We start from the raw sequence: 288,358 nt of genomic DNA on the forward strand, positions 1-288,358 counted from the left end.
ACATGGAACCTTCTCTAGGATTGACCACATACTAGGCCATAAAGCAAGTCCCAGAAAATTCAAGAGAATTAGAATCATATGATGCAGCTTATCAGACCATAAAGGAATGAAGTTGGAAATTAGGAAGTCAGGAATCCCTAGAGCATATGCAAACACATTAAGATTGAACAACATGCTCCTGAATGAACAATGGGTCATAGAAAAAATCAGAAGAGAAATCAAAAACTTCCTGGAAGAAAAGGAGGATAACAGCACAACATACCAAATACAGCAAAAGCAGTGTTAAGAGGAAAGTTTATAACAACAGGTGCCTACATCAAGAAATTGGAATGGCACCAAATAAATGAGCTTTCAATTCATCTCAAGGATCTAGAAAAACTGCAGCAAACCAGACTCAAATCTAGTAGGAGAAGAGAAATAATCAAAATCGGGTAAGAAATCAATAGGATTGAATAAAAAAAATTACAAAAAATAAGCAAAACAAGGAGCTGGTTTTTGAAAAAATAAACAAAATTGACACCCCACTGGCCCAATTAACTAAAAAAAAGAAAAGACTCAAATCAATAAAATCAGTGATGAAAAAGGAAACGTAACATCAGACACCACAGAAAGAAAAAAAAATCATCAGAAATTACTACAAGGACTTGTATGCCAGCAAACAGGGAAATCTATCAGAAATGGATAGATTCTTGGACACATGCAACCTACCTAAATTGAACCCGGAAGACATAGAAAACCTAAACAGACCCATAACTGAGACAGAAATTGAAACAGTAATAAAGGCCCTCCCAACAAAGAAAAGCCCAGGACCAGACAGATTCACTGCTGAGTTCTACCAGACATTTAAAGAAGAACTAACTCCAATTATTCTCAAACTATTCAGAACAATCGAAAAAGAGGGAATCCTCCCAAATTCATTCTATGAAGCAAGCATCACCTTAATTCCTAAGCTGGAAAAAGATGCAGCATTGAAAGAGAATTACAGACCAATATCCTTGATGAACATAGATGCAAAAATCCTGAATAAAATTCTGGCCAATAGAATGCAACAACACATCAGAAAGATCATCCACCCAGACCAAGTGGGATTTATCCTTGGTATGCATTGATGGTTCAATGTTCACAAAATAATCAATGTGATAGACCACATTAACAGACTGCAGAAGAAAAACCTTATGATTATCTCAAAAGATGCAGAGAAAGCATTTGATAAAATACAACACCCTTTCATGATGAAAACTCTAAGCAAACTGGGTATGGAAGGAACATTCCTCAATACAATTGAAGCAATTTATGAAAAACCCATGGCCAGCATCCTATTGAATGGGGAAAAGCTGGAAGCATTTCTGCTGAGATTTGGTACCAGACAGGGATGCCCACTCTCACAACTGCTATTCAATATAGTTCTGGAAGTTTCAGCCAGAGCTATTAGGCAAGAAAAAGAAATTAAAGGGATACAAATTGGGAAGGAAGAACTCAAACTATCCCTCTTAGCTGATGATATGATTCTTTATTTAGGGGACCCAAAGAACTCTACTAAGAGACTATTGGAACTCATAGAAGAGTTTGGCAAGTAGCAGGATATAAAATCAATGTACAAAAAAATCAACAGCCTTTGTACACTCAGGCAATGCCACGGCTGAGAAAGAACTTCTAAGATCAATCCCATTCACAATAGCCACAAAAACAATCAAGTATGGAATAAACTTAACCAAGGACGTTAAAGATCTCTACGATGAAAATTAAAAAACCTTAAGAAAGAAACAGAAGAGGATACCAATAAATGGAAAAATCTTCCATGCTCATGGATTAGAAGAATCAATATGATTAAAATGTCCATTCTCCCAAAATCAATTTATAGATTCAGTGTGATACCAATCAAAATACCAAAGACATTCTTCTCAGATCTGGAAAAAATAATACTGAAATTCATATGGAGACACAAGAGACATCAAATAGCTAAAGTAATCTTGTACAACACAAACAAAGCCAGAGGCATCACAATACCAAATTTCAGGACATACTACAGGGCAGTTGTTATCAAAACAGCATGGTACTGGTACAGAAACAGATGGATAGACCAATGGAACAGAATAGAAACACTAGAAACCAACCCAAACATCTACAACCAACTTATATTTTTTCAAGGATCTAAATCCAATTCCTGAGCAAGGACAGTCTATTCAATAAATGGTGCTTGGAAAACTGTATTTCCACGTACAGAAGCTTGAAGCAAGACCCCTATCTTACATCTTACACAAAAATCCACTCAACATGGATTAAAGACCTAAATCTAAGACCCAATACCATCAAATTATTAGAGAACATTGAAGAAACCCTGCAAGATATAGGGACCGGCAAAGACTTATTGGAAAAGACCCCGGAAGCACAGGCAGTAAAAGCCAAAATTAACATTTGGGATTACATCAAATTGAGAAGTTTCTGTACTGCAAAAGAAACAGTCAGGAGAGTGAAGAGGCAACTGACAGAATGGGAGAAAATATTTGCAAACTATGCAACAGATAAAGTATTAATAACCAGAATCTACAAAGAAATCAATAAACTCCACAACAACAGAACAAACAACCCACTTAAGAGATGGGCCAAGGACCTCAAGAGACATTTTTCCAAAGAGGAAATCCAAATGGCCAACAGACACATGAAAAAATGTTCAAGATCACTAGCCATCAGGGAAATGTAAATCAAAACCACAATGAGGTTTCACCTCACCCCGGTGAGATTGGCTCACATTCAGTAATCTACCAATAATAGATGCTGGCGAGGATGTGGGGAAAAAGGGACACTAACCCACTGTTGGTGGGAATGCAAACTGATTAAGCCACTAGGGAAGTCAGTCTGGAGATTCCTCAGAAACCTGAACATAACCCTACCATACAACCCAGCCATCCCACTCCTTGGAATTTACCCAAAGGAAATTAAATTGAAAACAAAAAGCGGTCTGCACCTTAATGTTTATTGCAGCTCAATTCACAATAGCTAAGACCTGGAATCAACATAAATGCCCATCAACAGTAGACTGGATAAAGAAATTATGGGACATGTACTCTATAGAATACTATACAGCAGTCAAAAACAATGAAACCCGGTCATTTGCAACAAAATGGAGAAATCTGGAAAACATCATGCTGAGTTAATTAAGCCAGTCCCAAAGGGACAAATATCATATCTTCTCCCTGATTGGTGACAACAAACTGAGCACCAAATTGGGAAACCTGTTGAAATGAAATGGACACTGTGAAACCGTGACTTGATCAGCCCTTGTCCTGACTGTTGATGTACAATTTAATACTTTATCCATTTTAGTATTTTTTATTCTAGTACTATTGTTTAAACTCTGTAATTAACACACAATTATTCTTACGTGTTTAAATTTAACTGAAAAGTGATCTCAGTTAAATATAAGAGTGGGAGTAAGAGAGGGAGGAGATGTACAATTAGGGACATGCTCAATTGGATTTGCCCCAAATGGTGGCGTTAGAAATGTGCCAGGGGATTCCAATAAAATCCCATCAAGGTTGCATGTACTGATGCCATCTCACTAGCCAAGTGATCAATTTCAATTCACAATTGATCACACTGATAGGTCTAAGAGTCAAAGGGATCACACAAACAAGACTAGTGTCTGCGAATACTAACTGATAGAATCAAAAAGGGAGAGAATGATCCAACATGGGAAGCGGGATACACAGCAGACTCATAGAATGGCGGATGTCCTAAACAGCACTTTGGCCTCAGAATCAGCCCTTAAGGCATTCGGATCTGGCTGAAGAGCCCATGGGAGTATCTTAGGCATGGAAAGCCAAGACACTCTGGCAAAAAAAACAAAAAACAAAAACAAAAACAAAACTAAATGAAAGACCTCTGTGAGTGAGATCCCAGTGGAAACAATGGGGCCACCAAAGAAGGAGATACCTTTCTCTGAAGGGAGGAGAGAACTTTCACTTTTACTATGACCCTGTCTGAATAAAATCAAAGTTGGCAAACTCAAAAGGCTTCCATAGCCTTGGCAACTCATGACTAGAGCCTAGGAGATTACTGACGCCATGAACAAGAGTGTCAAATTAAGTCAGTAACAGGAGTCACTGTGTACTTACTCCTCATGTGGGATCTGTCCTTAATGTGTTGTCCAATGTGAAGTGATGCTATAACTAGTACTGTAACATTATTTTAGACTTTGTGTTTCTGTACGGGTGCAAACTAATGAAATCTTTACTTAATATATACTAAATCGATCTTCTGTATATAAAGATAATTGAAAATGAATCTTCATGTGAATGGAATAGGAGAGGGAGCAGGAGATGGGAGGGGTGTGAGTGGGAGGGTAGTAATGGGTGAGTGAAAGCCATTGTAATCCATAAACTGTACTTTGGAAATTTATATTTACTAAATAAAAGTTAAAAATGCAAACAAAATGTTTTTTTTCAAGAAATTCCATATTACAAAAACTGACTTTTTTACCCTTTATTGAAGTATAATAGACACATAATAATTTCATATATTAGGGTATACAACATGAAGTTCTTACATATGTACATATTGTGAAGTGATTACTATAATCAAGTTAATTAACATATCCATCACTTCAAATAGAAGGGCACTCCAAAAATCTTTGGAAAATGGAATTAATAGGGGCAAGTGTTGTGTTATAGTGGGTAAACCTGCTACCTGTGAAACTGACATCTCATAGGGGTGCCAGTGTTTGTCCTGGCTCCTCCACTTCTGATCCAACTCCCTGTTAATGGCCTCGGAAAAAGCAGCAGAAGATGGCTCAAGTGCTTGGGTCCCTGGCACCCACAGAAGAGAACTGGAAGAAACTCCTGGCTTTGACCTTGCCAAGCCCTGGCCATTATAGCAAGTGATCAAGCAGGTGGAAGATCTCTCTATCTTCCTTTTTCTCTGTAATTCTGACTTTAAAAAAATGGAATTGAAACATAAGTTGTTTTTAATGCAAAACCATTTGAAATCCATACATTCGTGGGGAGGCTTTTCAAAAATGTACTAAAAAATGAAAAAAGTAGGCATGGATTTCAAGATTTTTATCATCAAAATAAACATCACTTTGTTCCATTTTTCCATGAATGCTTTTTTTTTGACAATTTATAGTTTTCTTTCTTCCTTCCTTCCTTCCTTTCTTTCTTTCTTTCTTTCTTTCTTTCTTTCTTTCTTTCTTTCTTTCTTTCTTTCTTTCTTTCTTTTTTGACAGGCAGAGTTAGACAGTGAGAGAGAGAGAGACAGAGAGAAAGGTCTTCCTTTTTTGATTGGTTCACTCCCCCAGTGGCCGCTACAGCTGGTGCGTGCAGCCCAAGCTGTGCCGATCTGAAGCCAGGATCCAGGTGATTTCTCCTCGTCTCCCATGTGGGTACAGAACTTGGGCATTCTCCACTGCACTCCCGGGCCATAGCAGAGAGCTGGACTGGAAGAGGAGCAACCGGGACAGAATCTGGCGCCCCAACTGGGACTAGAACCCAGGGATGCTGGCGCTGCAGGTGGAGGATTAACCTAGTGAGCCGCGGCGCCGGCCAATGATTTATAGTTTTTACCTCTCTGGTTAAATTTATTCTTTTTCTTTACTTATTTATTTATTTTTTCCCTTGAATGCTTTAAAGTACCCTTGTCTTTACTATTGAGTGCTTGTGTGTGTACGTGTGTGTGCTGTTATAACATTTGGTTTTCTATTGTCTTAACAAATTTCAGTTATACATTATTGCTTTGCACTACAATTACACTGTTGTACATTAAATTCATAGTAATTATATGTCTTATAGTTGAAAATTTTACTAAGTAATATTTCTGTATTATCCATCAGTCTAGCCACTGGTAACCATTTCTCCACTCTCTTTAATATAATAATGGCTTTTTATTAGAGTCTACACTTAAAAAAAAGCTGTGCAGTATTTGTATTTCTGTGTTGGCTTATTTCATTTAGCATAATATCATCAAATATATTCCATCCTGTTGCAAATGGCAGTATTTCCTTTCCATCCCACAGATAAATATATAGGTTCACATGTGTATATGTGCCATACTTTCTTCACTCTTTCGTGTGTCTGTAGGCATGAAGCTTGTTTCCCTGTCTTAGATATTGTGAATAATGCTGCAATGAAAGCAGAACAATGGCAAGAGGGTCATTTTACATCCTTTGGATGATAAAACCAAGAGTATTTCTTTTTTTAATTTTTTAAAGATTTTATTTATTTTATTTGAGAGTTAGAGTTACAGACAGTGAGAGGGAGAGACAGAGATAAAGATCTTCCTTCCATTGGTTTGCTCCCTAAATGGCCCCAACTGCCTGAGCTGCGCCGATCCGAAGCCAGGAGACAGGTGCTTCTTCCTGGTCTCCCACATGGATGTAGAGGCCTAAGGATTTGAGCCATCTTCTACTGCCTTCCCAGGCCATAGTAGAGAGCTGGACTGGAATAGGGACAGCTGCAACTAGAACTAGCGCCCATATGGGATGTCGGCACCGCAGGCAGAGAATTAACCTACTGCGCCAAGGTGCGGGCCCAAGAGTATTTCTTTACTCCTTCATTATGTGGTAGTTCTATTTTAAATTTTCTGAGGAGCATTCATACTATTTCTAATAATGGTTGTACTGATTTATATTCCCACCAACAGCGTACAGGATTCCTTTTTCTCTACATCCTCACTAACACTTGTTATCTTTGACTTTCTCATATTAGTCAATATTACAGGTATGAGGTGAAATCTCACTGTGGGTTAGATTTGGATTATCCTGATGATTTGTGTTGTACATCATCCCATGTATTTGTTGAGTGTTTATATGTCTTCTTTCGAAAATATTCAGATTATTTGCCAATTTTTTGACTTGGGATTTCTTTTTTTTTATATTGAGTTCATAAGTTCCTTACAGATAGATGGTAAAGGAAGTTTAAATGAGTGTATATGGCAAAGGACAGGTAGAGGTATTTTATAAGTATATATTTATATATATTCTTTATCCAATATATTATTTACAATTTTTCTCTCTTTTCTATAGGTTGTCTCTTATTTTCTTGATTGTTACTTTTGCTGTCAATAAATATTTTAGATTCATGTAAGCTCATTTTTTATTTTTAGTTAGTTAATTATTTTTAAATATATATTTTTTTACTTAAGAGGTAGAGTTACAGAGGGAGGAAGAGACAGAGAGAGAGAGAGATAGAGAGAGAGAGAGAGAGAGAGAGAGAGAGAGAGGTCTTCCATCTACCGGTTCACTCCGCAGTTGGCCACAGCAGCCGGAGCTGAAACAAATCAAAATCAGGAGCCAGGACCTTCTTCCAGGTCTCCCACATGGATGCCGGGGCCCAAGGACTTGGACCATCCTCTACTGCCTTCCCAGACCATCAGCAGGGAGCTACATTGGAAGTGGAGCAGCCAGATTCTAAATGGCACCCATGTGGGGTGCTGCTCCCCAGGTGGATATTTAATCTACTAAACACAAAGTTGGTCCCTAATTTTTTTATTTTGTTGCTGGTGTTTTGATATCAATTCCAGAAAATTGAAATAAATAATAATTAAAAACAGAAACAGCAACTTATTTTTGAGAACCAGAGACTATGCTACTACTTTGCTTCCACACATGATTTCATAATATGAACTTATCCTTACTTTATAGAAGTAAAAACAAAACAAAACAAAACAAAAAAAAAACAAACCAGTGTGAGTATGTGCCCACTTGTGTATATAGAAACAGAAAGGTCTACAAAAGGTTCTTCTTCTTTTACAATTTTAATTTTTTTGCATCAAAATAAACTTATTTGGCCAGCATCGCAGCTCACTAGGCTAATCCTCCGCCTGCAGCGCTGGTACTCCGGGTTCTAGTCCCGGTTGGGGCACCGGTTCTGTCCCAGCTGCTCTTCTTCCAGTCCAGCTCTCTGCTGTGGCCTGGGAAGGCAGTGGAGGATGGTCCAAGTACTTAGGCCCTGCACCTGCATGGAAGACCAGGAAGCACCTGGCTCCTGGCTTCAGATCAGTGCAGCTCGCCAGCTGTAGCGGCCATTTTGGGGGGTGAACCAAAGGAAGGAAGACCTTTCTCTCTGTCTCTCTCACTGTCTAACTCTGCCTGTCAAAAAATAAAAATAAAAAAATAAAAAATAAAAAATAAAAAAAAACATACTTTAGGGGTAGGCACTATGGCACATCAGTTAAGTTGCAGCTTGAGATGCCTGCATCTCACATCAGAGTGCTTACTACGCTGGTTCCTATCCAGGTCTCTGCTACTGTGCCTACAAAGCAGTGGGTAATGACTCTATTACATGAGTTCCTGCCACCAATATGGGAGACCTGGATGAAGTTTCTGGCTCCTGGCTTAATCATGATCCAACCCTGCCTGTTGTGACCATATAGGGAGTGAACTGGTGGATGGACAGTCTTTCTGCCTGCCTATCTCTGTATTACTTTGCTTTTCAAATTAATTTTTAAAATAAAAAGACTCATTTTTAATTCAATTTTCATGAATTTTGGAAGCATCCTGATATGTGGATTTGGATATATTCACCAAAGTTGTTTAAGTTATAAATTGCAAGAGCTAAAACTACTTGATGGTCATGTCTGCCTCCAGTACTCTTATTTTAATCTATGTCATATACTATTGCTTCATATGACCTTCATTCACTTTATTGTAGTTCATCAAGTTTATGTCAGAAGAAGATATTAATATTTTTCTTAGTAGCTGCCATCATACTTCATTGCCAAGGAAAAGGAACTATGCTTCAACTCTCTTGTTATTGAAGCTACAAAGCGATAAAGGAAGTCTGGAATTTATTTTCCATCTTGAAAGAGAACAAATGATAATCAGTATACATTTCCTCTATATTTGTACCCACACTTTTTACATGTTCTCATAAGTTACCACCAACTACTTATATTTATGTGTTATTGAAGATGACCGATGTTTTAGACAAAAAAAAAAAAACACTGTTTTTGTCAAATAAGAGTTGAAATTATCTTCTGTGATAAGAATAAAAAAGAATTGCAGAAGAACATGTTAAAATTCATATTCCAGTGCCAAGCATTTTATTCTACCATTTGTTTGGAAATATTTCCAGGAATCATGAAAGATTGATTGTTCTGTCAAATGTTTTTAAAATGATGTTTTTGTAAAATGGAAATCACTTTTACAATGTTTTTTGGACTCACCTTCTCTAGATATTTATATCTAAAGAATATGAGATAGTGCATGAGAGACAATTCATTATAATTAGAATCATTTATTTGAGTACATATGAAATGATTATAAAGCTAGATCTTTTATTTAACCAAATTGTCCTTTTTTTTTTACTTTAAATTTGTGTATTTTTGAGGCAAATTTTCAAGCTGACCATTTTCATATCAATTTAGAAATATTTTAATTTGCAGTCTTTAAATGTCACATAAATTTAAAAATATTTTCATTTGCAGATGCTTGCAAGATTTTATACTAGTACAATCTCTGTGGAAAACTCTGATGGTTTCCATTAAAAATGAGTGAACATAAGGCAGAGTGTAGGGGATGGTCCTGAGGCATAGCTGGTAGAGTCTCTGCCTTCAGCGCCAGCATCACAGGCACCTGTTCAAGTTCCAGCTTCTCCACTTCTGATCAAGCTCCCTGTTAATGCACCTGGGAAAACAGAAAAAGATGGCCCAAGTGCTTGTGTCCCTGCATCCTCGTGGGAGACTCAGAAGAGCTCCCTGGTTTCAGATCAGCCCAGTTCCAGCGGTTGTGGACATTTGGTGAGTGAACAAGTGGATGGAAGATCTCTTTCTCTGTCTCTCTCATCTGTCTCTCTCTCTGTAGTTTTGCCTTTCAAATAACTACAAGTGAATATTAAAAAGAACTCATGGGGGGGCCGACGCTGTGGCACAACAGGGTAAAGCCCTGGCCTGAAGCGTCAGCATCCCATGTGGATGCCGGTTCTAGTGCCGGCTGCTCCTCTTCCGATCCAGCTCTCTGCTGTGGCCTGGGAAAGCAGGGAGGATGGCCAGGTCCTTGGGCCCCTGCACTGGCATGGGGAGACCCCGAGGGGGCTCCTGGCTCCTGGCTTTGGATTGGCCTAGCTCCAGCCATTGAGGCCAACTGGGGAGTGAACCAGTGGATAGAAGACCTCTCTGTCTACCTCTCTCCGTAACTCTTTCAAATAAATTTTAAAAAACCTTTAAAGAAATTTTTAAAAATGCATGTTTGTATGAATATATATACATATAAATTTTATTGGCTATATATCTGAAAAAATTATTACAATGTACCACTTTTTTAAAGATTTATTGATTTATTTATTTGAAAGGCAGAGAGCAGAGAGACAGAGACAGAGACAGGACACAGAGACACAGAGAGAGCAATCTTCTATCCACTAGGTCACTCCTCAAATGACCACAATGGCCAGGACTGGGCCATACCAAAGCCATGAGTTAGGAGCCTCTTCCTGCTCTCCCATGTGCTTGTGTGCAGGGGCCAGAGCACTTGGTCCATCTTCCACTCCTTTCCTGCATCAAGGAGCTGGATCAGAAGTGGAGCAGCCAGGTCTCTAAATGGAACCCATATGGAATGCTGGCATAACAGGAGGTAGCTTAACCTGCCTTGCCACAACACTGGTCCCACATATGCATTCCTATAACAGCATGATGCATAATGTTCTCACACTGGAAACATAGCAGCTTTCAGCATTTTAATGGCTGCATTTGGAGTCTTTACAACCAGAATACATACAATGATGTCATTAGCAGAGAGTGATTGAAAGAAAAATAGCTTGAGCAGATAACAGATTTTTTTTTTAAATATTTATTTATTTGAAAGAGTTTACAAACCATAAGCTTTCACTGAGTTGAGGTCATTATCATTATGTGTTTCAGAGACTATGGAGAACATTGGGTTATTAGGAAAATCAGTGATAAAGGATTCTATTCAATATAATAATAGAAACTATAACTTTATATAGGATGTCCAATTATCGATATGCCACATTGACCCTTGCTTTATGTGTGATCAATACAAAATTGAAATTTAAGCTAATTATGTATCTTGATTACAGATTTGAATGATAGATTGATTTTAAATAGTATTCAATTTACATAACTGGAATTTTTATTGACTTGAAGGAAAAGACAAATTGTTCCAACTTCATGCTGTATTGACAAGTACATATTGCATGCTAATTTTGTGCTCAGCAAACAAGACTGCATACATGAAACATTTTAGCAATAGGTAATACTATTCTTTTCCTAGAATCAAATTTTAAAAGTATATTGAGCAAATTGTCTTTTTGTAGGTTCTCTCTCTCTCTCACTCTCTCTCTTTCTCTCTCTCTATATATATACATATATGTTATGTTCTATCTATATGTTCTATATACGAATCAAAAAAGTAAATTTCAAAAAAAATTCTTTTCCTTTTTCTGGAATTTCATCCTGACAAAAAATATCAGTTTTTCTACATTTTCTATACTGCATTTAAAATAAATTAAAATTTTCTAACCTTTTATCTCCTATTATTACTTGACAAACAGAACAAAGAGAAAATACACATCAAAAGCTTTGCTATTTATAATAGCTAAACTCAGAGTCATAGAGCATTGACTTTGATCTTGAATCCACAATGACTGACCATTTCAAGCATTTCAAGTCCTACATACTGCTCTCTAATACATCAACTTGCAAACGTCCTTTTCCTAAGAACAATACTTTTTCTTTGTTCAGTTATCCTTAAAGGATTATATCAAGCTCACAATCCACACATACACATATACAATTAAATTCAAAATTTCCAATAGTGTAGAAGCAACAGGCAAAGTCAATAATCAAGCTGATGTTTTGCTGGGTATTGTTTACCACATTAAAAATGGGACCTGTACTCCATAGAATATTATACAGCAGTAAGAAACAATGAAACCCGGTCATTTGCAACAAGATGGAGCAATCTGGAAAACATCATGCTGAGTGAATTAAGCCAGTCCCAAAGAGACAAATATCATTTGTTTTCCCTGATCAGTGACAACCGAGCACCAAAGGGGAAACCTGTTAAGTGAAATGGACACTATAAGAAACAATGACCTGATCAGCTCTTGTCCTGACTCTAGATGTACAATGTAATACTTTATCCTTTTTAGTATTTGTTGTTGTTGTTGTTGTTCTAGTACTAGTGGTTGAACTCTGTAATTAACACACAATTACTCTTAGGTGTTTAAATTTTAACTGAAAAGTGATCCCTGTTAAATATAAGAGTGGGAAAAAGAGAGGGAGGAGATGAACAATTTGGACATGCTCAATTGGACTTGCCGCAAATGGTGGAGTTAGAAATGTGCCAGGGGATTCCAACACAATCCCATCAAGGTGGCATGTACCGATGCCATCTCACTAGTCCAAGTGATCAATTTCAGCTCACAATTGATGGCTCTGATAGGTCTAAGAGTCAAAGGGATCACACAAACAAGACAAGTGTCTGCTAATACTAACTGATAGAATCAAAAAGGGAGAGAAGGATCCAACATGGGAAGCAGGATACACAGCAGACTCATAGAATGGCAGATGTCCTAAACAACACTCTGGCCTCAGAATCAGCCCTTAAGGCATTCGGATCTGGCTGAGAGCCCATGAGAGTATTGTAGGCATGGAAAGCCAATATACCATGGGGAAAAAAAAAAAAGACCTAAATGAAAGATCTCTGTGAGTGAGATCACAGTGGAAAGAACGGGGCCATCAAAGAAGGAGGTACCTTTCTCTGAAGGGAGGAGAGAACTTCCACTTTGACTATGACCCTATCGGAATAAGATCAAAGTCAGTGAACTCTAAAGGCTTCCATAGCCCTGACAACTCATGACTAGAGCCTAGGGAAATTACTGACGCCATGAACAGGAGTGTCAAAATGTTAAGTCAGCAACAGGAGTCACTGTGTACTTGCACCCCATGTGGGATCTGTCCTTAATGTGTTGTCTAATGTGAAGTGATGCTATAACTAGTACTGAAACAGTATTTTTACACTTTGTGTTTCTGTGGGGGTACAAACTGATGAGGTCTTTACTAAATATATACTGAATTGATCTTCTGTATATAAAGATAATTGGAAATGAAAAAAAACAACCTGGTGTTAAATTGGAAATGGCATAGAAAATTAATTAATTTTAAAAAATATTATGTAGGATCTCTGTCTTTAATGTGCTGTACACTCTTATTTAATGTTATAACTAGTACTCTAACGGTAGTTTTTTCACTTTGTGTTGCTATATGGGGCAAACTGTTGAAATCTTTACCTAATATATACTAAACTGATCTTCTGTATATAAAGAGAATTGAAAATGAATCTTGAAGTGAATGGAAGGGGAGAGGGAGCGGGAAAGGGGAGGGTTGCGGGCGGGAGGGAAGTTATGGGAGGGGGGAAGCCATTGTAACCCATAAGCTGTACTTTGGAAATTTATATTCATTAAATAAAAGTTTAATAAATGAAAAAAAAAATGGGACCTGGGTGCCTTTGGATTATAATATAGAGCTTTTTGTATCTGGGTATTTAGGGTGGGTCAGAATGCACAGCTTTTGGGGCCAGTGCCGTGGTGCAGCCAGTTAAAGCTCTGGCCAGAAGTGCTGACAGCCCATATGGGAGCTGGTTCAAGTCCCGGCTGCTCCACTTCCAATCTAGCTCTCTGCTATGGCCTGAGAAAGCAGTAGAAGATGGCCCAAGTCTTTGGGCTCCTGCACCCATGTGGGAAAGCCAGAAGAAGCTCTTGGCTCCTGGCTTTGGATTGGCGCAGCTCTGGCCGTTGCAGCTATGTGGGGAGTGAACCAGCGGATGGAAGACCGCTCTCTGTCTTTACCTCTCTCTGTAATTCTGACTTTCAAATAAATAAAATGAATCTTAAAAAAAAAAATAATGCACAGCTTTGAATGGCAAGCTATTTACATGATTCAAATGAGAAAGCAGGGGAATAAAAAAGAAAATTTACTCTTACAATCAGTATCTTTGAGGTACTGACAACTTATTAGACTTTGTTTTTTATTCTAAGGAAAAAAAATAGGCAACTTTTGCAGCTCATGTTAATCTGAAACAAAATAATATAAATTAATAAATAAGGACATTAAATAAATATAATATTGGATCAACAACTGTAATATACTAGAAGGTAAAATTAATGAATGAAACTAGTTGTTCACAGCAAGGTGCTGTAATGCAGGGTAATGTGTAGGACTTGAAAGGTACAGATGTTAGCGATTCAAGATCAATCTAAATTAGTCATAGGAGACTTAGGATACCAGCTTAAGATTAATTTGTAAGTGACATGAAGAACTGATTTAGTGTAAAATCTAAATGGATAGCTGATTGTGATTATACACATGTGAACTGATGGTTGTGCAAGTTGCAACTACAATTTGGTGAGATAGGAGATATTTTATTACTAGTATATTTCTAATTTTGTATACAAATGAAATTCACAGTTTTTTATTTTTTCAATTTTAATTTTTTTTGACAGGCAGATTTAGACAGAGAGTGAGAGGGTGAGATAGAGAGAAAGGACTTCCTTTCCATTGGTTCAACCCCCAAATGGCCACTAAGGCTGGTGCGCTGCGCCAATCCGAAGCCAGGAGCCAGGTGCTTCCTCCTGGTCTCCCATGTGGGTGCAGGGCCCAAGCACTTGGGCCATCCTCCACTGCCTTCCGGGGCCACAGCAGAGAGCTGTACTAGAAGAGGAGCAACTGGGACAGAACCCAGCACCCCAACTGGGACTAGAACCCGGGGTGCCGGTGCCACAGGCAGAGGATTAGCCAAGTGAGCCTCGGCACCGGCCAGTTCTTCCTTTTTTAACTGATAAAGTAGCAACTCTTTTCATATGTCCTTAATTTAAACTTGATTACTTTCTGAAGTTCAGTAATCATCAGACAGCATGCTACAACATAACTAGGTGAAGTACAACATTCTATTTCCTGCGGTCTGTTTGCTCAAGGATTAAAATAATGTGCTGTTGGGTAAATGTCTGACTCATTTTTCAGATTTCATGATAGAGAAGTGATGTTTCATGACCACACTTACAGAATTAGATGCATCTCTTCCAGGAATCAACCAACACTTCATTCATCTCATTTGTTATCTGATATTTGCTCAGTTGTCCATTATGTGCCAAGCATTCTGCTCAACTCTCAAGGAAACAAGATATGGTCCCTGTCTTCTATTAGCTACGATAATTCACACTGGAGATGAAAAAAATAAATTAAACCATAAAGCGAATGAAAGGTGCAAACAAAGATCAATGATTATTGCTTTGGGTGGGAAGATGGTATTAGATGGGACTTTTTTTAGGAGAGAAATGAATTAGGAAGCACTGGCATTGTGGAACAGGGTGTTAAGCTGCTGTTTCAGATGCCAACAACCCATATGAGGGTTCCGATATGCATCTGGGCATCTCCACTTCTCATCAAGGCTCTTGCTAATGTACCTGTGGAGCAGCAGGTATTGGGCCTTGCCACCTCCATGGGAAACAAGGGTGCAGTTCCTGGCTTTGGCCTGACCAGTTCTGGACATTGTGGCCATTTGTGGAGTGAATGAATAAATGGAAGATTCTCTCTCTCTCCCTTTCTCTCTGTCTTTCAAATGTAAAAATAAGCTTTTTTAAAAAAAGAAATAAATTAGGAGATGAAGAAATAAATTAGAAGATGGCATTTAAATTATGTTCCCCAAAAAGAAAAGACAATATGTCAGGGGGAAAACAGTTTGAGAAAAAAGTTTACTCTTTATGTCACTGAAAACCGTATTGAAAAGTGGAAGAAGGCATGATAAAGTTCTGAAATAAAGGTCTAGATCAGGTAACACAAACTCTTGTAGGTTGTTATCATACAGTCCAGTATTTTTTAATGAAGACTACAAGTAAATTTTCTCAGCATAATAATTAATAATGTCTCTTTTTAGGCTCAGAGATGCAATGATTTGGAGGAAAGTGATATGATCGCTTGATATGGAAGACGTGTATGATATGTAGTTTGAAATGTGTCTGGCATAGAATAGAAGCCACTGAAGGTTTCAATATAACTTTTAAAAGGATTACTAAAGGAAATGTGAGCAGAAGATGGATAGCAGAGATCAATAGACAATTGAGTAGGAGTAAGTTGACCAAAGAAGAGATAATGGTGGTTTGGACTAGGAAAATAATAGTAAATATAGAAGACAGCTGGATATATTTAAAATACAACTTAAAGGCAGAATTTAAAGGCCTTATGGAACTGAATGTGAAGAAATAGACTAAAATATTCAACATTCTTTGTTAAGGCTTATGATATCTGTTTGAAATGCATATTTCCTTATTAAATCATAAAAAGATGTGCTGATAAGAAGTGATATGGCCATGAGCATGCCCATGTAAGTAAAACAGGAAAGTGGAGACCTGCATGTGTCCTCAAAGTGGACCCACTGTCCTTCCTCAGAGAGCTTGTTTTTCTTCTCAGCATCTGACAAATGAGCAATGAGCAGGGCCTAAACCACAGTACAGGACACTAGAGAATAGTTTAAATATGAAGAAGATTTAACTGAACAAAAGCATTGTGTGTTCTTTTCATTACAGAGATAGGGGAAAACATTTTAATTAAGCAGTTCATTTTTCTTTGCACTGTTCTGTTTCTTCCCTAGTGATCAAAGAGTTTTACTGATGTTTCATCTGCTCTGCTCATTTGATTTTTCTTCATGCATGGTGAAGCAGCCATTTAAAATTTCTTAGTCATAATTTTTTCAGGTGACTGGTTTCACAAGGAGTGCATTTGTTTTTGTTATGCCACATGCCCAGTTTTCTTACACAGTGTTTGGCAAATGTTGTCTGGTACTTACCAGGTGTTTGTTTGTAGCATCTTCTGTTATTTATATGGCCTCTTAATTTAGGAAATATTTTTATTAAAATGCATATGCAGGAAAAGTGGTTTTCTGCACTGATATAATGAAAACATTCTTTTCACAAAACTGAGAAGAAAGATGTTTATTTATTTATTTTTTTTTTTTTTGACAGGCAGAGTGGACAGTGAGAGAGAGAGAGACAGAGAGAAAGGTCTTCCTTTTGCCGTTGGTTCACCCTCCAATGGCCGCTGCGGTAGCGCGCTGCGGCCGGCGCACCGCGCTGTTCCGATGGCAGGAGCCAGGTGCTTATCCTGGTCTCCCATGGGGTGCAGAGCCCAAACACTTGGGCCATCCTCCACTGCACTCCCTGGCCACAGCAGAGAGCTGGCCTGGAAGAGGGGCAACCGGGACAGGATCGGTGCCCCGACCGGGACTAGAACCCGGTGTGCCGGCGCCGCAAGGCGGAGGATTAGCCTGTTGAGCCACGGCGCCGGCAGAAAGATGTTTAAAGAGAGTTTTGTTTTAACTAGGAATAACCATAAATGATCTATCACGCTCTGATACTTAAGTTCTTTGGAGCATAAATAGAGAAATAAGGCTATGATTCCAAACCTTAGATATTTTTGGCAATGAATTTTGTGATGTGGCTAATACAAATAGATACTTTAAAACTGAGCTTACAACTGTGTCAAAGAATGTGCTGTTTGTAATGCTTTACACAGATAAGGGAAAACACACCAACACATGTGAAACTGCAGTGTCATGTTTACTGACTCCTCTACATAACCGCAGCCAGGACCAAATCATAAAAGAACCAAGCTACATTTGTAAAAACTATTTCATGGCACTGTTCCGAAAGCATTATGGCATCTAAGTTTACCTTATACTTACCACAGGAATTACCTTAATTGGGGTTTGTATTCAATTCCACATCTATTTTTCATATTAAGAAAAAAGAAACTTGGTATCTTAAGTACAAGGCTGCCTAAGCTGCAGCGAGCCCAGCATTTTGTGGTTTGGGTTGTGCTTCTCACTCAGGACTGAATGCTGGAATTAGCAAGAAAGGATGTGCCGTGGACTTATCACTCAGGATACAGTGAAATACAGGCGAGTTCAATTACTGAATATGTTCCCTGAAGTTAGTTCACCTTGTCTGAACCCACACTGCTTCATGTAACTCATTAGTTAAATTCATAGCTCTTTGATTTCTTAATCTGAAAAATGAGTACCATGTAGCAGTGGCTAAAGGACCTCTGTGCTTTGAATCCTTACATAGTGATCCTTAACCCTAGCTTACAGATAACTGAGCATACAGATAAGCAAACACATTGCAACCTAACTGTGAGTGTATTCTTGTGACAAGTAACTGATTCTCAGCTGATAGTAGTAGCTAACTTTCACCAGTCACAAGCTGCCAACTATATCAAACAAAGAAAATATTGAATAGCCAATGAAATTATTTCTGGAAGTCACTTTCATTTTCTGGATGTGAATACTCAGTGAGTATGTTGTGACGTGGAGCTCTGTTAACCTCGTTTGGTCCTGCATATTGCCAAATTCATGAATCATTTTTTGCTCATTAAAATTTGTTCAATGTTTTATGTTGGTTCTTTTTTTAAAAAAAATCCACTTATTTGTGAGACAGAAATGAGAGAGAGAGAGAGATACAGAGAGATACACACACAGAGAGAGAGAGAGAGAGAGAGAGAGAGAGAGAGAACCCCCATCTACTAGTTTACTCTCCGATTGCCCAGGAAAGCTGTGGCTGGACCAGGACTGAAGCTGATGGCCAGGAACTGTGGTAAGAACCATTTTTTTTAACTATTTCTGCAATTCTTTATTTAGTGGCATATCAAGTTTGTGATTATAAAGTAAATTGCAAAAAAAATAAGAAGGAAAGGAGAAGGGAGGTAGGGACGGTAGGAATATCATTATGTTCTTAAAACTGTAAATAGGAAATACATGAAACCTGTTCCCTTTATATAAATAATAAAAAGGGACCCAATATTCTGAATCATTATACTTCCTCCTCTCAGGGTCTGCAACTTTAGGAAGCTGGAGCCAGTAGTCAAAGATAGGCATAAAACTCAGGTACTCCAAAATGGGATACGGAACATTATTATCATCACATTAGGTAGGTCAGAAGACCAACATACAATTTGAGTGGGCTAAAATCAGAGTGTTGGGAAGGATGTATACTTGTTTTTGTAAATTATTGTTGGGATCTCATTTCCAGGCATTTTTTAAGCTTTAAAAAGTCAATGTTTTCCATTTTCAAACCAATTATTTTTAAACATCTATGCATTTATTTATTACACATATCTGCCTCTCTTTCTATCTTTAAGACTCTGTGATTCTACTATGTCTGCATGTGTGATTTCAGATCACCTTTCCCCCCACATTTAAATCAGATGACTAGCAACCTTAATTTCATATTCAATCTGAATACCCCTTTGCTATGCAATGTAACATACTCACTAGTTCTGGATATTAAACCATAAACACCTTTGGAGAGCCATCATTCCTTTTACTCACTTCTAAGAAAGGACAGGGCTTGGCATCCCAGGTGAATTTCCAAAACTTAGAAGGCACAATGTTTTATTTTAATAGATCACACTTTAAATCCAAATGGCATTTTGTGAGACTTTGAATGTCCATCCCTGATATCCAAAAGTATGCCTCACTTAGAGTCTGATTGAAAGGCTTCTATAGCCTTGGCAACTCATGACTAGAGCCTAGGGAGATTACTGACACCATAAACAAGAGTGTCAAATTGTTAAGTCAGCAACAGGAGTCACTGTGTACTTACGTTCAAAATTGATCATAATGATAGGACTAAGAGTTAAAGGGATCACATAAACAAGACTAGTGTTTGAAAATACTAACTGATAGAATTAAAAAAAAGGGAGAGAATGATCCAACATGGGAAGCGGGATACACAGCAGACTCTAGAAGGGCAGATGTCCTTAACAGCACTCTGGCCTCAGAATCAGCCCTTAAGGCATTCGGATCTGGCTGAAAAGCCCATGAGAGTATTTCAGGCATGGAAAGCCAAGACACTATGGCAAAAAAAAAAAAAATGACATAAATGAAAGATCTCTGCGAATGAGATCCCAGTGGAAAGAACGGGCCATCAAAGAAGGAGGTATCTTTCTCTGAAGGGAGGAGAGAACTTCCACTTTGACTATGACCTTGTCTAAATATGATCAGAGTCAGTGAACTCAAAAGGCTTCCATAGCCTTGGCAACTCATGACAAGAGCCTACGGTGATTACTGATGCCATAAACAAGAGTGTCAATTTGTTAAGTCAACAACAGGAGTCACTGTGCACTTACTCCTCATGTAGGATCTCTGTCCTTAATGTGCTGTACATTGTGATTTAATGCTATAACTAGTACTCAAACAGTATTTTTCACTTTGTGTTTCTATGTGGGTGCAACGTAATATATACTAAACTGATCTTCTGTATATAAAGAGAATTGAAAATGAATCTTGATGTGAATGGAAGGGGAGAGGAGGTAGGAGATGGGAGGGTTGCAGGTGGGAGGGAAGTTATGGGGGGGGGAAAGCCATTGAAATCCATAAGCTGTACTTTGGAAATTTATATTCATTAAATAAAAGTTAAAAAAGACACAAAAAAAGAAAATACAGATAATTAATATTAGGAATTCTTTAAATATCTGCTGCAAAAACATCAATCAAACAATTTGTATGGTGTATTAGAAAACATATTAAAATAAATAAATGTATATTAGTACCAAATATGAGGTGTCATGTAATAAAATGTATAAAGTATCTTCAAAACTTTTATAAAAATGTTATAATTCTTTCTCTGGATAAATACAATATAAAAGGAAAATATACCATATAAAGATGAGGAAATCATTGTGTTAATATGCAAGTCCTCATCCATTGGGTTAATAAGTTCCACACCATCTCTATCAAAATTCTAAAATGTTTTGCTTTTTAGAAGAACCCAGAAGGGTAGAGGTTGTGGTAGCAAGTTAAGCCATTGTTTGGCATACCTGAATTCCAGATGGAATGCCTGAGATTGAGTGTTACCTCTGCTTCCAATCCAGTTGCCTGCTAATTCACCCTGGGAGGTATCATATGATGACTGCAGTACCTAGGCCTTTGTCATCCACATGGAAGACACCTTGGAGATCCTGGCTCCTAGCTTTGGCTTTACTCAGCCTCAACTTTAACAGGAGTTTTGTGGAAGGAACCAGCAAGAGGAAGATCTCTGTTTCTCTATTTATAAAATAAAAAAATATACTTTAAATGTAGACTAAAAATTTTGGGATGTTAACTCTAAAATATATATGAAAATACATCTTATCTAAAACAGACAATGCATTTTTGAAAAATAAAATGAAGTGGAGAATTATTCTATTATGTAAGAAAATTCAACTGCAATACACTGTCCTATGGTATTGGAAGAGGGGATGTGAAAAGGACAGATAGTTTAATATAGTATGTGATTCCAGAAATAGATTGAAGCTCACAGATATTGATAATGCATAGCAGATGTGTCCTTATAAGTGATAAAGAAAACAACAATTTAAATTGGAAATGGCACAAAGAGAATATGGCATGATGATGATGCTCTGTATTCGACCATGGTGATGCTTACTCAGTCATTTGGCTTACTCATTTATTTGCTATAAACCATTCATTAAATTGCATTTATGTTTGGTGAACTTTTCTGAATATGGCTTTCAAAAGAAGACAGAGAATAAGAAAAACATAAAAAATATTTCTACAAGTATATAGAAAACATTCAACTTGTATTTTTAAATTAAAATGTAAGATATATTAGGATAGTTTTCTTCTGGGTTTCTAAGATTTAGCATGTGTACAAAACATAAATTTTACATGCATATGAAATGTCCTTCTTTCTGAAGTCTAACTTTCAAAAGAGTAAACTCAAAATAAAAGCAAAACCAAATTAAACTACAAATAGACAAGCTTATTTTTTCAAAACTATATTTTGCTCATTGCCATGGTTTCCTCTAATTGATTTTAGGTCCTCATTATTTTCTGCCTACACTGGGATAGAATCTTTTATAATGCAATATTGTATAACAATATCTTTCTAACCATCTCATTAAATCTAACCTTGGCCTTCTCACATTCATAATATTGCAGGCATTTTGATATACCAACAGAACAGAAAGGGTAATAGCTTACATTTGAGTCAGGTTTATTATAGGAAAATCATTGCAATCCCCAGTTGGCTTCCCAGGCAGAGCCAGGCCAAAACCTGAAGCCAAAAGCTTCTTCCAGGTATACCACATGGGAGCAGTGACCCAAACACTTTGGATATCTTCTGCTGCTTTTTCCAGGTTGTTAACAGGGAGCTGGATTGCAAGTGGTTCAGCTGGGAAATGAACTGGCATCCGCACGGGATGCTGGATCGCAGGCAGAGGATTTACCTGCTATGCCATGACAACCCCACTCCTCCCATTCAAAAAAATGAGGCTCAACCATGTATGTGCTTGGCATGCACACAAAAGCAGACACATATGCATACATATACCTAATGCAGCATTAAAATTACTTCTTTTCCAGCAATAACAAATGGCAAGTGAGACATTGAAATCTTGGCTTCACTTCACAATCAGATTTTATAACCAGTGAGCTCTAAATAAAATTTCTAGAACTGTTTTGATCCTCAAGCCATTGTAGATGAATTGATACACTTGTCTCCTTTCCCACTGAAATACAAACCCATCAGAGTTTTGCTAAGAAAGAGCACAAGGGTAACCTTTTATCTCTGGCATGTGACATAACAGGACAGCAAGGCCACCGGCAACATCAGGGAGCCATAAGAGTCCCTGAAAAGCTGTCTCATCTGTGACTTCCTCTGAGTTTTGAATGATTGCAGAAAAGATTTCTGGAAGTGAACATTAACCCAACCCTTTCTCTTTGGAGATATTGTCAGTTCAGCTAGTTCTTAAGCTTTGCTGGATGACTCATACAACCTCTTTTTGTGAGGTCCCTTAAACCTTGAATTATTGTTAAGATGTTTTCTGAAATGTTGCTGGCAAACCAGTAGTGCTGCTCCAAGTATAATCACTACAGCTGTTGAAGTTTGAGAACCACTGAAAGAAAAGCTCACAAAAAGTCTCCCTTTTTAACTATCTTTTATAAATTATTTGAAAAACGGTACATGACTTATACACAGCTAACATTTACTGAACAATGTTTAAAAGGTGTCAGTTGTCATATAGAGACACTTGTAGGCAGGCATTAAATAATCTGAGACATTACTACTATTATAGATAGTAATGTAAATGAGACTTGGATTAAATAGCTAGTGCAAGCTAACTCAGTTTTAAAACTCTCAGACTTCTGTGTAAAAATAATTCTGAGGATTAATATATTTTTTAAAGATTTATTTCATTTATTTGAAAGAATTTCAGAGAGCGGCAGAGGCAGAGAGAGAGAGAGAAGTCTTCTACCCTCTGGGTCACTCCCCAGACTGTCATGACAGGGCTATGCTGATCCAAAGTCAGGAGCCAGGAGCTTCCTCTGGGTCTCCCAGATGGGTGCAGGGGCCCAAAGACTTGGGCCATCTTTCACTGCTTTCCTAGACCATAGCAGAGAGCTGGATTGGAAGTGGAGCAGCTGGGACTTGAACCGGTGCCCATATGAGATGCCGGCACTGCAGGCGGTAGCTTTACCTGCTATCACAGCATTGGCCCTGGTAATGTATATTAAATAATAAAAATTTTTCCTGATATTTATATTATTATATTATTTCATTACAATAAACAAGTTATCAACTCCATGACCAATGCTTTGGTCATGAAATTTGGCAAAAGAAAATAAAAAAATTCTAAAATAAAACTTATAGAAAAACTTATAAAAATAAAACTTTGGTTCTAAAGTTCTGACATCTTAAAAAAAATCTACAAAAATATAAAGAATTTTTTTTTCTTCATACTATTTGGTGAACTCTCTACTTAGTGTAGGCCTAATTTTATGAGTATAAGATTTCCTGGCTCTTCTCTTTCTGGTCCCAGGTGCTTTGGCAGCCGCGGGTTACTGTGCAGACATGGCCAAGTCCAAGAACCCCACCACGCACAACCAGTCTCGAAAATGGCACAGAAATGGCATCAAGAAACCGTGATCACAAAGATACGAGTCTCTGAAAGGGGTGGACCCCAAGTTCCTGAGGAACATGCGTTTTGCCAAGAAGCATAACAAGAAGGGCCTGAAGAAGATGCAGGCCAACAACACCAAGGCTATGGCTGCACGTGCGGAAGCTATCAAGGCCCTGGTCAAGCCTAAGGAAGTAAAGACACGATCCCGAAGGGTGTCAGCCGGAAGCTTGATCGACTTGCCTACATTGCCCACCCCAAGCTTGGAAGGCGTGCCCGTACCCGCATTGCTAGGGGTCTCAGGCTGTCCCGGCCACAGACCAAGGCAAAGGCCAAGACTGAGCCCCAAATCAAGGGCAAGGTCAAGGCTCAAATCAAGGCCCAAGCTCAAGCTCAAATCAAGAGCAAGGGCAAGGGTAAGGCCCAGGCTGAAACCAAGCCCAAGGCCCAGGCCCAAGCCAAACCCAAGGCTCAGGTCCAAACCAAGCCCAAGGCCCAGGCCACACCTGCAGCCCCAGTTCTGGCTCAGGCTCCTCCCAAAGGTGCCCAGCCCCCTGCAAAGGCTCCCTAGTAACAGCTTATGCCTGCCAATGCAAGGGCAGAAGGACTGGTGTGACCCCTGGGCTGCTGTCTGCGTGGGGCAAGTGTCCCCCTGTGCTGTTTGTACAGATAAACCTGAGACAGGGAAAAAAAAAAAAAAGATTTCCTGAAAACTTACCTTTGTGAAAAATAATAATGGCAAAGGGAGAGAGAGATGGGAGGGAGGTGAGGGGGGAGAATCATCATGTTCCCAAATCTGTATGTATGAAATACATGAAGTTTGTATTTCTTAAATAAAATAATAATAATAATAAACCACTTTGCACCAGAATGTATCCTAGGTCTCCCTGGTCACTAGTTGGTCACCAGGTTCAAGTTAAAGGCTAATGAGAAGATATATAATAGAAATATATGTAGAGAGAGAAGATTGAGAGAAACATTAGAGTTGAACGTAAGTCTCACATTCCACCAACACATCACTTCCTTAAAATAAAGGATCACATAGGGCTCCAGAGAAAGAAATAATAGGAAACTATCAAAACACCTATCCTTGAAAGACATATGATATATTCACATAACAGAACACTACATTGTAATGAATGTAACTTGCAACACATGAAAACACAGAAAATAGTTTTGATGCACTGCACAAACATGTGCTATGACTAGTCTACGTTCTTGTAGAATCAATGTAGTGTGGGAGCAAATACTCAATAGTTTTCCAAGATATGAATTATAATCTTTCTGCAGAATGGAAATGTTTGGTTTGCAGGTTCTATTAATAGAAGCTAAGCAAAGAATTCAGACATACGTATTTCATAGGTAGGATGCCTTCCTCAAGATACAAACCCTCCCTTACTCAGGGTGTTCTGTGTAGATCAGTAACTGAGGTGCCTGACTCTCAAGCATGGGAGACTAACTGATGTATGTATACTGAGTTATCCACATATCTTTATCTGTTACTTCTATATTTGTAATAATTTATCTAACAATAAAACCAAAGCCTGAGTTTTCTATGGTTTGCTTGTTATTTTGTAATAATTTATCTAAGAAAATAAAACCTAAATCTGTGTTAAGGCAGTCTTAGAGACTATCTATGTGTACATATATATATATATAGTATATATATATGTGTGTATGTATATATATATATACATACACACATATATAGTTATGATGAGCATAATTTCTAATTTACTTCAGGTGGAAAATCATAGCCCTCTCTGATTTGCCATCCTGAGCATTCAGTCCAAACATAATATGTAGTGAGAATAGGGATCCTATTTTAATTGCAAATCATCCCATTAGCATAGGCAGTATAGTTAAACAGAGTAGGATGATTTAAGAACCTGTAAAATGAATTGTTCCTTCAAGTTAGAATGAAGGACAAGTCTGTAAGCCTTTTCTTTAATAAGCACATAATGAAACCAAAGTAATTCCATGTCCTAAATTCTTTGGACACCTTCTTCTATAATACATGAACAGTTTTTCAGGTCTACAATATATCTAACACATAATTAAATCTAGGTTTATATTAGCTAAGCCAGCATATAAATTTGCAAGTATCTGTCAGGGACAGAACATTATATATAGAACATCTTGTTATGATACCTGTAGATAGATATTAGATAGATAGGTAACAGATAGATAGATATGCCTGATAAAAAATTAAACTCAGTATTCCTTGATCCAGCACACTTAAATTCTATTTGCAAGATTTTAGATACTATACATGAGCAAAACAGTTTTTGAGTAGATCCTGTCTTTTCTGTTAATCATTTCCCTTTTAACCCTCAGCCTATGTTGAGTTCAAAGTCTAGCAGTTATGTCAACAACAAATGTAGAAATTGAGAAAAACTTCTGTGTTGAATTTCTCTTCATACATGCTTATTGTATTTATGTTTCTATTCACTTTATTACTACAAAATATAATTCTTCTGGAGACAAGGTTTTCAAAAGACTTGTGGAAAGTGAAAACTATATGCATGATGTTCATCTGAAAATGTACTTTTTCTAAGATTTATATTATTTATCCATTGAATGGCAATGTGACAAAGAAAGGGAAAAGAGAGATAGATAATAGGTAGGTAGGTAGATAGATAAATTTAGTTAATGGTTCTATTTAATGGTTCATTCTCCTAAATGATTGCAACATTTGGAACTGGTCCAAGCTGAAGCCAGGAGCCTGGAACTCCATCTAGGTCTTTCATTTGGTTGCCAGGTTGCAAGTATTTGGAGCTTTATCCTCTGCTTTCCCTGGCACATTAACAAGGAGAAAAGAAGAGCAGACAGGACTTGGACAAGTGATAGCTCAACCTGCTGCATCACAGTATTGACCCTGTTTATCAGTTGTATGTAGTACATTCATACAAGCGTCATTTACTAGAGTCACATGTTCTTTCCTTCTGGGTTCTTTATATTTTGCAACTTGTTTTCTCTCCTGCCTTTTTTTTTTTAATTTTAATTAATTAGTTTTGAAAGGCAGTGTCACAGAGAGGCACAGGCAGAGGGAGAGGTCTTCCATTCACTGGCTCACTCCCCATATCCCCCAATGGTTGCAATGGCCAGAGGTACAAGAATCCAAAGCCAGAAACCAGGAACTTCTTCTAGGTCTCTCACGTGGGTGCAGGGACCCAAACACTTGGGCCATCTTCTACTGCTTTCCCAGGCCATAAGCAGAGACTGGATCGGATGTGGAGCAGCCGGGACTTGAACCAGCTCCCATGTGGGATGCCAGAGCTGCAGGTGGCAGCTTTATCTGCTATGCCACAGTGTCAACCCTTTAAGTAGACATTTTTCAAAAGAAATATTTCCTCTGGGCCTGTGCTGTGGTGTAGTGAGTAAAGCCACTGCCAGCAGTGCCAGCTTCCCATATGGTTGCCGATTTAAGTCCCGACTGCTCCACTTCCCATCCAGCTCTCTGCTATGGCCTGGGAAAGCAGTGGAAGATGGCCCAAGTCCTTGGGCCCCTGCACCCGTGTGGGAGACCTGAAAGAAGCTCCTAGCTCCTGGCTATTCTATTTCTCCAGCTAATGGACTTAAGGAGATATTGTTATGGGTATGAGATGTATTGGAAAATGTTGTGTACTATGAAGCCATGCAGCAATAGATTTTTAATCTCTTCTAGAAATAAAGGCTCAAATTTTGATAAATGCTTTTTAGAGCATCATATAAGAATAAAGAGAGGGTGAGAGACTACCCATCAAACTTAGGTTTTTTATTTTTAACCATAGATTATAAGCCTTTAGAGATGGATGAGTTCTATTAGCCTAAGCTTCTCTTTTTAAAGATATGCAAACTCTTTTTGAAATAAAGGCTTAAGTTTGTATCTCTCTTTTCTAATTCTAGTGTTATTTTCAGACATCATTAATAAAATCATAGATTAATGTTTAAAATGTGAAAGTAAGTGGGAGTATAAACTGTTAGAAGAACATAAAATGAAGCATATGATTTCTTACATAGGAACATTTTTGTGCTTTCTCATAGTATTTTAGTCATTTCTTGAATAACAATCTCCAATATTTAAAAATTAAGCATCTTTTTAATCTTGTGAGAATATTCTGATAATAATACTGATAAAGAAAAAGTAATACTGACAAAGAAAAAGTTAACTTGAATTATTTTTGTCCTATGATAAAAATTACCTTAGCTACAGCATTTATCATTAAAATATCTTTTTAATTATTTAAATGTATACAGATGCCTAGATACTAGTTTAATCATGTTTTGATTTTAACTTTTATTAGAAATGCAGAGACAGAGATAGGGAGAAAGCAAGACAAAGAGATTTTGCATACATTTACTCCCCAATTTCCCACAACACCCAGTGCTGGGTCTGCCTGAGGCCAGGAACCTAGAACTCAATTCAAGTCTTGGTCTAGGTGGCATGGACCCAAGTACTTGGGTCATCACTTGATGCTTCCCACAGTGTGTATTAACAGAAATCTAGATTGGAAGCAGAAGAACTGGGACTCAAATTAGATATTCCAATATAGAATGTGAGTATCCCAAGTGGCATCTTAACCGTTTCAACAAAAGCCTATCTCCATCATTTCAGTTTATGTATGTGATTTTTTTACACTGAATTATAAAATATTTTAATTGCAAAAATAATTTGTAAGTGCACAATTTCATGCATGTTACCTGTGTAACTTTAAATGTGAAGTAAGTTGCACATAGTTGGTATGTATTATAATAAAATAATCACTTGTGATTCACCATCTAACCTAAGAAAAATATTCTCCTGCATACTCATTGATTATTTCTCATTTTCCTGATTCTCCCATTCAAGAAGTAACTACTCCCCATGTAGGATCTCTGTCCTTAATGTGTTGTGTCATGCAAATTAATGGTAAAACTACTACTCAAACAGTACTCTATACTTTGTGTGTCTGTGTTGGTGCAGTCTGTTGAAATCTATACTTAGTATATACTAAGTTGATCTTCTGTATATAAAGATAATTGAAAATGAATCTTAATGAAGAATGGGATGGGAGAGGGAGTGAGAAATGGGATGGTTTTGGGTGGGAGGGATGTTATGGAGGGAAAGTCACTATAATCCAAAAGTTGTACTTTGGAAATTTATATTTATTAAATAAAAGATTAAAAAAAGAAGTAACTATCATACCCGATTTGCTTTTTCACATTTTTACCATTCCTTTGCTTTTATAAAATAGACTTATTATGCATATAATGTCCAGAAATACAAAATATCATTGATTTTTCTAGCTTATAAGTCTTGAAAGCAATAGTTCTCTAAATCTTGCATATTTTCTGAACATTATCTAGCAACGTGTTTTTAATATTCCTCTGCATGGATATGTTATATGATACTAAAATGTAACTTGGTACCAGCAAAATTCACAGTATATTTCCCACCTTAAAAAAGGCATTTTTAACAGATTTATTTATTTATTTGAAAGTCGAAGTTACACAGATAAAGAAGGTGAGGCAGAGAGAGAGAGAGAAGTCCTCTATCTTCTGATTCACTCCCCAATGATCAAAGCTGCACTGATCTGAAACCAGGAGTCAGGATCTTCTTCAAGGTCTCACACATGGGTGCAGGGGCCCAAGGACTTTGACCATCTTCTACTGTTTTCCTAGGCCATAGCAGGGAGCTGGATTGGAAGTGGAGCAGCTGGGACTTGAAGCAGCGCCCATATGGGATGCTGGCACTGCAGGCAGGGGTTACCTGCTATGCCACAGCGCTGGCCTCCCAAAAAAGAGCACTTTTAAATAGCATTTTTTTTTTCTGTTTAAGCCAAACAAAAGTGTACTAAAATGCAAGTATTTGCTTTTCATTATCATCTATTTCTGTACATATTATATAGTTTGAAATTCCTAGCTTTACATGTTAATTTAGAATACATGATGCCACTTCTTCTTTTCTTAGGTCCAACTATAATAATATGGTTTATCTTTCAGGTATTCAGAAGAATAATCTGGTCATGTTATCTCAGATTAACTAACAATACCAGGGAATTTGGAATTATTTTAGGAAGAAGAAAGAGAGAGAGGAAGAAAGAGATAGAGAGAGAGAGAGTTCCCATATGTTGAGTCACCCCACAAATGACTGCAACATTCAAAGCTGAGATCAAGGAATTCAGTGTAAATCTCCTATGTAGGTCTGGAAGTCAGTCACTGGAGCCCTCACCACTGTCCCCCAAGGACAGCATTAGCAGAAAGTTAGAGTCAGGTCTTCATCTTTTTTTTTTTTTTTTTGCCAGAGTGTCTTGGCTTTCCATGCCTAAAATACTCCCATGGGCTCTTCAGCCAGATCCAAATGCCTTAAGAGCTGATTCTGAGGCCAGAGTGCTATTTAGGAAATCTGCCATTCTATGAGTCTGCTGTGTATCCCGTTTCCCATGTTGGTTCATTTTTTTCCCTTTTTGATTCTATCAGTTAGTATTAGCAGACACTTGTCTTGTTTGTGTGATCCCTTTGACTCTTGGCCCTATCAGAGCCATCAACTGTGAACTGAAATTGATCACTTGGACTAGTGAGATGGCATTGGTACATGCCACCTTGATGGGATTGTATTGGAATCCCCTGGCAAGTTTCTAACTCCACCATTTGGGACAAGTCCGATTGAGCATGTCTCAAATTGTACATTTCCTCCCTCTCTTTTTCCCACTCTTATATTTAACAAGGATCACTTTTCAGTTAAAATTTAAACACCTAAGAATAATTGTGTGTTAATTACAGAGTTCAACCACTAGTACTAGAACAACAACAACAACAACAAATACTAACAAGGATAAAGTATTACATTGTACATCTAGAGTCAGGACAAGAGCTGATCAGGTCATTGTTTCTTATAGTGTCCATTTCACTTCAACAGGTTTCCCCTTTGGTGCTCAGTTAGTTGTTGCTGATCAGGGAAAACAAATGATATTTGTCTCTTTGGTTCCGGCTTAATTCACTCAGCATGTTTTCCAGATTCCTCCATCTTGTTGCAAATGACCAGGTTTCATTGTTTCTTACTGCTGTATAGTATTCTATGGAGTACATGTCCCATACTTCTTTATCCAATCTACTGTTGATGGGCATTTGGGTTGGTTCCAGGTCTTAGCTATTGTGAATTGAGCTGCAATAAACATTAAGGTGCAGACGGCTTTTTTGTTTGCCAATTTAATTTCCTTTGGGTAAATTCCAAGGAGTGGGATGGCTGGGTTACATGGTAGGGTTATATTCAGGTTTCTAAGGAATCTCCAGACTGACTTCCATAGTGGCTTTACCAGTTTGCATTCCCACCAACAGTGGGTTAGTGTCCCTTTTTCCCCACATCCTTGGCAGCATCGATTGTTGGTAGATTTCTGAATGTGAGCCATTCTCACCAGGGTGAGGCGAAACCTCATTGTGGTTTTGATTTGCATTTCTCTGATTGCTAATGATCTTGAACATTTTTTCATGTGTCTGTTGGCCATTTGGATTTCCTTTTTGGAAAAATGTCTGTTGAGGTCCTTGGCCCATCTCTTAAGTGGGTTGTTTGTTTTGTTGTTGTGGAGTTTCTTGATTTCTTTGTAGATTCTGGTTATCAACCCTTTATCTGTAGCATAGTTTGCAAATATTTTTTTCCATTCTGTCGGTTACCTATTTGCTTTCCTGACAGTTTCTTTTTTTTTTCTTTTTTTTTTAACTTTTATTTAATGAATATAAATTTCCAGTGTACAGCTTATGGATTACAATGGCTTCCCCCTCCCATAACTTCCCTCCCACCTGCAACCCTTCCCTATCCCGCTCCCTCTCACCTTCCATTCACATCAAGATACATTTTCAATTCTCTTTATATACAGAAGATCAATTTAGTATAAAGATTTCAATAGTTTGCACCCATATAGAAACACAAAGTGAAACATACTGTTTGAGTACTAGTTGTAGCATTAAATCAAAATGTACAGCACATTAAGGACAGAGATACCACAAGAGGAGCAAGTGCACAGTGACTCCTGTTGTTGACCCAACAAATTGACACTCTAGTTCATGGCGCCAGTAACCACCCTAGGCTTTCATCATGAGTTGCCAAGGCTATGGAAGCCTTCCAAATTTGCCGACTCTGATCATATTTAGATAAGGTCATAGAAGACAGGGTGAGGATAGTAACCAATGATCCTAAGAGTGGCATTAACCAGGTCTGAACAATTATACAGCTTTAAGTGGGGAAGAGGACCATCAGTACACACAGGTTGGGAGTAGAGCCATTGGTGGTAGAGTAGAGGTTATGATTACAAAGGAATGAGGCCCAAGTGCACTAGACAGGGTCTAGAACAAAGGACAGAGTCATTATTAGAGGAGCTAAGAAAGGTGCTGTCTAAGCTACAATTAAGTTTTCTGATTGAGAGGCAAATAGAACCTGATAGAAGGGGCTTGATAATAATCTGTTGGGTTTTAGGCCTTGTAAGTTAAGAGGCCCAGACCTATCTATCTCTTCACATGGGGTATATCCTAAGGGAGGTGTGAACCTCCTAGGGGAAGGCACTCAGTTGGGTTTCATTACTTGGCTGGCATGGGAGGAGAGCTGGCCAGGTAAAGGCAGGTGGCATCTCTAACAAGAAATTTACAGTTCTGCCTGCAATGTTGCTGACCCTACTTGGCTTTCCCCTCAGCTGCAGTGGTCACTTTGAAAGTTGGGTTGAGTGAAGGGCTTTTCAGCTTAGAGTCAGTAAGATCTGTGGCTCTGACCTGGGCATCCTTCGACTCCAGGGCAGGTCCATTTCCAGTGATCCAACTCTTGGCAGAGCTGCCAGGGCTCTTCACAAGCTGACTTCTGCTGAAGCCCAGGCTTACCACCTTGAAAGCCACTGCAGTGGACTGGCCTGTTGGGTCTCCTTGAGGGCAGATCACTCTACAGATCAGCCATTTATAGGCCTGCCACCCATTGCTTCTGATGCCTAGCTTTCTTTTCCTCCAGGTTTGTGTTAAAGCAGACCAGAGGATGCAAGTCAAGGGAGTGCCCAAGTCCCATCACAAATACTGTGAAGTAAGCAAGTGCCTCTTGTTGGTTGATGAGTTTATAATTTTAAACATGGCGACTTAAAGTCTTTTGTCATCATTAGTTATATATGATGCGCTGCTAATAAAACTAAAGCGTTGTTGGTTCTGTGTTTAGCTGTCCTCCTGTAGGTTCCTATGGACTTTTTCCAGCCACTTCTATTGTATTCAGTACTTTGGGATGGCTCTGTAAACAGATGAAGCCAATAATGTATTAACAGTACCAACTGAGGGAAAGTATGGTTAACTGAGGTTACTAAAAACAAAAAGCAATTCAAATCAATTGGCAATCTACAAAAAGAGTTAACGATTTTAAAAGCTATTATTAAAATTGCTATATTGGTCTATTATGCTGTTATATATGTGTACATATTGTATGTCCACATGGGAAAATTTTATCAAGAGTTTTATTTTAATTGGCTTATAGATAAGATTGTCCATAAATTTAAGCTGCTAAAATCAAAGATATATTTTAATTCATGTGACCTGAATCTGTGTATCATATGTTTTAAACTTGTTGGTAGAAAGAAACTAAAAACATTTTATATGGTTGTGCTTAAGTTTACTGGTTAAACAAACTACACCATGTGAGATATTTAAAAGGTGTTTCCAAATACATGATTCTTAAAATTTATAGAAGGCATTGGACCTTCTGGTAAATGTTTCTTAAGTTGTTATCTAATGGTTGAAACTGTTTGCTAAGTATTCATGTAATATTGCTATTGTCAGCAAGCGATCTAGGACTTGCTCCCTCATTTCTCTATTCTAAGCCCAACTTGTTCTTTCATTTCTCTATTCTCCTCAAGGTAGGAAACTAATTCTATTATGAAGGAATCTGTAGGATGCATAATTTAATCTTTAGACCTTATAAAAGAGATGGCTAACATTTTTCTGTAATAGCATAGCCAAAATAAGTACTTAAGTAATAATCTCATAGCTAGATTTACTTCGCCATTAGCGAAGTAGAAAAAACCTCCCTTTCAGACCAAAGGGAAAGAAAGTTTTTAAGTGAGAATATAATTTTCCTCATGGGCATTGTCTACCTTAGAAAAACTACTACAGAACATGCCTGTGACTATAGACTTGTAGTTTCCTGACAGTTTCTTTTGAAGTACAGAAACTTCTCAAAAAAAAAAAAAAAAAAAAAGAAACCTAACTGAAAGATCTCTGCGAGTGAGATCCCAGTGGAAAGAATGGGGCCATTAAAGATGGAGGTACCTTTCTCTGAAGGGAGGAGAGAACTTCCATTTTGACTATGACCCTATCGGAATAAGATCAAAGTCAGCGAACTCTAAAGGCTTCCATAGCCCTGACAACTCATGACTAGAGCCTAGGGAGATTACTGATGCCATGAACAGGAGTGTCAAATTGTTAAGTCAGCAACAGGAGTCACTGTGTACTTACACCCCATGTGGGATCTGTCCTTAATGTGTTGTCTAATGTGCAGTGATGCTATAACTAGTACTGAAACAGTATTTTTACACTTTGTGTTTCTGTGTGGGTACAAACTGATGAGATCTTTACTAATTATATACTGAATCGATCTTCTGTATATAAAGATAATTGGAAATGAAAAAAAAAAACCAAACTGGTGTTAAATTGGAAATTGCATAGAAAATTAATCAATTTTTAAAAAATATCATGTAGGATCTCTGTCTTTCATGTGCTGTACACTGTTATTTAATGCTATAACTAGTAGACCAACAGTATTTTTTTCACTTTGTGTTGCTATGTGGGGGCAACCTGTTGAAATCTTTACCTAATATATACTAAACTGATCATCTGTATGTAAAGAGAATTGAAAATGAATCTTGATGTGATTCGAAGGGGAGAGGGAACGGGAAAGGGGAGGGTTGTGGGTGAGAGTGAAGTTATGGGGGGGGGGAAGCCATTGTAACCCATAAGCTGTACTTTGGAAATTTATATTCATTAAATAAAAGTTAAAAAAAAAAGAAAGTTAGAGTCAGAAGCATAGCCAGTTGTTGGACCAAGCATCTGATACAGGTCTCAGGCATTTCAAGTGGCTTCTCAACTGCTAGGCCAAAGTCTGACTTGGAAATTTGAAATTAACCCTAAGAGCATGAACATCTGTTGGAGGCAGATGGGTGGGGAGGAGACAGGCTTCAGGCAGAGGATTTTAAGTGGGCTTTTTAAATTCAAAAATGCTTAAATTAGTTTCCTATAGCATGGGCCAATAAGTTTATTGTTTTCTTTTAGAACAATTTCATCATATGCCTACTATGAATTCATATAAGGTGAAGAAAAGAAGGGAAGTGATTTCTAACTAAATGGATCAACAGGCTGCTTCATGAAAAAAAAGATAACTCAAAAACTGTTGTACATTAATAATCATTTAAAATCCTGTCTATTTCCTGGATGCTACACCAGCTGTGTTTCCTACTTATGCTCCACCTACCTCTGATTCTGATTGATTTTTGGGTGTCAGGCACTGTTACTAGACCAGAGCATCCATGACAATGAAGTCAGAACCACTGATTGCTGTTGTCAGAAAGTAACATATACTGCTTTGTTTGGGCTTCATGTGACTACAAGGTCTTACTCTTGCTTTATCTCTACAGTTAGAGCTGCAATATTGAAACAGAAACATAGTTAAAAAAAAAAACCTGCTAATATGAATACTTACATGAGATTTTTGATACAGTTATAGTTTATAGCAAAATGTGCACGTATTTGGGGTAGTGAAGCAGCACATTCTTCGATGGAAGTCCTTTGTTGGTAAAGTTTAGCTACTAATATGTTCTAAATAGTTCAGCTTAGAACTCAAAAATTGAATGATAAAAATATATTAAAAAAGGGAAACATTACAGTTAACCAGACTGAATGACTCTTCTTTGTTTTTCCTAATGATGTTAAACCTATTCATACATCATGTTTGATTATAATATCATTATTATTAGGTGCACTGTATAGGACTTTCAGATGCTGTTTGAAGCTTTTGCAGTGTGCTTTACTCTGCAGTTTCCATGGCAGTTTCCACACTTTTCTTATTTCCCTGTTAATGCACACTCAAGTAATTTCAAACATGTGCTATCTCTACTGACAATTTTGTACATAAAAAATGTGGCAAGGCAACAAATGGAATGGTTGCAGGTAAAAAGGAGATACCCTGTGTTGAACATTTGATACTAAGAGGCCAGTAAATGGTTGGAGGCAATAATGATCTAGGCTTGAAGACCAAGGTTAATTCTGTAACATAAATCATGTTCAACAGATCCAATCCAATGCAAGGCTTAGCAGGACAAATTCATCACATCTCTAGCCAGTCTGGTCACCAAAGGTTGTGAGAATCTGGTAAAGAAGATAGGTTGATTCCATCATGAGACCAGCAGTTTTTATAAGACTGCAGACATACAGAAAAAATATTTCAAAAATAAATCAAGGCCGGCACCGTGGCTTAACAGGCTAATCCTCCGCCTTGAGGTGCCGGCACACTGGGTTCTAGTCCCGGTTGGGGCGCTGGATTCTATCCCAGTTGCCCCTCTTCCAGGCCAGCTCTCTGCTATGGCCTGGGAAGGCAGTAGAGGATGGCCCAAGTCCATGGGCCCTGCACCTGCATGGGAGACCAGGAGAAGCACCTGGCTCCTGGTTTCAGATCAGCGCGATGCGCTGGCCGCAGCGGCCATTGGAGGGTGAACCAACGGCAAAAAGGAAGACCTTTCTCTCTCTCTCTCTCACTATCCACTCTGCCTGTCAAAAAAAAAAAAAAAAATGATCCAACATGGGAAGCGGGATACACGGCAGACTCATAGAATGGCAGATGGCCTAAATAGCACTCTGGCCTCAGAATCAGCCCTTAAGGCATTCGGATCTGGCTGAAGACAGCCCTTAAGGCATTCGGATCTGGCTGAAGAGCCCATGAGAGTATTGTACGCATGGAAAGCCAAGATACCATGGAAAAGAAAAAAAAGAAGAAGACCTAAATGAAAGATCTCTGTTAGTGAGATCCCAGTGGAAAGAACGGGGCCATCAAAGAAGGAGGTACCTTTCTCTGAAGAGAGGAGAGAACTTCCACTTTGACTATGACCCTATCGGAATAAGATCAAAGTCAGCGAACTCTAAAGGCTTCCATAGCCCTGACAACTCATGACTAGAGCCTAGGGAGATTACTGATGCCATGAACAGGAGTGTCAAATTGTTAAGTCAGCAACAGGAGTCACTGTGTACTTACACCCCATGTGGGATCTGTCCTTAATGTGTTGTCTAATGTGCAGTGATGCTATAACTAGTACTGAAACAGTATTTTTACACTTTGTGTTTCTGTGTGGGTACAAACTGATGAGATCTTTACTAATTATATACTGAATCGATCTTCTGTATATAAAGATAATTGGAAATGAAAAAAAAACTGGTATTAAATTGGAAATTGCATAGAAAATTAATTAATTTTTTAAAAAAAATATCATGTAGGATCTCTGTCTTTCATGTGCTGTACACTGTTATTTAATGCTATAACTAGTAGACCAACAGTATTTTTTTCACTTTGTGTTGCTATGTGGGGGCAACCTGTTGAAATCTTTACCTAATATATACTAAACTGATCATCTGTATGTAAAGAGAATTGAAAATGAATCTTGATGTGAATGGAAGGGGAGAGGGAGCAGGAAAGGGGAGGGTTGCGGGTGGGAGGGAAGTTATGGAGGGGGGAAGCCATTGTAACCCATAAGCTGTACTTTGGAAATTTGTATTCATTAAATAAAAGTTTAATAAATGGAAAAAAAATAAAAAAATAAAAAAATAAAAATTCTCAAGAAGAATTCCAAATTAATTTCTACTCTGAATTACTTCTTCAAGCAATAGATATCTTTTTAAAGATATATTGTTTAGGGGCTGGTGCCGCGGCTCAATAGGCTTGCAGCGCCGGCACACCAGGTTCTAGTCCCAGTTGGGGCACAGAATTCTGGCCCAGTTGCCCCTCTTCCATTCCAGCTCTCTGCTGTGGCCTGGGAGTGCAGTGGAGGATGGCCCAAGTCCTTGGGCCTTGCACCCGCATGGGAGACCAGAAGAAGTACCTGGCTCCCAGCTGCAGCGGCCATTGGAGGGTGAAACAATGGTAAAGGAAGACCTTTCTCTCTGTCTCTCTCTCTCTCACTGTCCACTCTGCCTGTCAAAAAAAAAAAAAAAAAGATATATCATTTAGGGGGCCAGTGCTATGGTGCAGTGCATTAAAGCCCTGGCCTGAAATGCCGGCATCCCATCAGGGCGCTGGTTCTAGTCCTGGCTGCTCCTCTTCCCAACCAGTTCTCTTCTGTGGCCTGGGAAAGCTGTGGAAGATGGTCCAAGTGCTTGGGCCCCTGCACCTGCATGGGGGACCAGGAAGAAACTCCTGGATCCTGGCTTTGGATCGGTTCAGCTCCGACCATTGCAGCAATCTGGGGAGTGAATCAGCAGATGGAAGACCTCTCTCTGTCTCTACCTCTCTCTGTAACTGTCTTTCAAATAAATAAAATAAATCTTTAAAAATAGAGTTTAGATATTGCTAATAATACTACCATCATCAACCACTATTATATACATCCTACTACTTGCCATTATTAAGTTCCCGATAGGTGCTGGCTACCACAATAGTTTTTGCCTCACTTATAGATCGGTTCCCAAAATAGATGTTATCATTCCAAATGTATAGGGAAAGAAACACAATGAGCATATTTACTTCCTATAGCTGATTTCATATCACTCAGGTTTTATCTCAAAGAGTGCCTCCCCTGGTTTAGTGATACACATTCCTTCTACAGATGCATTTACACTGAGTCATATACTACTTGCCCCATTTTCTAGATATCCCTTGCCCCTCCACACACATCAATGTCTATTACATTTTCATTTATATTCATAATATTATCATTTTCTGAAATTAAATTATTTGTTGTCTAGTTTTCTCATAAGAATATAAATTCCTTGAAAGCAGAATCCATTTGTTTTGTTTGCTATTGAATACCAAAAGAAAAGATCTATGTTTGCCACTTGTTGGCATTTAGGAAATGTTTGGTGAGTGAATAAACAGATGAACATCTCAAATGATAATTTAGTAAATGACAGAAACAAGACAAGAGCAAACAAAATTTTCAGCATCCATCCAAATTAATATTTAATTTTACATCAGGATCATTATTTTGTGGTCATCATGATGTCAAATTCACCACTATTGAAGAGGTTTGTCAAATTAGAATAAACTCAGCCCTCCAGCGGTAATAGAATTTTTACCAGATTTCAGATCTAAGGTAGAGCTTCATCACGTCACCACATAGGTGGATTTGATTTATGGCAAGAAATGTATGCTGCCTTCTTTGAGAGCCACTCGTTTGTACCTCAAATTCTAGATAGTGCCAAAGTAAGAAAGAAGATAGCAGTCTTGCCATTGGCATTCTCAACTGCAATAATTTTTAAAACTCCAGGGTTGGAGCTGGGATGTATAACCTAAAGTAAAATTGTTACAAGCACTTTGCTGTGGTGATTCTCTATTGATTGCAAACTTAATATTAATCAAATCAATCATTTAGTTATGACAATGGCTAACATAATTAAGGGTTTTATTGAAAGAAACAGTTTCTATATGTTTAGAATATATAGAATATACTACAGTTTGCATAAAACATCTAGGCAACTGAATCATTGAGTCATTCATTTTTTCTTTACTTCTTTCTAAACAGTATCCACCACTTCTCAAATTTATTTAGTTGTATTACTGAGGGGGAACAAAGACATAGACAGAGAGAGAGAGAGAAAGAGAGAGAGAGAGAGACTTAGAGAGAGATCTTCCATTGGCTGCTTCACTCCCCAAATGCCTGCAATAGCCCATGCTGGGCTAAGGCCAAACGCAGAGGTGAGAACTCAATTCAGCTCTCCTACATGCGTGGCATGAACCAAGTATCTGAACCATCGCCTGCTGCCTTCAAGAGTACACATTAGCAGGAAGTTGAAATCAAAAACAGAGCCAGGACCCAAACATAGGTCTTCCAATATTAAGATGTAAGTATCCCAGGTAACATCTTAAAAACTGTGCCACAAGCTCTCCTCTTATTTCTTTTCACAAATATTTATTGAGATAGTATTATGTATTCTTTTATAATACTGGGAATTTAGGACACAAGTCAGATCAAATGCAATTTAATAATATACATGTAAAAATCCTTGCTTTTTATTTTATAAAGTTTTTTAATTTTAATTTTAGGTTACTGGTGCCATAAACTAGAGTGTCAATTTGTTGGGTCAACAACAGGAGCCACTGTGCGCTTGCTCCTGATGTGGGATCTCTGTCCTTAATGTACTGTACATTTTGATTTAATGCTATAACTAGTACTCAAACAGTATGTTTCACTTTGTGTTTCTATGTGGGTGCAAACTGTTGAAATCTTTACTTAATGTATACTAAATTGATCTTCTGTATATAAAGAGAATTGAAAATGAATCTTAATGTGAAAAATTAGTTTTTAACAGATTCAATGGGCTTTGTAGGTGCAAATCTAAGGACATAATGATGTTCCCTTCCTTTCACCCTCCTTCCCTCCCTCCCTCCTTCCCTCCTCCTATCTTCTTTCCAACCTCCTCCATTCTCCCTCTCTTTTTCTTTTTAGTTTTGGAGATAACATATTTTAAATTTCATTACAGTAAAAATTATAAATATTTCATTGAATAAGAAATCTAACAAGAGAAATAGCAAAAAGGCCCCAATTCAGTGGGAATATAAAAAAAAACAGCCATAAACAATCATTGAATGGGAAAAAGAACATTTCACCCATATATAGGAAATTGTAAAGCCATCACAGATCATTAAAACAATAGTAGTATAATCTTGCTAACTAATGACTTGACAAAGATATGAAACAAAATTTTACAAAACTATGATTGCAGTAATACTGATACACACAGACATTTCTTTTTTTTTCTATTTTTTTTTCTGTTTATTTGTTAAATTTTAGCTTCCCACATGGAGACTAAGTAGTATTTATTTTTCTGGGTCCAACTGATTTCACTCAACATGATATCTTCCATTGCATCCATTTTGCTGCAAATGATAAAATTTCATTTTTTTAAGATTTTATTTATTTATTTGAGAGGTAGAGTTACAACAGTGAGAGGGAGAGACAGAGAGAAAGGTCTTCCATCCTTTGGTTCACTCCCCAATGGCTGCAACAGCCGGATCTGCGCTGATCCGAAGCCAGGAGCCAGGTGCTTCTTCCCGGTCTCCCATGCGGGTTCAGGGGCCCAAGGAGTTGGGCCATCTTCTACTGCTTTCCCAGCCAATAGCAGAGAGCTGGGTTGGAAGAGGAGGAGCCAGGACTAGAACCAGCACCCATATGGGATGCCGGCATTGCAAGCGGAGGATTAACCTACTCCACCAGGATGCCAGCCACCTAAAATTTCATTTTTTATAGGCTAATAATATCCAATTGTGTGTGTATATATATATATATATATATATATATATATATATATATATATCACATTTTGTTTACCCATTCATTTGATGATGGAAACCTTGGTTGACTCCAGATTTTGGCTACCGTGAGCAGTGCTGCCATAAACATGATTATGCAGGTTTCTCTTGGATGTGCTGTATTCAAGTGTTTTGGGTATATATCTACTAGTAGGAATGCTGGATCATATGGCAAGTCTATTTCTAATCTTGAAGAAATATCCACACTGATTTCCACAGTGGCTGCACTAATTTACATTCTTACCAACAGTGTATAAGCATTCCCCTTTATCCACATTCTTGCCAGCGTTTGCTACTCTTAATATTTTGGATTTTGGCCAATCTGACAGGGGTGAGGTTGATATCTCTTTGGGGTTTTGATTTGCATTTCCCTGACGGCTAGTGACACTGAGCATATTTTCATGAATTTGCTGGCCATTTGCACTTATTCTTTTGAGAACTATCTATCGAAGTTCTTTGCCCATTTTTCAACTGAATTGTTTGGTTTTTAGTTGTTGAGTTTTTTTAGTTGCTGATATATTTGGGATATTAATCATTTATCAGGCAGTTTGCAAATATTTTTCCCATTCTATTGGCTGTGTCTTTAACCTTTTGATTATTTCCTTTGCTGTGCAAATGCTTTCAAGTTTGATATAGTCCTATTTGTTTAGTTTTGTTTTTGTTGCCTCTGTTTTGGGGGTCTTGTCCAAGAAGTCTTTCCCTATACCAATATCTCAGAGTAAATTATATATTCTCCCAGGAATTTTGTAGTCTCAGTTCTTAAATTTAGGTCTTTGATCCATCTTGAGTTAATTTTTGTATATCATGAGGGATATGAATCTAATTTCATTCTTCTACATATATACATCCAGTTTTTCCAGCATTATTTGCTGAAGAGATTATCCTTACTCCACTGTATGGACTGAGTACTTTTGTCAAAACTCAGTAAGTTGATGGCATTTACTCTTCCAATCCACAAACATGAAAGATTTTTTTCTTTGTGTGTGTGTGTGTGTTGTTCTATTCCTTCTTTTAGAATTTTGCAATTTTCAATATAGGGATCTTTCATCTCCTTGGTTAAATGTATTCCAAGGTATTCAGACTGGTTGAATTGATTTAAAAGCAGACTCATCTATTTGCTGCCTACAAAAAACACACATTACCAACAATGATACATGCAGACTGAAAATGATACAATGGAAAAAGGTATCCCATGCTAACAGAAAGCAAAAACGAGCTGAGGTAGCCATCCTAATATCAGACAAAACAGACCTTAACACAAAAACTGTTACAAGAGACAGAGAAGGGCACTCACTATATAATGATCAATGTATCAATTCAACAGGAAGCTGTGACTATAATAAATGCATATGTACTCCAAGTCAAGGCACCTGGCTATTTAAAAAAAATGTTAATGGACCTAAAGGCAGACATAGATTTCAATACAATAGTAATGGGGATTTCAACACCTCACTTTCACAGATAGATAAACTAGACTGGGTGAGAGTGCAATCACAGTGAGCAGCACAGACGAGCAGGCACTAGAAGTGGCCAAATGACCATGTGTGCAAGAGGTGCACAGGAGAGCATGATGGACCCACCACACTGCCCAGCCTCTTATCCACTTCCAAAAGGGGAATGGTTATATAGTTTGATTAACAGGTGGGTAGATACAGGTGAGATCATGCATCGGCCAAGAGTGGGTATGGTCTCAAATTCATGAATCTAATCAATCTAATCCTATTTCCCTGATCCAGTCCCATATCACTATTATTGACTTTTCTTATGGCAGTGGAAAATGAAAAATCCCTCCTTTCTTTCTTTCTTTCTTTCTTTTTTTCTTTTTTTTTTTTTTTTGAGAATACAGAAAGAAATGTTTCCCCAACCACATGGCTTCCACCATGGAAGCACAGAAAATACAATCATTCCTTGATCTAATGATATTCACTACTACAATCTATTTAAGCATAAAGAAATAATTAGAAATTATAATTTGATTTCAACTGAGCTGATACTTATTTGTGCACATAAGATATTTTTCTTCTTAAATAATCTTACAATCATGTATTTTCTTATTAAAATAAACTGACGCTATAGTGTAGTGTGTTAAACCTCCGTCTATGGTGCTGGCATCGCATATGGGCTCTGATTCATGTCCTGGCTGCTCCTCTTCCAACCCAGCTCCCTACTGATGGCCTTGGTAAGCAGTGGAAGTTGGCCCCAATTCTTAGACTCCTGTACCTGTGTGGGAGACCTGGAAGAAGCTCCTGACCCCTGGTTTCAGATTGCCCCAGCTCCAGCAGTTGTGGCCATCTGGGGAGTGAACCACTGGATGAGATGGATGAAAAAACTTTCTTTCCATCTGTAACTCTGCCTCTCAAAAAAATACATAAATGTTAAAAAAAGAAAAAGATAAAACTAAAATAAAAGGCATATTTAATGCATATAACTTAGTGCCTGTCAGATTAATAGCTCCTCTTCATAATTCATTGTTAAAGGTTTAAAAAGCAGCTCTGCTTTCTTAATTGTCAAAACATATAATGCAAAAAAGTGTTCTTTAAGTAAAATTTTAAAGAACCATGAATTTCTTTATTGATATTATTGATATCTTATTCAAAAGCAGACCAAAACTAAACCCTACTTTATTGGCTTATACAGTTTAAATAAATTTGTATGACATATACTTATATACATTACATCAAATATATTTCCTACATAATTATATAACATAGTTATTATATAGAAATAAGTGAAGCATGAGTTCACTTTTTAACAAAATAATGTGATTATTTGAGAATAAATAAAATAAATTGTAATTTAAATATTTAATTTTTTCATTACTCATGTTTCTGTTTGACCTCCATGATTCTTGTTATCTTCTATAATTTGGGCCCTGTTCCTCTTCTCTTTTTCTTTGTGAATTCTTGTGTGAAATAATCTGTCAGTGGTTGCAACACAATGGAACTTGTTTTCCCCTTCCTTCGCTCAATACTAATTCTTGGTGTATTAGATGTATAATATGGAAGTTTTGATTGAAAGTAGAAGGTAAAAGGAAGAAGAAAGCTGCTTTAATGCATTATTTTTCTTTTTTGATATTTGCTCTTATACTATATAGAAATGTTAGGACAGCTGTCTTTTAATCATTGCTCTATAAAGGAAAAAGAGCATTAATCTTTCTGGTTTTAAACTTATAAATTTTTCTGTAAAATTTTTTTAAAACATTAACCTGAGACATTTCACTTATGGGGAATTAGGTCTTGGAAGAGTACAACTAATGCACTCTGGTAATCTAGAGAAGGAGAGATATCTTTACATTGGTTGCTTGGAAAAGAAACAGGGGGTCAAGAAAATTTTATGTAAAAAGCATCCTTAGTTGTTTTCCATTAAAATATGATTAGATTAAAATTATACAGTAGAAATATGTTCCTACATGGGAGGAAGGTCATTCCAATGGAGCCAGCAGTCTAAAAACAGGTGAATTAAAGAAAAAAAAAATCAGGTTATGCACAAGAAAATATTCAATTAGGTACTCTAAGAAACTGAATCATAACTTCCCCAAAATTCTTAATATGTTGAAGCCTTCACCATCAATACCTCAGAAGGTGACTGCGTTTGGAATCAGTCTTTTTAGTGCCAACTAAGCTAAAATGAAGTTATCAGTGTGAGATGTAAATCAATACAAGGAAATCTGGACACACACATGTGCAGAGAGAAAATGATGTAACAACATGGAGAAGTGAAGACCATCTCTATGGACAGAGGTGTGGAACAAACACTTGCCTTAGTACTGATCCTGCTCAACATTTTGGTCTCATACTTTTAGCTTCCAGAAATGTGAGAAATAAATGTGTGCTGTTTAAATGACCTAGCCTATGAAAGTCTGTTGTGATAGTTGTAGAGAACTAATGCAAACATATTAAGGAATTGATTTTAGGTGATAATAGGAGATCTATTTTTAATTCAATTTTTTATATTTTAATGACTCTCAATGAAAAGTTATTACTTCAAAACCAATATAAATTAAAATAGAGTAATGGGTAAAAAATATCATGGGAGAATTACCTATACAAGACTATTAGAAACATTATGTAAACAATAATAAATGTGTCACATAAATGTGAAACAATGCTCTTGAGGGTGATAATGGCAATAAGATTTGCAAAACTGTGTAGAAAGTTAATTATATTGATGGCAACTGAGTGAATAGTTAGAATTCTGAGCACTAATGGTTTTAGTTTTGACGTGTTAAAATAATACTATAGTTCTACACAGGTAAGTATTTGTGCTTTGTTAAAGTGCAAATATGAATCACATGCACTGGGAAACCGGTGGCTACTGGGAAGAAGAAACATAAATCAATTGACAGCACCTATGTAGTAGGATAGTAACAGACTTATTTAAGCTTTCTCATTAAGAGTTTGAAGCTCATCTAAATTTTTATGCATGCTTGATTAAGTAGATGACATTTATACATTTGCAAATTCAGGGATTAAATGTCTTTGAGTCCTTTATTTCTTCTGATATTCCACTGCTTAGTACATGGATGACTTTATTTTTATTTGTTTTAACTTCATGAAGAGTGTGTCTAACTAATACTATGATTCTACCATTTTGAATTTGGAATAGAAGGATTTTTAAGAAATATTCATAAAGATCTTAAAATTTTTAAGGTAAGAAGTTCAGAATTTATTCTTTTGTTCAATAAAATAGTAAAAGTCTAATCAATAAAGGAAACACTCGTTTTTCAGTTTATACACAAAATGAGGCAATATGTGAAAGACAACAGTGAAGGAAACTAAGTCAGATGGTTTTCGGGCCACAAAATAATAAAAGCTAGAAGGAGAAATTGGAAACATTATTCTGTGATTATAACTCTGATAACACATGATGATGTCCGAGTATGTGGAACTCTTTTGCGAGTGGATGAAAACAGGGTAATTGATGATCTGTAATGTCTGTGGTTTGAAAGAAGGGGCAAGGAAAGAAGCTAAGAAGTTTAAAAGGAGAGTAGACCTGCCTTGTGATTCAGAAGAATTTGTTGTCTAGAACTGGTTCTAAACTTAAGACTGATAGAGAAATAAAACATGGTTTATTTCACTTTCCCATGAACTCAAAATATCTTGTATCTCTAAGGAGCCAAGTGTTAACAAGTTCCACACTAAAGAAAGAGACACCAATGGTAGAATATATTCTCTGTATTTTTTCCCCTCAAATTTAGCAGGTGGTGCAGAGGAAGAAATACTGCGAATAGTCCTTGACATTTTCAGTTCTCCCAATCCCTATATGTGATGACTATTCTGGCATTTTTTATTAAGAATATCAGTAATAGAATTTATTTGAAGGGATAAAATATTAGTTGTTATTGACTTCAAATTATCTCTTAAAATGAAAAAGTTGTATGTAATAATTATTAAACATGAATATCACAGAGAGATAAGATGATACAAAAGATTTTAGGATTAAAACTTAAAATGCAATGATGATGGTCAAAATAATGGTACTGTGAATTGCTCCACGTTTGCATCACATTTAAATATACAATAGATTTTCAGATGTATTTCCTCATGTAATTTTCATGCAAACAGTCCTCCCTGCCCTTTGAAAACACAAGCTCAGGGAGGTTATGTAACATGTGCAAGGTCAAGGTCATACACTGCTAAATGGTCACAGTGTTTTAAAGACCTGCCTGTTCGTTCAGAATTTCCCAATCTCCTTTCAATGGCAATATATCCTGATGCACACATGCAACACACACAAATTTTTAAATATACATTTTAAAATATTACACTATTTCCATTTAAGTTTTTCTTAAACAATTCTGCTTTATTATGCTTCTGTTACTCATATAATTTATTATCAAAGATGCATGCATTTACCTTCCAGCTAAATGTTCTAAAGGAGCTTAATAATAATATTGGGGCTGATAACCATCTTTAATTGATTGCAAACTGATGGAGGTGATGGATACTATGATATCTTAGTTTTACTCCCTTGTTCACATTCATTTTTCAACTCTAAAAGGTAAATATTTTTGGCTTGTTAAAGAATACTTAATTTTAATGACTTTGCAAGCCATTTCTCTTTCCCCATCTGCAAATATCACATAAAAAGTAACAAACTAATTAGGATTGCATATGTACAGGTGGGTCACTGAACCTTCTAACGTTATTGTAGCTATGAAAGAATTGCAAGGCAGAGCAGAGAGAAAAAAAAATGATCCTAAAATACAATTATGTACAAAAAGGAACTAATGAGGAAAGACATATTTCTGTCTCATTTTCTCTGTAACTGTTTCCCTTCATTTGGGCCTCGAGCATGTTATTTTTCATTGTTGAGTTATATATAAGTTTTTTAACCAATTGTTTATTGGTACTTAACCATTTTGTGTGGCTAGAACAGAAAAGCACAAACCTGGGAATTTGTAATGAACAGAAATGTATAGACTCTTGATTATGGGGCCTGGAAAGTCCAAGAAGGAGGGGCTCCTCTCCAGCAAGGCCTTGCTCTGGCAGAAAGGCAGGGACTATGAGAGGGAGAGGGGAGATATAAGGAATCTACTCCCACAAGGAAAACATACTCCTAGATGAAGGAATTAATTTATCGCATTGTAAAGATGCCACCTCCCAAATCTTATTTTGGAATCAGATATCCAACATAGAGACTTTGAGGAATACATTAAAACCATAGCCTATATATTGATACTTCAAGGTGAGATCTGATTTAGTCTTAATGATTACTTGATATTTCTAGGAATCAACTTCTTCAGATATTTTATAAAATAAACTGAAAGCAGATTATTTTGACATGTCCTTCAGAAATGATAAATGGCTTTTCCGATTTCAGATATCTAAATTAACATGTAGTTGTATAGAACCAGGAGAAGCTTCTATTAGACATATTAGTATACACAGCAGTATCCATTATGTATACAATTAAAAATCACTTAGAAAACATAATGGCAGGGAAAGTCCCATTTACAGTAAAAAAAAAAACACATCGGGATAACTTAAGAATACAACTTAAAAACATTTATTGGAAAAAATCAAATACTCCCAGAGTACTGTGACAACACATTTCTCAAAAGGAAAAACACTGCAATCATGAATAGTGAAAGAAACTGCCATAGAGATGTCAGCTTTTTCAAAGTTTTATTACAATTAAATCAATTCCAATACAGCATTTATAGATTTTTATGTGAAAATTAGAATTTTATTTGCAAAAAAAGAAAAACCTACAAGAATTACTAAGAAAAAAACAGAAAGGAAGATAAATTAGTGGGAAATAGAAATTGATATTAATAAGTTTCTCATAATTCAAAGCCATTTAATATCATTATACTAATAGAAAAAAATGGAACTGGATAGAAATCCCAGAAATAGTACAAGATATATATGAATATCCTATTTTAAATAAAGTGACTTTAGTAGGAAAAATGTTGACTTTTAATGAATTAAATAAAAATAACTAGAAAGCTTTATGGAAGGTGGATTAATCATGCACTCCTTTGAAGATATAAAAAAAGTTTCCTTAACAATATAAATATCTAGATATGCTGGTCATTCAAATTTAATGCCATCTTGTATTATACTATTCCGATTCCTAAAAATGTGCTTATTCTTAGGGTGTTTCAGTAACATGAAGACTGCTTGAATCTCCTTGATTTGCTAAGATCTAATGTCATTTTTTTTTGCCAAGTAGTGAAGGTACTGCTATTTTTACTCTGATCAAAAATTTTATTGGAGGGGGGTATATAGGTGGTAACATACTTATAATTAACAGATTTAAAATTACTTTTATACTGATAAGTAGTCATGTTATGTAACAAAATTCAAATTCTCTTTTAATGATTAAACTTGAGAGTTCAAAGAAGCTCTGTGTTTGTGATGAGTTACTTCAGGCTCTGCCCCCAGAGACTCTGGATGAAACATCCTGACTCATCCCTGCCACCAGCAATTCTTCAAGGGAAAACAAAAACCAAAAAAATTAAAAAAAAAAAACAGGGAAAGCCTTTCCTTCAGTTCTTATTTACTTCCCTTCATCTTCTCCCTGCCTTATTTCCATTCCAAAGCAAAAATGTCCAGCTTTCAGAATGCTTAAGCTGTGGGAAAGGAATCTGTTCCCTCAATGAATGCATTGCTGAGATGCCCCAAACTGATAACTGACAGGGTTGTTAACAGCAAAGTGAACAGATGCAATCAATGGCAGAGATGGGAGGGCACTAGGAAAAAAAAAAAAAAAAAAAAGATTAAGACCCGAAATATTGAAACAAGTTTGATTTCTCTTTACAGAGGGTTTAACTCCTGGCAGAAAGCTCATAATCCCATAGTGATTGATTTATGTTTGTACATCAATTGTGCACTTAAAGTTTTCAGTGGCCTTGTTTTTCCCTTTTCCCCTCTAAGTCACTTTCTCAACATAGGAGAGGGTGAATGTTGATATCCTCAAGTCCCTTCAGAGCTTCAGGATGATGGAGATCTAAGGACAGAAGTCACACAAATCACAGGAGGTGATATGGTTTATGGTGACTTGTTTAAAACTTAGCAAACAAAAATTTTACATGGAGAAAATTAATAAATGAGCAGCCAGAAAAATCAAGTGAAGTTTCCTATAAAATTAATACAATATTTCACCTGGAGGAAGACTTCTGGGTAAGAAGCAGTCCAATTTAATTCCACCACCTTCATCTATACACATTCTCACCAATCCGTTCCTGGTCCAATTTTCTTCCTCCACTGCAAGTAGATAAAGGATGCTGGCTCTCTCTTCAATTTGCTAATAGAGGGGAAGAAATAGAGCATTTCAGGCCCCTGGAGAATAATCATGGCAGCTGGAGACTAGAGGGACAGTGGGGATCAGATCATGGCTACAAAGAAGCAGTTGCATTGGACAGATACAGAGAAAGTGGAACAAAATATGTTTAGGTATTAATGCTTTCACTTCTTCTTTAATATACCAATGTTTTTCAACTGCATAATTTACAATCAAGTAATAAGAGTACAGGTAATTCACAAAGATATGATCACATTCACTACGCTTTGAATCATCATCTAAACATCAGTTGATGTTTAGAACTTTGAATTTTTGAATGACTGTCAAAAATGCCTATAAAAGCTTATAATACTCTATTTCTATATCTGGTAGAAATAGGATCTCTTATCATCATGACATAATATAGATGATATTTATTGATAGTTACAAAATTATATTACTCAAATGTTTATGATGAGAATATATTTAAACAAACCATAACACTTTTAGTAAAAACTCAGCTATTTTTAAACAGTCAGAACTTAAGGAGAGATAGAGAACCCAATGATTACCTCAGTAGGATACAAAATTGATGTCTCATCTGTCACCAAAATGGGAAATAAAAACCATGAATATAGGAGTGTGTATAGCCTGAAACAATTTTAAGAGTCAGAAATAGAGAAGAGAAGAGAGCTTACTGAAACCTGACAGAAAACTGACAGAGTCACCAATTAAATAAAATCTGTTAAAAGGAAATATTACAGTTTCAAATAGAATTTAAGGACAATTTTAAAATATTTACTAACATATATATGTATATATATTACAAAAATTTAATTGTTTTAACAGAGGATCAGATTATAATTCTATGTCAAAGAAAAGTGGACTAACAGCTTTTGTATCTGGAAAATTTTTCATAACCTTCTGTGACATTTTCACACTTCTGCAACTTATTTAATCTTTCTAACTTTTTAAATCTCTTTAGTTTTTAATCTTCACATTTTACAGTTGTGAATGCTTTTTTAATACACTGATTTCTTGACTTACGTTGAAGTAATCTTTAAAAATCTCAAAATTAAGACATTTTCTAAATAACACATCAAATTTAACCTTAATTACTTTTAAGTACTATTGAATTATTTTCCTACATGAAGTGTTTATGAAAACATTTCTGTTAACAAACTTAAATAGTTTTTTCATAGAATATAAGGTGCTAAGAGTAGCAGAGTTTATATTTATACACATTTATCTCATTTATTTTTATTCAATTTACATTCAGTGATTACACCTAGATGACTTAAGATGCTGATATTATACCATACGTTTACCTGAATTAGGTCAAATTTATATCTACATGGAATTCTACTCTTTTTATAAAACTCTGTCTGGAAATCAGTGACATAAACCAGAGACTGCAAAACCCACCTTAGAGCTAATTACTCATTGCTGTTTTTCATCCAGATCTGTAAAAACCAAGTCACAGAACAAGTTTGGCAAGTTACAAGGCAATTTTTAAGGCAGTTATCTTTCTAGATTCAAATGAGAGAAATTCTTGAACATACATTTCAAAAGTGTCAACTTAGATGGAGCAGTGCCCATGTTTGATGGAAGGCACAGAAAGATTCCAGAGACAAGGGAATAAAGGAGACAGACAGGCAGGACAATGAAAAGAATTTACCTACTGGGATTATGGATGCAAACAGTACATTGGAAAGTGGCCACAAAACAGGAACATAAACCAATCATATCCATGAAGCATTAATAAGCCTTTCTTTAGCCAGACCAGAATCTCCTGCCCTAATGTTTCAAGTAGGAGACAGAGACAAGAATAACAGTGATGGGCCGGCGCCGTGGCTTAACAGGCTAATCCTCTGCCTTGCAGCGCCGGCACACCAGGTTCTAGTCCCGGTTGGGGCGCCAGATTCTATCCCGGTTTTCCCTCTTCCAGGCCAGCTCTCTGCTATGGCCTGGGAAGGCAGTGGAGGATGGCCCAAGTGCTTGGGCCCTGCACCCGCATGGGAGACCAGGAGAAGCACCTGGCTCCTGGCTTCGGATCAGCGAGATGCGCTGGCCGCAGCGGCCATCGGAGGGTGAACCAACGGCAAAAAGGAAGACCTTTCTCTCTGTCTCTCTCACTATCCACTCTGCCTGTCCAAAAAAAAAAAAAAAGAATAACAGTGATGACAAATAGCACAATGACAGAAAGCAAATTATATCCAGAAAAGGCCTTTGTTTAATCAGACCAGAGTCTCCCATCCTAACACAGAAATGCTCAAAAGGAAAGGAGACTGTATTAGTGTCTCATCAGACCTCCAACACCCCAAAGAAATGTCTACTTACAAGTGGGCTTAACGCAATTGTTCACTGAAGTGGAGCCGAGCCTCCCAGGTCAGTGAGTCAGGACATGGGACTCAGGAAGCACCTCCCTTATGTCCAGAGCACCAACCTGGGAGAATTGGAGAGAGGTCTTCCAGGGAGTGGTCTCCATGTCTCGCTGGGGCCTCCAAAATGTTGTGACTGAGCAAATGCAAGCAGAGGAACACCACACACTGATAAAATTTGCCAGTTGTTTATTGCTGGTGGTGGAGAGCAAGCTTACACCCTAAAGAACTCTCAACCCTGAAACTCAAAACAACAGGGTTCATAAAGACAAAACCATAAGAAGAGGAGGGGGAATACATGGTGCTACGATCAGGGGAATACATGGTTACTAAGGTTAAGTTGACCTAAAGCCTTTGCAAAACTAATATCAATTTCAATCTTGTAGTGGACAAATTACAATCTTAATATTAATCAAGGTATAGGCTATCTGTTTTAAAGATTATTTATTTATTTGAAAGGCAGAGATACAGAGAGGCAGAGGCAGAGAGAGAGAGAGAGAGAGAGAGAGAGAGAGAGAGATCTTCCATCTGCTGGTTCACTCCCCAACTGGCTGCAATGGCTGGAGCTGCTCTGATCCGAAGCCAAGACCCAGGAGCTTCCTCTAGGTCCCCCATGTGGGTGCAGGAGACCAAAGACTTGGGCCATCTTCTACTGTTTTCCCAGGCCATAGAAGAGAGCTGGATTGGAAGTGGGACTCAAATCAGCACTAATATGGGATGTGGGCACTGCAGGTAGCAGCAGCTTTACCCACTATTCCACAGTGCCAGCCCCTAGGCTATCTGTTTTAAGCTTGAGTAAGCATACTAGGGGATTTCTATGTTCTTCCAAGTGGGATGCAGTGTATCATTATTGTCTAAGTTTTAAGATCATAGTTTCAGACCATAGTCTTATAGTGGGGGCATGCTTTCTCAAGATGGAGTCTCAGGTGCTCTAAAATGGAGTCCCTACTCTCAAGGTGTTACTTCAATATTAATGTTAAGGTGCCTAGGTAGACATTAGATTAAGGTGCATAAAAGAAGCTGAAGAAAATAGGAAATTTTTGAGGAAAGTTGGCAGTGGAGTGAGGAAAGAAATGTAGAAGCATGCTTTGGAAACAGTCCAGCATTACACATCAAAAGTCTTGCCTTGTTTGATAACCTTGTAATGTGAGTCCCAGTCCTCTCCCAGGGACAGTTTAGAGGGATCTTCCTCACTCTGCATCAAGGGGGCAGTTAGGTCCATGATGATGCTCTGGGAGGAATTTTAGAAATTCCATGCCCAGTAAGTCCTCCAACTACTTTTGCTGGCTTAACACTCTTTGATCCTAGTGTCAGGTTGCAAATATACTCATGATCTACAAGATCAAGGGACACAGATATCGGAGGTGGAAGGTCAAAATCAGAGGCAGGTGAGGTCATCTACTTCTGCTGCTTTGGCCTTCTCACATCCCTAGAGTAACAAGATGACACATACTCACAATTCAGGGGTTCAAGGGATACCTTGAATCAAACACAAGTGGAATAAGGGAGCCTTGGGGGCTTCTTTTTCCCTTTCATTTCATTTTGAGTGCTAGGGAATGCTCTGAGTAATGGATCTGAGATGTGGACACTGGGATCCATTTGCTCCTCATCCCTTAAAAAGAATAAAAGCAGATTGCTCAAAGATAGCCTACTGGCATACATGATAAAGACCAACTCAGGGAGACAGCAGCTAAAACTAATCTTGAGAAACACATGAGGTATTATCCCTGACCAGAGTCCCCAGCGATATCTCTCAGTCCAGGATGGCAGCATCCTTCCTTCTAGGACCTCTGTTAGGTGGTGGGTGTCTCCATCACAATGACTCCTCCTCTCCTCTAAAAATTTGAGTGTACAATAACAGCCCAAATTAAACTCAGAGACATAAACTTTCACAGGGTCCATTCCTCTGTCTTAATGGAATGTATTTTTGCTTTGTTGCCCTGGGAAGAGGTTCTGTACTCGGTTTTCTTGGACTTTAAGTTGAGCCCTTTCTAGAGGTCCACTTTACTGTTTAAGCCCCTATTTGGGGAACCTCAAAAGTTTTCATATGCTTATTCCTTTCCTATCACTGTCTCATTTTGGCAACAGCCTCATTGTGGGCACAAGTTGGACAGTTAAATGCCAAAAAGACACTGCTTCTGGAAATCCCCTATGACAGGAATACCTGGTTGTGGCCTGGAGGGGTCCTAGCCTATACCAGGCACAAGGCAAAGCCATGGTCTGTGCAAGTATATATTGTCTCATGTGGCCCTCAATTGTCACCATTAGGGTACACATTGCTAGTCCTCGGACTTCTCTTCCATTGTTTATTTGGGGATATTAAATCAGAGTAAAGCTGAACTGAAGGCCTTTGGTTAGGGCAACTTCCTAATAAGGCAGGAAGGCCCTCATATTTGAAACACTAAGTATCTGTTGGCTAGAATCATTGAGTGACTTTTTTTTTTTTAATGTCTTTCTCTATCTCTAATCCTAGGATCTCCCTTTCTCTCCTACAAAGTTTGAAAGCCTTTTCTTTCTTCTCTTTGCTCATTACGTTTTTTGAAACAATCTTGGATATTCTGACTTATTCTTGGCAAGAGAACAATTAAAATGATAAATATGCTTGTCTAATATCTCGGTTTCTTTATCTATATATAATTGCCAAGTACAAATTGGGTAAAGATGAAATAATGTTTTAAAAATCACCTTAAGTACCCATGGAGTCTTAAATTCTATGTAAAGAACTACTTGGGTCTGTTAATAAGCATGTTTTTATGTTGTTATATGAATAACAATTCAAGACTACTTTAAAAGGACTACATGTTAAGAATGTAATTGTTCATTGTTCAGGCTGGCTAACCTTGAGAGGTCTCTAGGTCTTCCATTACCATATAACTCTGTTCATTTTTTTAACATACTGACTTGATTTAAATTTTTATTTTGAGCTGTGTGTTTATGGCCTGTCAGAGTTCTAAGTACAACTACCAGTGGGATAATGATGGCCTGACATTTTTAGATAAACAATAAATTCCAGAAATAATCAGCCTAAGATCCACTTCTTCTAAAACCTCTTTATTTCTCAAATGTAGATGAAAGTGTTTCTGACACTGACTCCAGGCCATCAATTCCCTCCCTCTCAGCATGGGACCAGAAAACACCAAACAACCAGGACCAAGTACATCCAACAACCTGGGACAAATAGAGTCTAGCTGTAAAATGACTAGTCAATGGTGCTTTTAAGAAAAAGATGACAAGGAGGGAATATGGGAGTTAAGATAAAATCTTTGGTGTCAACCCTAAACTAATACATAAAGCTGAGAGGTTATGGAAGAAGGCTTCTTATGCACTGTTGTCTTATAGCTGTCCTTGTTATAACAGTTCCATAAAATGCTCTAAATGTATTTATAATTGTTCAAGAGCAAACTTAAATGGGTCGTTTAGTAAGTAGTTAATGGAAGAGCTTTAAGTATTTTAGGTTTAAAAGAATTTCCAGAATCCTTAGCAAATGTAGTAATAGTGGAATGGCCTTAGACTATCTCCTCAACTCAGAAGGGAGGAGTTGTATATTTCTGAGGGACCACTTTAATGTATCCTGTTGTGTGTTTGTCTATAACTCTAAACAAGTTGAAACTAGGGTCAATCACATATTAGAAGCTACATCCTGGGTGAGGGAGGTCTAATGGCAGCTACTACTGAGAAAATTTGGAAGATGGAAATTTTGGTTATGGTCTCTCCTATCTCTTTTTCTATATGTCCTCCTTATCACATTCCTGATACTACTCTTTGGCCCATTCCTCCTTAACTGCCCTACCAACATAATATCCTTGTGTCTAATCAAACTTTGGATGGTCATGAAACTGGAACCTCACATGCAGAATTTGTTCTACAGGAGACTCCAAGATAGGACTCTGAAAGAACCCTGACCCATCCTTCAATACGGTACTTTTCCAGCTTGAGACAGAGCAGTTGTTTCCTTGTTCCCCTATGACAATTAGGGACATCTCCCCAGAAGGGGGAATTATAGAGATGAGAGACAGATATGTTGTTCATCCAGACAGGTAGAGAAGAACAAGAGGTCCAAAGGAAGAATAATACAATCACCAGAATCACTGGATGAGGTGACATCTGCCAAATGCTAACACCATTATGGACTTGGTAGGGTACTATTGAGTTCCCTATGCAAAATGGGCTACCCGAGTTCTGAGCTCTGAGTGATTCTGATCTCTGAGTGGCTGAGGAAGAGTGCTTCAGTTTTGCAGGGTTATGATGGGGAAAGAGACAGAATACGAGAAAGAGGAGGAGAGAGAGAGAGAGAGAGAACCTCTCAGAAGCTAAGCTTCACTTTCAAATTGCCCACACCTGCCTGGGCATAGCTGGGGTCAAATTCAGAAACTGAGGACATAATCCATGTTTCCCAAATGAATGGCAGGAATCCAATTACTTGAACCATGACTGGTGCCTTCCAGAGTTTTTCATTTGCAGGAAGTTGGAATTAGAAGCCAGAGCTGAGAACATAATCTAGGTAATCCAAAGTGGAATAAACATTCCTAACTGCTAGACTAAGCGTCATCCCTTTTATTGTTTTAAATAAGTCATAGAAATACATAATAATCTTCAAAGTTAGACCCAACATTCAAAGCAAATTTAGTAATCCTTTTGAACTACTAAATCCCATAAAATATTGGATTTAACATAATGTACTGTTATTTTTCTTTAATTAGTTATCAAATAAATGTGACAGTGCCTACTTAATGTGTCCTAGGTTTTTTAATGATCATGCAAAGATGAAGAGTAATCTATGCCTATCAACTAGTTTGTAGAACAGCAAAGAAATAAGCCAATAAGTAGTTTCAATATAATATCCTAGGAATCACAGAATTAGACACATTTAAAATGGCCAAATGATATGGATTCTCCAGTTAACTATTATAATGGTGGGCAGGTAGATTTTAAGATATAATGCTCAAGATATTTCCATAGTAAATTTCCCTCTGTCTCAGACTCTGCTGCTGTCTGCCTATGTGTCCCTTTCATCTGTATCTCCAGGTTTATTTGCCTTCAGTACATATGCTTACCTGAAATTATGACTCCTACTGACGCCAAGAGAGATTCATAAACAAAAAGATAAAATTTTAGAAATCATCAGTTGTGGTATCAGATTAAGTGAAAATCAAACAAGGAGATTAATTTAATGAAAAATTGAGGGCAATAAACCAACAGATGACAGACTCTAATCCATGAATTATGTCTAAAGAAAAACCAGTCTTTACATGTCTCTTCCTGGACAAGCACACTTATCAATAGGGCTTCTAGCAAATTTTAATATTAAAATAGGAAATCAGTGCATTTGCAGCATTTGTTTAGCAGCATCAATGAGATTATGCTTTTTAGTTTTTTTTTTTTTTTTTTTTTTTTGAGAGGCAGAGTGGACAGTGAGAGAGAGAGACAGAGAGAAAGGCCTTCCTTTGCCGTTGGTTCACCCTCCAATGGCTGCTGTGGCCGGCACACTGCGGCCAGCGCACCGCGCTGATCTGATGGCAGGAGCCAGGTGCTTCTCCTGGTCTCCCATGGGGTGCAGGGCCCAAGCACTTGGGCCATCCTCCACTGCCTTCCCGGGCCACAGCAGAGAGCTGGCCTGGAAGAGGGGCAACCGGGACAGAATCCGGCACCCTGGCATGGACTAGAACCCGGTGTGCCGGCGCCGGAAGGCAGAGGATTAGCCTATTGAGCCGCCGCGCTGGCCTACTTTTTACTTTTTTTAATTTGAGAGAGTGACAATGAGAGAAAGAAAGAGAAAGCTCCCATCCTCTGGTTCACTCTTCCAATGCCCACAACAAGTGGAATTGGTGCCAAACTAAAGCTTGAGGCCAGAATTCAAGCAGGGATCCAGCTATTTTGAGCCATTGCCATTTTTACTCAGGGTGCATAATGGCAGGTAGCAGGAATTGGGAGCAAAATTGGGACTCCATCCCAGGCGCTTCTACAGGATGCTGGTTTCCCAAAATTATCCTGAGTGCAAGATCAAACAACATCTCCTCACACCAACATTTTTAACACACTGTTTGGCAAATCCAATACAAGTGCAATTATTTTTTCAGATACAGCATATATTTCATTGTAAGTGTTTCTGTCTAATCATCACATCAAATGTTAAAAAAATCCCTTAATTCCACTTTGGTTCATTCAAAATCTTTTCTATTTCATTTTAAATGAAAATAAAATTAATATTATAGGAAAGAAATTCATAAGATTTAAAGATAAATATTTCCCTAATACATTGCATTCAAATACTAAATATTACCAGCCTTAAAACTGTCTTGGTGAAAATTTTTCAAAAGTGAGTACTTTGTTTAACATAAACCACACATAAATTTTTCATTCCCTCTGATTAATCAACAGATATACAGAAGCAAACATACTCAAAACTAGGAACAGAAATTTGGAAGAATAAGCAAGGGGATAAGGAGTAAAAGAGTTAAGATGAACAATAGAGACAGAGTTAGAACTAACAGACATAATCACAATGCAATATGAGAGAACTTGGAAAATAGGAGGATTTGGGGGGAGTTAAGCCTCTTCTCTAATTTTGCAAAGGAAGAATATAATTCCCTGGTTATCAGAGAACACACAGCAAAGTAGTCACAGAGGCAGAAGAACAACCATTTTATTTTTAGCAGAGTGTTCTGAAATCCAAATATACATTTTTGTTATTCTGGCAGTCTACTATATTATTACTTTCTACTCAATTTGCATTTTTGATTTTTCATATGCCATTTAAAATACTGTGAGTTTTGTTATTATTCAACCAAATTTAACAATATAAAAGCTGCGGAAACACAGTCTGATAAGAGTCGACAGAATCCTATCATTTCATTTCAATATCATTTTAAAAAAGGTATCTGATCATTTTCAAAACAGTACAAAAATGATCAAGCTTGCAAATTTATACGGTTTCTTACTAGAAACAACCCTTAGTCATCAAATGATGACTTTTTGGCGAACTGTATTGCTTTATTTATTTCACAAATGCAAAAAGGATCTACTTATTGGGAGAACTTTTCAATAAGGAGAAAAGCAAAGGAAAATTCAGTAGTTTACTTCAATTTAGAATGTGAAGAACTTTAAATATAGTTATTATTTTTCTTTATCACTGTTTACATTCTATTTTGATGCATGTAAATTAGACCTGAAAAATCTGTCCTTAACCTATCCACCCTCAAAAGAAAACACTTTGGAGTTTTGCTTTAGTCATATTCTTCGCTTTGCTTTGTTTCTCTTTATGTAACTGTCTTTGTGGGCTGAGTATTGTGATTTATTGTGAGATAATTAATGTATAATTTTTCCAATTTAAGCTCATATTCTTTTTCTAGTTTGATTTATGAGAGGAGCACAGAGACAGCAAGTAAATAAATGCCCTGTTCTCTCTCTTTCTGTCCTCCAAATATCAATGACTTAATAAATATTTTAATTAAATTATTCCATCAATACCTGATCTTGAAATTGATCTATTCACTTACCAAGGATTTTGCCTTTGTATACCCTAGATCAACAACCATTTAACTCTTTGCTGACACATCTACAGCATCTGGAGAGCTGGTATTAAAAGATAAGTCTGAAAATTGGGGGTAATGCCAAAGTTGCTATTAAGTTGATATTTATCTTGAAACTTCATGTCATTTTATGGATAGTTTTTATTTAGCAGAAAATAAAACAAGCATGTGGAAATAAATTTGCCAGTTGTGTTTCATGGAGATAGATAAAAATTAACCCCATATAAAAGAAATGTAAGACAATACAGCTGTCTGCATGAAGGAGAAGCAACCAGCACAGCTGTTCAACCACATATTATTTATCCATTAGTGTTCATCATGGATTTCTGGCTTCTGTATCACCATTTTCCACATGTCTACATATCAGAACAAAGAGTCAAATAATATATAGGAGAAAATTCAGGATAGCTAAATTTTATACTGCAGTGTATGTGATGTTAATGTTTCTTGAGTTCTAAAGACAATAATATGGGAATGTTACACCCTTGTTTGCACACATATGCATATATGTTACTTCAGGTATTAATATGAATTGAATTATCATTCAGTAGTTTGTTCTCTGAAGAAAATAGGTTATTGTCTAGAGCAGCAGAGGTGTAAGGGTTTCAAATACAGCACCAAGTGCAGTCTCTCTGCTATACAAATTTGCTGATGTGTTGAAGTGGCAATTCATTAACCATTTCATTTTTTGTACTTTTTTAAAGTTTCAATTAATTTATTAAACAAACAAGAAGCTACTTTTGTTCCAGGCAAAAAGTATTTTTTTTTCATGATGAAAACTCTAAGAAAACTGGGTATGGAATGAACATTCCTCAATACAATCAAAGCAATTTATGAAAAACCCACAGCCAACATCCTATTGAATGGGGAAAAGTTGGAAGCATTTCTGCTGAGTTCTGGTACCAGATAGGGATGCCCACTCTCACCACTGCTCTTCAATATAGTTCTGGAAGTTTTAGCCAGAGCTATTAGGCAAGAAAAAGAAATTAAAGGGATACAAATTGGGAAGGAAGAACTCAAACTATCCCTCTTTGCAGATGATATGATTCTTTATTTAGGGGACCCAAAGAACTCTACTAAGAGACTACTAGAACTCATCGAAGAGTTTGGCAAAGTAGCAGAATATAAAATCAATGCACAAAAATCAACAGCCTTTGTATACACAGGCAATGCCATGGCTGAGGAAGAACTTCTAAGATCAATCCCATTCACAATAGCTACAAAAACAGTCAAATACCTTGAAATAAACTTAACCAAGGACGTTAAAGATCTCTACGATGAAAATTACAAAACCTTACAGAAAGAAATAGAAGAGGATACCAAAAAATGGAGAAATCTTCCATGCTCATGGATTGGAAGAATCAATATCATCAAAATGTCCATTCTCCCAAAAGCAATTTACAGATTCAATGCAATACCAATCAAAATACCGAAGACCTTCTTCTCAGATCTGGAAAAAATGATGCTGAAATTCATATGGAGACACAGGAGACCTCGAATAGCTAAAGTAATCTTGTACAACACAAACAAAGCCGGACATACTACAGGGCAGTTGTTATCAAAACAGCATGGTACTGGTACAGAAACAGATGGATAGACCAATGGAACAGAATAGAAACATCAGAAATCAATCCAAACATCTACAGCCAACTTATATTTGATCAAAGATCCAAAACCAATCCCTGGAGTAAGGACAGTCTATTCAATAAATGGTGCTGGGAAAATTGGATTTCCACATGCAGAAGCATGAAGCAAGACCCCTACATTTCACCTTACACAAAAATTCACTCAACATGGATTAAAGACTTAAATCTACGACCCGAAACCATCAAATTATTAGAGAGCATTGGAGAAACCCTGCAAGATAGAGGTACAGGCAAAGACTTCCTAGAAAAGACCCCGGAAGCACAGGCAGTCAAAGCCAAAATTAACATTTGGGATTGCATCAAATTGAGAAGTTTCTTTACTTCAAAAGAAACAGTCAGCAAAATGAAGAGGCAACCAACAGAATGGGAAAAAATATTTGCAAACTATGCTACAGATAAAGGGTTGATAACCAGAATCTACAAAGAAATCAAGAAACTCAACAACAACAAAACAAACAACCCACTTAAGAGATGGGCCAAGGACCTCAATAGACATTTTTCGAAAGAGGAAATCCAAATGGCCAACAGACACATGAAAGAATTGTTCTTTTCTTTTCTTTTTTTTTTTTCTTTTTGACAGGCAGAGGGGACAGTGAGAGGGAGACAGAGAGAAAGGTCTTCCTTTGCCGTTGGTTCACCCTCCAATGGCCGCCGCGGTAGGCGCGCTGCGGCCGGCGCATTGCGCTGATCCGATGGCAGGAGCCAGGTGCTTCTCCTCGTCTCCCATGGGGTGCAGGGCCCAAGGACTTGGGCCATCCTCTACTGCACTCCCTGGCCACAGCAGAGAGCTGGCCTGGAAGAAGGGCAACCGGGACAGGACCGGTGCCCCGACCGGGACTAGAACCTGGTGTGCCGGCGCCGCAAGGCGGAGGATTAGCCTAGTGAGCCGCGGCGCCGGCCAAAATTGTTCTTTTCTTATAGAGCTCCTATCTACTACTGAGACAGTTAAAAATGGTTATAATACTGAGAAAGTGGAATAGCTTTCAAATATTTTCAGTATTTTTTTTCTTTTCTCACTATTTATATCCTTTATAAAGCCCATTAACTTCGGTAGATATTAGTGAAAACTTGGGAAATTATTTTTAAATTATTTGTATGTAGTAAAAAGATGTATGCTATGTTATTCCTAGTATAATGTATTTATCTAATTGAGAAATTAATTCTGATTGTTTTTCTCATCTCTCTCAAATCTCCCTGTCTTCTAATGTTCAGACAGAAATCAGTTGTGTCTGTTTGCTTGTCCTCTAGAAAGTAAAATTTTCAATATACCTGTCCTTTAAATTCTACTATAGAAAACAAATTAACATTTTGCACTAGGGGTTTTTTCAGTAAATTCTCGTAAGAATGAATAATTATGCAATTTTAAAAGCTTGGTTCACTTTAATTATATGCACAACAGTAGATTCCATTAGATTAATTTATATTTTTTGTTTAGAAAACAAAAGCTGCAAATACTTTCCTTAAATAGGTATGTTAAGAAGTCACATAGGAGTCAAAAACATATGAGTAGTCAAAATGTCAATTGATGGTTGATATTTTTGAGATGAAATATGGTATAAAAGTTACCAAATTCTAAATGCTATAAGACTTATTTTATTTATTTGAAAGGCAGAGTTACAGACAGACCTTCCATCTGATGGTTTGTTCCCCAAATGGCCACAAAGGCCAGCACTGGGCCAGGTTGAAGTCTGAAGCAATGAGCTTCAACTAGGTGCAGGGGCCCAAACGCTTGGGCTATCTTCAGCTGCTTTCTTAGGTGCATCAATAGACAGCAGGATTGGAAATGGAGCTGCTGGCCTCAAACCAGCACTCATGGGATGGCAGTATTCAGGCACAGCTCAACCCACTGTGCCTCAAGCTGGCCCCTCAAATTTTTTCTTTTTTTTTTTGCAGAACTGATTTATTTTTCCAGTAATGCATAATTCTTTCTTTTTTAAAAGACATTTGTTGGAAATAAAGGAATCTTATAAATGAAATATATTTGGAATCAAATTCCATATTATCTTTAAATTACATATTTATTTGAAAGAATGATAGTGACAGAAAGGAGCAACAGAGAGGGATTTTTCGCCTATTGACTCTCTCCCCAAATGGGTGCAACAGTCAGGTATGGGCAAGGCTGTAGCCAAGATTTAGAAACTCCATCCTGATCTATCATGTGGGTGGCAGGGGCACAAGCTCTTGGGCCATCTTCTGCTTTCCCAGTCACATTAGCAGAGAGCTGGATTGCAAGTAGAGCAGCGATGACATGAATCTGCACTCATATGGGATGCTGCCATGACAGGCAGCAGTTTTACATGCTACATCGTAATGCTGGCCCCTCCGTTCTGTCTTCTAATAGCTGTGTGATCTTCTTAATATTTAATTCTCCCAGACCTACATTTTCAAATTCATGAAATGAAGATTACATTTCTAACTTCAAAGGGCGGTTCTGTGGATGACCTAAGATTTGCAAATTATGTAGCACTATGGTTTATACACAGTAGGTGCTTAATATGTGTTAGTTCCCTTTCCCTTCTAATATATGATAATTAGTTTCACCTGTAAATGTGAACAGCTCATGATTTTCTTGATGCATCCTTTCCTTGACTTTTAACAGTTCTTTGATCCTATTAGCCATTTGTGACAGTGACTGCATATATAAATTTTCAAATCATTAGTTATTTCAAATAATCACTCCAATGTCTTTGTCTGCAGGATGCTTGTCAACAATTTACCAAATCTGATTGTGCAATGTTGGTATCTAAAGCAACAAAGATTCTTAAATAAAGGTAAAGGTTCACAGAAAATATTAATTTGATACTTAAACCTGTTGAGAATTTAAAGCACTAAATACCTGATCTAAAATGCATTTTGCATTCAGAAGTAATATTACTATTCAAATCGTTTTACTAATCGCAATTGCTCATGTGTAGTCTCGGGATAGATAGTAAGAATTACGGCTGTAGAGGTAATTAAAATCAGAACTTGAAGGATCTTACGAGTATGTTCTAATGAGATTTATAAGTAAGTAGTTATATTAATTCTGCTTTCCTCAATTGTCCAAGTTCCCTAACAAATTGTGCTTGTCCAATTGGACTTTTCCCATTGTGTAGAGTCACTCATAGTTCCAATAGGATGGGAGCTAGGAAAGGGAAGTGACAGTTTGCTTTGTGATCTGGATATTAATCTCTCTGCGATCTACAGTGTGGGTATATTTTCTTCTAGCCTGTGCTTTTGCCCTTCATTGTCTTAACAATGCTAATGATTAATAAAAAATTTACCTTTCAGTGAAATTCAGAGCTTCTCATATATTTTTCCTTTGTAGGTTAGCTTTAGGCGTCATGTCTCTCAAATTTAGCCTGAAGATATCTTGATTTTTTGTTATGTTTATTTATGGAAATTTTATAATTTTAGCTGCTATATATAGGCCTCATTCATTTTGAATTAATTTTTGTGTTGGGTGTAAGATAGAGCAAGTGAAAATATCCTATTTATGGATATGCAATTTACAACAAAGAAATCTGTCTCTTTGAAAATTAAATTGGAATAAGTAATTACACATAAATTTTCATATATTTTAGTTTTGCTAGATGTATATTGTTAAAGAATACAGCAATCATGGAAAATGTACATCGGACCTTGAATACAATGAAAAATTCCACATCTTAATTTGTTTTTCTGATGTGAGCCACTTTTATATATAGATTTTTTGTGTGTTTCTTAAAGGAGGAAATTATATATTTAGCATACATTTCTCTCTTACATATCATAAAGTCCTGTAAATTTTAGAGTTCATTGTGAATCATTAAAATATTTTCCTTAAAATCAATAGTTCATTTTTAATTACATATCAATTTTAGCTCCACACTTTTGTTATAGGTCGTGAACCCACAAAATTTTTCACCTTTTCTGCACCCTTCCTTGGGTATAACTTCCTACTTTCAAAGAATTACTTGACTTCTGTTACCAAATACAGGTTTTGAGAAATATATCTATTTTCAAAAACTTGAATGTGATCACTTTTAAAAGGGAAAATTGGATAGAAATAACAGTGACAGCAATACAGTGACATAAGTTAAAAATCATATGAATTAGTATAAAAAGTTAGCAAGAATTCTATGTGAAAAATATTTCATTTCATCTTAGGTTTTGAGAAGTAAGTGCAATCACCATCTGGATATCCAATTAGATGAAGCATAATTTAATTCAGTGTTAATATCAAAATAAAATAATCTATCTGTACTTTTCTAATTATTTAGTTCGGCTTGATTTGATTTTAAAACTAATCTTTGTAGTCTGCAATGACATCTCAGCTGTTCTTTCACATTCTTTAGTGCTAAGGCATAATGCTATATGTGAAAACATATCCAAACTTCAAGCCAAAATATCCTGATTTCTAGCTTTCTTCCTGCTACATTGTATCTGTACTTCTACCATCCTCTTATTGTGTTCTTCCTTATGCAATACTTAGTTGCATGTAAATCTCTCTTTCATCAGGTGGTGTTTTTCTTCAAGATAGTATTATGGGCTTCTACTTTGTTCAAGCTTCTATTTGTACTTTCTTCCTTTCCTTATTAAACATTACTGCTGAGAGCTATCAACAGATTTTAACATCTATAAAATTTATCAATATGCAAGATGCAAAAATAATACATATAGCTACGTCAAGTGGTTAACACTCTTTTTTTTTCAAAAGATTTATTTATTTACTTGAAAGTCAAAGTTACACAGAGAGAGGAGAGGCAGAGAGAGAGCAGTCCTCCATCCGATGGTTCACTCCCCAGATGGTGCAATGGCCGGAGCTGTGCAGATCCGAAGCTGGGAGCCAGGAGCTTCCTCCAGGTCTCTCACGCGGGTACAGGGGCCCAAGGACTTGGGCCATCTTGTACTGCTTTCCCAGGCCATAGCAGAGAGCTGGACCGGAATTGGAGCAGCCAGGACTCGAACTGGCAACCATATGGGATGCTGGCGCCTCAGGGCAGGGCATTAACCTGCTGTGCCACAGAGCCGGGCTCAGCACTCTTATAAGAATCATTACTTTGAAATTATTTTCCTCATGTAGTAGAATAAAGCGAGTAACAAATTACATTAATGGTTTTCAGAACCAATAACTTCCATTGATAGAGAGGACCATGATTATTATCAAGGAAATTGGAATAAGAACAACAGTGTCTAAATTGAATTGAGAATATCCCTTTGTACTTAACATTTTAAAAATGTGTTTCTTCAAGTACTTTCCAGTGAAACTGCATGGAAGAAAGGTCTTTGCAGATTAATAATTACCCTTAAATTGTTGATTTTCTATCATAAAAGCTTCCAATGAAACAAATGAGAATTGCTTACAGATATACCTGATGGCCAACATGACTTTTCTATTCTTTTAAGAGACAGCCTGTTCCAAATGTTCCTTTTGGTCTACCATTGTCAGACTGTAAATTGAAGTAAATCCGTTGTCTTAAAACTTTTAATTTGTTTTGACTGTCTCTGTTTTAGTGTTTCTTCAAGGCAACTATTTGTCTTCTATCCATGGAAAGGGAACTTCTTTGATTTCTGTTTCCTCTACAAAAGTGTCTGCCATTTATAGATTAGTGTTAGAGAGCATTTCACTGCATCACTCCCATACCACCTTCACCCATGGGATGTGTGAAGTAGAAGAATTGAGAAATTCCTCTGTAGATCACACTCTGTGAATAGCCATGATATTTTCTAAGAAGAAACAGGTTTCAGTAAACCGAGCCTTCATCAGGGAACTGTAAGATTTTAATCTTAATTTGAGAGCTATAGAAAAGCAAAATCTTCCCTCTACTGCTGGTCTATGGATTCCTGTAAATCTGAAGAATAGTTTCATATTTTTTCTCACCTTGCCGACCCTCATTAGCCAAAGAATCCTAAACTTTTGATTAATAAATTTCATTTACTTGACCCATGTGCCTATTCCTACTCTCAATGTGTACTCACTGTGGTATCATTACAAAAGTAGAACTGAGAGGAAGACAAAGTAAGAACCATAATCACTTCAGAATGTTTTTTTTTCTTTTTTTTTAACTTTTATTTAATGAATATAAATTTCCAGTGTACACCTTATGGATTACAATGGCTTCCCCCTCCCATAACTTCCCTCCCACCTGCAACCCTCCCCTCTCCCGCTCCCTCTCCCCTTCCATTTGCATCAAGATTCATTTTCAATTCTCTTTATATACAGAAGATCAATTTACTATAAAGATTTCAATAGTTTGCACCCACATAAAAACACAAAGTGAAACATACTGTTTGAGTACTAGTTATAGCATTAAATCAAAATGTACAGCACATTAAGGACAGAGATCCCACATGAGGAGCAAGTGCACAGTGGCTCCTGTTGTTGACCCAACAAATTGACACTCTAGTTTATGGTGCCAGTAACCATCCTAGGCTATCGTCATGAGTTGCCAAGGCTATGGAAGCCTTCCAAGTTCCCCGACTCTGATCATATTTAGACAAGGTCATAAGACACTTCAGAATGTTTTAAGAATTTTCTGAGTATATGTTTAAAGTTTTTAAATTTTTCTTCATCATATAAAATACAGATATATAATACTTCAAAAAGTTCATGAAAAGTGGCATTAAAGGATAAATTTATTTTGGTGGAAAATTGCATTTGAAACCCATGAATGGCTTTTTTCATAATTACATTATCCATGAGGCTTTTGAAACGCTCTTGTATTACAATTATAAAATTTTGTACATATTCTATCTAATTATCATTGATCATATTTCTATAGGAATAATAACAAAGAAATTATATACAGCATTCCTTTATCAGCCACATATCAATCCAAAGAAAAAAGATTACTGCCTAGATTTTTAAATTAACTCCTTTTACCTGCCTTTAGTGTCTGTCACGCAACTTCTTGAAAACTAGAGTAGTGCAACACAGATAAATCAGTCATGAGTAAATAAGTAATCTTAGTTAAAACTTGAGAAAGTTAATTGTAGACATTTATCTTCATGTCAGCCTCATAATAACATGGCTCTTCTTTGTGTTGAAGTGGTCAAAGTGTCCCTGAGACTAAAGAATGTATCCGTTTCTTGGTTTGTTGAAATAAGGATATTGAAAGAGGGCTTATAATTTCCTACAATTCTGAAGTCTACAGAAAATTACAGACATAAGTACCCTTGATATTTTTTTTGAAAGCACTACATATTTTCCATTAGGAATGTAATTGAATTACTCAGGTTTTATGATTTTATTGGGAATTTCTTCACTTTGGGAATGTTGAAGCCATTGTACTTATAGATGGTACTTCTCTCCTTTTTAAAATATTTGAATGGGTTGCTCTTCATGTTGTAACATAGCCTACCTTAATTAATACAGTTTCCTAAAGAGAACAGGTAGAAACAGAAAAAACATATAGCTAAAAAAGAAAAGCTATTTTATATAACTTAAATGAACATAAGCTATATTTATGAAATTTCAAATGTGTGTACAATACAGATTAATTTTATGTTAAGCTGTATTAAAAATAGATTTATTTCCCAAAAAAATAAAATTGGAAATTACATAGAAAAATAATCAATCTTTTTTTTTAAAAAAAATTATTTTGCAGAATCTCAGTCATTAATGTGATGTACACTGTTATTTAATGCTATAACTAGTACTCCAACAGTATTTTTTCACTTTGTGTTGCTATGGGAGGGCAAACTGTTGAAATCTATATATATACAAAACTGATTTTCTATATATAAAGAGAATTGAAAATGAATCTTGATGGGAATGGAAGGGGAGAGCGAGTGGGAAAGGGGAGGGTTGCGGGGGGGGGGGAAGTTGGGGGGGGAAGCCTTTGTAATCCATAAGCTGTACTTTGGAAATTTATATTCACTAAATAAAAAAAATTTTAAAAAATAGAGATATCTGTAATTGCAAAGTCAGAAGCTTCCAATGCTAATCAAAGATATGAAGATGGTGCTAGTAAAGTTTCCTTTACTCTATAGTCCCACCTCTTTTGTAATAAAAATTAATTAAACCCTAAAAAAAAAGATTTATTTTCATTATTTTTTTTCTCTGAATCCATGTTGACAATGATCAAAGACATATTTTTGTCCATCTGCCAGTCTTGTACTAGGAATAATATAAAGTACTTCTGCATTTATTGATTCTCTTACTTATATGTTCAGTCCTTTATCAGTTTATTCAATAACCAAATAATGATTGTAGTAGTGTCATGTTTAGACACCACTCTGGGCACTGAGAGCTAAATAATACCACGGCTAATCAAAAGACTAATTGCTTTTGACTAAGAATTTTTTCCACACAATGCTCAAAATATGTATTTATATGATTTAGTAAAAAAAGTAATGAGATAACTCTCATTACTCTCATTTCCAGAGGCTTTCAGGGATTAAAAACAATAAATGAGATCATTTGTAAGAGTTACAGCTAATATTCAACTCTTTTGCAAATTTGAAGTGGACATTATTTGCTGAACTTAGAGTTACTGTATATCCCAGTCTACCCAGGATCATTTTGGTTTACATTTTTTGTTCTAACATAATTTTTTTAAATAAATAAATTTATTTATTTATTTGAAATGCACGGTTACAGAGAGAAAGAGAAGGAGAGGGAGAGTCAGAGAGATGGAGAAATCTTCCATCTGTTGGTTAACTCTCCAAATGGCCACAATGGTTGGAGCTGAGCAGATCTGAAACCAGGAGCTAGGAGCTTCTTCCAGGTCTCCTCCATGGTGAGAGGGGCACAAGCACTTGGTCCATCATCCACTGCTTTCCTAGGCACATTAGCATGGAGCTGAATCGTAAGTAGAGTATCCAGGACTTGAACCAGTGCCTATAGGGGATGACAGCACTGCAGGCAGAGGCTTAACCCACTGTGCCACAGGACAAGGCTCTGATCTAACATAATTACCAGAAGTATCCCAACTTTCTACAATGTGTTCTGATTTTTGAAGATAATTTACACTATTCCTCTACATTGCAACATTGTGATTCATGGTTTTCCCTCAGAGTGTAAGGAAGAAGAAAATCAATATGTAAAAAAATATTTTGAGGTGATCTATGGGAGAGTAAAATTGCATGTCTTACATATTTTCCTAACCCATTATCAGTCATTGTGACAAAACAAGTCTTAATATAAATGAGAACTTAGAAAATTACACTGCAATGAAAGAGATTACCTATATGAATATTTGGTGAAAATATCTGGAATGCAAAAATCAAGGTCTTTTGTTGCTTAGCAGGCACACTATGGTGTTTTACAGTGTTAAATTATCTAACTCTCTTTCTTTCCATCATTGGGTTACTTAAAAGTTTCTATGTGGATGAGGTCAGCTAGCAGTAGAAATCACAGATGACGGACTGCTAAGAAGACTATTCTCAGCAAATGATCATACTACATAAGACCAGGAAAGTCATTAGACACAAGTTACTTCTGCTCTTTTTTTACAGTGCACATGTTATGTTAAAATAATTACCAAACATATAAAATGTATACTTAGTTAAAAAATATTATATCAAGTTTTGATTCATGTGCTCATTAAATAATGTCCAATTAGGGTAAATATGTTTATCTCTTCAAACATTTAACATTTATTATAGTGAAAAACATTTAAGTTCTTTTTCTGGCTTTTAAAATAAAGAAATATATAGTACATTGATATTATCTATAGACATCCTTTTCTGCAAAAGCTTCTTAAAATATGAAATTCTTATTGTTCATCTGATACATGAAGTCTGGATTCTTTTTAATATGGGTAGGTATATTATCATAATATTGAGCAGAGAAAAATGCTGTCTCTCTTTAGATCTGCCAAATTGCAGATTTATGAGTAGTATAAATATTGTTTTAATCCACTAAAATTTAATTTGGTATGCTATAGAGCAATATATAACTGAAAGAGATGGTATGATCAAAAACACATGGATAATTAAGTAAGAAAAATGCTAGGAATTAAAAAGTGTATTTCAATTTGTCAGTACAAAAATACTTTTGGGAAAAAGTAAATTGTACTCTTTACTTTAAACATAAAGTTATGTTCCTAGAGAGTTCTGCTTACACAGAACTACAAACATTAATATGAAATATTGCTAAAAATTTTTAGTACTAATCATAGCCAATATTTTAAATATGGTATCTACTAACTGTTGTAATTAATGCTTGAAACTACCTGATGAATCTACATCCAAATCTTTGATCATTATATATAATAAGAAAAGATAAAACAGTGTCATATTTAATAAATCAATAGAGAATATATAACAGGGAGTTGTGGAAGAGACTGATTAAAGAGCAAACTAATGAGGAGATAATTTTTAATGCTAAAAGATGAAAGACAATGAGACAGAAACAATGTAGGCCAAGGTTCACATTATGACAGTTTTTCAAAAATGTAACTTCTGATTATACAATGATGAATATAACCCTGTAGAGTTCTTAGCCCAGAATGTATCTTACCTAACCCTTTCTACTTTATGTGCTTTCTAGAAAGTGATATTTAATCTCTAAATTGATTTGAATGATCTTGGCCAATATTCCGTAGTAACCTTGACTTTAGCCTGAGAATATTTACCAGTACATTTCTCTTTAAGAATACCATGCCTCTGAATAAGAGGCCCTTCTCCATTAACAATGAAAAATAATCTAATTAAGAAAGAGTCCTTTAAGTTTCAGGTTGAGCACCCACCACTAAGCTATAGGCTCAGGGTCACACATAAAATCATCCCTGAGTTGAATTAATGCATACCTGTCCAGGAGTTAACTGTTCTCCCAGGGATACATTACATGCAATATACTGAATGATATATGCATCTCTATACTAATTAAGGCACATAAAATCATTTTTACATGCCAATAATAAAAATACTTGACAACTGATCTGACACTGAGAAAAAAACCTCCAACAGCTCTCTCTCTTTCTCTCACTCACTCTCTCTCTTTGTATACACACACACACACATAGAGATAGATAGATATAGCTGTGGATAGATACAGATATGCATATACATATATAATCCATCTTATTAAGATGATTAAGTATGGCCGGTGCTGTGGCTCACTAGGCTAATTCTCTGCCTGCGGCACCAGTACCCCAGGTTCTAGTCCCGGTTGCTCCTCTTCCAGTCCAACTCTCTGCTGTGGCCCAGGAAGGCAGTGGAGGATGGCCCAAGTGCTTGGGTCCTGTACCCACATGGGAGACCAGGAGGAAGCACCTGGCTTCTGGCTTCAGATCGGCACAGCGTGCCGGCCGTAGCAGCCATTTGCAGGGTGAACCAACGAAAGGAAGACCTTTCTCTCTGTCTCTCTCTCTCACTGTCTAACTCTGCCTGTCAAAAATAAATAAATAAAAATAAAAAAAGATGATTAAGTAGAATGTTGATATTATGAAAACATACATATTTTGAGACAGAGATCCCTGTACAGATTATTTGGTAAATTCTACACACAAGAAAGGAAAGAAGGAAAGGAGGAAGGGAGTGAACCTGAAGCATAATTCTGTTTTTTGGAGAAAATTATCTGCCCTGGATATTTTATTGGGATATCCATAGGAAAAGACAAATAAATTTTAAAATGTTTTGAAATGGTAATCATGATATATAGAAGAGGAACTTTTGAGTTATTTTATCTGACTAGTTCAAGCAAAATTAAAACAAGAATATGAAAGAGAAAATAATCTTCCAGCCAGCCATACTTGGTTCATCACAAATACTAGCAAAATTACCTGGGTTAGGACTTCTTTCAATAAGCTTTATTTCAGTAGATATTTTATTAATCTCTTATTTTGGTCTGTTTTCTTTCTTCATACCTCCCTCTTCTCTGTCTCAATATGAAGATTAATAAGTGAAGGTAAATATACATACACATTTTAAATTAAATTGTGTAACAATCATTAACATCCAAAAGGAAAATAGTCATCCAGCCTACTAAATAACTTGAATAATAATGAAATCGAGAGAATGTTATTTAGATAAAAATCCAAGTGATATCATAAAATAATGGCTAATTTTTGTGTTTGTATCATCACCTAAACCTGCATATCACATAAATGTGGTTGCAATGTGGTCTTGATAGAGACTATGTGCTGTTAGTATTCCAGAATTGGGATGTCAAATCATTCTGTCACAACCCAGAGTCCATGTTCTTAATTACTGGGATGTTCTGCCCTTTAGATGAAGCTGTACAATAAATAGAAAACAGATCATCTGCCACATCACACTGCTTCTGACTTCTGGACATTCATCCATGCCCCTCTTATCCAGAGCTGAATTCTCAAAGCCTTTCTTTCTAATTAGCTCCCAGCACCTCTTGGAAACCTTTGCTGATCCTGAATCCAATTGGAAGAAGCTATGTCCAAAGGACCAGTCACCATGGGCTACCTATCACATCTGATAATAAGTGCATAGTTGTGCTTTTCTTACACCCAATTGCACTGTACTCTAAGCTGAGAAGCATATTCTATTTATTCTGCTTCCCATGGTAATCATTCAACTCACGTTATTAAACTATCACTGAACTATTTCCTTCTTACAGGGTGGAGTCTTTTCCCCTCTTAGGTTTAACTGATGTTTTCCATTTAAAATTTAAATTCCCCTGAGATAATTAAAGCAGGATTTCTTGCTTGTTTGTTTGTTTGTTTGTTTATTGACAGGCAAAGTTAGACAGTCAGAGAGAGAGAGAGAGAAAGGTCTTCCTTTTTCCATTGGTTCACCCCCCAAGTGGCCACCACGGCCGGTGCGTTGCGGCTGGTGCTCTGCACCAATCTGAAGCCAAGATCCAGATGCTTCCTCCTGGTCTCCCATGCAGGTACAGGGCCCAAGCACTTGGGCCATCCTCCACTGCCTTCCCCGGGCCACAGCAGAGAGTTAGACTGGAAGAGGAGCAACCGGGACAGAATCTGGTGCCCCAACCAGGACTAGAACCCAGGGTGCCGGTGCCGCAGACGGAGGATTAGCCTAGTGAGCCACGGTGCCGGCCAAAGCAGGATTTCAAAAAGTGTTTTTTCATGTAACTTTAAATATTTTAATTAGAATGCTCATATAGATTTCCATCATCTTTCTACTTTCTTTTTCCATCAAATTAATTTTCTTACTGGCTTAGTCATTTGCAAGTTTTTCAAAACTCTTTAAATGAGTTATTGTTTCTCTGTATGTAAATATGCTTTGTGCATATCTGAGCAGTTGCCATTCTTTCTATGTGGTTAATGGTCATACTTCATTAACCACTTTAGTCAGTTTTTCCCAATGTCTAACAATATAGTTCAATTCCTTATTAAGATATAAGGTGAAGGCCGGCGCCATGGCTCAACAAGCTAATCCTCCGCCTTGTGGCACTGGCACACCAGGTTCTAGTCCTGGGCAGGGCACTGGATTCTGTCTCGGTTGCCTCTCTTCCAGGCCAGCTCTCTGCCGTGGCCTGGGAGTGCAGTGGAGGATGGCACAAGTGCTTGGGCCCTGCACCACATGGGAGACCAGGAGAAGCACCTGGCTCCTGGCTTCGGATCAGCGTGTTACGCCAGCCATGGCGGTTATTGGAGGGTGAACCAACGGCAAAGGAAGACCTATCTCTCTGTCTCTCTGTCTCTCTCTTTCTCACTGTCCACTCTGCCTGTCAAAAAAAAAAAAAAAAAGATACAAGGTGTAGAATATTCCTTTTTGGGCCAGTGCTGTGGCGCAGTTGGTTAATTATCCGCCTGTGGCACCACCATCCCATATGGGCACCTGTTCGAGTCCTGGCTGCTCTTCTTCCCATCCAGCTCTCTGCTATGGCCTGGGAAAGCAATTGAAGATGGCCCAAGTCCTTGGGCCCCTGCACCCACATGGAAGACCCGGAAAAAGCTGCTGGCTCCTGGCTTTGAATTGGCACAGCTCCAGCAATTGGGGCCATTTGGGGAGTGAGCCAGCTGATGGAAGACCTCTTTCTTTCTCTCTCTCCCTCTCTCTGTTACTCTAGCTCACAAATAAATAAATAAAATAAAAATAATAAAAAAGAATGTTCCTTTCACCATTTTTTCACTTTTAAAATGCATTTTTTCAGTAAAGTCTAAACTTTTTCCCCAAAACTTTATAAGTAAACACAGCACAGGATTAGTGTTTAGAAATCTTAGCAATCTTTAATGGTACTAAAATATTTAAGAGACTAAATCCAAAAGCTGATGCTTAACAATCAATTTTCTTCCCTGTCTAGACTTAATCTTCTTGCGTATACTTAAATTCTTCCACTACCCCATATAAGAATTGAAATAGTTCAGTTGTTAATCCCCCAAATCCAATATGATTTCCCTCATTCTTCCTTTTCTTGCAGGGTCTAGTTATATAATGAACATCCCTGCCTATGAAAATCTTTGTCATTTTTTAAGGGTTAAATGACTACTTTGTGTAAATTGTGTTCATGACCCAAACCTGATATGAATTGTCCCCCTTCCAAACTGCTCTAGTTTCTGTCTCCTCTGTACATTATATTCTGCCTTGTAATTTTTACAGATGGGCTGGCCTTACATGAAGTGTAATTGATGCTTTCCCCAACTACTTAATTATACAGTAAGTTTTGTACGATGTTAAAAATTGGCATGCTATTTTAATTCAGAAAAGGCTAGTATGAGTAATACTTGATGGGAAAATTGACTTTTAAAATATTTTAGAAAAAATATCAAAGTATGGATGTCTTAAGGAAATAAAATATTCCAAGTAGAAAGAATGGAACAGACACACAATAATTTCATGCTTGTTAAGAAATGGAGAGTGCTCTGGTTTTGCTGGGAATGACTCTGTGTTTGAGACCATTCACTGTTTTCTCATTATTTGGCAACAATGAACTCCATCATTTTCCTTTAGAATTGCCTGCGGAGTTCCTTTTAAGTGTGTACAGAGTGTTCAGAGCACACTTAATTGCCAAAGGTACAGATGTGTTATTACCCAGGGCTCTGCCTTGAGCTCCTTCTGCCAGAGAGATTTGACTAGAGCCTTTCTCTTTGCCCAACAAGTGCTATTCCTGTGGTGTCTACATCTACCCTTTATTCCATTTTGCTTCAGATTACTTAATTGTTCCACATGCTGAGAGTGTTTATTTATGTACTCATTAGACACCTGCACCTCTCTGATGTTGTCTTTTTGAGTTTTTCATACAAAAAAAAAAAAAAAAAAGCAAAGAAAATCACATTGCCAGTAAAACATTTTATGTCCAGTGAAAATGTTTGGCAATCACAGTAGACAACACATTGTTTTAATTTCACAGTCCATTGGAAACATTAGCTCATTAACAAACTAATTAAGGAAAAGGAAAAAGAGGTGAATTGGGATTGAGAACATTGTTTACTGCAGTCCATGCACAGTAGCATAGAACACAAATCTGCAACTGTTAAGCACAAACCGGATTTCTGCCTAGCCTCCATTGACACCTGATTCTGCTAGATGTGCACTTGCCACTTTCCTCTCTGTGTCACACAGGGGAAGCAAAATAAATAAATTGACTGGAAGTGGGTAGGTCACTTATTTACTTCAGGTTAGTTTTCTGTCTTGAAAATGAAAAGAGAATGATGGGGAAAATAAATTCTCTCTCTCTCTTTTTTTTTTTTTTTTGCCAAGTTCTCTTAAACATTTTTAAAAGATTTATTTATTTATTTGAAAGGCAAGTGACATACAGAGACACAGAGAGATATCTTCTATTTGTGGGTTCATTACCCAAATGTCTGCAACAGTCAGAGCTGGGCCATGCTGAAGCCAGGAGCCATCTTATATCATAAGGTAAGTGTTCCATAATAGAATTCTGAAATTGAGACAATTATTTTGTATTTGTGTAACTGTTCTGTTTCAAATTCGTTAAGAGTAGGGGCCATAGGTTATTTGTCTACCCCATCTCCAAAAGCCAATGTAGACAACCTAAAGAACAACTTCTTTTAAAAAAACATATCATGGCTTATTATTTTCTACTCCTAGAAGCTAATAACTGTCACCAATAACTCTCAAACTCTACCAAACGTTTCTTTCTGCCAAATGCTATTTGGATATTTATAATATTCATAGGCCATACAAAATTATCAGCTTAAAAATTAACCTGCTATAGATTAACCTGAATTTTGAGTCCCCTTGAAGTTACCTTGGCAGAGCCATTCCAAATGATTTTGTGGACCTTATATGGCCCACAATACTAGATGTTCTGCCCACCCCCCCCATTTAATTCACAAAAGGAAAAGCAATAACACAATTTGTGTCTATGTTTTGATTGATGATAGTTGTCAATTGAAACTTTTTTGCTGTGAAATTAGAAAGACTTTAATTTTCTTTATCATTCTGAATAATAACATTGATAATCTTCTTTTCAGTTTGTGTAATATCCTACTATGAAGAGTCTTCAAAAAGTTCAGAGGGGCCCTTGCTTTGGCAAAGCAGGTTAAGCTATGGCCTGCAGTGCCAGCATCCCATATGGGTGCCAGTTTGAGTTCCAGCTGCTCTATTTCCAACCGAAATCTCTGCTAATGTGTCCATGGAAGCAGTGGAGGATGATCCCAGTGCTTGTGCTCCTGCACCCCTACGGGAGACCCTGATGAAGCTCCAGGCTCATGGCTATGGTTTTGCCCTTGACCCACGTGGGAGACTTAGATGAAGATCCAGGGTCCTGGCCCTTTCTCTTTGTAACTCTGCCTTTCCAATAAATAAAGAGATCTTTAAAATAAGAAAATTCACAAAAATGTGTACTATGAATAAAATATGTGTAAAGCATAAAAATTTTAGCACTAAAATAAAGTTCTTTTAATTCTTTTTTTTTCAAAAAACATTTTGAAACACCCATGTTATACCAGCAAGTCTGAAACTGTCATTGTTTGTGTTAAGTACAGGGATAGCAGAGTAAGTACAGATTTAATCTTCCAAAAATATGTTTATATAATTTTTGTAGAGCCTTAGCATTTTAGAAAAAAGATATAGATTCAAATAGGTCAGTCCTAATTTCTTCAACTTCAATGAGTTTTTGAGTGTAGTTTTACAAATAACTGGTTACTGAACTTTCTGGTTATCTGCAATATATAAGAAGACTTAGGACACTGGAAAATAAGGATAAGACTGATTTTAGAGGCCAGCTCTGTAGTGTAGTAGGTTAAGCCTCTGTCTGTGGAGCCAGAATCCCATCTGGGTGCTGGTTATAGACGTGGTTGCTCTGCTTCCAATCCAGCTCTCTGCTTATCGTATGCAAAAGCAATAGAACATGCACAAGCAGATGGGCCCTGCATCCACATGGGAGACCCAGAAGAAGCTCCTGGCTCCCGACTTCAGATTCACCATCTCTGGCTGTTGCAGCTATTTGGGGGACATATCAGTGGATGAAAGATCTCTGTTTCTGTCTTTCCTTCTCTGAGTCAGTCTCTGTCTCTCAAATAAATGAATATATTTTTTAAAAATAATGATTTCAAAGTCATATGAAGAAATACAGGGAAATCAATAGAATAAGGCAAAATATTTTTTGCTTTGAAAATTGAAGAATATGTCTTTTTGTCTCAAATAGCAAAATGCCACATTCTGCAGGATCAGAATTGTACTTTGATCCTCTCATATTTTGGAATTCAGTGTACCAAGTAGAAGGTAAACTTTAAAAAATCTTGATGTCCAATGAATAGCAAGTGAAAGGAAATTGGATTTGGATTTCAGGGAGATTAAGTGAATCACATAAGTTTACTCAGATGGTAAATGATCTCCAAATCCTATAGCTTTCTTATCATACTAAACTGACTCTTAAAGCATGCATTCATAAAAAAAATAATTAAACTCTCAATAACCAAAGTAAAAGGAAATTTTTCACAGTATAAATCTCAGAATCTCTAATAAATAGATTAACTTATCCAAGAGTGTCTAAAACATTAAGTAAGAGAATAAAATATTTTCAAAACTCATGTAAAGTAAATAACAAGTGTAACTGAAAAAGGTAGACTTACTGATAAAAGACATCACTGAGGAACACCATATTGGAGGATATAAGCTTCACTACTTACTATTCCTTGATGTATTTCTAGATTCATAAATTTATTTTATTTTATAAGAGTGAGTATTCTCAATGTTTAGTAAACTCTAGTTGCAATTTCTTAAATTTTAACTAGTTAATTTAAAAAAAGATTTATTTTTTATTTATTTGAAATACAGAGTTTGGGTAGGGTAGAGAGAGAGAGAAAGAGAGATCTTCCATCTATTTGTACATTCCCCAAATGGCTACAATGGCCAAGGTTGAGCCAGGCAGAAGCCAGGTGCCCTGAGCTTTTCTGGGTCTCCCACATAGATGCAAGGGCCCAAGCACTTGGGCAATCTTCTCAATGCTTTCTCAGGATTATTATCAAGGAGCTGAAGTGAAGAAGCAGGGTCTCAAATCATTGTCCTTATGGGATGCCAACATTGCAGGAGAAGGCTTAACTTGATTCACCGCAGCTCCAACCCCTTAACTAGTTATTTCTTATAGCTTAATAAGTTTTCATACTCTCACTAAGCATATTTTATAAATCAGAAATTGCATTATAAAAAATGCAATCTGTTTACTTGAAAAGGTTTATGTTTTCTACTTAATCAAATATATTGCACCTGGGAAAGATTTGGCTTCAAATTGATCAACATATATATAACTTTTGCATTTGATTATTTTAGTAAACATTTTTGGAATTTCAGTTTGATAAACACTTTTGTAAAAATATCACTTTCAATTTTTATATTATTTGAAAAGGAGAAAGAGAGAGAAATCTTCCATTCACTGGCTTAAATCCCCAACTGCTTATAATAAGCATGATTAGGACAGGTCAAAACTGAATTGGAAACTCAATCCAGGTCTCCCACGTATGTGACAGTAACCCAACTACTTGAGCCATCTCATGTTTCCCAGGGTACACTTCACTGGGAAGCTGCTGAGAATAGAGCCAAGGCAATCTACTATGGATTGTAGGCTTCCCAAGTAATGTCTTAACTGCTGTGCCAAATGACCTCCCTTAAGTTCCTTAAATTCTAATTCTATTTTAAATTTAGTTTTGGTATGTCATGACTATAATCAGGGTTATCTCATTATTAGATTTACATTCAACTGATCTGATTAAAAAGTAATTGTATTAATGAAATTTGGGAGATGACCCTGAAAAAGGAGAGAACTTAAATGAGTATTTGGAGGAGGTGCTCATGTCAAAGAATGGCATGGATACTGGTATAAGGCTATCTTGCCAAAATTTTAAAAAAGAGGTATAATCATCAGAATAATTTTCTCTATGATTCCAGAGACCATGTGAAGTTATTCCTTCTTAGCAAAAGTTCTCATTGAACTCAAAACAAAACTTTTGCAAGTTTACTGATATGTCATTCTTACAAATATCTTTTTCCTTTGGCTTCTTCACACACGCCTGGAAGTTGATGCTTGTTCCTAGTTAGGGCTCCTACCAGAAACTTGGCTGAAACATTATATGTGATCTCTCTGTATAGAACAGTTTTGGCATCCACACAGCAGAATAACTGGTTCCAAAATGAGTATTCCAAGAATTCAAAGTGAAATCTTGTTACTTTATGGTCTGGCATCAGAAGTCACACAATATCTCCTCTTTCATATTCTACCTTAAAGGCAACAAGGACTGATCAGATTTAAGTGAAGGAAATACCAAAAGCATCATCAATGGTAAGAACTGTAAGGTCAGATTTCAAGAAAGGTACGTAGGGTGGAAAATAGTTTTACAGCTGTCGTTGGGAAATAACAATCTGGTACACACTGTATTCAAATGGAAGGCACTGGAATGGAAATAGATGAATATACAAATACACACACACATTCACGTGATGGAACAAGATTAAGGAAAGGGAAAAAGGAGTCTGGAATACCATCTCAAACAAAGTCAGGACTTGGCTTCATCCACAGCAGGATCTGAGGGAGGCATAAATCACATTGCAGAATTGTTTCTCATTTAAGACAAAGTAGTCCTAATTTTGTTGTATATCAGTTGATCACTGTCAATGTAGCTCTTCACTACATGCAGAATAGTAAGCAAGACTGGTAGTGTGGATGTACCTCTCTGAAGATGCATTTTGTGTCAGCTAGGGGAAGTTCTTCAAAGAAAGGGGTACTTATGGACCAATAGGAGCCAGGACTCACAATAGTTGAGGAATGTGTATACCATTCCCAAAGTGAAATCTGGGCAGAAGTACTAACTTCATTTATCATCATGCATGCTTTGCACCTGAATCTCATATTAAATTCATCCATCAAAGTGTATTGGTTTGTCATAATTCCTAGAAAATAAATTTAATGATATGTGCCACAAGGTTCTGTTTCAAGGCTCTTGACTATTGTGTATTTTCTTCTTTTTCACAACTCCTCTCCTTCAGCTTCTTGGATAATGCTTCTGGTCTTGGTGATTGACCAGGTAGAGTCACCCAAATGCCAATCTCAAATGTCAGAGATGCTAGTAATTGTATACTTAATGCATAGGGTTGCTGTACATGCAGATTTAGTTAAAATGGGCATGAGAGTAAAAAGAGAGCCCTGAAGGATCACTGTGGCAAACATAATTCTTCCTGCCCCCATTATACAGCTGAACCCCTATTTTTTATGGTTATAAATCATTACTACAATTATTGGTATGTTAATTCTTTTTTTTATCCTACTGACTCAAGATGTTCTATCAGAAAATATCCAAAGTTTTATGTTCAGTGAGCATCTTGCTATTTCCTCAGATGGAAACTTTCCTTCTGTATGAAACGGGATATTTTTGCTGGGCGTGTGGAAGGTCTAAGCCTCTGTCTCTCTCCCTTAGCCCCAGGTGTCTTCCCTTGCTCTTTGCAAAATGGAATTCCCTGACTTAAAGAAGTGATTCTGCTGGGCTTACAAGGTTTTAATCACTGGACTCAAGGAGTCATTTGCTTCTCCAATAGATAATGTTGGTGACCAGTGTTGCTCTAAGGATGATCTATGTAACGAAATTTTAGATCTGGGCAGATTGTAACTGCCACCATCATGTAACCCGCAGACCAACTGGAGCCCACCCTGCCATCATAAATTCCTTATAGAGCACAACATCACTGACCAAAGAAAGGACACGAGCACCACCAATCAACCAGCAAATCGGACACCACTTGAACACACTCCTCTCAGCCCCAATTTAAGTGTATAAGAATCTTCACCCATAACTCCTCAGGGAGCCCAGGAATCAAGCACTAGCTTCCCAGCTCCTTGCTCTGCACTTTGTAATAAATATCTACTTTCTTTCACCTATTCCTTTACTTGTTGAGTTCAAAGTATCATCTAATGGTCTAATTTAGGGAATATAGACAGATATAGTAAGACTAATGCCTTATTTTGTTAGTGCCATTGTCAAGTTGATGTCTCAGATATATCTTTTAAGGTTTCCCACTACTCTAATACGACTGCATCTACTAGTTGTAATGGTGTGTAGAAGGAGAAATGAATTATACAGTTTTGGCTGGCATTTTCTTTGACATAAGGTGTCCCTTGTTCTGAACTGATGTTATATAGGATTCAGTATTGGTAAATCAAACGTTATTAGAATCCACAGATATTGTTCTGGATGAAACCATGCAGGTAAGAAAAGAAATCAAGAGGCAAAATATCTGTAGAGTGGAAAGAATCTGATGAAATCAGCATGACAATAGACAGTTGGTAATCTTGTAAGGTATGATAACTTAGTTTCCAGCACTCCTGAGTCAATATATGCTTATCTTGGATCACAGCTTTTTACATTACTCAGCCCCAATACAACTGTTTAAGGTGCATTGTAGGTAAGTTTCTGCCAAAGCACTTTCAGTGAGGACAAATCTTCCTGAACACAGCGTGCGGCTGCAGAGACTTATGGAGGGTAATAAATGACCTACTAACAAGAAGGGCATTGAGCCCTTAAGGGAACTGGCTCCCATGAGGACATGCAGCTGCTTTCCAGATATGCTTATCTAATATGCATTGCTAAATGTGTTTCAAAGACATCTGGGAGTTGTATGAGCACATCCATGTGCTGTACAAGTGGCTGAAGTAATCCTTGTCAATAAAGGAAACATGCTGGGATTGTCCGGTGGTGCTTTTCAGTGGAAGAATTCCTGTGTCCTGTCTCTTTTCGCTTGCATCCCAACACAGTATTAGTTAATTTTGGCTTTCTCTCATATATTAAGCTGATCCATATGTGAAATAAACTTGTAACTGTCATGCTCTTTTCTGAGCTGATCATAAAATTTCCTACTAATTTTCAAAGATTAGCTAAAAATAAACATTGATGCAAACAGTAGTAGATGAAATGGGAGTCTGAAATACCTGCTCATACAGCTTATTCATTGAGTTCTGAACAAGTTCTGGCTGGATATCAATTGTACTATTTATACCAGTGGCCCCAAAAGAAGGATGAGGATGAGTGGGATAAATTATGTCTATGTTCATACATGGTAGATAACACTTGGACATTCCAAAGGAACATCAAGATACATAATGTTGTTTCCAATAAATAAATGGCTCCAACTTCTCTAGTTTCTTTTCTTCATCAGCTATCTCTATGTGCTAAGCTTTGAATGTGGTTATGCCCCCCCCCCCCAACACATGTTGGGATTTAATCTCCATTGTGAAATGGGAATTAATCCAACTATAATATTTAGAAATGAAATATAATCAGAATTAGAATAGCTAGTTAACAGAATGAAGCTTCTATGATTGAACTCTGATATCTTTGCAAAACAAAGGAATGAGACTTGAAAACACCTGTCTCTCTCCCCTGTGGCATGTTAGGTTACCTCAAAACGCCACAAGCAGGGCAGTGCTGGGGTATAGTGGGTAAATCTGTCATCTGGGTGTTAGCATCCCATATGGGCACTGCAGCTAATGCTCCTGGGAAAACAAAAGAAAATACCCCAAGTCCTTTGGCACCTGCACCCACTTGGGAGACCCAGAAGAAACTCTTGGCTCCAGGCTTCAGATTGGCCCAGCTCCTGCTGTTGTGGCCTTTTGAGGAGTGAACCTGTGGACAGAATAACTGTCTGTCTCTGGCTTTCCTTCTGCATATAGACTATATATATATATATATATATATATATATATATATATGAAAAATATAGTAAGAGTAGTGCCATATATATATATAAATATATATATGCCTTTAATTTTGGAATAGACTCATAAGTCAAATGGACTACATTTATTCTTCTCTCATACTATGTAGAACAAATCAGTCAACATCACTCAGATTTTACATTTATGACATTATACTCCTTTCTTTAAGTGAAAAGAACAAATATACAAATCCACTCTGACCCCTAGAACTCAGTGTTGGGATGTACCTTTTTTGTATTGTGAATGACATTTCACCCTTAATTTTCATTTTATAGTCTTCTAGTTCAATAATAAATTGATTTTCCTGTACCAAATAATTCTGATACCATATGATGGAATATTTGTGATCTATTCAGAGCTCTGTGGGGTTAAGTGCCCATTCCATTCACATAGAAGTTACAGGGGGAGTTTATTGCTTGGTGACATGACTTGATCTAAAGTACTTGTCACTACTTGTGACATTGTATTTCAGGGTAAAGATCAGCTTGGAACCTTAAATTAAATGGACCTTGAGCCTCCTGAGAGTGGTTCTGTTTTTCACAGTTGTACTACAGGCTTGTCTGCTCCAGGTTGGGGCTCTACTGCCACTTATGCTACCTTGCTCAAGGCAAAAGCTGTCATTATGGTTTTTCAGTTCACTGAGAGAAGGGAGGTCTCAATAGACAGGATTTACAAGGTATGTATTTATACGCCCATTTTGAAAGCTAAATCTCTTACTGTCTCTTTGCTTAACACATTTTTATGTCAAATTTTGAAAGCCCACGTATCAATTTTTCAAATGGCAGTGTTCATCTAATAGGGTAAGATTCTAATAATAATCTGATTAATGACTACATGAAAGACTGATTAGGTATGGCAAATATGGAAGAAATGATATTGCCTAGAACCAAATATATGGTAGAAATGTATATGATACAATAATAAATTACAAAACCAGTTTAATATTTTGATATATTTTTGTGAGTGTATATATAGACTTGATTTTCTGATTTGCCAAAAAACTATAAGTGGGATGTTGCAGTCAAGATCAGACCTAAGGCCCTGTAAGCAATGATAATTAGGAAGCTCTCCCCACACAAATGATATTGAGATTAGAACTTGCAACAAGTATGGTTTTGAGTGGTTGTATTAGCTGTTCTCAAACACTGAAGAGGCTTTTACATGCAATAAATGAAAATGACTGCATTTACTACATTGCCAAGGAGTCAAATTTCATTATAAAAACTAAAACCACTCATAAATGAGAGCTAAAGAGGTACTTTAAAAATGTGAGAAATCATTGACTGAGTACTACATTAGAGCAAAAACAGATGTTGACTTTAAACTTAACTTTTCAGGGTCAGTGTCCGGCATACTGGATAAAGCTGCCTGGGCACTGGTTTGTGTCCCAGCTGCTCCACTCCTGAGTCAGCTCCTTGCTAATGGCTTGACACAGCAGCAGAAGATGGCCTAAGTGTTTGGGCCTCTGCCACGTGCGTGGCAAAACAGGATGAAGTCCCTGTCTTTGGCCATGAACCAGGGATGGAAGATCGAACTCTTTCTTTCTCTCTTTCTCTGAAACACTGAATTTCAAATAGGTGGCTGAATCTTCAAAAAAATCTTAACTTTTTGGTGCCTAAGGACCTTTTTTCAAATATACACACAAGGACAAAAAAGTAGACAATAGATAATATTGATGAAATGATTTTAGTGTCGGCATCCCATATGGGCGCTGGTTTGGGTCCCGGCTACTCCACTTCCAATCTAGCTCTCTGCTATGGCCTGGGAAAGCAGTAGAAGATGGCCCAAGTCCTTGGGCCCCTACACCCATGTGGGAGACCCAGAAGAAGCTCCTGTCTCCTGGCTTCAGATAAGCAAGGCTCTGTCCCTTGCAGTCATCTGGGGAGTGAACCATTGGTTGGAAGACCTCTCTCTCTCTCTCTCACTATATTTAGCACTGCAAATTATAATCTTTTCCTTGAGATGACTCCAGGCAGAAGCATATAGGTGAAACATGTTCTTTTAAGAAAATTACACGTTTCTTGTCTCACTGAAAATAAAAATAGAACAAACTGTATATATACTGACTCAAGAATGGTAGTTTTATTGTTGAGCTTTTCTATTAAAAATCCAGATAATATTCTAAATGCTGATATCTATTGGATAGTTCCTACTTGTTAAACACTATCTTTCCATTAATTACCCTGAAATCCTCTGATGTAGATAGCTTTGTGGTTCCAATTTCAAAGAAGACATTTGGCTCACAGAGTTTAAGTTACCAGGAAAGTTGTAATGTCAAAGGCTAGAGTTTGAACTCAGTCATCTTGACAAGAAAGTATAAGCTAACATTTTATGCTATATAGTATACTCTATTGTGGGAAATGGGATTTTTTATTTACCAAGGAATTTTCAAAAATATTTATTAAAGCCCATGTTTATATGCATACATCTTTCTTAGGATACTCAAAGACACTTCATCACCTTTTTAAACTTAAATTGACTTCAAGGGAATTATATAGATGTTCACATCATTTGTCTTAGTATTGAAAGATTACTAAAAAAGATTAATTTTGTGGGGGGTTTGTGTTGTGGCATAGTAGGCTAAACCTCCACCTGTGGTGCCTTCATCATATATGGGGACTGGTTCATGTCCACTATGTTCATGTCCAGCTGCTCCTCTTCTGATCCAGCTCTCTGCTTCTGGCCTGAGAAAGCAATGGAAATGGCCTAAGTTCTTGGGACCCTGAATCCACGCGGGAAACGTAGGAAGAAGCTCCTGGCTCCCAGCTTCAGATAGGCCTAGCTCTGAACATGGTGACCATTTGGGGAGTGAGCCAGCGAATAGAAGACCTTTCTGTCTGTCTCTCCCTCTCTCTGTCTAAAACTCTGCCTCTCAAATAAATAAAATATTTTTTAAAATTATTTTTTTAAAGAGAGAATATGCAATGACACATTTAGTGCTATTTATGGAGTCTTTACTTTGACAAGGAACTGGGATTTGGGGCATTCAAAAAAACAAAAGACACTGACAAGGTCCATAGGAGCTTAGTGGCCCTGAGTGAAAAAGACACACGCAAACACATGCCCAGTGCAAGGGGGAAAGAGGCATGTAGCATAAAGGATATGTTGACAAAAGACAATGAAGATAAGAAGTCAAGGGAGTTAAAGCCCTGCATGATCAGAGAAATAGAGTAAAAGATTTCTAGCTTGTATCCAGGATGATGAGTTGCATATGAGCATGCACGAGACAGAAGAAATGGATTCCCTGTACATACTGGAAAAGAAAGGGCACATGGAAGGAAGGGATAGAACTGCTGTAGAGAGACCAAAACATTTGATTAGAATAGAAGGTAGAATACATGAAAACCTGCAGTAGGAGAGGACAATGGAAAAAAGTGTATTCAATATGTACTCCAGCTAATTTTTATTCAATGACACTATACCATGGTTTATAGTTTGGATCAACCTTTAATATTTTACTTATTTATTTGGGAAAAACTACACTCCTTGAGCAAGAAAAAAGAGAGAAGCATTTATCCTCATCATGCATTTTTGTTTGCATTTTAGTCTAAAGGTTTGAAGAACAGTGCAACAGTGCTTCAATAAAAAAAAAAGTTACATTTCATAAGGGAGTATGGTTGGGAATTGAATAATGGTATCAGATCAGAATTAGGTCAAAGGAATGATATTCTACTGTCAAATAGCAGAGTGGGATAGTTCACAATACCTATACAGTTTATGAACAAATAGAAGAAAGGTGTTCCAAACTTGTGGTCATAAAGTAAGGTCAAACAAGGGGGAAAAATCATTACCCTGAATTTATCAGTACACATTGTATACATGAATTGGGATGTCAAAATATAGCCCATAAATATGCACAGTTATTATCAATGAAATATTTAAAAACTTAAAAAGTACCATAAAAGAAATTCAACCATTTTGATATCCTATGCAAAAATATTTTTCTATTATCATTGTACACAATAAGTAGATAAGGTGAAGGTATTGTTTACTCATAGAAGGCAACAGAAGACTAAAGTCTCTCAGTCATTTTTGAAGGATAAATATAGTTATCTGATACCTTGCTTAGAAATATTTCCAAAGGCTAATATTTGGGTAAATTGGTTTCTAGGTTAAGTGTTATGAATTTAACCTTTTCTCAGCTGTCAGTAAAAGACAATTGCCAACATGGCATATGAGTAAAAACCAAGTAAGAAATTCAACCAATTTCTCAGTAGAATAAAGCTTTTTTTTCTCTTTTCTCTTAACAAATAACAGAAGGAATTTTTTTTTTTTTTTTTTTTGGTATGAGTCATGCCAGCATTAAACCTGAGATCTAAAACAAGGCCAGTGTAGTTGTCTTTGTACTAACAGAGGGTCCAATTTTAGGTGTTCCTGAGAGCACTGACAGCGAATGTTTCACACAAAGCATCTAATACTGTTTGAAACTGACTGTAAGATGCTCTAGGGAGAGAAGTTAGAATCTTACTGGCAGCTAGTCAGTTGTTTTCTATGCTGGTATAAACAAATTGTTTGTGTTTGTACCACATTGTTTTAAGAAATAGGCAGAAAGCCAGACTTGAACTATAAGCTACAGTGTGCCTGCCTCTATTTCAAGAGACCATTCTCATTTCCATTACTTCCATATATTTACAGTGACTTTTCTTTTTCCAGTTTCTTTGGTGTCCTTGTTGACATTTTATGTTTATTCATTTGCTGCCTGTATATTCCAAAACGATGCAGGTAAAAGAGGAAGGCACATTGAATTATTCATTCTTATTTTATAGGTTCTTAAAAATGATGCCTTGTACATTCTAGGTTAATAAATAAGATTGCATTTTTGCACCCAATTCTTTACCCTTCGATCTGTCATATCTATCTATCTATCTATCTATCTATCTATCTATCTATCTATCTCTGTCTATCTATCTATCTATCTATCTATCTATCTATCTATCTATCTCTTTTGACTTTAATGCTAGGCTTCATGAAATAATTTCAAATGTGAACAGGAAGAGTTAAGTATTTTCAAATCTGCCCCTAAAGGATGCAGGCTGTTTTTACACCCTCTTCAATTTTGGATACAACTAAAACAAGAAAACTCCTTAGCTATCCTGCTAATCCAATAAAAATCAGAGAAATATGGAGCAGGCCTAGAAGTAATCTGCAGCAATAATAAAAGTTATACTTTACAGAAACTTGAAAAAATGCTTTTATTAGGATATTAAATTTAGTATTAAATTTTAGATGTCTTGGTGATAAAGGTAAAATCTTGTCCAAACTATAAAAAAATAAGGTGCCTTTTCTTACTGTTTGGCAAATCAAAAGAAGCTCAATTAATGTTATTCACAATCCCTTCCTCATTACCATTTCAGTGTTCTCTGGAGCAACATCTCCTGTGTTATTATTATTATTTTTTGTAGAGTGTGGGGAAAACCAACTAATTTCTCCTTACAAGACTCTGTCTCATTTTGGGTCTTTAACTAAAAAGACTGCCCTATAATTCATATTTCTGAGCAGTGGTGAGGCAAGCAGCATTTGGGAGCCTAAAGCATATTATTCACATAGTACTAAAAGGCAGTTCTGGAGAGATCAGTGTGAATTATTCAATGATAAATTGGGGATTATGAATCTTGTAAGAAGAAGCAGATGTCAGTGGTACTGGACTTTAGACCTGGACACCTACAAAGGCTAGGTTTGGGTTTCCTCTGCATCTTTACCTTCATTGCATGAAGCTACTGCAAATATACTTTCCCTGTCCAAGTATGTGCATGTTTAGGAGTGGATTTCAGTGTTGCTATTTTGTAATGGCATGAATATTAGAAGTTTTTTTTATTCATGTATTTAGTTCCCTAATACTTCCCTGTTCTCAACATTTTCCTCTAATTCCCCTCTGTGCTTTGGACACTAACCTACTTTCTCAGACACACAAAGGTTTTCAAAAAGTTCAAGAAGAATGTGTGCTGTGAAAAACTGTGTAGATAGAGGCTGTGGCACAGCAAGTTAAACCTCTGATTGGAATGCAGTATCCCATATTTGAGTGCCTCAGAGGGAGTCCCACATCTGCTTCTGATTCACCTTCATGCTAAGGTACACTCTGGGAAGCAGTGGACAAGTACTTGGGCCCCTTCCACCCTGGTGTTGGACATGGATTGAGTCCCTGGGTGTTGTGGGCATTTGGTGAGTGAACAATTGGATGGAATTTCTCTCTCTCTCTCTTTTTTTCCATTTCAAATAAATAAAAAGAAATAAATTTTTAAAAACTATGTATAGATTTGAATTTTGTCATCAGAACAAAACTTGTCTTTTAAATCCCTGAACTTTTAATGATTGCTTTAAATCTATTTCATGGACAAAATAACACCACTTACTTATGTAATTGAAAGGCAGAGTGACAGAGAAAGCAAAAGGAAGGGAGGGAAGGAGAGAGAGAGATTTTCTATCCACTGTTTACTCCCCAACTGAGCTGGCCCAGCTCAATGCCAGAAGCCCAGAACTACATCCAGGTCTCCCTCATAGGTGATAAGCCATCACATCCCACTGCTTTCTCAGGTGCATTAGAGGGAGATAGTTCAAAAGGACAGCGATGGAGACTTGAACTGGCATTCCATATGGGATGCCAACCAGGCAGGCGGTGGCTTAACCAGAGTGCCACACTACAATGTCAGCTTCTCTTTCATACATAATCCTGAGTTTAGGTAGAACACATATTAACTTAATGCTATATTTTTTAAATAAAGTATATAATAAGTGAATTTATTTCCCCAAAGAATATATATTCAAGAGAAGTTTGCTTTGTCTGTCAGTTTCAGGAAAGGATCAAATATATGTGTTTTGCTATTTTTTCTTCATATTTTTCTTTGGTGTCCCTTTTTTATCACAGTTTCATATTCTTTTTCTTAGCTTTAAATTTTATTCTTCATATTTTCATCATTTTTTCATATATCTTATTTTTTATGTCTTTTTTATTTTATTTTTATTTCTTGTGTATTTTGCATTCTGTATAACACAAACTGCCATATAGAAGAGAGAAGAAAGAGCTACTTCTTTGAGGACTGTGATCTATACCAGGCTTTACTGTGTAGTAGATAGACTTTTACCTTAAAGTGGGGAGAATCAAACAAGTGAAGAAACACTTGAATTAGCAGGCAGGGGTGTTGATTATTATTGGAATAAAGTTGTACAGAACCAGATAGCACAGGTGAAGCATGCAACTAGGAGAATAGTATCTTTTTCAAATTTCAGGGTGCTTTTAGAGTTTTCAGATGATTTTTAAATGTTTATGTGTCTATTGATTTATGGCAAGAGTATTTACAGTCAGAAATTCTTACAGATCACCTATGGGAAAACATCAGCTAGGTCAGAGGGCACTGAGTAGTTTCACAAGAGACTCTGTGGATTCTGTCTGTGTTCCCTTTGGTTATTGTGAGTGATCCTTTGGTGGTACACGACTCTGTAAACCTGTAGACCCATTCCATATAATAAAACAATATTACAAAGGCTTTCAATTCTCACCAAGATTCTTCTCCTGCTTCATTTCCCATCAATCAATGATCTTTCTGACTTGTCACTTTATGATTTTGTCTCACTCCTCAGATTTGAAATTCAATCATACATCTCCAGATTAGATTTTTCACTTTGTTTCTCATCTGTGAGCTAAGCACAATGTCTCTGAGTCTTCAATGGTATATTCTGGCCAAGGACAATAAATAGATGCTTCAGGCAACCCCAAGAGCAATTATCCCCAATGTGTTTGCTCAGGATTCAGAAGTATTAATAACATGCAGAGGAAAACCCAGGACATTATAGCAATTCTAATACCTTACAGCAGTTGAAAACTTATAGCTGTTGACAATATTGCCTGTTAATTTAAGTATTTCCTGTGTCATTGCATAAACACTTTGTAGGGCTCAGTAGTGCTTAAAAAATCAGAAGTAACATTTTCTCACTACATTGGATAGAGCTACAGACATTAAAAAGTAACATTAACCTTTTATTTGAGAGTGGCATTCAAAATAAGAGCATTACTTAGCAATTAGAAAGTGTTTTGAGCTTTCTGTGGCGTGATTATTTGGACATACATTTCACTGAAAGGTCAAACTTGTAAATGTTTCAGAATGGAATGGTTGGTGCCTCAATAGCTGAAAGCCATAACCTTTACGCTATGTTTATTCATCCTAGAAAAAACAGACTTTTAAGATATTAAAATCAGATTTCTGACCTTGTCTAGTAATGGTGGCCATGCACACGTGAGATTACTTGAAAAACATTTGAGCTTGTTTTTCCATCGTGCAATGCATAAAAATAATTGCTCAAAATGACCATTTGAAATATTCCTAAGACATGCCAACTATACTTTTCAATCATAAAGGTTCACTTTTGGTTATTAAACTAGCAATTACTTGTTTTAAAGAGGTTTGGACTACAGTTCAAGTGTGTGAATTTTTTCCAATCAAAAATACCTTTCACTATTTTATTATTTAAATTTTCTATGTCTTTTATAATGAAACAATATGTAATGAGCTTTTAAGCAAGTAATTCTTCTTCGCTGAAAATGATAATTTATTAGTGAGCATATTTCCATTATCAGATAACACATGTATTGTAGATAAAGAAACATTAACTTGAATTAAATCCAGAAATATTTTATGACATTCTTTAAAAAGTCTATGAAATAATTTATAAAGCTATGTCCAAGAGAAGGAAATTGAAAGAAATTTAGAAGGAATGTATTGAGAAAAAAGTAACTATAGAATAGCTAATAAAAATTAAAAAGGAAAATTCATGTAGGAGAAAACAAGTTTTAAAGAAAAAAATAAAATTTGTTTACACAATTTATCTGGCACATGAAAATGTAATATTACTCAATTATAGTAGCTACATGGAAAATATCCAATAAAGAATGGAAGATTGTGATATATATGAAGAAAAATTTTCCTTGGGGCAGACCTTGAATTTCCATGTGAACTTTAATCTTAGACAATTCATTTTACTCACACCATATTGTTTGCATGATGAAATGATTGCTTCTCCAAGTCAACTATTATAATTTTTTCTTGAAGAATTTTAAATTATGAAATTTGAAGGCTTAGAAACACAGAGAATTGATTATGAGGTAGAAAAAGACAAAAATTCAGAGACAAACTACGCTTGAAAGAGGTTTCTTCTTTCTGTAGGAGGTAATGTTCACTCAAACAATTCAATGAAGAGAACACTCCAAGAAACCCTACATTTGCATAGCTTTTTCTTTCTTTTTCAAAATAGTAGGCCTATGGAGATGTATGGAGATGTATTGCAATCTCTTATATTTCTTAGGATGATAATACTTAGAAGGCCAGTTAGATTTCATGTTTTGTAGGACAATTCATAAATCTCACGTCTTGTAGTGAAGATTTTTCTGTTTTTTTTTTTTTTTACAAATGTGCACATGCAATAGAGGAAGGATCATCTGATCACCTTCCTCACAAACTGTGCTGGAACAATAAGGCACCCACAAGTGAACACACACACACAAAACACATACACCAAACACATAATGCATACACATTCAAACTACACACACACACAATACAGACCCACTACACACAATATGCTACACACATACACTATACACACACACTACACAGTATACACATGCACACCACACACATGCACAAAATACAGACTTATTGCACACACACAACTACACACAACATACATACACTACACATTCCAGAAAAATGAACTCCAAATAGGTCATAGAACTGAACATAAAATACAAAAATGATACAATTCTTCAAAGAAAACACAAGAGCAAATCTAGCTGACCTTGACAATGAATTTTTAAAATATTCAAAATATCCACCAAAGAGAAGGACAAGGCTCTATCTCAGACTCTGAGTTAAGAAGCTGCAGACTGTGGCCCTTCCCAGGGGAAGGGTCAGGGCCATACTTGGCAAAAGTGTGGAACTTGTGCTGGAGGCGCTTACTGGGGCTGTGTGTGTGTCCATGTGCATGTTTGTGTATGTCTCCATCTGCGTATCTATGTGTATTTATATGCATGTCTGTGTGCATGTGTCTGTGTGTGAGTGTCTGGGTGGGGACAGAGGGGTGGTCCTGACTGGACTTCAGCTGGGCTGTTCAGCTTCAGCTCTCTCCCTCCACAGGGAGACGAAGTGGAGTCACTGCACAATTTCTCCTAGACTAGCTTCTAGCACAGGGCAGCCATGGGAGACAGCACAGGCTGCCAGAACTTCACCCTCCCTGTACTCTCCATTGGTTCCAGATTTCCTGGTGATCCTTGGGCACAGTCACAAACCTCAGGTTCTTAAAGACTGGGGCCCAGTCCAGCAGCCACTCACTCCATAGGTACTCAGTGTCCGGACCTTGTTGGGTTCTCCTTTGTTGTCAGATTGCTGAACAAATTATCTCTATTTGAAAAATGATGAATTATTCAATAAATTTTAATTTGTGATGAATGATATGTATGTGAATGTTCTTCTAATTATCAGAAAAATATCATCATGTTGTAGTGAGCACAGAAAATTTCAACACAGTGGTGTAGTGGGTAAAGCCTCTGCTTGCTATGCTAGTATTCTTTTTGGGCACTGGTTCACATCCTGGCTGCTTTACTTTTGACTCAGCTCCCTGCTAATGGCCTGGGAAAAGCAACAGAAATGGCCTAACTACTTGAGCACCTGCCACCCATGTGGAAGACCCAGATGAACATGCTGTTTCCTGGCTTTGACTTGGTCCTGACCTGGCCATTGTAGCTATCTGAGGAGTGAATCAGGGAGTGGAAGGACTTTCTCTTCCTGTATGTTTCTCCCTCTCTCTGTGTAACTCTCACTTTCAATTAAATAAGTTTTTTTTTTTTTTTTTCAAAATGAAACTGCTTGAAGATATCAGGTGGAAAAAAACAAAACAGCTGGGGGCAGGCAAGTAGCATAGTGGAGTGTCTGAATCAAATCTTGACTCTGTTCCTGACTCCAGCTGCCTCCTAATGCAGATGCTAGAAGGCAGCAAATGATAGTTCATCATCAAGCAGTTGTGTTTCTGGTATCCAGACCAAAGATCCAGACTGAGCACTCAGGGTCTGTGTGCTAAGTCCTGTCTTTGGTCTTGCATTCATTTGGGGAGTGAAGTAGCATATAGATGGGTAATCTCTGTCTTTTCAAATCAATAAAATTTAAAAGAAAACATAGACACTGCTTTTAATTTCTTGATGTTTTGCTACCTTTTTCAGATTATATCATTTATAGAGACACAGACATGTAACACATTTAGGTTACATGTCTTATGTCAGATAGCATACATCTTAGGAAAATGATACATCCTAGGGAAATTTCATGAAGATTGATTCTGTTGAAACTTAGAAACAGTGTGAGAAGGCTGTTCAGTTACTACCAGTCCCCTTTTTACCTCACACTCTATTGTGCTACATGCAACCCCATTAGTAATCACCAGCTGTGCTGGTCAACTGTTTGCTTTTAGATCCATCCTCACCCCTTACCTCATGGTGCTCAGTATCATAGAGAATCACATCTCTGTTATCTGGATAGTCAATTATCTGTGTTCATTTTATTCTGTGCAAGAGCCCAAGAATATTAATATCCCCTTAATGATACCTCACTGTACATTCATTTAGTCTCTTTGAAAACAGTTACCATGGCAGCTCTTAATTTTAATTTGATTTCATGCTCACTTGAGGTGTAGGTAGTTGATCTTATTCTTTGTACACTGAGTTAATGTGGTTTATGAGAATTTTAATGAACTAGGTAATTAAGCAATTTTTGCTTTATATCCACATATCGGACAAAGCTTTCTAAATCTACTTTTATAACATATGAGCCTTGACACATCTCTCACTGATTGCATTTAAAATATCTGCATTTGGTGTAAAAAAGCATAGGGTAGTCTGAATTATGCATGCAAAACTATATACTTATTTAACATAATTTTTAAGATTATATTTTAATTCTTTCAGATCTTGAAATAATAGAATGGTTTAGTTATTTTTAAGCTAATCTGTTGTGCTTTAAAAATATTTCCTATCTCTGATTCATCTTTGTAATTAAAAATCATGGAATTTAATACCTGGGGATTATTTAATTGATGGATTGAAAGACTTCTATTATTGTTCTCTAATGAGTGAATTCTACTTTCCCTATGAGAAGGCAGATAGAAGATAATACACTGTTTTAATTCCAACTCAATCTGTGTTCGAGTTCTCAGTATGGCTATGAATAAGAAAAGATAGTTAGATGTTCTTCTCTGAAGATTAGGAGGTATGACTGTAGAGAGTGGAGTAGATTAACCATGATAATGCTAAATGGCACAGCATATAAAGTTTGCATCATCAATTGTATTTGCAGGTTTTCATACAATATATATTGAATCAATGAACAATAAGGAGAAATCACTTCAGTTGTCTCTATGTAGTTCCTGGTCAGAAAGAAACTGTAGCTAGCCAGTGTCATTTAGAGTTAAATAAAGCTTGTTGCACATGCCCATGATGGTTTAGATCCTTGATTCCAACGAACAGTCCAAAAGAACAGCATTTCCTTCATTTGTTTCCTTGTTATTTTTGCTAACCATTCCATTTTCACTGCTAAAGTAATTTTCCTTAATATTGTTCATGATTTCATACATTGTTCATGATTTCCTTTATACTAGGCCAATCTACTTTCTGGTGCTATTTTTTTTCTAAAAGAGAATGCTTAATAAAGTTGCATATGTTTAAGGCATACACATTCTGTTCTAGCTACAGACAATGGATTGATAACTACAGTTAAGCTAGTGAGCACGTCACTCTCTTCACTGTCCCTAGAGCTTTACCACCGCAGTTATTTCCTCTTCCTCCTCACTCTGCTGCCTAATGTAGGCCTCTTTAATCTTCTCTCTAGGAGTCAGCATCCTTATATGTTCAAGATGCTAGGAGATCTCCCTAGCTGTTCAAAATGACCATGATCACTATTCCCCTTTCCTGCCCTTTGGGCACAGTTTTATCTTTCCCATGGAAAGCCATATAGGGACCCTCTAGCACTCCAATAATATTTTCCTTTCCTACTATTCCAGCCAGCCATAAACCAGGGAATAACCATCTAATGAGGCCTGAAAGGATGTTCTTGCCAGTATATCTTATGGAACCATGTTTCATATTATGCTTTTTTTTTCTTGTTTTGTGTGATATTTAAATACTCGGGAATATTATGAACCAGCTTAGGTGTTTGAGCACTTCCATTTTGTCATCCAGCCTCTGAGTGAGAAAGTAAACCTCTTCTTATGTTCAAGTATCTAGGAGTAGACAGAGCAGATGGCACAGATTCATTTGCATAAAAATGAGGAGCCCTATGTATAAAAGTGAAGTACTAAACAAATTCATAAAAAGGAAGCAGCACCAAAAATCATGAGCTCTGAAACTCCATGTTCAACTCTCTACTAGGTGTGTCTAGTGAATGTTGTCAATACAGTCCCCTTTTCCTTCCATAAAGCTTGTGATTTGAGGCCGGTGCTGTGGCATAGGGGTTAACGCCCTGGCCTGAAGTGCCAGCCTCTCATATGGGCACCGGTTCTAGTCCCAGCTGCTCCTCTTCTGATCCAGCTCTCTGTTATGGCTTGGGAAAGCAGAGGAACATGGCTTAAGTCCTTGGGCCCCTGCACCCACCTAGGAGACCCAAAAGAGGCTACTGGCTCCTGGCTCGGCACAGCTCCAGCTGTTGCAGCTAACTGGGGAGTGAACCAGCAGATGGAAGACCTCTCTCTCTCTCTCTCTCTTTCTGTCTCTCCTTCTCTCTCTGTAACTCTGACTTTCAAATAAATAAATAAATAAATGTTAAAAAAAAAAAAAAAGCGTGTGATTCTTCATGTTCCTTAGCCATCTAGTGTACATCATTACCACTGTCCACTACAAGGGATATAGTCCAAGCTCTGAATGGAAAATACATGTATTGATTGACAGCGTATTCTTTGCTGGAATTTTGTTTATTTAAAAGCTTGAAGGGGAGGGGCACATGTAGTTACACAACAGTGTAGGCCACCTCTTGTAATGCGTCCATTCCATATGGGAGTGCTATTTTCAGTCCTGGCTGTTCAGATTCCAATGCAGCTTTTCTTCTAATGCTCCTGGGAAGGCAGTGAGTGATGAGCCAAATACCTGGGTTCTTGCCATCTGTGTGGAAGACTTAGGAAAAGTTGCTTCTTCCAGGCTTTTGCTTAACCCAGAACTAGCTACTACTGGCTGTTCCAATCATTTGAGGAGTCAATCAGTGGATGGAAGACATTCTCTCTCTCTCTCTCTCATGTATGTGTGTTTGGGTATCTGAGTGTCTTTCTCTTTGCATTGAAAATCAGTAAAATAATATTTTTAAAGGCTTAAAGGAACAAGCAAAAGAGAACCTTTTTGAAATGTACTGAAATCAATCTTAGTATATAGACAAAAATTAATTTGAAATCTTAATTCATCTATTGTGTCAACTCTCATTTGAAAGGGGTTCCATTAATTGACTCATCTCAAAATTTACTACACCAGGGCTCTATATCAAATATTCCAAAAGGTGACATAATAATAAAATATTAAGTTTCTTAATCTTCTCAATTAAAAATTCAAAAATGATACAAAAACTAGTTTCAGAGGAAATATATTTGAATATTGTGTTCCCTTAAATACTGTGAAGAATATAATAATCAAAATGCCCAAAGGTAAATCTTTTTCACTTAAAATATTAAAATATCAGCAGTAATAAAACTCCATACTCTTGAATGTGCCCTTATGTTGTGACATTTGTTTACACAATTAGTTGAATGTGAAGGTTCTAGCATTGCCATATTAGAAGGTTTTCTAGAAAGCAGTTTTTAGTGAATGAGACATTTCATAATATTTGTGAGGGAATAAAATCCCAGTAAGCAGTAGCCCTGTGCAATGAGCCAGAGATCCCTTCTCTTGATATTGTTCTCATCAGAGTAAATCATCCTGTGGATTGTTGAGCTAGACTATAATGAGCCATCGTTCCTTTAGTTAACAGTCCCTGAAGATAATTGGTCATAACACGTGATGGGAACAGAAAGAGAAGAGAGGAGTACTTAAGAACTGCAAATATGTGTGGGTAGACATCTACAGAAAGAAGAGACATCAGTCACTGTCCTGTTTCCTCTATGGACTGGTGACTCACAAGGGTAGTCAGGAGAAGCATTTCATTGTGTTTGAAAGCAGAATTCAAAGGAAGCGGAACTACAATTAAAATTCAATTTTTAAAAAGTACCCTAAAATTACAGTAATAATTAAAGTGACAGTTTTTATACTTCTTCCTAACTTTAGGTTTGAATAATCTGATAACAGATGTGACTAAAATTAGTTTTTGCTCTCTTTTATTAGAGTATCATTTGGAAGATGGAGATTCATTAAAAAAGGAAAATATTTAAATCCAAGCATAATTAATCTAGTAGAAAAGCATAATAGCTACATTTATTATCATATGATATAGTAATGTACACATTCATACAATAATTTTCTTATCCAGTGAACATTTATTAGGCAGTCATTGTATGCTAAGCACTGTTAGATGTTAAAAATTAAAATGCCTTTTCCAGCTATCATGATCCCACATAATGCTCAATACAATAATATGGGTACTGTTATGGAATTTATAGAAATTGAATACCCAAAATGCACAGTCTATGAACCAGTAGTAATTGGTATCACCTGGTGAGTACTGAAAATGCAGAGTCTGGGGCTAGTGTTTTGGTGCAGCAGGTTAAGCTGCCTCCTGTGATGCCAACATCCCACATGAATTCCTGTTAGATTCCTGGCTGCTCCACTTCCAATCCAGCTTCCTGCTAACATGCTTGAGTAAGCAGCAGATGATGGCCCTGCTGTGGCCCTGCCACCTACATAGAAGACCCAGATAGAATTCTCCTGGCTTCAACTTGGCTCAGCCTTGATCACTGTAGTGATTTGAATAGTGAATCAGCAGATGGACGATCTCTCTCTCTCTCTTTCTCTCTCTATATGTATCCCCTTTCTCTGAAACTTTGCCTTTCAAATAAAATAAATCTTAAAAGAGAAAAATGTGGAATCTTAGGTCATATCTGAGAACTACTCAATCAGAATATGTATAATCCCCCATAAGTCGTGTAAAAACTGAAGTTTGAAAATCACTAGAGTAAAAGATGTAGTGGGAAAATATACTTGATTTATATTTCTCTAAAACTATTTATCTTCAAGATCCATAAAGAAAGCTAACAGTTTCAATGAGTCTTTTCTTCCCATTATTGGGAAACAGAATAAAAGTTTTTTTTTTTTTTTAATTTTTGGTTGCATTTTAGAATCCAGAAACTGAATTCCTTTTAGATGCTATCAGAATAAACTACAATTTTTTACCAACAGACACTTCCTAGAGAATTATGCATTAAGGTGACCATCTAATATGTGATTTAGTATAAATTTATGTGCTGACCTTATATTTGGTCTAGACCCCAGATAGAATCCATGTTGTTATACTTACCAGAATACTGTCAATAAATAATTCTGAAAAAATTATACTGAGCTGTTAAATTATAAGCCTCTGGAGAAAAGGCACTCATTCTCCTTTTTTCTTTTATTCAGAGAGTCTAGCACATTACTTGCTTCAAAATAGAAGTACAATGAAAATGCAAAAGATAAACCCATATGTGCTTACAAAGCTATGTGTAAATGGAGTTTATAGACTGAAGATGGTTCATTTATCATAAATCTTTCTCTACAGCTTGCTCTTTTTATCTCTATATCTCTAAAGCCTCTTGTAGTTATGACTATTGCTGAAATGAGCAAATGGTAACTGGATTTTTCTCTTGACAGACATCTAGATTTCACACATTTGTGAGAAACAGTGACTTGATCAGCCCTTGTCCTGACTGTTGATGTACAAATTAATACTTTATCCCCTTTAGTATTTTTTGTTCTAGTTAATAAAATTGGTTGAACTCTGTAATTAATACACAATTATTCTTAGGTGTTTAAATTTAACTGAAAAATGATCTCTGTTAAATATAAGAGTGGGAATAAGAGAGGGAGGAGATGTACAATTTGAGACATGCTCAATTGGACTTGCCCCAAATGGTAGAGTTAGAAACGTACCAGGTGATTCCAATCCAATCCAATCAAGGTTGCCTGTACCAATGCCATCTCACTAGTCCAAATGATCAATTTCAGTTCACAATTGATCATACTTATAGGTCTAAGAGTCAAAGGGATCACACAAACAAGACTAGTGTCTGTGAATACTAATAGAATAAAAAAGGGAGAGAAGGATCCAACATGGGAAGCAAGACACACAGCAGACTCATAGAATGGCAGATGTCCTAAACAGCACTCTGGCCTCAGAATCAGCCCTTAAGGCATGAGGATCCAGCTGAAAAGCCCATGAGAGTATTTCAGGCATGAAAAGCCAAGACACTCTAGGAAAAAAAACTAAAGAGAGGACCTAAATGAAAGATCTCTGTGAGTGAGATCCCAGTAGAAAGAACGGGGCCATCAAAGAAGAAGGTACCTTTCTCTGAATGGAGGAGAGAACTTCCACTTTGACTATGACCCTGTCAGAATAAGATCAAAGTTGGCGAACTCAAAAGGCTTCCATAGCCTTGGCAACTCATGACCAGTGCTTAGGGAGATTACTCACGCCATAAACAAGAGTGTCAAATTGTTAAGTCAACAACAGGAGTCAATGTGTACTTACTCCTCATGTAGGATCTCTGTCCTTAATGTGTTGTCCAATGTGAATTATTGCTATAACTGGTACTGAAACAGTATTTTACACTTTGTGTATCTGTGTGGGTGCAAACTGATGAAATCTTTACTTAATATACACTAAATTGAACTTCTGTATATAAAGATAATTGAAAATGAATCTTGATGTGAAAGGAATAGGAGAGGGAGCAGGAGATGGGAGGGGTATGGGTGGGAGGGAAGTTATGAGTGGGGGAATGCTATTGTAATCCATAAACGGAACTTTGGAAATTTATATTTACTAAATAAAAGTTTTTAAAAAAGTAAAAGAACTTAATAAAACAATGTTTTATTAAGTTCTTATCTAAGGGTTGAAACGGTTTGCTAAGTATTCATGTAATATTGCTGTTGTCAGCAAGTGATCTAGGACTTGCTCCCTCATTTCTCTATTCTAAGCCCAACTTGTTCTTTCACTTCTCTATTCTCTTCAAGGTAGGGAACTAATTCTATTATGAAGGAATCTGTAGGAAGCACAATTTAATCTTTAGACCTTATAAGAGATGGCTAACATTTTTCTGTAATAGCATAGCCAAAATAAGAACTTAACTAATAATCTCATAGCTAGATTCACATCGCCATCAGCAAAGTATACAGTAAGTAAAAAAAAAAAAAACCTACCTTTCAGACCAAAGGGAAAGAAAGTTTTAAAGTGAGAATATAATTTTCCTCATGGGCATTGTCTACCTTAGAAAAACTACTACAGAACATGCCTGTGACTATAGACTTGTAGTTCAGGCCACCAAAGATTAGAGATGGGACACGGGCACTCCCTTGACTTGCATCCTCTGGTCTGCTTTAACACAAACCAGGAGGAAAAGAAAGCTCGGCATCAGAAGCAATGGGTGGCAGGCCTATTAATGGCTGATCTGTACAGTGATCTGCCCTCAAGGAGACCCAACAGGTCAGGCCACTGCAGTGGCTTTCAATGTGGTAAGCCTGGGCTTCAGCAGAAGTCAGCTTGTGAAGAGCCCTGGCAGCTCTGCCAAGAGTTGGATCACTGGAAATGGACCTGCCCTGGAGTCGAAGGATGCCCAGGTCAGAGCCACAGATCTTATTGGCTCTAAGCTGAAAAGCCCTTCACTCAGCCCAGCTTCCAAAGTGACCACTGCAGCTGAGGGGATGGTCAAGTAGGGTCAGCAACATTGCAGGCAGAACTGTAAATTTCTTGTTAGAGATGCCCCCTGCCTTTACCTGGCCAGCTCTCCTCCCAGGCCAGCCAAGTAATGAAAGTCAACAGAGTGCCTTCCCCTAGGAGGTTCACACCTCCCTTAGGATATACCCCATGTGAAGAGATAGATAGGTCTGGGCCTCTTAACTTACAAGGCCTAAAGCCCACCAGATTATTATCAAGCCCCTTCTATCAGGTTCTATTTGCCTCTCAATCAGAAAACTTAATTGTAGCTTAGACAGCACCTTTCTTAGCTCCTCTAATAATGACTCTGTCCTTTGTTCTAGACCCTGTCTAGTCCACTTGGGCCTCATTCCTTTGTAATCATAACCTCTACTCTACCACCAATGGCTCTACTCCCAACCTGTGTGTACTGATGGTCCTCTTCCCCACTTAATGCTGTATAATTGTTCAGACCTGGTTAAGGCCACTCTTAGGATCATTGGTTACTATCCTCACTCTGTCTTTTATGACCTTGTCTAAATATGATCAGAGTCGGGGAACTTGGAAGGCTTCCATAGCCTTGGCAACTCATGACGACAGCCTAGGGTGGTTACTGGCGCCATAAACTAGAGTGTCAATTTGTTGGGTCAACAACAGGAGCCACTGTGCGCTTGCTCCTGATGTGGGATCTCTGTCCTTAATGTACTGTACATTTTGATTTAATGCTATAACTAGTACTCAAACAGTATGTTTCACTTTGTGTTTCTATGTGGGTGCAAACTGTTGAAGTATTTATACTAAATTGATCTTCTGTATATAAATAGAATTTAAAATGAATCTTGATGTGAATGGAAAGGGAGAGGGAGCAGGAGAGGGGAGGGTTGCGGGTGGGAGGGAAATTATGGGAAGGGGAAGCCATTGTAATCCATAAGCTGTATACTGGAAATTTATATTCATTAAATAAAAGTTAAAAAAAAAGTAAAAGAAAAAAAAGAAAAAAGGAAAAAAAATTAAAAAATAGCATGCTATTGCTTAAAATCGTTTTATTAGATTTATTTTCATTATCATTATTGGGAAATCTTATTTAAAATTCTATGATTTAGAAAATTTTAAAAATATATTTACTTCTCTCTGTCCTTCTCTTCCTCTCTCTGTAATTCTGACTTATAAATAAATAAGAAAAATCTTAAAATCTATAAAAAAAATAGGGGCCTACCACTGTGGCACCATGGGTTAAGCTACAATCTGCAGTGCCCCATCCCATATGGCTGCTGGTTCTTGTCCTGGATGCTGTACTTCTGATCTAGCTCCCTGCTATTTGGCCTAGAAAAGTAACAGAAGATGCTTCAAGTGCTTGGGCACCTGCATCCATGTGGGAGACCTAGAAGCAGCTCTTGGATCCTTGCTTAGGCCTTCCCAGCCCTGGTAATTGCAGCCATTTGGGGAGTGAATCAGTGGATGGAAGATTCTTTCTCTCTCACTCTCCCTCTTTTTTTTTCTTGCTCTCCCTTTCTCTCTGTAATTCTAACTAATAAATAAAAGTGTTTAAAATATATAAAATGTATTTCTTATTTGAGGTGGAGAAAGAGAGTGCCACAACTTCTTGTTTGTGCCCCAAATGTTTACATTGACTGGCTTGAAGCCAAGAGCTGGGAACTCACCCAGGTATCCCACATGGGCGGCAGAATTGCTGCCTCATGGTCTATGTATTACCAGGAAGCTGATATCAGGAACTATATGCAGGAAATGAATCAAGTGCTTTGATGGGGGACGCACATATCTTAACTGCTAGGCTAAATACTAGCCTGCAGTAAATTTTTGAATGTAGTTACTCAGAATAATTAAGAGAAGATAAATATTTGATAAAGAAACTTAGCATTATAATTGAAACTGAACTTGGCATTATAGGAGATGGATATAAGATTATTTTTTTCATTATTTTTTCCAGAACTCACAATCTTTTTATTAAAGGTATTTGAAATATAAGAATTTTTGCAAATTTTTCAGATACTCGAATGAATATATTTATTAAAGATTTACTTGTTTATTTGAAAGGTGGATTAGCAAAGAAGGAGAGGCTGAGAAAGAGAGAGAGATGTCTTCCATTTGCTGGTTTACTCCTCAGATGGCCACAACAGTTAAGGCAGGGCCAGACAGAAGCCAGGAACCAAGAGTTTCACCTGGGTCTCCCAAGTAGGTGCAGGGGCACAAGCACTTGGACCATTTTCTACTGATTTCCTAAGTGCATAAGCAGGACCTAGATCAGAAGTGCAGCATCCGGGACTTGAATTGACACCCATAATGAATGCCAGTGCTGGAGGCGGCAGCTTAACCCACTAAACTTCAGTGCTGATCCCATTGAATGAATATCTTTAAAAGTACATAATTTACTCCAATTTTTTAAACCATCCCATTAGTGGTTCTTTTAAAAAAGTGTTCTCCATAGATTTCTATCCTTCTTTAAAAAAAAAAAATGGTCTAGTATTATATCACTTCTTTGAGCAAATAAGTTAACATCAATCATTTCTGTTGTTAAAAAACTATAACACTATTCCATTTTTAGTTTCATTTTTCTTTATAAATACATGCATATTGTTTAAAATATTGAATTTATTTACAAAATTCTTAGAAATAATTTTCGTAGGGCCAGAGTTAAGACATAGCAGATTAAGCAGCCACCTGCAATGCCGGCATCCCATATGGATGCCAGTTGTAGTCTTGTCTGCTCCACTTCCAATCCAGCTCCCTGCTAATGCACCTGGAAAAGCAGCAGAAAATGACCCAAGTACTTGGGCCCCTAAATGCATGTAAGAGACCTGTAGAAAGCTCTTGGCTTCTGGTTTCTGTCTGGCCAACCCCTGCCAGTTGCAGCCATTTGGAGGGTAACCAGTAGATGGTGGATCTCTTTCACTCTCTCTTCATTTCTCTCTTCCTTAACCTTGCTGTTCAAATAAAATAAAATAAGTCTTAAAAAAAAGAAATATTTGTGTGCAGGAATATTAAAATTCTGTTGTGTGCACACAATAGGATGATTAGTAAATATTTAATCTATGTGGGTGCAAACTGTTGAAATCTTTACTCAATATATACTAAACTGATCTTCTGTGTATAAAAAGAATTGAAAATGAATCTTGATGTGAATGGAAGGGGAGAGGGAGTGGGAAAGAGGAGGGTGGGAGGGAAGTTATGGGGGGGAGCCATTGTAATCCATAAGCTGTACTTTGGAAATTTATATTCATTAAATAAAAGTTAAAAAAAAGAAGAAATATTTGTGTGCAGGAATATTAAAATTCTGTTGTGTGCACACAATAGGATGATTAGTAAATATTTAATCTAGTCTGAAATAGACCATATGCACTAGTAATAACAAGAGGGAACACAAAACTGAAATTTGTCTTACTAATGAAGGAATATTCAGTGTGAGTTTTCAGTGCTGCTGCTGTGAAGAAACACTTTTATTTTGTAATCATAGAATTTTGATTATTCCAAGAATGTCATGTTCAAAATATATTGTGTTGCGCATTTTACAAAATAAAAGAAAGAAGGCCAGTGCTATGGTGCAGCAGTAAAGCCCCTGCTTGCAATACTGGCATCCCATATGGGCACCTGCTTGAGTCCTGGTTGCTCCAATTTTGATCTAGTTCTCTCCTATGGCCTGGGAAAGCAGTAGAAGATGGCTCAAGTCCTTGTCCCCTGCATCCACATGGGAGACCCTGAAGAAGTTCCTGACTCCTGTCTTTGGGTCAGTCCAGCTCTGGCCCATTGTGGTCATTTGGGGAGTGAACTGGCAGATGGAAGACCTCTCTCTTTCTCTCTGCCTCTGCATCTCAGTACCTCTGCCTTTCAAATAAATAAATAAATATTTAAAAAATTAAAAATTAAAAGAGGATTTTTAAAAATTAGTTTAAATATAAGTCAAAATGGAAATATGCTTGCAGTTGCTTTTTATCCTTTTATAGTGAGGCATAAAACATTTCTTAAAAATCAACATTTGATAAGAATATAATAATTTATGAGCAGCAAATCATATATAACTATGGATGACAAAAGACTTTAAGTCGCCATGTTTAAAATTATAAACTCATCAACCAACAAGAGGCACTTGCTTACTTCACAGTATTTTTGAAAGCACCTGTAGGATTTTACAAGTATTTAACCCTTTAGGCCTCTGGGGCTTTCTCATTAGGATAACTATCATGTCTAGTAACATAAAATCATTAGACTTTTTAATTCTCAAACATTTGTATTAATAGCATTTTCCATTATAGAAACTTAAAGTTTGGTACAAAAAAAAAGAATATAATAATTTGATGTTTGTGATAATATCTAAATTTATCTGAGGTTATTTGTGCTTGGTATGTATATATATTCAAACATCAATGAATATTTTCATTATTATTACTTCTGCTTTTCAAATTCTGTGTCTACCACTGCTACAAATAAGTACAGTCCTAGTCAATTTTACATAATAGATTTCTTTGTCCATGTATGGTATTAGGTAATTTGCATGCATTATATCTCTTTAAATGCTCATTATATAACTTTCTATTATGACATGCAGGATTTCAACAAAACAAGCAGTGGTACCCATCAACTTAGACTTTAATTAAAAAAAAAAAAGATTAATTGATTTTATTTGAAGGGCAAAGTGAGAGAGAACACTTCCATATTCTGGTTCATTCACAAAGGCCTGCAATAGCTGGAACTAGGCTAGGCCAAAACTAGGAGTCAGGGACACCATCTGGGTCTCCTTCATCAAAGGCAATACCAAGTATTTGGGCCTTGATGCACTGATTTCCAGGCACATTAATAAGAAACTGGATCAGAAACTCAGAGAGGGCTTGAACTGGCATTCCAACATAGGATGCAGGTTGCCAAGTGGTGATTTAATCAAGCATACTACAACAGCCACCTTGAGTGTAGACTTTAACAAGAACAACTCAACTGATCTGAGTTTTTAGATTAGTGTTTGCATCACTTAACCCAATAAGAAGTCCTACAGTTTTCCTTATCAAATATGTTAGCCTTCCCTCAAAAAAAAAAAAAAAAAACTGTCATATATCTCAATCAGATACCTTTAGTCTTTATTTTAAAGTGAGAAATTCCAAATAATCTAAAGCTTTCCTCATGCTGTCTAAAAAGGGTCTGCCATTCCAAATCTGATAAATTGATTAAAAGTAGAAAATAAGGGGGGCTGGTGCTATGGTGTAGTAGGCCTTTAAGCCTCTGCCTGTGGAGCCAGCATTCAATATGGGTCCAAGTTCATGTCCTGGCTGCTCCTTCAGAACCACCTCTCTGCTATGGCCTGAGAAAGCAATGGAAGAAGGCCCAAGTGCTTAGGTCTCTGCACCCGCTTGGGAGACCTGAATGAGGCCCCTGGCTCCTGGATTAAGATTGGCTTAGCTCTGGCAATTACAGGCATTTGGGGAGTGAACCAGCAGATGGGAGCCCTCTCTGTCTCTTCCTCTCACTGCCTGTAACTCTGCCTCTCAAATAAATCTATAGAATCTTTAAAAAAAGCTCTGAAAACAATCAGTAATATTAGATAAAACTTATGTTTTTCAAGTTAATGAGACATGCACATCTTGGTACATTGTCAAAATGATATTTTAAATAGAAATTGGAGGAATACAAAAGGGACTCACAGACCTCATTTTTATGTTTTTTTAACAAACATTAAGATTTTTTTTAACTTTTAAAATTTATTTTTGTTTATTTGAAAGTCAGAGATAGAGAGACACTTCCATTCCTTGGCTGATTTTGCAAATGCCCACTACAGCCAAGGCTGAGCAATATTGAAATCATAAGCCCGTAATTAAATTTGGGTCACCAAAATTGGTGCGTAGTCCCAAATATTTTAGCCATCACCTGCTGTTCCCAAGCATGGAGCTGGGTTTCAAACCCAGGTACTTTGAAATGAGATGCAGACATACCAAGCAGCATCTTAATCGCTGTGGCAGATGCCTGCCCTGGTGTAGTCAGTTAAGTGCTCAGTCTCTGTATTTTCATTTCAAGCTCTCCAAATCTGTCATAACAACAACAAAAAAATCAATACTTGTCCATATGTGGACACTATAGGTAGGGGCCCTGGGATTATACAAGAGAAGAGAGTTGGCTGACTATTTACAAGTCTACATGAATATATTGCTCATAGAAACCATGAGAGATTACAAAATAAATATTGTTACTTTCAGTGTCAAAGTTTTGGTGTACCTACACAGCAAAGATAATTGGAAAAAACTTTTATACTGGGAGTCAGCCCTTTCAAAATCGAACTCCAGAAGCATGTAACATTGACTTTGAGATAAAGCAGCAGATAGAAGCTAGAAAGATCTTGAAAAGATCTGTGCTGACTGACAGGGTTTAAAAAAAAAGTTAGGGCAATATTACTAGATGCTGAAGGAAATGTTCTACTTGTTATGAAGTATCAGAAAGCTCAAATTATCATTGTAGGAACAACGAATTAGAAAATGTACTCAAGGCCATCTATGTCCTAAACCAAGGATTGGGGAAACATTTCCTGTAAAGGGCCAGATAATAAATATTTTAGCTATTCAAGTCCTGTCCTCTCTGCCACACCTTCTCCAATCTACTAGTATATAGCATGAAATAAATCATTTGTAATATGAATAATTAGGTTTGGCAAAATCTGGACTGAAATGGGTTAGACTTATCCTGAAAGTCATAGTTTGCTGACTCTTAATCAACAAGATTTCCAGACAAAACTTTGAAGCTACTATATGATTACATATTATACAATTACTGAGGAGTAAGATGAACTAAAGAATGAAATATTTGGATTTTGCATGGAACATTAAGAATATGCAGAAACCTAGGACAGTCTATTTAGCTAAAACAGAGTTTTCAAAGTAAGGTAGAGAAGTATAAATCCATGGTATAATGATAGGATCTTTGTTCCATAATAAGAAATATTGTAGGCAATGACTCATAATTGTTTCAGGGAGACATACAACCTTCTAGGGATATTAAAATTATGTAACTTATAGATCTTATCTGCTAAGCAATAAGACTTCTAAAATTTATAAGTGAATCTTACAATCATCTTATGGGCATTGGGGTCAAAGTAAAGAAAGAGTTTTTGTGCTGTACATTTTGATTTGATGCTATAACTAGTACTCAAACAGTATGTTTCACTTTGTGTGTCTATGTGGGTGCAAACTGTTGAAACCTTTATACTAAATTGATCTTCTGTATATAAAGAGAATTGAAAATGAATCTTGATGCAAATGGAAGGGGAGAGGGAGCGGGAGAGGGGAGGGTTGTGGGTGGGAGGGAAGTTATGGGAGGGGGAAGCCATTGTAATCCATAAGCTGTACACTGGAAATTTATATTCATTAAATAAAAGTTAAAAAAAAAAGAAAGAGTTTTCTGGGCTGACGCTGTAGTGTAGTGGGTAAAGCTGCCACCTGCATTGCTGGCATCCCATTTGGGCACTGGTTCGAGTCTCAACTGCTCCACTTTTGATCCAGCTTTCTGCTATGGCCTGGGAAAGCAGTTGAAGATGGCCCAAGTTCTTGGGCTCCTGTACCCACGTGGGAAACCCAGAAGAAACTCCTGGCTTCTGGCTTTGGATCAGTGCAGCTCTGGCCATTGCAGTTAATTGGAGAGTGAATCAGTGGATGGAAGACCTCTCTCTCTCTCTGCCTCTCCTTCTCTCTTTGTGTAACTCGACTGCCAAGTAAATAAATAAATCTTTTTTTTTTTTTAAAAAAAAGGAGTTTTCTCAAAGAACTTGATGGACACAATTGCTCTATTACAAATCCCAACTATTTCTTTAAAAAAGCAAGGGTCACATGGAGGACAAAATCAAGTTTCCAGGAACAGAGTCCAAAAATCATGGAAGATAATTCACAGGGAGTTGTAATGAACATATACCAAGCAATAAGCACTACCTACAGATTGGTAATATGGAAATGTTGTGAATTAGTAACTTATTTTTCTCTTCTTTGAATGAGAGTACACACTGAAGTTTCTTATTTCTGTCCCACTACTGTGTAATGGGTGTTTGAGAAATAGATCTCTTTCCTTGATTCACAGGTTATCATAAAAAGAAGCCTGATTAAAAGGATAAAATAATGAGATTTGAACTTGAAATTGTTGCTGAAATGAGATATAGGTTAAGTGTTAGGAGGTATGAGTGAAATGAAAGATGCATGAATTTTTAGGATCGGAAGTTGGAATATGGCATCTTGCATCTTCCAATAATAGCATCTGTTCCACATACTGTTCCAGCAAGTTATCACTCCAATGAAGAATGTGATCTATGTTCAACCCTTGACTGTGGGTGGCCTTATTACTTGCTTGAACTTAGTAGTATGTGATGGGAATAACCCTGCTTAACTTTTGAGGCTAGGTCAGAGAAAGAAGAGATTCTCCCTCATTTCCTGGAATGCTTGCTCTGGAAGACTTCATCATTGATGTTACGTCTACAACTTCCAAGTTTGTATTAACCCAAACTAATTCACCAAAAGATATTATATGAAAGTAAATGATGCATGTCCATCTCCTAGTTATTCCAGGCTCCATTTTTTTCCAGTTCCAGTAACTATTTTAACTATATCTCCATGAGAAACCCAAAATCTGAACTGTCCAGGCTGATAGTTCCTGAATTCCTGATCCACAGAATCTATAAGCAATAAAAAAGATTATTTAAGTGCTTTTTAAGATATTTCTTTCCCCATCAAATAAATGACTCTAGTTCTTTATAATTTTAAGTTTCCTCCTAGACACTATACTTATGAAAAAGCTAGCTGATAGCAAGTAAACCTATTTGTTTTCACAAGGAGCTTGGCAGTAAGCTTCCTTTACATAAGAACAAACTAAAAGTAAGACTCTAATGTAGCTCTAAAACCTAGTAACTAGACCAAAAGCCAGTGACTCTATTTAAACACTAGGCTCTAACATTTTCTCACCAAGAACTATTGGTTTTATAACAGTTCTGTGCCCTTTAACGTGGCATTTAATAAGGTAATATAGCACTGTGAACTTACTAATACAAAAGGACCAAGATGTTGTGAGTACTGAGACTCTCCTTTGCCCTAATGTGTAAGAACAGCCTGTTCTTTCCTATCCCCTTCTCTTTTTATTTGAAAACTGGTATGCAAGGGGAGTTTAGTCAAGTACTTATGAAAATAACTTCATTTTCTATTAAAATTCAGATATTTAGGCATATCATTTTGCAAGGAAGGGTATGAAAATAACCATAGACAATTTGTGCTCTTTGAATTGAGATTAAGTTTCTCTGGTTAGGAATTTAGGGCCAGACTCATAAATTAATTTTTGTTGGAATACCTTTGAAGAATTTTGGTTTCAGGATATAAAACAAGGCAAAGGGAGCATGTTTGGAAGGAAGTGTTTTGCTTTGCCATATACCTTGTGCTATTATATGTAACTATACATTAAGGACTGACAGGAAACAGTCTGTATGAAATGGATTAGAGTGCACTGGCTTGGGAAAACATAAGTATGTGTAGCTGTATTTCCATGACAGACTGCACAGCCAGTACAAAATAAGGACTATGAATATCTATAAAAATGGGTGAATATGACATGAGAGAGGCCTATGGATGACTGTCTAAAAATTACAACTCCTGAAACTTCCTTTGTGAAGTATAAGAAATATTTTGGGAGATCTTTGCAAAAAGAGATCAAGTGGAGAGTCTATTTGATTTGACTTGGTGGAGGCAAGATCAAAATTTGGGAGAGCTGTTGTTTTCAATTCACTGGGTATATATCCAATAGTGGGATGGTTGAGTCACATGGTAATTCTATTTTTTTTAGTTTTTTGACAGATTAGTAATGGTTATATACATATATACATATATATATGTAATTAAAGGAGAGTATTTTGAAAGTACTCAACATAAAGAAATGAACAAAGTTTAAGTTGGTGGTATGCTAGTCACCCTGAGTCGATTTGTCCAAAATTACATGATTCAAGCCATCACATTGTGCATGATAAATATGTCAATAAAAATAAATAAATACATTAAGAAGGAGAATGTTTGGGAAAGCTTGCTTGACTGAAATTGCATAAAAAATTCAGATACTTTAGCCAATACGAAAAGTGAGCCAAAGTTATAAAAGCATCCTTCACGGTTTAACAAAGAGGGCCACTAATAATCAGTGGTAGTACTCAGCTGGATTCTGTAGCATGTACATGAACAGTCAGTATGAATAGAAAATAAATAAAATCCCTCAAGTACTAGAATTCAGTATTTATGTAATACATATGTAATTGGATTAAAGTAATAGTTCCAGGCTTAATTACCTACCAGTATGTAAATTATTTCCAAAGGAAAGAGCACCTCTCAAAGTGACATTTGATCTTTTTTTGGTCATATAAGATGTACGCCACTCAACATGAATTATAAGACCCACAAAAAGATATTGGTATGGTAACAACCAAGCAGAAAAATGAGACAATAAAACCAGATTCAAAAAGACACTGGTAATAGAGTTACCAAGCTTTTAAATGTGTATGAAAACTGCCTAAAATATACACAGAACTAAATTAAAAAATAAAAATCTAAACAAATGATTAAATTGTGCAGAGAACATAATTAGCCATTTGACAAAAAAATATATGTAAATGATCAAAAATATATAAACATTTAATTAATGTATTCAAAAGTACACATAAAATCACAATAGAATATTTTTTTCACTTGTTCTACTATAGCTAGTTTGTTTTCCTTAATATTCTTTTTTAAATATTTTATTCAAAAGGCAGAGAACCACAGAGATACCTCCCCACCACTGCTTCACTTCCCAAATGCCAGTAATAGCTAGGTCTGGCCCAGATTGAGTTCAAGAGCCAGGAGTTCCATTCAGGTTTCCCACTTAGGTAGCAGTGACCATCATCTGCTACCTCCCAAAATGTACATTAGCAGGAAGCTGTATTGAAGTAGAGGAGTTGGAACTTGAATCATAATGCACTCAGATATGGGATGTGAATTTAACAAGAAATGGACAAAAGACTTGAACAGACATTTTGAAAAAGATGAAATTCAAATGGCCAGCAGACACATGAAAAAAAAAACTAAGTACTACTAGACATCAGGGAAATGCAAACAAAAACCACAATGAGGTTTCACCCTCACTACAAATAGTATGGCTTAAAAAATGAAAAAAAAAAAAAACAAATTTTAGTGAGAATGTGAGGAAATAGATACATTAATACACTGTTGGAGGGAATGTAAACTAGTACAGCCATGTGGAAGACAAGTATCAGAAACCTGCCAACAGATGTAACAAATGACACAGCCATCCCTCTCCTGGGAATTTAGCCAAAGGAAATGAAATCAGCATATGAAAGAGTCATTCATATTCTCATGTATATTGTAGCCAATTCACAATAGCTAAATATGGAATCAACCTAGATGCCCCTCAATGGATGATTAGATAAAGAAAATATGGTATATATACACTATGAAATATTACTTAGCCTTATAAAAGAATGAAATCCAATCTTTTACAGCAAAATGGATATAACTAGAAAGCATTACACTTAATGAAATGAGTCCCAAAATGGCAATTGTTATATGTTTTCCTTGATTTGTTGTAACAGAGAACAAAAAAATACAATACATATGAGCAAAATTGACATTTTGAGATTTGATTATTATTTACAGCCCTTGTCTCTGTTGTTGAGGAACAATGTTTTTTCTTCTTACTATTTGTTGAATTCTTTACTTGGTAGAAGGTTAAGTTTAAAATTATAAAATAGATTGAAATTATGCTATTGTAAAAATTCGAAGAAAGAACAAGAAAGGAAGGAAGATGGAGGGTTGAAGCATGGGGAGAGTGAGGGTAGTGAGGGGAGTATCACCATGCTCCTAAATCTGTACATATGAAATATATGAAATTTGTTCAGCTTATATGAATAAAAAATATAAAAAAAGAAAACTGCTTGGATACTTCATAATATTGAGTATTTATTATTAATGTTTGGGTGTGATAATATGGCAGTTACATTAATGTAAAAATGCTTAATCAAACATTTTGAGTTGTTCAAAGAACAGCAATAAGAAAAAGAACAGAAGGGCCAGCACTGTGGCACAGCAGGTTAACGCCCTGACCTGAAGCGCTGGCATCCCATATGGGAGCCAGTTCGAGACCTGGCTGTTCCACTTCTAATCCAGCTCTCTGCTATGGCCTGGGAAAGCAGTAGAAGATGGCCCAAGCCCTTGGGCTCCTGCACCCGCATGAGAGACCTGGAAGAAGCTCCTGGCTCCTGGCTTCGGATCGGCACAGTTCCAGCCATTGCGGCCATCTGGGGAGTGAGTGAACCATCGGATGGAAGACATCTCTCTCTCTCTCTCTCTCTCTCTCTCTCTCTCTCTCTCTCTCTGCCTCTCCTCTCTCTGTGTAACTGACTTTCAAATGAAAATAAATAAATCTTAAAAAAAAAGACAAAGAGTAGTAAGAAACTGGTTCAAAGAATAAATACCATAGCCTTTTTGAGTCAAACCAAAGTTATAGCTATAAATTAAAGATGTGCAATGTGCAGCAAATAGGAAATGTACAAATTTCATAATATAAAATAATGCAAAATTCATCATTCAGAGTCAAAGTCATAAATAATAAGTATCACTAATATGTTGGTTACATTTGTTCAGTGTGTATCTGTGGCAAGGACAATCAGTTAATTTTTATAGATTAACTTGTATAAATAGAAAGAACCACAGACTGCAGGTTGGAATAGGATAACAATTGAAAGAATAACCTTGGAATAGAATAACAATTTTATATAATGACTGCCCATCTCAAATTCTCCGCTGTTTCATTATGTTTTTCAGTTTCATAATTTCTAGTCATTTGTTTGTTAGGATGTGGCTTGCACGATTCCTCCACGCTCATGGTTCAGTGACAATTCTAGTTCCCCAAATTAAATTGTGTTTTGGATTCTTTCCTTTTCAAAAAAAAGATAAGTGAAATAACTGCTTCTCCAAACACCCACCCGTAATGCTAAATTTAAGAGGTAATAGTAGGATAATAGAAAGAATATGCCTCCTCAAGCTATGCAGGGGTACTATGCTAAAGGTCATTAAGGAGGAACGTGTATCGGAGAGCTCTACTTGTGTAATGTAGTCATAGATTTACAAGGAAACAAGGTATCCAGCTTCCCAACTTGCTCCCATTCTACCAGAAAAATTTATATAGCATTTTAATTCATAATAGGCAAGAAGTAGAAACTATTCAACTGCCCAGCAGTATAGGAATAACAGATTTTTATTCCTCCAATGGAATGCTATTCTGCAATAAAGTATTCTAACAAATGATTTGTGAAACATCATAGATCAAACTTATACATATCACGTTATGCAGAATCAGACAGACATGAAAGAGCCCATGTGGAAAGATTCCATCAAAATGTTGATGTTTTCATTGGTGAAAAATTTATTACTTATGGGCTGAAATTAACTTTCAGAGGTGACTTAAGTGGTTAATATTGATTTAGTGATGGATTATGTATTTATAAAGAGTTCTTAAAACTCAAAATTCTGAAGTTAAGATTTTTTTAAATGAAGCAATTTTAGTAAGATTAACCAAATGATTTTGAATAAGGAAATACAACTTAGCATACCTAATCTACAGTATACCAATATATCAAAGGCAAAACAACATCACACATCATTGGATAGTTGCAAGTATGGACAAGTAAAATGAAGGAGCAAAATGCAAAGTACTGAATATTTTTTGTGCGGTTCTGAGCCTGTCAAGTAGAGAGAAATTACATGACAGAGTGAAATTCGAGTTCTTAAAAATCCTGAGATTACTGTAAAACTTTATTTGGGACTTACACTTCTTTATGTGCTGTTTGTGAAATATCACACAATAATTTTTTGGCTTTAAATATATATATATTTAATGTGAACACCTTTTGGTATTTCCATGTAAGCAAGTGTGATTAAGGATATAGTGTCACTTTATGGACTAAAATGGTTTCCTCAAATATGCCAAGTTCTTAAAATATATATGGGATAGGTGTTTGGTGAGAAAACCATGACTTGTGGAAGTTAGGTAACATTATCAACACCTTAGAGCTAGAACTGGGATTTAAGTCCAAAATAACCTGTCTGCAAATCTCTGCTGACCATGGCCAGGTTCATTGGGAAGTGTCACATCACTGGAGAAATTGCTAATCCAATAGAAGATTGCCTATTTTTGCATTAGAAATACATTTCAAGAAATTGTCAAAGTAGGGCTGGCATTTAGTTAAGATGCTGATTAAAATACTTGTGTTCCCTACCAGCATACCTAGGTTCCATACCTACTTCTGACTCCTTTCTACAGCTTCTTTCGAATGAAGATCCTCCGAGGTAATGTTGATGGTTGAAGTAATTGGGTCTCTGCCATTCACATAGGAGACCTGGATTTTGTTCCTAGCTCCCAGCCTTGGCCACCAAAAAATTACAATCATTTTGGAGACTAGAGGCATGAACCAGTGGATTGGAGAATGAGGCTCTCCTCTCTCTTCCCCTTTCCATCTCTCTCCCCCTCCCTCTCCCATTCTTTCTCCTATTCCCTCTCCTACTCCCCTTTTCCATCTCCCCTCTCCTAAATAAAATTTTAAAAATTGGGTCTAGTGCTGTAGTGCAGTGGGTTAAAGACAGAGCCTGCAGTGCAAGCATTCCATATGGGAACTGTTTCAAGTCCTGGCTGCTCCACCTCCTACCTAACTCCTAATTAATGCACCTGGGAAAATAGGTAGGTGAAGGTGTCCCAACTCTTTGGGCCCTTGCAGCCATGTAGGAGAATCAGATGAAGCTCCTGCTTCCCGGTTTTGGCACAGGTAGTTTTGGTCATTGGAGTGTGAAGAAGCAGATGGAAGATCTCTTTCTCTGCCTCTTATTCTGTGACTCAGCCTTTCAAATAAATAAATAAATCTTAAAAAATTAAAATTTCTGAAAAGACATAGCTAGATAGAAATTTTGAAATAAATAATAATTACCTATGCATAGTAGTCTCTCTCCTCAAAGATCATTCAGATTTTTTTTTTAAGCTAAAGAGTGTTATGTTTGCATTCTTGTTTTTTTTTTTTTCTTTAGAAAAGCATGGTAGTTACAACTGCCATTTCTTTCAACTAACCATGCCATGAGGAGGCTATGCAACTCTGGAAATATTTTCACAACAGAGGCTCACAGAGGAGCAAACATTTCCCAAAAGTGCTCTGAAAATGTTACTTTTCCATGTTGCAGATCCTTTCATCAGTCCAGTTCTCTTATGTTTTAAATGCTTCACTATTGACACTTTAATGTCATACAAATCTGTAAATACAATTAAAACTCAATTTTGAGAAAGTAAAAATAGGGCAGATCAATGAAGCTTCTTGGCTAAATATCTAGATCTCCAAATTTAGAAGATGAGATCTCCATTACTATGGGGTTACAACCCATAAAATGCTAACAAGATATTTGTAAGATGCTGTTTTTCATAAAACATTGAAAGAATATAAATATATATCATAGTATCATGAAAGACCATATTCTAACTATATTTTAGTGTATACTAAGGATGAATTTTTTTGCTCAAATTTCATTATTAAAGAAAGAATTCTAGTATTTTGTAGCAAATACTGTTGTGGTATGAAATAACAAGAAGTACAAATATTAGTCTCTGTTCTCCCTTCTCCTCCCATACTTTCTAATATATAGCTGCTAAAAATCTTTGGTGATATGAGATACTAGGCTAACTTGTTTTGTTATTTGGTCTTTGATGCCAGTTCCTTATATAAAGCCCCTAAGACAATTAAAATTTCTTGGGTGATAAGAGCAGCTTTGTTTTTTCTATTTTTTTTCCATTTATTAAACTTTTATTTAATGAATATAAATTTCCAAAGTACAGCTTATGGATTACAATGGCTTCCCCCCTCCCATAACTTCCCTCCCACCCGCAACCCTCCCCTTTCCTGCTCCCTCTCCCCTTCCATTCACATCAAGATTCATTTTCAATTCTCTTTATATACAGAAGATCAGTTTAGTAGATATTAAGTAAAGATTTCAACAGTTTGCCCCCATATAGCAACACAAAGTGAAAAAATACTGTTGGAGTACTAGTTATAGCATTAAATAAGAGTGTACAGCACATTAAAGACAGAGATCCTACATAATATTTTTTTAATTAATTAATTTTCTATGCCATTTCCAATTTGACACCAGGTGTTTTTTTTTTTTTCATTTCCAATTATCTTTATATACAGAAGATCAATTCAGTATATAATTAGTAAAGATTTCATCAGTTTGCACCCACACAGAAACACAAAGTGTAAAAATACTGTTTCAGTACTAGTTATAGCATCACTGCACATTAGACAACACATTAAGGACAGATCCCACATGAGATGTAAGTACACAGTGGTGACTCCTGTTATTGACTTAACAATTTGACACTCTTGTTTATGGTGTCAGTAATCTCCCTAGGCTCTAGTCATGAGTTGCCAAGGCTATGGATGCCTTTAGAATTCGCGGACTTTGATCTTATTCCAATAGGGTCGATGTTCTAATGAAGAGACTCCCCAGGATGTGGGATGACCTCAGAATAGGGATTCATTGTCAGCAGAACCAATAATGTGATTCCAGCATTGGAACATTCAGACCCATGCCTCTGATCTTAGAAGAATCAGACCCATCCCTCTGATCTTCCGGAGGTAGAGAGTTGAAAGTCAAGCCCATGAGATAATTTATCTTGCCTACATAATGAAGTCTCCCTAAGAAACCCAATAGGACTGGGTTTCAGTGGGCTTTCAAATGCTGGACTCATGGCAGTTCTTGGAGCACAGCACATCTAGAAAGGTCATGGAAACTCCAAACCCTTTGTTTCCCCTGTGCATCTCTTCCATCTGATTCTCATCTCTAGGCTTTGTAGTATCTTCTGGTTTTGTTTTGTTTTATTCATTTACTTTTTAAAACACTCAAAAATTGTTGTTTAACAATATTATACATGTGCATAACAATATCATGCATAATATATACATATATAACTATATTATACATGTCACGTGCATTGCGAATTTTCAGAGCATATATACAAGGCATTCAGTCAGATCACAGTAACCCATATTTATCCCACCTTTTTATTACTTTATGATTAAAGTTTTAGAGTTCTTCTCTCTTTGCTTTGAAAATATATAAATTGTTGTAATCTACAGTCACCATACTATGGTTTGTAACACTTATATTTTATTCCTTTTATCTAACAATGGTTTTATACTAATTATCCCACCCTCCATCTTCCCCAATTATCCTTATATCCTGTAAAAATTACTGGTAAATGTTCAGAATGAATTTTTTCTTAGCTTTCAGCTATAATAAGAAGATGTGGTATTTGTCTACTGTGTCTGACAAAATGAATGGAACTTGAAGACATTGTGTTAAGTGTACAGTCCTTTATAATAAATGGGAAAATATAAATAAAATGTTCCTCTGAATTTCATGAGCCACTCAGCAAATTGACTAAACCCGAAGAGGTAGGGGGTCATTGGAAAGCGTATTTATAGCTGGTTGGTTACAAGTATAGCTGGCAATCTCTTATATATCACTGCGTCTGGAGTAGAGAGCAGTCTTGCAGTACTGAGTGCTCAACCTGCAGGATGTGATACTATATCCAGATAGTTAGAAGTGGAATGGAGTTGAATTAGAGGACACCCAGTTATTGTTCACAGGAGAGATGTTTGGTGCATGTGTGCCTTTCAAATTTGTCAGAACAAACCTTAGCTGAGAAAAGAATAGAAAAAAAAATAATTTGGGTTTTTTGTATCATCAGATGGACATTTAAAATTTGTGAAAAAAGGATACCTCCATGTTCAAGGATCTTGGATGACCTGTGAGGAAGTGAGGTTGAATTATATGAACAATGGAATCAATGTTAACTTCAAAAGGATCACATAGTCTGTATATGAAAGATAAAAATGAACACTGGGAATGTAGACTTGACAGTATTTTTCAGTTGGCTCATGGATCTTCTTTTTATTTAAAGATTTATTTTTTGAAGGTAGAAAGAGAGAGAGTAAGAGAGCAAGTGAGCAAGCAGTCAGGTCTTCAAAGCAGCCATACTGAAGCCAGGAGTCAGGAACTCAATCCTGATCTCCCATATAGGTGACAGGAGCCCAATTACATGGATCTGCTGCGGCTGCTTTCTCAGGCTTAAGGGTAGAAAACTGGATTGGAAGCAGAGCAGCAGGAACTCAAACTCTGATCTGGGATGCTGACGTTCAAGCAGTGACTTAAACCTCTGTGCTGTAACAATAGCCCCTCATGAACCTCTTTTTAAAAATTCACTACAAGGATTGGCACTCTGGCTTTGCAGGTTAAGCCATTGTCTGCAGCACTGGCATCCCATATGGGCACTGATTTCAATATGGGCTATTCCACTTCTGATCCAACTCCCTGCTAATGTACCTGGGAAAACGACAGAAGATAGTGCAAGTGTGTGGGCCCCAGCACCGATGTGAGAGACCCAGATGAATCTCTTGGCTCCTGGCTTCAGTCAGGCCCAGCCCTGGCTGTTGCTGCCAGTTGCGGAGTGGATCAGAAGATGGATGATCTCTCTTTCACTTTCTCTTTCTCTCTTTTTCTCTTTCTCTCCCCCCCCCCCACTCTCTGTAACTCTGTCTTTCAAATAAATTACTTAGTTAAAAAAAAATACTACAAACTACAGTTGTAATGACATACTTACAAGCATAATTTCTTGACTTCAAATAGCATTTTTCTGTTAATATGGAGCCTACATTCAAGCACATCTTACTTTTCTAAATATTACCCCTCCAGTCCCAGAATGCCTGCTATGTGTCCTAAAATGCATGCTTTCCACTCTCTATGGAGTATCCTTTCTTCTTCTTCTTCTTCTTCTTTTTTTTTTTTTTTTTTTTTTGACAGGCAGAGTGGATAGTGAGAGAGACAGACAGAGAGAAAGGTCTTCCTTTTTGCCGTTGGTTCACCCTCCAATGGCCGCTGCGGCCGGCGCATCGCGCTGATCCGAAGCCAGGAGCCAGGTGCTTCTCCTGGTCTCCCTTGCGGGTGCTGGGCCCAAGGACTCGGGCCATCCTCCACTGTCTTCCCGGGCCATAGCAGAGAGCTGGCCTGGAAGAGGGGCAACCGGGATAGAATCCAGCGCCCCAACCGGGACTAGAACCTGGTGTGCCGGCGCTGCAAGGCGGAGGATTAGCCTGTTAAGCCACGGCGCCGGCCATATCCTTTCTTCTATATACATATATCTTTCACCGAAGCTCCATCAATGTTTATTTCAAAGATCAGTTCCCCATTTAGGTGTTTTGTGATCCCCATACTTAGCAGAAGTGATCTCAATTTGCTCTATCATCATGCCGTGTTTATTTTTTGGCTTGTATTTATATTTATACATTCATTTTCCTTCCTCTTTATCACTCTCTCTCCACCCCTCAGATTAACATAAGGTCTTTGAGGTTAGACTATTCAATATTAAATTATTTTTTCTAGTATCTAAATAATATATTCTTGGCATACAATAATGTTGAATAAACAAAATTTCTAGAGAATTGATGCAATTAATTTAGAAGCTACTCTAAAAATAAGAGTACTGAAGTTGTCACACTGCCCTTTTGCTCTGATAGATTCTCAACTCTTCCAATCTACCAGAAAAGTTATGTCTTTAACACTACTTCCTGCTGCCTTTGTTAAATGCCCACAAATCACCCCACAGAGAGATCGTTATATGTTTTGCCATTATGTGTTAAACTTGTTGGTTGACTACAGAAAGAGAAAGGGAAAGTGCAGGATGATATTTAAAAAAATAAAATAAAATGAATTCCAGCCTTGGGCTTCACCAGCTGAGACTGAGATTGGATAATGTTGCATCAAGAACATCAAATGATCCCTGGGTCTGCCAAATGTTCAGCAATCCACTAACATCCTGGCAAAACTGAAGTCACATAACCATCCAAAGTCACCTTCAAAATGTACAGAAAATTGTCTCTAAATTCATGTAATTTTGTGGCAATTATGCTGTAATATGTGAGCAAATTTTCTCATTAAATTCTGAATTAAGTGGAATACCCCGGAGATACTCTAACTGGGCCACTGTATTCAGATGTGTACTGTGCTGTATTGCTACTGTTCTATGTTCAGGGAGTTTTCTGTAGGCTTCTAAGGAACTTTATTCACTCTCTGAGGAATAGAAATTCTAACTCTTTGATGCTTCAGGGGATTGGCAGTAGAATATGTGAATAAGGAAAATGAGAGTCTAGAGTTCCCATGGATATTTTTCTAAGTGAATTAAATCATATTTCTATATATATTCTAGTTTGACTATGTTTCTACTTCCTAAGCTATGTGTATTTCTTGTATTTATCTCCATTTATTTCAACTTCTATAAGACATTTTTAGAGGATGAAAATAACTAATAAAACAAAGCATGTACCAAAAAACAATCTATTTCAAACTATCTTTTGCTATCTTTTATTTCACCATCAGGGTCGTTATATTTTATAAAATATTATTTTTTTATTTATGAGTAGGGGAGGGACAGAGAGAGAGAGAGAGAGGGAGAAAAGAGTATTCTCAACCACTAGTTTACTCTTCAAATGTTTGCAACAGCCGGGTTGGCTAGTACCCAAGCCCAGAGCTGGGAACTAGATCCAGGTATCCGTCATGGGTAACAGTGACTCAACTTGTGTCATCAACTGCCTACCAAGGTACAGCAAACAGAAATGGCATAGGACTGGAATCCAGGCACTTGGTATGGCTATGGGTGTCCTAGTCAAATGCCTACCTCATGTTCACCTTTTTGAAATCTATTTTGCTTATATAATTATGTAAATATTTCAAGTAGTACCCATAGCTCCACTCTACAGTCCCACTGATTATGAAAAAGAAAAAAAAGACTGTTTAATAAACCATTCAATACTTTCTGTAATGTGACCACTATATCCATTTTATTTTCAGTTTCTATTATTTCCTTTTATTTCTTGATGGAAAAGTCAAGCATATCATAGTCTGGGGATATACATTTGCCACATTTTAATCCATGGAATTTCAGATACTAATGCTTGTGAAGCTATTGTTCCAGTATCAGATCTCCCAGTGCAACTTCTGATGGTCTGTGGCAAAACTTCTCATTTTAGAAAATATTTTATATTAAATTATTGTCAATTTTTTTGAAGAATGTGTTCTGAAACATTGCATTCAAGAACAAACAGAAGAGATCTATATTATCTTCCAATATTAGCATATGGATCTGACATATGTATCTGAGTTTTGTCATCTCTGATTATTAATACTTTTCTGGAACATAATATAAAGTTATAACCTATATATTCTATAAATGCTAAATGAATATATTGAATACATGTATATATATTCTGTTTATTCTATCATATAATTTATTTTGATTCCTTCAGCATTATCGATTCCTCTTTTATGAAATTGTTCTTTTTTATGCTACTTTAAAATCCAGTACTTAACATTATAGTCTAATGAAAGTCTGGTAAGTAAAGAAGTCAGACTCATCACAGATCTGCAAATATCAAATAATGAAGAATAAAGCCCTTTCCTGAAACTATATAAAAATGACAATAGATATTTTCTTCAAATTGTATAACTTCTATGTGAGCACTCTGTCCCTGTTTTAAGACTCATACACAAAGCTGAAATATCATGACATAAAATTAGCATTTTTATAAAAACTTTTTTTTTTACAGGCAGAGTGGACAGTGAGAGAGAGAGAGACAGAGAGAAAGGTCTTCCTTTGCCGTTGGTTCACCCTCCAATGGCTGTCTCGGCCAGCGTGCTGTGGCCGGCGCACGGGGTTGATCCGAAGGCAGGAGCCAGGTGCTTATCCTGGTCTCCCATGGGGTGCAGGGCCCAAGCACTTGGGCCATCGTCCACTGCACTCCTGGGCCACAGCAGAGAGCTGGCCTGGAAGAGGGGCAACCAGGACAGAATCTGGTGCCCTGACCAGGACTAGAACCTGGTGTGCCGGCGCCGCAGGCAAAGGATTAGCCTATTGAGCTGCCGCACCAGCCTAGAAACTTTTAGACATAAATTTAGAATCATTGTCTTGCAGAGTATACTCACATCAACACTGCCTTAGCACATTAAATTAATATTATTTAAACCTGTTGTATTTCATTCACGTTTGTTGTAACTCTTGTAACTGAGCAGATAGTCTGAAAATAGGTCCTTTAGTTATCTCTAAAAATCAGAAAATATTCTTTAAGGTGGGTGGTAGTGAAACCATGTGTCGGAGGCCACCCAACAAACCACACGGAGACGCAGCACTCAGTCAATTCATCACCACATTTATTGCCTCATTGTGTTCCAGGCCAAGGTAGGGGGCCCGGCGATGAGGGACTGGAGGCCGTCTCCCTGGGGAAACCCTTCAACCTCCAGCCCTGAGCACACAGAAAGACAAGGATATATACCCCAGGTCCCATACAGATAACATTCATTGTGTGCAATCATGCATAGCACAGGAACAAAACAAGTTTACAAGGTAGCAAAGATCAGGGTACAAGCTCTGCTGATAGAGCAAAGAACATCATAAACCTTCATCAGAAGTCACATCCTACCTGCAGGAATGTGGGACAAAGAGTCTTGTGCCTTCAGAACAATAAGCACAGGCACAGAATTAGATAAGGGACAGCCTCAGCCTGCTGCATCTCATGTCGGGCCAGGGCCACTAGCCCCGACAACAATGAGCTTACAAATTTCTCTTCAGAGTGTTACGAAACTGACCTAAAGCAACCACATTTTAATTAGAGCATTGTGAAGTCATTCTATTTTATCTGCAGGGTTTGTTTCCAGGAACCTCATTGATACTAACATCCAAAGACTCTCAAGTTTATGATATAAAATGACATAGTATTTACATACAGCCCATTATAAATTCACCTATATGGTGTAAATCAATTACCATGACTTTGAATATCTAATACAATGTAAATATTACATAAATAAAAGTTGTATTGCATTTTTCCAGCAAATAATGAGAAGAATAAAGAGCTGAACATGTTCAGAACAGATGTAGATTTTTTTTTCTTTTTTTTTTTTCAAGTGTTTTCAATCTGTGCTTTGCAGAATTGACAGATCCTGTATGCTGACTTCACTAGTTTCTTGGAGATGTCATAACAAGTAACCATAAACATCTTGGCTTTAAGAATTGACAAAAATTTATTGTATAAATTTTTGGAGAGCAGGAGTTTGAAATCAAGGTGCTAGTAGGGCCAAGTATACTGGAAGTATAAAGAGGAGAACACTTGTCTGGTTCAGATTGTGATTGGACTATCCCTTGTCTTGGTGATTCAATTTCTACACCAGCCTTCAAAAACAAAAAGCAAAAAACAAACAAACAAGCAAAAAAACAACAACAACAAAAAAACAGCAAACAGATAAACAAAAAACAAGCTACAAAACAACAGCAACAACAAAATCCCTTTCTCATGGGCTTCTCTCTGTGTGACCTTTCCTGTCTCTTCAAAGGACAATTTCATGGAATTTGGAATGTACAGAAATGCACTATCATTTACTTGTTAAATTAGTGGTGATGTGATTTCCATTCCCCTATTTTTTTATTTCTTCATCACATCCATTTGTCCCCTGCAGAACTGCCTGCCTGTTTGTATTTAAAATAAAATAACACATCAGACAGGTAAATGACTAGGTAGGCACAATCATGGCTAAGTACTCTTCTATTTATTAAAATATTCACTTTATTTCCTTTGTGCCCCAGTAATTGTGACTGCTTTGGAAAGATAATTCTACATTCTTATTTTTATAAATAATTTTAGACCAATGTGTTGCTGAATAAGTGTTCTTCCTATCATTCATCTTGATATTTTACTCACTGGTATCCTCTGAAAGATGAGCACAAAGACTACATATCTTTGTTATAATCACAATATGCACTCATTGCATTTTCTGTTTATGAAAGTGCTTTGGGAGTAATATGTGCTCTTTATAATCTTTTGTCAGTGACTCTAGCAAATTCACATGCCTAAAAACAAAAATCAAAGTATAACAATATAAGGCACAAAAACACCAACTGTGTCTCATTCTGGATGGTTAAAACTAGTTTTTTTTTTTTTTTTTTGTAACATTATTCACTTAGGAAAATAATCTAAGGTGGTTTACATAGATAACGTGGGCATCTTGTCATCATTTGCTTTAATCTTATGTTTTTTGTTCTTAGATTCCACTGTAAGCCAAGCCTGAGACTCCTCCAGTGCTGATATTCTCACCCCTGTTTTGAGTTCTAGATTCCTTTTATCATCATGCACCAGGAACACTATGTGCTATTGGGCTTTCTCAGATAGCAGTGTTTTACAATTCTGCTAAAATCATGTCCCTCGTACCTAACCCTGCGTACTCCTGTCTCTTAGTTCAAGATCACTATCCATCCATGTACCATTTGTATGCAGTCACCCGTGATTTCAACCTTTAAGAGCCTCTTTGAGGATTAAGCTGACTTGATCAGCCTGGTGTATCCTGTCTTTTCATTGCTATCAGAGGTCACTTTTAGCAGTCTGAGTATAACCTGATGCAAACCTGAGTGATTTCAGCTAAATGTGCCCCTCCAAATAAGCTCCACTTCACTCTAAGTAGGCAGTTTTTCGGAGAAGGGTTTTTTTTTTTTTTTTTTTTTTTCCAGAGCTTCACCCTGAATCTGTGAGAGCTAAGTTAAAACTTACTATGTGCTATATTTTTAAATCATCTCTTCCCTTACTATTGACTAATGCAATATTTCTTAAGGAAAAAAAAAACTACTCATTCTTTGACAATTTTAAATAAATTTGGATGTCAATATTGCATGGTCATTGAAATGAAAAGTTTGCTAGTCTTACTCTGTCATAAATTATAAAAAAAGATTATTTATTTATTTATTTGAGAGGTAGAATTACAGACAGTAATCCAGAAAGCTGGATTTGAAGAGGAGCAGCCAGGACTAGAACTGGCACAACTGGTGCGCAGATGGGATGCCAGCACCACAGGCAGAGGGTTAACCTACTCTGTCACAGTACCAGGCCCACCATCACCACTTTCACTCTGGGATCTGCATGGGCAGGAAGCTGTTAATAATTCAGCAACTCTGATTAAGGATGCAGACATCATAACTACTAGGCTAAGTATCTGCTTTCTAACTTTCTTTTTATATGAGCAAAAAGAATAACAAATGAAAATACAGGATGCATCATATACAATAGCATAAATTTGAACACCTAAATATTTAACAGAAATGTGTAAAATATCAATATTAAAAAGTCAAAAATTAGAAAAATGAAAAAGGAGTTAATAAGGAGCCCACCATTATGAATTGGAAAACTAAATGATTGGCAATACCCTGTAAACTGATCTAGAGACTGCAAAAAGCCCAGTTAAAATCCTTATAGAATTGTTTGCTAGATTTTATAGCAATTAATAAGCTAAACCATATATTTATATATATACATGCAGAGTATATGTCCAGAAAATATCTCAAAGTGAAACAAGGGATTTAAGCCACAGAGTATGATAGATAAAGATTTTGTATACACATACGGGTTCGCAATAAAAGGTAGTAAGTATTGGCCCAAGGATAGGTAAACCTGTCAGAGGCAGAGTTCATAAATCCCAGAAATTATTCCAGTCATATATAGAACCCATTTTACAACTATAGTGATACTCCATTGCATGGAGAAAAGTTGATCTTTGCGTAAGATGGATGAATTGGTATCCATATAGGAAGAATATATCTAAACTACTACTTCACACAAGTCACAAAAACTAATCCAGAATTGTGTATAAAAATATTCTACAGTGAAGTTTTTAAAATAGTTCAAGTATTTTCTTGGAGTGGATAAATTCTTTGTAAACAGAGCAGTGGTAGAACTAACCACAAGGGATAAAAATAATTACTTGGACTATTTGAAGACAACTTCACTTCATCCATTGACTTTATAAGGAGGTGAGCATCAAGTCACAGAATGGAACAAGATGTTTATGAAATATGTATGTATATAAATATATCAAAGGACTTATATACACACTCATGCACACACACATATATACATTCATATATTTGCTACTTTATTGCTTATTTTAGATTGTATATTTTTCTTGCCACTGTAACTTATCTAGCTATATAGCTCCTTATATTTATAAATACACACAAAAACACTTTTATCACTTCAAAAATTCTTATTAATTGCATAATAAGGACACAAAATATACTTATAATGTATAGATAGATCAATACATTTATCAAAAAGTGGCCACATTTTTAGAAGTAGCTCCAATTCACAAATCCTGAAACAAGCATTCAAGCATTAGGGACATAAATAAAATGTAATTCTAAATGATAATTGAAAACAAGCAAGAAGAGTACTTTTAAGTTGATTTTGTAAAGACAAGAGAAAAGCATACTTGCCTGGTCTGTTTTGTATACTTTCATCATTAGTAATTCTTTCAGCATTTTCTCATGAATCCAATATTGTCTTGCCCCATTTCACAAAACTGAAGACATTCTCACAAAGACAAGTCCAATACAACTCTATAAGTCAAAATTGATATTGATCTTAGAAGATTTATTATTTAAATTCCTGTGAACAATATAAGGTTCCAATCTTGTCAATTTGTTGGCTTGAATTGCTTGTAACTTCAAGAGCACTTGAAAGGAACTCACAGCAGATGGTGAGAAAGTCATTATTAAAATTCTACTGTCTCATCTTCTGGTGTAAGGAGAACAGTCAAGGAAGGAGCCACATCATTCACTGTGTAAGTCTTGCACTGATTGATTAGGCTGGGATAGAGTGGAATTTTCCTTTTTGACAGTCAGGAAAATCTGATTGTCTTGGCCGGGTATGTTCCTTCACCTCTGTTAAGAGACACAGTTCCCTCTTCTCCCTAGTCCCTTTTCCTTTCTCCCATCTTTGTTGCCAGGGTAACTATTTAGGGCCCCTACTGCTCAGTTCACTTTGAAAAAGGCAGCAATTCAAAGTTTTCTGGCACAAATTAGCAAGATCTTCAATGCCTGTCTGTACTATCTCCACAGGAGGCCTGGTAAGCTTGTAGAAAAAGTGTGATCTGGCAATTCAAAAACACTAACAGATAACTGAACATTCCTATTATAAAATGCCTTTACAATGTGTCCTGTGTTTTGAACATACTGCACCACGGAACTTCACAGGCTATATTCAATTCAGCCAATATTCTGTGGGTTGCTAAATTATGTATCTCTCTCCTCAAGGAGCTTGCCCTCCCATGATGCAGACAAGAGATAACCAATCACAGTTAAAACAAGTTTTAGTGTGAACAAAGAAAAACCAGTTCAGAGTGACATAGTCTAGGAAGGCTAAATAAGTAAAGATTAAATTCTGGATTACCTGCCTTGTAAATCCTGTAGTCAGATTATAGGGTACAGACTATAGACCGACAAGAGTGAAGGAATGAAAGCATGGGCAACATTTTTCCAGATTTGATGGGAGAAAGGAAAACATGTTCTCTGTGAATTCAGAGTAGATATGAACAGAGTGGTAGAAATGAAACTGGAAAAGGACATAAATATGACTATTTATTTATCAATATTTTATACCTGTGTTTCAAGTTTTTTATAACAAAAATTGCAGGGGCTGGCACTGTGGCCCAGCAGGTTAAAACCCTTGCCAGAAGCGCTGGTATCCCACATGGGCGCCGGTTCTAGTCCTGACTGCTCCTCTTCTGATCCAGCTTGCTGCTATGGCCTGGGAAAGCAGCAGAAGATGGCCCAAGTCCTTGGGCCCTTGCACCCACGTGGGAGACCTGGAAAGAAGCTCCTGGCTTCGGATCAGTGCAGCCCCAGATGTTGCAACCATCAGGGGAGTGAACCAGCAGATGGAAGACCTCTGTCTCTACCTCTCTCTATAACTCTGTCTTTCAAATAAATAAAATAAATCTTTACAAAGAACAAAAATTGCTTCTGATATTAACCTTGAAAAAGAAACTGATTTTTAAGTTTTATTAAGAATGCCAATATTAGCAATATTATCTTGTATCATAAAATGATACATTTGATTGAATCATGGAAACTTGTCAGTTTTGGAATAATAAACTATTCAATATCAAAATTTTGCATCAGAGACCAGCATTGTGGCACAGTGGGTTAAGCCACCCTTTGCAATGCTGACATCCCATATGCGCACAAGTTCAAGTCCCATCTGCTTCACTTCCAATGCAGCTTCATACTAATGCACTTGAAAAAGCAATGGAAGATGACCCAAGTACTTGGACTCCTGCCACCTACGTGGAGACCTGCATGGAGCTTTTGGCTCCTAGCTTTGGCCCAGTCTTGGCCACTGGGGCCATTTTGAGAGTGAATCAATGAATGGAAGATTTCTCTCTCTCTCTTTCTCTCTGTAAATCTAACTTCCAACTAAATAAATACATCTTTAAAAATTACATCAGTGACTATAAATAACTGATATGTCCATGGCATTAAGTAATACATTATTCTCTGATTCTATAATTTATTAGAAAGTTTAACATTCATTAACATTTACATATACTTTTTCCTCTAAAAGGATCCAAAACAACATAACATTCACAAAAACATATAAATGCGAGAGGAGAGGAGCTAAATAGTAGTTACCCTTATCCATGGGGATACATTTCAAGACTCTCAATGGACTTATGAAACCACAGATAGTACCAAACTTTACATACTGTGTTTTTCTTCCTAGATATACATACTAATGAAGAAGTTTAATTATGAATTAGGCACAGTAAGGTATTTCATAATAACTGAACCACACTGTATTTCTGTGAAAACAGTGTCTTCTGAGTACAAATATTTCTTCCTTTTTGATTTTCCACATTTAACATCAAAATTATAAAATGCTGGCAGAAGAAAATCATCGTGGAACCAAATTTATGGCATGTTCTTAATAGAAAATCTAACACCTAGCAATTGCTAATGAAATGAAACAATTTTAACAATACACAGTAATAAAAGTATGAATACAATTGATTTGAATTGCTTTTTGTTTTTAGATTACTTTAACACATTGCTTTAACAGAGCATCAGAGTTTAATTCTATGTCAAAGAGAAATTGAGGTTCCTGTGATCTTTTGCTGTGAGGTTTCTTTCCTTTACCTTCTTTCATATTGGTGACCATGTTTCTGTGTTTCTGTGTGTAACACATCTTTAAGCATCTTTTGCAGGGCAGGATGAGTGGCAACAAATTCTTTCAGTTTCTGTTTGCTATGAAAAGTCTTAATTTCACCTTCATTCACAAATGAGAGCTTTGCAGGATATAGTATTCTGGGCTGGCAGTTTTTCTCTCTTAGTACCTGGGCTATGTCTCGCCATTCCCTTCTAGCTTGTAGGGTTTCTGATGAGAAGTCTGCTGTGAGTCTAATTGGAGATCCTCTAAGAGTAATCTGACGTTTCTCTCTTGCACATTTTAGGATCTTTTCTTTATGTTTCACTGTGGTGAGTTTGATTACAACATGTCGTGGTGAGGATCTCTTTTGGTCATGTTTATTAGGGGTTCTATAAGCTTCCTGTACTAAGATGCCTCTGTCCTTCTCCAAACCTGGGAAATTTTCTGCTAGTATCTCACTAAAAAGGCCTTCTAATCCTTTCTCCCTCTCCATGCCTTCAGGAACTCCTAGAACCCGAATGTTGGGTTTTTTAATAGTATCCTGTAGATTCCCGACAATATTTTTTAGATTTCTAATTTCCTCTTCTTTTCTTTGGTTTGCCTGTTTCCTTTCCTGTTCTCTGTCTTCTAAGTCTGATATTCTCTCTTCTGCTTCGCCCATTCTGTTTTTAAGGCTCTCTAATGTGTTTGTCATTTGATCTATTGAATTCTTCATTTTATTATGATTTCTCGTCACTATCAGAGTTTAAGTGTATATACTGGGCAAGGAGAGGATATACATCCCAGGTGGGATGTAGCAGGGCAGTGTGAGATTGCATCCCCCTACTCAGAATAGTACACAATAATACACAATTCAAAACACATTTCCAATTAAACTGACCTCTAATATTTTCCTTCTATTAAAATTGATTATCCAAGTTGATGGAAAAAGCATGTTGCTGGGGCTGGTGCTGTGGTGCAGTGATTTAAAACCCCGGCCTTGGCCAGCGCCGTGGCTCAACAGGCTAATCCTCCGCCTTGTGGCGCCGGCACACCGGGTTCTAGTCCCAGTCGGAGCACCAGATTCTATCCCGGTTGCCCCTCTTCCAGGCCAGCTCTCTGCTGTGGCCCGGGAGTGCAGTGGAGGATGGCCCAAGTGCTTGGGCCCTGCACCCCATGGGAGACCAGGAGAAGCACCTGGCTCCTGTCATCGGATCAGTGCAGCGCGCCAGCCGCGGTGGCCATTAGAGGGTGAACCAACGGCAAAAAGGAAGACCTTTCTCTCTGTCTCTCTCTCTCTCTCTCTCACTGTCCACTCTGCCTGTCAAAAATTAAAATAATAATAATAATAATAATAATAATAAAGCCCCGGCCTGAAGCGCCAGCATCCCATATGGGTGCCAGTTCGAGTCCCGGCTGCGCCTCTTCTGATCCAGCTCTCTGCTATGATCTAGGAAAGCAGTGGAAGATGGCCCAAGCCTTGGGCACCTGCACCCACGTGGGAGACCTGGAAGAAGCTCCTGGCTTCTGAATTTGGACTGGCGCAGCTCCGGCTGTTGCAGCCATCTGGGGAGTGAACCAACGTATGTAAGACACCTCTCTCTGTCTCTACCTCTCTCTATAATCTGTCTTTCAAATAAATAAATTTAAAAAAAATAAAAAGAAAGAAAAAGCATGTTGCTAACATTTGACCATTTACTGTTCCCAAGTCTTTCCGTTCCTCATAGAACAATGTACGTTGGGACATAAATATTATTAGCAACCTGTTATTTTACTAACTTTAACATCTCATTCACTGTCATTTCGTGCCTTCTAGCCAAACTAAACTATTTGCCAATTTGTCAGGATATTTGGGTTCACTTAACATTTTCTATATATATATATATATATATATATATATATGATATATAAATATATATATATATATTTAGACAGTGAGAGAGAGAGAGTCAGAGAGTTATAGACAGTGAAAGAGAGACAGAGAGAAAGGTCTTCCTTCTGATGGTTCACTCCCCTAATGGCCGCTAGGGCTGGCGCTGTGCCGATCCGAAGCCAGGAGCTGGGTACTTCCTCCCAGTCTCCCATGTGGGTGTAGGGACCCAAGCACTTGGGCTATCCTCCACTGCCCTCCCAGGCCACAGCAGAGAACAACCAGGACTAGAACCCGGGGTGCCGGTACTGCAGGTGGAGGATTAGCCTAGTGAGCCATGGCGCCAGCCTTCACTTAACCTTTTCTATACACTAATTCTTTCTCATCCTACAAATTATAACTCAAAATTTCCTTCTCTCTGAAACCTCACCCTTATGACTAAACCAAGTTGTAGTTTCCCTTTCTTAGGTTACTACCATCAAATCATATTTTTATGAATCATTGCTTGCCTCAATAATTATATCAAGAACAAACTATGGGATGAATTGTGGCTTAATAATCTTTATACCATCTGAATCTAACATTATTTCAGGTTTTTAAATTATTTATTCATGTGAAAGGAAGAGTGACAAAGAGAGGGAGACACACAGAGAGGAAGCGATATTTCATCTGCTGGTTTATTTCCGAAATGGCTGAAACAGCCAGGGAAGGGCCAGGCTGAAGCCAGGAGTGTGAGGAATCTTTGTAATTTCCACAATTACAGTTAATTTTGTTCGATTCCATTTATTTTTATAAATGAATAAAAAATTACAAATCACAAACAGTAAAATAGACTTGAAAACTATGCAACATTTTTTATATGTAAGAAGCTAAAATAAGTTGCTCTCACTACTAATGTATAGATTCATTCTGATAGGCAAAGTGCCAGTGAGATTCTCATCCAGAAGGAGTAGAGAAAAATCAGTGCATGGAAATGTGGTTCTAGAAAGGGGGTTGTAGATGCAGTAAACTACACTTCCAAGAGAGGATCGTTTGCAGAATGACAACCTCAAAAGACAACGTGAACCCTTGACCATTGACTGTCTGATGTAACTTCATGCAAAGTCCTTTTCTCATAACTTAGCATGCAACCTTGTGTTATGAAGGGAAAATATGATGGACTCCAAAGTCCTGGAAAAGCAATGTTTATCCCTGTAGATGGTGGTTGTGTAGTAACATTGAGCCCACGTTTCTCAGGCTGAGTGAACCTCCTCTAAGAAGACTTCTGTAATCTCCAAGATATACATAGTCTAAAACATTTTCAATCTGCATTTAACCCATATTTTGTTACATTCTGCTTAGTATTCTGATCTTTATTTACTTTGGATTCTCTGTTTTGCAGTGTATTTCTCTATTGTCCACCACACTTAATAAATAATCATATAATAATGATTCTTTCCCTGCAATATTTTTCAATTCTATCACCTTTTCTCCTCTCTCAAGTTTTGTCTGGATTACTACATCAGTGTGAACTCATCTGTCTGCTTCTCATCAGATTTCCCATTAATCTTTTTTTAAAGATATGTATCTATTTTAATTTCCTTTCAATGGTAGAGCAATACAGGCAGCAGAGAGAAATCTTCCATTTGCTAGCTCACTTCATAAATGCCCAAATCAATCAGGCTGGGTCAAGCTACAGCCAGGAGATCAGAGCTTCATCCAGGTCTCCTTTGTAAGTTGCAGAGACCCAAGTGCCTGAGTGATCTGAGGGTGCCTCCTAGAAGGCACATTAGCAGGAAGCTGGGTTGGAAGTGGATGAGCTGGGACTCCAATCAGATCCTCAATATGGGATACAAATGTCCCAAATGGCATCTTAAGGTCTGTGCCAAACGCCTCCTCTAGTCTATTTTCACATGGTCTCCAGAGTCATATTTCTAAAAATCAAAGCTGATTAAGACACTTGTCATTTTAAAATCCTTTGTATATCCCAAATTATTATGTTTATCTACTAAGCTGCAAAAATCTATTTAAATGAAAAATGAATAGGCAGTTAGTATTTAAAACAGAAATAAAAAATATGAAATCTGAGGTTCCTACCACTGAATTTTCCTGATGTCTAGCTGAATTTAACTCAGAATATTTCTCAAATATATGAAGCATATAAATCATTAACTGTTTTCTGTGATTTTTTAAATAAGTTAATCATTATAAAGTGTTTGCACAGTACATAACAGATGGTAAGCACTAGATGAAATCAGATGTGTCTACCATTATCTATGATTTATATTAACCAGGAAACCACTTAGCATCTCTAAGCTTTGATTTTTTTTTCTCTAGAAATATGTGTTCTTTTTTTAAAAACTTTTATTTAATGAATATAAATTTCCAAAGTACAGCTCATGGGTTACAATGGCTTCCCCCCCCTCCCATAACTTCCCTCCCACCCACAACCCTCCCCTTTCCTGCTCCTTCTCCCCTTCCATTCACATCAAGATTCATTTTCAATTCTCTTTATATACAGAAGATCAGTTTAGTATATATTAAGTAAAGATTTCAACAGTTTGCCCCCATATAGCAACACAAAGTGAAAAAATAATGTTGGAGTACTAGTTATAGCATTAAATAACAGTGTACAGCACATTAAAGACAGAGATCCTACATGATATTTTTAAAAATTAATTAATTTTCTATGCCATTTCCAATTTAACACCAGGTTTTTTTTTTTTTTCATTTCCAATTATCTTTATATACAGAAGATCGATTCTGTATATACTTAGTAAACATCATGCTGAGTGAATTAAGCCAGTCCCAAAGAGACAAATATCATTTGTTTTCCCTGATCAGTGACAACTAACTGAGCACCAACGGGGAAACTTGTTGAAGTGAAATGGACACTATAAGAAACAATGACCTGATCAGCTCTTGTCCTGACTCTTGATGTACAATGTAATACTTTATCCTTTTTAGTAGTTTTTGTTGTTGTTGTTCTAGTACTAGTGGTTGAACTCTGTAATTAACACACAATTATTCTTAGGTGTTTAAATTTTAACTGAAAAGTGATCCCTGTTAAATATAAGAGTGGGAAAAAGAGAGGGAGGAGATGTACAATTTGGGACATGCTCAATCGGACTTGCCCCAAGTGGTGGAGTTAGAAATGTGCCAGGGGATTCCAATACAATCTCATCAAGGTGGCATATACCAATGCCATCTCACTAGTCCAAGTGATCAATTTCAGTTCACAATTGATGACTCTGATAGGGCTAAGAGTCAAAGGGATCACACAAACAAGACTAGTGTCTGCTAATACTAACTGATAGAATCAAAAAGGGAGAGAAAGATCCAACATGGGAAGTGGGATACACAGCAGACTCATAGAATGGCAGATGTCCTAAACAGCACTCTGTGGCCTCAGAATCAGCCCTTAAGGCATTTGGATCTGGCTGAAGAGCCCATGAGAGTATTGTAGGCATGGAAAGCCAAGATACCATGGAAAAGAAAAAAAGAAGAAAACTGAAATATGTGTTCTTAATAGGGAAATGGCAGGGCTAGCGCTGTGGCTTAGTGCGAGAGGCCATCGCCTGCAGTGCCACATCCCATATGAGTGCCAGTTCAAGTCCCGGCTGCTCCTCTTCTGATCCAGCTCTGTGCTATGGCCTGGGAAAGCAGTGGAAGATAGCCCAAGTCCTTGGGCCTCTGCAGCCTCATGGGAGACCTGGAAGAAGCTCCTGGCTCCTGGCTTTGGATTGGCCCAGCTCCAGCCATTGCAGCCATTTGGGGAGTGAACCAGCAGACAGAAAACTCTCTCTCTCTCTCTGCCTCTGCCTCACTCTAACTCTGCCTTTCAAACAAATAAATAAATCAAAAAAATAAGGAAATGGCATAATCATTTTAGAAAGTCACTATTGCTGGTATTTAAAAAAAGGGGGGCAGATAGTCTTACATTATAAGGACAACATAGATTGAAAACCTAATAGCAGGTGCATGTATATGAGATTTCATAGTCATTGAGAAAATTACAGTCTCAGACCACTGGCTTTTAATCAGTGATGAGACACATATTTGCTGAATTTGATTAGTTTACAGTTTGGGCTAATTTGACTAATGTCAACATTAGCACTTCTGTAGATGGCCTATATTGTACATATGTAGATGTCTGCTGCTCAAGTGCTGAGTGACAGATTAGTAATTCTGACCTTAGTGGACACTATTGCTAGATATACTAATTTACACTCACACTAGCCATGTGCAGGTATTCCTCCTGTTGCTGATTTTTCAGGTAAACACCTAGATTTATCAATTTCTTTGTGTTGGTTCAATCAATTTTACTCATGCTTTACTAATTCTGGTGGTATCTCATTGGACTAGTAAATAATATTTTCTTGGTGACTAAATATGCTAAATATTTTTGTATCCAATGTCTTCATTTAATGTATAAATATTTCTCATTTATGGGGTAGCTTATGCCGCCACCTCTTCTCAGTATTTTATTGTGAGGGTTTGCAAACATAGAGCAAGGATGATAGGCTTTGACCATAAAAACAAACACAGCTGCTAGTTAGTTATGACCATTAACATTTTACTCTATTTTCTTTATCATACTGTTTCCCCATATTTTCACTCCACAAATTGTCATTAACTCAGGTCTTATGTTTTGAAAAATAAATTAAGACAAGAGTATCATTGTCACTTTTGAAAGTTATTTTTGGTGATTATAAGATGTTTATATGACATATTTATTCTTTTATCATTTTAATAATGTTTTCTGTTTCCATCAATTCTTTTGTTAAGTCACTTATTGATTCTTCTCTTGCTCCATTGAAGATAAAGGTTTTTTTTTTTTTTTTAAGTCTGTTGAGAACGTGCTTTTTTGATTTTGGTTTCTGACATGTTTGCTATAATGGATCTGAGTGTTGACTTCTTTGAATTTACACTGAATCTGTTGGTTATAACTTTATGAATGCCTGATTTGATGTTTTATATGTTCTGGAATACATTATCATATACCTTTTAAATTGTGTTTCTTCCACATTTTCTTTTTCTTCACCTTAAGATACTATAATTATACTTAAATTTGGCTTATGAGTCCATAGCCTTTTTTTTTTATTTTATTTTATCCCTTGGTATTTGCTCTCTCTGTAAATTAAACTGGTATTGTTCTTCTAACATATTTTCTAGATGATGGCTCCTCATTTGTGTTGTGCCTAGTTTCCATTCAAATTCATCGTTTGAAGATATCTTTCATTTCAACTTATATTGTCTTCAATTATATAATATATAAGCAAATTTTTTTAAGATAACTTCTGTTCTTTAGGTGGAATTGTCTATTTTTGAAAATCTAACCGTAAATATATCAATACTCACTTCTGAAAATTGCATAAACTGGTTAATCTATATGTGTGTTTCCATTGTGTTTTTTATCTTTGTTTACTTTGTAATTATGATTATTAGAATTCAAAATTTCAAAGTTGTATATGAAATTTGTAAAAGTCCGGATGATGTATTATTAAGTGTGGTTTAACTTGTTCTCTGGTAGGCAGCATGTGTGAGTTCAATCACACATAATAAGAATTTGATAAAAAATAAGAAAAATGAACAAGTTGTAACAGTTATAGTTGATGATAGTTATAAAGGGGCAGTGTCTACATCTTGTTTGCACTCGCTACTGAGTTTGTTGTTGAAACAAATGACCATCATTTTGTAAGGGTCCTCAATTTCACTTCTGTTTTCTGCAATATCAAAATCAACTTCAATAATAAAACTCATTGTTTTAAATATTTATTTTTTATTTATTTGAAAGTCAGAGTCACAGAGAGAAGTAGAGACAGAGAGAGAGGTCTTCCGTCTGCTGGTTCACTCCCCAAATGGCTGCAATAGCCAGAGCTGAGCAGATCTGAAGTCAAGAGCCAGGAGCTTCTTCCAGGTCTCCCACATGGGTGCAGGGGCCCAAGGATTTGAGTCATCTTCTACTGCCTTCCCAGGCCACAGTAGAGAGCCAGATCACAAGTGGAGCAGCCAGGACTAGAACCAGCACCCACATGGGATGTCGGCACTGAAGGCCAGGGCTTTAATCCACTGTGCCGCAGCACCAACCCCTAAAATCCATTTTTTAAACAGCGTTTTTGACTAATGTCTTGACCTTTTGCCTATTGTAGATTAAAATGTAGGGGCTGGGGCTGGAGCTGTGGCGCAGCAGGTAAAGTCATGGGCTGCAGTGCTGGCATCCCATATGGGCACTGGTTCGTGTCCTGGCTGCTCTTCTTCCCATCCAGCTCACTGCTGTGACCTGGGAAAGCAGTAGAAGATGGCCCAAGTCCTTGGGCCCCTGCACCCATGTGGGAGACCTGGAAGAAGCTCCTGGCTCTTGACTTCAGATCTGCTCAGCTCTGGCTATTGCAGCCATTTGGGGAGTGAACCAGCAGATGGAAGACCTCTCTGTCTCTACTTCTCTCTGTGATCTGACTTTCAAGCAAATAAAAAATAAATCTTTAAAACAGTGAGTTTTATTGTTGAAGTTGAAGAAGAAGCTCCTGGCTCCTGGCTTTGGATTGGCGCAGCTCTGGCCATTGCAGCCATCAGGGGAATGAACCAGTGGATGGAAAACTCTCTCTCTACCTCTGCCTCTCTGTAACTTTACTTTTTAAATAAATAAGTAGATCTTTAAAAAAAAATTTAGGGGCTTAGGACTTGGCCATCCTTGGGAGACCAGTTATACATATCTCTATATGTTATTTTATATTTCTCCTAAATAAACAAACACACTGTTATGAATAAAATAAAGTGCTCTGTTGTTATATTGGAATAATCTTCAAAGCTTAGTGAGTACTTGGAATACACTTGGAAAATGTTTGCTGAAATAGATGGATAAAAGGCAAATCTTAAGCACAAATCCCTTAATAAAATATGAGTAGTCAGCAATTACATATTTAATGTAGGAATATTTGGGTCATATATGACACACAGAAAAATTATATATCTAGGAGGGAGTATAAACATTAGAACATCATACATGCTCAAAGATTGACAATTTCTAACTGAACACAATAAAATTTTATTGTCCATTTAAATCTATATTCTGGGCTAAATTGGTCCTAACAGTGAGAAATATGTAAAACAAATGATTTTTATTACTTTTTTAATTTCTTAATAATTTTGATATCCTTATTATATTTATTCTGATGAGTGTTCACTTAGAGTGTGAAAAGCTAATAGCAATGTACGTTCATATATATGATATATATGTATTGTGTGTATACATGTATATGCACATAGATTTTATTCTTTTTTAAATGAAATTATTTTTTGGACTTACCATCTGCCCCCTTAAAGAGGTTATTTACAGCAAAGAAAAACCAGCACTAGTTTTCAAAAACAGAACATATTTTTCTCATCTAGCCACCTCCTAAGACTGGGACCATTAATTTAACACATTTATATAGATTGTTTTTTGGTTAATGAATTAGACTATTAAAGTTGGAATTATGAACCTTGCAAATGACAGATGGTGATATAGAAACTTCTCATTTCCCTCAATAGCCATAGGATTTGATATTTTATATTTCCCAAAGCCAAAAATGTAAGGAAAAATAACAATATGTTAAAATATAAGATATCTCATTAGAATGGGACATATATTATATTGAAAAAGTAGGTTTATGAGAGCAGATTTTTATATTTTTGTTCAAAACAGATTGTGATGTTGTTGATAATAGCACTGTTGCTCATAGCCAGAACAACTTTTTTTTGTCTTATTGTTGTCATTTTGTTTTAAAATACCTATCAAATAAACTTCTCTGAGTATTTGATTGACATTAAATTATTGTACCTTTGAGGAATAACAATGACAGGAATAACAATAATAGCTATTGTGTTGATCAGGAAATAACAGTGCAAGCTGTGAAACAAGTGTTTGTATAGCGTTCTTAGTAGCTCATAAATAATCCAATGAATGAGATAATGACATCCCCATTTCTCAGATGATTGTGCTAAGGTAAGCAGGAATTAGCTAATTTACTCAAAATGATCTTATTTGTTTTAGTCTGTTTTCTTGATTTTTAAAATAATCAGATTTGGGGTTGGCATTCTGGTGTAATGGGTAAAGCCACTGCCTGCAAAGTTAGCATACCATATGGGTGCTGGTTCATGTCCCAGCTGCTGCACTTCCCATCCAGCTCGCTGTTAATGGTCTGGTAAAAGCACAAGATGGACCAAAGGCCTCTGCTATCCATATAGGAGACCATGATGAAACCTCTGGCACCTGAATTCAGGCTGGCCCAGCACTGACTGTGTTGGCCATCTGGGGTGTGAACCAGCAAATGTAAGATCTCTTTCTCTGCCCCATCTCTTTTAACTTCGATTTTCAAAGTAAGTGAAAATTTAAATTGAAATAAAATAAAATGATTGGGGGTCAGCGCGGTGGAGCACGAGGTTAATCCTCCACCTCTGGTGCCAGCATCTCATATGGGCATCAGGTTCTAGCCCCAGATACTGCTCTCCCAGTCTAGCTCTCTGCTGTGGCCCGGGAAGGCAGTGGAAGATGGCCCAAGTGCTTGGGCCCTGCACCTGCATGGGAGACCAGGAGGAAGCACCTGGCTCCTGGCTTCAGATCGGCGTAGCTCTGGTTGTGGCAGCCATTTGGGGAGTGAACCAATGAAAGGAAGACCTTTCTCTTTGTCTCTCTCTCTCTCACTGTCTGTAACTCTACCTGTCAAATAAATAAAATCTAAAAAAAAAAAAAAAGATTGGATTTACAAATTAATAAGAAAGACTGTAGTATTTGTCTCAGCTTGACTAAATTTTGGTGGGCTGCTTCCTGACTATAGGTCCATGATTTAATTTCTCTTAGACAACTCATTTACTTTAGAAAACCCGTAATTGTAAATTATTGCTAGACCTTGAAAGATTTAATATTTTCAAGAGCTTCTTGTCAGTTTTACAACCAAGGATTGTATTTCTCAAAGAAGCTCATTCTTCTTTGGGGAGCTCCCATCTCCTAGTCTCTCTGTGAGAGTGCGACCCTAAATTTGGTGGTCAACTTGCTCTAAGTTCTAAAATTACATCTGCTATGAGGATAACAACAAAATAGTTTTTCTTTGGGCAAGACCAATTAGCAAACAACATAGCTGGCCTACAATGCCTCCAATCAGCTCTTTGAATACTTCCACTCATTTGTTCAGCATGAATTTCCTGCTGTGTTTGAACTGTCTCTACCTTTGCTATATCCTTGAAGAGTTTTCTAACCTACACAACTTTGTCCAGTAAGTGTGTTGCTTTGAGTTCAATTATTAATCAAAAAGCCTGTATGTCTTTCCTAATACTATTACATAATAGGAATTATTATTTTGCTTGCTTCTGAAATACACACACACATATATATATATCTTCATCTTCTTATTTAGACAGTAAATCTTCAAAAATATTTTAGACTGAATCATAGATTTATATTTTCCTATCCTGCATAATTATAGGCACACATTTTCTTAAGGCCATTTATTTCTATATACAGTGCTACGTATATGCATATTGTGTTTTTTCTGACTCCAAACACACTATGAATTTCTGTTAATCTGCATTGACAACATCTTGCTTCCATTCAACTGCCTAAATATTGCTTTCATTTTTACTTTATTTTATTTTATTTTTATTCATTGATAAATTTTGTGTGTTTTCTATCTATATTTTCAACTTGCCTGATTTTTTTTTTTTAGCTAAACTAGAAATTTGTAGGTTTTTCCCTTAAAAAGTTCAATGATATTATTTCTTCATATTGTACATTTTGGTGGAGAAAACTGAGCCATAATCATTTTTTAGTATATGTGAAAGGTAATGAAATCAAAGTACAGAGAGGTTAGTACATTTCCTAAAGTCATAAAGTTTGTAACTGACACAACGAATTGAAATCCCAGTCCGTTTAACTCTTGAATCTGACAAACTACCTCTCTTTAGTACATATATACAGCCCTCTAAAAATTAATTCTGAAATGAGTTTTACCTTGAGATAATTAAACTTCTAATTAGACAACCAGAATATGATCAAACCGATTCCAGATGTCAGCCAGTATTTGCATTTCCACCTTGGAGCAGAACCTGGAGATTCACTTAGTAAAAGGATTAAGTCATTTATAGGAAACAGTCCTAAATTGGGCATTATTGTTTTCTAGCTAAGAGGTCAGAAGGAAAACACCTCAAATAGCACAACAGCATTTCTTAGGATTATCTCTCCGGTGCTTTTTTTGAGATCATACACTATTTAACCAAACAGAATTGACAATATGGATAATTTGCAGAAGAGTAGTCAGAAATACCATTTCTGTCTTCATTTATGGTTGAATAATGTGAATGTAGAAAGGCAGGTTCCCTCCTTTAACGTGCTATGTAACTGTAAGATATGGGAACAGGACTCACATTTCTCAGAGTGGGAGCAAAAGCTGTTAGGGTTTCAGCTAGCAGTTAATATTTGTCAAGGGGATGATGTGCCAACCTAATCCAACACTGAAATAACAAATGACATTATAGATGGTGGGGCTGGTGCCTTAACGTTTTAGTCACTCTTGGCTGCCATAATCGAATACTACAAACTGGGTGCCTTAAAAAGCAAACATTTTTCATCTTTCAGTTGTCTGGGGAAAACAACATCAAGAGGAGAACAAACCTGACATCTGGTGAGGGCACTCTTTGTGGTTTTCAGACAGCTGTCTTCAAAGTGTATCCACTCAAGGTCAAGGAGAAAATCATCTGCCTCACATTTCTTCTTTGAAGGACATTAATCCCAGTCATGAAGTTTCTGCTCTAATTGTGTATCACCTCCTTAGAGACTCTTCCCCCTAACAGCATCACACCGCAGGGACAGAAGAAGAGTTCAACAAAAGGATTTGGAGGAAACACAAACATTCAGTCCAATACAAATGGGTGTCACACTACTCCTTCCCAGCTATGAGAATATTCTTGAATAATGAAATCATTATTGAGAACTACTATTTATAAATTACGTTGATTAAATTGATTCAAAGGAAACACATTAGGTTGGAATTTTGCCAAACTGTTTAAGGAAGTTCAAAAATTAGATCAAAATATCGTCTGAGAAAATATATTTGCAGAGGGATGCCTAAATTTTTGCATGATCTAAGTCATGATCTGATTATGTTTGTTGGAAACTCTAGGGATGTGTATATTTTTAATCAGAATTGGCGATGAAATGGGCTACCTCAACAGCTTACTGAGTAGCTAGTTCACCAAAGTAGTGGAGCCCTCCTTTATAATATCCTTTGCATGAAGGTATTGTCTGGGGCTGAAAACCCAGGTGCAAATTTAGATTAGTTCAACTAACACACCCTTTTAACTTTTGATTCCATGGTTTCATTAAATAAAAATATTGAGTTATATAAAATTTTGCAATATGTAATGTATAATATCTCAATTAACAGAAGTAATACACAAAGCATTATAGTTAAATGTTTATTGCAGCTCAATGAACAATAGCTAAGACATGAAATCAATCTAAATGCCTATCAACAGAAGATGGATAAAGAAATTATGGGATATGTACTCTATAGACTGCTATATAGCAGTAAAAAACAATGAAATCTGGTAATTTGCAACGAAATGGAGGAGTCTGGAAAACATCATGCTGAGTGAAATAAGCCAGTCCCAAAGGAACAAATATCATATGTTCTCCTTGATTGGTGACAGCTAACTGAGCACCTAAAAGGAAACCTGTGGAAGAGAAATGGACACTATGAGAAACAATGACTTGATCAGCCCTTGTTCTGTCGAGGGAAAATTTATTATTTTATTCCTTTTAGTATTTTTTGTTCTACTTAATACCACTGGTTGAACTCTTTAATTAGCACACAATTATTCTTAGGTGTTTAAATTTAACTGAAAAGTGGTCCGTTAAATATAAGAGTGGGAATAAGAGAGGGAGGAGATGCAGAGTTCGGCACATGCTCACTTGGACTTACCCCTAATGATAGAGCTAGAAATGTACCAGGGATTCCAATTCATTCCCATCAAGGTGGCATGTACCAATGCCATCTTACTAACCAGAGTGATCAGTTTCAGTTCATAATTGATCATAATGATAGGTCTAAGAGTCAAAGGGATCACATAATCAAGACTAGTGTCTGGTAATACTAACTGATAGAATTAAAAAGAGAGAACAATCCAATATTGGAAGCAGGATACATAGCAGACCCAGAATGGCAGATGTCCTAAACAGCACTCTGGCCTCAAAATCAGCCCTTAAGGCATTTGGATCCAGCTAAAAAGCCCATGAGAGTTTCTCAGGCATGGAAAGCCAAGACTCTGTGGAAAAAAAAAAACAAACAAACAACAACAACAACAACAAAAAACAAACAAACAAACAAAACACCTAAATGAAAGATCTCTGTGACTGAGATCCCAGTAGAAAGAATGGGGCCATCAAAGAAGGAGGTACCTTTCTCTGAAGGGAGGAGAGAACTTCCACTTTGACTATGGCCTTGTCTAAATAAGATTGGAGTTGGTGAACTCAAGAGGCTTCCATAGCTTTGGCAGCTCATGACAAGAGCCTCAGGTGATTTCTAACATCATAAATAAGAGTGTCAATTGTTAAATCAACAACAGAAGTCACTGTGCACCTAATTCCCATGTAGGATATCTGTCAAGTGTTATACTATACGAATTAATGACAAAAGTACTACTCAAACAGTACTTTACACTTAGTGTATCTGTGTGGGTGCAAACTGTTAAAATCTTTTCTTAGTATATACTAAGTTGATCTTCTGTATATAAAGATAATTGAAAATGAATCTTGATGAAGAGTAGGATGGGAGAGCAAGTGGGAGATGGGATGGTTGGGGGTGGGAGGGAGGTTATAGGGGGAAAACCGCTATAATCCAAAAGTTGTACTTTATAAATTTATATTTATTAAATAAAACTTGAAAAAATAAATTAAAAACATTATGGTTTTCATTTTGGGGACAGGATTACTTGCTGAATTTCAGTTCATTTTTAATCTCACACCTGTGCCTTGTGTTCTAGGAGGGTAAAGTGATTTTAAGTGCTGTAATTTCATCATTTTTGTGCTTTGAAACTAAAAGAAAGTATAGGCATAAAAATTAACACAAAAGCTATACCAAAACTAAAGCATATACAGTGATGGTGAGCCAAGAATTAGTAGTTTCACTGAGAAAAGGTCATCTCAAGGAATTCTGACATTGTACTTTAACGTGATAGAATTGCCAAAGTTCAGAGTAGTCTCATTTTGTATCTGGATTCTCAAATCATTCTCATTCAGGACTAGGATCCTCTCAACACACATACTCATAAACATAGGCTTTAATTCTTTCTAAGCTCTTGGGGAGCTACAATAAAAAAGAAGATGCATCCCTTGTGAATAAATGGTTAAAGAAAATTCAGGGGTACAAGATAGTCTAAACTTAATTTTGTAAGTTGACCATTTATTTATTTGATGGAACCATATTTCCTTAATACTTTAGAGCGTGATTCCAGTGAGCATAGCGAACTTCTGATACCAACCCTTTGTCTGTAGCTTAAATCTAAGAGGTCAACTCTATTTTCTTTATCTCCAAAGTCTTCTGGAGCATCTCACAATCTTTTATGTATTATTTAAAAGAAAAACAGAAAATGCACAGCCTATCACCAGGAACCCATTGAAAGTGCCGTAGTAAAGCAAACGATTACTTCCATCACTTTTCTCCTGAAGAAAATCCATAAATCTGTATCATAGGTATTTAAAGTATTTAAAAATAGAGGCAATAAAACAGTGTTTTATCACTCAACTCTCTAATATATTTTTAATCAAGTTACAGTAAAAATCTAAAGTGCATTATAGACCCTCAGGAACCTCTGTCTATGTAAGTTAACCAGGGTGACTGAGTTGCAGTCTTGGCTTAATATTTTTTAAAAAATGAAACACATTTCTACAAAAATTGCTTCCATGGATAAACTCATGCCCTTATCTTGCTGTGAGGTTCTGCAATTCCACTTTGTGTAGAGTGATAAGATCATTCCTTAGAGCCTCATCAAGAAGGTACTTTTCTAATTTGTTTCAAAACTCACATTTTGTATATAAGGTAGTTTGCTGAACTATATAGCATGGTGAAGAATAAATTTAAAGATTAAATTACCTTTCAATATTTCCTTTTTCTTTGACACTCAGTAATGTCTCATTTGGGGCTGATCATATGAGGGACAAAGAGCTAAACAGAAGGTTTCATTGGTTAGTTTAGGAGCAGCAATGGGTGAACACAAGCAGTTGTATTGTCAATGCATTCGCGGTGTAAAAGCACAGATAGATGAAGTGAAGGAGTCGCCATACCCAAATTGAGTAAGATTCATTACAAATAGGTATTCTAGAAAGACAACACAATCTTTTGAGCTGAGACTTGAAGTGCAAGATAGAATCAATGAAAAGTAACTTTTGCTTGGAAAATATTGTGTTTTGGAAAGATATTTTAGTGTTTTAACATCAAGTTCAGTTTAATGTTGTAGATGATTCAATTGTAATAGGACACATGGTTGGTACCTCATGTAAATGATTCAACCTACAATTGTTTTTTATTTAATGATGGTGATAAAGTATCCACATTCAGTAGAAAATCATATTTCAAATTAAATATTTAATTTTGATCTTAACTCAGGCTAGCAAAATGCAGTGTGACATACTTTCCCATGATTTGTACAGTAGCAGTGAGCTGCAGCTGCCAGTCAGTCATGTAACCATGAGACTATATGGCCAATACTTTGCAGTGCAGTGTGTTGCTAACCTATGATGTCTAGGAGGCTAGATGTGTTAAATTCATTTTCAACTCTGATTGCTTTCATCTATCAATGGGAAAATGATTCTTTTTAATATAGGACAATAGAAAAGGACATAAAACATGAGTTTATCTTAATCTGGCTTCAACATTGATATGAATCCCTGGGGATATCCCAGTAATGGCTTTGAGTCAGTAACATTAGTACATTGAATTTCTGTGGGAAACCCAGGAATATGGACTAGCTTCTGATGAGCTGGTAGATTTTGAAGTCAGGATTAACCTTTTCCATATCTATATGGAAAGTCCTTGGAATAATCAGGTAATTGAAAACAGCTGGCCAATAGAACTTCAGAAAATTAAATGATTTATGTTGTCAATCTAAGCACCAGAGGAATACGGTAATAGAAACACTAATTCAGATGAAACTTCCTAAATCAATATTCTTAATAAAATCTAATAAATATTTTAAAACATTTATCTTTCAGTTTTCATTTCTTCCCAGTATTCTAACATTCAGGAGAAGCCACAATGTCTCTTATGGTTTATGTGTCAGAGTTTTTGTTTGAGTTTCTTATCCATACCTTAAGTGAACAAATAGTTAGAATTACAAAAAATGTATCATGCCATAGGAGGGAAAAATTTAAAAATGGTAGTTTAATAAGTAAGAATGTGAGGTAACACTTTAAATTTACTTCAGTGTTGTTTCTACTCCCTCACAATATATCCGTGAGTATGTGTGTGTGTATACACATGAGCAAAATTGATAAAAAAATACTTTTTTTTCTAATGACAAGAATTTAAATAAGAGTTAAGAAGTGGCCGGCACCACGGCTCAATAGGCTAATCCTCCACCTGCGACTCTGGCTCTCCGGGGTTCTAGTCCCAGTCGGGGTGCCAGATTCTGTCCCGGTTGCTCCTTTTCCAGTCCAGCTCTCTGCTGTGACCGAGGAGTGCAGTGGAGGATGGCCCAGGTCCTTGGGCCCTGCACCCACATGAGAGACCAGGAGAAAGCACCTGGCTCCTGGCTTCGGATTGGCGCAGTGCGCCGGCCCCAACATGCCAGCCGTAGCAGCCACTTGGGGGGTGAACCAACGAAAAAAGGAAGCCCTTTCTCTCTGTCTCTCTCTCTCTCACTGTCCACTTTGCCTGTGGGGGAAAAAAAAGTTAAGAAATAATTTGGATTGTTTAATTCTTGAGTGAAATTACACTTTCAATAAATAGTCATGTGTCACCCTGAGCTTAAAAATGGAGCTATTTTGGACCGGCGTCGTGGCTCACTTGGTTAATCTTCCACCTGCAGTGCGGGCATCCCATATGGGTGCTGGGTTCTAGTCCCGGTTGCTTCTCTTCCAGTCCAGCTTTCTGCTGTGGCCCATTAGGTGCTTGGGCCCCTGCACCTGCATGGGAGACCAGGAAGAACACCTGGCTCCTGGCTCCTGGCTTCAGATCAGCGCAGTGCCAGCCATTGTGGCCATTTGGGGAATGAACCAATAGAAGGAAGACCTTTCTCTCTTCCTCTCTCTCTCACTGTCTGTAACTCACTCTACCTGTCAAATAAAAAAAAAAAAAATGGAGCTATTTCTGAGAAACGTAAGTTAAGCCATCTTACCACAATGTGAACATCTTAGAATGTACTTACACAAAACTAGATGGTATAGATTAATCACTCCATGTGGCTTCCTGATATAATTGAGAGAAAATGTAGACAAGATATTTGAGGGTCGCTGCTAGCATAGCATATCATACTGTGTTTTAGTATTTTTTGCAAGTAGATGTAATACAGTCTAAAATAACAACAAAAATATAATAAAACATATACCAACGGCATAATTGAGAACACATTATGTACTATGCATAATTGTATTTCTTTTCTATGAATGTGCAAGGTATGTTTATACAAACATCTCTATAAACACATACATGAGGCATTGAGCTTTGGTGCTATGATAGCTATGACATCACTAGATAACAGGAATTTTTCAGTTCCATAAGACCAACATCATGCATGTATTCAGTTGCTGACTAAAACATTACTTTGGTTGGCCAGCACCGTGGCTCACTAGGCTAGTCCTCCTCCTGCGGTGCTGGAACCCTGGGTTCTAGTCCTGGTTGGGGCACCGGTTCCGTCCAGGTTGCTCTTCTCCAAGTCCAGCTCTCTGCTCTGGCTCAGGAAGGCAGTGGAGAATGGCCCATGTGCTTGGGCCCTGCACCTGTATGAAAGACCAGGAGGAAGCACCTGGCTCCTGGCTTCGGATTGGCGCAGCCGGCCATAGCGGCTATTTGGGGGGTGAACCAATGGAAGGAAGACCTTTCTCTCTGTCTCTTTCTCTCACTGTCTAACTCTGCCTGTAAAAAAAAAAAGTAAATAAAAATAAAACATTGTTTTGGGATGTGTGACTGTCATATTAAGTAGAGTATAAAATTATAATCTGCACAGTTTGATATCTAAATTTTATGTTTGCCTTTTTTTGAAATGCAAAATTGCCTTATTTGTGAATATCCAAAATAAAATGGGCATGTGTCATGACATGTATCAAAGAGAAAGGCACATGCACACTTCTTCTGTGATACTTATCAGCTTCATTCTTTCTACTTTGAACTAGTAAGAATGAAAACCAAAATTTTAACATTCTAATATTTGGTGAAAATACCTTAAGTAGCAATCTATCTTTTCTGAGTCTTTATCATCATTCTAGCCATTTACCTTTGAAATCATTTCATCTACAACTTCAAAAAGTTATGGAAGTTTATTTGCAAGTGAGTATTAATATATACATATAATAAAATAAATTGTTTATAATACTAAATTTTTATGCTTCAATAAATATAATAAAGTAATGACTATAAAGGAAAGTAGCTAAAAAGGGTTAAACATTACAATAGGGCTTAGATGTTGATCAGAGAAAAGATAATAATACCTAATCAAGCAAAACTCAGAGGAAAGAGAAAGATGTCAATTGAGAAAGGCTTATGGTCAAATAGGGGAGAGAGGATCCAGAATCTGAATGATCACTACAATACCTGAGTTCAGGGTTCTTAGTGTGATAGGGTTATATCCAGCCGAAAGAGGTTAAAATATAATAAAATAAATAAGTAAATAAATAAATAAATATATAAACCAAAGCAAGATGATTTCATTCAGTTGTGAATTTTTCATTTGCCTCTGATCAAAACAAATATGTTCAAGCTGCTTGGACTCCCTTAGAGGGCACCTCAGTATCAACTGAGTCATCAGGATTTGTATCTTCTCCCCTTTTCCTTCCCTTTAGTGTAAAATAAGTGGAAAGAAAGAAAAATATCTTCTACAATTGCAAAATATTTCTGACTTTTTCCCCTTCTACTTAAAATAGAAAGGAACTTTTATTTTAAATAAAACATTTAAAATAAAAAGTGAATTTGTGAGAGAAAGTGAGAGAAACATAATTCTTAAATTCAAACAGAACTTATATTATCCCAGGAAAACTGAAACATTGAGACAAAATGAATTAACTATATTTATTGTGTAGATTGATGTTGAAGTTATTTATCTTCGTGTAATTAGCTTCAAGAAAAGGTATAATCGATGGAATTTGTATTTGAGAACCGAATTTCCTACCTGTAAACAGAATGGCAAGTTTAAACTGAAATAAAATACCTCACACATAGCAGCTAACTTGAAGTTTAAAGCACAAGTGTTAAAATATTACATGAATGGAAAAGGCAAAGGAGAATTCAATTTTTTTTAAACTTTTATTTAATGAATATAAATTTCCAAAGTACACCTTATGGATTACAATGGCTCCCCCCAAAAAACTTCCCTCCCACCCGCAACCCTCTCCTTTCCTGCTCCCTCTCCCCTTCCATTAACATCAAGATTCATTTTCAATTCTCTTTATATACAGAAGATCAGTTTAGTATATATTAAGTAAAGATTTCAACAGTTTGCCCCCACATAGTAACACAAAGTGAAAAATACAGTTGGGGTACTAGTTATAACATTAAATCACAATGTACAGCACATTAAGGATAGAGATCCTATATGATATTTTTAAAAAAAATTGATTAATTTTCTATGCAATTTCCAATTTAAAATCAAGTTGTTTTTTTTTCATTTTCAAATTTTAGAAAATTTTAGTTAAAACTATGAATAATAGATTACATTCGATTTGTCAAGGATGGAGGCAATATCTAAAGATTATTGGCCACCCTGTGCCATGTATAGTTATAAGGGTAGTATAATATCACTACTCTTGAACTATACAAATATGTCATGCATTTGGTTCTATTGTTATCCTCTTTGAAGGAATAGCAAATCAAGACATACTTTGTTTAACTGCTCTGCCAAGGGTCTTCTAACTACTGAGTTATGAACCAACATAAGCAATGTTGAGTCCAGACAGTTTTGAAAATTGAGGCTAAGAGAATTATAAAAACCACAATATCTCAACATCATATTTTGGACATAGTATACACATAAACAAAAGAAAATGTAGAATATTTTTTAAAAGATTTATTTATTTATCTGAAAGTCAGTGTTAAACAGAGAGAGAAAGAGAGGCAGAGAAAAATAGAGGTCTTCCATCTACTGGTTCACTCCCTAATTGGCCACAATGGTGGGAGCTGCACGGATCTTAAGCTGAGAACCAGGAGCTTCTTCCAGATCTCCCACATGGATGCAGGGGCCTAAGGACTTGAGCCATCTTCCACTACTTTCCCGACCATAGCAGAGAGCTGGATCAGAAGTGGAGCAGCCAGGACTCCAATAGCATCCATATGGGATGTTGGCACTGCAGGCAGGGGCTTTATCTACTATGCCACAGCACCAGCCCTGAAAACGTAGAATCTTAAAATTTTAATATGTTCAAGTAGGAGCTGGCCTTGTTGCACAACAGATAACGCAGCTGCCTGTGACACCAGCATCCCATATGTATCTCAGTTCATGTCCTAGCTGCACCTCTTTTGATCCAGCTCCCTGCTGATGGCCTAGGAAAAGCAGCAGAAAATGGCCTACCTATTTAGGCCCCTGCCACCCAAAGGGGAGATCCAGAAGAAGCTCCTGGCTCCTGGCTTTGACCTGGCCCAGCCCTAGCCAAAGCAGCAACCTGGGGTATGAATCAGAGGATGGAGTATTTTTGTTTCTCCCTCTCTCTGTAACTCAGACTTTAAATAAATAAATAAATAAATAAATCTCTTTAAAAAATTGATCAAGTAAATAATAAAAAAGCTTTCTTTTGTTCTAGAGTCCATGATTGCAATATTATCTGTTTCAATTGAGAGCTTTTAAAACTTGCAGTCAAAAACAATTATAGTGATTTCAATGGACAAAAGTTTATTGTGCTCTGATGTAACTTTCTCCCACTTAGAATCACTCCAGTTAGAAAAATGCAACACAGTAGGACACTAGACTTTGCAATGATGTAGAAAGTCATGTAAAATAACTGATTTCAAATTAGGCTTCACTCTAGTTTGCTAAACATCAAAAACACTGTTAACCAGAATTTTATAATCCAGAACTGCCTTCTCATTGTCCATATATCCTATCCTATTTGGCCAGGCTTTTAATGATGCGTTAGTGCTATTGTGGTATTCTCTGAATTATCAAATAAAGTTTTAGGACTGCAATGAACTATTATTCTGCCTCTGCATGTGCCAGACACCTTGCCTATTCCATCTCATTTTCTCCTCACTCCAATCTTAACACATGAAGGTCAATAGCCCTATTTTATAGACTAACTTATAGAGTAATGGCATCAGGATTTGAAGCAAGGTTTTCTGCCTGCAAAAACTCATGTTGTGTCTGTATACCAGTTGGCTACAGGTGAAGTATATACTTTGATGATAGTATACTTTAAAAATTATCTTAAAATTATTTAAGGCTATATGTGTTATGTAAAATATAAAGGCTTTATGTTATATGTAAAATGTGTATCCACATATGCTATGATAAATGTGGTAACTTATCTGAATATTTATTTCCCATTTTTATGGAGTTTCTAATATGTATATCAAGCATTTACTTTGATATTTGTAAAACCAGAGTTGAAAAATATGTACATATTACTTATATGTTAACATATTCTTTTTGTGGAATGATATGAGAAGTCTTACATTGAAAAATAGGTATAAATATGTTTACTAATCTAGTGATAGAAAAAAATCAAGTAGAAAACTAAAATTGTTCAATATTTAATTATTGGTAAATAAAAGCACTTTTCATAGCTGAGAATCAAAGTCCACTTGAAAATTTCTGAGAATCCTAACCTATTGTAGCCAAATAAAATATTACAAAAATGTGTAAGAAATTAGTCTGATGTCAATATAATTCAGATGGAAAAGATTAAAAGCATACAAATTATCCTGGTCATAGGCATTATCGTAGAAGCAATTATATGCCTGGGACTGTCACCATTTAGGCTCCAGAGAACGACAAAATAGGTAAAGCTGGGCATTTGTTCAGAAAAGAAAGGGTTCCTGGTGTAGCAACCTGAAGTGGCATAGTTAGGACAGAAAATAAAAATATTTGAGTGCGGGCTGAAGGGAGGGGGCGGTGCCATTATGTTCCTAAATCTGTATATATGAATTATGTGAAACTTGAATAACTTAAATAAAATTTAAAACATTTCTTGAAAAGAAACAATGCTCTGAATTCTAAAGATCAAGTCAAGCATAAAAAATATTTCTTTCCTTAAACAAAACGTTACTAATGCACAAATGTTCCATCATCAAGGAGTCTGATACAAAGGAAGCAAACATCAATGAGACTATTAGAATTAAGATGTTAATGGTAATGGTGTTCTGTTTTTTTTTTGTTGTTGTTCTTTTTTTTTTTTTACATTGATTTACCCTAGATATAGGTAGTGAGTACATTAATTTTGATTCTTTGTGAGTGGAACTACAAAAATCATGACAAGACTGTAGTTATACAAGAAAATGTGAAGAATTGGAGCCATGGATACAAACTGCCTCAGAGATTATGTTTATATGGTGTACTATAGTTTTCTGTTCCTTGTGGAATTTATGTGTTCAATAACTTATATGCAAACACTATTTTAATCGATTATTGTTGATTTAATTAGTGAAGAAGGCGGAAAAAGCTAGGAAGTTTCTGAAAATTCAGAGGAGGGGCATATGTTTATTACTCTCCATGAATGAAGTGATTGATAATCCCAGTTATTCCTAAATCACTCATTCTTGCTGGAGAGTATTTCAGACAAGTAACAAGTAGTGTCATAAGATAGATTTGGAGCCATAAGACATGGAATTAAATTATGGAACTACCAGTTACTATCTATAAGCCCTTAGACAAGTAACTTAACAGTTTTAATTTCATAGTTTTATGATATATTACCACCCAGAGAGATTTCTTGTAGGGATTTAAGAGATAATACATATAAAAATGTCTACCTCAGTGTCTAAGTTTCCAGATTGAACTTATTAAATTCCATGGCATGACCTTTCTTCTCTCTATAAAATGTCTTGTATATTGTCTGGCATTTAAATATGATTTTAATAATTTTCTGTTGGATAAATAGCCAAAATGATCTAGTGACACACTATAGGTGAAAAGTCAATAAACTTATTCTATAACAAATAAAATAGTAAATGTTTGATGTTTAGCCACACACAGTAAATCACAACTCCTGAACTCTAGTCCTGCAGTGCAAAAACCCTGTTTCTATAAAACTTTATATTAACTGAATTTGGCCCATTGGCCATAGTTTGCTGCTTCCTGATACAGAATCTCAAGCGTCTTCATGAGTTTTCATGTGGCTTTGAATAGAGTTTTCAAATCCTGGAGTTAGAAAAAAATGAATTATAAACCTGGGTTATCGTCCTTGACTTTTGTCAATGTGTATCAACAATGGGAATTTTCTAGGTTTTAGAATTTTCACTTCAGTAAGGAAAAGTTTGCATTAGGTAACTACTAGAATATTCACTGCAGCATTTCTAAGGACTGAGGCATCATCTCCCATAGTTCTGAGGCTATTAATCACATTGATGTGAAATATATCAATTAAATTTAATTCGATTCATTTAATGCAATTATAACAGATGCTTAATACAGTGCGTAGTCTATAATATATGCCTAGTAGGTTTGTGTGACGAAAGTACAATTTATAACATAAATTGGGATTCATTATTAATTAGTCTCTACTTATAATTTTTTAAAGATTATTTATTTGAAGACAGAGTTACAGAGAGGCAAAGAGAGAAAGAGAAAGAGAGAAAGAGAGAGAAGTCTTTCTTCCACTGGTTCACCGCCCAGATGGCTGCAATGGCCGGAGCTGTGCTGATCCGAAGCCAGGAGCCAGGAGTTTCTTCCAATCTCCCACATTATTGCAGGCACCCAAGGATTTGGGCCGTCTTCCACTGCTTTCCCAGGCCATAGTGGAGAGTTAGATCAGAAGTGGAGCAGCTGGGACTCCAATAGGTGCCCATATGAGATCTGGAACTGCAGACTGCAGCTTTACCCACTATGCTACAGCTCTGGCCCCAGTTCATTGCCTTTTGAAAACTCTGCAAAATTATTATACTATCCATATTTCTAACAATGTTTTTTAAAGTTTTATTTATTTGAAAGTCAGAGTGACAGAAAGGGAGAGGGAGACACAAAGAGAGATCTTTCATCTGCCAGTTCACTCCCCAGATGGCTGCAACAGTCTAACTAGGGCTTTGGAGAAGCCAGGAGCTAGGGACTCTGCCCAAATCTCGCACATGGATAGCGGGGACCTCACTACTTGGACCATCTTCTGTTGCTTTCCCAAACACATTAGCAGAGAGCTCTATGGGAAATGGAGCAATCTTCTGCTGTGCCACAATGCTGGCCTGTCCAATAACATGGTGTTTGTGAAGATTTTTGTAAAGCTCTTGTCCTCTAATGTGATATAACTAGAGCTGCATTTTATGGTCCTTCCATGGCAATGTAGACTGTTTCCTAGCATGCTCCTTAAAACTGTTCTAGCCACTAGAGTTAATCAGTGCTAAAGCTGCTTCCACATACTTAGTTATTTGTTACACCAACACTGATATTTCTTCTTATCAGTTTTCTTATTCATTTTGCTATAAGAAAATGCCATAAGCTGTGCAACCTTTAAACAAAAATGTTTTTCTTACAGTTCTCAAACCAGAAAAATCAAAGATGGAAGGCATCAGGCAGGTTCAGTGTCTGGTGCATGTTCACTTCCTCATTGAGGACCTATATTCACAGGAGGAAAGAAATGAAAGTGTTAAATTATAGGAACATTAATCCCTTTCTCTGCCCTCTGCCCTTGCCCTCATGTCCTCATAAATGCCAAAGGCCCTGCCTCCTTATGATATCACTATTTACAATCTCAAGTATTAATGAGAGTGGGGCACACTTATTTAGACTGTAATACTTGAGATTACATTTGTGTCCTAAAGTTATAACATCTTAATTTCAATTTATACCAACTTAATTTCAATACTATATAGAAATTCTACTCCCCTAACAGCTTTGTATTGCATATTTCAGTCAGTATGTCACAAAATTATATTTTATTGTGTGTCCCAAATCATAAATTAAGAATTCTTTCAACGCATTAGAATCTTCAGTCATATAGAAAATAAAATGTAGAGTTACAAACCAAAGTTAAAATAATGCTAAATTTTATATTAAAATTGCTATTAATGAATTAATCTCTTAAATCATATAGACAGAATAATACCCTTTAAATTTTTCCATGTACATGCGTTTATTGAGATCTTTATTTTTACACACACCTGCAAGTAATTGTATTCCTTCATTTGATGCTATTGAACTCCCTTGAGATTTTTCTTCAGAGCAGGTCTAATATTAACATACCCCCTTGACTTTTGTTCATCTGGAAATGTCTTACTTTCTCATTTTTGAAATTTTACTGGGTAAACCATTCCTACTTGACTTTTCTTTTTTTCTTTCAGCACTTGGAATGTACCTACCACTGCCTTCTTCTCCATAAATTTTCTGGTGAGAAATCTACTGATAATCCTTATGTTCTCTTGAATGGGCTGAATTTCTTTTTTCTTGAAGATTTCAAGAGTCTGTCTTGATTTTTTTGTTTTAAAAGCCTGATGATTATGTGTTTGGCTATGGGACTCTGCTTTAATCTTACTTGGAGTTCGTTGAGATTATCAGATATTAATGTTCATGTCTCATCAAATTTGGGATGTTGGTAGCATTATTTCTTCAAATATTATGTTTACCCACTATGCTCTCTTTGCCTGTGGACTTCTCACAGGGTATATTTTGGTCACATGATGTTGTATCACAGGTTCCTTAGGTTCTGATTTTCCTCATTCTTTTTTTGATTCTGTTCCTTAGACTCATTCTTTCATCTTACAGTTTTAAACATTTATTTATTCTGAAAGTCAGACTTACATAGAGAGAGAAATCTTTAATCCACTGGTTCACTCAATAGATGGCCACAATGGCCCCACTGAACTACATGGAAGCTGGGAAACAGGAGTTTGATCTTCCAAGTGAATGGCAGAAAACCTAGCACTTGGGCCATCTTCCACTGTTTTTCCTTGCCACCAGTATGGAGCAATACAGAAAGTGGAACAGCCAGGGCACCAACCTGCACCCATACGTATTGCCGATGTCAAAGGCAGCAGCTTTATTTGCTAGGTCACAGAGCCAGTCCCATTTTCCTGTAAATTTGAAAACACTGTCTTAACTCTAGGTCCATAAAAACTAAAGTGATCAATATTGTTTTTGTGAATGTAAGAGATGAACATGAGAAAAATATTTGCTCTGTTAAAGTAATTAGAGAAAGAGAAGTTCATAATTTTTCATTCAAAGGTTATTGGTGGCTGCTGTGTACTGACATTCAGGGTGGAGAAAACAGCCTATTCAAGGTAAAGAGAGAATCATGGATGACCTCAGCTTGAACGAACAGTGTATGCTATACACATTCTGCCATTTCCATTTTATAACTTTTCAGTTGCAAAGCGTTAGGAGTAGCCTTTTTTCTTCTTCTCCTTCTCCTTCTCCTTCTTCTGTCTATGCAACAGCTATAATTTCTTTGTCTAAAATTTTATTTAGGTTATACAAGTTTCATGTATTTCATATATACAGATTTTGGAACATAGTGACACTTCCTCCCCTCCCCTCCCTCTTGCCCACATTCCTCCTCCTTCCTCTCACATTTCTACTCTTCATTTTTATAAAGATCTATTTTCAGTTTACTTAATGATTGTATAGGGATGGCATTGTAGCATAGCAAGTAAAGCCACCGCCTGCAGTGCCGGCATCCCATGTGGGAGCCAGTTGGAGTCCCGGCTGCTCCATTTCCGATCCAGCTCTCTGCTATGGCCTGGGAAAGCAGTAGAAGATGGCCCAAGTCCTTGGGCCCCTGCACCTGTGTGAGAGACCCAGAAGAAGCTCCTGGCTCCTGGTTTTGGATTGGCGCAGCTCTGGCCATTGCAGCCATCTGGGGAGGAAACCAGCAGATGGAAGACTTCTCTCTCTCTCTCTGCCTCTCCTTCTCTCACTGAGTAACTCTTTCAAATAAATAAATAAATATTAAAAAAAAAAAAGATTGTACAGTTGACCCTACACTAAGTAAAAGAGTTCAACAAATAGTATGAAGAGAGAGAGAGAAAAAAAAAAAAAACACTGATCCTCAATGGAAAAGATAACAGTTATAAGCAATCTTTGAACATCGAATCTCAAAATGTGCATTTCACTCCATTACCTTACATTTCAGGTACTCTGTTAGCTACCTCAGATCAGGAAATATATATGGTATCTGTCTTTCTGAAATTAGCTTATTTTATCAAGTATAATGGTTTCCGGTTGTGTCCGTCTTTTGCAAAAGACATGATTTCATTTTTTACAGCTAACTAACTCATCAACATAAATGATGTTGTTTACAAATACGAAAAGTAATGTAAAAAATTAGCATAAAAAGAAGATAAACAGTTAAAAGAAAGCTAAAGGAAAATATATAAAAGAGAATATATTATAAAGCTAGAAGTTAAACAAAATGAATATACTATTTTTTAAAATAACAGAACATTGAATGATAAATTGAATAAATCAAGCTAAATTTTGTGAAGAAAAGAAGCAAAGCAGAAATAATGTTAGAAATTTTAAAAAATACACTGTCTAGAAGAAAATACCAGATGAAGAAAAAAATACTTTTAAGAAAAGCAAAATGAAATTGAAAACTTTAACAATCATCTCTAAAACTCCAAGAAATTTTATTTCTGACTTCTGTCAATTTTTTTGTGAATATAATTACCATACCACATATAAATCATTAAAAAAAGCTATGCAAATATTATAACAATTTGACCAGGCATTTGGGGGACTCAGATTGACTACTGGGCTCCTGACTCCTGGTTTCTCCATAGCCCAGCTTCTGGTGTGGTGGGCATTTGGGGAATGAACTAGTGGATGGATGATCCTCTCTGTGGGTCTCTGTCTCTCTCTCTCTATCTCTCTGCCTTTTAATTAAAAAAAAAAAGTTTAAAAACTATAATGCACTACAGTAATGAAGTTGTGTTCCTAAGATACCTCCCATTATTTTAAAATATAGTATTAAATACAGTTGTTTCTATGGGAAAATAGGGAACTATGTACTGAAAACTTGAGTTTTCCTATAGATACAGTATTTTTAATAGAAATTTTAATAATAGCAGATTTGTGTAATAGTTTTCAATGCATAGTGATAAAGCTAGTCATTCAAGTGAATCTACATTTTATTTATTTACATTTTATCCAAGAGTAAATCATATTTCCTTACTTATAACATGTATGATCTTCAGTTTAGCCCTACTTAAACACTGTCCATATTTGTACAAGTTCTCAACTTGTATGCTAATTGCTGTGGTTAACAACACATAAATCTCATTAAACAAAGCAACAGAGATAGTCAGTACACTTCTAATTCCCTTATGTCTGCCATTTGTATTCTCAAAGGCTAATGGCTTTTTGTTTCTTCATGTGAATGCATAATAGTCTAATTAAAGGATAAAACTTTATTCAATTTTTGAGTTTTAGCCTACTGAAGAAATGAGAAAGCTGTATTATAAATTTGCTATGATACAAAAAAGTCAATATAAAATCTGGCAAATTGTTCATAAAATACAAATTAGTCTAATTGATAGCTTAGAAGTATAACCTAAGTAAACACTAACAATGTTGGAGATACCTACTTATTTACTTGCCCATAAGAGGATCATATTTACTGTTTAATCTAGTCTTGACATGTTTCTGTTGCTGTAACATAATTCCTATTACTGGGAAGTTTTTAAAGAATAGAAATTTATTTCTCACAATTCTGAAGCCTAGGAGTCCAAGAACATAGTGCTAGTAGGTTCACTGTCTGATGAGAGTCTGGTCTCTGCTTCCAGGGTGGCTTTGTGTTGCTTGTTTTCTAGAGGGGACTAACCCTGTGTCTTCACATGGTAGATAGCAGGAGTCCATAAGAAACACATCGGTCCATCACTTTCATTGTAAAATCATCAGTCCCTTTCATTTCTTGTTCATATACTATCCAAAATACACTCATGGGGCTAGCTTGTAGTGTAGTAGGAAAGGCATCCAGTGACACTGGCATCCCATGTGGGCTCCTGTTTGTACCCCAGCTGTCCTACTTCTTATCCATCTCTCTACTAGTGGCCTGGGAAAAGTGGGAGAGTATGACCTAAGTGCCTGTGCCCATGTCACCCATGTGGGAGACCTGGATGAGGATCCTGGCTCCTGGCTTTGGCCTGGACCAGCTCTGGCTGTTGTGGTCATCTGTAGGTAAGCTAGTGGATGGAAGATACCTTCTTCTCTCCCTCTGATTCTGTAACTCTGTCTTTCAAATATATCAATAAATAATTTTTTTAAAAAAATTCATGTTTAATACCTGTTCAAAAACAGCCTTTTTTTTTTCCTTTTCTCCTTCCCCACAAAATCTGGTACATAACAGAAATTACACCATTGCAGGTATATTTCTTTTGGCTAAACATTACCCTTTTGAAAAATTCAAGCACTCATCAGGGAAAATTCAAGAAATCAATAAAACTCCTATAAGTGAATGAAGAAAACAACCATATGGTTCGTTTGTATAGCATAAAGAAAATTAAGGGCAATTCTAGAGCCCAGGGCAGCTAGAAAACTACAAAGAAAGATAATGTGTTTGTTGGAATATGGAGAGGTTAGCTAAAGATAATGAAAATAAACCTCCCCTAGCTTTATTTCATAATTTCACCCATCACTCTTTTCTATTATCATTTTGTATTCATTAAAATAATTATAGATTTACTGAATGCATTGCATGTCAGCTGCTTTATTTCCACTGAATTTTATTTTTGGTTGAATTATTATGAAGATTTTCATTATGTCAGCAATTATACTGACTATAATTGTGCTGTAACTTTCAGAATTCAGAATTTAGAAGTAATCATGAAAATTAATTGAATTGTTTTTTCTAAAATATCTAATTAATACAAATTGTATTATGATTGATTATCTTTTTCTAGATTTCACACTTTCATGAACCATATGTAAATTATAGCCATGGTTATATGAACTACAAGTGATAATTGATATATTAGTAATTGTGATATGAGCTATGAGAGTGAAGGTTTACAATGTGAAAGTACATTAATACTACTTTTATTTCACTTTCGTGTAAATCTGTTCTCTGATCATCTCTGATAATCCAATGTTGAGTGTTCTATCTTCTTATTTTTTATTGCCAAATTTGAATATCACTTTTTATGAGCATGATTTGTTTTTAAAGATTTATTTACTGATTTGAAAGGAAGAGTTACAGAGGCAGAGGCAGAGAGAGAGGGAAAGGTCTTCCATCCACTGGTTCACTCCCCAAATGGCCTCAACAGCTGGAGCTGGGCTGACCTGAAGCCAGAAAGCAGGAACTTCTTCCAGGTCTCCCAGGTGGATACAAGGACCCAAGCACTTGGGCCGTCTTCTACTGCTTTCCCAGGACATGGCAGAGAGCTGGATCAGAAGCAGAGCAGCTATATGGGATGCTGGCACTGCAGGTGGCATCTTTACCCACTATGCCATAACAACAGCCCAGAGAGCATGAGTTTTAAGACTTGGTTTCAGAGAAGTCTGTGAAAAACTGTGCATGACTCTTTAATGGAGAGCAAATTTATGGTTTGTTCTCTTTACTAAAATTAGGCAAAAAACTTTATATTATACCTCATGTTTCTCAGACTCAGCTTCTAATTGGAACTACAAACTCCATAAAGGCCTGCATATCTCTGACACTATATGCCTGCCTCTCATCCAGTGTTATTATCATAGCATAAGAAAAGTCTTACTATACATTTCTTATTTCTTTGTGATCCTATTTAGGATAGGATTTACACAGAGACAAAGAAATCTGGAAAATTTTGTGATAAGTGAATTTCTAGGCCATAAGTACCTTCCATTCAGCTTAGTAAAATTTGACATGAATTTTCAAATAGTATGACTTAGGTTTAAGGACTTAAATTGTATCTGATCTATAAACAAAGCTAAATTAGTTATTGATACTCTAAAAGAAAAACAGAAACAAGAAATCCTTATGTTAGAGAAAGATGATAAAAAGTAAGAAATGTCAAAGCAGAGGAAAGCACAAGATATTCTTATAAATAAAGGACTCCCAGCTACTGTTTATATATGACTTGTATGCATGTGGGTGTTATTATGTTAGATTTTGATTTGGTATTGGAAATTTATGAAAGTATAGTCGTATCTAAACTTAAACACAGGAAAATCTTGATAGAATCAGAACTTAATAGAAAATCATTAAGTAGAAGAGGTAGAAGAGATGCCCCAGCAAGCTTCATTCTTGGACAAAACTTTTAGTTTACAAAATGCAGTGTGGGATCATAGTATTATGTCACCTATTTATACTCAATTTTTACTAAAAATATTTGAATGAAATATTGCCACTAAGAATTTCATTTCCCCAGTGTCAAATTAATTGTTACTTACATAAGTGAGGTAAGTAAAAGAGGTTAGCTAATCTTTTCACAAATGTCTAATGAGCATCGCTCTGTGTCAAGCCCTGTTCTAGTGAACATTGATGAGGTATTGCATGAAAGAGAGGGAGCCCCTGCTTCCATGGGGCCACCTTCCCAAGTCACCATTAACCCGGTAATTTAGGACTGAAGTCAAGTCTGGAGATATACAGCACGGATCTCTGAGTGAAGCTTGGTCAGGCAACAAAATGGGCTTCAATATCAAAATGATGTTCACAAAGGCAACTTCTCTGATGTTACTGAGAATGCTCACTGCTGGAAACTTCCTACTTTACTATGGAACTGATCATCATGGAATCATGCTGGCTAGTGTCAGATTTACAGAGCTGAGCAAGAAAGCTGAACATTTTTCAGTTTTAAAAAATTAAGATGATGAGGAAGATGGCCTCAAATTCTTGAAATATGTTATGCTCCATTTTTTACATGAACCTTAGAAAGTATGTGAATACTATCAGTGACTTCTTCCTTCATTGGGATATTTTGTTGTTGGTGATGTAAAAGCAGATTTTTGCTCTGAATGAAATTAAGAAAACTGACAAAAATGTTACTACAGCTATGTAATAAGCTCAGGAAACATAGTAGTTAAGCTGATATTATGTACCAAACCTTAAAAACAACAGCTACCCCATTTCCAGTTAATGGCAGGAGAATGATTCTCATCAATGACTCAATTCACCTGCTCTAATCTCTTTGTGTCAGCTATCTTTGACAACACCAATCATCTGACACAAGAAAGAAAAACAGAATAGCTTGATAGACTAGATGGCCACTCTTAGGCTCATAATAGTCCTCTCCTTTGTGATATTTGGATCCTATGAACCCTAAATCTATCACACTCCAAGAATTTTTGCAAAACGACTTATTTTATAAAATCTGAATACCCTTGTATGTCTCAGCAGACACCAAGGACGCTTTAGATTTTTCTTGGATTATAAAATCCAACATATATAGAAACCATAAATTAATGAGCATAGCAATAAAATGACTTGTCTTTTTCTTCAATAATCTCATTAAATCTTATTTTCCCCAAAGTTTATTTTTGCTCAAAATAAATGTATAAAGACATGAGAAGGAACTGGGCATGGTATGATAAATGAGTTAGAATCCAGGACATGGCTGGTCTGCAGGGGCAGTAGGGCTTTGTGGTAATGAACATGTCACTGATCTGCACTGTAGCCACTGGTAAAGACTCGATAGCTTCAACAGCCCTGATCTATTCAAAGCTGACTTCAGGCTTCCCATTCCACCCTAGTGCTGCGTGTCAATGAAATCATTGGCACTGGAGCCCCACAGACCACACTGATTCACTTCAAATTTTCCATTTCTGCTCCACCTATCACACCATGCCAATAATTGCTGACTCTGCTGTAAGTGCAAATGCTGCTCTGTGCAGTACAGCAATTATGAAATGGCAGGCTACTTCGAATGAGTCTCAAAAACCATTCCATTATTTTATCGTCTTTAGTTTTAAGTAGTGATCTTCCTCTTCCAAGGTGTCTCCAAATTAGTTTCTAGGACTACATTGGGGATAATGTTAAATCATCACTTACCTTGATCTTTTTATTTCTTATTGTGCTGATGGAAATGTCGCCAATCTCTCCCTTTATCTTCCAAATTCTGAATCTATCATGACATAAATTTTTGAAATATGAATTTAGTGGGTGCAACTATGCAACCTGTTTGTAAATATTAAGTTGGGCCTTGCTTGGACACCTTGTGGAAATTCAGAATCAATAGCTGAGGAAAGGTCGCAAGAACTAAAGAGGAAAGTAATAGATCAGAATCACAGATTTGAGTACATAGGAAGTCTATGAATTCAAGCCTTAGCTTTCAACTAATTATAGAACTCTAGAGGATTGAAAACAAAGAGGCAGGAGCCTCATAAAAGATAGTGTTGGCCCGTCGCTGTGGAGCAGCATGTTAATGCCCTGGCCTGAAGCGCTGGCATCCCATATGGGTGCTGATTGGAGACCTGGCTGCTTCACTTCCCGTCCAGCTCTCTACTATGGCCTGGGAAGGCAGTGGAAGATGGCCCAAATCCTTGGGCCCTCCACCCACGTGGGATACCTGGAAGAAGCTCCTGGCTCTTTGCTTCGGATCAGCTCAGCTCCAGCCAATGCAGCCAGTGGGGCGTGAACCATCGGATGGAAGACCTCACTCTCTCTCTCTCTCTCTCTCTCTCTCTGCCTCTCCTCTCTCTGTGTAACCCTGACTTTCAAATAAATAAATAAATCTTTAACAACAACTACAAAAAGATAGTGTCAATAACTGATAAGAATTGAGATCCAATGTGTGGTAACAGGCATGAGGCATCTTTAGTATCCTAGCCTGATTTTCCATGCTCTGGTGTCCAAACTTGTTTATTTGGAACTTTTCACACATATATTAAAGTTATGTAATATATTGATTCTGTAGTTTTGAAATACTGGAATTCGGTAGTTGCTACAATCTGAATACATATGTTGAAATCTAATCACTAAATCACCTACATGATAGTATTAGCAGGTGGGGTCAGTGGGACTAGTACCCTTTTAATAAAGGCCACAGGGATCTGTTTTACCCACCTCTGCTCTCTGGGAACTAGAAACTTGGCCAGCCCTCACCGTCACAGAGCATTTCTACTTTTTTATTTTGAACTTTGTAGCCCACAGAACCGAGGGAAATAAATTTCTGTTGTTTCTAAGCTACTCAGTTTATGTATTTTGCAACAAAAGCCTGAGGACAAAGCTATGATATATTCATTTAATTCAAATAAATCTAGTTGATTCTAATTCAGCATAATGAAAAAGATTATGTTAGACATAACATTCGATTCTGAAGAAGGAAATAAAAAACATGTTGTTTTTTGCATTTGGATATCTACTGAAGATAAGCACAATAATTCACATAGTGTAAATCACATCTACTGGAATAATTAAAAATAAATATCCAAATTAATGAGTGATTATCAATCCATTTATTTTGCTTTGATATATCAAAATTAGCTTCATGTTTAGCTGTGAAAGTTCCATCTTTATATTGCTTTTGCGAAGATAATAAATTATAGCTGGGTTAAAAATAGGATTATTTATAAGTTCATAAGTAAATTAACAGATATCATTACAAGAAAAAATATGAGCATTCAGTCTGAAGCATTATAAAATATAATGAATATGTAAATCTAGCATGTTTCTGCTCACAATTTTTTCTGAGTTGGTTTAGTATATGTGGCTTAAAACTGAGAAATGAACATTAAAGAGATAAAGAGAAATTTTGTGCTAGATCTTGTATTATTATGTCACTGACATCTAACAAGCTGGAAATTATAAAGTAAAATCATTATTGAAACATGGTAGTAAGACTTTCTAACATTTAAATTTATTCTCTTAATTAAAAACGTACCATTCTGTTCATGATCTATCTTGTTATTAATAAGTTCATCCTAAATTGGCAGACAGAAATAAAATGTTTCTGAAATGATGTATGGCAGTGTATGGCTGTAACAAATTGCAACTGTCTAGGTACTTCTTGTAACTCTTAAGGATAACATTTTTCCTATGAGAAAAACTATTAAGCGAATTCTTTTTTAAAAAAAATATTTATTTTCACCTATGTGAAAGAGACAAGGGGAGAGACAGCATTCTTCCATTTATTGGCTCATTCCTCAAAAACCTGCAGTAAATAGGGCTGGGCCAGGCTGAAACCAGAAACTTAGAACCCCATCTGCATTTTCCACACCTGTGGTGGGAGGGGCTGAAGTCTTTGAGCCTATATTTGATGCCTTTCAGGATTCATCAGGAGGACGCTGGATGGGAAGTAGTGTAGCTGGACACTGTGACATTGGAATACAGGCATCCCAAGCAGCCGCTTAACCCACTGCCTCACAATGCCAATGCTGATTGATATTTTTTTTTTTTTGACAGGCAGAGTGGATAGTGAGAGAGAGAGAGAGAGACAGAGAGAAAGGTCTTCCTTTGCCATTGGTTCACCCTCCAATGGCCGCTGCTGCCGGTGCGCTGCAGCCGGCGCACTGCGCTGATCTGGTGGCAGGAGCCAGGTGCTTATCCTGGTGTCCCATGGGGTGCAGGGCCCAAAGACTTGGGCCATCCTTCACTGCACTCCCTGGCCACAGCAGAGAGCTAGCCTGGAAGAGGGGCAACCGGGACAGAGTCCGGTGCCCCGACCAGGACTAGAACCTGTATGCTGGCGCCACTAGGCAGAGGATTAGCCTATTGAGCTGTGGTGTCGGCCCTGATTGATCTTTTTTTAAAATAACTATTTATTATATTTGTAAGTCAGAGTTACATAGAGTGAGGAGTGGCAGAGAGAGAGAGTGAGAGAGAGAGAGAGATCTTCCATCCTCTGGTTCACTCCTCAGTTGGCTGCAATGGCTGGAGCTGTGCCGATCCGAAGCCAGGAGCCAGGAGTTTTAGCTTCTTCCAGGTTCCCCCAATTGGGTGCAGGGGCCCAAGGACTTGGGCCATCTTCTACTGATTTCCAGGCCATAGCAGTAAGCTGGTTGGCAAGTGGAGCAGCCGGGACTAGAACCAGTCCATACGGGATGCCAGCACTGAAGACTGCAACTTAACCCACTGTGCCACAGTGCCAGCCCCTAAATATTTTTAAACTGCCAATTTCAATTTTATTTTATTATAAAGTCATTTTCTGTGTTTCAGCATAGCAAACCATTTAATAAGTATAGTGTTGTGTGGATCACATAAATAATAAGAAGAAACATAATTTTTGATTTGTTGCAGTTTTTTTTAACTTTGTTCACAGTAAAGAAAAATGAATTTTCTACCTTAAACTTCTTCGAGACCTTGTTTTCACAAGACCTATAATGCTGACTCCTTGAGTAATGATCACCAGCATTTTTGTTTTCTTTTTATTTTTTCCCCTTAATGCTTATACTCAACTTGAACTTGGTGAAGGCAATTCATCACCATGGACAGGTATATGGACTTTGTAATCACACTTCCTCGATCTAAAATCTAGCTCTATCATTTACCAACACCAACTTTGATCTTCTCCAATTCTCCAGTACTGTAGTCCTTGTGGTGGATTGTATGTGTCCCCAAAAAGTTAATATGTTGGTAGTGTAACCCCAAAATTCATGTGTTAATGGAACTTAAGGGAGGGGACCTTCGAGAAATAATTAGGATTAGATGATATCACAAAGGGAGCACCTTTCCATAATAAGCTAGGATGCTTGCTCTGTCATCATCTGTTGCTCTTCACCATGCTTTTATACAGCATGGAGACACTCACAAAGCTGATGATCAGATTTTGGCAACATGCTCTTTTACTTTCCAGAATCCAAGTGTCCCCAAAAATGAACTTCTGTTCTTTGTAAATTTCACAGTCTCAAGTATTTTGTTAGAGCAACAGTAAATAGACAGTTTTGTCACTGATAAAGTAGAAATATTAGTAATTGTTGTAGAGGGAAAATAACCAAAGCCTAGTGAACATTCATTTTGTGTTAGCTGTAATTATTAGACCAGCATTTTGTATTTTGCTACCTCATGAAGTTATGTACCTTTGCTATTATAGCTATTGTCTCATCACCACCATTATCAACTACATCATTACCATCATCATCATCATCTAATAATCCTTTATTCTTCTTGCATATTTGTTATGCCACAAACACTCAAGCGCTAGGTGTTTTAGAGGTACTAACTCATTTAATATGCACAATTGTATCTGACACATAGATCAATAATATGAGCACTTTTTAAGTTAAGATAAAAAATTGAAAAGCATGATAATTTGAGAGGTTGAATAATGTTGTGTTATCCTATATTTGTTTCTGAAAAAATAGCAAAAATATGAATCTAGATCACATTGCACTTTTTACCATGAGATCTACATTTCCACATGGTGTAATCCATCTTTCAATTCCTAGTGTCTCTTTGGCAGTTATCTTCATTTGTTTTAAATAGTGTTGCTGAGCATGTGCCATTTTGTTAGTCATCTGGTCTTACTGAGGATGCTCTAAAACTCTTGGTAGCATATTTTCCTCATTTCTCCTCATTTCCTTTTTCCTCATTTTCACAGTCATTGTTTACATTGTAACTGAATCGTTTCCTACCATTTCTATTATTCCCATGGTACTCTAGTATTTTTTGATCAACTGGAAACTTGAACCTGGCCAGTTATAAATTCTTCCACAATACTGAATGTTTACCAACTTTTTTATATTTTCTTATAATCAATCTCATTGAGAACATTCTACAAATATTCTTAGGCACAAACTAAGATTCATTAAGTGGAATAATACCTATTTACGTTCAAGAAATGTCCCTCCTGACCAAGGATAAACCTCTGACTTAAATTTGAGCACTTGCCTTTGGCTTTTTCATATACTTAAATAGATTATTAACCTTCTGCACTATCCCATATCTTTTCACCAGCAGGGATCTCAGCATTACCTTTATCTGCTACCTCTGCTCATAAAAATAATTGCTAGAGTTTCCATTTCCTGATTATACTTATCTCTGTTCCACTGGTTACCCTAGGAAACCATGTGGTAATGAGCTTATTTCTTTCATATATTTTTGTATGTTTATAAAAGATCTTCAGGGAAATGACTGTATGTGTTTGTCTTATAGATATGAAAAGCTAGCTGAAAGGCAAAACAGAAGCATAATTATACTTGTAATAGGATATATATGCGTGAAAGCATGTGATAAGATTCTGCTCAACTGAATCCTACTCAATATCCTGCATGTGTGTGATACATGTGTGACAAATATGTGTGTGATATATGAACCCATGATTTTTTTCCTTAGGCGGAGACAGAAGTAGTTTAACACATTATACACATCCCACAGAAAGATCACAGGAAAAGAGCTTTTTCTCATTTCATGTGTGGAAATGATACACATCCTGAAAACAGTATTTAAGTTACTAACATCTGAGAAAGACACTTAACAAGGGAAAGCTTTAGTGACACAGTGTATAGGCCATTTGTAACCTCGTTTCCTAACTTGACTACCTCAATCTGCCTTAGTTTTTGTCATTTTCTTCCGCTATCATACTTCATCCCACTTATCTGTATTTCTCCACTTTGATACACTAGACTATATTTTTTAAATAGCCAGTATCTTATTCATTTGGTACCGTTAGAGGGTACTACATAATAAGAGCTTGGTAACATTTTAATATGTGACATATTTTATTATGATTTACTTTAAACTCCCTAAAGTTCATCTTGTAATAAAAAATATATGCTGCACTATTGTATTATTTATATTTGGCACTTGGGTTTTCCAAACATCTTTGATAATGTTACCTTGTAACAGACTAAAGTGACAGAAAAGATTAAGTAAGATCATACAAAATAATAATATTTATAATGACTAGTGCTTTATACATTACTGAGGATAATCTTGAATTTGATTTTATTTAAACCAAGTATAGAAGTTTAATACGAAGTGAATACAAGTAGAAATAAAATGGTCTGTACAGTAATGTGCTCACTGTCATACATTTTGGAATACTCATGCATAAACAGTGTGATTAATTTCTAGAGGCAAACATGCCTGAAATGCAGCAGAAAGGGCTGCATTAAAACATAACTTTTTTTTTTTTTTTGACAGGCAGAGTCGATAGTGAGAGAGAGAGAGACAGAGAGAGAGGTCTTCCTTTGCCGTTGGTTCACCCTCCAGTGGCCGCTGCAGCCGGTGCATCATGCTGATCTGAAGCCAGGAGCCAGGTGCTTCTCCTGGTCTCCCATGCGGGTGCAGGGCCCAAGCACTTGGGCCATCTTCCACTGCCTTCCCGGGCCATAGCAGAGAGCTGGCCTGGAAGAGGGGCGACCGGGATAGAATCCGGCGCCCCAGCTGGGACTAGAACTCGGTGTGCCAGCGCCGCAAGGTGGAGGATTAGCCTGTTAAGCCACGGCGCCGGCCAAAACATGACTTTTAAAAAACCCTTTATTGCCCTTTTCACAAGAATATTGTAATTGTTTATCATGTTCCCTTCCTGTAAAATATCTCAGTTGGGAATATTGTGTTTGTTTGTTTGTTTGTTTTTTCTGTTGCTTCTGTAATATATTATCACAAATCTAATGACTAAAATAGTTAAAATAACTTGCATTTATCTTAGAATGTGGCAAGTGCAAAGTTGGACACTACATTGAGAGAAATCCAATCACCACAAGGACTGAATTCTTTTCTGGAGGCTTTAGGAAGAAAGTCCATTTGCTTGCCAGCCTATGTCCACACCCCTAAGCTAGTGGCTCTTTTTTTTTTTTTTTCATCTCAAGGCAATAACATTACATCTCCTTGACCATGACCAAGTGAAGTTTACTCTTGGAATACAAAATATGCTTGATGTCTGAGGCTCAGTTAATACTATATGCAATTTAAACAACAAAAAATAGAAATCCATAAGCATAATCACTAAATCAAAAGATGAAAACTCCAATATTTTCCAGACAAATTTTTAAAATATTTTAAACAATGATATTATTCTACTTTTTATTATGATATTTACATAAAGGAACAAATTTGATATAGTTCAAGGACAAAATTCTAAAAATATAATGACACTTCTCTTCCTTCCCTCCCTCCCTTGTTTGTCCTTCCTTCCTTCCTTCCTTCCTTCCTTTTTTTCTTCTTTTCTTCCTTCCTTCTTCCTTCTTTCCTTTCCTCCATTTTAATTTTTGAGGTAACATTTTAATTTACATTATGATCTGATGCATATTATATTGTAGTCTAGGTGCTATAATATCAGATTTTCAAAGTTCTGCGCAACCCTCTTTCTGATTGCACTCCTTCTGAAGTAACCATTATTTTCAATTTTTAAATAACTATCTTGTATGATTTTGACTAATGTTTTTATTCTTCTTATTTATTGTTGAATAATGACTATTGTAACATGTAATGGCTTTAAAATACTAATATTGTATCATTGCTCCTCTAGATAGTTTATGATCTCATACTCCCAAAATGTCAGATAGGCTCAGTATGGAAAGACTGAAGTCTCATTCACTTACATATTAAGTATATTTTCCTCAAAAGGAAAACTTAAAAGAGCTTGGAGCAGAGAGAACTGATGCTCTATCAAGACCTCCTTGTATGTAGTAGCTCCACAAATCTTCTCCAGAATGTTAGCCTCAGGAAGCCAGATTTCCTTCATGATATCTCATGCTCCAAAGGCCTGTGTCCCTGGAGAGAGAATCAGTTCAAAACCAAATTGTCCTATACAATTTAGCCTTGGAAGCTAAGCAATGTTATTTATGCCACATTTTATTTGTACACAAATGCCTATGCATCTTTAAGGAGAAAAGTAGCATTTACATGTTGGTTGGAAAAGCACATTACAAAAACATGGCCATGGCTATTTTTGCAAAACATAATATGTCATGACTTGTCCTCTGGCCAAAACAACTTATATCTGCACTGAGCAAAATGAAATCAACTTTTCCCCTATATCATCTCTTCACACCAGACTAGGGATTAAGGTAAAAGACTTTATGATATAGATAAGGTTTATGAGCTGATGGGAGCCCTAAGAGACAGTGATTTATGCTGGCTAACTGAACTAAAGGCCCATAGCTAGATTAATGATATCTGTTTTGGCTGGTGCCCCAGCCACTAGGCTAATCCTCTGCCTGCAGTGCCTGCACCCTGGGGTTCTAGTCCCAGTTGGGGCGCCGGTTCTATTCCGGTTGTTCCTCTTCCAGTCCAGCTCTCTGCTGTGGCCCAGGAAGGCAGTGGAGGATGACCCAAGCCCTTGGGCCCTGCACCTGCATAGGAGACCAGGAGGAAGCACCTGGATCTTGACTTTGGATCGGTGCAGCACGTCAGCTTTAGTGGCCATTTGTGGGGTGAACCAATGGAAGGAAGACCTTTGTCTCTGTCTCTCTCTCTCACTAACTCTGCCTGTTAAAAAAAAATGATATCTGTTCCCACTGTGCCCCTAATACATAATACTGAGACAGTAACAATAATAATCATATTCGACTTAAAGTAGTAAAAAACAAAAGACACCCTCAGCCACTGATCTAATTAACTCCAAATGCTGTATTTTGGGATTTTCTTGACTGAAGTTCAGTCCTAGTGACTAGGATTGGCTTGTGATAACTTGCGACTCCATTCTCTGGATTCTGGGTTCTTCCTTCTAAGTCATCATTCCTTTTCCATAAAAAATTAAAAAAAAATATGAGGCAGATTCTGCTTGTGTCAATAACTTGAAGATCCAAAGGCCATTTCTGATTTTGTACTGTTTCTCCACTTGTGTCCTCGTTTTTGATGATTTTGAAGATATAGATATGTTTGCATTGATCTGATTATCATGTAATGAATATATGCATAAAACATTCCATAGTACCATAAAATATGCACAATATTTATGTTTCAGTTAAAAGTGAATAGATATATTTTAAGAGTATAATTTTAAAGGTTCGTTTTTTTTTTTTTAAAGACAGAGTTAGTGTGTGTGTGTGTGAGAGAGAGAGAGAGAGAAAGAGAGAGAGAGATCATGCTCTGGTTCACTTCCCAAATTGCCACAATGGCCAGGGCTGGGCCATGCAGAAGCCAGGAGCAAGGAACTCCATCTGTGTCTTCCACATGGGTGGCAGAGGCCCAAGACCTTGGGCCATCATCTGCTGCTTTTCTAAATGCATTATCATGGACCTGGATAGAAAATGGAACAGTGGGCACATGAATTGGTGCTATGATATGCAGTGCCAGTGTCACAAGTGGTGACTTAACACATTGCACCACAACTCTAGCCCCTAGTTGTTTTTATTATTATTTTTTAATGTATGGTTCATATGAATTGTGTGATTCTCTCCATTAGAAAACAGCTTCATCCTGAAATATTTTCAAAACAAACCTTTTCTGTTTTTGATGTTCTATAAGTTGTTGAGCAGCAACATCCTTGAGACTCTTAGTTCATTTATTTAACAAAAAACATTTGCAAAGTATGGCATTGCAATCTTTATGTGGATTGCATCTGGTTGTGCTACCTGCTTAAATATTTTTGAAATGATTATGCTGTCATGTATTTGTCACACACCATATTTGAACTCTTTTCCAAGACTGTATCCTATATCCTATTTCTTCCCAGAAGCCATTGTTAAATTTCACATGAAGAATATGACAATCAGAGTAAAAATCAGTTTTATTTTAGATCTTGGAAAACCTTGGTGCTCTATATTTATCATTTGTCCCATTAGCTTCTCTTTGTTCCCTTGTATTTTATCATAGAAAACCAAAAGAAGATACTTCGCATCTGAAAATCTCCTTAGCTAGACAGCCTAGGTTTACAGGTGCATTTTCTATTTTCCATGGCACTGTAGGAAATTGTGTGGCTAACCTTTTTTCACTGCGGGGCAAAGAGCCATTTCCTATGACTTCTAACAAAATTGCCCTGACTTGCCTTTGAGCTCTCAGTGACAGCTTCCTCAACTCGTATTACATTTTGCTAATGATTTCTCCAAGGATGTTGTCAAGTTTTCTTTGTTTCTTGGCTCAAAAGTCACTTCTATATGTTTATGTTTTTGTTTTGCTATTATGGTTGTATCTTATAGCAAACATATTCTGGCTACTATTCTTGTATTGCATACTACTAGAGAAGTCAGTCACAAAAAACAACACATTTAAATATTATCTGTCATGGTTCTGTGGAGTGGCACTGCTAAGATTCTCAGAAGCATTTGCAATTAGACCGTAGCTATGTCTGCAATCTTCAGAAGTATTATTGTGTGTGTGTGTGTGTGTGTTACATAGCAAGGGCTAAAGATTAGAAACTCAAGAAACCGAGAATAGGAAAACTGAGGTTTCTTGAACACTTGTCTGTGTTTATGTGGTCTTTCCACGTGATCTATTCAGGGCCAAACTGTAACCATTTCAAGGTCTACAACTTAATATCAGGGGGTATTAAATGTCATTTCTATTATATTCTATTTTCCCAGGTTCAATATGACAAGAGATATGTGTCATCTTTCAATGAGGAAGTGACAAAACTCTGGAAGAATAAGAGAAACCAGAACCATTGCTTGAACATTTTTCAAAAATATATCATCCATCTAATCTGTTTCCAAAGTATATATTACTGTAGAACTTTCCATCTTGAGTCATTTCCTTTCTTTTAAAAACTACCATTTAGAAGCATCTTTAGTAAAGAAAGTTTTGTTGGTAATGGGCTCCTTTAGATTTTCATTGTCTGATAATTTCTTTGTAACTTTCATACTTTAAAGAAAATGTGAAAGAGACAAAATTACACAATGACAGTTATTTTTCTCAAGACTTTGAAGATATTATTCTATTATATATTCTTTTCTACTGCTGACTTGAATAATTTCTCCCAGTACTTTTGGCTGTTTGTAATAATTCTTTATCTACTTAAAAATTTTGCTCTTCATCTTTGCTGTTCACTATTTTACTTTGATGTATCTAGATGCCAATTCTTTTGGAATTCATTTTACTTTGTAAATTTAAGAATTTATAGATTTCATTAATTCTGGGAGACTTCTAGTCATTATTTTTCATATATTCATTCTCTCATTTTCTTTAATTTTTAATTTACTTAACTTCTCAGAGTCATGTTGAATTTTTTTTTCTTTATACTCCATATTGCCAATCCTTCATTTTCATATCTTTCCTTATTTCTGTGTCTGTGTGATGTGTACTAGGTTATTTCTGATAAAGTATTTTAGGTATTGTTTTATATTTCATGTTTCTCTCCAATTTTTTGACAGTTTGATCTGTTCATTTGTTTTATATATTTAAGTATTCAAAACCCTTAATATGCTTCATTTTTTGGTATTCAATGTGTTATTTTAGAAATATTACTCCTCAATTTTAGTAAATGCATGTCCTTTATATTGCTTTCTAACTTTTTATTTCTTAGTTATATTAAACTTCACTTCAGTATCTGGTGAGGTGATTCCATCAATTTTGGTGTCTGGCTCTACCAGATTTTGGCTTTGCTGCCTCTTGTGACTTAGTTCTTTAAAAAGCTTATTCTTGGTTTCTGGAAATGCTTGAAACATTGCTTTAGAGTTCTGACAACCTTCTTCTTAGACAAGATTTTGCATCTTTTACCCAAATTCACAGGCTCTGTACTGTAAGTACCCCAAGCGCAGTGGCTCACCCCACTAAGTGTACACCATCACTGTGTTAAAGTGTTTTTAATAACGATTCCGTCAGATCAGAAGACATCTCAAAGTCAAAAGCTGGATGCAGGGCCCAGTGCCATGGCCGGGCATGTAAAGCCACTGCCTGCAGTGCCAGCATCCCATATGAGCAATGTTTGAAGTGCCAGCTGCTCTACTTCTTTCTCCTTCACTCAAATATTAGTTTCTTTTAATTCTAAATCTAACACATTTTGAACATAGAATTTTTTGAATTTGTGAGTAGCCTGTTCTGAGGGAATCACACATGAGTTAATAAATATTTCATATTTAAAATTTCATTTTACTTTTACTTATCTGAATGAGGAAAAAAAGGAAGAAGAGACAGAGAGTGAGAGAGAACAAGAGAAACACACACACACACAGAGAAGGAGATTCCATCCCATCCACTGGTTCACTCTCCATGCAGAGAAACAATAGGCTGGGCCAGGTCTAAGCCAGGAGTTGGGAACTCAGCCTGTGTCTCCAACATTGATGGCAAGAATTCAAGTACTCTAGCCATCACATGTTACCTCCTAGGATGTGAATTACCATTGTCATAAGAGGACTGGGTTCAGATTCTTGTCTCCTTTGCAAGAAGGAATTAGAGGATGACACAGGCAATGACCAGGTGAAAATTAATGTCTATTTGTATACTAAACAAAAGTACATGCTCAAGGAGTGAAGGCAAACTCAAGCCAGAGAGTTGTGCTTAACTATATTCAGGGTCACCCCTTTATATACACTGGAGGCACAGGGCAGTGTCTGGTAGGATTTAATTGAATATTCATGGGGGTAGATTTTTGACTGAACCTAAAAACAGCCCATTTCTTTACACTGTGTTTTAAAAACTCAAATGTTTCATGGCATTCAGGATAAAATTAAATTGCTCCATGATGGGAGTAGGTGTGTCAGCCATGTTAATTTTATTGCAAGGACCTTACAATGAGCTAAAGTCATTTCAGGGACACAAATGGCAGCAATATTGGTTATTGTTGACCACCAGGGGTTTGAAGTGGAGAAACCATGGACTAAAGCAGGTACAGGACTTCAGCAGTGCAATCAGGGCTACAGAGCCGGCAGGACTGGGAGGAGCTGATAATCTCAGCTACTTTTTGCTAACTACCTCCAAACCTACATCAACTGAAAATTATAAAAACCCCAAGAACAAAGAGAAGGGGGCCTTGGACTCCCAGCACTACCTTGCACAGGAGGCTGGGACCCCAGCATGCTGGACCTAGAAATGAAGTCCCTTTGTTCTTTGCATTACGGTGAGTCTCGCTGGTTCTTTCTATCTGGGAAATCCAGAACACAACATTTTGGGGGCCCGTCCAGGATCTGCCTGGTTGGAGAGGCCCACGAGAAGTGGCCCCTCACCATAGTGGGACTTTATTTGTAGGGTAACACACCAAGGCCTAAGTCTTTTTGTAAGAGGGCCACAGACTCTAGGAGGAGTCTGGAAGGTGTGAGAGGTAGCACACCTAGACCCAGTCTTTTCATAAGAGGGCTACAGACTCTAGGAGGAGTCTGGAAGGCGTTAAGGGGGAGACCAGTGTATGGCCAAAAGCGGACGCACTGGGGGCCTCGGTCTGGCAGCAGGGAGACGTCCCTGCTGCCCAAGAACCCCAAGGTAAGGGTGTGCACACTGTTAGGTTTAAATTGTTTGGACTAAGATAAAGTGGGTTGCTCCCACAGAGCAACCTTTTCTACAGAGCAACTCCTTTTCTACAGTCCAGAATGTATTATTGTCTTGTCTGTGTGTGTCTCTGTGTTGTTGTTTCTCTTCATGTAACTGTTCTTATGACCCCCACTGTTAAGGTAGGCAGGATTAAGGCCTGGATTCACCATTCACACGTGAGGTGTGCCCGAGGACCAGATGTCTCTGCAGCTGAGAGCACCTGAAAGGCACCGGTGATCCTGCCAACCCCCTTCGGCTGAAGCTGACCCGCCTGGATGTCGACTCTATTGATCCTGCACCTGCTGGTGGTCTCCAAAATGAATATGGGGACGAACCCCCACGGTCTAATTAACCTCACCTGGGAGGTGATCGATCCTGTGAAAGGAAGAGCTATACAGGAACTATCTGGGCATCAACAGTCCGTGACCTGGTGGTTCCCTGAGATTACCTTTGACTTATGTAATATGGCAGGAAAGATTAATGACCAGACATTCTGTGAACACCCAACCCACTGGTGTACAAATGGACCAGGCATCGCTTGGCTGAGGAAACTCGAGTTTTATGCAAACCCTAAACATAAAAAAACAATATTGGGAAATGGGGGGGGGGGGCTATTTCTGTAAGAGCTGGGGTTGCAAGACCACCAGGTCAGCGTATTAGAATAGAGATAGCTCAGATAATTATATCAGGATAAAATGAAATTGCTCCAGCACATGCCCCTGGAAACTTGCTTACCCTACTCCTGGGCAGTACTCTGCGTTGTGGATGCAGCAATCTTTATCTTCCAATGACAGGAGTAAAAAAACTCTACAACAAAAAAAGTGTCGTCTCCTAAGGCCTGTAATCAGGTTATTCTTACCTTCACAGAGGAAGGCAAAAAGGCCCCAGGGTGGTCAGTAGGATATACCTGGGGCATGATGTTCTATCAGTCCAGGACAGACCCTGGAATCTTGTTTACAGTTAGGCTAAAACAAACTGTAATCTTGCCCTCAGTGGCACTAGGGCCAAATAAAGTAATCAAACCAAAGTATAAAAAATAGGGGCCGACCAATAGGTCCAAAGTCTTCCCTTGTTGGTTTTGCAACCCCCACTCCTGGGCTGGAAAGTAAAACCTGCAATACTAACGTCCCCGAGGCAGGGAACACTCTGTATGGGGATCCACTGCGGATTTTATGCGAGCTGCTTATAGTGTGCTATATCACTCCACCCCCAAGATAACCAAAGCCCGTTGACTGTGTTATGATGTTGGACCGCCTTATTATGAGGCAGTGGGACTGAATTCAGCCCCTACAGAAGCCAACACCAGCCAATTCTGTAATTGGAACCATCAAGAGAAACCTGAAATAACTCTATAGGTAGCCCTGGGGTGGGTTCCTGTGTGGGGCAAGTCCCAAAGGCCAGGCAGGACTTTTGTGCCATAAGTTTTAACAATACTGGAAAATATAAATAAATCATTCCAGGGAGAGAGGGATGGCGGATATGCTCAAAAATAGGACTCACCCCGTATATTAACAGTAGGGTTTTCAATGCCTCCAAGGAGTTCTGTGTAATGATAGTTATTTTGCCAACGATGTTATATCACACAAAAGAAGAAATGTATGCCCACTGGAAAGGGAATTTAAGGTATAGAGTCCGTTGAGAGCCAGTAACTACAATAACACTGGCAACACTATAAGGACTGGGGTTAGCGGGGGCTGGGGCAGGAATTGCTGCTCAGTCTACCCAAGGCCAGGGACTGAGGGCTCTGAGGGCGGCTGTTGACTCAGACATAAAGAAAATAGAAGACTCCATCACCCATTTAGAAAAATCCTTAACCTCGTTGTCAAAAGTAGTACTAAAAAAAAAAGAAGGGGATAAGATTTAGTTTTCCTGCAACAAGAGGGGGTTTGCACAGCACAGGGGGAGAAATGTTGCTTTTACGCTGATTATACAGGGGTAGTCCAAAAAAAACATGCCAAAGGTGCAGGAAGGTTTAGCCAGACGAGAAAGGGAGCAGGTGTCACAGGAGGAACAGTTTGAGACCTGGTTTAACACACACCTTGGCTGATCACCCTTATATCCACCCTTCTTGGGCCCATTGGGAGTCTTTTGTTAGCTTTGACCATAGGCCCATGTATTCTTAATAAGCTTGTAAACTTCATAAAGGAAAAGAGTAAACACCATCCACCTCATGGTTTTAAAGCAACAGTATCAATCCCTATCGCCCAATCCAGAGGAGGATTCTTCTGTTTAAGTTACCCGTCAGAGAGTGGAATGTGAGAGGCTAGAGCCATACCATGACAGGCTTCTCCACAAGACAAAAACTGGCTAGGCCCAGGATGCCCCTGGTATGAGAAGATGAAACCTGACACCGGACAGTCCTTGGTCTGGTCCGCAGGACCAGGTGGAGGCAACCAATAAGGTGGACCGTCCTTGGTCCTGAAGGGCCAGGGGAAGGAAGGAATGTGTACGTAATACTTGTTTGCCTGGGAACTATAAAAACCCTGAGAACAAAGAGAAGGGGGTCTTGGTCTCCCAGCACTGCGTTGCATGGGAGGCTGGGGCCCCAGCATGCTGGGCCTACAAATGAAGTCCCTTTTGTTCTTTGCATTACGGTGAGTCTCACTGGTTCTTTCTATCTGGGCAATCCAGAACACAACAAACTCAGTGGAGAAGCTATCCAAAGTCTAATTTATCCCTAAGTCATGTCATGTTCTGCACTTAAATTATAGCAACAAATATCATGATCCCCTATGTCATTCCTCTGTTTTCTGAATATAGTATCCCTTAATTCTTCCAGAGGGCTTGGCATTGTGACATAGAAGATAATCCCATACGAGCACTGGTTCATGTCCTGGCTGCTCCATTTCCAATCCCGCTCTCTGGAAAAGCAATGGAGGATGGCCCAAGTTCTTGGGCTCTTGACAACTATATAGAAGACAGATGAAGCTCCTGCCTTCTGGCTTCCAGCTTGGCCATTGGAGCCATCTGGGAAGTGAACCAGCAGATGAAGATCTTTCTCTGTCTTACTCCCTTTCTTTCTGTAACTCTTTCAAACAAATACATAAATCAAATAAATAAATAAATAAATAAAACTCTCACAGAACTATAATAGGGAAAATACAATCCTTGCAGACATTAAATGTCTACAAATCACTCTCACACTCCATAATCCTCAGGGAATTTTATAGTAATAAATCAGGATGATAGATAAGTTGTTGAATCACTTTAAAGAGATAAGAACTGAGATTTGAGGGTCAAAATAACACAGGAAGTTCCCAACGATTCTAAAACACAGAGCTGATGCAAGAATCAAAAGTCTGCCAATATAACATTACACTCCAGGAAAATTGCAAACTCTTAACGTGCATTTAGGTAATTGAGCTGAAGAGGATGGTACATTAACCCTGGGAATCTGAACATTCAGAGTTGATTTTGCAGGTGGTAACTGTCAAGGTATTTGACACGTTGCCATTGCTGAGTTCTCTTGCCGCTAAGAGTCCCAGGGTTCAGTGTCTCTCTACACCAAGGGTATTCATGCAAATGACCCACTTAACATAAAGAAGGAAAGTTTTAGCCACTGGGTTCACAGAAAATGTGAAAATGTTTAAGCAGAAAAGTGGCAGCGAATGACAGCTTTAGCTGTCTGAGCAGCTAAAAGTCTTTCACAGTGTTAATGAGGTTTTAACATCCTTCCTTCTTTGTTATTTGTCTTGCTTGTTCTACAATGGTAGCTCTTTTTGCCACATTAGAGAGCCTTGGAAATTGCTTGTTGAAACATCTCTCCATTCTGTGTCCATGATTATGTTTCTTGCTGTGTAATTTTGCTTTCAAGATACTGCATCCAGATTAATAATCAGAAGGTCATGATAGCACCTTTGCTAGGACAAGCATTGGGGAAATGTGACGAAATAGTGGAGATAGATTTTTGTCATGTGTTACTGATATAGAAGGGTTCAACGATATTCTTCTCTTCAATGAAGGCATTTGCTGTCTATTCCAAGGAAGGGCATGTGATAACTAATGCACTGAAGATAGCCAGAATTGAGGTGAGAATATATTATATCAATTAATTGCCCATAGCTACAATTTTCTTCACTTTGCTTAGAAACTTTTGTTTAATTTTTAGAGTTTTGTGGTCTTCAAGGCAGGTGTGTAGAACATCTGGTAAGTAAATAGGGCGAAGTTGAATGTTTGCAAATAGATTCAGAATACAGTTTGGTTTTAAGGATTTGCTTCTACACAATTGCCAGAGCTGGCTAAGCATTCACTGCGTTTATCTGATCCTGGAGCTTGTACTGCACAGGGCAGGCAATCTTGAAATGGATGATGATTGTTAAGTCAGGGAGGTCATTGGAGCCCACAGTGCAAGCTGCAACACAAGGACAGACTGAAACTCATGTCAGTTCTTACTACCTTGGTCCTTGGTGAGAGGTACCCTACTGAACCTGGCTCCAATCATCAAGGTTAAGTACATCTGGCTGAGGACTCAGAGAAGTTGAAAGTTTAGCCTAACCATTTGTATCTGTTTCAAAGCCACCTCAGTATTATTTACACTCAGAAATGGGTGTGCATCTTATCTGCAGGATGTTAATGTGGGGGATTAAGACAATCTAGGCAGCTGTTAAGCTAAGTTATGTATTGTTTTTCTGTAGTTACTTTCTGCCCTCCAAAAGAATCAAGTTCCTGTCTCCCCCACCCTCTAGGTGAGCTGCTGTTCACCCAGTGCTGGTGTGAAGCCTGAAGTGCTTGGGAGTTTTCTTAGTGTTTCTCTACCACCCTCAGGTGCTGTGGTGTCTCCTTCCATATTCTTCCCTATCCCAGCACAGACAGCCACAATTTCTTACTTGGTTAGAGGCTCATGCTGCGGCAAGAGCTGCTTTTCTGCAATTATCCAGTCTGAGGCAGGCCCTTGTGTGCTCCCTGAGGGTGGGGTTCATTCAGGGATCCTGCCCTTTCATCCTTACATCCAAACTCTGCTTTGTGTGTGGGGAGGTTGTAGGGGGATGGTGTGTGTGTGGCTGGTCCCCTTCTCACACATAATCAAACACTTGTTATATATCAGTGCAAGGAACTCAAGATTTACATTTCTCCAGCCCCTCTGTCAGGGACATAGAGGTGCTTCTACTACTCAGTGGTGGCAGCATACCTTTGTGTGGGCATTGGAGCTAGAGAACCTCATGGCTAGCCCCCTTCTTAGCTGTAGAAAGATTCCACCTGGAATCATTGTAAGGTGCAAAGGTTTTTTACAAATGTCCGCTTTTCAGTTTTACATATTTAAATCTTTACCTGCTCCTCCTATCTTCCTACAAAGCCCTTTCTTATCACGATTCATAGCTGTTTACCACACAGGCCATGCCCAGAAGAAAATCAGTATGCAGAAGGATTCTTAGCCAAAGGATGCTTGGCAAAGTTGGTCCTTGGAGGTAGTATATGGGACTTTTAAATGCTGGGATCTTTTTTTTTTTTTTTTTTCTGTTGAGTATCAAAAGAAGTAAGAAATATTCAAAGCACTAAGAGATTTGGTAACTGGCTGAGAAGAAAGAACAGTCTTATGTAGCTAAGAGAGGCATCTGACAGGTGTATAAATCCTAATACCATAAGTTAAGTAGATTTTCAGTCTGAATGAGCCTGAACAGATCTTCTTTCCCAGAGATCCAGATTAATGCCCTCACCCAGCCAACATCCCTGTTTCAAGCCTGTCAGAGCCTCAACAGAGAACCCAGCGATATGTACATGGATCTCTGGCATGCTGAACTGAGACCTCGTAATAAGTCTTGTTCAGTTTCTAAAATTGTGGTAGCTTGTATTGCAGCACAAGGAAGTTAATGCACTAGGTCTTGTTGTAGATATGGACTACCTAACTCTTTGTCAAGGTGCCTGTATCATATCATCCCTACCAACAATGGATGAGAGTTCCACTGGTACATCACCAGCACATAATGATGGTATTGTACACATTTTAATGTTGAGTGCTGATTTTGTCTGCTGAATTTGTTCTCACTTCATATTGTTTTTACTATTGAGTTTTTGAGTTTTTATTCTGGATGCATTTCCTTTGGCAGATATAAAAAAGATTAGTTTCATAAAAAAACAGAAAAAATATACTTTAAAAAGATTTATTTATTTATTTTAAAGGCAAAAATTATGGAGAGAGAGAGGTGGGGGAGAAACAGAGAGAGAACTTCCATCTGCCAGTTCACTCACCAAATGTCTATGAGGGCAGTAGCTAAGCCAGTCTGAAGCCAGGAGCCACAAGATTCTTCTGGATCTCCCATGTTGGTGCAGGGGCCCACTACTTCGACCATCTTCCATTGCTTTCCTAGGCACATTAGCAGGGAGCAGGATCAGAAGTGGAGCAGTCAGGACTCTAACTGACTCCCACATGGGATGCTTTACCACTATACCACAGAACCAGCCCCTGAGAAAAATACAAGGTAAAAAATTTTAATTTTGAAGAAATTCAATTTTTAAAATGGATTTTATTTTCAATATTGCCATATATATTATCATCCTGCTTAATTCAAATATATGTTCACCTATATATATTCAGGAGTTCCAAGAGTTTTAATATCTTTAAAATTGTGAAGAGAGATATGTAGCATTAAATGTAGTATCACTGTGCAGTTCAATGGCATTGAGTAGATTACTACCACTGTGCAACTATCACCAGCATTCGTTTACAATTTTTTTCATTTGAAAAACTGAAGTTTAGTATCCTTTAAATAATAACTATCTTTTTCCACGTTTGGGGAATCCTGAAATTCATTACTTTACTTTCTGTGCTATAATTTTGACTAATTTAGTATATATATATATATATATATATATATATATAATTAGTACCTCATATGTGTGGAATCACACTAAATACTTTGTGTGATAGGCTTACTTCACTCAAGAAAATACTCTTAAGATTCCTCAAGTTGTAGCACATGTCAGAGTTTCTGTTTCAAGCCTAAGTAACTGCATTGTAATCACATGCCAACTTTTGTTTATCTGTTTACATGTTCACAAACATTTGATTACTTCTAACTTTTGTCCATTTCAAATAATGCTGCTGTGTACATGGGTATAAAAATATCTGTTTAACACTTTGTCATCAATTAGTTGGAGTGTATATACAAAGAGAAATTGTTCAATCAAATAGTAACTCTATTTTTATTTATTTATTTTTTTGAGGAATCACAATACTGTTTTCCACAGTGGCTGCAAATTTTACATTCCTGGGGCTGGTGCTGTGGCATAGTGGATAAAGTCGCCCTCCGAGATGCTGACAACACATATGGGCACAGGTTCGATTTTTGACTGCTCCACTTCAGATCCAGATCCCTAATGATGCATCTGGGAATGCAGCAGAGGATGGTCAAATGCTTGGACCTCTGCTTAGACCCCTGTACCCATGTGGGTGACCCTGAGGAGGCTCTGGGCTCCTGGTTTTGACATGGTCCAGCCCCAGCTGTTGCAGCCATTTGGGAAGTAAACCAGTGAATGGAAGACCTCTCTTTCTCTCTCTCCTTTTCTCTGTGTAACTCTGCCTTTCAAATAAACAAAATTTTTTAAAATGTACATTACTACCAAAAGTCCACAGTGGGTCTAATTTGTCCATATCTTAATCAATATTTGCTATTTTCTGTTTGCTTTGTGTGTATTTTTGTTTGTTTGCTTTTCATAGGAGCAATTCTAATGAGTATGAGGAGATATACTCTTTTTATTTTTTACATTTAGGCCTATGATTGATCTTAAGTTGACTTTTACTGGGTACACAGAGAGAAGCAGAGGTAGAGAGAGAGAGAGAGAGAGGTCTTTCATCCACTGGTTCACTTCCCAACTGGTAGCAACAGATGAAGCTATGCCTACCCAAAGCCAGAAGCCAGGAGCTTCCTCTGGGTCTCCCACATGGGTTTATGGGCCCAAGACCTGGGCCATCCTTCACTGCTTTCCCAGGCCATAACGGAGAGCTGAATCGGAAGTGGAGCAGTCTGGTCTCGAACCAGCGCACATATGGGATTCTAGCACTGCAGGCAATGGCCTTACCCACTATGACACAGTGCCGGCAGAGTCTTTTTCTTTCATTAGATTTTTATAATGTTTTTCCACAAAACCCTGGTAATTGTGCCTATGGATTTTTCATATTATTGTAAAAGTTTTTTTATATGAATTTGCAATAAAATTGAAATATTGGCAATGAGCTAGTCTACAGAAATAAAATTGATTTAAGTATACTGTTCTTTTGTGATCCTGCTTGAATGATTATTAGTTCTTAGAAGTGGTTTTTTTTTTTAAATATTCATTTAGATTTTCTACTAAGAAAACCATAGACAGATGTTACAGTGTTATTTCTTTTTTTTCATTCTGTATTACCTTTTCTTTCCCTACTGTACTAGCTGGTTATTTTAATATAAGATCAAATAGGAATAATGAAACAAGATATTCTTTGCTTTTTTATTGCTCAAATATGGTGATACTCCTCTTAAAAAAGTTTAGATGTACTATTTCCATATTGCATATTCCATAATTGCTCTTTACAAATCAGGCCAAAAATACAAAATTAGTTCTATAAAAAATTTTTAAAAAATAGGAAGAACAAGGAAGCCTGGCCTCATCAGTCTCAAAAAGATCGAACTGCTGGAGCTGGCACCGTGGCGCACTAGGTTAATCCTCCACCTGTGGCGCCGGCCTCCCATATGCCACCGGGTTCTAGTTCTCGTTGCTCCTCTTCAAGTCTAGTTCTCTGCTGTGGCCTGAAAGAGCAGTGGAGGATGGCCCAAGTGCTTGGGCTCCTACACCCACAGGGTAGGCCTGGAGGAAGCTCCTGGCTCCTGGCTTCGGATCAGCACAGCTCCGGTCGTTGTGGGCATTTGGGGAGTGAACCAACTGAAGGAAGACCTTTCTCCCTGTCTCTCTCTCTCTCTCTCTCACTGTCTGTAACTCTGTCAAATAAATAAAATCTTAAAAAAAAATTGAACTGTTGATATTTTATAAGAATACTGGAAATTAAGTCTCACATGTGGCTAAAATTCAAGAAGCCACTTCTTCAGCTTGTTTTATATTAATTACTCTCTGCTAGGAGTCATTGTACAAAAACACAGTCTTGAATGTTTTTAGCAGTTTCTCCGAAGCAGCACTCTATTATAGTACTCGAAAAGAGATCGCAGACATTTGGTCTGAGGAAAGTGGTCCTAGAAGGCAGACACAGAAACAGTCTGCTCTAAGCATTCTTACAGGCATTGCTACTGGAAATGGTAACATTAACAAATGTTCTAAAGCACCAGCACTGTTCTTAACAGGATCTCCATATGGGGTAGAACTGCAGCTTGGTCAGAAATGATAAATTACTCCTTTTTTCTCCTGTATTTCTCTTTACTTTCATTTAAATCTGTTATTTACCATCTGGTCTTAGCTGTTGTGGCCATTAAAAAATCAAAGGTCAGTGAGGATAGTGAGGCAAAGCAGTAAAGAGGGAACAGCAGCAGCCAGAGGGAAGATACATGTCCGGGAACTTTAAGAGACAATTCTAATGAAAAAAAAAAAAAAAAGTGGGCTGCAGTCAATAGGAACAGGGGAGCCTCATATGTGGGACATGTTTGTAACCCATGGGAACATCTCCCAATTAGCAGTTGCTGTAGGAACACAGAAGTAAACAGGCAAACAGGAATCCCCTGGTAAAGCTAGAGGGAGCAATGGAGTGGTGATCATTCATCATGTATACGAATGAAAACATGACTTAAACTGATGAAACTGGAATATTAGATTCATATTAGGAAAAGTTGACTCACTCAAGAATGATTCATTTAGGCCGGCGCTGCGGCTCACTAGGCTAATCCTCCACCTTGCGGCACCGGCACACCGGGTTCTAGTCCCGGTCGGGGTGCCAGATTCTGTCCCGATTGCCTCTCTTCCAGGCCAGCTCTCCGCTGTGGCCAGGGAGTGCAGTGGAGGATGGCCCAAGTGCTTGGGCCCTGTACCCCATGGGAGACCAGGAGAAGCACCTGGCTCCTGCCTTCGGATCAGCGCGGTGCATTGGCTGCAGCGTGCTGGCCGCGGCGGCCATTGGAGGGTGAACCAACGGCAAAAGGAAGACCTTTCTCTCTGTCTCTCTCTCACTGTCCACTCTGCCTGTCAAAAATTAAAACAAAGAAAATAAAAAAAGAATGATTTATTTAAAAGTGTAATCCATGTGCACCAAGAAAGTATGACAGCTAACACATAAACAAAAGACTTAAATAATGCGCAAAATTAGTGTCTTATTTTCTGAGGACAGAAGCAAATGTATGAAATTTCCTCATTGGCATTAAAGGGGAAAGTGGTTTGAATTCAGAGGGGCTTCATTAGATTTTATGACTGGGAAAGTTTGTGCTCATTATGACACTTCTTTGTGTAAAAGGATCTAGGAATCTAGATACACTTCCCAGAGAGCCCTGACTTTATTCATGAAAATGGGCAGTGCAGCCTGCACACCTCTTGATGCTTATTTGAAACTGCTTAGGATCACAACAATTGCAATGCCTGTGGGATATCACACCTGAGTTTGTGGTTTTCAGCTGTACTCTGTCTGAAAATGAGATCATAAAAGGGGTTTCTTGTCTAGACTTGTCTGACAGATCACATTCTTGGACAGATCTTACAACAGTTGCAATTATGTTTAAATAAATTATTAAAAATAATTCCTTTTCCCATCACCACTGTGTAATTGTTGTGACAGCCCCTGTTCATTATTCCACATTCACTGATCATTTACTGAGTGACATGCTGACCACTTCTGATTTAGAGGGACATATTGTAATTTGTTAAGAAGCTCAGCCCAGTGAACAGAGAGAGAAACAAATAATAACATAGTTTTGTTAGCAAAACATGGTGAATCTTCAGGATTCTGTTTAATTCCATCAAGATGCTTCTGTGTCTATTCTTATTTTTAATAAAGAGAGTGAGAGAAAAGTGTTTTTGCAGAGAAAAAATTATCATGATGTTTATGCATGATATGGGTATTCATTTTTTTTTTACATTGAACAATGTGTATTTAACAGGTACAGTCAGGGTGGCATGAAGCTTAAGAGTTCCCTTGAGAGATGTCTTGGGTGATAAACTGATTTAATTCAGCAGAGATGGGAAACAAAGGTTTAGCAGCTCTACCCATCTGCTCAGCACCAAAAGTGTGCATCTAGCTGTGCATCTCTATACTCTTCTCTCCAAATAAACTACTCCAAGATGTTGTTGCCAGTCTTCAGGTCTCCCTATTTTTCTTGGACTAACTACACTTTTGGAATGCTGAAGAGACTCTGTCTAGCAATGTTTCTAAAATGTTCAAGGAGTTGGAGAACAACACTATTCCAGCAAAGCTCTTGAGCTGGCTTTTGGTTTGGGTTTAAAGATTTCTGGAGACTATATTTTTGAGGTATCATCAGATATCTTCTCAGCCTATTAGAGCTGACTGACACAAGGTTAAATTCTATGTAAGTGATATTGCTCTTTGGCTCTCTCTCAGCTAAATGGTACAACACAGCAATTTTTGCATAAACAATATAGATATGTGCTCCCAATATGCAAATATACAATGGCTTTTCTACTTAAAAAATTTATTTATTTGAGAGGCAGAGACGAAGAGAAACAAACAGAGCTCTCATCTGCTGGTTCACTTGTGAATATCCTCAATGTGTGGTAGTTTTTTCATGGTGTGTGTGGTGGGAGGTTGGGGGTGGGGGCGGGGGTTGGCAAGCCAAACCTGGGAGCTGAGAACTCAGTCCAGATGTCTCATGTAGGTTATAGGAACCCAACTACTTGAGATATCACTTGCTGCCTCCCATGGTGCACATTAGCTGGAAGCTGGAATCAGGAGTACAGCTGCAATTCGAGCCCAGGCACTGCTATATGGGACACAGGTGTTCCAACTTGCAGCTTATCTGTTACACCAAATGCACAGCCCTAGAGTTTAATTCCTGTGATAACACTTAATACTTCATGCTCCTGTGTCATTTTCTGAGACACTTTCCTAAATCACCAGAAGTGGTGTAATAATATTCTTTCTTCCTCCTGTATTTTTCTTCATAGAAAACAACATTTCATATATTCATTTGATTAATCGTTTAGTTTTTCTCTTTCCCACTGAAATATAAACTTGAGAGATCTGAGAGGTATGTTTGTGTTCTGTTTCATGTACTCTCATTACCTAAAATGAATCTATCAGATATTTAATGCTTAATTGAAATAGGAAATCATTCTGGGAGGCAGACAATACCCAAGCTCCATTTTAAAGATAAACAAAATCAGAAGAATTTCTTGAACTGCTTAAAAGCAAATACATATGAGAACAGGTATTTAGTCTAGAGGTAATATGCACACATCAAACATCATAGCCAACAGGCAAGAAAAAGAATTCAAAGGGATAAAAATTGAAAAGGAGGAAGTCAAAGTATCCCTGTTTGCAGATAAGATGATTCTACATATAGGGGAACCAAAAGACTCCAGTAAGAGACTGTTTGAACTCATAAAAGAGTTTGATAAAGTTACAAGATATAAGTTCAACACAGAAAAATCAATAACCTTTTTATACATAGTCAATGCTATGCCTGAGAAAAAACTTGGAAGATCAGTACTATTCACAATAGCCACAAAATCTTAAATAACTTGGAATAAATTTAATCAAGGATGTCAAAGATCTCTATGATGAAAAAGCAAAATATTAAAAAGAGAAATGGAAGAAGACACAAAAATGGATAAATTTTACATGTTTGTGGATTAGAAGAATTAATATCATCAAAATGTCCAAATGACCAAAAATAATTTACAGATTTAATGTGATTCAAATCAAAATATTAATGACATTCTTCTCAGACCTAGAAAAAAAATGCTAAGATTCACATGGAAACACAAGAGACTCCAAATAGCTAAAATAATTTTATTTTATTTTAATTTATTTTGAAAGGTAGAGTTATAGACAGCTAGAGAGAGAGAAAGGTCTTCCTTCCATTGGTTCACTCCCCAAATGGCAGGCACTGCACCGATCCAAAGCCAAGAGCCAGGTGCTTCTTCCTGGTCTCCCATGCGGGTGCAGGGCCCAAGCACTTGGGCCATCCTCCACTGCTTCCTGGGCCACAGCAGAGAGCTGGACTGGAAGAGAAGCAACCAGGACTAGAACCTGGTGCCTATATAGGATGCTGGCACCGCAGGCAGAGGATTAGCCAAGTGAACCATGGCTCTGGCCCCAGCTAAAATAATTATAAACAATAAAAACAAAGCAGAAGGCATCACAATACCAGATTTCTAGACATAATACTGGACATTTATATTCAAGACAGCATGATACTGGCACAAAAACAGACATGTAGACAAATGGAACAGAATAGAAACTTCAGAAATTAATCAACCAATGAATCTTTGACAAAGGAGCTAAAGTCAATACCTAGGTAAAGGACAGTCTCTTCAACAAATGGTGTTGGGAAAATTGGATCTCTGCAGGCATTAATATGAAACTAGACCCCTACCTTCTACCATATACAAAAAAATAACTCAAAAGGGATCAAGGACCTAAATCTATGACCTGATAACATCAAATTATTAGGGGAGAACATTGGAGAAACTCTGCTAGACACTGGCATAGGGTGGGAAATACCACTTTGCTCCTAAATCTGTATATATGAAATACATGTGATATTTTTTACGCTATATAAATTACAAAAAAAGAAGCAAACTAAAAAAAAGCAATTCAAGGCCAATAAAAGTTGAAATTTAGGAAAAAAAACTTTGATGTACAGTGAAATCTGTAAAGAATTCAAAAAGAAACTAACTTTTATGGTTCTAGGCTGGTATGGACAAGAAACTATGGGATTCATTGAAGTTGTTCTCCTTAGAAAGCTCAAAGCTCAGAAAATTATTTGAACAAAATTTTGGTGGCTTTCTTTCATGCTTGATTACTTGTTACCTAATTCTCCTACATTATTTCAGTTCATCTGGTATTTACATGACACCTACTGTCACAGCAGTCCATTTAATTAGCATTATTCTTAATGAGCAGTCAAGAGAGGCAATTGAAATTAAAAATTTTTTCTTTCAATTACCTTATTTTGTCTCTGAAAATTAATTCCAAATTTTTCTATTTTAAAATAACGACTATTCACAGGGCCAACATTGTGGTTCAGTGTTTTTAAGCAACCAGATGGAACCCCTACAACCCATGTGAACACTAGCTGCTCAACTTGTGAGCCATTTCCCTGGTAATGCACCAGGGAAAGCAGCAGAAGATGGCCAAAGTCCTTGGGATCCTGCCACCCATGTGAGAGACCCGGATGGAATTCCAGGCTCCTGGCCCAGTCATGCTTGTTGTTTGGAAAGGGAATTAGTGAATGAAAGATATATGTATATCTCTCTTTCTATCTTTGTAATTCCTTCAAATAAATAAATCTTTCAAATAAAAAAGCATAAATGTTATTTAAAGCAATTCTAGATTTCAGTATTAAAATTACTGTACTTTATAAAATCATAAAACAACAAAATAAATTATTCATATATGTTTGTACTCCATTTAAAATTGCCCATGTCTATATTGATTCTTATGTAAGAATGATATATTTTTCAGGTTCCCTAAAGTGCATAAGTATTATGAAATATATAAAATACTTGACAGGAGATTTTGAAATTCTGTTTTTCAGAACTCTCAAGGTCTCAGCTAAAATTTTCATATCTTCTATTTTAATATACCAGCCTTGAGATAATGTAAAATAACACAAAAGAATTCATCATCTGACAGAAATCTGTTGACCCAAATCACTGGCACACAACCTTTTACACTCCTAAAGCTGTCGAAAACACAAAGCTAACACAATACGTGCTTAAGCTCCTTTCAACAACACTTTGATGTACTGTTTGCCCAGAACTCTTTTAGTTTCATTTACTTTCTGATATCTACAACAGTGGGACAAGCACCAAGAATGTTAGGATTGTCTCCAAACATTCATTGTCATCTTTTCTTTTGAATACTCACAGAGGGTATTGAATTACTTGGTTGTGAATTGTGTTGCAACTATTCCCTGTGCATCGTTTTTCAGAATTATATGTGTTCTACTTACACTTTGTTCCAGCTTCCACATTGTCAGAATGGAATATTTCTGGAGAAAGCCTGAGGATCCCTGCTCTCAAAAGAGCCTCAAAACAAATTTCAGGCAGAAAACTCATCCATAGAGGTTTTCCTTCTTTAAAAAATATTGCTCTATTCTCCTTTGAAGAGTGAGGACTGTAGGCTCTATTTGCTGGGAGAAACACTTGTGCTTTCACTCCCTGGAGTCAGAGTCTACAGCAATTGTGAGCTAGGCATGTGAAGCTGGGCAAGTTACTTCACATATATATGCCACTGTCTTTGCCCTTGTAAAATGGGAAGAGTAATAATGTTCACTTAATGTTTGTGAAATGCAAAGTAGGTAATAAAGTTCTTAGAATGATGCCTTGTGTACTATCTGGTAAGGATTTGCTACTGCTATTGCTCTGTATACACACTCACACACACACACATACACGTTGTCTTTCATGACCTTTGGCTTGAACTGTGTCTGCATTGCTTTTTTAATAAACTGCTTGATTTGAAGGCAGACATTTTGGCTCAGTTCTTAAGATGATGTTTGCATCCAATTCTGGGATTTTTTTTTTGTTTATCTTTCTCCACTTCATTAACTTTCAACAAAAAAATCGGTTTTTTCATTAATGTTACTAATAGCTAGTTTGATACATTAACCATGTAAAGGAACTCACAGGTAAAACTTGTTTTTAAAGACAACATTTTATTTATTTATTATTATAGAGATTTTCCATTTACTGATTCACTCATCAGATGTCAACAAAAGTCACATCTGAACTAGACAGAAGCTGGAAGCCCAAAACTCAATCTAGGTGGCAGGACTAGAACTTAACCCAGGTATCCCATGTGCATGGCAGGGATTCAACTACTTGAATCATCACTACTGCCTCCCAGACTGAACATTAGAAGAAGCTAAAGTTGAGGAGGAACCAGGACTCAAACTCAGGCACTCCAACATGGGATGAGGGCATCCCAAACTTTGTCTTAACTGTTGCACCAAGCAAATAAATAAATCTTTTTTTTTTAAAGTGGATGAGCTTTGTTACATAATATATCTATATAATTGATTTTCCTATTAAATAGAGCGTTTTCCTCACTCCAGACAATTACTTGGAGTCCCTTTCTACTCCCTAGACAATATCTCTTCTGATATCCATCACTGGGCTAGTATTGCTACTTTCAAGACTTCATAAGAAGACTCCTTTTGATTGTGGCTAATTATTACTGAAAGTACTACAGGTGAAGCTTTGCTAATCTAGGAATGATGACATAAATATTTAATATTTAGGCAAGAAATTTATAAGAAGTTGAGTTAGAGAAGACACAAAATATGCAAAGAAATGTAGATATAATTTAAGATACGACGACACACTAGGTAAATTTTTATAGGAGAAAAGGCTCAAACTTCTTAAAAGTAAGGATGGCTGATTCACTCTTAAGTTGTTGACTGTGTTGTTTGTAAAGACCTTCTTTCATTGCTCCAAGCTAATTATGTACCATTGCTCTGCACAGAACATATGTGAGTAGTAGGTAAGTGATGGAAGCAGTGTTCAACTCAGCAATTTGAATTGTGATAGAGATGAGAGGTGCAGTTGGAAAACCCTAGAATCATTGTCAAGATCTCATCAGAAGAAGAAAATTGTGGGATGAGAATCCCCAAATTTAGAAGTTGTTAGAAAAAATGTTCAGTTTTTTACTATAAAATTTAGAAACCAATTTCAATAAACATTGAAGATGTAGTTGTCTTAATAGTTTGGGAATTAGTAACATTTTGGTAGTTGATGAATAGAATAGCTGAAAAGAAGGAATCTTTAATGTGCTGTACACTGTTATTTAATGCTATAACTAGTATTCCAACAGTATTTTTTCACTTTGTGTTGCTATGTAGGGGCAAACTGTTGAAATCTTTACTTAATATATACTAAACTGATCTTCTGTATATAAAGAGAATTGAAAATGAATCTTGATGTGAATGGAAGGAAAGAGGAAGCGGGAAAGGGAGGGTTGTGGGTGGGAGGGAAGTTATGGTGGGGGGAAGCCAATGTAATTCATAAGCTGTACTTTGGAAATTTATATTCATTAAATAAAAGCTTTTAATAAAAAAAAATCGCTTGACTGACTGAGTCCTCAGCAGTGTTTATTTTCATGTCACTCACTGATTCATGTCTTCCTTTATTTTTCCACAATTTTTACCCCGACTCATTTCAGCTATCATTCCTTTTCCTGTTATATTATTGTATACACTGTCCTATTGAATCTGGTTCAGGTATTGTGTCCTTAATCTATAAATTTTTGAGCTGAATTATATTATACCTATAGGGTTCTAGGGGTAATAACTTCACCTATTGCTAAAACTTTAATCAGGTGGGACAAGCCAATATCTTTAGCAGGCATCATACTTTTGTTTCCATCAGAAACACTAGTACTTAGGTAGCAGTGCAGACAGTACATTTCACACATGCCTGCATTCACCTGGGAGTCATGAAAGATAAACTCGAGACCAAGAGAAAAATAAACTGAGCCTGGAGAGTACTTCATCTGGCTTTCTGTTCAATGTCTGCCTAAAGCAGTCTAAGGGAATTTTCGTCAAATAACTTTCACAGTGTTTAGAGACAGCTGTGTAACAAATTACTGCAAACTAGGGGTTTAAAACATCTCATTTTCTAGCTCACACTTCTTTAGTGCAGAGTTCCAGCTAGGCTCATCTGATTTTCAGCTTCAGATCTGATGAAGTCAAAGTCAAGGTGCAGGTTGGGCTGGATGCTTACCTTGAAGCTCTAGGGAACATTTTATGCTTATTCAGATTTTTGGAAGAATTCATTTCCTTTTTCTTGCTGAGTGTTGTTCACCTGGGACTGCTCTGAAGATGCTACAGGTCCATATTCAGTGTTTGTTAGCATGGAAGCAAAAGACAATTCTTTCATATTGAATTCCTCCATCTGTTCTGACTTCCTGTTCTACTAGTAAGCAGAGAAAAAATGTCTACTTCTTGGGCCATTGTTGCAGAGTGCTGGGTTAATCTGCCTCTTGCAATGGCATCCTATATCAGAATGTCAGTTTAAGTTCTGGCTGTTCTGCTTCCAAACCAAGTGATAGTTCAGGTTAGATCCTCACTACTTATGTGGAAGACCTAGATTAAATTCCAGGCTCCTGGCTTTGTTCTAGCCTAGTCCCATTTGTGGGCTTTTGAAGAGTGAACCAACAAATCTAAGGTTTTTCTTTCTTCATCTCTCTGCATTAAATAGATAAAACAAATTAATTAAGATAAACAGTTTAGTAAATTTAATTATATGTGAAAATCAGTTTTGCTATGTAAGTGCATAGAATAATACAAGAGGGCAAAGGTAATGGGGTCCAGCTTAGAATTCTGCCTGTTACAATCATCTTAAAAAGATCAAGTTCTGTAGCTTAGTCCATATTGTTCATTACTATATTTCTAATAAGTTGGTAAGTTTCATTATATATGTATATATATATATATATATATATATATAATGAATATATAACTGGCTTTCCCATAGTATGCCATGTTGTCAAAATACAGGACATTTTTAAATTTCTGTTGGTAAAGTGTTTATAAACTGTTGGAATAAAAAGGACTGGAGCCTTGGGGGTAGCAGTAACTAACAGTTGCCTGCGGACCCAGTCGAAGTAGAGGAGATGCCTTTGTCTCACCCCAAATTCTCCACAACAACAACAGTTGCCCAGCTGAGAAAGGGCATGCACTATTTTGGGTTTCGGTGGAAGCTGTGAAAGACTTTGTGTACACACACAGCAACTGGATGATAGGATGCTCCCTTCTCAGCACTACTGGTGGCAGCGGCAGGGAGAGAGCAACATTCAGCCAGTGGCTCTTGTGTACACGTGTAATGCAGAGATTCTAGCAGAGGGAACAATCTGTAGTCCCCACTGACTTTGAGCCTGGCTGGGAGGTGGCTTGGCAACTACATAGGACAGTGACACGCCCATTGCCTCCCAGGATCAAGACACCCAGGAGGAGCTTTCTCCAGGAACATCTGCCTCTTCTTTAACTGGACAGGCAGGCAAGGCAGAGAAACCTCTTCAACCAGAGATTGTGGGAGCCTTGTGTGCTGAGATCATGAGGACTCAGTGGTTACTTGAGAAGGTACAGAGTGTAGCTGGATTTCTGGGAAACCATTGGGCGCAGATCCACGTGCTCAGAGCTCCTTAGTTGCCTAGAGCAAGTCACAGTTGGGAATGCACAGATAATTTGTGCAGTTCATATAGTGTCACAGAACACACTGGAGGCTAGAACCTGGGCATTGAGTTCTACTACATCCAATATGGGTGTTACCTGGCTACTTGCCCCACCCTGGAATACTGATATCTATAGAACTTTTCTGTTCAACTTACAGTTGAAGAATATGTATCTCATCAGTGCAAGGAACATTATCTAGGCTATTCCATATGCTAGGCCATAAAGCAAGTCTCAGCTAATTAATTTTTTTTAAAATCATGCCATGTATCTTCTCTGAACACAATGGAATGAAGCTGGAAATCAACAACTCAAGAATCTCTAGATCATATGCAATCACATGGAGACTAAACAACATGTTCTTGAATGAAGAATGTGTCATAGGGGCCAGCTCTGTGGCTTAGTGGGTAAAGCCTTCACCTTCAGTGCTGGCATCCCATATGGGTGCAGCTACAAGTTCCTGATGCTCCACTTCCAATCCAGCTTTCTGTTATGGCCAGAGAAAACAATGGAGGATGGTTAAGGTCCTTGGGCCCCTGTGCCCATGTGGGAGACCCAGAAGAAGCTCCTGGCTCCTCGCTTTTGCCATTGTGACCATCTGAGGACTGAACCAGGAGATGGAAGACCTCTCTCTCTCTCTCTCTCTCTCTCTGCCTCTGCCTATCTGTAACTCTGACTTTAAATACACAAATAAATCTTTAAAAAAGTATTATAAAAAAGAGTGTGTCATAGAAGAAATCAAAGGAGAAACCAAAATATTTCTGGAAACAAATGAAAATGATAATACATCATATCAAATCTTATGGGATACAGCAAAGCCAAAACAGTGTTGAAAGGCAAGTTTAGGCCAGGACTATTGAGTAGAAGGTAAAGCCACCACCTGCAGTGTGGGCATCCCATATGGACAACAGTATGAGTCCCAGCTGCTGCATTTTCCATCCAGCCCTCTACTTTGGCCTGGGAAAGCAGTAGAAGATGGCTCAAGACCTTGGGCCTCTGCACTTGCATGTAAGACTGGAAAGAAGCTGAAGCTCCTGCCTCCTGATTTCAGATCGGCACAGCTCCAGAAGATGTGGCCAACTGGGGAGTGAACCAGTGGATGGAAGAACTCTCTCTCTCTGCTTCTCCTTCTCTCTCTATGTAACTCTGACTTTCAAATAAATAAAGCAAAAAAAAAAAAAAAAAAAAGAAGGAACTTTATAGAATCAGTGCTTACATGAAGAAATGTAAAGGTACCAAATAAGTGAGCTATCAATGCATCTCAAGAATCTAGAAAAATAACAGCAAACCAAACCCCAAATTAGTAAGAGGAAAGAAATAATTAAAATTACAGAAGAGATAAACAAAATTGAAACAAAAAAATCCAAAAATAAGTGAAATGAAGAGCTGTTTTCTGAAAAAAAATAAACAAAATTAATAAACTATTGGAAAAACTAACAAAAAAAGAAAAGACAGAGAGAGAGAAAGCCCAAATTAATAAAATCAAATAAGACAAAGGAATGTAACAATGGCTACCATAGAAACAAAAATAATCATCAGGAATTACTACAAAGAGCTGTATGCCAATAAACTGGGGAACCTACAAGAAATGGACAGATTCCAAGACAAATGCAGTCTACTTAGATTTAGTCATAATGACACAGAAAACCTAAACAGACCAATATCAAGATGAAAACTGAATCAGTAATAAAGACCTTCCCAACAAAGAAAAGCCCAGGACCAGATGGTTTCACTGCTGAATTATACCAGACAATTAAAGAAGAATTAATTCCAATTCATCTTAAGCTATTTAAAACAATTGAAAGGGAAGGAATCCTCCCCAACTCCTTCTATGAAGCCTTCATCACATTAAGCCAGAGAAACAACAGAGAAAGAGAACAATAGACCAATATACCCGATGAACATAGATGCAAAAATCCTCAACAAGATACCAGCTAATTGAATCCAACAGCACATCAGAAAGATCATCCTCCTAGACCAAGAGGGATTTATAACTGGTATTCAGAGATGGTTTAACATTTACAAATTGATAAATATGATACATCACATTAAAAACTAAAGAACAAACACCATATGTTTATCTTAATAGATGCAGAGAAAGCACTTGATAAAATACAACATCCTGGCGGGCGCCGTGGCTCACTAGGCTAACCCTCCACCTCTAGTGCCGGCACCCTGTTGGGGCACTGGATTCTGTCCCAGTTGCTCCTCTTCCAGTCCAGCTCTCTGCTGTGGCCCTGGAAGGCAGTGGAGGATGGCCCAAGTGCTTGGGCCCTGCACCTGCATGGGAGACCAGGAGGAAGCATCTGGCTCCTGGCTTCAGATCTGCACAGAGTGCTGGCTGGAGCATGCTGGCCATAGCAGCCATTTTGGAGGTGAACCAAAGGAAAAGGAAGACCTTTCTCTCTGTCTCTCTCTCTCTCTCACTGTCTAACTCTGCCTGTCAAAAAAAAAAATATAACATCCTTTCATGATGAAAACCTTAAGCAAATTGGATATAGAAGGAACATTCCTCAACACAATTGAGGCAATTTATGATGGCCAACATCCTACTGAATGGGGAAAAGCTGGAAACATTCTCCCTAAGATCCAGAAACAGACATGGATGCCCACTCTCACCATTACTATTTAATATAGTCTTAGAAGTTTTAGCCAGAGCCAATAGGCAAGAAAAATAAGTCAAATACATAGAAATTGGATAGGAGGAAATCAAACTATCCCTCTTTGCAGATTACATGATTCTATACAGAGAGTTTCCAAAAGACTCCACTGAGATACTATTGGAATTCCTAAAAAAAGTTTGGTAAAGTGGCAGGATATAAAACCAACACAGAAAAATAAATAGCTTTCATATGCCCAGACAATGTCATGGCTGAGAAAGAACTTTTAACACTAGTCCCATTCACAATAGCTTTGAAAAGGATTAAATATCTTAGAATAGATTTAACCAAGGATGTCAAGATTTTTACAATGAAATTTACAAAACGCTAAAGAAAGAAATAGAAGATATTAAATAATGGAAAAAATATTCCATGCTCATGGATTGGAAGAATCAACATCATCAAAATGTACATACTACTAATATCAATTTAGAGATTCAATAAGATTCCAATCAAAATACCAATGACATTCATTGCAGATCTAGAAAAACAAATGCTAAAATTCATATGGAAACACAAGAGACCCAAATAGCTAAAGCAATCTTAAACAACAAAAGCAAAGTTGGAGGCATCACAATACAGAGTTCAAGACATAGTACAAGGCAGTTACAATCAAAACAGCTGGGTATTGGCACAAAAACAGACTTCTAGACTAATGGAACAGAATAGAAACTTCAGAAATCAACCCATGTGTCTACAACCAACTTGTCTTTGATGAAAGAGCTAAAATCAATCTCAGGAGCAAGGACTGTCTCTTTAACCAAAGGTGCTGGGGAAATTCGATCTCCAAATTCTGAACTATGAAACTAGACCCATACTGTACACTTTACACAAAAATCTATTCAAAATTTATTCAGGATCTAAATCTATGACCTGATACCATCAAATTACTAGAAAACATTTGGGAGACTCTGTAAGACACTGGCCTAGGCAATGATTTCTTCAAAAAGATCCCGTAAGCACAGGCAATCAAAATCAAAATTGACAAATGGTATTACATCAAGCTGAGAAGCTTCTAAACTGTAAAAGAAACACTCATCAAAGTAAAGAGGCAACCCACAGAATGACAGAAAATATTTGCAACTATGCAACTGATAAATGGTTAATATTTAGAATCTATAAAAAGCTCAAGAAATTCAACAGCAAACCAAACAATCCAGTTAAGAAATGGAAAAAGGACTTGAGCAGGTATTTTTGAAGAGAGGAAATTCAAATAGCCAACAGATACTTGAGAAAATGTTCAGGATCACTAGCCATCAGGAAAATGCAAATCAAAAAACCACAGTTAGGTTTCACTTCACTCCAGTTAGAATGTTTCACATACAGAAACCAACAAATAGCAAATGATGATGAGGATGTGGGAAAAAGATACTCAGGACCACTATTAGCAGGAGTGCAAATTGGTGCAGCCATGGGTGGAAGACAGTATGGAGATACCTCAGAAATCTGAATATAGGCCTACAATATGAACCAACCATCCCACTCCTGGCAATTTATTTAAACCAAAAGGAATCAATATATTAAAGTTTTCTGTAACCCCCTGTTCATTGCAACACAATTCACAATTGCTAAGATATAGAATTATCAACAGTTGACTGGATAAATAAATTATGGTACATATACACTATAGAGAACCATTCACCTATAAGAAAAAACGAAACCTTGTGCTTTGCAACAAGATGAACATAACTGGAACCCATTATACTTAGTGAAATAAACCAGTCCCCAAAAGACAAATATCTTATGTTTTCCTTGATCTGAAGTAACTAATAAACTACATGAAATGTAATTTATCAGAATGAAAATAGACAGTTTGAGTTTTGATGATTGTTTACAGCCTTTGTCTCTTCTGTTGAGGAACAGTGGTTTTTGTTTGTTTTCTCTTGTTTTGTTTTCTCATCATATTATGTGCTGAACCCTTTTACTCAGTGTAGGGTTAACTATATGAATATTTAGTAAACTGAAAATAGATCTTTTAGAAAATTAAGAGTAGGAATGAGAGAAGGAAGAGGAGGAATAGTTGGAGCATGTGGAGAAGGGAGGGAAGAGGGGGGAAATGTCACTGTATCCCTAAATCTGTATATATCAAATACATAAAACTTGTATAACTTAAACAAAGTGTAAAAAAGAAAAGAATAAACTTTATGTGTAAAAAATCCGCAATATTCTGAATACATGACACACTTTAATGCATATGAGTCTGCTGCTGCCAGGTGGGTATTTTATGTTTTTCTAACACGTGGGAGTTTCCAGAGATAGTGATAAGGTAACAAGGTAACCTAACATGAGTTACTCGCATTACGTCTTGCATTGAATGAACATTGCCCCAATCTTAGCAGTCTCTCAGAGTCTAAAGAGTATTTGAAAAGGCAAGAATGATGAAAAATGAATATAAATATCCAGAAAGTCAAAAGAACTACTTCTACTAAGTGATCTAAATATTTTTTGAGACTAAAACTCTCAGTCATATGGCAGAAGAACATTTTATTCCAACAGCGGACATAGGAATGGAGGTAATCATTTCCACTTAAAATGCCATGAATATACAGTGCTAATGCCAATTACCACAGCAGTGCTCACGGAAACTTCACTTCAGAATTGCAGCCCCACACAGTGCAGAATGTGTCCGCATAATTTGCTTTCACTTGCTCACATCCCCTTGTCTTTATCTCATCATCTGCTTCCAATTAGTCCTCTCTTGAAAATTGGTCATCCTAAGTGTTGCTGATATTCTGAAGATGTCCACATTTGGCCACAGAATCAAAAATTGCAATCTTAAAAAATTCTTATTAAATGAGAATAAAATCATATAACACTAATGGCTCCAATCAGTGTGTACCATTGGCAGGCAAGTATAAAATTCTGTGAGAAACTATAGAAAAGATAGGTAAATGACTCAAAATGGAATCAAGATAAACTCACTGAACGTTTTTAACATATGCATAGTTTTTTTAGAATATAATTCCAGCTATTGTTCAATAGGAGCAACTTCAGAATTTTCTGGTGAGAGAAAGGGCAATCTGTAAATCTTTCTAGAGCTATAAATATTGTCCTATAAATCAACCATTAATATGTCAGAAAACACTAAATATTTAGCTAGTTGATCTGGGAATTGTAGCATTAACATTATTAGAACCAAATGAAAGAAGGCATAAAATTCTAACATTAGAAATGGAGAGATAATATCACTACCGCCTGCAAGGACATATAAAGATAGGAAAGAGATATCCAGAACAATTCTACACAAGTCAGTTCAACAACTTTATAAATTGAATATACACCAGAAAGGACATAAATTACCAAGCCTCACTGTATCAAGTTTCGTATTAGAAATAGAACCAAAAAGAAAGAGAGAGAGAGAGAGAGAGAGAGAGAGAGAGAGAGAGAGATTGTTTATCCACTTATTATTTACAAGATATTTTAACTATTGAAGCTGGTAAGTCCAAAGATCAACAGAGTGTCAGTAAGCTGGAGACACAGGGCAGTTGATGTTGTAATGCCAGAGTTTTATTTGAAAGTCTAGAAAGTGTTACCCTGCAAGAGTTTCAGGGAATCCAAAAGAAAGAAAAATCCTGAGTCCCAGTTCAAAGGCTATCAGACACAAAGATTCTCTTACTTGAGAGATCAGGTTTGTTGTTCTAATCCTACCTTCAACCGATTGCATGAGACTCACCCACATTAGAGAGCACTAGCTATTTTCCTCTTTTTTCCAGTTCAAATGTTAATCGCGAGTCTCTCCATCACGGGTGTTAGAACTGCCATGTTAGCTGGTAGGAGTAAGAGGAGAGCGATCTTGAGGCAGAAAGGCTTCTCTGCAGCTGGACTTTGGGCCATGTGCCCTGAGTCATGGAGCCAGAGTACAAAGATGCGTGGGCTTCCAGGGACCCCAGTCCCTGGGTTGAGGACACCCCGAAAATGACTGCTTCCCATTCCTTCACATGCCGCAGGGAAGAGGAGCGGATGAGAAGTCCCCGCTGGAAGACTAGACAGACACAGATGCAGCCGGGCTCCCTCAGATTTGAGCAGTGTTTCAGCTACATCAGTGGAGCACATACAGCGGCCTTTGAAGACCATGAGCAATGGTTTTGGATTCAATGATACAGTGTTTGATGGCTCTAGCTGCATCTCCCCTACGCTAGTTCAGCATTTTGGCTACCAGTGCCGAGTCAGATGATGACAAACTCAAGGATTCTTTCAAGACAAGCAACACTATCCGTGTTTTCTTGCCGAATAAGCAAAGAACAGTGGTCAACGTGAGAAACATGTGGAATGCTATGGGCTTGCAAGACTGCCTTATGAAAGCGCTGAAGGTGAGAGGCCTGCATGTTCCCCTCACAACATACAACTTCAGACTTTCCTAAAGCTTGCCTTCTGTGACATTGTCAAATGTTACTGCTAAACAGATTTCAGTGTCAGACTTGTGGCTTCAAATTTCATGAGCACTGTAACACCAAAGTACCTACTCTGTGTGTCCATTGTAGTAATATCAGAAAACCATGATAGTTTCCAAATTCCACCATTGGTGATAGCAGGAACCCAGTACTACCTTCTTTGAAGACAGGTCAGATGTGAGAATCTGTTTCCCAGACGCCTGGTAGTTCCCAGTACAGATACTCCACAACACCATGCCTTCACATTCAACACCTCCAATCCCTCCTCAGAAGGCTCATTGTCTCAGAGGCAGAGGTCAACGCCCAAGCTGATGTTCACATGGTCAGCAGCACCCTGCCTATGGACAGCAGGATGATTGAGGAATTGAAGTCACAGTGAATCAGACTCATCTTCAGCAGTTTCCAACAGCTTCCAAAATTTTAGCCTGACAGGCTGGCCACAAGACAAAACCCCTGTGCCAGCACAGAGAGAATGGGCACCAGGATCTGGGACCCAGGAGAAAAACAAAATTAGGCCATGCGAACAGAGAGATTCCAGCTGTTACTGGGAAGTAGAAGCCAGTGAAGTGATGCTCACCACTCAGATTGGATCTGGCTCCTTTGGAACTGTTTTTTAAGGGTGAATGGCATGGAAACGTTGCAACAAATAACCTTAAGGTTGTCGATCCAACTCCACGGAAGTTCCAGGCCTTCAGGAATGAGGTGGCTGCCTTAAACAAAACACAGTGTGTGAACATCCTGCTCTTCATGGGATACATGACAAAGAACAACCTGGCAATTATGACCAAGTGGTGTGAGGGCAGCAGCTTCTATAAACATCTGAACACCAAGGAGACCACGTTCCAGATGTTCCAGTTAGTTGACATCACCTGCCTGATAGCACAAGGCATGCACTATTTGCATGCAAAGAACATGTCACAGAGACATGAAATCCAACAGTGTATTTCTCCATGAAGGTCTAATGGTGAAAATTGGAGATTTTGGTTTGGTAACAGTAAAATCACAATGGAGTGGTTCCCAACATGTTGAACAACCTACCAACTCCTTGCCGTGGATGGCTCCAGACATCATCTGAATGCAGGATAACAACCCATTCAGCTTCCAGTCTGATGTCTACTCCTATTGCATTGTATTATTGTAAGAGATGATAACAGGGGAGCTTCCTTCCTCCCATGTCAGCAACCAGGATCATGTTGGGCCGAAGGTATGCCTGCCCTGACCTTAGGAAGCTGTTCAAGCACTTCCCAAAACAGTCACCCAGATTCTATATGAAAAATACAAACTAAGTAAGGGTGAAGGTGGTATAATCTCTGCTTACATCTTACACTTCTTCTAGGTTTTCTCACCTGTTGTTAGATAAGCTTTTCATCTATTGTCAGCCACCTCCCAAACTCAAAAAAAGGTTGTTCAGATCAATTACCAATCAGCAGTAGTGAGAAAAAAATTGTCTGCATTTGATACCTCAAATAGTATTCCTCTGTCTTTGCATTATTAATCTTATTCTTCTAGTGGATCATACACTATGCCACTTAAACAACTTCTATGAAGTACTTTGTATATAATATGAATAAACACACCAGTGTGGGAGTCAGAGACCTCGTGTTATTTTCAATTTACAAACCAGTAAAAAACACCATCCACTTGGTTTGAGTTCTGATTTTCCCATTGCATCGAAAATATAAGGACAGAAAAGATAATTGTATATGGTTATAACTTTGATGCAAAATATGACTATTTTTAGATCTGAATCACTGATATTATGATGCCAGCTTATGGCAGAGATTGCAGTGAGAGAGAATGAAGGAAGAAAGATCTGATTAAAACTATTGTAATAAGGAACTAATGACAAAAATCTAGACTAATGCAGTGATTCTATAAACGGAGGCTGGAAACCTTGCTTATTTTTTATTCCACTTTGATTCATTAGGTCCAAACTCAGAGACTATTACAGAGTGTTCCTAGCACATAGTTACTCGGTAGGTGAATTCAAACAGCAACACTTATAGGAGATATGTGCTATTAGCAACAATTTAACAAATACCTGTATTTCAAGTGAGACCAACTGTTTGGATGGTACTAGTATTATATAAACTAGAAGTGAGTAAGAGGACTAAAAACATGGGTATGGAAAGGAGTACTCTAATAGAGAATTCAGTTTTGTATATTGGGGTTATGGTAGACAAAATTCTAAAATGTCCTCTCCCCCACCAGATAACAATCTTTCCCCCTTGGAGACACACTCTATATAATTTATTTGCTCATAGTGTCAGGGTTTATGAGACATTCCTCTGATTAGGTTATGTTACATAGCAAGCATATGGTAACAAGGAGAACATTTAAACAAGTGAGAAGAGTTTTAGCAATGGTTTCGTTGTGATTTAAATAAGTCCACAATTTCTATGGTACTTCCTCCAAAACTTGGTTCTAAATTGCTCTGCTCAATGGCTTACCCTGGACTTGTAATTCTGTTCCCATGGATGAAACACAGAAGTGATGGCCTGTGATATCTGAGAATAGGTCATAAAATGTCAAGAATCTGTTTTGATCTCCATCCCTTTGATCACTAACTCTGAGAGAAGGCAGTTGCCACGGCATAGGGACATCTGAAACATCCCAGAGTGGCCAGTGTTGTGGCTTAGAGGGTTAAACCACACCTCTGACACTGGAATCCCATATGGATGCCAGTTCAATTCCTAGTTGTACCACTTCTGATCCAGCTCACTGTTAATGCCTGTGAGAAAGCAGCAGCAGATCGCCCAAGTGCTTGGAGCACTGTTCCCATATGTGAGACCTGGAAGAAACTTCTAGCTCCTGGTTGCATCTTTGCAGAGGGAACCAGCAGATGGAAGATCTCTATTTCTCTCCCTTTCTCTTTCTCTCTCTCTTTTCCCCACCCCTCTTTCCTTTCTTTGCCTATAACTAATTAATTGATTAATTAATCTTAAAAAAAAAACAGCCTTAGAAATAGTCCCAGAGTGATAACTTGAGGCCTCCTTCAGATTACCACATGAATGAGCCATTTTTAAGTGAATATTGAAAGCCTGGTCAAGTTTTCATATATTGATGCTTTGGCCAACATCTTCTTTGCAAAATCATCAGAAACCTTAAGTGAGAATCATCCATTGTTAGCCATTCTCAATTTCTTAACTCACAAAATCTGTAAGATTATGTGCATTTATTCTTTCATGTCATCAATTTCTGTGCTAATTGTTTTTTTTCAGAATATACAACTCACACAGGCCATAAAGAAGATCACAAACCCACTATGTTCAAGCAGCATCGACAGAGCCACTCTGAAGTGATAAAGAATATTTTTGTAATAGGAACACCATTATAATATCAGGTTGTCCTCAATTAGCTATATGGCTTATAGAATAGATAGGTTTTTTTTTTAATTATAGGTAACTGCTGCATCACTTTTCTGCATAAATAACATAGTCATAGGTTCTTGGGGACCCGTTCCATCTTTGGAGATCATTATTCAACCTACCTTGGTTGTTAATGCTGATTTACACAAGACAGGGCTTGCAAAATAAAGATCTGTGAAAGCCATTTTCTGCAAAGGCAAACAAGGCTAATTGAGTTTCCTTTGCTATTTTTTTTTTCTGTGCAACCTCTAGAAAACATATGGTGTTAAGTTTCACTAGATTATGATTACAATGAACAGGCTTCAGCAGGAATCTTGCTAATTTCTTTGAAATAAGAATAGTAAAGAGAAAGGATTTGAATGCATAAATTTTATGTGTTTTTTGATTTTATTTTTTAAAAAATCATTTCTACAACTAAAATGTTTCTAAAACTTGAAGTCAGAATGGCAGACGAAATTTTAAGTGTTTATTCTTTATTTCTATTAGGAAACGGTCAAAATGTTTGTCAAAGAGGGAGCAGGTATGGAGGACCAAAGTAAGAGAAGTGGTCTTGGCTCTGAGAGATGGAAAAGAAGCCATGGACTCAGTGTGTCTGTTAAAGTAATGACCTGGTATTACAACAGTGATTTTTAAAAAAGATTTTTTTTATTTGAATGGCACAGTTACTGAGAGAGAAGCAGAGACACTCTTGCATCCATTGGTTCACTCCCCAAATGGCCACAAAGGCCAGGTATGGATCAGGCCGAAGCTTCTTCTAGGTCTCCCACATGGATGCAGGGGCTCAAGCATTTCTGCCATCTACTGCTTCTTTTGCTGGTGCATTAACAGGGAGCTGGGTGGAAGTGGCATTGCTATGGGATGCCTGCACTGCCGCCAGCAGCTTAACCCCCTAAGTCAGAGCTCCAGCCCCACATCAGTGGTTCTTAAAGAGGACAGGGAACAAAGAGAATAGGTGAAGGCAGAAATTCTGGGTAGAGAAATATGCATGTATTTGATAAATCACATGTTATGCCAGAATATCATTTTATATCTGGGAAGCATAAAAATACATCATTGGTCTCATAATCGAAATTACAAAATGTATTGCAAATGTATAGTTCAGGGAAATTTCCATGCATTGAGAACTGGGGGCTAAAATCAAGGTTGAGAACATTACTTTAGAGATTATGAATGCTTAATCATTAATTAAAGACAAAAAATAAGACACTGGATGAAAATATTCTATGTTTTAGTTCATATTGTTTTAATTATTGAAATAGATCTTTTACTTTAGTTATTTAATTTTAAAGATTTATTTATTTATTTGAAAGGACAGTTACATGGAAGAGGGGAGGAGATTTTCCGTCTGCTGATTCACTCCCCAAATGGCCTTAATGGCTGGAACTGGTCCCATCTGAAGCTGTTCCGGTAAATCCAGGAGCCAGGGGCTTCTCCCAGGTCTCCCACATTGGTGAAAGGACCCAAGGATTTGGGCCATCTTCAGCTGCCTTCCCATGTGCATTAGCAGGGACCTGGGTAGGAAGTGGAGTAGTAGGGACTTGAACTGAGTGTCCATAAGAGATGCCCACGCTACAGTATCAACTTTACACACTATGCCACGGTGTCAGCCCTGAATTCTTAAAATATATTAGAAAAATGCATCAGTTAAAATTCAATAATTTTGCTCTTCAGTGTCTGTGGAAAGTGCAATGCAACAAAATGTTTTTATGCAAGAAAGGGAATTAACATGGAAAAAAGTCATGAATGATTCTTTAAATTCTTATGTATTAAACTTCTTTAGCACAGCTTTCTTTTGGCCTACTGAATGATTGTTGATTTGTGAATGCAGCCAGTTGAAGAAGACAGGAAGGCAAGTGCCAGTACATGTGCTTAGAATATGTCTTTAAGGCAGGTTTATTGAAATATAATTTACAGGTGAAAAGTGAGCTCCTCTGGGAGCACAGTTCTACAAATCTAGTAAAAAATATACACTTAAGTAAACACTGTGACAGAAGAAATACAGAATATTTCCATCATACCCAAAAAGATCTCTTGTGCCCCTCTAGAATCAGTCTACTCCCTTCTTTTCATTCCTAGAAGCAACATATCTGCTTTCAGTTCCATTATTTCTACCTTTTTCTACAATGTAATATAGATGGACTGATACAATGTGGAATGTTGAGTTTTTTTTTTACTTAAATAATGTTTTTGTTGTGAAATACACATTGTTGGTTGTAGCTTTACATATTGTGGAGTTGTATCCTGTTATACAGAGGTAACTCAGTGTGCTTACTATGCTTAAGAAAGCTGTACACATCATAAGTACATAGCTTTTTAGAAATTGGATATAAAATAAATTTCACATTCAAAAATACAATTAGAGAAGTTTCACATATGTACTTATCAGAGAAAACATTACTAAATTAAGATTGTGAACATTTCTATCACCCTGAAAATTGTCACATTTTTCCTTTGTAAGCCCTTTATTCTGCCCTGACCTGTCTTCTATCAACACTTAACCACTTTCTCTGACTAAAGAAGCTTGATTTTAAGAATTTTAGGTAAAAGAGAGCTATATAATATGTAGTATTTTGTTATGTGCATATTTTATTTTTAATTTTTAGATTTAATTGAATTATTAAATATATAGTTTATTTCTTTTAACTGCACTTTAGAATTCCTAGGATTCTGTTTATTGAAGTATCACAATTTATCCATTTACCTGTTTCTGCACATTAAAACATTTTCAATTTTTTTTAGAAGAGATTTATTTATTTGTTTACTTGAAAGACAGAATGACAAAGAGAGAGGGAGAGACAGAGAAATGTTCCATCTGTTGCTTCACTCCCCAAATGCCTGCAATGGACAGGACTGGGCTGGGCCAGAGCCAGGAGCCCAGAACTCCATCCAAGTCTCCTTTATGGGTCGCGGGGGCCCAAATACTTGGACCATCATTCGCTGTTTTCACAAGCACTTCAGCAGGGAGCTGGATTGGAAGTGGAATAGCTGGGACTTGAATTTAACACTCAGATATTGGATGTCTGCATCACAGGTGGTGGTTTAACTTGCTGAACCACAACACTGGCCAAAAATTTAATTTCATTGTATTGGTTTGTGACTGGTTCTTGAGTGCCCAATTTTGAGTAGTAGTGGATTTCACTTCATAGTGGGTGCAAACAATTGAAGCCACAGTGTGATAGATGAGAGCTCATAGCAAGTGGTCTCAGTATACACACATAAGCTTGAGCATATTATGTCATAAGCATTTAAGCTAAGTACTTTAACATTGGTTATGCAGTGGTGACTGAAGTACCCCTAACTTAACGTCTTTTCTTTTTCAGTCTCATTTTTCTGTAGTGGAAAGTATATTGTGTTCTCCATTGTGTCATTTAGCAGTATGTTTAGACTGTTGACCTAAAAGCTGACTTGACTGTTGTACATTACACTTGAACTTAGCTGGACAAAAGAGTTCCCAGACATCTGTATTTGAGGGTAAAGAGCAAGAGATGGCAGAATCTATTCATGTTGCAGCTGAGACCTAGTTTTGAAAGACAGAGCTGTTTGGATAACACAAAGATTTATGAACATTTATGTGCGTACATGTGTAGACATTTTCCTTTTGTTCTTTGGGTATATTTCAAAGTAGATTGACTAGCTCAAATGATAGGAAATATTTAACTTTTATGAAACTTCTAGACAATTTTCCAAAGTGGTAATGTTATTTTATAGATTATCCATTAATGTATGAAAGTTCTAGTTGCTCTATACCCTTGACAAACTAGAGATGATAAGAACTCTAAATTTTATCTATTATAGCAAGTATGCAGGACTATCTGGTGTGATTTTGTTTCCTATTGCCCTTATGGCTAATGGTATCAAACATCTTTTAGATGTAGTTATTTACCTTCCACATAACTTAAGCATTTTGTTCTTCTTTTACAAATGATTTTGCTGTTCTTAATCATCATTTACTATTGGTTTTATATTTCCATCCAGAATCATTTTCCTTCAACTTGGAGAATATCTTTTAGCATTTCTTAATATGTCAATATGCTGTTAATGAATTATTTCTATTTTTGAGTGTCTAAAAATTATTGGTTCCATTTGCTCTCCACAAATGCTTATCAGTTATCTTTCTTTTATTTTAGTTTCAATTCATTCTAATGTTTGAAATACACATTTTAGGCCGGTGCTGCAGCTCAATAGGCTAATCCTCGGCCTGCGGCGCCGGCACACAGTGTTCTAGTCCTGGTCAGGGCGCCAGTTCTGTCTCGGTTGCCCTTCTTCCAGGCCAGCTCTCTGCTGTGGCCCGGGAGTGCAGTGGAGGATGGCCAAAGCCCAAGCCCTGCACCCGCATGGGAGACCAGGAGAAGCACCTGGTTCCTTGCTTCAGATCAGCGTGTTGCACCGGCCGCGGTGGCCATTGGAGGGTGAACCAACGGCAAAAGGAAGACCTTTCTCTCTGTCTCTCTCTCACTGTCCACTCTGCTGTCAAAAAAAAAAAAAAATACACATTTTAAATTTATAATCATCTCTCTTTGGATAATATTTTGTTGCTTTATGTAGGTGGAGAAACTTTCAGTTAAATGCTTCCTCCTATTTTTGTACTGTTTAATCATAAATTTTACTTTCACATGTCAAAAACCCTGAAATTCTGTTATTAGTTTTGTTTCCAACATTCAATCATTGTTAAGATTGATTTAAAACAATTAGAATGTTTCTTGCATACTTAAATGCCACGTTGCTATTTCTGGAATGGCAAATTTCTTTGTATAGAGCTAAGTCTCTGGTATCATAAGTTTTTTGCATGATAATTTTTCTATAACATATCATGCAACTCAACTGTGCTAACCATCAGTGTTCTTTCCTTTTGTTTTTCTTAAAAAAAAAGGATCTCACTTTCATTTTTGAAGTATATTTCCCTAGATGTCAAATACTATAGAGTACAACTATTTCTCAAATTATGATAAACATCATTGTTAAAATATTATATGTCAAAACTTATTTAATACACCTACTATAGAAAACATCAGAGCTTAGCCTAACATACCTCAAACAGGCCCCAAACACTAACACTCAGAGTTGGAAAATCAACTAATAGAAAGACTACTGTATCATAAATTGTTGAATGTTTCATGTGGATGACTGGAAGCTGAGGATTACTGCTGCTATTGAACATCACGAGAGATTCTCTACCACATATTGATATACAGGAAAAAAAATCATCCAAATCAAAATTTTGAACTAAGGTTTCTACTAAATGGATACTGCACCATAGCAAAGTCAAAAAATTATAAAGGGAGCCATTGATAGCTTCCTTGTTTCTCTGAGTGATATGGCAGTCAGATTTCTCATTAATACACCTTATTTTTCCAACTTGGTGTTTTCAGCCAGTACTTACTACCTCCCCAAGTTACAAAAGAGAATGGTACCTGGTGAAGTAATTATAAGAAGATTTCATGAGACAGAAAAATAGCCAACATTACTGATTCCCATTTCACACTGGTTGTGTTCAGTTACATGGTTGCAATTAATTTAAGGGCAGCTGAGACATGTAGTTTTGCTATGTTAAGGGAAAAGACAAAACAGTCTTTGATTATATATATTCATCTCTACTGCACAATATTTTTTCTAATGATTTAAATATTCATTCCCCACTCTTACCACACTGAACAATCATATTTACCCCTTTTCCAACACTATAGCAAACAACTGTTGCTAGCTCAGAGTTCAAGGTCTTAAAATGATATTCAGTCTTCTGCAATAGTGTGAGATATGCCCTTTTTTGTCTGGTAACCTAAGAATGAAAAAAATTAACTACCATATATTTACCTTTTGTACGCATACACATATGTATAAATTATACTCACATATGCAGATGTGGAGCTGGGATGATAAATCCACCATAGAATAATAGCAATAAATCTTCCCATTCATACAGACAGCAAGAGAGAGAGAGACAGAGACAGAGAGAGAGACACACACAGAGAGACAGAGAGAGTGAGAAGCAGCATTCACTGATTGAGAGTAATGATACAAGACATGGATTGTAAAGCCTTTCATTGGGAGCATGGGACTTTCGACTGATTATTCTGAGTCAGATACATTCTCTTATCTGTTATTCATCATGGGTTCTGGATTTTCTTTCTGTGCAAGAGACTGTGAAGCCTTCTCTCTTCTCACTCGTGCTTAGTCTAGTCCAGAGTTAGAGAATACTGAAGAGGTAAATGGTCAGAGGAGGATGGCACAGTAAGTGTCACTGGTGAAGCACAAAACTTCTTCAATTAGTTCACACCCTGGGATAAGGAAAGATAGTTGGAAGGCTGAGATCATGCTCTAACTCAATGCCCAGTTTGAGATCCACCGTATTCTCTAAAACACTAGAAGAATTGACATTTCAAGTTTTTATGGGGTTTGGAAACAATAAGTGTAAGAAATCAATAGTTAATTTTATGACAGAACATCCTTTTCATGTCTAAGGTTAATTTAACTATTTTGATTTTATCTTCTAAATTTACATAGTATCATCACAAAAAGACTTCATATGAATTCATCCTGCAGTTGAAAAACAGAATATTTGAGTTTCCATAATTTCAGCTTTGGAGCAAGGAAAAGGTCGCTTGTAGTTAGCCCAATATATATCTAATAGCCTCACCTCCACATTACATGTCTGCATGAGTAATCCTTGAGTAGACGAGCTTCGAAGGGATACTGAGGAACATCATTCACAAACTCCTCATTTAATTCACAAAGATGATTAAGACCAGAGAGACTGTGATTTTCCCAAAGTTATCTAATTAATTAATGGTTGAACATCCAATTTTAGTTCTTTCCAGCCAAGTGATTATCTAGTGATTCTGTTGCTTGTCTCATTTATGTCAGATTATGCTTCCTTCCAAATGTTTCTGTCAAGAAAAAGGAACTCCTTTTGTCAGCTGGGCAGCATCCCTTTTCATAAAATTGGAAAGAGCAAAGTTTTAATATCACGTAGTGGCTCAGTTCTAGAGACTCATTAGCGCTGCCTTTGTCTGAAATGTTCACACAGAGAAGAGTTGTCATGGTTTGGCAGCTGACGAACTGCTTTCTTTTTGAGATAGATTTTTATGGCATGCAGATTTTCAACATTTTGTTCTTTTTAAATCTCCAAGCTACGCAGGTAACAAGGAGTTGCTCAATATATTATTCACATTATATTATGGTGTGGCCAAGTACAGAGACATTGATGTCTCTGCTTACTTAACTGTTTTGTATGAATGTCTAAATAACATAGTATGGTTTTCATGTGAGAAAACAGGTGGGTAACTTATCTAATCACATTTAATTCTTGGATTCTATATTTGCATATATCACAACTTAATGATAAATCTGAGTTTACCCAATTATATATAAATAAGTGCCCAGTAAAAGGAAATAAATCATACAATTTTAACACCAGTGTTGTCCTGATTTATGATTTTTCATGCAAAAAGATCTTTATTCCAAGAACGTTCTAACAGTATTTAAGTACTGCTAAAATTTATGAACACAAAAAATGAACAGGACCTGAACTCTGCCTTCACAATTCAGTCTCTCAGATAGGAGTTGTGTTCTGAGCAAAGAGGGGGCATACAGAGCAGTAAGAGATGCTTAATCTGAGTTTTTTTTTTTTATTATTTTTTTAACTTTTATTTAATGAATATAAATTTCCAGTGTACAGCTTATGGATTACAATGGCTTCCCCCTCCCATAACTTCCCTCCCACCCGCAACCCTCCCCTCTCCCGCTCCCTCTCCCCTTCCATTTGCATCAAGATTCATTTTCAATTCTCTTTATGTACAGAAGATCAATTTAGTATAAAGATTTCAACAGTTTGCACCCACATAGAAACACAAAGTGAAACATACTGTTTGAGTACTAGTTATAGCATTAAATCAAAATGTACAGCACATTAAGGACAGAGATCCCACATGAGGAGCAAGTGCACAGTGGCTCCTGTTGTTGACCCAACAAATTGACACTCTAGTTCATGGCTCCAGTAACCACCCTAGGCTGTCGTCATGAGTTGCCAAGGCTATGGAAGCCTTCCAAGTTTGCCGACTCTGATCATATTTAGACAAGGTCATAAAAGACAGGGTGAGGATAGTAACCAATGATCCTAAGAGTGGCATTTACCAGGTTTGAACAATTATACAGCATTAAGTGGGGAGGAGGATCATCAGTACACACAGGTTGGGAGTAGAGCCATTGGTGGTAGAGTAGAAGTTATGATTACAAAGGAATGAGGCCCAAGTGTGCTAGACAGGGTCTAGAACAAAGGACAGAGTCATTATTAGATGTGCTAAGAAAGGTGCTGTCTAAGTTACAATTAAGTTTTCTGATTGAGAGGCAAATAGAACCTGATAGAAGGGGCTTGATAATAATCTGGTGGGCTTTAGGCCTTGTAACTTAAGAGGCCCAGACCTATCTATCTCTTCACATGGGGTACATACTAAGGGAGGTGTGAACCTCCTAGGGGAAGGCACTCTGTTGACTTTCATTACTTGGCTGGCCTGGGAGGAGAGCTGGCCAGGTAAAGGCAGGTGGCATCTCTAACAAGAAATTGACAGTTCTGCCTGCAATGTTGCTGACCCTGCTTGACCATCCCCTCAGCTGCAGTGGTCACTTTGGAAGTTGGGCTGAGTGAAGGGATTTTCAGCTTAGAGCCAATCAGATCTGTGGCTCTGACCTGGGCATCCTTCGACTCCAGGGCAGGTCCATTTCCAGTGATCCAACTCTTGGCAGAGCTGCCAGGGCTCTTCACAAGCTGACTTCTGCTGAAGCCCACGCTTACCACATTGCAAGCCACTGCAGTGGACTGGCCTGTTGGGTCTCCTTGAGGGCAGATCACTGTACAGATCAGCCATTAATAGGCCTGCCACCCATTGCTTCTGATGCCGAGCTTTCTTTTCCTCCTGGTTTGTGATAAAGCAGACCAGAGGATGCAAGTCAAGGGAGTGCCCAAGTCCCATCTCTAATCTTCGGTGGCCTGAACTACAAGTCTATAGTCACAGGCATGTTCTGTAATAGTTTTTCTAAGGTAGACAATGCCCATGAGGAAAATTATATTCTCACTTTAAAACTTTCTTTCCCTTTGGTCTGAAAGGGAGGTTTTTTCTACTTACTTTATACTTCGCTGATGGCGAAGTGAATCTAGCTATGAGATTATTATTTAAGTTCTTATTTCGGCTATGCTATTACAGAAAAATGTTAGCCATTTCTTTCATAAGGTCTAAAGATTAAATTGTGCATCCTACAGATTCCTTCATAATAGAATTAGTTTCCTACCTTGAAGAGAATAGAGAAATGAAAGAACAAGTTGGGCTTAGAATAGAGAAATGAGGGAGCAAGTCCTAGATCGCTTGCTGACAATAGCAATATCACATGAATACTTAGCAAACAGTTTCAACCATTAGATAACAACTTAAGAAAACATTTACCAGAAGGTCCAATGCCTTCTATAAATTTTAAGAATCATGTATTTGAAAACACCTCTTAAATATCTAACATGGTGTAGTTTGTTTAGCCAGTAAACCTAAGCACAACCATATAAAATGTTTTTAGTTTCTTTCTACCAACACGTTTAAAACATATGATACACAGATTCAGGTCACACAAATTAAAATGTATCTTTGATTGATTTTAGCAGCTTAAATTTATGGACAATCTTATCTATAAGCCAATTAAAATAAAACTCCTAATAAAATTTCCCCATGTGGACATACAATATGTACACACATATAACATAGCATAATAGGCCAATATAGCAATTTTAATAATAGCTTTTAAAATCTTTAACTCTTTTTGTAGATTGCCAATTGATTTGAATTGCTTTTTGTTGTTAGTAACCTCAGTTAACCATACTTTCTCTCAGTTGGTACTGTTAATACATTATTGGCTTCATCTGTTTACAGAGCCATCCCAAAGTACTGAATACAATAAAAGTGGCTGGAAAAAGTCCCTAGGAACCTATAGGAGGACAGCTCAACACAGAACCAACAACGCTTTAGTTTTATGAGCAGCACATCTTATATAACTATGGATGACAAAAGACTTTAAGTTGCCATGTTTAAAATTATAAACTCATCAACCAACAAGAGGCACTTGCTTACTTCACAGTATTTTTGAAAGCACCTGTAGGATTTTACAAGTATTTAACCCTTGAGGCCTCTGGGGCTTTCTCATTAAGATAACTATCATGTCTAGTAACACAAGATCATTAGACTTTTTAATTCTCAAACATTTGTATTAATAGCATTTTCCATTATAGAAACTTAAAGTCTGGTACCACATCATATCTTGACAGTCCTTCTGAGTTTTGAAAAATGTGGACAGAAATAAAAGGAGTGATTGAGAAACAAACATTTTTTGTTTATTAGTTTTTCAGAATTATGTTTGATAATTTACCATCTCTAATGGAAAGCTCTCTATATTCACATACTCTGCCTGCTCCTTCCTAAATATGAATTTCTGATGCTATAATCTAAAGCCATTTCTTCCTCTTGAGCACTAAATGTATTCAGTGCTCAAGGACAACACATGAACAATTCTCTTCTATTTTAATTATCACTTCTCAATGTGACTATAAATCATTTTATCAACATATTTATCTTTTTTAAAAAATAATTAGAGCAGCAGCCTGGCACTGTGGCATAATGGGTAGAGCCAGTGCCTGCTGGGCTGGCATCCCATGTAGGTGTCAGTTTGGTTCATGGTTGCTCCACTTCCAATCCAGCTCCCTGCTATGGTCTGGGAAAGCAGTAAAAGATGGCCCAAATCCTTGGACCTCTGCATGCGTGTTGGGGCCCCGAAGGAAGCTCCTGATACCTGGCTCCTGGTTTCGGATCAGCGCAGCTCCAGGAATTGCTGCCATTTGTGTAGTGAGCTAGCAGATAGAAGACTACTTTCTCTCGACTACTTTCTCTCTCTCTCTCTCTCTGCCTTTCAAATAAATAAATAAATCTTAAAAATAATTATATCGGTCCTATATTTAAAAAATATTATTTATTTGTTTATCTGACAGGTGGAGAGACACAGAGATTTTTCATTGTGGTTAAATAATTATACATCATAAATGTACATCAGACTTTGAGAGAATATAGATGATACTTAGAAAAATTTCTTCTTGTTAATTATTGCAAACCAACAACACAGCTCAGTTTCTTAAGAATATGTACTGAAAGCATTTGAAAAATAGCTGTTGAATAAATAAATGACTCAAGTAAAAAATACTTAGGGTCTGACATGGTGGTATGGGTTTTGCAGCCACCTGCGATGCTTGCGCCCCATATGGGTGCCAGTTTCAGCCCTGGCTGCTTCACTTTCAATCTGGCTCCTTGCTAGTGAACTGTAAGGACAGTGGAAGATGGTCCAAATGCTTGGGCCCCTGTGCCTATGTGGGAGATCCAGAGGAGACTTCTGACTCTGGCTTTGGCCTGGCAAAGACCTGGCCATTGCAGCTGCATGGGGAGTAAATCAACGGGTGGCAGATCTCTCTCCTTCTATCTGTAATTCTTTGATAGGAAAAAAAAGTATTTAGATGCTACTTCAAAACAATCCACACCAGAGAAGGAAATTGATTTTTATTTATTAGAATAAGCAATAGTTTAAGATGTGTGTTTTATATCAGAGGATGTTTGTTCACAATAACAAAAAGATTTGCAGGTTATTTCCCATTTAGTGAATGAAATCTACACCACAAGTCTAGAATAGTTGTGCAGTGTAAATGCTCAATTTCTGAACAATGGTGCTGTCAACTCTGGGAAGTATATAAGAATGAAATAAAGACAATGTTGCATTCTCATTTATCTCTTAATGGTTATTAACTAAACACTTAAGTGATTCAAAAAGCTTATTGGTAATTTTTATTACATATACAATAATATGAGATCTGAGACACAATGTTCAATTTAGAAACATAAATGAAATAGGATCAGAATTTACATAGTTTATAGTTATGATGATTATAGAACTTACTTAATAGATTTAAGGAAGAAGCTTGGATTCTAGTTACTGGTTTGCTACATCTACTGTATTATGTATTGGGATGTCTTTCAAATAAAGGACTGGGAGTAATACTTCTGGGCTGGGCATAGATAATGTTTTAGCTCAGGTCACTATCACATGTACTCTGATTAATAAGGATCCATGACTGAAGCTTACTTTCCAAAATGTGCAAGGGTCATACTAAGTAGACAGCCTCCTGAGACTGTGCAGGTAACCAATCTAAGTTATGTAATCATCATTCCTAATGTGCAGACCATATGAATTAGACTGAGGCATTTATCACATTTTCGTTGGTTGAAAGTCTGTCTCACAAAGGTAAGATTTATTTACTTTTTCTAAAGAATAGTCCACCAAACAGTACAATGACAGTATATTTAAATTGATTTAATTAATATTAATGCATGCTTATCATATGCTTACTCATTGTGTGTTAGTTGCTGATCTAGACATTGTAGATATTATGGTAGCTGAGTCATTATTAATTTAAACGGATTTACTATCTAATGTGCAGTCAGTAACAGAGGTCAGTAATAGAGGGCTTCACAGAAATATAGGTCAAGAAGTATGTGTATAATTACACCAAGATAATAAAGAAAATAATTTCTCCTCTATCCTGGGACATGCTTAGTTCAGTTCTTTATTTTAATGATGTTGAAACCAAAACTCACAGGGGTTATGTGTCATATCTAAATTCATATGAGGATACAGACATTGATCCTAGATTGCAACGCACAAGGATCCTTGAATTAATCTCTCAGTTGTGTACTATCACACATCTGAGTGAGCCAAAAGAAGTTGTCTTCCCTTAAATTCCACCCCCTATGTCTGTTCACTCTTTACTAATGAAACCTGCACTTTTACAAAAATATTTTATTTATTTATTTGAAAGGTAGAGCCACAGACAGGCAGATGGAGGAAGAGAGAGAGAAAGAGAAAGAGAGAGAGAGAGAGAGAGAGAGAGAGAATGAATCTTCCATCTACTGGTTCATTTCTCAAATGACTGCAATAGCTGGGGCTGGGCCAATCCGAAGCAAAGAGCCAGGAGCTTCTTCCAGGTCTCCCACACATATGCAGGGGCCCAGAAACTTAAGCCACCTTCAACTGCTTTCTCAGACCATAAAAGTGAGCTGAATCAGAAATGGAGCAGCAGGACTTGAACTGTAGCCCCTGTGGAGTGTCGTCACTTCAGGTGGCAGCTTTACCCATTACGCCACAATGCTAGCCCTGAAACCTGCACTTTTCATAGGTTGTGTCCACCTCTACCCCATGGTTGTGAGTAAATTCTGAAAAGGGTAAATTTGTTTCCCTTTCATTATAATCCTTTTAAGAAGAGACGTGATACAATTCTGTCCAATGTGTTGTGAAAGGAAAAATCTTAAGGGAGATTTTTTGGTAAAGCTTTGATTCCTGATTAATGAAAGAGAGAAGCATAGCATATCAGTCCAAATTCCTTGAGACAAAAAGAGCATAATCAATACATAATATATGTGAGATTTATTGCAAAGAGTTGGCTTATGCAGTTGAAGGTTGACTAGGTAAGCCAGGAATCCATGGGTAAGACTGTCTGAAAAGGCAGCCTGGAAACTCAGGAGGTGGAGCTGATTGGTTTTTCCTTATTGAATCCTCATCTTTGTTCTGCAGGCCTTTCAAATCATTTGAGATGTTCCACCCAGATTACTCCCTATGCTCTATATGAAGTAAACAGATTGTGTTTGTGACTCACATCACAACATCACAATACATTAGCATTTAATTGTAAAGCTGATTTGCATATCCTAGCCATGGTGATGTAAAACTGGCTTTCTTGTATGGGGAAAAATGAAGAGCCTTCTGATGAAGTATTTCCTACACTGCCTGCAACTGTGCCAGTCATCTTCTAACCATCGGATGAGTTATATTGACACAATGAAGATATCAGAGAGGAAAGATAGAAAAACCTGTGTCCTTGATGCCATCATTAGACCACCGACAACTAATCCTGGAGCTGCTTTTGTAAGATGATAAATCTTTCATGTTTAAGCCAGACAAATTTAGTTCTTTTTGCAGCTACATGTATCCTATTGTATCTCAATCCAGGCCATTCCATAGTAGCAATCTTAAGAAAAAAGCACTAAAATAGAATCACTTGTAGAATTACTAAATTCTTGCAGTTGACTTTTTTCCCCCATGAACTTTACCCTCAGTTATACCAGGGAACAAAGTTGAACTCTGTGTAATTTAAAAATTCCACCTAACTTTCTGGTTTTAATTGATTTAATTGTAGGATACCATCATGCTTTGCAGCAAATTGTTTGATTAGTGAACAATGTCTTGTGGTCCCTCATTAACTACAACACTTGCCTTTGGTGATATCTTTATTAGCTAAGTCCAAAGCCTCTTATCAGCATGTGAGCTAATTTTTGAAGTTAAAAGTGAATGTTCAGAAGAGTGTTAAACAGAAGTGGAAGTGGAGACAGCAGGTGCTTGCCTGGTGGGAATAACCTGCAGATTTGCTGCAGATGGCAGTTTTCCCTAAAGAGAAGATGAGATCTGACTGACATCGGAATGCCAGTTATTTACAGCCCTGAAAGTAGACAGGATTAATGATTAAAATCAGGTGTGATTCAAATATACATGTAATATATCAGAATAGGCATACATTGTCAGTAGCTTTGTTCAGGCTTACAGATAGATATTAGAAAAAACTACACAGAATTAATAATGATGCTTTCAAGATAGTGAGGCTGAAATAAATGAACTTGATAAGAGCTGATAATATGCAATGGGAGTCAAAACATGTTGATTTATTCTCATTACTATTTGTCATGTATTATCATGTTTCTTGACCGACTAATATGCATATGCATATGCCTACATACCAGAGATACAAGCAATTGCTATATACACTATGCATCAGGACTCTGTGTATGACGATCAAATTTCCAAACAAATCATTCTCAGATTTTTGGTATACCAAAAAGAACAGATAGTACAGGGTGAAACCAGAGGAAATATGTTCTAGCCTATAAGGTCTGTGTCCAGTTAAAACTATATGTTAGAGAAAGGACACACTGTTCTCTGTGAGAAGGTAGCAATTTTCCAGAAAGATGGTAAGTGTCAAAGAAAGAAGTCTTCTTTGGGATTAGAATAATGCCCCAGTCACAGTAAAATTATTCAGAGTCAATGAAGTCAATGCATGTATGGTATTCTCAGTGAAAGAGGCAAAAGTCCTCCCTCCCTGGGAAGCTAATGTATTCAAACTTTAGGGGAGAGAATGACTTGTTACTTCCTGGTAGCTGCTGTAATTTCTTTGATTCATTATGACCTCCTTGTGATCAAGTAACTGAGCATTTTTAGGGAAGTAAAATCTCACTGTGATTGTGTTATTTTTTTCCCTCATGAATAAACTTTACACTTCTAGGACAGAATTTTTTTTTTTAAGGTACACTCATTACGGTCCAATGGTTCATTCCAATCAAGTTGTCTCCTACAATTTCCAGGAAATAATGTGTGCTCAAGCATCACCATAGGGTTATTTACACAACTCTATATGTTGTCAGCAGACTAACAAATATGGCTTCTGTTAGGTGCTTCTGTTGGGCTTCCGCTGGGTGAATTCCCTTATGCATTAAGTGAAAATGATGACAAGCTTAAATACCATGCCAGACATTGTTACTTAACCAGCACATCTGTCAGAGAAGCAGGGTTTCCATCCTGAGAATACACTGTGCTAGACTAGATTAAAAAAAAAAAAAAAGCTTTGATCTTAGAAAATCTACTTCAGAACTAGTCTCCACCTAGTAGGCCTTGGACAACTACCTTTTTTTTTTTAAAAAAAGATTTATTTATTTACTTGAAATTCAGAGTTACACAGAGAGAGGAGGAAAGGCAGAGAGAGAGAAAGTGATCTTCTATCTGCTGGTTCACTCACCAGATGGCTGTAACAGCCAGGGCTGCACCATTCTGAAGCCAGGAACCAGGAGCTTCCTCCAGGTCTTCCCATGTGGGTGCAGGGCCACAAGGATTTGGGCCATCTCCTACTGCTTTCCCAGGCCATAGCAGAGAGCTGGAAAATAAGTGGAGTAGCCAGGACACAAACCAGTGCCTATATGGGATGCTGGCACTGCAGGCGGTGGCTTTATCTGTTACACCACAGCGCTGGTCCCCGGACAATTACCTTTACCCATTTGTGCCTTCCTTTCCTCACTACACAATGGATGAAATGTGACAGCATCCCTTCCAGTGCTTATAAATGGTAAAGTAAGCTTCATGTATTTGTTCTAGTTCAACAAACAGCTATTAAATGGTTACCACAGGTCAAGCACAAGGCTCATTTCTGGAAATACACAAATATAAGATCAGGGACCCAAATTCCAATGTCTTTCAATCTAGTGAGGAAAAATAGTAAGAAATGATTTTACTTCAAGGTGGTAAGGACTAGTATAAAAGGTAATATTATTGAGTCTTTTATATTGGGTCCTCTATTAAAAGCTTTATGCATGTAATAACATGACATATTCCCAAGAACCTGATGAATAATGCATAACTTTAAAATTCATTTTGGACATAAAAATACAGTTTCCTGGAGAAATGAAGATGCTCTCTGTGTGCGAGAAGAGAGGATTGAATCTTACATATTTGATCTCCAGAGGTCCTGTCTAACCACTGTACTATCAGGCTAGTAAAGGTGGATAAATGGCCTTCTGAACTGTGGGGAAATTAGTTACATGAGGTAATGCAAAGATGGCACCCAAACAAAGTAAGGTGGGTGGAATCCAAAGTTGTTTACCACCAAAACTAATTGGCTACGCAACATCAGGGGAGGTAACAAAACTAGTAACAAGTGTATAGACATATGGTTGGTCCTATAGGAAATCGCCCCATAAAATGACCGTTTAAGTGATTGGTTGGTCTTTAGTCCTGCCCCAATGACTCTGCAGTTTTGTGATATAAAAGGCTCCGTTACACGCGAAATAAACGAGTTCTTGCTAAACTTGGCTCCCCTTTGCATCTGACTGTCTCTGGGATTGGGAGGCTGGGGAATGGGCGAGCGGCACACTTACCTTTCCTCGGACCCAGTCCATCCTGTACGAGTGGACTAAGACCCTGCATCTGGCACCCAACATGGGGCACAAGCAGTTACTCTTCCGCCGAGGCTAAGCGGTCTCTCAGGGTAAGTGAAACCCTAGTATGGGTAATGCAATTTCCTCCATTATGGACTCGGCCTTAAAGGCCTTACAGGACTTGGGAGAGCCCAGAGACTCAGAGGAAGATGGCGGGGAAAGAGAATGGGCTAAGTTTAATCAAAAAGTAAAAACGAAAGTAAAGGTCACCCTGCCTAGCCCATCCACCCTAGAAGGCCTGGGACCCCCCCACCCATACCTCCTGGGGGCAGAGGCGGCCTCCCCCGATGTAGAGCCACAGAGGGAGCTACCTGATCCGGACCCTTGCGATTGCCCGGGAAGAGGGAGCAGAAATGAGGTAACTTATGCGGGAGTAGCCACTGGCATGGCGGCGGCCATGCCGCTCCCTCTGCTGGTGCTGCTGCTCTTGGGGCCAGGCGGCTGGGGCCAGGCAGAGCCCCCACGCAACACCCTGTGGGAGGCTCACCCCACTGCCTTCCAGGGATGGATGTGGCTGCCGCCTTCCAAGGCCCCTGGGCGCACATGTTGTGCCGCCTCGCCCACCTCACAGAGGGCTGCTGCATGGTGGCCACACACCTGGCCGGCCCGGACCCCATGAGGTCGCCGTCGGAGCTGTGGACCAGCTGTGGCTGGCTGTGGAGCTGGGTGGCACCGCAGCCCCCTCGCACCTGGACGACAGAGTGCACGTACTGCGCTGCAGCGGCAACACAGTGCATGGAGCCTGGCGGGGACCAGCGGAGCCAGAGCGGCGGTGGCAGGGGCGGCCCCGGGCCAGCAGTGGCCTCAGCACCGGCCTACAGCTGCTGAACACCATGTCAAGTGGTGCCGCGGATCAGGAGGACGATGATGGTGGTAAACGCTGGCGCCAGCAGCCCGGGCGGGAGCCCCGACATGGGGGGCGGGGAGGGCTGCGGTTCCTGGCCCCTCTCTCCACTGCAGAACAAAGCGGGGGACGCTGGGCCGGGAGAGGAGAACCTGGGGTGGTTTGCGGAGAGGCTGCGATGGGGATGCGGGCCGGCCGTGGACCCAGTCTGACGGCACAGAGCAAGTGTGTGCCTTGCAGCCCCGTACCACTCCTGCTGGGTATGGGGCGCTCCGCAGCCACCTGAGGCCAGGGCCTGGCCCGGCCGCCCGAGGACCGCATGCGCCTTGCTCCTGAGCACTCGCTGGACCTGGCCGGAGGCAGAGGATGGTACATGCCGAATCGCGGGACTGTGCGGGCACCAGTTCAGAGCACTGCGAGCAGGCGGGCCCTCCTGCTGCATGGACTGGGAGAGGGTTGAGCACCCTGCTGTACAACACCCACCTGTACCACGCCTTCCCCGTGCTGCTGCTGGACACTGTGCCCTGCTCTATGTGCCCTTCACGTCCAAGGGCAAGGAGACCAACCTGCCCAGGACTGCCTGCAGCCCCACCTCCTGGAGATGCTCATTCAGCTGCCTGCCAGCTCCGTCACCAAGGTCTCCATCCAATTTGAGCGAGCCCTGCTCTAGTGGACTGAGTACACTCCAGACTCCAACCATGGCTTCTATGTCAGCCTGTCCATCCTCACTCAGGCTACTTCGTGAGACTGTACACGGAACTGCTGCTGGTGAGCCTGCCCACGCAGGACTTCAGCATGCCCTACAATGTGATCTGCGTGTGCTACAGCTCCTTCTCCACATTGAGGAGCCTAGCACCAGCGGCCTGGCCAAGAGGCTGGCCTAAAGGAACAACTTTTAAAACAAAAAAGGGGGGGACCAACCCCCATCTCAATGGGTGTGTGAGACTACCGGGATGGATCATTGGATTTGTCAAAAGGTTCTCAGGAAAAAAATCTGGAATGGATGTCAAATTGTTAATGAGACTTTGGGCCAATGGGTGGCACCTCAGAAGGGAGGGATGTTTTGGTTATGCAGGGCTACAGGACTCACACCTTGTATTTCGATAGGGGTACTGGTGCACAACAATGATTCCTGCGTGCTAGTGACCCTCATCCCCCACGTACTGTAACCACACTCATAGGTTTGGGTGCCACAGGGGTTGGTTTGGAAGTTTCATTTTTAATAAAACAAGAAAGGGGGGACCATTCTGGGAATTACAGGATATTATGACAAAATTAATCAAAAAATTAAAAAAACAAAAACCCTTCCGTGTAACCAGGACGTACTTCCTGATGGAGGTGTCAGTATGCTTGAACCTCAAATGAGGTGGGCACACTCAAACCTCAAACGAGGTGGGCAATCGCTAAAAACAGAAAAGGGGGAATATGTGGGGAAATTAGTTACATGAGGTAATGCAAAGATGGCACCCAAATGAAGTAAGATGAGTGGAATCCAAAGTTGTTTACCACCAAAACTAATTGGCTACGCAACATCAGGGGAGGTAACAAAACTAGTAACAAGTGTATAGACATATGGTTGGTCCTATAGGAAGTCGCCCCATAAAATGACCGTTTAAGTGATTGGTTGGTCCTTAGTCCTGCCCCAATGACTCTGCAGTTAGGTGCTATAAAAGGCTCTGTTGCACGCAAAATAAATGAGTTCTTGCTAGACTTGGCTCCCTTCTGCGTCTGATTGTCTCCGGGATTGGGAGGCTGGGGAATGGGCGAGCAGTGCACTTACCTTTCCTCCGACCCAGTCCATCCTGTACGGGTGGTCTAAGACCCTGCACTGGACTGTTTAAAGATAGCTCACCAAGAACATTCACAGTGTCAAGAAGACTGTATAATATGTTAGTAGATAAAACTGAATTTCATTTTAGCCAATTATTAGAGGTTACTTAAACAGTAATAGAGAGAGAGAGAGAGAGAGAGAGAGAGAGAGAGAGAGAGGATATAACAGACGCAAGCAAAAGATAAGCTCACAAATTATAGATGGTATGACTTTTTTTGAAATCTCAGTACTTTTTTTCCTGTTACCAGATTGTCTTTTTTGAAAGAGAAATAGAAAATTATAAAGGAAACAGACATGAAGCTTAAACCATAGGGACCTTAGGTACTTGAGCTCTGGAATTTATCTCCATCTAAAAGATGATGAGAGTCCACAGAAGTATTATAAATTAGGGAATGGAGTGGAGAGATTTTTTCATTTAAATATGACATCCTCTAGGGGCAGAGGGTTTAGAGTACATCATAGTAGTTCAAATAATAGAAAATGAAGTCCTTGAACTGGGAGCATATCAGTAAGGATGTTGAGAACACAGGAAGCACAATGAATGCTAAAGGTGTAAAATCAGTAATAATGTTTTATTGATTTGTAAGGAGATGTTATTTACAAGTCCCAGATTTCTCACATGGGTGGCTGACAAGCCTCATGACAATGTCATTCACTGAATTATGAATACATAGTATGGTTACAAAGCATTGATCGTTGTTGCTGAGAGATCAAATTTTAGATCAAATGAACAGATGACAAACTCCACTTGGGAATTAATACATCCCACATGAAATTATCAAATAGTCCCATTATTTTCTATTCATCATACATGTAGGTTTACAAATATTTAATTTAAGCAAATATGTTTCAATGTAGTAAGTGTTGTGTTCTGTGTAACCACATAATGCAAAAAAAAAAAAAGCCTATAGAGGAAGTTTTCTATGTCATTTTTTTATCTTTATCACCTTGTGCATTGATTTCATCTTTTTTCCCATACAATGTTGCCTTTTTCCTCCAACTCGACTACAAACCTCCTAAAAGTAATGACCATATTACTGATTTCTTTTTGTCTACCAAGAATTTTAACATTTAGGATGGATCACTTCCCAAATAAATTTTTCATTGATTGATTTAAAAGGAAAGGTCACCCAAATAAATCACAACTCATTTTTTTTAAAACAGATAACTGATTATTCAGTTTTCTGTGCATGTTCTTGGTTCAATATAATCAGTCAGTTGGAGATTTTAGGAAAATATCAGCTAGCATTATAAACGCCATGAATTTTATTGGTTCTTTGTCAGTTATCCTCCCCCTTTAAATCTCAACACAGATTTCAATACATGATGAAAATACTGGGTGGACTGAAATCCCTTGGCTTATACAGAAACAACATAAGCTAATTATCTTCATTCTTTTCTATTAATGAACAAATATAGGGTATATAAATTCCATGAGGCAGATAAATATATCAAAAATGAGAAATCAAAGCAATGGTCTAAACTCCATTATCAATTCTTTTCTTTTATCAATTTTAGGAGATACATGGGTCAAATACCAAGTATCAGTTTTGGCAATTAAAGAATGGGAGTTTATAGGACATCAAATATTCTTATTGTATTTAAACAGTTTAACTGAAATACAGTATACATATCAGGAAATGTACACAAGTATACAAATAAATAAGTTTTATACTCTAATCACATTCATATCCACCAATAAAATAAAAAATAAAATATAGTATAGTGCCCCAAGAGTCCTCACAATCTCTGATTTGTATTTTAAGGTGAGAAAGAAGAATATAATATTTACAATAAATAGGAGAAAACATGATATTTGTCTTTTTTGTGTGTGCTTTATTTCACTTAGCATAATGATATTCAGTTGCACACATTTTATTATAAATGTCAGAACTTCATTCTTTTTTATGGCTGAGTAATATTTGATTACAAAAATTATATATAAATGTATATATATACACACAAAAATCACATTTTTTTTTTTGACAGGCAGAGTGGACAGTGAGAGAGAGAGACAGAGAGAAAGGTCTTCCTTTTGCCGTTGGTTCACCCTCCAATGGCCGGCACATCGCACTGATCTGGCAGGAGCCAGGTGCTTCTCCTGGTCTCCCATGGGGTGCAGGGCCCAAGCACTTGGGCCATCCTCCACTGCACTCCCGGACCACAGCAGAGAGCTGGCTTGGAAGAGGGGCAACTGGGACTAGAACCCGGTGTGCCGGTGCCGCAGGCAGAGGATTAGCCTATTGAGCCATGGTGCCAGCCTATAAAATCACATTTTCCTTAATTACTAATGGATGGACATCTAAGTTGATTCTATATATATATATATATATATATATATATATATATATATATATTTTGCTTTAACAGAGAATCAGATTTTAATTTTACAGTAAAGAGAAATAGATTAGTATACTTGTGATGTTTTCCACCTGCCAATGTCCTTGATTTACATTTTAAAATAATCTGCTTAAAATTTCCAGAATAAGATTAAGGTAACACATCAAATTTTAGTCCGAGTTACTTTAAACAGTGTTGAACTATTAATAGTTTTTATACAATATAACATGTTGAGTATACAAAAGTTTTACCCAATTTAAATTAGCAGTTACACCTAAATGACTTAGGATGCTGATATATTTTTATCTGAATTTAATTAAAATTAAAATTGCATTCATCTAAGAGAAGTACTAATTACCCATTGCTGTTTCATTGAGTACTGATTATCCAGAAACCTCAAAATTTGGAAGGCCGATGTGTGGATGGAGATCACAGAGCGTTCGATGGCGTGGGAGGAGTTCCGGAGGTGTGCTTTGTGACTGGCAGAAATCAAGGACCCCAGAGAACTGGGGAACGCTGGATTACCAATATGAGACTATCCGAATCATGGCACCAATGTTATATCTTAATGCTAGCTGTCGCAAAGCACACCGGACACCAGAGTAAGTGAAAGGGTTTATTGGGGAACACCCTACAGACCGGAGTGAAGGGGCGGCGAAGGAAAAAGAGGAGGAGACTATAAGAGAGAGACAGAGAGGAGGGAGAAGAGAGACAAGAGGAGGAGAGAAGCCAAGAGAGGCCAAGAGAGCAGGAGCAGAGCCAAGAGCTCTGCCTTTCCTTTCTCTGTATTACTCTTTCAAATAAATAAATAAATCTTTAAAAAAATGTTATTTCTTCTTGCTGGATGGAACCCTTTATCACTATATAAAGTTAAAGTCTTAACTATTTATGATAATTTTTCAAGAGGTTCCCTGTTGGGTCTTTATGTATACAGTTCTGTAACATTAATTTTTGTTAGCACTTAGTATTTTCATTCTTAAAATATTTTCTTTTTTGTTATTTCTAATTTTTGTTATTTGCCAATACATTATATTATCAGTATCACAGCAAATACATGATGATTACTACAACACAGTACTCATATTCATGTGATATTAATACAGATTTAGATGCAATGCAGTTCACAGATACAATGAGTTTTGAGAGTTTAACATATCCTAGATCTAAGTCTTTCATCAGATGTATAATTTTCAACAAAATTTTCTCCTTTCAAAACTTTTATTTTCTTCAACAATGTCTTTTGCAGAGTAAACATTTTTGAATTTTATAAAGTCCAAATTATTACTATGATTTTCTTTTCTGTTTCATAATTTTGGTTTCAAATCCAAGAAAATTTTCCTAATTTAGTATCATAAAAATTTTCTCTTATGTTTTCTTCTAAATATTTTATAGTTTTATGCCATTTTTATATCTATGATATATTTTGTATAAAATACATAGTATACGTTGAAGTTCTCTTTTTGCATACACATATCTATTTCATTGATTCAGATCTGTATATGTGCAGGTCAAACATTCTATTCCATGCTACTACTCAATAGAAACTCAAATAACTCTTAAGGCCCTTTACCCCATGATATAATGTCCAAGTATAAAGATCTGGCCATCACAAAACTTGTTGCATGAAAAGGTTTTGTCAGGGCCAGCGCTGTGGCACAGCGGGTTAAAAGCCCTGGCCTGAAGTGCCGGCATCCCATATGGGTGGCTGTTCTAGTTCCCGCTGCTCCTCTTCCCACCCAGCTCTCTGCTATGGCCTGGGATAGCAGTAGAAGGTGGCCCAAGTCCTTGGGCCCCTGCACGCACGTGGGAGACTCGGAGGAGTCTCCTGGCTCCTGTCTTCAGGTCAGTGCAGCTCCGGCCATTGCGACCATTAAGGGAGTGAACCATCGGATGGAAGACCTCTCTCTTTCTCTACCTCTCTCTGTAACTCTCCTTCAAATAAATAAAATAAATCTTCAGAAAAAAAAAAAAGAAAGAAAGAAAAGGTTTTGCCTACAGACACAGATTTCAAGGAACTGACCATGTCTGATTTATGTTCTCTGTGGTTATAAGTCAAAAAAGATAAAGCTAAGCAGTCAATCCACAGAGCTTCCATCTTTTAACATCCTCATGGGGAAAAAAAAATGGTTCTATATTGCTGGTCATACCACACTTCACAAACCCTGAGCAGCTTATCTGACCAAACTACATAAAACATTGCCCTTTATTCCTAAAATTTTTGCTGCAGTTATTAAATTCTTTTAAAAAGGTCTTATTGGAAGTTATTACAAGTAAAAAATTCTGCGACAGAGATATAAGATAATAACTTCCCCCATTGGATCTTAAATATACAGACTTATTAGAAGGTAATACAAATGAGAAAATTCCACTACTGTGATATAATATAATGCTTTTCAAATACTAGTATTTCCAGCAGTGGCCATACAGTATCAAAGACCACATCCAATTACACTACTATAACAGGTTTTATATTTGATGAGTTCATGCTGTTAAATTTCCCATGTGAAGTGTCTAAAATATACAGATTTTATTTTTTTACTCCTAACCAAAGAGTCAAATTCCAAATGAATAGTTGAAACAAACATACTTGTCTTTTTGATTCTATATATTTTTTAATAAGATTTGTTTTTTACTTGAAAAGCATTTACGGGGTGGGGGGATAGGGAGTTCTGATTTTTTTAAAAGATTTATTTATTTTACTTGAAAGTCAGAGTTACACAGAGAGAGGAGAGGCAGAGAGAAAGAGAGAGGCCTTCCATCCACTGGTTCACTCCCCAGTTCGCCGCAACGGCTGGAATTGAGCTGATCGGAAACCAGGAGCAAGGAGCTTCCTCCAGGTCTCCCTCATGGGTCCAGGGGCCCAAGGGCTTGGGCCATCTTCCACTGCTTTCCAAGGCCATAGCAGAGAGCTGGACAGGAAGTGGAGCAACTGGGACTCCAACTAGCACCCATATGGGATGCCGGCACTGCAGGCGGCAGCTTTACCTGCTATGCCACAGCATCAGGCCCAAGAGAGAGTTCTGAGTCTATATCTTAATTATTGTGAATAGAGGTGTTATAAACACATGAGTGCAGGCATCCCTTTAATATACTAATTTTATTTTCCTTTAATGTATCCCAAAAAGTGGGATTGGTTGGTCATTTGGTAAATACATTTTTAGTTTTGAGAAATAGCCAGTGTCTTCCACAATGGTTGTACAACAAGAAATACAACCAAAAGTCAATATGATTCCCACAAACGAACAAAATATTACATTTATACTGGACTGTGAAGAAGGAAAACTGATGAAATATCTGAAAAATAATTCAAAAGAATGGTTGTTAGGTTCCTAAATACACATGACATGGACAAAAATTCTGCAAAGTGATAGAGATATTGAAAACAAACAAGTATCAGATTTCCAGTATTCAACAAGTCAAACTAAAAACTACAGTGGAAAGCCTTAACAACATACTTGGTAAGGTAGAAGAAAGAATATCCAATCTCGAAAACAGGTCTTTTGAAATATTGTAGTCAGATAGAAGGAGAAGGAAGAGTAGGAGAAGGAAGAGGAAGGTGAGGAGAAAGAAAGGTTAGACTGAAATCAGTGTTTTGGATCTACTGTATACAATCAAGTGATTACATATAGAATTTTCAGAGTTTATGAATGTATGGAAAGCAATAATGCATAGAAATCCTATTCAGTGAAATAAAAGCAGAAAATTTCTCCAATCTGGAGAAAGGTATGGACAGCCACATACCAGAAGTTCAAAGAACCCCAGATAAACATGATCAGCAAAGATCCTCAACATGACACATTGTAATCAAACTTTCAAAAGTAATACATAAAGAACATATCCTACAATTTGCAAAATAAACTTTAGATCACCTTTAAAGCAACTCATATCAGAGTGACAGCAGATTTCTCAACAGATACCCTACAGGTCATGAGAGCATGGAAAGATTTAGCCAAAGTACTAAAATAAGAAAACAAACAAAACAAAACAAACAAACAAAAAAACCCTGCAAATCAAGAATGCATTATCCAGCAAAGTGGATAAATGAAGGTGAAATAAAGATTTTTTAAGAGAAAAACTTTAATTTGTTCCACCCATTCAGCTTTATAAATGATTCTTAACTCTGCATTATGTAAATAAACATAAAAAGAGAAATATCATGAAAATGTGATAGCAAAAATCTACTAAAAGAACAAAGGCGATTCAAAATAAACCATAGGGATATTTATGGAAAAATAGCAGAAGTAAATAATTACTTATTAATGATAGTCTTGAATGTAAATGGATAAGGGTTAAGTGTCCTTATGTTCTTAAATCTGTATATATGAAAATACATGAAAATTGTTCCCTTATATACATTTAAAAAGAAAAAAAAATTTAAAAAACTACAGACTGGCTGAATGAATTAAAAACAAAAAAAGCAAAACAAAACAAAATAAAAACAAGAGCTATCAATATGCTTCCTAAAAGAAATATATCTAACCCATAAAGATATACTTATTGAAATTAAATGGGAAAATGATATTCTTTGCAAATATTAGTTGAGAGCGTGCAGGAGTAACAATATTCATATCACAAAAAATAGGCTTTATAAAAACTGTGAGGAAACACAAAGAAGGTCATTATGTAATGATTAACATGTCAAGTAAACAAGAAGATGTGACTATGGCAAATGTATATGAACCCAAAGCCAGGACACCCAGTATATGAAACAAGTATTAACAGATCTAAAGGGAGACATAACACTCCATGTTCATGGTTGCATTTCTGATTTGTTCATATTTTATTATTTTATTTGTGAACAATTCCTTTCATGTGAGACTAAATTTACCTATTTATCCCCAAATAACAATAATCATTTATGATTTTTTACTAACCAAACCCCTTAATCCTAGTCCTATGTTAACCTGGCAAGCCCTTTTGAAGAAACAAAGGAAATGTTGAAGGCATCAGAAGCTTTTATTCTGGTATATTTTATTCTTTTTCTATAATGTACTCTACTTTTCTAGAGTCCCCTTCCGGGCAACTGAGATTGGTTTATTTGTTTATTCATTTATTTGATCTAATTTCAAAATGCTAAAAGGTAAAATATGTAAAATATCTCAAGTAGAAAAATATTAGTTTGTAAAAACAGCACTTGTACAAAACAACACCATTTGGTAAGTTCAATAAATGTAACAATCACAATAAATAAATGAAATAAATATATGGTGCTAAGAAAGCAGGGACGAAGGAGCTATTAACTTCTGGATGATGGGCGTTTCATTTGAGATAAATATCAGTTTTATATTTGAATGCCCATTTTAAACTTAGGGTTTTGGTTGACTCAGTTTAGAGAAGATCTGATGTCAAGATACCAATCAGGGGCCAGCACTGTAGCTTAGTAGGCTAAAGCCTCCGCCAGTGGCACTGGTATCCATATGGGGGCCGGTCAGAATCCTGGCTGCTCCCCTTCCAGTCCAGCTCTCTGCTAAGGCCAGGGAAAGCAGTGGAAGATGGCCCAAGTGCTTAGGCCCCTGTAGCCATGTAGGAAACCCGGAAGAATTTCCTGGCTCCTGGCTTCATGTTGGCTCAGCTCTGGCAGTTGCAGCCATTTGAGGAGTAAACGAGCAGATGGAAAACCTTTCTTTCTTTCTCTCCCACTCTGTCTGTAACTCTACCTCTCAAACAAACAAATAAATAAATCTTTAAAGTAAATTTAAAAAGATACCAATCAGAAGAGACAACCTGGAAATTATGTATCATTTACTTTGTTACATACATGCAATCTCATTTAATGTGACATAAGAAATTCATCACTGAAACAGCCATGTGATACAACTGAAATTATGGCATGGACAACCTAATTCAAGAACTTTGGTCAGCTAGTAATTTCTGCCTACAGTTTACTCCTATTTCATCAAAGTGTTACTTTGCTTGGATATGCACTTAAACTCAACATTTTAAGGAGGTGGAACTGAACTTTTTTTCTTAAATGTATAATCGGATCTGTTCTTTTTGTAAAAATGAAAATAAAATCTATATTTTCAGATGCTGAGTGTCAAGCCAAGTTCATAATATTAAATACTTTGAGAAATTTTAGAACACTGTATAGTCTATCAACTAATTATCGTGCCATCCTTATCAGTACTAACAAATTCCTAGTAAACTAGGATGTGCTTACATATGTTACTTGTAAGAAAAATTATGTTTTCATAAACACACAAAGTTTGTGGTGCTTTCAATGTATATACAACTGAAAATCAGTGATTTATCTTATTTTAAAATAATTTTATGTATTTATTTGAGAGAGAGGGTTACAGAGAGGGAGGTCTCCAATTTCTGGTTCACTTCTCAAACGGCCATAACATCCAGAGCTGGGCCAATCCAAAGCTAGGAGCCAGGACTTTCTGGGTTACCCAAGTGCATATATGTGCCCAAGCACTTGGGCCATTCTCTACTGCCTTCCCAGACCATAGCAGAGAGCTGGGTTGGAAGAGGAGCAGCCGGGACATGAACCAGTACCCATCTGGGATGGTGGTGCACAGGTGGAGGTTTAGCCCATTACACCAGAGTGCCAGCACCCAGTGATTAATGCTTTCTTTTAGCAAAATAGGCTGAAATAAAATGTATTAATGACCCTTATTAAATATTCAAACATATATATATATATATACATGTATATTTATCCAAACATGTATATATATGCATTGTTGCTTCTTTTGCTCACCACAAATAAGAAAAAGATGATTTGTACCTAATTTATAAATTACAAATATCACAGAAAAGGAACATATTGTTTGACATATAATTCCAAAGGGGACATGAGCTAGACTTAATATGAGCGAATAAGCCAAATTACCTAGACTTTGGTTCATACTCTTCTATTTGCTTGCTCTGAATATGGGGTAAAGTATTTAACATGCTGAGTCTTGTTGAACTCTTGTAGAATGAGTTAGTAACAAAAAGTACAAATCATTAAGGTTTTTTTTTTTCTTTTAAAGATTTATTTATTTGGGGCAGGCGCTGTAACACAGCAGGTTAAAGTCAGCCTGCAGAGTTGACATCCCACACAGGGCCCTGTTTGAGTCTTGGGTGCTCCACTTCTGATCCAGCTCCCTGCTAGTATGCCTGGGAAAGCAGTATAGGATGGCCCAAGTCCTTCCACTTGTGAGAGCTGGAAGAAGCTCCTGGCTCCTGGTTTCAGATCCACTCAGCTCGAGCCATTGTGTCCATTTGGAGAGTGAACCAGCAGATGGAAGACCTCTTTCTCTCTCCCTCTCTCTCTCTCTGTCTTTCAAATAAATAAATATTTAAAAAAAAATTTTTAAAGATGTTAGTGTTACCTAGACAGTGAAGCAGAGGTAAAGAGAGAGAGAGAGAGAGGTCTTCCATCTGCTGGTTTACTCCCCAGTGGCCATTGTGGGCAGTACTTGGGCCATCTTCTACTTCTTTCCCAGGCACATTACCATGGAGCTGAATTGGAAGTGGAGCAGCCAGAATATGAACCAACACCCATATGGAATGCTGCTGGTGCAGGTGGTGGCTTTACTCACTATGCCACAGTGCTGGCCCCTAAATCACTGAATTTTATAGTAGCTAATTAGATAATTGATTACAGGGGATGTGTAAATAAGAGATATTTAATATGGAATATTAAAGAACATTAATTAGTTATGAAGCTATTTCACTGAGAAAATAAGTGACCTTAGGAATTTCAAATATCAAGAAATATCAGGAAAAAAATGGTTATATTGGGCTGTTTTGTCCAGTGAATTCCTCAAGTTGTTTTAACAATAATACTTATTGGAGAAGATGTGCATTGCTTTTGTGAGGACAGAAATTATTTTGGAGATAAATTAGAAAATATGTAATCTAAATCCAAATAATCCATAAGCATGGTCCTCTTCATCTCAGATTCCTGCTAGATAAAAACATTATCCTCTCTAGTTATGTTAAGCCTAGGAAAGTTTATTAAAGATGATTCATTTATGGAATCTCATGAACAACTGAGAAGCCTAACAATGGTGCTGTAAATCCTGGCACAATGCCAGGGAAACTTGCCAAAAACACTGAAGAATTACACCACAGGGAAAACCACTGTTGCTCATGTTTCACATCACTCAATAGCCACGGTACTGGGGCTTGTACACAACACATCTGCCACAGATGCTCCAGGGTCGCCCAGCACTGTCACCTGTAGCAGGGCCACTTTCCAAGTCAATAGTAATGCCTCCATCTCACAGTTCAGTCTTTATGCAAAAGCCTCTTCACTTCATGAACATCTAACACAATGTAAATCCCCAGAGTTTGGTAGGTGTAGCTTCTCAAACACCACGAGTAGTAGGAACTCTAGAAGGGAGTCAGAATCAAATTCTAATGAGCCAATCTGTGATATCTTCCACATTTTTTTTTATAATTTTCTTCAGTATCTTGAAGGAATTACAAAAAATGCAAGTAGAGATTTTTTTTTTTTTTTTTGACAAGCAGAGTGGACAGTGAGAGAGAGACAGAGAGAAAGGTCTCCCTTTTCCGTTGGTTCACCCCTCAAAGGCCGCTGCAGCTGGCACACTGAGCTGATCCGAAGCCAGGAGCCAGGTGCTTCTCCTGGTGTCCCATGCAGGTGCAGGGCCCAAGGACCTGGGCCATCCTCCATAAGTAGAGATCTTAATCAGGGCAGGGATTAAAACTAGAAAAAATTTGAAATAACACAAACCATCAAAAATAAGAGTTTGGCTCAATAAGCTGTATTTTATTCCACATAAGTAAGTAACATTAAGCAAATTAAGATAATGTTAGTGAAGATCATTTAATGGTATGTAAGTATGTAAAGTATACTATAAAGTGGAAAAAGACTATGAAAGAGATATATTTTTTAAAGATTTATTTATATATTTGAAAGTCAGAGTTACACGGAGAGAGGAGAGGCAGAGAGAGAGAAAGAGAGAGAGAGGTCTTCCATCTCATAGTTCACTACCAAATCAGCCACAACAGCTGAAGCTGGGCCAATCTGAAGCCAGAAGCCAGGAGCTTCCTCCAGGTCTGCCATGTGTGCGTAGTGTCCCAAGGACTTGGAACATCATCTACTGCTTTCCCATGCCACAGAAGAGAGCTGGATGGGAAGTAGAGCAGCTGGATCCCAAACTGGCGCCTATATGGGATGCCAGTGCCTTAGGCCAAGGTGTTAACCCACTGCCCCACAGTGCTGGCCCCTGAAAGAGATATTGAAAGGTGACTCTAAGGGAAAATATGAACACATGTATGGATAGTACAAGTTAATAAGTTATTCTTAGAAGTTATGAATTTAGAAAAATATTTCAATAGACAAATTTAATGATATGAACAAATTTTATTGCTTTTATAAAAATAATGATTGCTCTAAAATTTAGTTTACATTAAAGAAATAATGTGACTTCAATTAGCTTTAAAACTTTCACACAAATTTCTGTACAGGAAAATAATGATATTTCAGGGGGAAAGGCTGTTGCAAACTTTTTAAGTATTTTGTAGAACTTCAATTTAGAAAAGTAGGATGCTGCAGCAAGAGCTTCAGAAAATCGAGCAACAAAAATCCTGAAATGTTAATCATACAACAAGTTATGGATGCATACGATGTGAATTTGTGAAGACGGACAAACACTACCCAAGAGAGGAGCCATCTAAAGTGAACAACATTAAGAATGTGAAGTGTTGTGCTATAAAATCTGCAAAAATCACAAAGATTAAAAAAGAAAAGCAAACAATATAATAAATAACGATTTATATTTTAATGCTAAGACCAAGCTAGCCTTTGAATAAAAAAAAAAATTAGGTAATCTTTATCAGACTGTAAAAGAAACCTTTCACAGAAATGTATACACAGAGAGTAAAAGCAGAAAGGGCAGTGTCGTTACTACACAGACCCAGAAAATAGAGGCTATAGAGCACCTTTCAACCCATTTTAGGAGACTAGCATTATCTTTTTTTCTTTTTTTAAGACTTTATTTGTTTATCTGACAGGCAGAGTTACAGACAGTTTGAGAGAGAGACAGAGAGAAAGGTCTTCCCTCTGTTGGTTCACTCCCCAAGTGGCCACAACGGCCAGAGCTGAGATCCGAAACCAGGAGTCAGGTGTTTCCTCCCTGTCTCCCACGTGGGTGCAGGGGCCCAAGGAACTGGGCCATCCTCCACTGCTCTCCCAGGCCACAGCAGAGAGCTGGACTGGAAGAAGAGCAACCGGGATAGAACTGTCGCACATATGTGATGCCAGCGCCGCAGGCAGAGGATTAATCTCGTGCGCCATGGCACCGGCCCCAACTAGCATTATTTTGATAATAAAATCAGACAAAGACATTACACCAAAGCAACATGGTTAACTATTATGTCTCAGGAGCTTACTGACAATTTTTTGGCAATCCAATCCATTGATATTTAAATAAGATAATATTTCCTGACCAAGAGTGTTAATTATGAGACTACAAGTTCTATTAAATTTTGCAAATTAACCACTGCATTTCCCCATATGGAGTAGGTTGAAGACTGTACCCTCAGAATGTATGAATGTATGTTCATCCAGAACCTCATAATGTGATCTTATTTGGAAATAAGGTCTGTGAGAATTTAATTAGTTAGTGATCTTAAAGTGAAATGAACCTGGGTTTTAGCATGGGTGCTAAATTCAATGACTAGTGCTACCAGAATAAGAGAAAGTAGAAGGAAGTTTAAACACAGAGGGAGAGACAAACACAGGGCAGAAGGCCACAGAAAGACAGAAATCAGATTGGAGCAAGGCTTCGGTAAATGGTGAACCCCAGGAGCTGCCAGATGCTGGAAGAGGCAAGAAAGATTCTCCCCTGGAGCTCTGGGTAGAGCGTTGCCCTGCCAACACTTTGATTGCGGACCTCTGGCTTCCAGAGCTGTGAGAGTATAAATCTCTGTTGTGCTAAACCATCAAATTGTTGTAATTTGCCATTGCATCCCTAGGATACTAATACACCATAAAACAGCATAGAGAAGAAAACAACACTTCATCGTTTCAACAGACAGAAAAAATGAAGAATAAAAACTCTCCTTGTATTTGAAAAACAAGAGATCTTTTTCCACCTGAAGACTGATGTTTACAAAAGTATCCTTTACCTTATATGTTTCTTAATGATGAAACAGTTTACCCCACATTTATCAAAAAGCATTTCTGCTCTTTCCCCTTGTAGTCAATATTTCACTGTGTGTGTATTGACTTATTTAGAAATATGAATCGAAACTCTTTTTTCATAGTGGGTTCATGTCTGTTGAAAACTTCAATGGGTCTAACAAGATGAAATAAATACAACTAATAAGTGAATTTGTCAAAGTCAAAAAATATAAACTCAACATTCATACTTGCAATATTGTTTTGAAGTTGTCCACATGATTCTGCAAGATCCTACAAACAGCCAAACAGATTTCAATACAGATTTATGCATCAAAATCCCAGGTTTGAATATTCCAGGCACTCATAACATGGACAACTCAACACACTCAATATAAACATATTCACATGCATGTATATACAATTGTAAATGAATTCATATATGAGGAAATACTATACATTAATAAGATTAGCAAGTGCCAGAAATCTATGGTAAACACCCACAATTGGTAGAATTTCAGGATATAGAAAAATGTTCAGTCGTTACTAACACCATTGAAACATTGATACAATCCATTTGGTGAGCAACTCTCCAACAAATAAGAATCCCATGCTCCTTTTATTCTTCGAGCTAAGAAACCCAGTCTAGAGTACACAGTCTAAAGCTAAATAGGATGAAGAAAAACTATGTGTCAGGAATTGTGGCATGTATAGGCATATCCCAGAATGAAGTGACTGGGATCATGTCCCATCTCTGATTCAGATCTAACTTCCTTTTAATGTGCATTCCAGGAGGAATCAGATGATGGCTCAAGAACCTGGGTCCTTGACAGTCACGTGGGGATTGGGATACAGTTCCTGCTCCGTGGTTTTTAGACATTTAAGGAGTGAACTAGCACAAGGAAGATCTGTCTCTGTCTCTCTCCTCTCTGTCACCATACTTTTCAGATAAATAAACATTTTAAAAAAGAAACCATTAGTAAAAGCCATCTCTTTTTTCAGCTTTTATTTGTAGGTCCCCACTGGACATAAACGTTATACTGCACAGGGAAACAATTTGCTACCAGTCACTTTTTAAAAAACTTGCTCACTAATGACAAATGTCAAGTTACTAAAAGTTGAATTCAATATTTTCCAAATGCCTAAAGCTAAACTTTTCATTATATTTTTTGATTATCACCAGTGATATTTTGGTGTTTTATTTTTTTCAACATGTAACATATGCAGTATGAAATTGTTTTCAGAAAATCACTGCAAAACTAATTCCAAGAAATAAAAAATGCGGACTTTTCAATACTTGTTTTTATAGTTTTTCAGTTGCATTGTAATAATTTATCATAGCTATAATTTATATAAAATTAAGCTATAATAATAGATCTATTAATGTTAACATTTGCATATGCAAATTTGTTTTACAAAGTTTGATTGCAGATAAGTACCTTTTTGGTTTATTTATTTTAAATTTAAAAATAAAATAAGCATTTTAAAACAAATGTGTAATATCTCTGTCCTAAGCAATATGATCAATATATTCAGTAAAGATATATTCCTAATACATAGTTTTAATCCCAAACATTTTAGGTATTTCAAAGTGTGAAACTCACAATTTATTATGTTAAATCTAAATCTGAACTTCAGAATGTGTCAAGCCACTGGGGACTCTGAGCTGAATAAATCATTATAGGTTTGTTTATGCATAAGAAAATGCATTGGAAAGAAAGCAAATACTCTTAGGAAAATAAAGCCATTTCTGCTGTGAAGCCCTAGGGGACCACGCATTCCTTAAGAGAAGAGAGATGACGGATTACTTTTATCTCTATACAAAATTTTATGATAAATACCTGCAACTCTTTTTTATCCCTCCAATTCATATGTATTATGAATATATTATTAGCCAGAAATTAGCAAGTAAGGTCTGGATCTGATTTAACTTTTTCAAATAATTTTCAAATAATTTTCAAAATATAATGTATAAGACAGAGATCTTGAAATGATTTATTTCAAGCATAGATTAGTAATATTGTACTATCTACATAACATAAAGGAGTAGACTAGATGAAGTCAAAAGTTACCCTGCTACAGAGGGAATAAGGGAGAGGTAACAATGAATTATAAAAAGGAAACAAACACATTGTGAGTTAAAATGTAAAACTTAGATTATTATAGTAGTAACACACAGTATGGATTTCTCAGTATGTGCTAAATGCTCTATTTGCACAAATTATCTCATTTAATCTCTTAAAAACCTATTGTTTATATTTTGTTTCCTCTCTTTTAAAGAGGAGACACTGAGGCACAAATAAATTCAGAAGTTTACCCAATGATACATGAGTATAGTTTGGAAGGAAAGGCTGGAATCTGATCGTTGCCAGAGTTCTCTCTTTAACCACTAAACTGTATTGTGGTTCCTGTAAAAGGAAGAAAGGGCACTGCTGGCAGAAGCCTCATCTGCTAAAGCTGGGGGTGGGAAACTGTATTATGTTGTTAAGGGGCTACAAATAGGGAAAAGACTGTGTCTAAGGAGTTACAGGGCAAAGAGCTTAACAGAAGTACCAGGAAACAAACAAAAGGTATGGAGAGTACATGAATGTGAAGGGTAAAGCAGAGTAATACCGACAGTATGGCAGAGAAGCAGTGTAAGATGATCATCATGATCAAGCTGAGAGGATGCTGGAAGAGTCAGTAAAGCAAAATAGTAAATACAAAGACACAAATAATACTTAGCCAGAATGTGGTGACAGAGTGCACAGGTCATAGAGACAGATTGGATAAGATGAATGCACGCTAGAATGACTCCCAGATTTATATACTTGGCCAATTGCATAAATGCTGGTGCTACAAATGAGAAAATAAGGAATGGACCTGTTTCCCCAGGAGTTAGAATCCTGTAATTTTCTGTCTTTGACAGTTTCATGTGCATCCTTTAGATATACCTGTGCCTACTGAACCATTGTGACAACAGTTACTATTCATCAGAAATTTATTCAAGACAGAAAAGCCTCTCTCCTTAAACCTTTGTGCAACTACAGAATAATGGTGTCCTTTTCTGCAGGCAGGCAAGAAAGGATCTTCCTTCATCCCAGTCTTTGTAAAGTCTCTGAAAGAATTTAGTTTTATGGATTTTCTTTTCTGCCACTGGGTCAGAAAATCCAGCAAGTTGCTTTGAAAACACTTGGCACTTTTTTGTGAGACAGTCACATTGTTTCGTAGACATTATCTCACTATAGTCATTTCATCCTGGTGAGGTGGGCCAAGGAACAATTTATTCCTATCTTTAAAGGGTAAAGAGGTTAAATGACTCATCTGGGGAACTGGAAATAGGAGCTTTGTCATCGGAATCAGCTCTGTGAATAAGAGCAGCTGCCAAACGCCTCCACAAATGGGTGCAAGTTAAAGGTTATTGATATTTCACAAGAGTAGAGTTGTTGAAGACATCATTTACTGGTAAACAAAGAGCTCACAAGTGGAAGGGGAAATGCTGATTGTTTTGTCAAGGTAGGCAGTTTATTCTGTTTCTTTTTGTAAGCTTTCCTCTGACCCATAGCACTCTGTAAATAAGATATTGACCATGAATCTCAGTATCATTGGAATACCCAAAGCTTGTAGGCATCAATGTTTCCTGGAATTAAAGTATTTTATCTCACATATTATCTCATATCAATTCTTATATATTATCCATACATTTACTACCCATTATAAGAAGTTTGAGTAGTGCAAGTGGTGTAATGATTTTATATAATCTAAATGTTCCTATCAAGAAAAATCACCTTAAGAATGAATTCCGTTTTTACATCTTTATTATGCTTTGGTAAATTCTGGAATGCAAAAATGTAAATCCTGATCTTAACTAAGGAGTTTCTCCATTTTGGGGGAAAGAAATCAAATGATCCCTTTCTCTTCCTTGAAATTTGTTTAAAACATGGTTTTTAGGACACCACATTTGTTTGATTGCCTTTGTCGTTATTTCTGGCCATTCATTCTTAGTTTGTGTGCTCATTTTTCTTCAGTCTAAACCTTGGGATCTGAAAATCTAAGCCTTGGGATGTTCTAATGCTTAATCCTCAGATCCCTTCTGTTTTATGCACACTTAGTCTTTAACTGATTTAATCTGAACTCTTGTATTCTCCTATCGACCCACTCTGTTCTACCCACACTGACTTCCTGCCCTCACCAGGAAAACTTGGACTTTGCATTTGTTCTATATTTTTTTGCTCATGATTTCCAGAAATTCATTCCCCGAAATTATTTCCTGATTCCAATCAGGCCTTTCCCAATTTGTTAAATCAACCACTTTATGATACTTATCCCCCCTCACATCCTACAACACAATCTTCATTCCCAGGTTAATCTTTTTCTCCATGTAAGTTATTATTATTTAACACAAAATACATACATTTTATTTATTATATATTTTCCATATCTCTAGGGTAGGTAAACTTTATAAGCATAATGAAACTGCTCTGTAATATGATAAATGCACAGGATTTTATCATTTATACAGCCCATGACACGATAAGTATTTTTAAATGAGTGAAGGGAAGCTAAATTGATGATTAATTCTATCACTAAAAGTTCACAGTGATTGATGTTTGTTTCAGTGATTATTGTGCCACTTGAGATGCCAATATCCCATATCTATGTGCCTACATTCTGGTCCTGGCTCCACTTTCCATCCAACTCCCTTCTGATGTGCAGTCTGAGAGGCAGTTCTTGATGGCTCAGTATTTGGATTCCTATCATCCATATGTGAGACTCAGATGGAATTCCTTGTACCTGACCCTGTCATAGTAGTTTAGTGGCTATGGGGAACTGGGGCTTGAAGAAGTGGGTGGGAAATCCCTCTGTGTGTGTGTGTGTGTGTATTCTGCATTTCAAGTAAAATAAGTAAGTAAAATTTCAATTTTTAAAAATTAAAAATAATTTTACATAATATGTTTATCTAAATTTAAGCAATCTCATCATAAAAAGTGCTTGCTAGCTATTATTGGCCAATTTAAAGTTGTGTCTTCCTCGTCTATTGATTTGAACCACCTGAAGTTGTCAAAAATTGACTTCCTCTGTACTATGAGAACTTCAGTTTCAGATGGTTTAACGTAGATGTAAAATTAGATCTTAGGGAAATAAAAATGCACAGCAATCTAGATATTTAGTCTTTGAATAAAATTATTCTGTTTGTTACTCAATGATGACTATTTCCTACTTTAACTTCTGGCTGTTTCTAAATATAGTTCTCAAACTAAGAAAAGTACAAACCAAATAAACATGCTTTATTTACATTAAGAAAAACAAAAGCCTGCCAGTTACCCAAAATCCCACCATGTGTGCCATAACCTTATCTCTGCAGCTACGTGAAGATTAAATGCTGACATGCAGTTCAGTTGTCCAGTAGAGAAAAGTCTATCTCTGGATTCAGCTGTCATGCGATCAATATCCAGAGTATAAAAGAGACTCAACTACTAAATAAAAACCAATGCACCTAAGTAATAGGAATAGGATCTCAAAGGACATTTTTCTGAAAAAGAAATACAGATGGTAAAAAAAAATGTGTAGAAATAATGCTCACTATCACCAGCCATCAGGGAAATGCAAATCAAGACCAGAATCAGGTATCATTTCATTCCAGTTATAATGATTATCAAAAAGACAAACAATAATAAATGCTGATGAGGATGTAGAGAAAAAAACTTTTATACAATACTGATGGAAGAGCAAATTAGTAGAGCTACAATTAAGAATACAATTGAGAATAGAATATAATAGAATATCTGTTTAACTTATTTAGTATATATCTTCCAGGTAACAAAAGTCTTCAAATATGTTCCAATTGATGAAATTTGAAGCTTACAGTAGACATTGGGATGTGGAGCAAGAGAATATGCCTTTGGGATTGGGAGAGGCAAGCTCAGATGAATGCTCATAAAACAAAAACAAACTTTCCATATAGCCTAGATATCCTAGGTCTTGGTATGTCTGAAGAAAATGAAATCAGTTGATGATACAGATTAATGAACTCCCATGTACATTCAAACACTATTCACAGTTACCATTATGTAGATCGGTGTCCATTGATGGGCTGAATGCTAAAGAAAATGTGATATACATATACCTATAACATATATAATATAAATGCTGTATTTATATTACATAATCTATCTATAAATAATTCACCCATTAAAATAATAAATTTTTGACATTTGCAGCAAATTGGATGGAAATGGAGATCATTTTGTTCAATGAAATAAGCCTGAAACAGAAAGACGAACATCACATATTTTCTGTCATGCATGGAAGCTAGAAAACATGATTCTAAAATTGTGTATACTAGAGTCTAGGAAGGGTGGGGCTGGGGTTAGAAAATGGCTATTAAAGCCCAGTGCTTTGAAAGTAACGATTCATTGTGATTTTCAGAACAAAGTGATGATTATGACTCATGATGACATGCTATAATATGTGCATAAAGAACTAGAGGAATGGCATATACCCACACACAGAGGACAGATAAATGGAAAAGCATGTTGCCTAGTATGCTTAGTTTAGCCTACATCCCGTACTGGAGTGCCTGCCTATTTTGAGGCCAGGCTAATCTGCCTCTATTCAGCTTCTGTTAATGTGTACCCTGAGAGGCAGCAGATGATGGTCCAAGTATCTGGACCCTTGCCACCCATGTGACAGATGTGAATGGAGTTCCTGGTTACTGGACCTCACATGATCTAACACTCGGTGTTGTAGGCATTTAAGGAGTAAGCCAGTGGATGGAAGATCTCTGTCTCTCCCTGTTGCTCTGTCTCTCTTCCTTTCAAAGAGGAAGAAAATAAGTAAAAAAGTACAGATATTACATTCTAATCCAAATCTTTAAAAATTAACATGTAAATTAAAAAGTAAATTAAAAGTAAATATAAAGGCTGGTGCCGCGGCTCAATAGGCTAATCCTCCGCCTGCGGCACCGACACTCCGGGTTCTAGTCCCAGTCGGGTCGGGGTGCCGGATTCTGTCCTGGTTGCCCCTCTTCCAGGCGAGCTCTCTGCTGTGGCCCAGGAGTGTAGTGGAGGATGGCCCAGGTCCTTGGGCCCTGCACCTGCATGGGACACCAGGAGAAGCACCTGGCTCCTGGCTAGGATTGGCACAGTGCACCGGCCATTGGAGGGTGAGTCAACGGAAAAGGAACACCTTTCTCTCTGTCTCTCTCTTACTGTCCACTCTGCCTGTCAAAAAAAAAAAGTAAATATAAAAAGATGTCTAATTAAAAGTTTCTTTTTTCTTATTGTAGAATACAAAGAAAAAAATCAATCAAATTTATTAAATATTTTTAGATATTGAATCAAGTTTTTGCCTTTTATGTTGTATCTTTATAAGTTTAAGTAGTCTTCCCCCTGACAAATGTAACTATTCAGATTGTTAAAAATTTGTATCTTGTCTCTTTTTTACAAAATAGAAAAGGAAGAATAGATTAAGAGGGAAAAAGAGAGAACAAAATACATGTATTTATTTTCTCTTGGATGGAATAGTTACCAGTGGGTTTGGAACACATTAAAACACAAAATGCCAAGCATGTGTCCATATTTATCTCAGTATTAATTCTTGACTTATTTAGCAATTGACTCTGTTTAACTTATTTAATATATATCTTCCAGGTGACAAAAGTTTTCAAATATGTTCCAATCGATGAAATTTGAAGCTTACAGTAGACACTGGGATGTGGAGCAGGAGAATATGGCTTTGGGATTGGGAGAGACAAGTTCAGATGATATGCTAAACACCTGGGAAGAAAAGAAACTAACTTGTTGATCACCTGTGAGGCCACCATCACTGTGCTAGAACTTAACCACAACATCTATGCAATTAAAGATTTTTCATCTTAATTCACACAAATAATTAGGAGTAATATACTTCTGCAAGCTAACATGCATTTTGCTTATGGAATTCACTTTAGTGGAAAATGATGAAATAGTTTAAGACATTATGATTAGTAAGCAAAAGAGCTAGCAGTAGGACTCAGTTTTGTTTATTAACTTTTTGATCCATCAGTGAAGCATGCGGCAATTCCTGAAGTATAGAAATCAGGTTAATAATCATGTAAGTACTTTTCAAGGTTTCATCTCTTAATCACAAGGATTTGGTGCAACTAGATGCTGAAAATTGTGGCCAAATTTTAAGATTTTCATTATTTCTTCTTCAAGAGGAATTGGAATGGTTATGGAGGATCTAAAAGTGGTTTTACTCTAAATAATGACTCAACGTTTGTACTGGGATATGATCTCTTTATGCAGTGAATTTATGTAGTTGAAAATGAAACTTTCCCTTTTTTCTTTTTCTTTTTTTTTTATTTGACAGGTAGAATTACAGTCAGTGAGACAGAGGGGCAGAGAGAAATGTCTTCCTTCCGTTGGTTCACTCCCCAGAATGCCGTTATGGCCAGCGCTGCGCCAATCCAAAGCCAGGAGCCAGGTGCTTCTCCTGGTCTCCCATGCAGGTGCAGAAGCCCAAGAACTTGGGCCATCCTCTACTGCCCTCCTGGGCCACAACAGAGAGCTGGAGTGGAAGAGGAGCAACCGGGACCAGAACCCAGCGCCCACATGGGATGCCGGTGCCGCAGGCGGAGGATTAACCAAGTGAGCCACAGCACTGGCCCCATTTTTTTTTTTTTTATTTGACAGGTAGATTTATAGACAGTGAGAGACAGAAACTTTCCCTTTTTTCTAGACTATACTAGAAGCTTCTTCAATAATCATTTCTGTAGTTGACAAACTTCAGAAACTTTTATTTCATTAATCAATAATGGACCTTTTTAGTCCAAGCTAATTCTGTCACCTCAAAAGGATGCTGCAAACCAAACACAAGGAGAATCCCTTCTTAAGTGTTTCCTACTTCATACCAAGACTTTTATATATTTCAAATGCATAAATTACCTTTAGATGTTTAAGCACCAATGATTATTTTCCAAATCTATTTTAACAACATATCAATTTATTCTGAACAAACAAATTATTCACATGGTAAATATTAAATGTTTAAAATGCGAGTATATGCTTCCACTATTAAAGGCATTTCATATACTTACTCTATTATTGCTGTTGTCATAAAAATAGAAATTTCTGCTGCGAGATGCATGACTAACTTCATAAGGTTAAATTTGCTTTTTTTAATTACATTTGGTATGCTTAGCAACATTTCTTTTATGATGGCTGAATAACTTTCTATCTCCAACATTTGAGTTAAGCAGGAAGAATAAGTTCAAGAGATATATTGTACAGTTTGGTGATGATATGTAGCTTGTTACAATTTAGTCGATACTTGAAACCTTTAAGAGATTAGATTTTAAGTGCTTTTATTCTCCCCTAATCACAAATGTATGAAATGATGGTTAAGGTAAGTAACATTGATTTAGCTATTCCACAATATCTACATATATCAAAACACAATGTTGTATTCCACAAACATATGCTTTTATAATTAGCAATAATTAGAAAGTATATTCTTAAAAAAGGAAGATGTCTTATCCTATTCCTGGAAATCTAGGACTATGATGCCATATCAATCCAGGATCATCCTATGCTTTATAACACAGATGACAGTAGGAGAGGGAAATTACCCTGGTTGTCTAAATAGGCCTCGTGTAATCACACATGCCCTTAAAAGCAGAGAACTTTGACTGACTAGCAGCATAAGAGAAAGTCAGGAGTTTTAAAGCTTCAGAGAAACTCATTGCATTGTTGTGGCTTTGAAGATGAAAGAGGTTACATAAAAAAGAAATGAAGATGTCTTTAAGGACCCAAGGGACACCACAAACTAAGAGCCAACAAAGAAATAGGAACCTCAGTTCTACAGTCCAAGTAACTGAATTCAGCCAAAGACTGAAGTGGGGATGAGAGTGTTGTTCCCAGGAGACTCAAGATAAGAGCCCAGCCTGATTACAGTCTTTTGATACCCAGGGTACAGGCTCATCAAAGCCTCCCTGGGTTTCTCATTTATAGCACGGGAGATAATAAAGGAGAATTGTTTTAAATCGCTAAGTTTATCATAGCTTTTTTTGTTCTTTTCTTCTTTTTTTAATCTAGAAAAGCTAGTAGGACTGGCTGCTGACTAGTGTGCCTTGTCAATATTTTAATAGCTGTTGTTGAGTAATGGTGCCCTTCAGTGTCATGAAATAGATCTTACAATGCTGTATACATTTCCAGGAATGGTCTTATAGTAACATGCATAGGGAAAGGGCTGGCTTTGTGGCATGGCATGGCATGGCAGGCTAAACCTCCTGCAATGACAACATTCCTTAGGACTCAAACCAGGATGCTCCATTTCTGATCCATCTCCCTGCTAATGCAACTGGGAAAGCAGCAGAAGATGGTCCAAGCACTTGGGCCCCAGCACCCACGTGGGAAACCAGAGAATCTCCAGGGATTCTGGCTTCAGCCTCGCCCAGTAGTGAGCTTATCCTAATGCAGTTAACACTGCGCTCTTTCATGACTCAAATATATCAAGAGATTATTTCTGACAGTTTCAGGACAAACTACTGCAGTACCTGGTTTCTATGAGTCTGTTAATCCATGGTTATTGAGCAAATCAATTTTAGAAGGCAATACCAATAGTTTTTGGCAAAACAAAAAGCATGATAACATTTTCAAATTTCTGACATTCTGGGAGAGTAAAGGGATAATCTGTGTTCCTGCTGATTTTCCACTTCCTCTTTGGTTGTCTGGTCTGCTTGGCTTCTTTATCTTTTCTGTCACACTTGTCGCCAGTGATGATGCAATGTCTCAAGGCCATTTTCTTCCCTCTCCACACTTTCATTTTGATGGATGCTTAAGAAACATTAGTTTTCTCTCTCTTTGTCATGCATCTTAAGTAAATGGAGGAAGAGACTCGTATTAAATTCAACAATACTCTTAATGTCATTTACTGAGAGCCTCCTATATTCACTACGATGTATACATAAATGTGATTTCAATACATTCCAAAGAAGCCATTAGTAAACCTTGTTAGTCCGTCCTGTCAAGGAGAAAGTTGGTTTGGAGGGATTCAGCAATTCTTCCCGAAGGCATACGGCTCTTGAGTGGCAGAACAAGGTTTCCAAATAAGTAGGTAGAACATCAAAGTCATCTTTTAATCAAAATACAGCTTTCTTCCTAGAGTGATCTACTCCCATCTGTTTTCAAATCCCATTTATTAGTGTGCTTTTATCACAAAAATTAACAGAAAAATTAACTCCTTTCTTTCTACCATAATACTCTAATTTATGTTTCTCTTTTTTTTTTATTTATTGGAAAGGCATGGCAACATAGAGAGACACAGACAAAGAGATACCATCCATCTACTGATTTAATTCACAAATGACCAAAACAGGCAAAGACACAAGCACAGAACTCTATCTGGGTCTCCCAAGTGGGTAGCAGATATCCAAGCACTTGAATCAAAATTTTAAAAATTGCTGATGTGGTTTGAAATTTAGAACTTGATCTGTCATTTGACAAAAAGTATAGAACTGTAAGGCATTATACTATATTATAGCAAGTGATGTGAGCCAGGAACAAATGCTGTATAATGTCACTAATATGTGGAAGATAAAAATGTCCATTTCATAGAAACAGATAGTAGAAAGGAAGCAAAGACAAGTTGGGACTGATGGTGATGTTAGGAAAAGAAAGATGTTGATCAAAAAGTGTAGAGCTTCAGTTAGGCTGAAGAAATACTTTCATGATGGATTGCAGTACACGGTGACCACAGTTAATAATATGTTGTGTATTTTAAAATTGCCTAATTAAATTATAATATTCTCAACAAAGAATGATAAATTGGTGACATGATTCATGTTAATTAGTTTGAATGAATCTTTCTATGTGTATATGGATCAAAACATATTTTATCCCATAAGATATACAATATTATGATTTATCAATTAAAATAATCATTTAAAAAAAGAAATTTAGAACTTGATTTAAGACAACACAAATAGTTACAAATGTCATGATTGAAATTTATTGGTGTTACAACTATGTAACAGTACCTCAGTTTATATATTCTTGGAATGATCTGAGAAATGACATCTAATTTATAGTTGTTATTAAGCATGCATACTGGCAGTGGGAATTAGGATATGAAAGTAGTATTTTTGCTGACATTTTTGTGTGTGCCTACAAGAGTTAATGAAAATTAATGTTCTTAATAAAGAAAAAATGAGACACTAGGAGAATCTTGCTGATTGATTGATTGCTACACTTAAGGTGACTTTTCAAAGAAGTGCCTAATTAATTTAGTTAATGAGCTGAACAATACTAGATGTCACAGGAGGTGAGGTGGAATGGGAATTCTGAGTTGACATCATCCATTGTTCTGCTCCATAGCTCCTTGACTTCCTTTGCTTTCATGTATCCTACTTTAAATCAATTTGTCTCCTCTTATTTTCTTTCTGAAAAAAAGAATCTTGCTCATAGCTGCAATCTAAACAATTAATGATATGAAATATTTATTCCATGACCTATGACATCTTTTTCCACATCTCAACTTCTCTGTGTTTTTCAAACTTCAAACTTCATACACCATTAAATGTATACATATTTGTGCACACATATGAATGTATACATATAAATCTTCCTGTTGTCAAATGTGTGCAACTACTACTAATAATGTCTGTCTTATTTTGGATTTTTAGATAAAATATAAGACATATTTGTGACATATACATATTTAAAAACATACATATTGTGTGTCTGAAAATCTAATTGAAATGGGTGTTCTCTATTTTTAAAGTAAAATCTGGCAACCCTAGCCTCATCTTATAGAAATGGAACCAATTACTGCAAATGTGTTCATTTGTTTGATCTTTACTAATCAACGGTACTATGACAGAAGTGCAATTACCTCCATTTTATAAATGAGGCTTGTAAGTGTTGAGTAAAAAGATTAGGGTCGTGCAGCTACTTGAGAACAGTTCGGAAAACAAAATGTTATTTCATAAGGACAGACTAGAGGAGTGATTCTTCGGATGTTCACTATAATTGCCTGCTACGTTTAGCAATTTGTCTTCAACTTTTATCTTTAGAAATATGAGAACATGTGTGATAAAAGAAAAATAAAAAAAAATAAACTCTAGGTGTTAAAGCAGCATGAAAGTTAATTTACAGGGTTGTGTTGTGATATAGCAAGTAAAAACGCCACCTGACATTGGCATTTCATATGGGCTCCTGTTCATGTCCTGGATGCACCACTTCTGATCCAGCTTCCCATTACTGGCCTGGGGGAAGCAGAGGAGGATGCCCCAATTCCTTGGGCCCCTGTCCCCTTTGTGGGAGACCCAGATGAAGATCATGGTTCCTAGCCAGAGTTGTTGCCATCTATGAAGTAAACCAGCAAATGAAAGATTCTCTCTCTCTCTCTCTCCCCTCCTGTAACTCTGAATTTCAAACAAATAAATAAATATTTTTAAAAAGAAGGTTAATTTGCATTTTATAGTATTTTTCAAAATTTACTTGCATTCTTAATTTTTCATTTCAAAATAACTTGGACATAAAAAATTGTAAAATGTTACAAATAATTTCTATATTACATATTGTCCAGTTCCTCCAAATATTGTATTATACAATTACATAAAAAACATCAAAAATAGGAAATTATCATTCATACAAATTATTTCATTTCACCAATTGTCATACCTATATCTATTTTTTGGGGAGAAGGGATTCAATACAGAGTCACATTTTACTTAAGTTGTCCTGTCTCCTGAATCTATTCGATTTTGAGGGGTTCCTGTGTGTGTGTGTGTGTATTTCATGACCTTGGCACATTTGTAGAATAATTATAGCTATCTTTTAAAGAATATCCATTATATAAATAAGTATTTATGATCTCATTCTTTTATAAACAAGTAAAAGGGAAATAATCTGTTTAATAGTATATTTTAAAATAAATTAAGAATCAGAGGTTGAAATAGAAATTTGCATTTGGTAATATCATTAATTCAGATAGATAATTATCAATAAATCCTAAAATTAATTCTTGCCAGAAACACATAACCTGAATTTGGTCATGAAGAAGTATATTGTACATAATAATTAATTTACTTTAAAAATCACTTATTATAAATCACTATGTACTTTATAAATCTTGCTTTAAATTTTAAAAATATTTCAAAATTGCAAAGTAAAAAAATAGTTATGCATATAACATCATGATTAAGCAGATGCAAACATTTTCTCCAATTTTTGTTGACATGTTTATAGTGAAAATAAAAGTTTGAAAAAGTTTTAAGCCCCATTTATTTCTTTCTCTTCTTGAGACTTTACCTTCATCTTAAATTTGATCTGTATCAGTCTCATAAATCACACATAGCACAGTAGGCTGGCTAATGATCCAGCAGATATCACAACCTGATTCTCAGAACCTGTAAGTGTTATTACAAGGCAAAAGCAAGTTTTGCAAATGTAATTAAATAACATTTTGTGACAGAAAGATTATTTTATTGAGCCCAAAAAGTAACCACAAATGTCACTGTAAAAGGAATTCAGAGGGAGATTTGACCATAGCAGAGGATAAGGCAATGTGGCCACTGGGGCAGACACTTGAGTGACATGACTGGGAGCCCAGGGATAAATGCCAGAAGCATTTAGAAGAGAAAGAGGCAAAGAACAGATTCTCCTTGGAAGGGTCCAGAAGAAACCATGTCTCCTGAGATCATGAATACAGTCCCATTAGATTCATTTTGGATTTCTGACTTCCAGAACAGTAAGAGAATAAAATTTGTTTGCTGAACATGGCTGTTTACGTTAGTTTCTTATAGTAGCAATTAGAAAACAATTGCATATACCAGTATTACAGGATTGTGTGAAGATTTGCACAAATCATGCATCTAAGTAGTTTTTAAAAACCTTTAAACCCAATATTGTATTTTTGAGATGTATGTATGTTTAAACTGATAGAATCCATTCATTTTAATGACTGTATTTCAGCGAATGAAGAGATTCTCTTGGTATGACTGTATAGCCCTGGTGCAAAAAAAATGGTCCTGGTTTAGCATCACAATATCTTATCTCCTAATAAACTAAGAAGTTTTGTTTTTCACAAAAAGTCCCCCAATTTTTTTTTATTTTACCAAATTACTATTGTTAACTGCCTACCATACATGATTTTTGTTTTTAAAACAAGGTTGCTAGTGCATTTTCTTCCATTTTTTGCTATCAGACACAGGAAGGTATTGAATGTTCTTTGACATGTTATCCAGGACACTTGTGCAGAATCTTTTAAGAATAGATCCTAGCAAGTGGGATTGCTGGATGATATAAAAATGGGAACTGGTAGCTTTACAGTGTTACCAAATCTATTTATACTGTTTCCATGTGTGTTCATCAACATATTTTAGCAGATTGCATGATGAAAAGAGGCCAAATCCAAGCCAATGAGTGTGAGATTGTAATTGTATGACTTAGTGAAATATAATTTTCCCAAGATAAAAATCCAAAATTATAATGGATTAAATAAAAGGAAAATTTGTTTCTACTGTTCAAAATAGAGTGGGAGTGGCTCAGAACTGAGGGATTAGTTTTGCCAGCAATCAAACTCTCAATTTATGGTCGTTCTAGTGCTTGCTATCTTTCAGATTGTTGACTAGGTTGGGGAATCGGAGAGATAAAATTTAAGGCAAGGGTCTTAGTTTTTAAGCAGTGGAACAAAACGTGTACATTTCATTTTTCACACACTTTCAGCTAACCCATAGTTTTGCAGCTCAACTTACTGCAAAGGGAGAGTAAGAATGTTTTATCTTGTTGACTGGCTAATCTTTTGTGTAACATTCCTTCTATGAGAAAGGAGAATATAGATACCGGAAATCAATAACTAGTACCTAACATAATCTGCCCTACTTGAATCCTAAGTAACCTATCGTTTACTGAACACATTTCCCCTATATTTGACATGTGGGCTTTCTACCAAGATGGGCAAATAAAACCCAACCAATTCTGCACCCTACTCACATTAGAATTATTAGAAGGTCATCTCCATAAAAGTTTAATCCTGTCCCATGTGTAACACTGGAGGAGAAGCATAAGTATAATAAAGAACCCTGTACAGAAAGAGAAGGAAGTCATGCAGCAATCACTACTCCATTGCAATAAACCAACTCCAATGGACAGGAATTATTAAGCCCCCTGCCCTTGTAGTGGTGAAAACAATGCCTTGATTTAATATTTTCCTCATCCCACCATACCCCTCTCCTTCAAGTCTAGATGGTTCTAGAAAATTCCAGGATATTATGTACAAAGTTTTAGTCATAGTTCTGAAAATTACAGATTTTCCACACTTTATTCCCTTTCATTTAACTTCAGACTTCTCTGCTTCTTCCATCTTTCCATCACCAATGACATCCATCAACAAGTACTCTGAAATATGAGTTATATGAGAAAGCATGTAGGAGCAGGCTCACACACACAGTCTGGCTAGAAAAATCAACAAGAAGACTTCAAAAGAGATGCTTAGAGCTAATGGAATAGAGCTGATGGTATAGAAAAATAGTTAACATCAAACCATTTGCATCCTTGGAGTTTAGAACTCTTAACCAGATGGTCATGAAGTGATCTTTTCCCTATTTACAAAGTTCTGTATTTTTACTGATTAGTAATTACATAAGTTAATTGTAATCTAGGAGAAATTGGTATATAACAAAAGCTTCTAATAAATTTTTTCATTGGAAATTGACACAAAATTAGAAGATTTAGAGGGACCTTATAGAGCTTTCCAAAACCCCAGTTGGTTACAGGGGTTAACCACTTGCTGGTAAAATCTCATCTTTCAGCCCAGTTCTGAGTTTGAGATTTTATTCACTTTACAAGTCTATTAGAGCCAAGAATTCCTTGCTATTTTCTGTCTATTTCTTGGAAATGTATAATTTCTGTCCAGTGAAACAGATAACCACAGAGATTGTTCCTCATGAAAATATTCAATATTAAAAAGTTTAAAAATTAAGACAGCATTTTATTGCATTTTTAAAAATTTCCTATTTATAGCAACTTTTAAGTGGCCTTTAGATTTATTATTAATGCAATATCTGAACTTATTATGAATTAATTAAAATACCTCTATATTTAAATGAGTGACATGACTTTATCTTTATTTATTTATTTTTTCTTGACAGGCAGAGTTAGACAGTGAGAGAGACAGAGAAAAAGGTCTTCTTTCCGTTGGTTCACCCAGCAAATGGCCACTACGGCCGATGCACTGAGCTGATCCAAAGCCAGGAGCCAGGCGCCTCCTCCTGGTCTCCCAGGTGGGTGTAGGGCCCAAGAACTCGGGCCATGCTCCACTGCCTTCTGGGGCCATGGCAGAGAGCTGGACTGGAAGAGGAGCAACCGGGACAGAATCCAGTGTCCCAACCAGGACTAGAACCACAGGGTGCCTCAGGCAGAGGATTAGCCAAGTGAGCCATGGAGCTGGCCAACTTTACCTTTCAAAATACTACTTCACAGGTTTTGTTTTGTAAATTTAAAACTATTCTGAGATAAAAGGTCAAAAAAAAAAAAAAGAAAGAAAAACTTAAAAATGATATACAGGCCATGTGTGTTGGAACAGTAACTGGGGCGCTGCTTGGATTACCTGCCTCCCATATCAGAGCGCTAGTTCAAATCTGGTTGCTCTGATTCAAATTCAGCTTACTGCCGATGCATCCTGGGAGGCTTCAGATGATGGCTCAAGTGTTTGGGCTGCTGCTACCACATGAGAGACCCTGATGGAATTTAGGCTTTTGCTTCAACCTGGTCCAGCCCTGGCCATTGCAGGCATTTGAGGAGTGGATCAGTGGATGGATGGCATCTCTCTCTCCTTCCCCATCTCTGTCCTGTGTCTTTCTGCCCCTCTTTCTCTATGTTGCTATGCTTTTCAAGTAGATGAATGTAATTGAACCACTTTTTAAAAAAATCATATATTGATAGTTTATATTAATTTTATGCAATGATGATAATTATTTTATTCAAATTCTGATGCAGTTCTGTAATATTGTTCCTATTTAAAAACCAATTTTAATTAGAAGTTTAATAAAAATACATTGCAACGTCAAAATAGTGATCATATTGTGTAGAAATAGCATGATATTCTTCTTTCAATGAGAATGCAATACTCTTATATTTAGAACTTTTAAAATACACCTGGATTATTTGAAACTAGTGTCTTAAATGAAGTTTCAGCAACTACATGAAAAGAATAATGTAGGATAATTCTCAAGATAATTTTTTACTTTAAATAAATAACTTAAAAAACCTTTTTTTTTTTTTTTTTGACAGGCAGAGTGGTCAGTGAGAGACAGAGAGACAGAGAGACAGAGAGAAAGGTCTTCCTTTTGCCATTGGTTCACCCTCCAATAGTCGCCACGGCCGGTGCGCTGCAGCAGGCGCATCACGCTGATCCGAAGGCAGGAGCCAGGTGCTTCTCCTGGTCTCCCACGCGGGTGCAGGGCCCAAGGAATTGGGCCATCCTCCACTGTACTCCCGGGCCATAGCACAGAGCTGGCCTGGAAGAGGGGCAACTGGAACAGAATCCGGTGCCCCGAACAGGACTAGAGCCTGGTATGGCAGCGTCACAGGCGGAGGATTAGCCTACTGAGCCACAGCGCTGGCCAAAATCCTTTGTTCTTAATGGGAGGTAAAGGGTAGAGCTGATTCTCACCTTTAGACAAATTATGTTGTAGATAGAACAAATTAAGCATAAAAATCATTCAAGGTAGTGAAGTGTACTTCACTGTAAGATCTTTAAATGTACTGGCTACACCTGAGAGCACATGGGCTTTAGAAGTCTGTAAAAGTTTCCTGTTAGGAAGAGCAGTTTGTACAGTTTTGTCATTTGCTGATTTGCTTAAGGTGTTTTTTAGCATAATATCTAATAACATCTTTAGATTTCATAATGCTTATCTTTGAGTTTACTAAATGCATAGTATTTTTGGAAAAAAGCATCCATAATATTTCTTTTCAATTCACAAAAGAAATAAAGCTAAAATAATGATAATGATAAATTTTAAAAAAACAATATAGAAAAGATTTTAATAATTCTCTCAGAATTACATAGAAGCTTCTTTTTAATTTTTATTTGATACAGTCTAGGTAATTTAATGTCATGCAGTCACTAAAATATCTTTTTCAATTATAAACTATTATGTAAAATAATAAAGAAGAGTGAATCTGATATAGTGGTATGAATAGTTGTTGTATACCACACACAGATAATCCTGCAGTAAGAAATAGTTATTTCTTAACATCACATGGTGCAAGAGTGATGTGTGATTTCTATTTTCTTTCTTTTTTTAAAATATTTTATTTAATGAATATAAATTTCCAAAGTACAGCTTATGGGTTACAATGGCTTCCCCCTCCCAAAACTTCCCTCCCATCCGCAACCCTCCCCTTTCCCGCTCCCTCTCCCCTTCCAATCACATCATGATTCATTTTCAATTCTCTTTATATATAGAAGATCAGTTTAGTGTATATTAGGTAACGATTTCAACAGTTTGCCCCCATATAGCAACACAAAGTGAAAAAAAGTACTGTTGGAGTACTAGTTATAGCATTAAATAAGCGTGTACAGCACATTAAAGACAGAGATCCTACATAATATTTTTTTAAAAAATTCATTAATTTTCTATGCCATTTCCAATTTAACACCAGGTTTTTTTTTTTCATTTCCAATTATCTCTATATACAGAAGATCGATTCAGTATATAATTAGTAAAGATCTCATCAGTTTGTACCCACACAGAGACACAAAGTGTAAAAATACTGTTTCAGTACTAGTTATAGCATCACTGCACATTAGACAACACATTAAGGACAGATCCCACATGGGATGTAAGTACACAGTGACTTCTGTTGCTGACTTAACAATTTGACACTCCTGTTCATGGCGTCAGTAATCTCCCTAGGCTCTAGTCATGAGTTGCCAAGGCTATGGAAGCCTTTAGAGGTCGCTGACTTTGATCTTATTCTGATAGGATGATAGTCAAAGTGGAAGTTCTCTCCTCCCTTCAGAGAAAGGTACCTCCTTCTTTGATGGCCCCGTTCTTTCCACTGGGATCTCACTCACAGAGATCTTTCATTTAGGTCGTCTTTTTTTTTTTTTTTTTCCTTTTCCATGGTATCTTGGCTTTCCATGCCTACAATACTCTCATGGGCTCTTCAGCCAGATCCAAATGCCTTAAGGGCTGATTCTGAAGCCAGAGTGTTGTTTAGGACGTCTGCCATTCTATGAGTCTGCTGTGTCTCCTGCTTCCCATGTTGGATCTTTCTCTCCCATTTTGATTCTATCAGTTAGTATTAGCAGACACTTGTCTTGTTTGTGTGATCCCTTTGATGCTTAGACCTATCAGAGCCATCAATTGTGAACTGAAATTGATCACTTGGACTAGTGAGATGGCATTGGTAGGTGCCACCTTGATGGGATTGTATTGGAATCCCCTGGCACATTTCTAACTCCATCATTTGGGGCAAGTCCGATTGTGCATGTCCCAAATTGTACATCTCCTCCCTCTCTTTTTCCACTCTTAAATTTAACAGGGATCACTTTTCAGTGAAAATATAAACACCTAAGAATAATTGTGTGTTAATTACAGAGTTCAACCACTAGTACTAGGACAACAACAACAACAACAAATACTAAAAAGGATAAAGTATTACATTGTACATCCAGAGTCAGGACATGAGCTGGTCAAGTCACTGTTTCATATAGTGTCCATTTCACTTCAACAGGTTTCCCCTTTGGTGCTCAGTTGTCGCCGATCAGGGAAAACAAATGATATTTGTCCCTTTGGGACTGGCTTAATTCACTCAGCATGATGTTTTCCAGATTCTTCCATCTTGTTGCAAATGACCGGATTTCATTGTTTTTGACTGCTGTACAGTATTCTGTAGAGTACATGTCCCATAATTTCTTTATCCAGTCTACTGTTGATGGGCATTTGGGTTGGTTCCAGGTCTTAGCTATTGTGAATTGAGCTGCAATAAACATTAAGGTGCAGACCGCTTTTTTGTTTGCCAAATTAATTTCCTTTGGGTAAATTCCAAGGAGTGGGATGGCTGGGTTGTATGGTAGGGTTATGTTCAGGTTTCTGAGGAATCTCCAGACTGACTTCCATAGTGGCTTAACCAGTTTGCATTCCCACCAACACTGGGTTAGTGTCCCTTTTTCCCAGCATATGTTGTTGGTAACTTTCTGAATGTGAGCCATTCTAACTGGGGTGAGGTGAAAGCTCATTGTGGTTTTGATTTGCATTTCTCTGATTGCTAGTGATCTTGAACATTTTTTCATGTGTCTGTTGGCCATTTGGATTTCCTCTTTCGAAAAATGTCTACAGAGGTCCTTGGCCCATCTCTTCAGTGGGTTGTTTGTTCTGTTGTTGTGGATTTTCTTGATTTCTTTGTAGATTCTGGTTATCAACCCTTTATCTGTAGTATAGTTTGCAAATATTTTTTCCCATTGTGTCGGTTGCCTATTCACTTCCCTGACTGTTTCTTTTGCAGTACAGAAACTTCTCCATTTGATGCAATCCCAAATGTTAATTTTGGTTTTGACTGTCTGTGTTCCTGGGGTCTTTTCCAAGAAGTCTTTGCCTGTACCTATATCTTGCAGGGTTTCTCCAATTGTCTCTAATAATTTGATGGTATCGGGTCTTAGATTTAAGTCTTTAATCCATGTTGAGTGAATTTTTGTGTAAGGTGAATGGTAGGGGTCTTGCTTCAAGCTTCTGCACATGGAAATCCAATTTTCCCAGTACCATTTATTGAATAGGCTGTCATTATTCCAGGGATTAGTTTTGGATCTTTGATCAAATATAAGTTGGCTGTAGATGTTTGGATTGATTTCTGGTGTTTCTATTCTGTTCCTTTGGTCTATCCATCTGTTTCTGTACCAGCACCATGCTGTTTTCATTAAAACTGCCCTGTAGTATGTCCTGAAATCTGGTATTGTGATGCCTCCGGCTTTGTTTTTGTTGTACAGATTGCTTTGGCTATTCGAGGTCTCCTGTGTATCCATATGAATTTCAGCATCATTTTTTCCAGATCTGAGAAGAAGGTCTTCGGTATTTTGATTGGTATTGCATTGAATGTATAAATTGATTTTGGGAGAATAGACATTTTGATGATATTGATTCTTCCAGTCCATGAGCATGGAAGATTTCTCCATTTTTTGGTATCCTCTTCTATTTCTTTCTTTAAAGTTTTGTAATTTTCATCGTAGAGATCTTTAATGTCCTTGGTTAAGTTTATTCCAAAGTATTTGATTGTTTTTGTAGCTATTGTGGGATTGATCTTAGGAGTTCTTCCTCAGCTGTGGCATTGCCTTTGTATACAAAGGCTGTTGATTTTTGTGCATTGATTTTATATCCTGCTACTTTGCCAAACTCTTCGATGAGTTCCAGTAGTCTCTTAGTAGAGTTCTTTGGGTCCCCTAGATAAAGAATCATATCATCTGCAAAGAGGGATAGTTTGAGTTCTTCCTTCCCAATTTGTATCCATTTAATTTATTTTTCTTGCCTAATAGCACTGGCTAAAACTTCCAGAACTATATTGAATAGCAGTGGTGAGAGTGGGCACCCCTATCTGGTACCAGATTTCAGTGGAAATGCTTCCAACTTTTCCCCATTCAATAGGATGTTGGCCGTGGGTTTTTCATATATTGCTTTGATTGTATTAAGGAATGTTCCTTCCATACCCAGTTTGCTTAGAGTTTTCATCATGAAAGGGTGTTGTATTTTATCAAATGCTTTCTCTGCGTCTATTGAGAGAATCATATGGTTTTTCTTCTGCAGTCTGTTAATGTAGTGTATTACGTTGATTATTTTGCGAACGTTGAACCATCCCTGCATACCAGGGATAAATCCCATTGGTCTGGGTGGATGATCTTTCTGATGTGTTGTTGCATTCTATTGGCCAGAATTTTATTGAGTATTTTTGCATCTATCTTCATCAGGGATATTGGTCTGTAATTCTCTATCAGTGCTGCATCTTTTTCTGGCTTAGCAATTAAGGTGATGGTTCCTTCATAGTAAGAATTTTGGAGGATTCCCTCTTTTTCGATTGTTCTGAATAGTTTGAGAAGAATTGGAGTTAGTTCTTCTCTAAATGTCTGGTAGAACTCAGCAGTGAATCCATCTGGTCCTGGACTTTTCTTTGTTGGGAGGGCCTTCCTTACTGTTTCAATTTCTATGTCAGTTATGGGTCTGTTTAGGTTTTCTATGTCTTCCTGTCTCAATTTAGGTAGGTTGTATGTGTCCAAGAATCTGTCCATTTCTAATAGGTTTCCCTGTTTGCTGGCATACAAGTCCTTGTAGTAATTTCTGATGATTCTTTTTATTTCTGTGGTGTCTGTTGTTATGTTTCCTTTTTCATCTCTGATCCTATTGATTTGGGTCTTTTCTCTTCTTTTTTTAGTTAGTTGGGCCAATGGGGTGTCAATTTTGCAATTTTGTTTATTTTTTCAAAAAACCAGCTCCTTGTTTGGCTGACTTTTTGTAATTTTTTTTTGGATTCAATCCTGTTGATTTCTCCTTTGATTTTAATTATTTCTCTTCTCCTACTGGGTTTGGGTTTGGTTTGCTGCAGATTTTCTAGATCCTTGAGATGACTTGAAAGCTCATCTATTTGGTGCCTTTCCAATTTCTTGATGTAGGCACCTATTGATATAAACTTTCCTCTTAACACTGCTTTTGTTGTATCCCATAGGTTTTGGTATGTTGTGCTTTTATCCTCATTTACTTCCAGAAAATTTTTGATTTCTCTTTTAATTTCTTCTATGCCCCATTGTTCATTCAGGAGCATGTTGTTCAATCTCCATGTGTTTGCACGTGCTCTAGGGATTCCCGAGTTGCTAATTTCCAATTTCATTCCTTTGTGGTCTGAGAAGCTGCATGGTATGATTCTAATTCTTTTGAATTTGCTGAGACTTGCTTTATGGCCTAGTATGTGGTCAATCCTAGAGAAGGTTCCATGTACTGCTGAGAAGAATGTAAAGTCCTTAGATGTAGGATGAAATGTTCTGTAGATATCTGTTAGATCCATTTGGGCTATAGTGTCATTTAAACCTACTGTCTCCTTGTTGATCTTCTGTCCTGTTGATCTGTCTATCTCTGAGAGTGGAGTATTGAAGTCCCCCAGTACTATGGTATTGGGGTCTAAGTCTCCCTTTAAGTCCCTTAACAAGTCTTTTAAATAAGCTGGTGCCCTGTAATTAGGTGCATATACATTGATAATCGTTATATCTTCCTGTTGAATGGATCCCTTAATCATTGAATAGTGCCCCTCTTTGTCTCTCCTGATAGTTTTTGTGGTAAAGTTTATGTTGTCCGATATTAAGATGGCTATGCCCGCTCTTTTTTCATTTCTGTTGGCATGGTATATCTTTTTCCAGCCTTTCACTTTCAGTCTGTATGCATCATTGTTAGAAAGATGAGTTTCTTGTAAGCAGCAAAAAGATGGGTTTTGTTCCTTAACCCAATCAGCCAATTGGTGTCTTTTAACTGGACAGTTCAGGCCATTAACATTCAATGTGGCTATTGAGAAGGAGTAACTTTGCCCTGTCATTTGCCAAAGATTTTTTCTAATATACGGTTTGAGATTCCTGTGATCTTTTGCTGTGAGGTTTCCTTCCTTTATCTTCTTTCATATTGGTTACCGTGTTTCTGTGTTTCTGTATGTAAGACATCTTTAAGCATCTTTTGTAGGGCTGGATGAGTGGCGACAAATTCTTTCAATTTCTGTTTGCTGTGAAAGGTCTTTATTTCACCTTCATTCACAAATGAGAGTTTTGCAGGATATAATATTCTGGGCTGGCAGTTTTTCTCGCTTAGTACCTGGGCTATATCTCGCCATTCCCTCCTATCTTGTAGGGTTTCTGATGAGAAGTCAGCTGTGAGTCTAATTGGAGATCCTCTGAGAGTAATCTGGCGTTTCTCTCTTGCACATTTTAGGATCTTTTCTTTGTGTTTCACTGTGGTGAATTTGATTATGACGTGTCGTGGTGAGGATCTCTTTTGATCATGTTTATTAGGGGTTCTATGAGCTTCCTGTACTAGGATGTCTCTGTCCTTCTCCGAACCTGGGAAATTTTCTGCTAGTATCTCACTAAAAAGGCCTTCTAATCTTTTCTCCCTCTCCATGCCTTCAGGAACTCCTAGAACCTGAATGTTGAGTTTTTTAATAGTATCCTGTAGATTCCTGACAGTATTTTTTAGATTTCTGATTTCTTCTTCTTTTCTTTGATTTGACTGTTTCCTTTCCTGTTCTCTGTCTTCTAATTCCGATATTCTCTCTTCTGCTTCACCCATTCTGTTTTTAAGGCTCTCTAATGTGTTTGTCATTTGATCTATTGAGTTCTTCATTGCATTATGATTTCTCATCACTATAACAGTTTCATGTTCTACTAGTTGTTTCATTTCATTTTGATTCCTCCTTAATATTTCGTTTTCCCGAAAGAGATTTTGTACCTTGTCCATTAAGGATTTCTGTAGTTCAAGAATTTGTTTTTGAGAACTTCTTAATGTTCTTATCAATTTTTTGAGATCCGCTTCTTGCATTTCCTCTATCTTTTCATCTTCATAATCTTGAATTGGGGTGTCTTTTTCATTTGGGGGCATCATAGTGTCTTCCTTGCTCTTGTTACCTCGGTTTCTACGTTTGTTGTTTGGCATGTTGGAGATAATTTATGTTATTTTTTTTTTGGTTGTGGTGTTTTTTTGTCATTATACTATGCCTCTAATTGGGCTGTCTGCTTTGATGGATCCTTAGAGGCTGTGATGGGTGTGGCCAGAGAGCTCAGCTTGATTCTTCAGGTTTAAGGCTGTGCAAAAAGCGACTCACCCAGATTGTTCTGTCCCTTGCTCCTTGCTGGATCGCTCTCTCTCTTTCTCTCTCTCTCTCTCTCTTTTTTTTTTTTTTTTTTTTTTTTGACTCAGTTGGGAAGTAATTCGGCACAGGTGAATGGAATTGAGGGTAGTTGAAATCTGGCCTCTGTGAGTATTCGTTTTATCTACCCCTGGGACCACACAAAGAGTTTATGCAGCCCTCAATGTGTTCTCAAGTTTCACCAAAGTTCCAAAGTTACTGAGTTTGTGTACTCATTGGTGGCGCTTTACATATGTAAAATGGCATCTGCTCTTTGTTTTGCTTGGTGAGTGAAGAGAGAGGTTTCTGCCTTTCCCCCCAATGTCTTGGGTTTCTGATGTCTTTGTCTTTGTCTTACCTTCCGTTTGTTCCCACGCTGGCGAGATTCTGAGGCTCGGCTCCCGTGGTTGGGTTTCCACGCGGTGGGCTCCCTGTAGGTCCTCTGTGTCACATCCACTAGATCCAGAAGTGTTTCCTCTGCAGTTTTTTCCTTGAGTCTTTTCCTGAGGCTACAGTAATTCCACTTTTATGAAACTTTATTTTCCCATACTACGGCGCACGTCCTCACTATCCACCATCTTGGCTCCGCCCGACTTCTTACATTCTTATGGTGTTTTGGTCATTCCTATCAGTCATACTTCATTATTTTAATTGAATCTTCATCATGACTACCCCAAAGTTTGATTCCCTGAGGCGGTAAGTGGGTGGCTCTCAGCCGGCGGCCTGCCGCAGCCGGGTCTCTGTCTTCGCTCCTCTTGTCCCTCAGAGTCTTGGTTGGTTTTTCTTCCCTTCTTCACTGAAAATTTCTGTCAGTCATAGGCCCCAAAGCTCTGTCGATTTCTATTTTCTTTCTTTGCTTTTCATTCATTTGTAAATAATCAATTATTCTTTTCATCAGTGGTATAAAATATTATGTGTATTTTAATTTTTTTCTGTGTGGTCATTTGGTGCCAGACCTTACTAAGTTTGTTACCCATTTTTATCTTGATGGATATTTAAGTTGTTTTTGCATTAGCTGTTAAACATATAAATTTATAAATCTTTTGTGGACATATGTGCTGATTCTACTAAATGTCTACCCAGGAGTAGTATTAGTTGGTTATTGAATCCATGTAAGTTTAACTTTAAACAAATAATGAATTCTCCTAAGTGTAAAATTTTATACCACCATATGTTGTATATAAAGGTTCCAGTTGTTCCATATTTTCATTAGCACTTGAATTTAAAAGGTATTACATTTTAGACATTCTGAGAAACTGGTAACAGTATTCCTTTGCGATTTCACAGTTTGCATTTCGCAGATGGCTAGAGGTGCTTGTCACCTTTTCATAAGCTCTATGTACAGTTGGATATCTTTTATGAAGTGTTAGTTCAAGTCTTTAGGTACTATTTTATTGGATTATTTATCTATTTCTGTTGTTTTATAGGGGGAATTATTTCATGAAAGAAACAAGCCATTTGTCTGATATGTATATATATATATATAATATGTATAATATATAAGTAGGAAATATATCGTTTCCACTTTGATGCTATTATTTGATAAGTTACATATATATGTATATATAAAGTCTATATATAACCTTTATATATATGTGTATATGTGTTAACTTATTAGCACATATGTATAGGCTTATTAACATGTCCTGCTTAAAAATGATTTCCTATACTAATTAGGATATCCACTAAAGTTTTCTTCAAGAATGTATGTATTTAAGGTTTCACATTTAACTCTATGTTCCAATTTGCATTAATTTTTGGTGGGATATCACGTGAAAGTTGAGTTATTTTCATATAGATACTCATTTGCTTCAGCAGCAGAGATTTTTATATAGATATTTTGGAATAACCTGAATTTGTTTGCAAACAAATACTTTAAAAAGCAATGTGACTGTATGTATGTATATATACATAAGTATACATATGTATAATATGCATATGGTTTTACATCTGTTCTCCATTCTGTTCCATTGATCTACTTGTTTGTGCATACTAATAATTCACTGCACTAAATTATAGTTGTTTTGTAGGTATATTTTACAGCATGGCAGTTGAAATATTGCATGTTTTGAACTTCAATATTTCACTTCTATCTTTTGGTTAAATTCTGCTAAATATGTTTTGTGGCATCAGTTTGCTATTTAAAACAGATAACTGGCTGGCGCCGCGGCTCACTAGGCTAATCCTCTGCCTTGCGGCGCCGGCACACGGGTTCTAGTCCCAGTCAGGGCACCGGATTCTGTCCCGGTTGCCCCTCTTCCAGACTGCTGTGGCCAGGGAGTGCATTGAAGGATGGCCCAAGTGCTTGGGCCCTGCACCCCATGGGAGACCAGGATAAGTACCTGGCTCCTGCCATCGGATCAGCGCGGTGCGCTGGCCGCAGCGCGCCAACCGCGGCGACCATTGGAGGGTGAACCAACAGCAAAAGGAAGACCTTTCTCTCTGTCTCTCTCTCTCACTGTCCACTCTGCCTGTCAAAAAAAAAAAAAAACATAACTTCAGTAAAATAAAAAGTCTTTAACTAGATCTCACCATTTATGATAAATTTACATGTCATAATTCTACCAAAGAGACACCCAGCAGCCTTGAGTATTGTGTACTTGTAGACAACCTGACTCTAATAACTATGTCATTGCATTTCTATACTGCACATAAACAATTTGACAGAACATCAGTACTCTTCTGGTCATTCTCAGGCTGCAGTGGAGAGAGACAGAAATGAGACCACCCTCTATGTCTGAGCACAGACAAAAAAAAAATATATGTATATATATAAAACCAAAAAAATGACCTAAATCCACTCCTCCTAGTAAATATAAGTAAAACTTAAGACTTTATTAATTATATTAGGCCTTTGTCTTCCTTCTCACTTTCCCAGTAAAAAATTGTTTAGCTGTGAACATTTGATGCAGCAGTTAAGACACCATTTGGTTGCTGACATCGCATATCAGAGAGCCTAATCTTGGCTGTACTCCTGGATCCAGCTTCTTGCTAATGTGCACCCTGAGATGCACCAGGTGACGGCTCAAGTAATTGAAACCCTGACCCATGTGGGAGACAGAGAGTTCCCTGCTTCCAGTCTTGGCCTGATCCAAGTCTGCCTGCGGTTTGTAGATAGGATATTCTCTCTCTCTCTCTCTCTCTCTCTCTCTCTCTCTCTCTCTCTCTATATATATATATATATATATATATATATATCTGCTTTCCAAATAAATAAAATGACTTTAACTTCACAAATTTTAAAATTGTTTAGATATTTTACCAAAGAATTTATCATCACTTTTGGGAAAAACCCTAATCTAGAGTGAGTTGGGTTGGAAAAAAACAAACTTCATGAATCTATCCAGAAATTCACCTAATGCAAGACGAATCCTCTAATAAGTCATCCTTATTCCTTCTAAATGCTAATGATTTCATCATACACATCTTGATTTGTTCTCCCTTATTGCCTTATTCCAATTTTTAAATATCATATTTATATGTTTAATGGTGTGTTCTTAGCAAGCAAAACATAGACACTATCAAAAAATTATCACTGCAATAAGATCTGATGTTAGATGAGAAGTTTTCTGTTTTAAAAATATCACTTTTCCCCTCAAAATGTTGATGCTTGTGGAATAAATTCCCTTAAAAAGACAAATGAGATAAAAAAGAACAACAAGAAGCATCTAAAATTTTCTTATTTTTTAGAACATCCTATCTGGTTCCCAAGAGACATGAACCAGAGCATTCAGCTTCCAGGACTATAGAGTAAGCTCCTAACAGATAATTCTCCCAAATTAAATAACTATGAACTCAGAACAAAATACAACAGTTTCTAGAAGGTGAAGAAAAGCAATCATACTTTGGCAGTGAGTCAAAACTTGAAATGGAGAATGGCACTGTTTCCCAATTTTCCAGGTTTAACTTGAAGAGTAACTGCATTTTTAATACAGGGTGGCTATGAACTTGATTGAAAGTTCATCTCCCTATCTGGAAGAATAAGAATATAGAACCCAGGGCAACTATTAGTATGAAAAAGTCAATGAAGAAAGGAGGGGATACAATAAACCACAAGAGAAGAGCACAAACTTACTACACAAACCCCACTTAATTAATAGGCTGATTCCTGATACATAAATAACACTGGTTATTTATTTATTTATTTATTTATTTTTGACAGGCAGAGTGGATAGTGAGAGAGAGAGGCAGAGAGAAAGGTCGTCCTTTTTGCCGTTGGTTCACCCTCCAAAGGCCCCTGCGGCCGGCACATAGTGCTGATCCAAAGCCAGGAGGCAGGTGCTTCTCCTGGTCTCCCATGCGGGTGCAGGGCCCAAGGACTTGAGCCATCCTCCACTGCCTTCTCGGGCCACAGCAGAGAGCTGGCCTGGAAGAGGGGCAACCGGGATAGAATCCGGCACCCCAACCAGGACTAGAACCCGCTGTGCCGGCGCCACAAAGTGGAGGATTAGCCTGTTAAGCCACGGCGCCGGCCAACACTGGTTATTTAAAAGCAGCTTGCAAGACCAAAAGATTAAACAGACTGAATGTGGGATTCATATACATAAGATAGAGGTAGCAACTTGGCTGTAACATGATAAAACTAAAACATTCTTTGTAAAAATATAGTACATCCAATAATTCTTACAGCATAACATAAAACATGTCTAGAGGGGCAAGTGTTGTGGCACAATAGATTAGGTAAACCACTGTTTGTGATGCAAACATCCCGTATTGGAGTACTAGTTTGAGTCTCACCTATTCTGCTTCTGATCCAGCTACTTGCTAATGTACCTGGGAAAGCAGTGGAAAGCCCAAGTGCTTGGGACCCTGTCACCCATGTGGAAGACCAGGATGGCTTAGGTCTGGCTTAGACCCAGCTGTTGTGGTCATTTAGAAAGTCAACTAGTGGATGGAAGATCATTCTCTACCTCTCCCTCTCTGCCACACTGCCTCAGATAAATACAAAAATAGATAAATGTTTTTAAATTCCAAAAATGATAATTAATACATTATAAAGATTCTGTGTTCAATCAAATTTCTGTGAAAAATTTCTTCACTGGCACTTGGTTTCACTAGGGTCAGAATGCAAACTCTATCTCACTTGGACTTGGGAAATATTCGAAATGTCTTCTTGGTTCTTTCAGATTCCAGCTACCTTCTTTGCCTGAAGTATCTCCATGGACATGTAGTTCAGGTTCCAGGGAAGTGCTGTGAAGCATTTATGTACAGATTCTGAGGCTTGCTTTTCCTGTAGCTTCTTCCTCTCTGGAATTCTAGTACTTTTTGACTTTCCTGCTGATCTGAAAATTCTTAATATGATCCTCTGACATGTAAGTTCATAAAATTGTATTTTCATCAGCCTATCTTGAAGCAAAAAGCCATAGATATTTACATCTTATCCTATGCCTTTCTCATTTTCAAGAATAAATTCCCATTTAGTATTCTCCAATTTTTGGTTAATTTGTTTTTTAAAGGTCATATTTTGGCCAGTGCCGAGGCTCAATAGGCTAATCCTCCGCCTGTGGTGCTGGCACACCGGGTTCTAGCAGATTTGGCCGGCGCCGTGGCTTAACAGGCTAATCCTCCGCCTTGCGGCGCTGGCACACCAGGTTCTAGTCCTGGTGGGGGCACCGGATTCTATCCCAGTTGCCCCTCTTCCAGGCTAGCTCTCTGATATGGCCCGGGAAGGCAGTGGAGGATGGCCCAAATCCTTGGGCCCTGCACCTGCATGGGAGACCAGGGGAAGCGCCTGGCTCCTGGCTTCGGATCAGCACAATGCGCCGGCCGCAGCGGCCATTGGAGGGTGAACCAATGGCAAAAGGAAAACCTTTCTCTCTGTCTCTCTCTCACTGTCCACTCTGCCTGTTAAAAAAAAAAAAAAAAAAAAAAAAAAAAAAAAAAAAAGGTCATATTTTGTCAAACTTCATTTTTTTTTATCTATGTGAGAATTAATCTAACCAAATTATTCCACAATTACTGGAAGCTTATTTTTCATGGTTTGGATTGTGGCACCCTTATACATATCCCACTGCATTCAGTGTAATTTATCTGCCTGTGGACAGTCAGGAACTTACTGGAATCTATGTGGTTAAGGTTTATAGAAAAGTATAAAATAGAAAATCAGAATATCAAACTGTGTTCAATAATTTCACTAAAATCTCTTTATTATCCATTCAACTACTTACTGTTCTACTATTTTTCAGATTTGTATTAAAGGTTAGAAAGCATCAGTTAATTCTTTTTATGTGGCTCCAACAACCAAGAATTTTTTCCTGTGTCTTTAATTTTAACTCATATCCTGATTTCCTGTCACCACAACCATGGCACATTTCAGAACTTATCTCAGAAAAATAAAATAGTTTCACTGTATCTACTATAGCAAGTAGATCAAGGGTGGGAAGCAGGGTTAAAAACAGGAGGAAGAAAACAGCTTTCTAATTCCAGAATCTAGAAGCTTCTGAACACTGGATTTTTTGTGGTTTTCCATGGACTGTTTAGAAAGGGAAAAGAAGTTATTTTGTGAAAAATGAAGACTCTAAGGACCTTTAAATGTCCACACTTATTTACAGAAACAGAAATGTTCAAAAGTGTTCATATTAGCAATGGCAGCTCCAGCAAGCACAGAAATGTATGACATCTGCTGATGAAACCAGTGCCCTGTGGGTCAAATGAAATGAGATGCACTTTGACCTTTTAAAGTTGATGGCAGGAGAAACTGGTCTACAGATATCTGGGTCTCATTTTATAAAAGAATATAAAAATAGCTTTTCCATTCTTCCACTGAAGTTTCTCCGTGTTCACTGCAGACATAGCCACACCAGCTCCAGTTAGTTTCTACAATGCAAGGGAAATTTATGGCATGCCTGCATAAATACAAAGATCACACAAATTATGATTAAAGAAATCAACCTTCAGGGAGTTTTTGGATCACTGAATATTTTTAATATGGGTAATTCAACATTAACAGACAACCATTTAAACATGTAAAAAGCAGTGGTTCTTTTCTTATGGGAGACAGGCTCTAAAATGACACCCAGTAATCCTTACCTCCTAGTACCTATTTCTTGTGTTGTTGTCTTCTCACTTTGAGTGTAAACTGGACTAGTGACTTCTAACCAATATGAGTAATGAGATGCTACCTCTCAGTTTAGTTTTTTTTAAAGTATGTCTTCTTCTTCTTCTTCGTCTTCGTCTCTCTCTCTCTCTCTCTCTCTCTCATATCACGCTGATGGTAGAAATCTAACAAATTGTTATGTAGTGTTTTAAGACATGTTTTACTGGGACAGTGTTATTAGGTCTCTGACCAAGGTCTAGCTAGTACCTGAAGACTGACATTAGCCATATGAGTGTTTTTAGAAGCCAGTCTTCCTATATTTGCACATGGAGATGACTGTAGCCTTGATAGACACATTAATTTCAGTATTGTAACAAACATCTTCCTTTCTTTCTTTCTTCTCTCTTTATAATTTTTGAAAGAAAGACAAGAGATGGGAGGGAAAGTGAGAGAGAGCAAAAGAGAGAGAGGGAGAGAGAGAGAATTTTCCATCTGCTGATTCAGTCTCCAGATGTTTGCAGTAGTCAGGGGTCTAGGCCAGACTGAAGCCAGGAGTCTGGAATTCAGTCTAGGTCTCCAGAATAATAACTAAACCACACTCAATTTCCTGACTCAGAAACTCAGGCAATGCACACTATTTTAAGGTACTGTATTTTGGAGCATTTACAAGACAGCAGTAAATAACAACTACACTGTGCAATTGATTCAGCATTTCCTAAGAGGTTTCTTAATTGAACAAAATAACTATTTCATCAGTTCAACATCATTTCTGTTATCCTGGAATCTGACTATTAAAACAGGGCTATATGTTTTTTGGGTGGAGGAGCTGCAGCAGACAGGGGTAACAGTAAGAAGGCAAATGCTCATACATTTAAAAAATACATATTAAATACTCAACAGTTTTCTAAAAATTACACACAGCTCTCCAAAGGCATAATGACTTCTAAAAGGAATATTTCAGTCTAAGAATGGGTACATACCACTGCAGTTTAGCACCATGAATGTTACAATGAGATACAATAAGAAACGCTCCTTGAAAGAATGGTTGATGAATTTCAAGGATTTAACCAAGAAGCAGACAATGAAAGATATTCCACATATTTGGAAACAATAACTTTATGTTGCAATATTAAGAAAGAATGAATGAAGAGAGAGATAGAGAGGAAGGGAGGGAGGGAGAAGGAGAAGAGAAGGAGAGGGAGAAGGAGAAGAGAAGGAGAGGGAGAAGGAGAAAGAGAAGGAGAAGGAGAAGGGAACTAAGGAGGAAAGGAAGGAAAGAAGGAAGGAAGGGAAGGAGAGAAAGAGAAGGAAAGAAGTGAATTTATAGTCAGAAAACAAATTACCAAATAGAGTCTTTAGAGAACAAACTACATAGAAGTCATCTGATTCTGGGCAGATCCCTAAGTTTGTTATTAGATTTTCACATATGAGAAAAGGGATAGTTCTGCAAAGCCTACTTTAGGGAGTAATAGAGAGGTTTAAGGAGATTATAAATGTCTAAATATACTTAACAAGCAAATGGTTATAACTTTTATTTTCATTACTAATCATTCACTATACTTTGAAAACAAAGCAAAACAAACCAAAACACCACACAGTGTAAAAATCAAGAATTGAGTTTTAGAGGTTTAGTCAACTGAAGTGCAGCAAGGAAAGGAGTTTAGCAAGAATACTCATTTTAATGGTCCAAAGTTATTATTGACAATCATCTCCATGGCAATGCTAGGCATAATTTGGAAAGTTGTGTCATATTTGTGGGAAATTATCTTGGTCTCTGTTATGACAAGGAAAGTTAGTACAATTCTCACCTAACACAGTGCATCTGAAGTGCCCTGGCGTGTCACCACATCCAGGTGCTGTGAATACAGCAATGGTCAAAGTAGATATGGTCTCTAACCTTAGAAAGCTTTGTTGGAAGTACAGCTTATGGATTACAATGCCCCCCCATTACTTCCCTTCCACACCCAACCCTCCCCTTTCCCGCTCCCTCTCCCCTTTCATTCACATCAAGATTCATTTTCAATTCTCTTTATATACATAAGATCAGTTTAGTATATATTAAGTAAAGATTTCAACAGTTTGCCCTCACATAGCAACACCAAGTGAAAAATACTGATGGAGTACTAGTTATAGCATTAAATCACAATGTACAGCACATTAAGGACAGAGATCCTACATGATATTTTTTTAAGAATTGATTAATTTTCTATGCAATTTCCAATTTAACACCAAGTTTTTTTTTTCATTTGGAAATTTATATTCATTAAATAAAAGTTTAAAAAAAATCATGCAGTAAAAATAAATAAATAAATAAATCATTACTCATATTAAAAAAAAAAAGCTTTGTTGGAAAACCGTATTTACAATGATAGATGGACTTATTCAAATCTAAGTGCATCAACTCTATGACTTTGGAAGGTTCCTTTGGCCAATCAACATCTTATTTCATTGGGTTTAAAATCTGACTAATAACACTTTTAATGTTCTTGATAAGATTAATTCAATAAAATATTTGAAGTGCACTTTGCTTAATATTTATCATTTGGTAGACATAGCACATACTGTAATTTTTATAATTTATTCTTATTCTATTATCCATGGCTCTGTGTCTTCTGAATTCAGGAAAACTTTTTCTCCCACTTCCATATTCTCTACACTTGCCCTGATATCTGGCTTAATAGCATGGCTTTGGGTTCAAATCCTAACTCTGAAATTGGTTCACTCTATCATTTCAAAATCTGCTAAAACTTTTTTGGACCTCAATGTTTTCAATTCCAACATAAAGATAACAATAATTGCCCTTCTGTGACAATTGCATGTGATGTTATAAGTGAAGTAATTGATGAAGAGATTTGCAGACGCCAAATACATCCATAATGTTGATATCTTCCTCATTATCCTCTCCCTGTTTCCCCTCCTCAACAATATCATTACATGAAAGCATAAACAGCTAAGGACAATATGAACAATGGTAGACTATTTTGACTGCCATGGTTCAGAATCATTTATTCACAGTAGATAAAAAAATTCTGATGTTGTACTCCTTGAGTTCCATTTCGTACTTAATTCTGGGCTTCTTGATAAATGACATCCACTTTAAGTATGTTTTCTCATCAGTTACTTGGAAGATAATGCCAATAGTATTTACCTCATTAATTTGGTACCAGAGATAAATTACATAATATACATTAGAGTTCTTTGGACAGTGCCAGAACCATGGTAACTAACCCTCAAATATATTGAATCAGATATTTTAAAAATATGTATATTATATTTAAATGCTTTATTTAGCTTTAATTTTATATATATATATATATGTAAGATTTATAGCATGATTATCTTATATACATAGTAAAATTATTATTATAGCCAAACAAATTAATATATTCATCACCCCAATTTTGTGGTGGTGGAGAAGAATAAGAGTATATATAATATACTTTCTTAGGAAGTTTCCAGCATGTATACAATGTTATTAGCTTTAGTCATCATACTGTGTATTAGAACTGTGGACTGCTTCATCTATGACTAAAACTTCACACATTTTGGCTAACATGTCATTTTCTCCCTTTCTCTACTCCTGGTAACCACCATTCTAATCCCTGTTTTCATGTATTTTTTCATATTCCAATTAGAACAAGGTCATGCAGTATTTGTCTTTCTGTGTTTGGCTGCTTTCATGCAGCATAATATTCCCCAGTTGCCATCCATGTAGCATTTCCTCAATTACAGATGAATAATATTCCACCTCTCATGTTCATGCAGCATTTTCACAATGACGAGGATATGGAAATAATCTATTTAGTGAATGGATTAAAAAACCCTTTGTTGCTCTACTAAGGCTTCATCTACTATTAGTATATTTTCAAGGTGATCTCTATAGCATTTGCTCATATTAGGAAAATGGCTGCTAGCTATAGCTTTGAAGAGGATTTAAAATTCTCTTTGAGAGGTCACTCCTATATTTATCTAATAGTTGGTTATTACTTTTCATCATTTAATAGTATGATAGTGCATTATGATCAAATTAAGCTATGAGAAATTTATGGCTGGCAAAGAACATTCTCTCATTTCTCTATTTGGAATCATCAGGCTGTAGGAAAGAATTTCAAATGATATTTCACTTTCAACCTCATGTACTTGCAATTAGTGTCTTCCATACTCAAGCCCAGACATTTATTCAGAACTATTTTAGAATACAGAGGTCTTGACACGTTAATACAAATTAGTGAACTTGGTTCTTTGCAACTGGGAAAGCTAATCTCACCTGAAAATTACTTTAATTCTTTTTCTCATGAAGTTTTTTTCTGTAGCAGTGAAGTGTTAGCAGAAGGGTGGGGTTTATCTATCTTTCTTTAAAGACTTTTTGGAGTTGCTTAGTAGAACTTCACAAAGGTAAGGAAAACAAATTGTGTAACAGCCCCTATCCCTCAAATTATTTGACCTTGGTATTTTTATGTGTAATTTTACCAATAGAAAGCATAAGCACTAGCCTTTACATTTTGAGCAAAATCTAGATCGATGAAGGTTTTATTAACAATATTATTCTTATTCTTTTTCTTTCTTCCAAGACTGGTTAAAATAAAGCAAGTCATTTTATAATATCTGCCACAATCCTTTGTAAACCACGAAAACCATTGTATCCACCTAATGAAAGACACATACTTCACACCCTTTCTGCAGATTTAAAAATAAATTAAAGGTAGTAGTTCTGGTTAATAAACACATCCCACTTCCATCTACAATGAGTTTCTGTTACAGTTCCTCCTTTTCACCTTTCTTTATGTAGGTCTGTGGGGTTGATTGCAGCCTTCTCCCTGGAGAATGGCAATGGCTCATTACCACAGCATTGCTTCCTGACATTGTAATTAACACTAACAGCAATCAGTCAGTAATCAAATGTTATTAATGCTTCCAGGTTTTCCTTCCATCTCACTAGTAAAGTCAAAGGATAAATGCAAGGCACATTTTCATTTTTTTTCTGATTAAAACACCTCAGGCTAGCCTGTTTGTTTTGCCTAAATTTGTGTGATAATTAGCATAACTTCAACACTGTTTTAAGTGAGTATAATTTATCACAGTTATAAATATCATTCACTGAGCATATGCTATATGTGAAGTATACTCCCACTATACCAACACACTAATTGATTTAATCACAAAAACTCCTAAAAGCGGCAAGCATTAACATTAAACTTGTTTTCAAGCCCAGGGAGACAAAATGACATACCCAATACAAAATTTCTATAAAAATTGTGGCATCACCGCTGTTTGAACATGGCTATCTAATGTTTTTTAGCTTGATTTGCTCTTTTGAATATGTCAAAGGTGAGTGTAGAAGTAGAAATGGAATTCAGATCTAAAAGAGTTTGAATTTGGGTGTAACTTATTGGAATCATGTAGAGATAATTTCTCTCCAAGGATAAACAAAGAACATTGCTTTGAAACCTGATTTTTTTTTCAAAAATGGAAAATACAATCTTCAAATTCTTACAGAATTACAAATAATTTCAATAATTAAAACAATATTGAAAAAGAAAAGCAAATTGGAGAACTGACACTCTCCAATTTCAAAACTGTCAAAGTTATAGTAATCAAAATAATGTAATGGGGCCCGGTGCTGTGGCACATCAGATTAAACACCCTGGCCTGAAGCAATGGCATCCCATGTGGGCGCTGGTTCTAGTCCTGGTTGCTTCACTTCTGATCCAGCTCTCCGCTGTGGCCTGGGAAAGCAATGGAAGATGGCCCAAGTACTTGGGCCCCTGTATCCATGTTGGAGACCTGGAAGAAGCTCCTGACTCCTGGCTTCAGATCAGCACAGCTCTGGCCATTGCAGCCATCTGGGGAGTGAACCATTGAATGGAAGACCTCTCTCTTCTCTCTCTCTCTCTCTCACTCTCTCTCTCTCTCTCTCTCTCTCTCTGCCTCTCCTCTCTCTGTGTAACTCTGACTTTTAGATAAATAAATAAATATTTTTTTAAAAAAAACAAGGTAATGGTTCCATTAAGACAGACATTTAGACCAGTAGAACAAAAGTAATGGGAAATGGCCGGCGCCGTGGCTCACTAGGCTAATCCTTCACCTTGCGGCGTCGGCACACCGGGTTCTAGTCCCGGTTGGGGCGCCAAATTCTGTCCCAGTTGCCCCTCTTCCAGGCCAGCTCTCTGCTGTGGCCAGGGAGTGCAGTGGAGGATGGCCCAAGTGCTTGGGCCCTGCACCCCATGGGAGACCAGGAGAAGCACCTGGCTCCTGCCTTGGGATCAGCGTGGTGCGCCGGCCACAGCGCGCTGGCTGCGGCAGCCATTGGAGAGTGTACCAATGGCAAAGGAAGACCTTTCTCTCTGTCTCTCTCTCTCACTGTCCACTCTGCCTGTCAAAAAAAAAAAAAAGTAATGGGAAATGTAAACCATAATATCCTTGGTTAACTGATTCACGATAGTCTAAAATCATTTGACAAGGAAATAAATAATCTTTAGAACAAATGATGTTAGGACAACTAGATAACTTTATTTAAAAGAATGAAGTCAGGTCCTAAAATCACTCCACCTAGAGAAATTAATTCAAAATAGACAAGCAAAATAATTATAAGTGCTGAAACTATAAAACTAGTAGAATGCTTCGTAATAACTCTTCATGAACTGGGGTTTAGCAATGGATTCTTAGATAACATAAAAAACATAAGCAACCAAATACTAAATAGATAAACTGAACTTCTCATATATTTTTAAACATTTTTATGCAAGGACAAATAGAAAGTGATACCTTCAAAATGGGAGAAAAACCGGAACTGTACATCTTATAATCATCTGATAAGAATTTAACCTTCAGAATATATGAACACTTTTCTAAGTCAAATACAAAACATAAATTCAATCTAGAAATAGGCAAAAGACTTAAATAGACAATTCTTCAAAGACATGCAAATAGCTAGCATGTATGAGAAAATATGTTCAATACTTTTGGTCATTATTTCATATCTTAGAAAATAGCATGTTTTTACAAAGATATATTGAAATAGGAACATTTATTGTGCATTAGTAGTAGGTAAAAAAGTTTTATAATTCCTGTGGAAAACTTTCACTTTCTTGCAAAACATTCAACATAAAATTGCCATATAATCCAATAACGCTTTTCCTGGCATATATTCAAAGGAATTGAAAATAAGTTTTTTAAAAATTTGTTCATGAATATTTGCAGCAGTATTAGTCATAGTCTGAAAGGTAGGAAAATCCAAATATTTTCCAAGAAATGCCTGGGTGTACACATTGTGGTAGATATGTACACAAACAAAATGGAACCAATTACTGATAGATGTTACAATTTAGATGACTTCAAAAATATTATGCACAGTGTAAGAAATCACACATAGAGAGCGGCAAGATGGTGGAATAGGAAGGGAGCACACTGATAGTCCGGGAAGAGACAGTTTAATAAAAGTGGAGATACTGCAGGTTCAAGGAAGAGTAGGGGAAGAAACAGCAGAGGAAACTCTTCTGGAACTAGTGATTCACAGTGGACCTGCTTGGAGAGTGTGGGAGCCCACAGTTCAGGACACCAGCAGCAGACTCAACACACCAGCGCTGGAACGCAAGGTGAGCCGAACCTCAATAGCCTGAGACACCAGCAGGGAAGCGGAAAGAGGAGACTAGAGGGAACGAGGCTTGAAACCCCATGGGGAAAAGTTCACCTGGCTAACTAGAAGAGAGAGAGAGAGAGAAAAAAAAGTGACCGATATGGACACAAGTTTCTCTCTCTCCACTCACCTCTCAAAGTCGAGCAAGACAAATAGCAGGCACCATTTTGGACATACGTCATAAGCAGGGGGACCTCAGGTCTGTACCGGCACTGAGCCTAGCAGAAAAGTGTGACTCTCGGAGTAGGGGTGAAATAACAGGAGATTGGAACATAGTGAATGTGTGTTGCTAAAGAACTGAGACTGTGAAAAAAGAGAGAGTGGGGGAGAGAACTCACGGAATTCACGTGAGTGCTCTCCAGAGATGCTACAATTCGGTAACCTTGGCAACCCAGTGGGAGGCTGCAGGAGAACTGGAGCCCACTCTGAGGGCAGGAGAGATTCCCTGTATGGTCCTTGGGAAAGAGCTTCCGATCTCTGGCTCATGTGGTTATATCATTCGCCTGTTAACCACCTCCAATTCCGTTCCGCAGTGTGGAATTACTTCCCTTTAGAATCAAAAAAAAAAAGAAAGAAAGAGAGAGAGAGAGAGAGAGAGAGAGAGAGAGAGAGAGATACCACACCTAACCTGGGAGTGTCACCTTTGGCACACCCACAACCCTGAGGAACCAAACAGAGCTCTCAGGCCACACCAATCTCAAGCCTCTAAGGCTCCATTGAAAGCAGACAGTCCACTTAATCTAGAGTCATAGTATAACAAGCAAAAACACCACAGTGTAGAAACCAAAGAATATCTCCAATATGCCAAACAACAAACATAGAAACCAAGGTAACAAGAACAAGGAAGACACTATGATGCCCCCAAATGAAAAAGACACTCGAATTCAAGATTATGAAGATGATGAGATAGAAGAAATTCAAGAAGCAGATCTCAAAAAATTGATAAGAACACTAAGAAGTTCTCAAAAACAAATTCTTGAACTACAGAAATCCTTAATGGACAAGGTACAAAATCTCTCTCGGGAAAACAAAATATTAAGGAGGAATCAAAATGAAATGAAACAACTAGTAGAACATGAAACTGTTATAGTGATGAGAAATCATAATGCAATGAAGAATCCAATAGATCAAATGACAAACACATTAGAGAGCCTTAAAAACAGAATGGGTGAAGCAGAAGAGAGAATATCGGACTTAGAAGACAGAGCACAGGAAAGTATACAGTCAAACTAAAGAAAAGAAGAGGAAATTAGAAATCTAAAAAATATTGTCAGGAATCTACAGGATACTATTAAAAAAACCAACATCTGGGTTCTAGGAGTTCTTGAAGGCATGGAGAGGGAGAAATGCTTAGAATGCCTTTTTAGTGAAATAATACCAGAAAATTTCCCAGGTTCAGAGAAGGACAGAGACATCCTAGCACAGGAAGCTTATAGAACCCCTAATAAACACGACCAAAGGATATCCTCACCACGACACGTTGTAATTAAAATCAACACAGTGAAACATAAACAAAAGATCCTAAAATGTGCAAGAGAGAAATGCCAGATTACTCTCAGAGGATCTCCAATTAGACTCACAGCAGACTTTTCATCAGAAACCCTACAAGATAGGAGGGAATGGCGAGATATAGCCCAGGTAATAAAGAGAGAAAAAATGCCAGCCTAGAATATTATATCCTGCAAAACTGTCATTTGTGAATGAAGGTGAAATAAAGACCTTTCACAGCAAACAGAAATTGAAAGAATTTGTCGCCACTCGTCCTGCCCTACAAAAGATGCTTAAAGATGTATTACACACAGAAACACAGAAGCACGGTCATCAACATGTAAGAAGGTAAAGGAAGGAAACCTCATCGCAAAAGATCACAGGAAACTCAAAGCATATATTAGAAAATATCTTTGGGAAATGGTAGGGCAAAGTTACTACTTATCAATAGTCACATTGAACATTAATGGCCTGAACTGTCCAGTTAAAAGACACCGATTGGATGACTGGGTTAAGGAACAAAACCCATCTATTTGCTGCCTACAAGAAACACATCTTTCTAACAAAGATGCATACAGACTGAAGGTGAAAGGCTGGAAAAAGATATACCATGCCAACAGAAATGAAAAAAAGAGCGGGCGTAGCCATCTTAATATTGGAAAACAGGACCAGATGGATTCACTGCTGAATTCTACCAGACATTTAAACAAAACTAACTCCAATTCTTCTCAAACTATTCAGAACAATCGAAAAAGAGGGAATCCTCCCAAATTCTTTCTATGAAGCCTTAATTCCTAAGCCAGAAAAAGATGCAGTATTGAAAGAGAATTACAGACCAAAATCCCTGATGAAGATAGATGCAAAAATCCTCAATAGAATTCTGGCCAGTAGAATGCAACAACACATCAGAAAGATCATCCACCCAGACCAATGGGATTTATCCCAGGTATGCAGGGATGGTTCAATGTTCGCAAAACAATCAATGTGATACACCATATTAACATGCTGCAGAAGAAAAACCATATGATTCTCTCAATAACGCAGAGAAAGCATTTGATAAAATACAACACTCTTTCATGATGAAAAACCTAAGCAAATTGGGTATAGAAGGAACATTCCTCAATACAATCAAAGCAATTTATGAAAAACACATGGCAAGTATCCTAATGAATGCGGAAAGGTCAGAAGCATTTCCACTGAGATCTGGTACCAGACAGGGATGCCCACTCTCACCACTGCTATTCAATATAGTTCTGGAGTCTTAGTCAGTGCTATTAGGCAAGAAAAATAAATTAAAGGGATACAAATTGGGAAGGAAGAACTCAAACTATCTCTCTTTGCAGATGATATGATTCTTTATTTAGGGGACCCAAAGAACTCTACTAAGAGACTACTGGAACTCATCGAAGAGTTTGGCAAAGTAGCAGGATATCAAATCAATGCACAAAAATCAACAGCCTTTGTATACAAAGGCAATGCCATGGCTGAGGAAGAACTTCTAAGATCAATCCCATTCACAACAGCTACAAAAACAATCAAATACCTTGGAATAAACTTAACCAAGGACATTAAAGATCCCACGATGAAAATTACAAAACCTTAAAGAAAGAAATAGAAGAGGATACCAAAAAATGGAGAAATCTTCCATGCTCATGGATTGGAAGAATCAATATCATCAAAATGTCCATTCTCCCAAAGCAATATACAGATTGAATGCAATACCAATCAAAATACCAAAGACATTCTTCTCAGATCTGGTACAAATAATGCTGAAATTCATATGGAGACACAGGAGACCTTGAATAGCTAAACAATCTTCTACAACAAAAACAAAGCCAGAGGTATCACAATACCAGATTTCAGGACATACTACGAGGCAGTTGTTATCAAAACAGCATGGTACTGGTACAGAAACAGATGGATCGACCAATGGAACAGAATAGAAACACCAGAAATCAATCCAAACATCTACAGCCAACTTATAGTTGATCAAAGATCCAAAACCAATCCCTGGAGTAAGGACAGTCTATTTAATAAATTGTGCTGGGAAAACTGGATTTCCACGTGCAGAAGCATGAAGCAAGACCCTTACCTTTCACCTTACACAAAAATTCACCCAACATGACCTGACACCATCAAATTATTAGAGAGCATTGGAGAAACCCTGCATGACACAGGTACTGGCAAAAAATTCCTAGAAAAGATCCTGGAGGTGCAGGCAGTCAAAGACAAAATTAACATTTGGGATTGCATCAAATAGAGAACTTTCTGTACTGCAAAAGAAACAGTCAGGAGAGTGAATAGGCAACCGACAGAATGGGAAAAAATATTTGCAAACTACGCAACAGATAAAGGGTTGATAACCAGAATCTACAAAGAGATCAAGAAACTCCACAACATCACAACAAACAACCCAGTTAAGAGATGGGCCAAAGACCTCTGTAGACATTTTTCAAAAGAGGAAATCCAAATGGCCAACAGGCACATGAAGAAATGCTCAAGATCACTAGCAATCAGGGAAATGCAAATCAAAACCACAATGAGGTTTCACCTCACCCTGGTGAGAATGGCTCACGTTCAGAAATCTACCAACAACAGATGCTGGAGAGGATGTGGGGAAAAATGGACACTAACCCATTGTTGGTGGGAATGCAAACTGGTTAAGCCACTATGGAAGTCAGTCTGGAGATTCCTCAGAAACCTGAATAGAACCCTACCATACAACCCAGCCATCCCACTCCTTGGAATTTACCCAAAGGAAATTAAATTGGCAAACAAAAAAGCGGTCTGCACCTTAATGTTTATTGCAGCTCAATTCACAATAGCTAAGACCTGGAACCAACCCAAATGCCCATCAACAGTAGACTGGATAAAGAAATTATGGGACATGTACTCTACAGAATACTGTACAGCAGTCAAAAACAATGAAATCCGGTCATTTACAACAAGATGGAGGAATCTGGAAAACATCATGCTGAGTGAATTAAGCCAGTCCCAAAGGGACAAATATCATTTGTTTTCCCTGATCAGCAACAACTAACTGAGCACCAAAGGGGAAACCTGTTGAAGTGAAATGGACACTATGAGAAACAGTGACTTGACCAGCTCATGTCCTGACTGTTGATGTACAACATAATACTTTTTCCTTTTAGTATTTTTTTTGTTCTAGTACTATTGGGATGGACTCTGTAATTAACACACAATTATTCTTAGGTGTTTAAATTTTAACTGAAAAGTGATCCCTGTTAAATATAAGAGTGCGAAAAAGAGAGGGAGGAGATGTACAATTTGGGACATGCACAATCAGTCTTGCCCCAAATGATGGAGTTAGAAATGTGCCAGGGGATTCCAATACAATCCCATCAAGGTGGCATGTACTAATGCCATCTCACTAGTCCAAGTGATCATTTTCAGTTCACAATTGATCACACTGATAGGTCTAAGAATCAAAGGGATCACATAAACAAGATTTGTGTCTGCGAATACTAAGTGATAGAACCATAAAGGGAGAGAATGATCCAAC

The 288,358-nt window shown here is 37.2% G+C and overlaps 2 pseudogenes; both read left to right on the forward strand.

Moving 5' to 3' along the window:
• The first annotated feature begins 23,855 nt into the window (after positions 1-23,855).
• LOC133763720 (large ribosomal subunit protein eL29-like) lies at positions 23,856-185,770 on the forward strand (annotated as a pseudogene).
• Positions 185,771-185,846: 76 nt separating this feature from the next.
• Positions 185,847-207,558, forward strand: LOC133763722 (RAF proto-oncogene serine/threonine-protein kinase-like; annotated as a pseudogene).
• Positions 207,559-288,358: the final 80,800 nt, after the last annotated feature.

This window comes from Lepus europaeus, chromosome 7, assembly GCF_033115175.1.
Source record: "Lepus europaeus isolate LE1 chromosome 7, mLepTim1.pri, whole genome shotgun sequence".
Lineage (NCBI taxonomy): Eukaryota > Metazoa > Chordata > Mammalia > Lagomorpha > Leporidae > Lepus > Lepus europaeus.